Below are 245,950 nucleotides of genomic sequence, written 5' to 3'. Positions count from 1 at the left end.
CATGCACAGACACACATATGTTTGTGGGGTGAAGAGGGAATGGAAAACAGAGTTGCATAGTAAAGTTGCTTAAAATGTCAAGATTTTCTTCCCTTTCAGGTACTTGGGAGGTGACTGATGATGGTTTATCAGTAGTGGTAGTTAAGAACCATAAAGCTATAAATGGGCCTTACACAGTAAGAGCCTGTTCAAGTCAATGGGTTTTTACCTGTGTAAGGATGGAATTAAAGCCTTAGGATTCGGTACAGAAAACCAAATAGGACGGTCATGCTACTTTTTTTCTTTGGTACATAGACATGATCTAAACAAAAAGGGTAAAATAAAGAAAGTGACCAAATGCAAATTACAATGTTAAACCTTATTGGCAAAATCCTTAGTCTGGTCAGAGTTCCATATGAACTAAATACATATGTTTGTGTTTCTATTGTTGTCCAGTCATCAGCCTCTAAACATACATGCAATAAAAACATTAATTAAAACCACAAAGTACACAATGACAAAACATCATATAAAAGAGTTGCATTAAATGCACTCTCTAACCAACTTAAACTGTTTCAGGAAAAGTCTGGTTGAATGGACAAGACTCACAACATGTCCGGAAGGTCAACACACTTGGTCCCTCTCTCACACTAGGGTGGGCAGCGAGTGAGTTCTGGGTTCACCAGAACACTCTGCAACCTGCTTGCTAACATTTAAATCTAGTGAATGTTGACTTGACTATCTCAGCTGATGTCAATTGTCCAGGTAAAATGTGTGGGGAAACATATTATCTCAGAAACCAAGGATCCAAGCCAGTAGAGGTCCAAAACCAACATCTTGAACTGCAGCTCAAAATAAAATGAAAGCCAGTGATATCTATGGAGCCTGGGTAAAACATGCTGACAAGCTGAACCACTATTAAATAGCTGAAGTTTTGGACTAGTCCTCAGGTGTAACCCCATGTTGAATATATTGAAGCAATCAAATCAAGAAGTGACAAAAGCAGCAATGATGGAAAGTGTGTGTAATGGCCCATATTGGATAGGAAAGAGTCTAATATCCTGGTCAGGTGAAGAGGAAAACAAGAAGTCTTGGTTACAGCTGCTATCTGGAAATCCCAGAGCAGCTCAAGGTCCAGTAAAACTCTTAGTGTGCAAACATGAATAACAAAAGGCAGGTGAATCCCAACTAATATGGCTTCTGCCATTATATCTGCAGAGAGACTGGGGGAAATCTGGTGGCAGATGGTAAAGATCAGAAATACATTTTTAGCTGCTAGGTTATGATTTATATTAATTATTGGGTGAAGGAAGATTCTTGAGGAAGTCTTTTGTACAATTGTAGAGCATTAAACAGAGATGGTCCTTTCTAAGTACTGTGAGTATACCTTGAAAATAAATCAATGAAATAATAGTTGTTTTCCCTAACACACCACTGTTGCTTGGTTTTATCAGGACTGAACCTGAGGACTAGCTCTCAACCATGCCTAAATCTCAGCCAGGAACGAAAGTGTTGTATACACTAGGAATTTTTCCATAAAATTTGCTATCGTTGCTACCAACGGTTCAACTCCACAGAACCATCGTGTGAACGCTAATGCACACAACGCTCTCTCAGTGTTTTAAGTTGTGTACAGTCAATATCTGCTCTGAGTAAGGTTAGATTAAATTGTATTTAAAATTGCTGGGGAGCCCCTGAGCCCACTAGAACTCTCACTATTGCCTGTACCAGTGGAGTTGGAATGATGGTAGCAATTGTGGAAAATTTTAGGGGAAAAAATCCCAATGTAGATGTAGGCTGGGAAAACGTAATGGCTATAAACTGTTTTGGTCCATTGAACAGTGTAGAGTTGAATTCAATCAACATACTAATGGGACTGTGACCCAAATGAAACTCCTCTTGTAACCACAACATACATAGTGAGGAAGGGATGACAAAATAGAGCCCTGCAGAACTCCACAAGAGCGGGCCCATGGGACTGATGAGCAATTGACCAATCCTACCCTTTGGATCTTCTCAATGTGAAAAGAACAGAGACACCAAAGTAAACACTGTTTATCCCTGCCAGGACCCACAGATGTATCAACACCAACTTGTGTCAACTGTTCTAAAGGCAACTGACAGATGTAAAAGAATCAGCACAGACATCTGGGGACAGATCCTCTGGTGCAGCCAAACTGCCCAGAGAACAAGTCAAGGGTTGGTGTGCAAACGTGACTTAAAGCTCATCTTTTCACTTGCTTCCCTGTTCTGGTACATGCTGTTCCTCCTGCCCTGTGTTAAAGCAACCTGACAACTGAAATATGCCAAACTGAAATAGCCACAAAGGCTCATAAGTGCATCTGAGGATCAGCGTAGCACAGAGGCATTCTGGCAATCCTGCCTCCTTTCCTCTAGCCATGCTCCTTTTTCTTTATTACATCAGCAGCATGGTGAATGGAAGAAATGCCCTTGTGTTGGATTTGTGACACTGGAGCATCTCCTTTACACCCTGAGCTGGTTACGTTGACTTTATGCAAGATTATCCTGGCAGCATGGTGCAAAGTCCCTACATCACAATAGCTCTGGCCCCTGATCTTTGTCCACCAAGAAAAAGAGATCAATGATCAACACCATTAACATAGTTACTGTCCCATACCCAGTAGGCACAGGAGCAGGGTCAGCAGAAGAAGTAGTCATCTTTCTATGTTCTTACACAATTGTTTCATAATATGATCAGAATGCGTGAAAGCAACATGACAGACATTTGATGTTTGTTTCTATATATAGAGGCATTTATTCATAGAGTATTTTTTATATTTCCACATACATTATACTACTTTTTAAAAGAGAGAATTATAAAGAACTGTACTAATAAACCAAAGCAGGGGGATGATGGAAAACAAGCGTTGTGTTGTATTTTCTAATCTTTTTCTATCATATTTTTCTACCAACACTGGGACTTTCTATATAGTGATTCTTAGGGTATTATAAACTCTCCAATCTGTTTTAGTTCAAACCTTCAAGAAAATTACACAGAAACATTCCCCTTTATTAACTGTGAGAAACCAGCTTTGCCAACATTACTTGTGTACAATGGCATAATCTCATTAATTCTGAGAAAATGCAGCCACCTATGTCCAGGCTACAGAAGCAAGACTGAAGGGAGACAAGGCTGCCTAAAAGCCAGTGCTACAGTATGTGTTGGTATAGTAAAATGGCTATGTAGACCCCTTTGTGTTGGCATAATTAACAGACTCATTAGAGCTTGATAAATGGGGCTTCAAAATTCCATACAGCATAAGAATCAAAGCTATGCAATAGCAGTATGTTTTGTTCATTATAATCACACACAGCTTTTTTTTTTTTTCTTTTTCTGTTTGCTAGGGGCAGGAATGACTACCCTTTTCCCTCCCAAAAACAAACAAACAACACAGGTCATTACCAATTGGTGACATGAATAAGAAACTTGATAGACACCCATTTTTATGTCATATATAACTTTAATACTGTATATAGCCACTGGTACTGTATTGTTAAAAACCAATGCAGAGGGATGTGAAGCAACAAATTAACATTGGCTGGTAAACTTGAAAAGAATGCCTGTTCATAGCATAGTCCTGTTCAAAAACAAACTAGGCAAATACTTAGCATTAAAGAACACCATTTCACAGATTATCAGCTGTGCAGCTGTCACTGTCAAGTCAGGTAGCTGTGAACAAAAAGGGCGCCCAACCCTCCTTTTGACCCATGACATTACTGTTTCTATATGCTACAGCATGTTTCCAATATCAGTCCCTATCAAAGCTCTTTATTTTAATATTTTTTCAGTGTAAATCTCCTGCCTCATCCATTTGTGTTTAAGAAAGTTCATCATCCTGGTGACTCTCCCTGTTTTGTTTTTTTGGGGGGTGGGGGGAGGATGGGTGGGTAGGTGAGGTGGGTTTGAGGCTGCTAAAGCCTAGAAGATCAAACATTTTAGCAGTAGTAGTTGAGTATGTTGCCTGCATCATTGACAGTCCCATGTTGTTGCTATTCCTATATAGAATATATTTTTACACAATATATAGGAGATTCGATCACAGTATTATCCCCCAAAGTGGGGTTTGAGTTTAGATTTTTGGTCTGCTTTTGATAACACTGATTTATTTGTGATCTTATTATTGTTTGCTTTCTGGGGCTGTCAGCTCCTTGAATATTGTGCTTTGGTTTTTATTATAGGCTAATTGATAGGACTTGTGTGCTTTTTAATTGCCTAAGAAAAACAGTTCAAATCTTTTAGCTTCCTTTTAGACTAATTTTATATGGTGTATGCAGTGCCTTTGCTAGTTTTTAGTAGTTGATAGTTTTCCTTAGTTGTGACAGTTTACAATTAACTCTAGTAACTTGTGTCCCCATTTTTTAAGCTGATAACAGCTAAACTGGCTTAGTGTAATTCTGCTAAATTCTATGGCATACATCTACTTATCTACAAATAATGAATCATGTTTGTTGCATGAGATCACAGATTCAGACCATCCTTCATTTCAGATGCAATTTGGTTGACCTTTCTTTAAATTATTTGATAACTGCAAAGGATCTTCTTTATTCAATTCACTTTGGCACCTGCAATTTTTTCTGCTAAGTGTTTGTGAAAACATACAGAAAGAGATAGCATCAAGGTAAAAACTCTTTATTGGTGCTTAGGTTTGGAACAAACTCTTCCTTTTTAACTAACTGCTTTATTAAGCCTGTTTTACTTGTGCCATTGTTACTTGTTTTCTGAAGTCACTTATTTATAACTAGGAAAACACCAACCTAATGATGCTTTTTGAGCGCCTTATACTTCTTTATTGTGATTTTTAAATTAAACTGCTTCAATGTTTAGGAGCCCCAGGACTTCAGTGTATATGTATGCATTAAATTCATCATACCCCAATAAAGCATCTGGGTTCTTTTACAGATCCTCCATTCCTTCTCTCAGTTCTACAATTTTAAAACATTTTTTCTTAGTAATACAGTCCCACATTTGTATGTATCTATCACAAGAAGTTATACCTAAAAAAATCTGCACATGTTCCCAATACTCAGATCTCCTAATATAGGATTTTACTGTCAAGCTTCCTAAAAGGTGTCAATAAAGAACACATTTTTAGTGAATATGAGATTTAAATGTTCACACTATTATACAGAGAGGTTTAACATTAGAAGTTCACTCAGCATAATCACTTTCAGTGCAACATGAACAGAAAAAATACACATGCTTGACGTTGACAGTGTTGCTATTTCAAAGTAATTCTGACATATACGTGGTTTGTTATTTTATCATGTATGACGTAACCTACCTTTGACGTTTACAGTTACTACATCACATAAAACTATTTATGGCATAGTTCTTAGTTGCATGCTAGTCCTGAGCTCTTACAGTCCATGGAAATTCCTAAGACGGATAACTGACAGAGGTGGTTATTTAAATAGATTCAAGTAGCATATAAATGCCAAAGGTATTTATAAGGTTTCCCATTCAACTCAGTGTTTATGTCTGAGTGTGGTATATCTCCATGTTGACAGTAGTTAATATAGTTAATTCATCTAAGAGTTTCAAAACAAACATACATGTATGTGTTTACTTTAATTGCAAAAATTCCAAAATATGTATTTTTGTGGCCTCTGTCTGGATATACTAGGTTGATATGATTAATCCATGATATTAATGTTCAGAAATTTTTATAATTTTAAAAAATGTTTAGTAACAATTTGGCAGAATACTAGTGCAACCCAAAATCACAAGATTCACATGAAGCACATTTTTCTGAAATCTGTAAAACATTAGAATATGTTTGGGAAAGCATCAACACAGTAAGAAAATAAATAATGTAGCAAAAAATGTTGGCTTCACTTTCCTATAGATATATTTTCTAATCCTTAGAACAAACATAATTAGGGAAAGCTAAAAGGCAAGAAATCACGGAATGAAAAGAAGTAGATGGAGTAGCTATTATACAAGTGCTGTCGTATGCACTTCAATACTGACTGTCTGTAAATGGACAATGATAAATGGTAATGTATTGAGCCGGGAAAATATGTCCAGTGAGGTGCCAAAAGAATCTGTGCTAACCCTGGTTTTATGTAACATTATTAATAACCCAGAACAAGAGATAGATATCACATTAATTGAATGTGCACATGATACTTAATGGAGAGGCTTTGTGAACACAAGTGAAGACACAAATACAAAGGGGCCTACAGAGGTTACAAATATGGGCAAGATATAATAAAATGAGATTCACGCCAGAAGAATGCAAAATAGTGCATCTAGATAAGAATTAGCCAAAACATAGATATTCAATGAAAGGAGAATATATGGAAAGTACTAATGCTGAAGAAAATGTAGGTATGATCATGGACAGCAAGTTAGAAATGAAGTTGCATTGTTCTACGGCAGCAAAAAAAAAAAAAAAAAGTACTTTTGTGCTACATATAGCGACATACCATGGCATGGACTAGTGTCATAATATTAATAATCTATCTACATTTGTTTGGTGAGATCACGCTTATAATGCTATGTTTGAGTTCTTGGCACCTTGATGCTAAAAAGATGTCTACGAATTGGAATAATTCAAAGATAAAATTATTAAGAAGCTAGGGGAATTGATTTACAAGGGGCTAAATTTGCATTGCTTGCCTAAATGAACATAGGAGGGATATGAAAACCACCTACAAGTATGTGAAGGTTTAAATACAAAGTGGGAATGGAATTTTTAAGGCAATCCAAGGCAGCATAACTAAGCATAATGGAATGGCATAATATTAAAGAAAGGAAAGTTTAGGCTCTGAAAAAGGAATAATTTCCTAAGTGTGAGGTCTAGCTGAGTGCAGAATTACCTCCCAAATTAAGTCATGGCATTCTGATCACTTGAATAATAGAAAACTGTATTGGACCAATGATTCAAGAATATCCTGGAGCGAACACTAGGGCACCAGCATGGGGCTGGATAAAATAAAGCTAATGAGCATTTTTGTATCTAATCCCCAGGATTCTGCCATATAGAGTAATTTATCTGATAGATTTTAATCATTTTCTAATAATCAAAGAATTGGTATTAAAAAATAAGGGCTTTACTCATGACACTTGACATAATAGCCACAATCCTCTTACATGGTGCAATTATGCCCGTCAGGCCTGTGTCCCTAACAGTGCTAACTTTTGTAGCCTACAAAGCCTGGTTCCACTTGTCCTCCTCCTCCACACTTTGAGGGCCTAACAATGCACAGGCTAATCTCAGCTTTCATTTTTCTTTTTAAAGTAAAAGTTTAGCCCTTTCCCTTACAAAGTTTTAAAAATATTATCAGTTAGACTTTTCCAGAAGGTTACGGGTTATTCATGGTTCCCTTCTACCGCTATTGTCTACCTTTGGGGACCTGTCAAACCAATGGCTGTAGGTCCCCTCAGTTTTTGGGCGGGAGAAACTAGAATAATTTGCTGCTGTAGGTTAAAGGTCTTGCTTGGTTGCCACTGGCAGCACTAGCAGCTGCTGCAGACTTTCTCCCAGCTGGCTGCCTACAACTGAGATGGCTTCGGTGCAATGTAGTCTTTGCTCACTAGTGAGGGTTACTCAATAGCATGTAATGCAAATTAGTGTATGGACAAAGCATGTGACTGACAGCAAAGGACACCAACATTGTAATCCTGGCACTGACACTTGGGCCTTGATTTTTAAAGGTATTTAGCCATTGCTGCACTCAGAGTTACAACACCTAACTGATTTAGGTGTCTAAATCTCATTTTTAAGTGATTTAGGTACTTGGGAGCCTAAATCCCATCAATAATCAATTAGATTAAGGCTCATAAATATCTAAATCCCTTTTTGAAAGTGAGATTTATGTTCCTAAATCAGTCAGGCATTGCAATGCTCAGGACAACACCTAAGTACTTTTAAAAATCTGGGCCTTAACATTTCTGCGTGTTTCCCCATCTGCAAAATGAGGATGACACTATTTCCCTATTTGACAAGAATAAGAACATAAGAACATAAGAACATAAGAAAGGCCGTACTGGGTCAGACCAAAGGTCCATCTAGCCCAGTATCTGTCTACCGACAGTGGCCAATGCCAGGTGCCCCAGAGGGAGTGAACCTAACAGGCAATGATCAAGTGATCTCTCTCCTGCCATCCATCTCCATCCTCTGACGAACAGAGGCTAGGGACACCATTTTTACCCATCCTGGCTAATAGCCATTTATGGACTTAGCCACCATGAATTTATCCAGTCCCCTTTTAAACATTGTTATAGTCCTAGCCTTCACAACCTCCTCAGGTAAGGAGTTCCACAAGTTGACTGTGCGCTGCGTGAAGAAGAACTTCCTTTTATTTGTTTTAAACCTGCTGCCTATTAATTTCTTTTGGTGACCCCTAGTTCTTGTATTATGGGAATAAGTAAATAACTTTTCCTTATCCACTTTCTCAACATCACTCATGATTTTATATACCTCTATCATGTCCCCCCTTAGTCTTCTCTTTTCCAAACTGAAGAGTCCTAGCCTCTTTAATCTTTCCTCATATGGGACCCTCTCTAAACCCTTAATCATTTTAGTTGCTCTTTTCTGAACCTTTTCTAGTGCTAGAATATCTTTTTTGAGGTGAGGAGACCACATCTGTACACAGTATTCGAGATGTGGGCGAACCATGGATTTATATAAGGGCAATAATATATTCTCAGTCTTATTCTCTATCCCCTTTTTAATGATTCCTAACATCCTGTTTGCTTTTTTGACCGCCTCTGCACACTGCGTGGACATCTTTAGAGAACTATCCACGATGACGCCAAGATCTTTTTCCTGACTCGTTGTAGCTAAATTAGCCCCCATCATGTTGTATGTATAGTTGGGGTTATTTTTTCCAATGTGCATTACTTTACATTTATCCACATTAAATTTCATTTGCCATTTTGTTGCCCAATCACTTAGTTTTGTGAGATCTTTTTGAAGTTCTTCACAATCTGCTTTGGTCTTAACTATCTTGAGTAGTTTAGTATCATCTGCAAACTTTGCCACCTCACTGTTTACCCCTTTCTCCAGATCATTTATGAATAAATTGAATAGGATAGGTCCTAGGACTGACCCTTGGGGAACACCACTAGTTACCCCTCTCCATTCTGAGAATTTACCATTAATTCCTACCCTTTGTTCCCTGTCCTTTAACCAGTTCTCAATCCATGAAAGGACCTTCCCTTTTATCCCATGACAGCTTAATTTACGTAAGAGCCTTTGGTGAGGGACCTTGTCAAAGGCTTTCTGGAAATCTAAGTACACTATGTCCACCGGATCCCCCTTGTCCACATGTTTGTTGACCCCTTCAAAGAACTCTAATAGATTAGTAAGACAGGATTTCCCTTTACAGAAACCATGTTGACTATTGCTCAAGAGTTTATGTTTTTCTATGTGTCTGACAATTTTGTTCTTTACTATTGTTTCAACTAATTTGCCCGGTACCGACGTTAGACTTACCGGTCTGTAATTGCCGGGATCACCCCTAGAGCCCTTTTTAAATATTGGCGTTACATTAGCTAACTTCCAGTCATTGGGTACCGAAGCCGATTTAAAGGACAGGTTACAAACCTTAGTTAATAGTTCCGCAACTTCACATTTGAGTTCTTTCAGAACTCTTGGGTGAATGCCATCTGGTCCCGGTGACTTGTTAATGTTGAGTTTATCAATTAATTCCAAAACCTCCTCTAGTGATACTTCAATCTGTGACAGTTCCTCAGATTTGTCACCTACAAAAGCCAGCTCAGGTTTGGGAATCTCCCTAACATCCTCAGCCGTGAAGACTGAAGCAAAGAATCCATTTAGTTTCTCCGCAATGACTTTATCATCTTTAAGCGCTCCTTTTGTATTTTCATCGTCAAGGGGCCCCACTGGTTGTTTAGCAGGCTTCCTGCTTCTGATGTACTTAAAAAACATTTTGTTATTACCTTTGGAGTTTTTGGCTAGCCGTTCTTCAAACTCCTCTTTGGCTTTTCTTATTACACTCTTGCACTTAAGTTGGCAGTGTTTGTGCTCCTTTCTATTTGCCTCACTAGGATTTGACTTCCACTTTTTAAAGGAAGTCTTTTTATCTCTCACTGCTTCTTTTACATGGTTGTTAAGCCACGGTGGCTCTTTTTTAGTTCTTTTACTGTTTTTCTTAATTTGGGGTATACATTGAAGTTGAGCCTCTATTATGGTGTCTTTAAAAAGGGCCCACGCAACTTGCAGGGATTTCACTTTAGTCACTGAACCTTTTAACTTTTGTCTAACTAACCCCCTCATTTTTGTATAGTTCCCCCTTTTGAAATTAAAGGCCACAGTGTTGGGCAGTTGAGGTGTTCTTCCCACCACAGGGATGTTGAATGCTATTGTATTATGGTCACTATTTCCAAGCGGTCCCGCTATAATTACCTCTTGGACCAGCTCCTGCGCTCCACTCAGAATTAAATCTAGAGTCACCTCTCCCCTTGTGGGTTCCCGTACCAGCTGCTCCATGAAGCAGTCATTTAAAGTATCGAGAAATTTTATCTCTGCATTTCGTCCTGAAGTGAAATGTTCCCAGTCAATATGGGGATAATTGAAATCCCCCACTATTATTGGGTTCTTAATTTTGATAGCCTCTCTAATTTCCCTTAGCATTTCATCATCACTATTACTGTCCTGGTCAGGTGGTCGATAATAGATCCCTAATGTTATATTTTTACTAGAGCATGAAATTTCTATCCATAGAGACTCTATGGAACCTGTGGATTCGCTTAAGATTTTTACTTCATTTGAATCTACACTTTCTTTAACATATAGTGCCACTCCTCCCCCTGCACGGCCTGTTCTGTCCTTCCGATATATTTTGTACCCCGGAATGATTGTGTCCCATTGATTGCTCTCAGTCCACCAGGTTTCTGTGATGCCTATTATATCTATATCCTCCTTTATCACAAGGCACTCTAGTTCACCCATCTTATTATTTAGACTTCTGGCATTTGTGTACAAGCACTTTAAAAACTTGTCCCTGTTTATTAGCCTGTCTTTTTCTGATGTGCCAGATTCTTTTTTATGTGGCTGTTTATCATCTGATCCGGCCCTTCCATTATACTTTTCAGTCCTCTGCTCCTGACTATAACCTGGAGATTCTCTATCATCAGACTCTCCCCTAAGGGAAGTCTGTGTCCGATCCACACGCTCCTCTGCAGCAGTCGGCTTTCCCCCATCTCCTAGTTTAAAAACTGCTCTACAACCTTTTTAATGTTTAGTGCCAGCAGTCTGGTTCCACTTTGGTTTAGGTGGAGCCCATCTCTCCTGTATAGGCTCCTCCCATCCCAGAAGTTTCCCCAGTTCCTAATGAACGTGAACCCCTCCTCTCTACACCATCGTCTCATCCACGCATTGAGACTCTGAATCTCTGCCTGCCTACCTGGCCCTGCGCGTGGAACTGGGAGCATTTCTGAAAATGCCACCATAGAGGTCCTGAATTTCAGTCTCTTCCCTAGCAGCCTAAATTTGGCTTCCAGGACATCTCTCCTACCCTTCCCTATGTCATTGGTACCTACATGTACCACGACCACCGGCTCCTCCCCAGCACTACACATAAGTCTATCTAGATGCCTCGAGAGATCCGCAACCTTCGCACCAGGCAGGCAAGTCACCATACGGTTCTCCCGGTCATCACAGACCCAGCTATCTACATTTCTAATAATCGAATCTCCCATTACTAACACCTGCCTTTTCCTAGAAACTGGAGTTCCCTCCCCCGGAGAGGCAACCTCAGTGCGAGAGGCAACCCCAGAACCATCTGGAAGGAGGGTCCCAACTACGGGAAAGTTTCCCTCTGCTCCCATTGACTGCTCTACTTCCCTGGGCCCTTCTTCCTCCTTAACAGCACAGGTGCTGTCTAAGCGGAGGTGGGACAATTCTACAGTGTCCCGGAAAGCCTCATCAACATACCTCTCTGCTTCTCTCAGCTCCTCCAGTTCCGCCACCCTGGCCTCCAAAGTCCGCACATGGTCTCTGAGGGCCAGGAGCTCCTTGCACCGACTGCACACATACGCCACCCGCCCACAGGGCAGGTAATCATACATGCAACAGTCGGTGCAATAAACTGGATAGCCCCCACTCTGCTGCTGGGCTTCTGCCTGCATTGTATCCTAGTTAGTGAAAGGGTGGTTTACAGAAGGAAGTTTTGGAATGTGGTTTGGTTTATAGGTTTTAGGGGGGGGCCACGGGGATGGGGTTACGGCTGGCGAGGGACTCCCACTCCCTTCCCACTCCCCTTCTAAACTCCCTTGCGAAACTCCCTGTTAGCAGCCCCTGGTCGCAAAGCTCCCTGGTCGCTTGTGCGCGGCTTTATAAAGCCCTGGCCTGAGTGAATGCCCCGCCCACTGAGTAAGGCTCAGCCAATTACCAGAGGCTTCGAGCTTTCAAACCTGCCTCCAACTGCCAGCCAGAGCACACGGTCCCTCAAACAACCAAACAAACAAACACAAGCTCAGCACACAGCAAGTAACCCCCAAACACAAACAAACACACACTACAGACAGTCACTTACCCCACAGATGCTGTATTAGCTCCTCCTTCACCTGGAGAACTCCCTTGCGAAACTCCCTGTTAGCAGCCCCTGTTCAACAATGCTACAACAACTAAGTAGCTAATGTTTGTAAAACATTTTACAAGAGCTAAAATTCACCTGACGGGTACCATGTATAAAAGTTTTTGTTAGAGGAATATCTCCAAAGAATTGCATGTCAAGAAAAGCTTGTACGTTTTATTTTGAGGGTACAACAAGAACAATTATAATATTAACAAAATATGCATCTAAAAATTTGCCATGTGGTCTTAAACTCCAGGTTAAAAAAATAGTGATTAACATTTTGTAAAACATCTACCGTATTTATTGTTACCATTTTTTATCTAATCTCTCTCTCTCTTTCTAGTTCTTCTCTGGCAAATTGTATGCATGCATGTTTATCTAATCTAAAGAGCATTTAAAATCAATAATAAATCTCTTGATCCAAAACAGCTTTATGACATGTAATGCACATTATGATTTTAAAACAATGGGCAAATAAACTCACCTGGTTCATCTCTTTCTCTCTCACACTGAACTGTTAAAAAATAGATTTTAAACTTGTCAGTTAACCAGAGTGCTAACTGCAAAGCTCCCCCTAGAAAGCATTGTGAGAAAATTGAATGACAATCATTTAATAAGCAGCAAAAGTACTCACTGATACAACTTCGCTTTCTGCTATCAGGAAAAATTCACCTGCCAGCACTTCTGAGATGCTCTTTGATACTATCTTGACAGGACAATATGCCTTGTTGACAGTTTCACACACTGAATACTGTTTGTGCTTACTTATAGTGCAATAGATGGAAATCCATTGGAAAGCAGGAGGACAGAAAGGGTTTCCAGGAAGAAGTTGATCCTTGATTTGTCCAGGCACTTACTGATGTTACTAGTCAGTGGTTGTTGATGGTTACTTTCTCTGGTTTGAATATTAATTTGTTTGTCACAGTAAATATTATCCTACCTACTGAAATGGATTCAGATCCTATGAGTCACACGGACTGAGCCTGCACAGTAACTTCTGCTAAAGCTGCTGCCCTCACTTGCCCCCCCCCTCAATCAGCGGGTACAGGTCATCTCTGCTATAGTTCATGATGCTGTGGCACTCTTAAATGCCATTATCCAATACCATTTCTTGGGCTGCCAAAAAGATAAACATAAACTATTCAGCAATTATGTGAACAGTGATGTAAACTGCACACTGGGAGCCAAATTCTCATTTCAGATACACTAGTATAAATCCAGAGTAATTCCATTAGGCCAACACTTATGGGCCTGATTCTGCAACTACTATACACATGCGAGTAGTCTGCACATAGGTAATCCCTTTGGCTTCAGTGAATAAGGGTTATTTGCACGAGTAAGGATTGCAGCATCAGCCCTTCGTTCTTGACGTGATTGAGATACTATAGACGCTATAAACTAGAAATAATAATAATACGTTTCTCCTAAGGATTTTGGGTAAAATCCTGGCCCAACTGCAGTCAATGGGAGTTTTATCATTTACATCAATGGGGCCAAGATTTCACCCAAAGGTTGGTGAGTTTTTATTCATTAATGTTTGTTAAGTGCATTGATCTCCTTGCCTAGAAGATGCTGTAAAAGTGCAGCATCATATTATTATTTAGTCAATTTGGATCAGAACAGGAAAAGTATGATGAAACATACTTGCTTTTGAAATGATTATTATAGATGGAAACAATTGACTCAGCTATGCAGGAAAATGCTAAAAAGCAACCAAGTATTCTAATGATAAACCTTGATTCAGTTGTTTCCCACATTTAATTATGTAAAAGCAAATCTTGCTTTGTTGTCAATCAGTCTGTTTAGAGCTGCCAAGCCCCACCTCCATTCCCTGAATGGCTCTGCCAGTCAGAGAAAGAAATTAAATGCTGGGATTTTGTGATGCCAGCAATTCCTCTTGTCTACATAAACCACATGTAGCTAAACAATGGTAAACCAGATTTAACACATTTGGAAACATTTTTCACTTTGAATTGCTGACGTTGTATCCCATATAGTACCCTCATTTTCCTTGGTTTTGCCTTTTATGGGTTTTATTTTGTTAATATAAAACAATAATAACAACAATGCAATAATAAACAATAACTTCCCACATATATAACACCTTTTATTCTGAAACATCCTAAAGCACTTTCACAAACTTAACAGATATGCAAACTATACGTGAGAATTATTAAACCCCCCCCCCCCACACACACACACACACACCTCCACTGAAACACATCCACTTCTGGGATTAAATGTAGTTGCTGTTTAATACCAAACATAGACTAATACTACAGAACAATTTAGGTACAACGTGAAGAGGACTACCCTATCTAAGTGAAGCTGCAGGGAAACAGTACGTAATTGGAATGGAGTCCCCCAGGTTGGTATTGGCCAGGACACTGGGATTAAAGTCCCCACTCTTGTGAAGATCTTTTGTCTGCAGGACCTGCGTTTACGTCTCTTCTGCAGCACAGTGCCCCCTAGGACTAGGATGGGCTAGTGGTCTCTGAGAGAAGAGTTTGTTCCTTGGCTTTGTTCCTTGGAGAACTCCCATACACTTATGTAACTTTGTTTTAAATGTAATTTAAACTCTGTTTTAAATTAATCTGCATTTGACCTCTTAGAAGAAAAGACACACAGCGCTTTTCTTATTTTATCTTAGCTTAATGCAGTTGTGGATCCTTATATAAACATAGACCAGAAAAAAATTAATACTGACTGTAAAAAGGCCATTCTCATGGCCTAGCACAAGCATACTATTTCAGCACATAGAGCATCCAAGTCTGAGTCTTGAGTTTGGTCCCTTGCTCCAGAGTGGCAGGGCCTGGATGTACTGCACAAGCAGCATACTGAGTCTGTGGTGGGAGAGAGTGTGTCTGACCAGCTCAGAAGAGACATTGTCTGGCACTAGATGCATCTCTTTCTCTCATTTGCTGCAAGAACAATGTGTTGTGATATTGGAATTTTTGAGTGTGTAGGGAGTAAATGGGAACTGGGGGTTCCCAGGGGTTTCTAGACAGGTTCTAAGGACTTGCCCAGGAAACAAAATTCTGATGCAGAAGACAAAGAAATAAAAACAAAAGCATCTGAAAGCCTCTCTTTCCACTTAATTGACAATATGTGGTATATTTTAATTTTCCCACCCTGAAAATTCCATTTTCATCAATATAAATAGCACTGTATTCCATATACCAAGGGAAAATTAACTGTCATAGTCAGCATGACGAATAAACCAGGACAGATGGATTTGGGCGATGTGTTTAGTGTTCAGAAGGAAAAAATATTATTGCAAATGAATTATCTCAAGTTTGCTTCTTGTCTGCTCAGAAGTAAATCTAGGAAGGAGATGGTAGAGCCCATTAAAAGCAGACTTATAAGCAGACACAAACCCTTTTTCTCTCAAGGAATCTAGAAGAGAAATTTGTGAGCACAGAATCACAATCTTTATAAGGGAGACCACTTTGCTGCTGAAAATGCAGTTAACATATTAAAAACCAAATTATTTTAATTACTCTTTTTGAAGACTCTGAGCTAAAATTAGTGCTCAAGCAAAGAGTCAGGTTGTCATTTTTGGAAGCTGTAAGTCCTTTAACTACAAAACAAATACACAGGCAGGAGTAGTGCAAGTAATAACGTTTTTCAGCCCACTGTGTCCTTGGCCTGTATGCTTTAACTGCTGTCAACTGGAGGAGGTGGGGCAATTGTGACCTTGATGTGGATGTTTGTGTCCTACAAAGTACACTGAGATCACTGGTTCATTTCATGTCATTTGTTGTCTCTTGTTAGAAAGGACCTGATCTCAGGAGATAGTGCCCTGCACACTGCTACTTGTGAATGAGGCCCTAGAAATAAATAATAACTAGCCAACAAAGAACCAGAAGATGGGAACAAAAAGTCTTTCTATCTGTATCAAGCTGGACAAGACTTAACCTAAACGCTCTGTATCCTATTGCCAATACTTTGAGCCAGACTTTCTCCTAAGAACTAAAATCTTACTATGTTGCCATAAATAAAATTCTAGTCTTTTCAATATTTAAACTTAAATGTTGCAGTGTTAGAAATGTTTTAATAGTTATTTTCTCTCTTGTTCCTTCCTAATTTTCTTTCATTATAAAGTCATAATGAAGCTAAATAAATCATACAGCGAAAGCTTTCTTTTCTAGTTTCCTTTAAAAATCTGACCTTTTCACTATAGTTACTGTCACTGTCATTATGGAAAACATAGTTACTATCATTATGGAAAATATTAATTACTTTTACAGGCTATTCATGGGGAAAGCATTTTAATGGAAAATCAGTGCCAGAAATTCTCGTTTTCCCCCTCTTTACTAACTTTAAAGTTAGAATACTTTTTTTCTCAGTAAAATGCAGCTGAAAAAATACATACTGGTTTCAAAATGTCCATACTTTTCACAATATGCTGTCAAAATTTAAGAATCAGCTAGTGAAACAGCACAAGTTGGACTACCTACTCACGTTGATCTGCTATAAATTTTGTAAATGTATTCTGAGTTTTATAAATAGTTCTTTTGTTTACATCGTATTGGAGCTGTAAGAATGTTTTTTCTTCCTCCTAAGCTTTTCCAAGAATCTATGAGCCATTCACTTCCATTCATATGATCTGTGTTCACATGATCTGTGTCCCTCCATGAGTGGACATAAAACCTGCAGTGCTACACTGTGGATATATGGAACTGGTTGGAATGTGCTGAAAGATGGTAGCTATTCTCCTATCAAACTCGCAGGCCAACCTAGTGTAAATTATCATTAACTGAGTCAACATTAATTTGCAGAGGGTTATCTTTGCAATGTTGAATCCTGCTTGTGGGTGTGGTCAGGACAGTGGCTGATGATGATACTCTGGCAGCCTCGGCAAAAGCTGGATTGGGCCTGTTGCCTATAAAAATGCCAGGCATACGTGTAATAAACTCTAAGGGCAGGGAACCTGAGGCAGTTAGGTACCCAAATCTCATTGAATTTTAATGGGGTTTGGGTGCCCAGCTCCCTTAGACTCTTTTGAAAATTCCAGTTATAATGTTTTCAAAGGGGAATTATATTAGTGTAATATTAAAGGCACAGACCTGATCCTGAAAAATGATTTGGGATTAAAAATAAGGGTACAGATTTTGCAGAGGTCAGAATCAAGAGAATTGCTGGTAACAGTGCTTAGCAAGGTGCCAGAGAGAAATTATAGAAATGTTTTATCTGACATTAAATAAACAGCATAGAGCTATCCAGGGTAATAAAGTTAGTTACACCCCTCTTCATTGTTGCTATTGATCTTGTTAGAAGATGGACAAAGCAGATCAGTTATATGGAGTTGTGCACCCATGTATCTGAGACTCCTATGTGTATCCATCTCTCTTAGAGCTATATGTGCATAACTGTCTCCCATCAGTATTAACAGGAATTAAGGGAGAGGTTTTAAAAGCTGCCCAGGGGATATGGATGCCCAGTTCTCTTTAATTTGAATGGGTCCAAATTTCTTAGGCAGCACTGAAAATATCATTCTAAATTGAAAACTTTTGCTCATTGACATTACAATATACAGCACCTTTGTATGTGTTACATGTACTATTTTATAGGGTCTTACTACAAACAAGTTTAATGTATTATAGCACTGTAAGAATATTTGTTATGAGGAATGGCTTCAAGAGTTCGAACTTATTCTCAATAGAGGCAACTTGGAACTGACCTAGGATGAGATCTGAGAAAGAGAACCAAAACAAATTGCTCTTAGTGCAAAGGGTCCAAACAACAAATATCTCAGCCTGAGAATCAGGAAATGGGGCATAAACAAAGAATTCAGGCAAACTATTCCACTAGATCAGTAGTTACTATATGGAAGAAAGAACGAGGAGCACTTGTGGCACCTTAGAGACTAACAAATTTATTTGGACATGCATCTGATGAAGTGGGTTTTAGCCCACGAAAGCTTATGCCCAAATACATTTGTTAGTCTCTAAGGTGCCACAAGTACTCCTGTTCTTTTTGCTGATACAGACTAACCCGGCTGCCACTCTAAAACCTATATGGAAGAACTTGAGAAGGAAGATAAACAGTAAAAACAAATTAAATCACATAACTTAATATTTTTATTGAGACAGAGGAAACTGAAGGGTTGAGATAAGCTTCAGGGGAAGGACATGTTTATTGGACTAGGTGCCCTATTTCTCTCCAGCATGTGCTTTTACAAAGTACTTTCCCCCCCTCTTGTTGAGCAGCTCTGAATCTGAATGAGTTTTTTTTAAAATTCTGAAATGAATGGACATTTGGCATTGGCTTCAACTAACAGCCTTAGCCCCTTACTCTTTAAAAACACGGAAGTGAAGTGAATATGTGAACTGGTGCTGCTGCGAATGATTTTTTCTACCCTGCTCTGAGTCACATAGCTGGAAAATGTTTAACAGGGTTTCTCTAATGCTTCTAAAGATGTTGAAACTACAGAACAAATATTGACCAAGAGGCACCACCACTTGCCTGGATAGGAGAAAAATAATCTTTTATATAACTAAAAACAGTTTGCCAAGAAAGAAACTTTGGAGGAACTTTGCCTCATCATTTACGTAGAAAGGGACCCGAGTGGTGTGTGCAAACGTTAGCACATTCACAATCATGTGCATCCCCACCAGGCTTGTGTTAGGACTGAAGTGAGTGGTGTTCTTTTGCCTCCTCTGAAGGCAGGACCCCAAAAATGTCCCCAGGCTGCAGCTGCACACATCTGTTGCACTCTGGAGCAGGCTATGGAAGGCTTTCAGGCTGTAGCTCGGGACAGCTCCTGGAAGCTGGGCTTGGGTTCTCAGGCACCAGCAAGGTCTGGGGCTCTGGAACAAACAGCTATCTGCGTGGAACGTTCACACACTTACCACGAGGCTGCCAGCATTCGAAGGGTAGAAACAGGAAATCTGGGGGAGACAAATGAAGCCACAAGCTGTAACTCCGCAGGGTACACTGGAGAAGCAGGACTTTGGAGTGACAGAGTGGGACATGATAGTGTAGTTCAATAATAATGATTATAATATAATATAAAATAGGGACAGCTGGCACCTCTCTCTCTCTCACACACACTTCCCGATTTGGGGTCTTGCCTTTTGGGTTGTGGGATACAGCAAACGCGTTTCTCCCCGGGCTGGGGTTAAAGATCGCCTGGGTTACCTCTGCCTGCTCGGCCGTTGTTACGCAAGAGCCTGCTGCGCAGGGCCCCCTTGCCTAGCTGGAATCGATCAGCTTTCCCCACTCCCCTTGTTAGTCTTTCGCCCCGCGAAGTTACGAAAGAGCAGATTCCCACCCCCACCCCGGAGCTGTATAAAGCGCTCCCAGCCCTGCGCCCTCCGGTCGCCTCCTCTCCCCTGTGCGAGCGCTCGGGCTAGAGACCGGCTGACTGCGGGGGTCTGCGCTGCTCTGTAAGAGACACGTTTCCAGCTGGGGAAGCCTCTCTTGTCCGCCGCGTGTGATGATTCGGATCGCTCAGGGATGTGGCTAGAAATGCTGCAGCCCTCCTGCAGTGAGCCAGTGGGGACGCCCCACCATCTGCACTGAGGGGGCCCCTCTGGATGCTTTGGGGCCCCATTTCTGGGTGCCTTGGGGAGCACCCACCCTATGTGCTGGGGGTACTCTATTGTGAGGGCATTGGGGGACCCCACTGCTGCTTTGGGGGCCCCTCTGAGCAGCTTGGGGACACCCGGTATGCCTTGGGCCCCCCCGTTGATGATTTGGTCTGTCTCTGTTTGCTGTTGCGTAGGAGTAGGATGGCTCAGACGGGGAGATTCCTGGCCTGGCTGCTGCTAGTGGCCCTGGACCTGCTGGGCTGTGGATGCCGAGCGGAGCGGGACTGCAGAGTGAGCAACTTCAGAGTCCAAGAGAACTTCGACAAGGCTCGCGTAGGTGTCCGCTCCCCTCCCTGCTCTCTGGATCTTGCCAAATTTCACCCCAAGGCCCCAAATGTACTATCAAAATAGAGACCCAGTCTGCCCACTCCTGTTCTAAACACCCAGCCTCCGGTGCAGAGCACCACAAAACCTAGATCCTGCACCTGGGCACAGGCAGCTTGTGGCCCAGAGCCCCAAAGGCCTAAACAGAGAACAAGGGTGTGCTCTAAAGAGAGGGGGAAAGCAGCAGCTCTGCATGCAGCAAAAGATCTAGCCCCTGCTACAAATGGGACCAGCAGCACCATAAACCCCCTCCCCCTTCATCCAGAGCCTTGGGCTTGCTGGATCCAGCTATTTGAAAAATCCCAAACTCAAAAACTCTACCAGAAGAGAGAAGTTCAGCTGCTCTAGTTCCACTGCAAAATCCCACCGCCCCCCGCCGTGTGCCAAGTTACATTATTATTACTCTGATTATTTCTATTATCATAGCAAGGTATAGAATTGGTTTGTACGGTAGGAGCAGCTATCCTTGTTCTCTTTTTAAGCATTAGAACTCAGAGGATTGGGGCCAAAACCTGGCTAGGTCCAGCTGCTGAATCTGAACCTTTGTGGTGCTTGTGCTCCTTGGTGCATTGTATCCAAATTGTTTTTGGTGGGGTAGGAGCAGCTGGATTTATTCTCTAATTTGATGGTACGATTTGGAGGCTTGGGGCCAAAGATCAGCAAAGTTCTGCAAGGTCCAGGTAGATCCAGCTTTTATAGTCTTCCCCACACTTGGGACTGCCATACTTCCCAGACCTAACCAGAGCCTCTCTCCTCTCCCTGCAGTATACTGGCACCTGGTACGCCATGGCCAAAAAAGACCCTGAGGGGCTGTTCCTGCAGGACAATGTGGTAGCCCAGTTCACCATAGATGAGAATGGACAAATGAGTGCCACCGCCAAGGGCAGAGTCCGGCTGTTTAAGTAAGGTGCCTGGCACCATTCTTTCTCTTCCAATTCCAGTTCCCCAGAGCCCTGACTTTTTGCTGTGCTCTCCGCTGCTCTAACCCTTCCTTGTACCCACATGTTCATCACTATCTGCCCCCCCCCCCCAGGCTGCCAGGTTTGAACTCGGTGTCTTTTTGTCTGACTCTATTTGCAGTAACTGGGATGTTTGTGCTGACATGATTGGCTCCTTCACTGACACTGAGGATCCTGCCAAGTTCAAGATGAAGTACTGGGGTGTAGCCTCTTTTCTCCAGAAGGGAAGTGAGTACTAATAAGTAGTGGGGTGTTTTTGAAGCAGGAGACCTAGGGCTGCATGATAGCCCTTGTCACTTTTGGTGCATCTACAGGGGGGAAATAAGGGATTTTTTTAGCCGTGTTAGCTAACACATGGTACTTGCCACATGGTAAAATCCTAGAGCGAACGAGGCAGTTTCTAGTTTTCACATGTGTTAGCTGGTTGATGTCAAGGTCTTTGCATGGCAAAGGTCATACATTTATTTTCTTTCCAAGCCCCATAATATAGACTAGAGTCATCACATGAAAGGAGTAGAAGGAGATTGAGAAGATTATGAGCTCTTTTTAGTTCAGATCTGCTCTTTATTTGAATGTGTTAATTTTCTTGAAAAAGCCTAACTTCAGATTTAGTCATCAACAACAACCTGGTAGAGGAGGATTTTGCAGCTCTTAGCCTTTGTGGATACTTTGTGAACACAGGGACTTCCTCTTTTTTTGACAAGCAAACTCTCAACTCCCATTCTCCCCTGTGTGAGATTAACCCACGCAGGGGAGTAGAAACTCCAGCACTCTTCACTCGAGAAGTTTCCATGGAATAGCTCCACTGGGAGAAGATGGAATTTGGAAGAGATGAGGGCTCCACCCTAAAAACACACAGTTCTCAGGGGATCTTCAGGAAGCCACTTGCCTCTGACTTGCTGTCCACTTTCTTGCCAGCTCACTGCTGAGCCATACTTCCAGGGATTTCCCTGATTGCTGGATGCCCACTCTGCAGAGATGGGAGCACTGTACTATACATTGCTGCAAACTCTGGTCCTCCTGAAGAGGGAGAAGGAGAATCTGGCAGAACCCAGCTAGCCAGCACCACCTCCTTCAACTCCATGGAGGCCAAATACTGAGGAGGAAGTCCATGAGGTGTGGAAACTGGAGATGGCAGCTCTCCCCCTTACATCCCACCCTCCCCCCCATGTTCATTTCTGTGGATGTAGGGAGGTTAGAGAGGCATTAATTGTTACACTAAATGCTAAATAGCTGAGAACGGTCTGAAATTCTAACTGCAAATTGTGACTAGGATTTGTGATACTTTGCATATGCCTAGCAAATACACATTTATAAGAAACCTAAGAGGCACCAGGATGATATACTTTTCCCACACAAATACAGCTTAAAGTGTTTCTGTGGTAGGAAAACAAAGCTTTCCAGAAGGTAATGTGACTAGAATGACCAGGGAGATTGAAGTGTTCACTTACTGGCTTATGTATAAAGCAACAGAGGGTCCTGTGGCACCCTCAGGCTTATGTATGTTACCATTCCTGATGTCCGATTTGTGTCCATTTATTCTTTTGCGGAGGGACTGTCCGGTTTGGCCAATGTACAAGGCAGAGGGGCATTGCTGGCACATGATGGCATATATAACATTAGTGGATGTGCAGGTGAATGAGCCCTTGATGGTGTGGCTGATGTGGTTGGGTCCTCTGATGGTGTCGCCAGAGTAGATATGGGGACAGAGTAGGCAACGAGGTTTGCTTACAGGAATTGGTTCCTGGGTTGGTGTTTCTGTGGTGTGGTGTAGTTGCTGGTGAGTATTTGCTTCAGGTTGGGGGGTTGTCTGTAAGCGAGGACTGGCCTGCCTCCCAAGGTCTGTGAGAGTGAGGGATCATTTTCCAGGATAGGTTGTAGATCGTGGATAATGCGCTGGAGAGGTTTTAGCTGGGGGCTGTATGTGATGGCCAGTGGTGTTCTGTTATTGTCCTTGTTGGGCCTGTCCTGTAGTAGGTCCTTCTATTACAGATTTAAAAGTCACTATCATTGAACAAAAAACCTTCAGAAACAGACTTCAAAGAGAAACAGCAGAACTAAAATTCATTTGCAAATTCAACACCATTAATCTGGGCTTGAATAGGGACTGGGAGTGGCTGGCTCATTACAGAAGCAGCTTTTCCTCTCCTGGAATTGACACCTCCTCATCTATTATTGGGAGTGGACTACATCCACCCTGATTGAATTGGCCCTGTCAACACTGGTTCTCCACTTGCAAAGTAACTCCCTGCTCTCCATGTGTCAGTATATAATGCCTGCATCTGTAACTTTCACTCTATGCATCCGAAGAAGTGAGGTTTTTACTCATGAAAGCTTATGCCCAAATAAATCGGTTAGTCTTTAAGGTGCCACCAGACTCCTTGTTGTTTTTGTAGATACAGACTAACACGGCTACCCCCTGATACGTGACTAGGAGAGCTGTGAGTAATCTGGTGCATGACCAGCAGGAACATATTTATTTTCTCCAGTTTTACCCTGTGGCTGACCATTTTAAACATTATGTTTTCAGTCCTTAAAAGAGCGTTTGCACCACTATACACACAAAAATAAGGCCCATTAGACAGAAGCATTTGCCATGAAGTATAAAGAAAGTTCCCAAGTAGTTTTATTTTGTTGTTAAATTTCTCCCATGTTTCGGTAAAGCAATGCACTGCATCACAGAATCCAACATTATATTTTCTTAGTTTTATTACAGACTTAAAATGTTACATTAAGGGATGTTGTCAACTAGTTTAGGCTTCATATTTGATCTACATGATAAGGCCTGGTGATGGCAATTTCCTTAAGATTCAGAATATCTATTGCTTTTTTAATTCTACTTCCCTACCAAGGAATTAAAAGCAAAGAACCTCAGCGATAGTAATAGCTGTGTAAATAGGACTTAGGTGAAAACAGTATTTGTGACTTCTCTACTGTGGCTGCAGAAGGGGAAAGGACTCAGACTCTGGAAAAACCCCCTCATCATAATGGTGATGAAGTGGGTAAGATTTCTTTGGTGGCAGGGCTGAGAGGGTAATACAGGAGACATCCTCTGAGATTGCTTGGAAAATAACTCTGTTCCTTGGACTGGCCCCAGAGCCTATCTGTCTCCTTGTGTGAAGAAACACTTGTGGGCTGTGCAGGTGATGGATGGATCCAGATGGTGAGTTGTGAAGTATGGGAGTTTTCCTTTATTGTCCTCCCACTGCCAGCTCCACAGCTCACTCAGAAGAGGCTTTATTTTTTTCTTTTTGACCTTCCAAATGGGACTAACCTTTGCCCCAGAGCAATCAGTCCCACCACAGAATCAGCACTTGCAGTTTCCTGAGGCTTGCATGGTCTAAAAGGTCATGGATTTATTCTGCCTGATAAGAGCTGCAATGCATGTTTTTCAGCATTTAAATTAAAAATGACCGAGGTGCCATTATTCCCACCTAAAATAGATCCAAACTTCTACCAAGTTAGTTTAAAATTAAAGTTGGTGCAAACCCTCCTAACCTAGTGGACTTTTACTTTACATTGTCACAGTTTATTTAAAATAATACAAAAGAATTTGTTCAGTTTGTTCAACTTCCACACTGTAACACTGCTTGTGAAAGGATTGTAATGTCACTGAAATATAAGCAAAAGAAGTCTGGTTGTAAGGGCAATAGTTTTCCATGATTTAAATTCAGATCACACAAATGAAGCAAATAGGCAGAATTATATGGGGTTCTGTCTAAGATTTTAAAACTGCATGCTTTTAAAATACATATTGCTTCTTTGTGAGAGAAGTAATATCTGGAAATCCTCATCACACCTTATTTTGGTTATAAATAAGCTTGAACCAAGACCCTAGCTCCAAATGCTCCTGTATATTGGGAAAGTTTGCATCCACGTCTAAGCTTTGCAGCTCAGACCTATCTTTAGTTATAATATGTATTTAAAAAATAATACAATCCAATATCCACTATAAAGGCAGGTTGCACAGGTACTGACCCACAGTATGGCTATGACTGCTGGGCTGTGGAGGTGGCAGAGACAACACAATGCCAGTTTTGGTAGTAGTCTGCTGGCCGAGACTGCCTCCCCTTTAAAGGGTGGACTCACAAACTGTATGGCACTTGGAACGATCCTGAGGGACACACGTCCTAAGGTAGGTGGCAGGTTCTTTCCAGGTTAACTGAATGTCAAGCAGCCAGGAATGATATTTAAAAGGGTCAATACGATTTCAAGATGACACTTCTCCCTGAGTGAGAGCTTCCCGCCTGTTGGCCAAGAAGAAGCCAAAGGTTGAATTCATGTTACTCAGGCCAGTTGGCTCCTGTTGATTTATTTAATCTAATTGACTAAATGCATCCCACATGTTGTGGTGATGCTAGCATCTTGGGGCTGAGCCTGAGCGGTGCCAGGAGCATGGAACTTCCCAATATTTCACTAAGTATTGTGGGTGTCCAGCACCTGTCAGGATCAGGCCCATTATGGACCGTTTGCCAGCATTAATACTAAAGTGTGTGGAATTCTTCTGTGATTGAGTAAATGCAAAATACTCTCTAGGTGAATGTCTCCTGCTACCTCTATAACTTCCTTGCTCCTTCCCTATGGTTTCTTCCAGATGATGATCACTGGGTGGTCGACACAGATTATGACACTTATGCACTTCATTACTCCTGCCGCCAACTAAATGATGATGGCACCTGTGCTGATAGTTACTCCTTTGTGTTCTCCCGGGACCCGAAGGGATTGTCACCTGAGGTACAGAGAATTATCAGGCAAAGGCAGGTCGACCTCTGCTTGGACAGAAAATACAGAGTTATTGTCCATAATGGTAAGAATATTTTTTTCAGAAAATTGTATTTGGGAGGTGAAATGACTACTGTACTAGGAAGCTCTTTCTCTAATGGACAGGGCTGCACTTAGTAGTTGTGATATGATCTTATTTGCTTATTGCAAACTCAGTCTCAGATATGCCATTTTCACTTTTACTGCCCTGTGGTTTCCTGGGTAGCCCATCCCAGGAAACAAACACTGAAGAGAGTTGCAAAACACCTAGATTAATACGACATGAAAGGGACAAAACCATCAGAGCTTCTGTAAAGGAAAATTATCTCTCTAATTTATTAGAATTATTTGGATGTCAACAAAATAGGAGATAGAGGAGAACTGTAGATATAATTTATTTAGACTTTTAAAAAGCCCCACAAGACACTGTTCAGGAAAGTAAGTAGTCATGGGCTACATCTGCACTCTGAGCCAGGGATGTGATTCCCAGCTTATGTAGATGTACTTTTGCTAGCTGTTTGTCTAAAAGATATGCTCTAGTTCAAACAGGAATTAATTCAGGGAAGTCCTATGGCCTGTGTTATACAGGAGATCAGACTAGATGGTCAGAGTTGTCCCTTCTGGCTTTACAATTTCTGAATCTAATCTATGGATAGATGAACAAAGACTAATATAAATAGTTAATTTTCAGCCTGGCAATATGTTGACATTGGGGTACCACAAAGACCTACTAGGACAGGTGATACTGAATATATTTATTAATGATCTGGAAAAGGTGGGTGAACAGAATGAAAATAAATGTTGTCTATAATGAAAATGTGCAAACCATACAAAATTATTTAGAATAGACTGGACAGCACAACTGCAAATGAAATTCACTTTTGATACAAGGCAATAAATATCTGCACAAATAATTTTAACCACTCATTCATATTGTTGAGTTCTGAATTAACTGTAACCACTCAGGGAAAAGATCTGGGTGTCACTGTGGACAGCTCAGTGAAAACATGTGCTCAGTCTACAGCAGGAATCAAAAAGCACATAAAATGTTTGGCTGACTAAAGAATAGGGCAGAAAAAATACAGAAAATAGTATAATGCCATTGTATATATTGATGGTATTTTCTCACTGTGAATACAGTGTTTGGTTCTGTTCACCCCACCTCAAATAAAATATAACAGAAATAGAGGGGCCAAAAGATGGGAAATTAAAATGATTAGAGGCATGGAGAGTCCTATGTATGAAGAAAGAATGTAAAATGGAGCCCAGCGTTTGTGCTCCAGCTCCAGTTTAGGAAGAGGTGTGCAAAAGTGGCTTCTTGCACATTGCTCTGAACCAATTGGTACTGACCACTGTGAGAGACAGGATAGTGGACTAGATGGACCATTGGTCTGATTCACTATGGCCATCCTGTGTTTCTATTAAATGTACATGAAAGTATATGAAATGTTTGCACACTAGTAAATCAATTGTGAATGTCTGCAAGAAGTTACAAGTTGTAAAGAAAATGTATAAGTTCATAAATATTCACAGCTTGTGACAAGACATCTACAAACATCTCAGGAGAATCTCCACATAAAAGAGTACTTGTTTTCCACAAAATATTTGCAATTGTCTTTAACATCATTTTTTAAAGCACAGTTAAAGTTGCAAAAACACCCTCTATACTAAAAATATCATTAATAGAACATTAAATGATAAAATTTAAATACAAAAGTTAGGAACTTGTTTTCTAATAGTACAGCATCAACCTTAACTCTGCCCCAGTACTAACTGCCTTCCCCTTGTAAAAGCTGAAGACCCCCCGCTTTTCACACAAACCTTAACTCTGCCCCACTGTGTTGCATGTTTTCCTCTTTGCCTGCTCTTTCAGATGGTGGGTAGTGGTTGGAGGTGTCTACCAGGGCTAATTTGGCTTCCATGCTCTTTGTGAATGAGAACTGATGTTTTGGATCCTCTCAGGCTGCTCTATTTTATGCTAGAGACCACAGTGGTGGCTAGATGACCCCAGCATCAAGTGTCATGGCGACCTAAAGCCAATTGTGCACCTCCTCCGCTAGTCAGGCGTGCCAATCACAATTCAGACAAAAGCTCCGGATCATTTACCAGAGCATTAATTGATTCTGAACTCCCTAGTATTGTTGAGCCAAATTCTTGCACACCAAACAGATACACATTGGAGCAATGGACAGTGATTGTGGATATTTGTACAAGAGCTAAAAGAAAAAGAAAAAAGATTATCAAAACATCTGCATTAGGAAATTCTTCATACAAAGTCCATGTAAATGCAATTTCTCTGTGAACAGAGACCTCCCTGCATCTCATAGTGTTGCTAGCAAGAACTACAGAATTATTCGCAAGAGGGCCAAATCCTCATGTCCTTACTCAGTTGTTATGCAGGCCTTACTGAGGTAAAACTCCCACTGAAGGGAACATAAGAATGGCCATACTGGGTCAGACCAGAGGTCCATCTAGCCCAGTATCCTGTCTTCTGGAAGTGGCCAATGCCAGGTGCCCCAGAGGGAATGGACAGAACAGGTAATCATCAAGTGATCCAGACTCTTTCAGTTTTGATTCTGGACCCATATCTTCAAGTTAAATCCTTTTTCCAAAGATTCTTCATTGCCTTTTTAAACTAAAACTGTGCTGAAGTGCACAATAAATAAATTACTAATTACACAGGTCTTGGCTTGATATAAATATAGTTATATCTAAATAGCAGTTCTTGGTAAACTATCTTTATTTTCAAGCAAAAGAAGCTATAGAGAAAAGGCTGTTGGTGTTTTTTGCCACTTATCTTGCATTTCTGAAGCTAAATCTCCTACTGATTGTGGGTCAGGTTGGGCCTTGAGGTCAATGGCCTGCTTGTGGACTAAGCTTTTTCCTAATGTGGGTAAGAGTATCACAGTTTCGCCCTCTGTGAGTATTCCCAATGACAATAAAACTATCACAAATAGTTATATTGAACACAGGACTGCTTGCAGAGCAAGCTATTATGTCATTGTAACCAGGGCATTGCATCCTGGCCTTGTATCAACATATACTAAAAACAAAAATCACAAGAAAATAAATGTATGTACATTAGGATAGTCTATTACTGCCATTTTTTGTGATCTTAAATCTTAAATGAAAAGTACGGTATATCTTACTTAAATAAATATATTTTGAAATGGTTCTTGTGGTTGATCTGTGCTAGCTCCTTCTTTGCCTCAGCATTAATGTCTGGAACAAATGGAACAGATCTGATTAATTCCTGTTCTATGTTGAGTTGAAAATCCTTTGGAATTATGTGCTACAGATCTAAAGAGCAGAATAACATTGCAAATAATAGACTGATATGTGTAAGACTACTTTAAAGGAAATACATTTACACACACTTTAAATTTTATACATTTTTGTATATTTTTTATCTTTCTAGTGCTGGTTTAGAAATATTATTAATTTTATTTTGTTTGTTTCAGGATTCTGCTCTTAAGGAGTTTTGAAACTATGGAAGCAAATCACGTAACATCAATATGGATGTAAAGTTTACAAATTGACTGTTTTGTTGTAGACCTTTAAAGCAGCTTCATTTAAACTTAAAATATATTTATCTGAGCTCTGTAGCTCACCCTGTCAATAAACCAATGAAACTTTTAATAAACATGGATAACAGGGAATGCATATTGTGTAAATATAAAAAGATGATTGTTTTATTGGCAAAATATTATTTTACTGCAATGCTTAGAAATAGGAATCCAGATGGCAGTACTTAAGTATGTAATCTTTCATTTTTTTCTTATTGGTTTTTGACTTTGTCTAGTAACCTTGCAGGCAAATATTTTTAAAAATCCCTAATATCTAATTTTAAAATGCCTTAAGTCCTCTTGACTTATTGTGGCTTCTTTATTGGTCTCACTGGAAAGCAAAATAATATTTAAATACAAAACATAACATAAGAACATAAGAACAGCCGTACCGGGTCAGACCAAAGGTCCATTTAGCCCAGTATCCTGTCTACCGACAGTGGCCAATGCCAGGTGCCCCAGAGGGAGTGGACCAACAGGCAATGACCAAGTGATCTCTCTCCTGCCATCCATCTCCATCCTCTGACAAACAGAGGCTAGGGACACCATTCCTTACCCATCCTGACTAATAGCCATTAATGGACTTCACCACCATGAATTTACCCAGTTCTCTTTTAAACGCTGTTATAGTCCTAGCCTTCACAACCTCCTCAGGTAAGGAGTTCCACAAGTTGACTGTGCGCTGCGTGAAGAAGAACTTCCTTGTATTTGTTTTAAACCTGCTGCCTATTAATTTCATTTGGTGACCCCTAGTTCTTGTATTATGGGAATAAGTAAATAACTTTTCCTTATCCACTTTCTCCACATCACTCATGATTTTATATACCTCTCTCATATCCCCCCTTAGTCTCTCCTCTGTTCCAAGCTGAAGAGTCCTAGCATCTTTAATCTCTCCTCATATGGAAGTTCATTGATCACATCACAGAATAGCTTTATTTTATTACATTCATTCTTGACTCAAGATGTGTAAAAATGCACCATTTGTAATGACCCTGTTTTTACACTCTTAAGAAAAATAAACATTTCTATCTACTGTAACATTGCTGAATCCAGCAAAATGGTGCCAGAGATTGACTAGTTCTAAGGACCAAATTTTCAAACGTAGGACATACCAGCAAAAATGATCATGCGCTCATTGAACCAGCAAAAACCACATCTGCCTATTCAGATTGGCATGTTATGCATAAAGGTAGTTTGCACAAAAGTATGTTCAGGCAGCCAGTCACCTGATTTATGCATGAAATGCCTTTTTTTATTTTATGGGCTTAGTGACTGCATGGAAATTTTTGAGGGTGCACTTTTTACACCTATTAAAAGTTGGTTTCTATTCTTACTGGCAAATGGATAGTAAAACTGGGGCATATCCTCAGCTGCTATAAATTTTCATGGTTCCACTGTAGTCAGTGGACAATTTACACGATCTGAAAATCTGCCCCCATAGAGCCCAATTCTTCTCCAAAGTTACACTGTTTTACATTACTGTGCCTCCGCCAATGTCAGTGAAGTTACTCCTGATTACATCATTGTGAGAAGAGAATTAGGCCGATAGGGTTAAATTCTGCAGTCTTACTCAGGCAAAACTCCCAAGACAATAGAATTTTGCCTGGGTTAGGATTGTAGAAGTTGAACTATAGATACAATTATTTTCCTATCTGCTTTCTTTAGCATATAATACTATAAAATGGTGAGCTGGTCAGTGTGGAAAAGTGTATGATTTAGCAGCCAAAGCAACAGCTGAAACATAGTTCATACATTACTTATTTGTAAATTACAGATAAGTTAGATTCTCTGTGGTCATTTCTTCTTCCTGTGGTTTCTGTATTAGTCATTCTCCGTCCAGGAAGAGCTGCACAACACAAAAGAAATTGCCGCCATTCGTGTCTGAAATGGGTAACATTATACAAAACTGGATTGACGGCAGAGTTGGCAAAAGTGAATGCCATTATCCAGAAGAAAAATGATGGCAAAATATTCAAATCATGTTTGAAGTTCTGAACTAAAATTAAGAGAATAGTGATGACAATTGGACTCCACATGATGAAGAAAGAGATCATCAGCACAAACAAAGTTCGAAATAGCTTGTAATCTTGTTGGGAGACTCGGATCTGATGAATTTCTGAGTAGGCTAAACTGACATTTAATCTTCTTCTTGATGCTTTTGTAATCTGCATTCAAAAACAAAATAACTTTTATTGTAACAGAGAATTCTTGCTGAGTAGCTTTTTTTTAAAGCTGCAGAAGTGAATCTTGGCAAATCATGTTTCTGCTCTGGAAGTGACTTTAAAAAGGGCAAGAGTTCTGTATTTATTGCCTCTCAATGAGTACATTGCCAATGTGCTGAGTTAACTAGTAGAAAAATGGTTTGTTTTTTTTCTAACTGCCAGCCCTGAAACTCTGGTAGTCAAGCTGGGTTCTTTCCTTCTCGTGCTCATCACCCATTTTGCATTTGCTCATCACCCATTTTGCATTAAAGTCAAATTAGGCCTTTCATTACCCTTGAAATCCCATTGCCTTCAAATGATAATCTAGGTTATTTCATCTGTGTAAATATGTTGATTTTTACACAGGGGTAATTGACTGTGACTGGAGTATAGCTAACAATCCTGTTGATGCACAAAGAAGAGAATCCAGCTCACTCTTTTATAGACATTTTGGCTCTGCAGGTAAATAGGAGTAAAAAGTAGTAACAACTTAATTTAGTCACTAAAGTCAGCAAATATGACTGGTACATAAACGAAGCAGAACTGTTGAGTAAACAGGTGCCATTTTTGCGTACTAATTTTCAGAGTAGAGCTGCACTAAAATTCTATTACAGATAGTTAGAGATGGGCTCAAGACTCAAAATCTAGATCCGGATTTTGACACCTGAAAAACGTATGTAGGTGTTTGAGACCAGAATGTTGGTTCTGCCCATTGTAAGGATGGACCATTTGCAGAATTTGGATCTGGGTTCAGATTTTCCCACCTCCAATGTCTGAGTGTGCCTGGGTCCAGGGATTGGCTCAGACTTTTCTCTGTGTATGGGTTTTCAGTGGTATGGTACACTGGTTAAAGCAGAGATGTCTTTCAAATGCAGAATAATTTTTCCACAAAATTTCTGTTTGTCTCTCAGACCTCCCAGATGCATACTACTTCCATTAGGTGATAGGTTTTAAACTTGAGTGAGAATGTATTTAAAATTCAGTGTATTGTCTTTGACATCTTGGTTTATCAGCCACTGATCAGAATTACTTTGTCTACAACAGCCCTGACACCTTGTGCATCCTGTAGTCTTTATGAAAATCTTTACTTTTTCTGTAAAAGCGTAATAAGCAAAATTGAGGCACATAGGCCCTGATCCAGATTGATTTCAATAAACAATTCAATTGGTTTTAGTAGGAGCTAGGCACTTAAGCATGTTTCAGGAGCTGGGCTGTGGGCTCTAATGTTCCAGAGTGCTAAGACTCCCCAGCTCCCATTGTCTTCCATTGGAATTGTGAGTGCTTAGTGCTTGTGGAAAATCCATTCTCGGGGAAGTCAACACAGCAAAATTAAAATGTGTCCATTATTTAAAGTTTCTAATTGTAGATCCAATAAAACTAACCCCCCACCTCCAAAATTCAGCAAACACTTCAGCTAAATACTTTCTCCCATTAGGCCAGATCCTCAGCTGGTGTAAATCAGCTCCAGTGAAGTCAATGAAGCTATGCTGATTTGGCCTATTTATTTTTATTCCAGAAGTTGCAATTTGACTCATTCAGTGTAATACTTCATTAATATTGCTTCTCTAGCTTAATCACTCTCTACATGCACATTATTTTTATTGAAAAAGCTGCATGAACTAGTGGATTGAAGGTGAGATTGGGAGCAGGAGCACTGCCACTGGTTTGGTATGTAGATTTAGGTGTCACTTCACTTCTCTGTGTCTCAGTTTTCCTGTCCATAAGATGTGGACAAGGGGAGAGATTTGCAAAACCACAAATCACAGTTAGGTGCCTAACTAGGAGGCTTTGAAAATCAGTGAGAATAAGGAACCTAACTGCCTTTTGTGCCTTTGAACATTTCCCCCAATAAGAACAAGATTAATAATCACACTTGCCTTGCTCAGGTTAGAGTGAAAGTGGAGATAAACATTGAACTCAGGACAAGCTTTTCCCCTTATCAGTTATTCTCTGTGTAAAATTCAGTTAGTTTGCAGGGCTGACAGTGTCCTCAAAAATCATTTATCAACCTTGTTTGAAGTGTTGTTGTAGCAATATTGGTCCCAGGAGGGTCACCCTTAAGGAAAATGGTGCCCTGGGAGAACTTGTATTTTGTCACCCCTGGGCCTGCTGCCTCCCTGGGCTCCCCACCTATCCCCCCTAGGCCCTGCTGCCTCTCCCGGCCTCCCACCCATTCCCCCTGGCTCCCACTGCCTCCCCACACCCCCCCCCCCCATTGCCCCTGGCTCCCGCTGCCTACCCCGGCCACTCTACCCATCTTCCCATTGCCCCTGGCCCCTGCTGCCTCCCCATCCATCCCCCTATTGCCCCAGGCTCCCACTGCCTCCCTCCACCCCACCATTACCCTGAGCTCCCTTCTGCAGCCTCACACCCAAGGCCTGCCCTGCTCCTTGCCTCTTGACACCAGCGCCTTGCCCGCCAACCATGGCACCCTGGGTGGTCATCCACATCGCCCATCTGTAAGACCAGCCCTGTGTCCCAGAATATTAGCGAGATACGGTGGGCGAAGTGACCTGAAGAAGAGCTCTGTGTAGCTCAAAAGCTTTTCTCTTTCACCAGCAGAAGTTGGTCTAATAAAATATATTACCTCACCCACCTTGTCTCTCGATTTATCAATCCTGTGTAATGTATGTATCTATTTTAGTCATCTGGACTATCTATAATCACTGGAGGTCTATTTCTCTGGGGTTTGTTAAGAATAAGATTTTGCAAACACATGATACCCTGTTTAAGAGATTATTGCTGCATACAGAGGTCTCAAATTCCTTGCTTTGGTGGGAAGATTTGAGACCAGTTTTAGACTCTGAGTTGGTGAAGGTCTTGTAGTTTGGGTCCTGCCTGACAGGAGAGTCGGGCAGTGTTGACAATTGGATTACAAACTGCTTTCTAATCTGCTATTTTGGCCAAGGCGCTTGAGAAGATGATAGCAATCAACTACCCAAACACTTGGAGAATACAGATGTAGATGATAAATTTCAGCCTGGACACAGCACTGAAACTACACTTGTCAAGCTAGCATTTGTTACCAGAGTGGACAAGGAGGCCTGATATCTGTGGTATCTGTAATATCTGTGGTATTGCTTCATTACCTGAGGATATGATTATAACTGTTTTGAACTGGTCCCAGTTGTGGTATTAGGGCCTGTGGCAGGATGCTCTGGTGCTCTTGTTATGCACAGACAATTGGAATTGGACACAGGATAAACCCAGAACTCTTGCAAGTAAACCTACGCATTGTGTGATCACTGAACACCACCCCAGTAATACTTTGTATCATGCTCATTGTACAATGATGCCATGGAGTAGTCTCATCTAGTATATACGTATTTCTTCTTAGTCACTGCTTGAATTACATAGGGTGATCCCCAGTTCAGTTTTGCTTGTCTCTTGGAGAGTTAGGTGAGAGATGTGGTTTGGATGTGACTGTAGTGCAGATGATGCCCAGCTATCTATCTCACTTTCTCTAGGCTCTGGAGCAGGGGTCAGCAACCTCTGGCACGCGGCTCACCAGGGTAAGCACCCTGGCGGGCTGGGCCAGTTTGTTTACCTGCCACATCCGCAGGTTCGGCTGATCGCGGCTCCCACTGACCGCGGTTCGCCGCTCCAGGCCAATGGTGGCGGCAGGAAGCCACGGCCAGCACATCCCTCCGCCCACGCTGTTTCCCGCAGCCCCCATTGGCCTGGAGTGGCAAACCACGGCCAGTGGCAGCCGTGATCGGCAGAACCTGCGGACGCAGCAGGTAAACAAACTGGCCCGGCCCGCCAGGGTGCTTACCCTGGTGAGCCGCGTGCCAGAGGTTGTCGACCCCTGCTCTGGAGAGATATTATGTATCTCTGCACTTGTAATATAAAATCCCAAGATTGGATGGCTTAGGTTGAATTGTGGCAAGACTAAAATTATGTTGACTAGATCAGAAAGGAAATGTAAGAAGAGCCACATTTCTCCAGGCTTCCCAGTCTTTACTGGGGTGTTGCTTCAATGGGCAAGTGTAATCTGGTGTCTAGGCATAGCTCTTGCTCAGGGATTGATGTTATAAGGTTATATGAAAGCTGATCGGTCAGAGCTGTTTTTTTATGATTTTAAGACTATCACGAGAGGACACCAGAGAAAGGCTGTATCTTAACCAACGGCTCTGAGCCTCTTTTGTGTCATCTGGGTTAGCCTATTACCATGTTCTATATTGTGAGCTGCCAAAATGACTGGTCCGTTGCTAATATTGAATGCAGGTGCTTGACCAAAATCAGGGATAGGCAGAGGGTATCCTGCATACCAGAATGTTAGGACCCATTAGGGCAGGGATAGATAATAAAACAGAAAATATAATGCCACTATATAAATCCATGGTACGCCCACACCTTGAATACTCATGCAGTTCTGGTTGCCCCATCTCAAAAAAGATATATTAGAATTGGAAAAGCTAAGGAGAAGGGCAGCAAAAATGATTAGGGGTATGGTACAGCTCCCATATGAGGAGAAAATAAAATGCCTGGGACTGGTAAGTTTAGAAAAGAGCTGACTAAGGGGGGATATGATAGATGTCTAGAAAATCATAAATGGTCTGGAGAAAGTGAATAGGAGAAGTGTTATTTACCTCTTGACATAACAAAAGGACTAGGGGGTCACCCAGTGAAACTAATCGGCAGCAGTTTTAAAACTAACATAAGGAAGTACTTCACACAATGCACGGTCAACCTGTGGAACTTGTTGCCAGGGAATGGTGTGAAGGCCAAAAGTATAACTAGTTCAAAAAAGTATTAGATAAGTTCATGGAGGATAGGTCCATCAATGGCTATTAGCCAAGATGGTCAGGGATGCAACCCAATGCTCTGGGTGTCCCTAAGCCTCTGACTGCCAGAAGCCGGGACTGGACAACAGGGGATGGATCACTTGAAATTGTTCTGTTCTGTTCATTCCCTCTGAAGCATCTGGGCCACTGTCAGAGACAGGATACTGAGCTAGATGGACCATTTGTCTGACCCAATATGGCCATTATGTTCTTACCAGTACTTAATTTTTAATGAAAGAGGTGCCAGGGCTCAAGCAATTAGGTGCTGGGGTTCAAGCAATTTTTTTTTTATTTTCAAAACTGACACAGCAAGCCCAGGTGCCAGGGCTATGAATTGCCAACCCTAGAGTGCTGGGGCTCAGCTGTGGCAAGCCCTGGCACAGATTAAGCACTGGCTCTTACCAATTGCTGCAGAGGTTGATTTTGATTTTAACTTTTAAGGCCCATCATCAGGTCTAGGTCCCTTTCTGAGCCTCTGGCTTCCTATTTACCCTTGTGCTTTCTGAAGTGCTCTGTTCTAGCCCGGAGCTTGCAGGAACAGGAGAGGCACCATTTAGGTCTTTTTCTGTGAGGATAGGGCTATCTCCTTCCATTTGACCTGAAGACAGTAACAGAATTAGTCCTTTAAAGCAGGTTTCAAGACATTTTTATTTCAAAAGGCCTTTACCATGGAACATGAGTTTTATTTGTGGATCTGTATTTATTTAAAATGTAGTGTTTACCTGATACTTTTAGTCCCTTTACCTGCATTTGTTTGATTAAAAAGTTCCCAGGAAACTTCTGTGTACCAGTGATGTACAAATAAAATCTATTAGTATCAATAGTAATGAAAGGACAAGTAAGAGCCAGTTGACATTACTTGTGTTGTCCTTATCATTGCTCTAAATCACTGCTGTGCACACACCCAAGGTTGATGGATCCAGCACTGAAGAGATAATCAGCTACTGATCAGCAGTGGAATGATTTATGCAGGTTATTTCAAAGGCCAGGCTGCTTTTTAAAATGTTTCTTGTCTAGCACGGCTTGCCAATTGGTTCAGCTAATCATGGGCGGCATGTGTTTCTTTGGGTGGCAAATGTTTGTTTGGGTGGCAGATGTTGTTTGCTTTCATGACGTTTACATGGTATGCTTTCACTAACAGTGAAGTTGCATTCATGTCAGCAGCCCTTGGACCCATTTGCTTATTTTTCTTCATAGTATGGATGGGAGAAGGCATTCTTGGAAACTGAACCTACTCTTGGAGCCTGCTTGTCCTGATATAGGACATCAGTAAGTCCCATTGTGCTCAACAGAAGTTACTGCTGTCTTACAGGGAGAAAAAGAGGCCCCTATTTCTAGAAAGAAACAAACTTTTTAAGGTTCAAATTCCATATAAACAGTGTCTGTTCTAGGCTAGGGGAAGGGAAACAGATTGGATGCCAATTCACTTGAAGCAGAAGGAAAGCGAAAGTGATGGAATCCTAGAAGCAAGGTGAGATTAAAAAGGGAGTTGCAGAAGCAAAAGAGATACAGGAAGAAAAAGAGTGTATTGTCAGGAGGGGAGAGAGAAGGGGCAGGGATGGCAGTCCAGAGTCAGAAGAGAGAAAGCTGAAGCTAAACAGCATACCCAGGATCTTAGAGGATATACTCTGTGAAATACATATAGATAAACACTAATTTATTAATAATACAAAAGCATATGTTTAAGAAATGTTAAGACCTGTTCAAAAAGCTCGGAGGTAATTTACAACCCAAAACTTTTTAGGCTTATCCTTATCCTTCTTTATCCCTTATCCCACTATATGTCAGGCTGCTCATGGTAACAGTTCACATTCCAGAATGCTGACCATTCTTCAAGTCACAGGTTAACTTGGCTTGCCTTAAAGCACTTCTCCAGTTTCATTAACACTGATTAAAAGGACCACAAATCTGAATTCTGCAGTCCTTGTTGGAGAAAAACTCTCACTGAATTCACTGAGAGATTTGCTTAGTTAAGGATTGCAGAATTTAGCCAAGAGTTCTGACATTTTTAGACACTGCATATATTTAACAAGCTAGTGACCTTATTCACATCAAGTGAAATCCGCATTAAGTCTGAATATGTGGCTGTAGATAGGTAAAATGTGGAGTGGTTGGGAAGATGAAGCTCACACCCGCAAATTGGGGCAAGGAGTTCCTACAAACCCTCCCCCCAATTCCTAGCTCTATAACTCAGCCCTGTTGCTGCTGGTGCCTCTCTCTGTTATCTCCTAACCCTCAAATGTGCTTTTGAACAAAATGAAAAATAACTATGTTGAACAGAGCCATGAATACCTGTCCCAATGCACTGAAAATAAATGTTTGTCACCTTGAGAATACAAACCCTTATTCCTACTGAAATGCGATTTGTTTACTGTTTGAATGTTATACAAAAGTTTTCACCTCGTTTTCCTCTCTACATGCTGTAATCATATTACTGTGTTCTTTTTATTGTGGAAGAAAGCTGTTTTACACACTGTCTTACTGTGGTTTTGTAATCCTGAAACCAGTATGAAAATAGTGCTGGAGAGTTAGAAAAATCTCCGCTTTTAGGGGCAAAATCCTCCTTCCTCATGCACAGCTCCCACTAGCAGCAAAGATGGGTTACAGAAGCATGGTAATGATTGTGACTTGCAGGGCCGCCCAGAGGATTCAAGAGGCCTGGGGTCTTCGGCGGCGGGGGGTCCCCGCCGCCAAAGACCCGGTACTTCGGTGACAGGTCCCGGGGCGGAAGGACCCCCCGCTGCTGAAGACCCGGAGCGGAAGAAGCTCCGGGGGCCCGGGCCCCGCACGAGTTTTCCAGGGCCCCCGGAGCAAGTGAAGGACCCTGCTCCAGGGGCCCCGAAAAACTCTCGTGGGGGCCCCTGTGGGGCCCGGGACCTGGGGCAAATTGCCCCACTTGCTCCCCCCCCCCCCCGGGTGGCCCTGGTGACTTGTGAAACTTTGGTTTAGTTCACTGAAATTCAGTTAAAGTGGGACCTGAATAGTGAGGGTTACTGTTCACTAGATGCAATATTTGGTATTTAAATATGTTAAATTTTACCAATAATATTGCCCACCTCTCCAGCATCTAATGATGAGTAAGTACTTTGGTTCCTTATCATTAGTTCTGACCAAGGAATGCTCATTGTGATTTAAGCCATCTTAGCCCTCCCTCAGTTGTGGTGCTGCTTTGTCAAGGTCCAATACCCTGGTACAAGAGAGAGCTGCTGGTGATGCGCCCTGCCCTGGCCACAGGAATAGGTGGTGATGAAGGTGCATAAGACTGGCTCTGCCCATCCTGGGTTTAGTGGTGCAGGTGGAGCATTGCAAAGCAGCCCTAAGGCAGGGGAGAATCAGTCTTTTTGCACTCACATCATTCATTTCGTTACAGGATCTCAAAGCACATTACAAGGACAGTAAAGTATTGTCCCTACTTTAATGTTGGAAAAGCTAAGGCACAAAGGGGTTAACAGACATGTCCAAAATCACACAGGGAGTTATAACCCAGGTCTTGGCCACCAACAAACAGATCCATGTTATTAACATGGGGCAAAGTTCAGCACAATGTACCTATGACTTTCTGAACTGCAGCCTGTGGCAGGCTGTTGCAGAGATACTGAGGCTTTGGTCTCCTGAATTTCCGAGAGGCATTGATAGATGCTGAGCTCCCTCAGCTCCTGTTAATTTCAGGGAGAAGGTTCAGCATCTCTCAGAAGGCTCTCAGCACTTCACTGGCTTGGACCCTAATTCAGGGGGGAAATCACTCCCATGTGGAAAGTCAAAACCAAGGAACCTCTTTCATGCTTGTAAGTGGTGGAAGGAGAATGCATAGAAATGAGTGCCCAGCCTTCTTTGCTCTACTACTCCCTGTCCTTAATCTGACTATTTCCCCCTCAGCCAGCTCCACTGTCTGTATATGTTACTAGGGTCCTAGTGCTGGAGTAATTGTCCTGCATGGCCTTCACTGGCTTGGGAGACAGATTGCTGCTTCCTGGCATAAGAGTTGGGAACTCACATGGTGATGATGATGATGTTTCCTATCTAATCAGTTTGGCTTGTGGATGGGGTTGGGATGGATTGCTCCATGGTGCTTGGCTGCATTCAGGTCTGTCTGGTCAATTAAAATTGTACTCTGGTAGGGACAGATGCTTGCCACTGCCAAACAGTGCTCTCTCTCTCATCCACTGCCAGTAGTTGCCTCCTTTTTAAAATTATGCTACTTGGTGTGCTACCATGTCATACCCCATGATCCATTGCACAGTACCCAGACGTGGCCTCCATCTGGCAACAGAACGGGAAATGAGGCACTTAAGGACCCTAAACTGAGACAGTGTGAAGGGCGTACATTTGCACCACCTACCACACCCAAGACAGCATTTAGGTAGGCCTTACATTCAAAGATCCACAGGTCAAAAATCAGCTTTTTTCTAGCGCTCCAAGCACTGATGAATGGGAAGAACATGGATGGTAGGTGTCTGTGCGCATTGGGGGAGAGGCTCAAGGAGGAGGGTGAGTTGGGAATCTGGAATGGGTTGGATCGGTGCTGGAGAGGAGGTTTGTCTGCTGTAGAATAGCATGCTGGCCTGTAACTCAGTCACTCCACCCAGCACTGCGGTTAATTTGTGGACTCCTCTCTTCTCTCTGGCTGAACTCTAGAAAAAAACTGTTTTCATACCTGTGGATCTTGGGTGCGCACTGACCCTTTCAGGGAGGCTATGGGTCCAGCATGACCTGGTCCCAATTAAGTACTGAACAAGGAAGTTCTGTCATTTGTACTCCTCAGAGGGACCCTGGGAAGGAGTCCCAGGAAATATAAGGAGAAACCTTTCTTCAGAAGAAAGAAAGTCCAGGGACAAAGGCAGGCCTGGAGCAGGGCCACGCCACCAGTGGAACTGGGGAGGCTGCCCAAGAGGGGCTATGATGAAAAAAGCCTATGAGGAAACCTTCAGGCTGGTAAGAGAAGAAGGAATCCTGAGCGGGTAAGAGAGAGGACAGTTTGGTGAGCCCTGGAGAAGAGTGAGGGTTTTGACATGCAGCAGTAGGAATTGTGGCCCATGCTCTCCAAAGATGTCATAGCAGCTGTGCTCTCTTTGCACTCCGTAAGACACCCACAAGGCACCCCAGCATGGCGTGTGGCTAGAGTCACAATCTGGCCCTAGCGGCCCAATCCTACCAGGTGCTGGGGGCCTTCAATTCCCATTGAAGTTAATGGGAATTGACAGGTTGCAGCACCATGCAGGATCAGGGCCCTTGACTTGCCAAAAGTCACAGAGAGAGTTAGTGTCAGAATACAGGTTAAATCTCAATGGTTCCTGACTCCCAGGCCCATGTTTAAGCCACTAGAAAACACCTCCCTCCCAGAGAGAAAAAGTAGAACAAAAATGTCCCTTTTCCTGCCCCGCCTTTTTTATTTTTTTGTCTACTGCTTTTGTTTGCTGACATTTATTAAACATTCTGGAGATTGGGTGAGAGTAACTACACATCATAACTATGGCTTCTGTTTTTAGGGCACTTATTAATTTGATTTTGGGGGTTAGCAATTTTTTAGTTTTACGTCCAAAAAGCAAGGATTTGGCGCTTTCTCTTTTGTATACACTATAATGAGTACTCCCTTTGTAATATCCTCTAATGGGCTACAATGTAATACTGTTTCAAACAGCACTACACTAAAGCACACTAGACAGTGAACCTCTAGTGTGCACCAGCAGAGTCTACACGGACCAAGAAATGCACAAAATGTTACTTCTCTTGAGAAATCATACTCCACAAGAAACCATTTGTGGTGTTTATTGGATAATACTGATTTCATTTTTTTGTAACTGAGGTGTTGGTGTTTATCAGTTAAAACCTAAAATCAGAAGCCCTAATTATGACACATAATTAAAGCAGGAAAAGGGTAGATTCAAAGGGCGTGGGGGGAAAACAGTTTTAAGGACTTTATGACCCAGAGCTGCTCTTCCTTGCTGTCGTACAACTCCCACTGAATCCATTTTGAGTTTTGGGGGTACAAGCAATGCAGGATCTGCTCAACAGTGATTTTTCAGTTGTTTGAGATGTTTGTTAGTACAGTATCTCTAGCAAGTTTATATAGGCCCTTAATTATGATCAATACATGATATTAAGTAAGGTGCCCCAAAGTGTACATGAATTAAGACTGATTGTATCTTGGGTTTCTGGTAACACACTGTTCAAGCTTCGCTGTTGTTTATAATGGAAACAAAACTCTCTCAGCTGAAACTGTTATACTTGAGCAAATACAATCTATACTGTTTAGCATTACTACATTACTAGCCAGCCAGATGTCATTTTGTAATAAAACTATAAGAAAAAAATACCTGTAAAATTTTTGTATAACTGATCACAATGACTAATCCTGGTATTACAAAGACCACAAAGGTGAATGTTACGTCCCAAGAGATTTCTTCTGCAATGCTGGGCCAAACCAAGGTGCAAATTTGAACTTCCTGTTTACAAAGAATAAAAGAAAATCATTAATATTGTATTTTAGATATTTACTTTCAGTATAAAGTTCTCTGCAAACGTATGTCAATGTTTACATTTCATCTGACTTGATGCTCATTAAAGTAACTGGCCACTACATAAACAGGATCTATGGAAATAGTTACTAATGAAAACAAAATAGTTGTTTCAATGTGGAATGTTTCTCAAAACATGATGACAGGTGTGTAGTTCACAAGATTTGGTATGCAAATATGGAATTGGTGCAATAATTAAATAGCATAGCAAATGCTAGTGACAATTTTCAAATGTAAACTCATAACTTCTAAAGAAACAAATAGAAAAACCAATTAAAAACCTGGAAGGATTGGTTAAATCAGTATTATATTCTGTAAGCATATTGTTTGTTTTTGCATGCAGGAGGGATTATTGTACACTGAAAAGAAAAAGATGTTTGTGCATTTTTCAGGAAAAGCTCTTATATGAATTAATGCAAGGCGCTACTCCCTGGGCACAGGCAGCTGATCGCTGAAAAGAGAAGTATGCGGAAAAGGGGCTTTCCCAGCTCTAAGCTGGAACACAACGCCTCATGTTTATACAAGATGCAGTGCGAGGACAAAGCACTGCCGAACAAGTAACTGGTGGTACAGTTCTTCTATGGGGGAAAAATCCATGTGAGTCTGAACGTGGGACTGATCTACTGAAGACCTCAATTAGGGCCTGATTCTGCTGTGCTGAAGTGAATGGGACTTTTGCTATTTATTGACTTCAGCGGATCAGGATCAAGTCCTACATTAAAAGAAGTTCATTCCTACTCTGATTCCACACCTCAATGGCTAAATGTAACCTAATAAACAGAGGTAACACCCAACATCAATATTGGTCCGCACAGGTGCTGGAACTAGAGGTGCTACTGCATGCACCCTGTCGCTTGAAGTGGTTTCCATTAAATACAGGGTTTACAGTTTGGTTCAATGACTCTCAGCACCCCCACTATACAAATTGTTCCAGCAACCCTGCTGGGCCAAAAAGGAGAAGGCAAGAAGGCGTTGCCAACCTTTGAAGGCTTTGTTTAAAAATTGCCCCCTTATAACACTTCATGGGGCATTAACCTCTTAACGTCTAACCCCAATTCCGGAGCTAGGCATCACTCTCCGGGTAACGGCTCCAGTTTGTAATCCCAGGTCTCTGCCCTGCAGCACCCGCTGGAATAACAAATCACACACCGCTCGACCTGAATCGATCTGGCCTTCTGGATAATCTCCAGCAGCCCCCCCTCCCCCCGAAACGTGGTCTAACAACAGCATCGCATCTCGGGGCGCCCCGGCAGGACTACAGCCAGCACTGCCGCTTTCCCGGGGCAGGGAGCCCGCTACACCGGCTCCCGGCTCACGCTACACCGGCTCCAGGCGCACGGACTCGCTTCGCGCCGCTGCTTTGCGGTGCTGATGAGAACCTGGGACGTTCAATCCAGCCAGTCGGAACAGATGCTGCGGCTTCTATTGGCTGAGAGCTTTGGCCGCGTTGACACTCTTTGGGGGAGGCGAGGCTGGAGTCAGGCTGCTCGCGGGGAGCTAAGGCTGGAGACTCCCAAACCAGCCTCCCCTTCCCAACCCGCTGGGGTTCCTGGGTCACTAGGCAGCAGCCTCAGGTGGGCTGGATCATTGGGCACTGTACTGACCTGGGCCCCCACTGCCCCCATCTCCCCAGGCTGGCGCAGGGCAGAGCTCGCCGGAGCCGCTCCTTACCTTGCCGTGCATGAGCAGGGGCTCCACGTTGAAGAAGAGGCAGAGCGGGAGGGTGGCGAGGGCGGCGAGCCCCCAGATGACCAGCAGGGTCCCGACCAGCAGCTTGCAGCTGAAGCGGGCAGTGTGCCGCAGCCGGACGATGCACACCACGCGCTCCAGGCTGACCGCCGCCAGCGACAGGATGGTGACGCTGCCGCTGAGGCTTATCACGTAGAAGAGCATGTGGCAGACGACGTCCCCCAGCACCCAGGACTCGGTCCAGCGCACCACGAGGATGGCGGGGATGGCGCTGATGAAGAGCAGGTCCGCGCAGAAGAGGTTGAGCATCAGGCAGTTGGCGGTGCGCAGCTTCTTCTTCTTCCTGGCCAGCAGCGAGATGGCGCAGATGTTGACCAGCAGGGACACCAGGAAGATGCAGGAGAGGACGGCGGTCTCCACGGCGCTCAGGGCCACCTTGTTCTGGCCTTTGAAGTCCGAGAAGAACGGGAAACGGGTGCAGTTCCCTTGGGGAGTCACGCAGGCGCCTGGCATCTGGCTGGCACCCAGGGCATCACACACCACCAGAGCCAGGGACGCTGCGGCTGCCCCCAGGCCAGGCACCCAGGTGCCAAGCAGCGGGGCGGGGTGGCTGCTCAGGGTTGCTGGTGCCAGTGGGGAGTGTTGGCCCGGGGAATGGGCAGACAGCAGCCGCATCTCCTCCTCTTCCTCTGACATCCGCAGGGCCAGGTGCGGTGTCCGCAGGGTGGTTTACGGCACCTGGCCCGCTGGGGGAACAAGGAAGTAGCAGGCGAGGACAGTAAATATACAGCGCGCCCCGCTGCACAAAGGCGAGGGCGTTGTTGTGCTTTACAATCGGGTGACTAACAACGTCGCAAGGGAGCGAGTCCTTCTGTCCCGGACGGGGTGGGCAGGGGGCGAGCGGCGCAGGTCCCGTCGGGCAGTGCTAATGTGGTGGTGGTGGGACCCGCGCCGCGTGTCCCAGCGCAGGGCACGTGCCCCAGTGCTGCCCGAAGACACGTTCTCGGCCGAGTGTCGGATGCCAGCCAGGGCCCTGGGCAAGCCCCTGAACGCCTGAGACCCGCGGTGAAGTCAATGGCAAACCCCTCACACACACCAGTCGGGCCCTGCAGAGTGGGCTCAGGGCAGCCGACTCTCCAAATGAAAGTCTTGACAGGCTCCTCTCCCTACCCCAGCTGAGGTACAGAGAGCCCGGCGGCTTTGCCCCACAGCCCTTTGAATGAATCTGTAACCACAGCAGCAGCAGCGCGCATCGCAAAGGAGCCGCCGAGCAATTTCCCTGAGTTCCAAACCCCCATGTACTCCGGCTCCCTGTCACTCAGCCTTTCCATTTGGTTTGAGGAACTGACCTGACACTATTCTCTAAGAACTCCTGTTGATAGCCCAGTATAGCCGGGACTATTTTACGATCAAAAGGGAGGATTTTGTCATTGCTCCATATCTTTCCTTTTAAAACCACGCGTTGTCTCCCTCCGTGTCTGTGGGTTTCTTGGGCTAATTCTTTGTTGCTGCCATAGAGGTGAAGTCACACAGCATAGACGTTTAGTACCGGGTGCTAAGTTTTGAGTGACATGCTGAGCAAACCTGATGCCTCCTTACATCATCGAGTGAACCAGGAAACTCAAAATAACTAAAAGTTAGGAAAATAAAATGAAAAATAAGGGGACATTCCATTTGTAGTTAAAAAACAACCCTATCTAATGATTTTCTTGGCAATCAGATTTCTGAAAGCGAGACACACACACCCACCCACACACAGAGAGATAAGAATAGTCATAAAAGGCTAACAAAATATTGTCACAAAGTACTGTATGTATGAAATAGCTTTATGTCATTTTATTCACCTCTGGATGAATCAGTCTGGCTATATCCCAACAAGTTGATTTTGTAAACAGTCAAGGTTTCAGTTGCAGCAATGTGCATGTAATATTACTGCTTTTTATGATGCCTTTGGCTATTAAATACATTATATTCTACTCTGGTATACTTAAACAGGGGCTAAAAGCACAATCACATTGATTTCAATAGGACTTTGTAAACACTCCCTGTACATCATATTGGATATGATGAGTTACTATGCAAAGGTACCTGTAATGAAACCTGTTAATGGCATTAAAAGGGAATCCAGAATTTTGACCATTATAACAGGACACTTAATAAAGTATGACAAAAATAGTCACCTTTCACGTATGCACTAACCAATGCCTTTCCCACTTCCAGGGCAAAATTTAAAGCAACTTTAATTAACATCCTTCACATTAAAATAATCCCTGCTCTTGAAATTGCTAATATTATCTATTCTGGCTCACTAAGGAGGATGACGGAGGGGCAATTTACATAACTGGTTTTGGATTATGTGCAGGAATCACTGGGTGAAATTTACGACCCAGCTTATGCAGGCGGTCAAACTAGATGATCATTGCTGGCTTTAAAATCTTTGAATCTGAAAAGTGGACAAATGTACAAATGACAGGAAATGCTTTAAGCAAGTGGCTGCCTACTGCATTATGAACTTAAATGAAGGCAATAGGAAACCTTTCAAACACTGAGATACCAGCCAGACATCAACACAGGTGACTGCAGATAGCAAGTAGTCAGAAGCACAGGTTTTGCTGTACTCTCATTTGCCAGGTTTAAGAATTCTGTGCATCATATTGTGAATAACCACAGCAAACTACCTAATAATACCAAGAGAGATTCTTCCTAGGCAAAACCATGGGTACAGAACATAGGTATTGGGGCGGATCTCCTGAGATGCTTAAAACCTCCTGAGATGTACCGAGTCCCTTCCAATTCCCACTGATTTCAGCACCTCCCAGGACTGGACCTTTAGTGAAACCAGCAAATAAGCCCCACAGTCCTCGGCACTGTCCTCAGCTGAAGCAGGGATGTCACTTTTGAATATAAGATAATATGTAGCTAGAAGTGTGTTCCCAAACAGCCTGATTGCACTATGCATAGAGAGTTATAAAACACTGAACATTACTTTAGTAGGAAATTGGAGGGCATGTAGCAAATGCAAATAAAGCTAAACACAAATCCTTTTCTCAGTGAAGTCTATGGCAAACTCCACTGGGGCAGGAGAAGGCCCTGTTCGTCCAGTTCTGGGTGAAGATGAAAATGAAGAAAACCCAGACTGGAAAAGAAAACAGGAACAGAAGAGAAACAGCAGTTGCAATTTGCATAATTGCAGCAATATTACTGAGGAAAAAACAAGATACTGTCAGTCAAGAATGAGCTAAAGAGAAAAAAAATATGCGCAAAGAGCCTGAGAATTCTGGGACTACCCTGGGAAAGAAGGAAGGATATATTTTTTTATCTTTTTGAAAGATGATCACCGGTACCTTTGTCACTGGGTGTGAAGGAGGATCTCTCATTTAGTTGGTATGAGCCTACCAAATACCCAGCAGCTAAATGAATACTGGTCTCAGTACTCCATCATATGGCCAGGAACCCTAGAATGGAGCTGAGCAAGAAAATTATTTTGTACAAAGAAAATAATCATTGCTTTGCCCAGGTACACAAGCCAAAAGGAAATCTATGGCTCCGGGGGAAAAAAGTCTTTCCTCCAAAAGAAAAGTGAGGTGGTATTTAGCCAACAAAACAGAGTGTTCAGCATAATGAGGTGTTTGGGGGAATACTGAGGAGGAAATGAGCTCTTGGATACGAAGGAAAGGATTGTTGTCTAGCAGTAATAGCAAGGGCCTGGAAGGGAAGGCTCTTGTAGAGCTTTTCAGGATCTCACAGTTTGTCTCTGTGAGTTTTGGCAAGTAATTTAAGCTCCCCTTAATTAAGTGATCTATTTATTGCCCAAGAACTTTGTTAATGCAGATTTAAGATTGACCAGCAATCCCTAATATACTTCCAAAACATTGAATGCATTTATATGTAAACCTCTGAAAACCAGGAACCAGAGAGTTAAGGTACACCTCAGCCACATGCGCGCCAACTGCCCTTCACTGTGTTAGGAACAGATGTCTTGATTGGTGCAGGGTTTACTTGCAGCAGATTGACACAGATAGCGCTGCAATGAGGAAGATCATGGACCCTCCTTTCTGCATAGAGTTATGTCAGTTGGGCAGAGAGGGGAGCACCACAGTCTATCCTTGCTGTGGCGATCTGTAACAATCTGGTAGCATATATGCACTGCAGGGCAGAGGTAAGTGCAGGTGAGGTTCAGGGGAAATCTTTAAGAGAAGGGTCAAGTGGGTGGTAACATCTGGGTTGGTTATTCTGAGTAGGTGAAGTGATTGACTATAGGCCAAATGTAGCTAGCTGTTATTCACGAAGCTTGCCCTAAATAGCACTTTTGTCACAGTGTGGACATGATCTGTCAATTTCTCATACTGTACCCAAGTGCTGTGTCCCCACAGTACTCCATAGTCTCTGGATGAATAGAGTGCTATGATATCTGTCAAGGGGTCGCTAAAGTTGCAGACTAGGGCTGATGTGCATCATAACTCTGTGTTTCCTGGTTTTTAAGAAGTTTAAATTTGTTTGTCCATAACTTTGTACTTCCTGGTTTTCAGACGTTTAACTGTGGTTACAACCAACATTCCAGAAGAGTATGAGGCACTGCCAGTCAACCTTAACTTAATGTTAATGAAGCTTTTCGCCAGAGACTTTCCTTTGTTTTTGAGGAAGTGGTGATAGTAGTGAGGAGGGCATGGTTGAGGTGCACCTCTGATTGGGGGAGGGGGGCAGAAGGAGGCTTCCTTGGAACACTTCATTGCCACTTAACTACAAGCTCGTCTCTCCTCCTGGCCCCTCCATGCCCCAGTACAGTTAAAGGTGCCATTGGGAAGAAGGCAGGTGTGATAACTCATGGGCTGTGAGAAGCACATCTACCATCTAGAGGCAGCAAGAGGGGAAGGAGACGCCCCAGACTCCATATTCTACTTCAGGAGCTAGTTTAGGGGGAAATGCTCTACACTGAAGGAGGTCAGTAGAGGTGTGAAGTGGCCCACTCATCTCAGGGATCTTCTCAGAAGAATCAGAACACCCCCATGGAGATGAATCACCCTGAGAGGTGTAACTGACCCATTCAGCTCAAGGGGTGTTGGCTTCTGTCAAGGCTGCTTCCCCACTCTGAACTTTAGGGTACAAATGTGGGGGCCTGCATGAAAACTTCTAAGCTTAACTACCAGCTTAGATCTGGTCCGCTGCCACCATTCCCAAAGCTAATTCCCTTCCCTGGGAAGCCTTGAGAAACTTTTCACCAATTCCCTGGTGAATACAGATCCAAACCCCTTGGATCTTAAAACAAGGAGAAATTAACCATCCCCCCTCCTTCCTCCCACCAACTCCTGGTGGATCAAGATCCAACCCCCTTGGATCTAAAAACAAGGAAAAATCAATCAGGTTCTTAAAAAGAAGGCTTTTAATTAAAGAAAAAGGTAAAAATCATTTCTGTAAAATCAGGATGGAAAATAACTTTACAGGATAATCAAACTTAAAGAGCTCAGAGGACCCCCCTCTAGCCTTAGGTTCAAAGTACAGCAAACAGAGATAAACACTCTAGTAAAAGGTACATTTACATGTTGAGAAAACAAAGATAAACTAACACGCCTTGCCTGGCTGTTTACTTACAAGTTTGAAATATGAGAGACTTGTTCAGAAAGATGTGGAGAACCTGGATTGATGTCTGGTCCCAAGAGCGAACAACCCCCAAAACAAAGAGCACAAACAAAAGCCTTCCCCCCCCCCAAGATTTGAAAGTATGTTGTCCCCTTATTGGTCCTTTGGGTCAGGTGTCAGCCACTTTGTTAGAAGCCCCTGAAATGTGTTGTATTTCAAAATCAAAATCTTGGAGAGCTAAACTCCACCGAAGAAGTTTTTTGTTATTCCCCTTGGCGGTATGAAGCCACTGTAGTGCAGCATGGTCTGTTTGTAGTTGGAAACGCCGTCCCCAAACATATGGGCGTAGCTTTTCCAGTGCGTACACAATGACGTAGCATTCCTTTTCGCTGATTGACCAGTGGCTTTCCCTCTCAGACAGTTTCTTGCTGAGAAACACGACAGGATGGAATTCTTGATCCGGTCCTTCCTGCATTAAAACTGCTCCCATGCCCCGCTCGGATGCATCTGTGGTTACTAGGAACGGTTTGTCAAAGTCTGGGGCCCTTAGCACAGGGTCAGACATGAGTGTCGCCTTAAGCTGGTTAAAGGCCTTTTGACACTCGTCAGTCCACTGAACTGCATTTGGCTCTTTCTTTCTGGTTAGGTCTGTCAGCGGGGCGGCGATTTGGCTGTAGTGTGGTACAAATCGCCTATAATATCCGGCCAAGCCTAAGAAGGATTGGACCTGTTTCTTTGACTTTGGAACCGGCCACTTTTGGATAGCATCCACTTTGGCCTGTAGGGGATTTATAGTTCCTTGACCCACCTGGTGCCCCAGGTAAGTCACTCTGTTTTGGCCTATTTGACACTTTTTAGCCTTAACAGTTAGTCCTGCCTGCCGGATGCGCTCGAAGACTTTTTCCAGGTGCTCCAGGTGTTCTGTCCATGAATCAGAAAAAATGGCCACATCATCGAGGTAGGCAACTGCAGATTCTCCCAATCCCGCTAAGAGACTATCTACAAGTCTTTGGAAGGTGGCGGGTGCATTTCGCAACCCGAAAGGGAGTACATTGAATTCATACACCCCTGCCTGGGTGACGAAGGCTGACCTTTCCTTAGCGGGTTCATCTAGTGGTACTTGCCAGTACCCTTTGGTTAAGTCTAAAGTAGAGATGAATTGGGCATGTCCCAATTTCTCCAATAGCTCATCTGTGCGTGACATTGGATAGTTGTCAGGACGAGTTACAGCATTTAGCTTATGGTAGTCCACGCAAAAGCGTATTTCCCCATCTGGTTTGGGAACTAGAACCACTGGAGATGCCCATGCACTGTTAGAGGGGCGGATTATACCCATCTGTAGCATGTCCTGGATCTCCCTTTGTATAGCAGTTTGGGCATGAGGTGACTCCCAGTAGGGTGGAGTTCTAATTGGGTGAGCATTACCTGTGTCAATGGAGTGGTATGCCCGTTCGGTCCGTCCTGGAGTGGCTGAGAAAATTGGTGCAAAGCTTGTGCACAGCTCCTTGATCTGCTGTCGCTGCAGACGTCCAAGGGTCGCGGAGAGGTTCACCTCTTCCACGCCACCATCACTTTTTCCTTCGTAGTAGACACCTTCAGGCCACTCCGCGTCATCTGTTTCCTGGGCTGTAAACTGGCAAACGTTTAATTCTCTGGAATAAAAGGGCTTAAGAGAATTAACATGGTATACCTTAGGCTTTATGTTGGAGGTGGGGGAGGCTATGAGATAGTTAACAGCTCCTAGGCGCTCCTGGACCGTGAATGGTCCTTCCCACGACGCTTCCATTTTATGGGCCTGGAGCGCCTTTAAGACCATGACTTGGTCTCCTACTTTGAAGGACCGTTCTCTGGAATGTTTATCATACCAGGCCTTTTGCTCTTCCTGAGCATCCTTTAGGTTTTCTTTAGCAAGGGCTAAAGAGTGTCGGAGGGTGCTTTGTAGGTTGCTTACAAAGTCTAGAATGTTAGTTCCTGGAGAAGGCATAAACCCCTCCCATTGCTGCTTCACCAACTGTAATGGCCCCTTAACCTCGCGGCCATACACAAGTTCAAATGGTGAAAACCCTAAACTGGGATGTGGTACAGCCCTGTAGGCAAAAAGCAACTGCTGCAACACTAGGTCCCAATCATTGGAGTGTTCATTTACGAATTTACGTATCATGGCCCCCAAAGTTCCATTAAACCTCTCCACCAGGCCATTGGTTTGATGGTGATAAGGGGTGGCAACCAAGTGATTCACCCCATGAGCTTCCCACAGGTTTTTCATGGTCCCTGCCAGGAAATTAGTTCCCGAATCTGTAAGGATGTCGGAGGGCCAACCTACCCTGGCAAAAATGTCTGCTAATGCCTGGCACACACTTTTAGCCCTGGTGTTGCTTAAGGGTACTGCTTCCGGCCATCGGGTAGCAAAATCCATGAAAGTCAGTATGTACTGCTTTCCTCTGGGTGTCTTCTTTGGGAAAGGACCCAGAATATCCACAGCTACTCGCTGAAATGGGACCTCAATTATGGGTAGTGGCTGGAGAGGGGCTTTAACCTGGTCTTGGGGCTTTCCCACTCGTTGGCACACCTCACAAGACCGGACATAATTAGCAACGTCCTTGCCCATTCCCTCCCAGTGGAAGGACTTCCCCAACCGGTCTTTGGTTCTGTTCACCCCAGAATGGCCACTGGGATGATCATGGGCTAAGCTCAAGAGCTTTACCCGATACTTAGTGGGAACTACCAACTGTCTTTGAGGATGCCAGTCTTCCTGGTGCCCACCAGAAAGAGTCTCCTTGTATAAAATTCCTTGTTCTACAACAAACCGGGATCGGTTAGAAGAGCTGAGAGGCGGTGGGGTGCTCCGTGCCACCGCCCAAGCTTTCTGAAGGCTGTCATCTGCTTCCTGCTCGGCCTGGAACTGTTCCCTTGATGCTGGAGACATCAGTTCCTCCTTGGACTGTGGACTGGGGCTTGGTCCCTCTGGAAGCGATGCAGGTGCTGGGGCTGTTTCCATTGACTGTGAACCGCTGTCCGCTGGTGCACTATTTGGTATCTCAGGCTCTGGCTGAGCCTCTTGGGTAGGGTTATCTGCTGCTTCCGCCAGTTCAGGCTCGCTGGTGCCCTCTGGCGTTGGAGTTGTAGACGGGTTTGCAAGCGCTGGACTCAGTGCTGGCAATGGTTCTGGTTCTGGTGCTGGTTGCGTTGCCAGTTCCGGTTCTGGGACTGGCTTTGGCTGGGTCTCTGGGATTGGATCCACTACGGCTGTTGCAGTCGTTGGCAGGGGATCCGGTTCCACCACCTTTGTTTGGGTCTCTGGTAACATAGACGGGGCCCTAAGGGACGGCTCAGGAACAGGGATGGGGGTGAAAGCTTGCTTAGCCTGGCTGCGGGTGACTATTCCCACCCTCTTGGCTAGCTTCACATGGTTGGCCAAGTCTTCCCCCAGCAGCATGGGGATGGGATAATTGTCATAGACTGCAAAAGTCCACATTCCTGACCAGCCCTTGTACTGGACATGCAACTTGGCTGTAGGCAAGGTTACAGACTGTGACACGAAGGGTTGAATTGTCACTGGAGCCTCCGGGTTGATGAGTTTGGGGTCCACTAGGGATTGGTGGATAGTTGACACTTGTGCCCCAGTGTCCCTCCAAGCGATAACCTTCTTTCCGCCCACTCTCAAGGTTTCCCTTCGCTCCGAGGGTATGAGAGAGGCATCTGGGTCTGGGGATCTTTGGTGTGATTGTGGTGTAATGAACTGTAATCGGTTGGGGTTCTTGGGGCAGTGAGCCTTTATATGTCCCAGTTCATTACATTTAAAACATCGCCCTGCTAAGGTATCACCGGGGCGATGTTGGTTGGTGGAGACTGGTGTGGTGGGGTGAGAAGGCGTCTGGGGTTTCCCTTGGGATGTGGGTGGGGCCCTGGGTTGTCCCCGGTGGTAAGGTTTTGTTTCGGCTTGCCCCTTCTGATATTCGCTCCAACTGCTACTAGTTTTTTTCTTTTCTGCCACCTCCACCCATTTGGCTCCAATCTCCCCCGCCTCGGTTACAGTTTTGGGCTTCCCATCTAGGATGTACCTTTCTATTTCCTCAGGAACACCCTCTAAAAACTGCTCCATTTTTACTAGGGAAACCAGATCTTCCAGAGATTTAACATTTGCTCCTGATACCCAGGCATCACAATTTTTGTCAATGTGGTAGGCATGTCGGGTAAATGACACGTCTGGTTTCCACCTTAGGGCTCTGAACCACCGACGGGCATGCTCGGGTGTTAGCCCCATTCTGAGTCTGGCCTTGTTTTTAAAAAGTTCATAACTGTTCATGTGTTCCTTAGGCATTTCAGCCGCCACCTCTGCTAAGGGTCCACTGAGTTGCGGCCTCAGCTCTACCATGTACTGGTCTGTAGTGAGGCTGTATCCAAGGCAGGCCCTTTCAAAATTTTCTAAGAAGGCCTCAGTATCATCGCCTGCCTTGTAGGTGGGGAATTTTCTGGGATGGGAAGGGGTACCTGGAGAGGGGTTGCTAGGATTGGCTGGTGTACCCGGCCTAGCCCGTGCTAATTTCAGTTCATGCTCCATTTCTTTTTCTCTCAGCTCCATAGCTCTCTTGTGGGCCTCCTCTTTGGCTTTTTCTTCTCTTTCATGGGCCTCCTCTTTGGCTTTCTCTTCTCTTTCTCTCTGCTCCATAGCTCTCTCATCAGCTTCTTTCTCGAGTTTTTTTAATTGAAGCAGTCTCTGATGTTTCCTTTCATTTTCTTCTGCTTCTAGTCTGGCCAGTTCTAGTTTGTTAGCTACATCACTGGTACTCATTTTCCTGTTTTCTTGTGCTGGGTCACACCCCTCTGCAGTTGACTGAAACTGGGATGCACTCAGCTCAGGCTGCTGCTGAGGTAACAGAGACTTTCTAACTGGCTATCCCGGAGTAGAAAGAAAAAAAACAATTCAGCTTGTAAATTCCTTTTACCAGCTGTTTGCTCATTGATTGAACCCTTCTCTTAACAAAGACCCTTGTTAAAAAAAACTTAACACCTCTGCCTTCAGGCAAGGAGAGATAAGATATGCATCTACCTTCAGCTCTGCTTTCCAAGCAGTTAGAAAGGAGAAAAAAAAATCTTACTGGCTTTTGGTTTAAAATGATCCCACCGCTACCACCATGTCAAGGCTGCTTCCCCACTCTGAACTTTAGGGTACAAATGTGGGGGCCTGCATGAAAACTTCTAAGCTTAACTACCAGCTTAGATCTGGTCCGCTGCCACCATTCCCAAAGCTAATTCCCTTCCCTGGGAAGCCTTGAGAAACTTTTCACCAATTCCCTGGTGAATACAGATCCAAACCCCTTGGATCTTAAAACAAGGAGAAATTAACCATCCCCCCTCCTTCCTCCCACCAACTCCTGGTGGATCAAGATCCAACCCCCTTGGATCTAAAAACAAGGAAAAATCAATCAGGTTCTTAAAAAGAAGGCTTTTAATTAAAGAAAAAGGTAAAAATCATTTCTGTAAAATCAGGATGGAAAATAACTTTACAGGATAATCAAACTTAAAGAGCTCAGAGGACCCCCCTCTAGCCTTAGGTTCAAAGTACAGCAAACAGAGATAAACACTCTAGTAAAAGGTACATTTACAAGTTGAGAAAACAAAGATAAACTAACACGCCTTGCCTGGCTGTTTACTTACAAGTTTGAAATATGAGAGACTTGTTCAGAAAGATGTGGAGAACCTGGATTGATGTCTGGTCCCTCTCAGTCCCAAGCGCGAACAACCCCCAAAACAAAGAGCACAAACAAAAGCCTTCCCCCCCCCCCAAGATTTGAAAGTATCTTGTCCCCTTATTGGTCCTTTGGGTCAGGTGTCAGCCAGGTTACCTGAGCTTCTTAACCCTTTACAGGTAAAAGGATTTTGGAGTCTCTGGCCAGAAGGGATTTTATAGTACTGTACACAGGAGAGCTGTTACCCTTCCCTTTATAGTTATGACAGCTTCTCTCCCCCTCCTCCCCCCGCCCCCGCAAAGACCTTGTCTTCATTGCAGAAAAAAAATGTATTTTTACATGGCAATAACTAACACCAGATAGATCACGATGTAAACAGCCTAGCAGACACAAGGCACAGGTAGTTTTTAACCTCTGTGGGTACGTCTACACTGGCAGTACTGGGTTTACACTGGTGCCAATGGTGCCATGGCACTAGGCTCAGGCTCCGAAGGGCCCCAGCCTGGCTCGCTTGGCTAGGGCTGCACTCCAAGGCCGTGCCAGCTCTTCTCCACCCCCTCGTCCCCTGTCCCACACCTACCACTCACTCCTGTTGGCTCGCAGGTCAACCAAGGGCCTCTATCTGCCCCTTGGACAGACCCCACTGCAGCTCCAGGCGGTCTCTGCTGCCCGCCACTTTTGGGGGCGTCAGCTGCCTCCAACCCCGAAGCCAAGCCGCCTGGGACCAGTGGAGAAGCTGGGCCAGTCTCGGCTAGTGTGGAGGGCAGTGGCGGGGGGGCTTGGCTGGGCCCCCCCAGGGAGACCATATTCCGAATGGGACAGCCAGGGGCTCACCTGAGCTGACCCCAGGAGCGCCGCCAGCTTTCCTGCCACCCTAGGTGGAGGAAGGTCCCGCCACGAAATGCCGCCCCCCAAAAGAGGTGGCGGAAGGTCCTGCCGCCGAAATACCGCCACGGTCGCCGCCCCCCCAAATTGTAGTGCCCTAGGCGACCGCCTAGGTCACCTAATGGGTTGCGCTGGCCCTGGCTGACCCTCTGCCCCCCGCAGGGCTTGCCAGAGCCACCACTGCCTGGGGCTGACTCCCCCCTCCCCCCCAGCTCCATGCCCTGTGCTGCCCGCATCTGGGGCTGAGAGCTGGAGCCTCATGCTGCCTGGCTGGGGGCTGCTGAGCCCCATCAGCTCCACACTGCCGGGGGCTGGGGCTGACCCCTTCTTTCCCCCAAGCTCCATGCACTGCTGCCGGGGCTGGGGCTGACCCCCCACAAGCCCCGCTGCCTGGCATATTGCATCACCATCACCCACCCACACACATTCCTTTGCACCCCACTGGGGTGGTGCACCTCACTTTTTTGGTAAACTGGGCATTTGTTCATTTGCTTTTGCCAACTGATCAGTTGGCACGAGCAAACAGGACAAATGCCCATTTTTGTCAAAAAAGTCGGGACAGCTGGGACAGAGCTTAAAAAGGGGACTGTCCTGGCTCTGGCCAAAACGGGACATATGGTCACCCTACCTCCAGGCAAATGAGTCCTGAGGGAGTCCAGCCAGGGCAGGGGCAGACCCTGGCCTGGCTGATCACACCACTCCCAAGAGACCAGAGCAATTCCTCATCCCGGCACTGGACTGGCCCTGGCTGCACTGCCAGTTCAGCCTGGCAGACATAGTCACCTCCCAGCAGAGCTGGTGAGTGCGGCCAGAGGTCAGGGTGTGGGAGAGTCAGTTTCTGGGGGGGGGTGTCTATGAGGGGGTGCTGGGCTGTGAGGTGGCGGAGCTGTGGGGCAGGCTTGTGTGTTTTGGCATGCTAGGCAGTGGTGAGGGCCTTCTGGGGGGGCAGTGGGGGAGGTCTGTGTGTGTTGAGGTGCTGGGCATTGGGGGGGTCTGAGTGAGGTGCTGTGTAGTTGTGGTGGGGCTGTGTGGGGAAGTGCACTGCACAGTGGGGACTGGGGGAGATCTGTGTGTGTTGGGGCACTAGAGAGTGGGGGTTCTGTGTGGGGGGCTGGGCAGTTGTGGTGGGGCTGTGGGAGAGGGTGCTGGGCCAGAGTGGTGGAACTGTGTAGGGGGGTGCTGGGCACAGGTGGTGGTGTGCAAGGTGCTGTGCATTTGTGGTGGAGGGTCTGGGGGGGCGCTGAGCATAGTAGGTCTGGGGGATGCTGGGCATATGGAGTCAGGGGTTGTTGGGTGCTGTGTGACACAACACGGGCCCACCCCCGAGGGGAAGTGGCATGCTGGCAGCACAGGGCTGGGCAGGTCAGTGTGCATTTGGTGACTGCCGGTTTGTATACAGTGCCCTTGAACTGGGCTGGGCAGAGCGGGGCCGTCCCTGCCATGCCATGCCCCATTGCCCGTTGCTCAGGGGACCCACCTCCCAGCACCATATTCCATTGCCCCTATGGGGGCCCACAAATATGTTTGGCGCCAGGCCCATAAAAAGTTAATCCGGCCCTCTACACTGGAATAAAAGACCCGCAGCATGACTGCACCTGGCCTGGTCCCCTAACTGGGGTTCACGGGACTCAAGTTGCAGGACTAAAAATTGCTGTGTAGACATTCAGACTCTGGCTGGAGCCTGGGCTCTGTAATCCTCCCTTCTCACAGGGTCCCAGAGCTCAGCATCCAGCCCAAATGTCTGCACAGCAGTTTTACAGCCCTGCAGCCTGAGCCCCATGAGCCGGAGTCAGCTGACCCGGGCCCTCTACAGGTGTTTAATTGCTGAGTAGAAGTATCCAAAGGAGCTAGCTGAGGTCAACCCAATACCTATGTTACTGCCCACAATAACAATTCAGATGTTATGAACTGTATGTAACTCACCTGGCCATGACAGGAAGCGGGTAACAGAATACCTAGAGAAGAGAACAAGCTCTAGCCTGCAGAAACTACCCAACCACTTGGGAAAAGGAGGTAGGGTCCAGCTATGTCCTTTTTCCTGGAGAAAGTAAACTCTTCTCTGCCTGGAAATGGGTGAAGCCTTGAGTCAGTAAGGAGTCCACTTGGTTCTTGGTAGAAAATAATTGTGGTCCACATGACCTAGATAGCTTCTGGACAAGAAGGCCTTTGTTTTATTCCTGAACAATGGGTCTGATTCTTTCTTACTTCTCTCTGACTGTCAGGGATTTACACCAGAAGCCAATGATTGTTTTATGATCTTGTGACAACCAGGAAGAGTTTCATTGAACAAAGGGATAGCTCAGTTTATTTACTTCTCTAGAGAAAGACTATTCCCGGAAGGAGGGACCTGTTGGATTGCGCAATGCTTGTTTTGTTGTGAACACTTGACCCAGCAAAGACCCTTGTTTTGGTTACACCGTCTCTTGCAGAGCTTGATTGTGGGAAGTCCATCCAGTGCACCTGTATCACAATGGGTAAATAGTACTTATCAACTTAATAGGTGTGCTGTGCTGCTTAATGTTTGCTACGTTCTTTGAGATCATAAAATTAGGGATGTTGACTCATCATCATGACAAAAGGCTTCAAGCTCATAGGTGACTCAGGCCTTGTCTACATAAAAATACTTTTTCTGAGCAGCTTTAGGTTTTTTGTTTTTAACATAAATTGTCTTGTGTCCCCACACAAATGATTCCCCCCCCCTTTTAATCCTTCATCTTATTCTGCAATAAGTAATATGCTTTGGCAGGGACATAACTGTTACCTCAGTTTCCCTAGAAAACAACCCAGGGTTACAATTATATTGGTTTTATTAAATGCTGCTATTGGATCAAACAGAAAAGGGATGGAGCTTATTCATGGATTCCCACATTCATCGCATTCATACCCTCATGCACCCACACACTCACACAGGCGGAGAGTTACTGGAGACAGCAGAGGAAGCCGAGAAGCTGAGGCATAGTAGATCTGGTGTGTCCGCCTGCAGTCACAGATCCGGGCCAGCGAGCAGGTCAAGAAGGAGCAGCCTTGTGTGCATGCCTTCTTCCTTTTTGGAACTGGGCGGCTCGTATCACGTACACTGAGTTTCCCTTCTTTGTCCGTCACCGAGAAGCATTTCCAGCCCTTGTTCCTTTCATGCATACCAGGTTCTTTTTTTTATAGCACCCCATGATTGCCTTCTCAGGGCAGATTACATCAGACACACCTGTCTCCTGGCTCTTTTCTCCTTGCAGTTCCTCTCTGCCTAGTCCCACATACGCTCCCTTGTTCATACTCCCTTATCTCCCACACACACCCCCTTGTTCACACTCTCTCTGGTTGCGTGATGGAATATTACAAAGCTTGGAGGTTTATACAAGTGGTAATTGAAAAGGTTACAAAGCTTGCAAACGTTACAAAACTTAAAAGGCTATGCTAACAATAACTAAAGTTACAAAGTTTGCAAAAGGTTACAGAACTTAATGATCATACTAGCAATGACTGAAAAGTTACAAATCTTACAATCGCATTCTACTCAATTAAGCAGAGGCTTTACATAACAATAACTATTTTGGAAAGAATAAGGTTGCTGCTGTAAGGTTTGTTTTAATGCAGCCCCATTTTGAATTAACTATACTGCTTTAGGTAGTCCTCCACTGCTGTCCCACAGTGCATTGCTTCACATCTGGATTGGACTATCTGGGTTCTGGATTGGGCTGTCTGGTGATACCCTCCACTACTCTGGGATTACCTTGACCAGATGTCCCCCACCGCTGTTTAAATGCTGGCACACAGCCAAGCACATCCCCAGCGTGTAGTAAGTTCACAGGCACCAAGTCCATTAGCGTCAGCATGTTCCATGCTTCTATGGGATTATGTCAGGAGATCTCGGATGTTCTTGCACTCTGGGGAGAAGCGCAGGTTCATGTTTATCTTTCCAATAGTCACTGGAATGCCAAGCTCTATTGGTGGTTAGAGGACAGATGCAGGAGAAGGCGTACTCCTGGGACACAGGCCAGTGCCAGGGCAAAGCCAAGTAGCTGCAGGCGGCAGAATGACAAAGCTGTCCAAGACCTCTAGCAAAGCTCCTAGTACATGTGCTTACTATGAGGAGCTAGACTGGATTTTTGCCTGATTGGCCACCACAGAACCCTGGTTTATGTTGGACAGTTTGGCCATGGCTCAGGATGAGACAGATATGCCTTCAGAAACCACAAAGGCAGCAACAGTCTCTGATCAGGAGGAAATTCCCTTTGACAGCCAAGATCTCTTTGGCATCTTCCAGATGGTGTTGGCCACAGAGGGCCTCTCAGTTGGTGTTCTGGCACTGCTGCTCTGTGCCAGAAAAATGGCCTTCTGCTTCCTGAAGTTCTGCAGCCACTGCAAGTGACACCAGGTCTGCAACACTACCCTGTCCCACCAATCAGTCCTGGCTGGCTGGGCCCAGAAGTGATGTTCCCCTGAGTGAAAATGGTCCAGGAAAATGTCAGGCAGACGTAACCCCCGGGGTTCATCATTCTGCTCCTCTAGCAATATTTACGCAGTGTCATCGTGGTGATCTTCCATCTCCTCCAAGGCTACTCACCTGGGCTATTGCCAATACATCTAGAGCACCCTGTTTGAATTCATGATGGTTAGGATTGCAGGGTTCAGCACTGATCCCTCTCTGCTGTCTGCTGTTAGTCTGACAATTTATTTGAAACTGAAACAGTCTGAAAATTGTGCTTGCTTGCGAAAACCAGACAAATTATGGGATCCAGTGGCAGGACTCATGGAAGTTTGACACCCTCCCCCCGCCCAAGTCCTAGACATCCACTAGGTAGCCCACAATAAACAATCATACTGAACCTAGAAGCTGATACCTGCCCAGAATGCTGTGCATTTATTTTTTAAAAGTGCAGTGCTGTGTGTTTGCTATGATTTGTAAGGGAAGTAGCTTAAGCTTCTTTAGACAAAGCAGTGTGGATATTTTTTTCAGTTGAGTTATACCTCTATACTTATAGCAGAAACAATTATGTACTGGGAAAAAACCCACCTTTCCTGTAGGTTAGGCCTCAGACAGCAATGGAGGCTAACAATTTGCTCCCAGTAATTCACTGGTATTGCAAGTTTAAACATCTCCTTTATATCAACTTCTTTTTCTTAGTCTATTGTTGGTCAGTCTTGCCTCATCCTCTGCTCGCTTGTATAACATCCAGCTAATTTAGATTGCAAACTATTCACCACAAGGATCTAATTAAATCATAATTCTATAAAGTTCTGTGCACACCTGATGTTCTATCACTAAGTAATAACTAATAGTAATTAAATATTTATCACCAGCCAGATTTCCTGTCTAGAGAACAAAGATAAATTTATGTACTGTATGTTTAAAGTACTTTGGATGGAGGTTTGTTAGCATTATTTTGCCTCAGTGACTTTACCGGTGACACAGAAGTCACTTTAAAGAATAATGGAATTTTAGTATGGAGCGGTGGTAGTGGCTCCATAACTAAAACTGAAGCTACTTTTGCATTATCAATCTGATTTTTTCAAACTCTCCCATCTCTCAAGTCTCCCAAAAGAAACTGATCTCACTGATATTTCACATAGAGCATGATATGTCAGCACAGATCATTATTTGGAAGCTTAGTAAAAAAAAATCAAAAAAGAAGTTTAAAGTTATAGGTCTCAATCCTGCAACATGGGGTCAAAGAACAGGAGACACCTGAGGTGAGAACAAGGGTTGGATGTGCAGGTGATAAGTAGGGGTTTAACAGTGTGCATGCTTGCACGCTGTCTGTTGCACACACCAGCCTAGTGGATCAATTTATGATCTAGGACAGGCTCTCAACCTTTCCAGACTACTGTACCCTTCAAGAGTCTGATTTGTCTTGTGTACCTCCAAGTTTCACCTCACTTAAAACTTACAAAATCAGAAATAAAAATACAAAAGTGTCACAGCACTCTATTACTAAAAAATTGCTCACTTTCTCATATTTACCACATAATTATAAAATAAATCAATTGGAATATAAATCTGGTACACCTCTACCTTGATATAACGCGGCCCAATATAACACGAATTCGGATATAATGCAGTAAAGCAGTGCTCCGGGGAGAGGGGGGGCTATGCACTCCGGTGGATCAGAGCAAGTTCAATATAACGCGGTAAGATTTTTTGGCTCCCAAGGACAGCGTTATATCGAGGTAGAGGTGTACTTACATTTCAGTGTATAGTATACAGAGCAGTATAAACACATCATTGTCTATGAAATTTTAGTTTGTACTGACTTTGCTAGAGCTTTTTATGTAGCCTGTTGTAAGACTAGGCAAATATCTAGAGCAGTTGATGTACCCCCTGGAAGACCACTGAGTATCCTCAGGGGTACATGTACCCCTGGTTGAGAACCACTGATCTAGGATACAGCTGCTGTGATTAGGAATGGACAAGAAAAGGACACAGTTTTGCTGCTGGTGTGGTGCATGCTAGCATAGCTTCTTCTTTGCACAGGACTCCATGAGGCAACCCATTGGCCTGCTCCCTGCCTAAAGCCCCAGCTCCTGGAGTCATGTGATTACAGAATCTAAGCTTTTATACCTGATCGTTGGGAAGAACGGCTGGAAAATGTGAACCAAGGTTAACCAAGGCACAGGCAGAACCTTAGTTTGCAGGCAGCCTAAAACAGTAACTCTTAAGTGGGAAACTTCCCCAGGCAGTTCAGTGCGGGTGTTAACGCCAAGCCCTGCTTCTGTAGGTGGCCCTGCCAACACTGCCTCAGTACATGACTGTGTGCTTGTGGCAGAAGAGTGCTGGATGCCTGGCTAATAACCCAAGTAGATATATCTTGACTGCTGGGATAAGTACAGGAGGCCCTTCTCCCCTGCTGCCACTGCTGTAGTGGAATGGGAGCTCTATGCCCCTGCCTCTTTGAGAAGGAAGGGAGGAGACACCTGCCACCACCATTTCAAATGGTGGTATCAGGGTGGGGAGGTGAAGCAAGGGCCCACATTGCTGAGTTCAGGGGAGGAGCCCCTGAAACTACTTCTGCCTGGGAACTGTGAGCACCTTTTGCATAGAGAGGTGGGATCAGAAGCCATGCATGAGTGAAGTTTTGTGAGTTGTAGCTTACTAGGGGTCCTAAAAGGAGTATATGGGTGAAAGGATGATCCTTTTGGGGTAGATGGGGGCACAGGGAGGGATGGCAAGTCTTGGAGGTTGGGATATTTGGGACAGAGAAGAAAAGCTCACAACGACTTAGTCTGTGGCCCTTTGAAGTGACTCACCCTGCCATTTCTGAGTTCTGGGAGTTTGATAAATGCTTGTCACATCTCACAATCTGTTTGGCCTCAGAACTCCAAATGTGACACTTACCTCTGAACTTGAACTAGTGCCTTTTTCCATTTGATCTTGTGGTTACTGATTGTGGAAGTGTAATCACTTCTTAATTAGAAACCTCACTCATCCATTGGAATGTATAGGGTCTGGAAGAGCCCCTAGCTCCTGGGAACATGGATTTATGTGCACTGGAAAGTTGCCGTTCAGTGCAGCTATGTGCACCTGTGCCATTTACTCCATTTTCAAGCAGGGGTAAGCTACACTAGTGCAAATTACTGCTCAAAGTGGCTTTACCTGTCCAGACTAGGAGTTTGCATCAGGGTAGCTATGTGAGCTCAGGTTATCACTGGCTGACAGCAGCCAGTTTGCAGCTGTAGAGCAAGACAAAATAAACTGTCATACTGACACCAGGTGCCATCACTGCTAATTTTGCATGTGGTGAAATGATCACATTAATCTAGGACTCAAAATAGCCAGGAGGGATGGGATAAAATAGTGTAGAATGATGGATTTGTTACATATGGCTAACCCTGGTTTTTGTTGGTAATATTATTTTAGTGAAATATATACGCTGTATACAGAACACATTTTATATACATATTACTCCTAAGGGCATTCTGTGCCAAAAAATTAAAAATTCTGGACACAATATTTTAAAATTCTGCAAATTTTGTCAAATAAATGTGGAGGCTCCAGCAGGAAGAGGGAAAATCCTTTCATGGAGTGAGAACTGGTTAAAAGACAGGGAACAAAGGGTAGGAATAAATGGTAAATTTTCAGAATGGAGAGGGGTAACTAATGGTGTTCCCCAAGGGTCAGTCCTAGGACCAATCCTATTCAACTTATTCATAAATGATCTGGAGAAAGGGGTAAACAGTGAGGTGGCAAAGTTTGCAGATGATACTAAACTGCTCAAGATAGTTAAGACCAAAGCAGACTGTGAAGAACTTCAAAAAGATCTCACAAAACTAAGTAATTGGGCAACAAAATGGCAAATGAAATTTAATGTGGATAAATGTAAAGTAATGCACATTGGAAAAAATAACCCCAACTATACATACAATATGATGGGGGCTAATTTAGCTACAAATAATCAGGAAAGAGATCTTGGAGTCATCGTGGATAGTTTTCTGAAGACGTCCACGCAGTGTGCGGCGGCAGTCAAAAAAGCAAACAGGATATTGGGAATCATTAAAAACGGGATAGAGAATAAGACAAAGAATATCTTATTTCCCTTATATAAATCCATGGTACTGTTATGCTATACAAAGCACATGGGATCTTTATAGAGGAGAAGGCAAAAACACTGAATTTATTGAAATACAACAGTTAGCATATGCTTTTTAGTCTCTCTCTCACACACACACACACACACACACACACGCCAGTTGATGTTTATAGTTATCAGTCTGTTGTAGCTCGAGTCAATCTAATGGCCAGTTAGATTAAGCACAAGTGAGGAGCGGGGCTCTTGTCGGTCACGATCCGATGCTCCGAGGCTTTGCAGGATTGAACCCAGAGTTCCATGGCAAAACACCCCAGTTGTAAATTCCCATTTGAGTCCATGCATTTTGTCATCCTGTAATCATTAGTCCTTAAGTGGTGTTATCATTTGATGGTTATTGTCGGGCTTCCCATTGTTATCTCCTATTTGTTGTCTCACCTTCGGGGGTGCCTGCCTCACCTCTGAGGTCGTCAATGCTGCTAACGTGTTTAGCATCAGATACAATGGATGTTTTCTGATTGTCTTCTGGTTTTTCCAAGTCACTCACTTTTTCTTGACCATCTGGACATTTGTGATGGCTTTCACACCTTATCTTTTCCTGATGCATGCACTCCTCATTCACACAATCTCTTACAGAAACCTTCAAAGGTATACAGACAGCATTTTATATTCAGCAGAATACATTGTAAATCAAGCCTTGCTAAATCTTATAACTAAAACAATTCACATTGGGGCTTCAGGCCCTCAATATTCCTCTAATCTCCTTAACATAGATACAAGATCCTGTCTCTTACTTACTAAAACCTTAAAACAAAGAAATGTATATTTAACTAGAGTGCCTAATTTGCAATACATATAGGAAACCATAGTAGACATTATAACTTATCCTAAAACAAAAGGGTGACCATAATCAGTCATAAGGATTGTTCTGGTCTGTCATTCCTTTCTGCTATTCAAAAAGGGTGGCTGGCAGGATAAAATCAAATCATACATTAATTCTCTTAGTACAATTATAAAATCCTGCTCCGACAGTACGCCCACATCTTAAATACTGTGTACAGATGTGGTCTCCTCATCTCAAAAAAGATATACTGGCATAAGAAACGATTCAGAGAAGGGCAACAAAAATTATTAGGGGTTTGGAATGGGTCCCATATGAGGAGAGATTAAAGAGGCTAGGACTCTTCAGCTTGGAAATGAGGAGACTAAGGGGGGATATGATAAAGGTATATAAAATCATGAGTGGTGTGGAGAAAGTGAATAAGGAAAAGTTATTTACTTGTTCCCATAATATAAGAACTAGGGGCCACCAAATGAAATTAGTAGGCAGCAGGTTTTAAACAAATAAAAGGAAGTTCTTCTTCACACAGCGCACAGTCAACCTGTGGAACTCCTTGCCTGAGGAGGTTGTGAAGGCTAGGACTATAACAGGGTTTAAAAGAGAACTAGATAAATTCATGGAGGTGAAGTCCATTAATGGCTATTAGCCAGGATGGGTAAGGAATGGTGTCCCTAGCCTCTGTTTGTCAGAGGGTGGAGATGGATGGCAAGAGAGAGATCACTTGATCATTACCTGTTAGGTTCACTCCCTCTGGGACACCTGGCATTGGCCACCTGGCATCGGTAGACAGGATACTGGGCTGGATGGACCTTTGATCTGACCCAGTATGGCCATTCTTATGTTCTTGTTCTTATGGCATTGGGGAGCACAGACCACTGGCTGCACAGAGGCGGGAGATCACTGTGCAGCTCCCCATCCTCCTGGGACACAGACTCAGCAGTGAGGCTGCACCCAACCCTGACACAGCGCAAGGACCGGGCCTGCCCCAGAAACACCCCAGAGCCCTGCCCCTCTGTGCCAGTTGTACCGGGTGTGGGTAGGCAGGCTCAGCAAGGCAGGATCCAAGTGTGGAGGGGCTTAGTGGGGGGGGGGGGGGGCTCCAGGGGGGGTTGAGAGGTTTCTGTGTGGGGTAATCTGGGTGAGGATGATCAGTGGGGGATCTGGCTGTGGGGGGGATCTGGATGCACAGGGGCTTGTTGGGGGGGGTTCTGGGTGCAATGGTAATGGGACTCTGCAGAGGGGTCCAGGTGAAGGTGGTTAGGGCTAGCAGGGGGGGTCTGAGTGGAGCAGGGATAGAGCTCAGCTGGGGGGTCTGGGTGTGTGTGGGGGGGCTCAGTGGGGGTGTCCAGATGCTGGAGGACTGGGGCTCAGTGGGGTTGGGATCCAGGTGCATCTAGATGGGGCTCAGTAGGTTGGGGCTGTGGATGCGGGTTGCTCTTCGGGGTAGTCCAGGTGCATGGGGAGTGGGGTTCATCGGGGGAGGGTCAGATCTGAGTGGGGCTCAGTGGGAGGGTCTGGGTATGAGGGGGTCTGGATGCATGGGGGTTGAACGGGTGCGGGAGCAGCTCCCTGTATAGTGACCCCTCCTGCTGCAGCTGAGGCACGATGGGTGCAGGAAGCGAAGGGTAGGGGATGGGGGGAGTTTGCAGAGCTTCCTACAGCCTGGGGAGAAATCAGGGAGTGGGTCTGACCCAGCCCCGGCTGCTGTGCAGGGGAAGAGGAAGTCCCGTCCTCCCCGCCCAGCTGGGACTAGCCGCTGAGCTTCGCGCAGGGTCGGAGCCACCAGCCATATCTTCCCCAGTCCTGCCCTGGCCCCACAGTGATTTACGTCTCTGTCAGCTGGCCTGGGCACCCAAAACATACTGCTAGGGAGGGTCGCATGACTGGGTTTTGTGGCTTCCCTTTGCTTCCACATGAGAAAGTCATTTTTCTGCAGGGAAACAAAGAAATCTGTGGGGGACATAAATTCTGCGCATGCGCAGTGATGCAGAATTCCCCCAGGAGTACCATATGTACTGTATATAAGAAAAAGGTCAATGCAGCTACCAAAACTATATTGATGAGATTTTTTTTCAGATGAAGGTAAAAAACAATCCCTTTTACAGGCCCTTGTGCATTAGCCTCATTAAAAACTGAGGCAAAGTGTTTGTTTAGCTGTTAGGCCACACCATGATGATCTTTAATCTCCACCTCATCATCAGTGTTTAGCGGTCCCACTTCTTTCCTTGTTTTGTTCTTATTGATACTGCTATAGAACATGTTACTATTGGTTTTAATTCCCTTTGCAAGCTCCAACTCTGTTTGGCTTTGGGCAATTCTCACTTTATCCCTACACTTTCTGACCTCCAAGTGGTAGCTTTCCTTGCTGATCCATCTCATCTTCCATTCTTTGTAGGCTTTCTCTCAATCACCTGTTTGAGATGCTTGCTCATCCAGCTTGGTCTGAAACCTTTCCATATGAAATTTCCCCCCCTTGCTTGGGATGTAAGCTTTATATCAGGGGTAGGCAACCTATGGCATGCTTACCAAAGGTGGCATGTGAGCTGATTTTCAGTGGCACTCACACTGTCTGGGTCCTGGCCACCGGTGTGATCACATAGTAGCTTATTACCAGTCTTTAATTTTGTTCAATCCAAACTGGCTGCGTAGATTTGAAAGCTCTTCGAGTTGTATCAAAACAGGATGTGACAATGCAAGCCAGTTTACAGCATGTGACAGGTCAATATTAAAATGCTTTTTACATCAGCTCTGTTGGCATATTTTAATTGTGTAATCCTCCGTCCCTTCTCTGCTACACTTTAGAGGGAGAATCTGTTCTCCATAGATCCCTTGAAGGCACTGTGTTTTTGTTTCCATGATTCTTTTCAGGTGCGCGGTGATACATGACCAACTCTAAATGTGTCTGTGTGCTTCAACTTGATAGTCTTCCTCACATGTATAGTTAAACAATGTGCCTTCTTACTGAATTTTAATTGAATAGTTGGGAACAGATTGTTTATTACATTTCTTGCATGAAGACATTTATAAAAGTCTTATTTGCACATGGCAAATAAAACAGCTAGGCAATGCGCTAAGGAGGTTTTAGCAAAGAAACAGATAAGAACACGGAAATCAAAGACAGACTTGCATGAGCAAACACATGGTTAGGAATTGAAATGGTGGTTTTTAAAGGATGATGATCTTGGTATTTGAAAATAGCTGCAACTGAAGGGTTGTTATGCAACTATTTCATTAAAGAAAAAAAAATCTGTTATCACCTATTATGAATGACAATGTAGTCATTGGGCCAGGGAACAAGAGCGAGAATGACCCTATAGCCTGGTAGGTACACCACTTACCCAGGATATAACAGATCTAAGTTCAAGTTCCTGCTCCAATGATTAATTGGTTATAAAAAGCGGAACAGCTTCAAGAGGAGAGTGAGGCAACCCCCATAGGGCACACTCCTGCAGTGGGGGAGACCCAAGTGCAAATCCCTGCTACATGGTGGGGAGGGGGAAATAACCAGGTGAGTGCTCTAACCATTAGGTTAAAGCTTATACGGCAGGCACTACTTCCCTCCCCATACCTTTATTTTGTGAATCGTGTTTCCTTTGCTTTTGTGAAAATGCAAAACAAAATGTTTCATTTTGACACTGCTGAAACAGCTGAATTAGTTTTCACTCAAATTCTCTACTGATTCACTGAAAAATGTCATTTTCAGTTTGACCTAAAATGCCTTTTAAAATTTTTTTTCAAAATAGCCAGCGAATTGAATACCCCATTATTCACCTCACTCTACTTCAGAGGGACTTAACCAAAGGAGGTGAATGGGCAGCATGATGACAGATGAAGCTCAATATTGATAGATGCAAAGTAATACAGAATGAGGGGTGAGAGGGAGAAATGAACTGCTCATATGCTTACAGGTTTCTAAATTAACTATCCAGTCAGGAAAGGTACCTGGGCCTCAGGACAACTTGATGAAGACTTCTGCTCAATGATCAGCTGTAGTCAAAAAAAGCAAGCTGGGTGTTAGGATGCATAAGGAATAGAATGGAGAATAATATGGAAAATATTTTTTATGCTATTAGTTACATTGATTGTAAGCACTCACCTGGAATACTGAGTGCCGTTCTGGTCACCCCATCTCAAAAAGGATATTGCAGAAATAAAAGGGGCACCAATCAATTAGAGGCATGGAAAAACTCACGAAGGAGACATGATACAAGTATATAAAATAACAAATGATGGAGAAGGGAGATCGGGAGCTTCTGTTCTCCCTGTCTCATCACACAAACAAGGTGACAATGCAGAGACATTGAAAGTTAAATTCAATACTGATGAGAAAATACTTTTTCACACAATGTGTAATTGGACTGTAGAACTAAGCCACAGAACATCACAGAGATCAAGAACTTGGTAAGATTCCAAGGGATGGATAATGGTATCATGCAGCATTATAATAGTAAATGTAAACCAAGTTTTGGAAAGAACAAAACCCCTCAATCTTCAAGATTTAAGACATATCTCTAACTATTAGGATGAGACCTTCATTGGGGTAGTTTATTCCACATCTGCCTACTATGGGGTTCTTGCACCATCTGGTACTGGCCACTATCAGAGACAGGATATTGGACAAGATGGACCATGGCATTTCATCCATTATGGCAATTCCTATGTTCCTAGATACTCATAGGTATGTGGTAAGAAGTTAACCTTTTTATAAAAAGACCACCACTGTTCAAGATAGAAACAATTCTAAGAAAGTTCAAGATGAATCTAGTATTTAAGCACTATTAGTTAGACATTTCTAATTACATATATAGAAGAATCCATCGCAGGTTCAAATAGAGCAAAACACTAATAACAGTGACAGTTTTGCAAAGGGCATAATTTGCCACAGTATTACTTACCAGTGTGCAAGCCTTTATTAGTTTTCCTTATTATTTAAAAAAAAAGTACAGTGACTTCAGAATGAGAAACCCAACTGCATTTTATTAATATTCCATTTGCAAAATAGGGACTCTTAAAACCCCCCACAGAAGTAAAACAGGTTTTCTGGTAAGTTATATTTCCCAACTTTAAGAAGTAGGATATAGAAGTGCAAACAGGAGTGTGCTTCAACATAATAAACTGACATTTCAGCTTCTAAAAAGGTGCCTGGTTGCTCTCTGAAACTGGGGCTTCCAATTTTTCAGTAGACTAATATTTGCTGGGAAGAAATTTGTTTTCCACATTTAATATTGGTTTGAGAAGAGTTTGCTCACTGACCACCATTTCCATAACAGCCCTAGCTCGCGCCAGATTGTTTGATACAAGGGAGCGAGTGCTGAGTAAGACACACATTGAAAACACCACCCATCAGTAGAAAAAACATCTTAACTCCTCTTGCAAAACAGTTTACGGTATCAAGATGTTGAACCTATTCTCTAGTGGAATGCAATTATTGTATTAGGGCCAAAACCAAATTTATATAGCTATTCTCAATTATGGTGGTTCTAGCTATGAGGCTCTAGAAGTATGTCACTCTTCATTTTGAGGCCTGTTTATGTGGAGCAAGGTAGCTGGGTATAGGAAACAGAGGAAGACAGTTTATGGGAGTTAGCTGTTATTTCTACTGGCCCCAATACATAGCTTTAATAGTGCAAAAACAAAGTCAGTAGTTTACCATTTTAAAATATTCCTATTTCTGATAAATTCTCATTCACTGAACTTGTGGTTCCAGATAACTTTTCACAAAAATGCTGAGTGAAATATTTATACAAAGCAAAATAAATTACAATAATTTTCCATTCTTGTTAAATTGGAATATGAAACTAATGTGCTAGTCTTTTATACAACCTTAAAAAAAGAAAAGGAGTTAAAAAGCCATTTTTTCCTTTTGTAGGATAGAATCCTGGCTGCATTTAAAATGCAGTATACATATGGCAATTCCATTTGGAGCTTAATCTGCACAGAAATCAATATGAGCTAGTAACTCTCTATGCTGGCTTGTTGGATACTGTACTTTACATTTGGGACACTCAAGGAAGCTTTCATCAAGTAGATTTGAACGTTTCAGTGAGGGATTTTTGTCTTTTATTGTCAACATATCTTCGAATGCTGCTTGCAAACCATTTGGTGGCTCTGTACGTCCAAATTCTTGGAGTTTCTGAAAAAAAAGTTTTCAATTGAAGCCATTATAGTCACATAAAATTGGCAGCCTAAAGTGTACTATACAGGGTGCATTTGACAGCACAGTTGTATCCAATAGGTGAAGTCCTGCACCCTCACAGCATTTGGGGGAAAGAACATTTAAAAATAGCAATGCAATTAGCTGTACAACCACAAATATTGCTAATGGGCTCTGAGTGCAGTTGTAGTTCCTAACATTTCTTTTAACTCTTTTTGAACCTGACTAGGTTTCAAGTTTATGTCCCTTTAAATTATTGTGTATATCAATTTTGTGGGTAAACAAGAAAAGTTGAGCACAATCCAAGAGTATACACCAAAGATGGCTGAACTATTAGTACCTTGTTCTGAAGAGCTTCTAGCACATGGATGTTCACAGCTGCTGGCTTGCAAACTACATTTACATTGAAGTACAAGGCTGCAGGAATATGGCAGCCCAATATTCTGTAACGAGCAAGTTTCAGGCTGGCTAGTAGTCTGCTGCCCTGCATCTAGCAGTACTGCTGCTCTAGGTACACAGAACACTAGCTTCCCTGGCAGCAGTTCCATTCCCCACACTGTGTATCAGAAGTGACCACTGTTCCTGTTAAAGCGGAGGGGCACTGGGATACCAAAGACATGAATAGTTCTTCCCCACCCACCAACCAGTATACAGCTAACTGCTGTTCTTAGGGCAAGACCTGTTGCTTTAACAACAAGAGCGTGGCCTGCAGGCACATGGGAAAAATACAGCATTCGGGATAAGATACAGCAGAGTGTAAATACTGTTTCTTTTACTCTTTCTTGTGAAGTGTTCTGTTCTACCATTTTACAGTGGGGTTGGGAATGAAGGAGTGAGCACCTTTGAGGAAAACAAACATTTTTATTCTAGTGCTATTTGCCTGCAGCACCAGTCTTTTGCATGACTGCAAAGGCCATGGTATTAGTCTCTTAAACTGGCTTAAGATAAAACTACTGCAGTGCTAGTGCCATCCTTCCATTTCCTCTTGCTCAAGTGGCTTTTGGAGCCAGGGGAGGCAAAATGAAGAACAGATCAGCCTCTGACAAATGACACATAACACATATTGCTATTTACCTTAGGGTTACACAGCCACCCACCACTGTAATAACAGAATTAGAGGGAGCAGCAGACAGCTAAGGGAGACTGTATATGTAAGTGATCTAAACTAACCGAACGAACCTAATGAAGAGAAGGATGCACAAAACCATGACCAATAAGTAGCTTCAAAAAAATTCTAGTCTAGGACACACAATCAGGGGAAGGAGCACTTCAGGAGAATCACGTAGCCAAGGGTTTACTAAGTATCAGAGGGGTAGCCGTGTTAGTCTGAATCTGTAAAAAGCAACAGAGGGTCCTGTGGCACCTTTAAGACTAACAGAAGTATTGGGAGCATAAGCTTTCGTGGGTAAGAACCTCACTTCTTCAGATGCAAGTAATGGAAATCTCCAGAGGCAGGTATAAATCAGTGTGGAGATAACGAGGTTAGTTCAATCAGGGAGGGTGAGGTGCTCTGCTAGCAGTAGAGGTGTGAACACCAAGGGAGGAGAAACTGCTTCTGTAGTTGGATAGCCATTCACAGTCTTTGTTTAATCCTGATCTGATGGTGTCAAATTTGCAAATGAACTGGAGCTCAGCAGTTTCTCTTTGGAGTCTGGTCCTGAAGTTTTTTTGCTGTAAGATGGCTACCTTAACATCTGCTATTGTGTGGCCAGGGAGGTTAAAGTGTTCTCCTACAGGTTTTTGTATATTGCCATTCCTGATATCTGACTTGTGTCCATTTATCCTCTTGCGTAGTGACTGTCCAGTTTGGCCAATGTACATAGCAGAGGGGCATTGCTGGCACATGATGGCATATATAACATTGGTGGACGTGCAGGTGAATGAGCCGGTGATGTTGTAGCTGATCTGGTTAGGTCCTGTGATAGTGCTGCTGGTGTAGATATGTGGGCAGAGTTGGCATCGAGGTTTGTTGCATGGGTTGGTTCCTGAGTTAGAGTTGTTATGGTGCGGTGCGTGGTTGCTGGTGAGAATATGCTTAAGGTTGGCAGGTTGTCTGTGGGCGAGGACAGGCCTGCCTCCCAAGGGTTTACTAAGTTACTCTTGCCTATTCCTCAGTTTTTCTATTGAGTGATCTACAGGCTTTGGGGTTTATTCTCTCACTGATGAGTGCAAGCAGCTCCATCACCTATAGGAGTTCCATGCATATGTACAGAAATAAGACCCCTGGTGAAGGCAGACTGCTTGAATTCAGCTGTAAGTCATTCAGCACTCACCAAGGGCTCCAGTCGTGTTATTTGCTCCCTTGCTTTGCGTAGCTCCTTAAGAACTTTATTCAACTGATGCTGCAAGCTCTGGCGATCAAGCTTTTCATTCTCAAAATCTGCAGTACACATTTGGATCTGGTAAATGCAATGAGAAAAAATGAGAAGTTACAGAGCTAGAACTACAGAATAAGAATTACTCTTGGAGAGAAGTTTCAATTTTTGACTGGTTGCACATTAATCTATTAAATTTTAAGCTACAACACTGTGCTCTAAAGAGGCTGAAAATGGCATTAGTCACCATGTGACTACAGTATGACACCATGGCAATGTGGGTGGGAAAAGTATCCCATTTCTCAGGGACAGTATCAGGCCATTGGCTTTATGCATTGCACACGTATAACTCCTATTAATACTAATGACATCTGCGCTTGCATACTGTGACCATGCTTTCCATTAAAATATATAGAATTTTAAGGAGACACAAGACTAAGGAGTTTCACAAGATACTATCCTGTAACAGACAGACTTGCTACAAAGCCACTGAAGATTTATAGATGTCAAAAAAATCAAAACACAATATAAATGTAGAAAATACGAGAACAATAGGCCATTAGCTGATGAAAAGCATCTTCTACAAACATTAAGGAATGTGGACAGAATTTAATCCAACCACTAGTAAATGGTGTCAATATGCTAAATGATGTTAGAAAGCAGCTGAGTACTAAGATAACAATATTATTCTAAGGTTCCATCAACAGGAGAGCTGTATCCAGAACGGGCATCCTGACCTTTGATTCTAGTTTCCCATGTTCCACAAACATCAATCATCCTCTTAGTATACCAGTTACTCCCACAGGCATAACATTCTCAGCAAGCAGCCATGTTTACTCTGCCCCAGTTACTATTTCTTGCATGGTCATTAGATAGTAAATAGCTGAAAGCTGCTGTTACCCTTCGGGAACGAAACAGTTTTTCATCAGGATATACAGGGCCGGCTCCAGGCACCAGCTTACCAAGCAGATGCTTGGGGCGGCCACTTCGGAGAGGGGCGGCACGTCCAGCTGTTCGGCGGCAATTCGGCGGACGGTCCCTCACTCCTGCTCGGAGCGAAGGACGTCCCGCCGAATTGCCACCGCAGATCGTGATCGCGGCTTTTTTGTTTGTTTGGCTGCTTGGGGCGGCCAAAACCCTGGAGCCGGCCCTGAGGACATAAGACAAGTATGTAAAATAAGTCTTTTAGCATTTTTAATACATTGTCTCCCTTCAATACCATCTAAAACCTGAGGAGCAAGCCTGTTTCCACTAAATTCAGTGGTAGAAGCATAGACTCCAATGGGTCAGGAGCTCACTCCAAGGTTCCACCCCTCTCTCCACCCATTTGTTTTGATTGGTTGGATGGTTTTCATTTTGTTAAATGTTAGGGGTTGAATACATTTAATCTATATTTTAGGTCTGCGAGTTGCTGCACAAAATTACAACAGTACAAATGGTGCAGTTTCTCTTTACACCGTGCTATAAATCAATGTGTCTGCAGGAAGAGATTTTTAAGTCAGTGTTTGACTATGAACATACTACGGAAGACCATATGGCACAACCTGTGGTTAGAAAATAGAAACAACTGCCCCCTCAACATTTTTCTCAAAGTGAAACAAAGACAACATTGAAAGACATCCATACTACAAACTTGACATTGCTGATCTGTTAAACTTGGGTCCCAACACCACAATGACCATTTTCTAAACAGTACATGGGTGCACATATTAATTTTATACACACACACTCTAGTATCTTTAAAAGATATGAATAATAGAAAATAAAGTTGGAGGAAAGTTTCGACAGCAAGAAGAGTGCAGGGAAATGCAAGGAACAGAACTATTGAGACCAATGTTTTGTTGAGAAAAGAACACATTTTAGTTTGTCTGTTCTTAAAGAGTGTTGAAGTTAATTGATGTTTTAAAGATAGAATATCAGATTTTCATTTTAATTGACATAGTATAGTTCACATGTTTATGTTTGACTATTAATTATATAGGCCTGGTAGCATTTGCTTAAATTACTGTATTAAATTTCTCTAGCTCCTTTCCTTGTTACAAATTTGCTCTGACAAAATAATTCAGTGATGTGAACAGTCAGAACAAGAGCTTATTTATTTAAAGCAGTTGGAAGGAGAGGTTGTCTATTGAAATAGAGTTGATTTATAAAACAGCATAGATTTAAGATTGTAAGGAAGTGTCCATATAATTTCAGAACAACTTTAAAGCAAAAGTGATTTTATCCAAAGCCTGCATGTAATCAGTAAGCCTGTAATTAGACTGAAATTACCACCAATAACATACTACAGAGTACAGCAATAATATGAAAGGCAAAGATTACTTTGCTACATGTGGGGAAATCTACCATAACAATACTTTGACAAGGGTTAACTGGGGAACTAAAAATTCATATAGAATTTTTGCAGCCTCATGTCAGGTAAGTCTCACATTTATATCTGAACTTCGTTCTCACATGCATTATATTGAGAAAGCTCCAACGTTAGAATATGAATGAATTGCTGCTTTTATCAGCCATCAACTATCAGTTCTTAACATGCACTTTGAGGATGTCATTTTTAAAAACCTTGTGCGCATAATAAAATTTAAGGATGTTAAGAGTCATGTGCATTAATTAATATGACTTATTAAATCAACTAAAACTTTAGAATGTAATTTGGTACCTGTTGTTCCAACAAAGCTATCCTGGTGTGTTGTTCTTGTTGTTTGAACAAAGATTTATGAAGAAATTGGACCTATAATGTGGAAAGAAGGCACTTGTAACCAATAACTTCTACATATAGTAATTATTAAATCTCAAAGAATGACTGACTTTTTTAAAAAAAAAACAGGATTAACTAGGGGTTTACATATTCCAGTGCTCAAGGAAATCTCTCATACATAGTATCCAAGCCAACTGAACTTCCCTCCACTCTTCTTCAGTGAAATGAAGTCACACAGAAGGGAAACATGTTTCCTGAAAGCTTTTCTAGGTGATTAAGTCAATGGAAAGCTTATTGACTTCAACAGGCTGTACATCAGGCCCTCGGAATCCAGGAAATTAATTCCATGTTGCCACATGCAAATATTCCTCTCCTCCAAGTACCTGGGTAATAGCCACAAGCAGCAGCAGATACCAACACGCAGTTTAGCTCCAGTAACTCTTGCAGCCTTAGCTAAACTCTACAGACTTCCCTTGGCCCCACCGAATCCAGATGCCATGAGGGCTGCAGTTGCCTACTTCAGCACCTCCCCTGCTTGTCCAGGTTCACACCCAGATTCCTGGTCAATATCCAGATTTGCCTCCCTTTGGACCTTACGTACAGTTTGCATCAGGACCATAGTTCCTTCTGACCTAAGGTCCAAATGGAGTCCAGCTGTGAGCAGTCAGGCAGTACAAATAGTGCTGTGTCCTGTACAAGGAAATCAATTTACAATACCTAAAATCTGATACTGATGAAAACATTTCAACAGGGCTAGCCAAAGCATAAACTAGTCACAATAAATTGCTTGAATTTAAATTGTGCTTTGCATAATGACTATTACAAAAAGTTTAGTCTTACTCAATTGTTGTTTTATCCATTGTGCCCATGAGATGTTTGGTGTAGGCATATAGCTTTCCATAAAATATATCAGTGGAATCCATAGCAACCACGTTAACTGATACTTCTGGCAAACGACTGTCCTTTCACAAGCAATGCTCCCACAGAGGGAAAAAGCGCTAGAACAAAGTAGTGAAGTGCCAAAAGGCACTCAAACTACAGTGAGGGGCACAGTGTATGAAACGAGATAGGTGCTTTAAACATTCAATATGCAACAACAGATTTTAGTAAAGTAAACACTGGAGGATATTGAATCACTGAGCTTAGGTACTGGAACTAGGTTAGCTGCTGTGAAGTATTCTCTCCAAGGGACAAAAATAGATGGTCGGGCATTTGCTTCATACAATTTACATACAAATGTAAACTTTTATCTGGTAGATTTTTAAAGTTTCTAATAATTGGTGGTGGTAAAGAATGTGCTAGCTAGAGAAGATTTCATGAGGCCTTTGATGCAAATCCAAAGCAACAAACTGCAGAGTATGACATCACCTTTAATGATTTAAAAACAAAAAGAGAGAGCTCTACGGGCTTGTCTACACTTAAAACACTGCAGTGGCACAGCTGCAGCACTTCAGTGTAGACACTACCTATGCCACTTTCCTGAGAGGTGCTAGCTAAGTTGATGGGAGAATTCTTCTGTCAACATAGCACTGTCTACACTAGGGGTTTAGCTGGTTTAAATGCTTTGCTCGGGGTGTGTGGATTTTTCACACCCCTGAGTTACATCGTTATATCGACCTAAATTCCTAGTGTAGACTAGCTCTAAATGTCTGCAGAAAGCAGATAATGTTTAACAGGGTAAAATAGTTTCAGACCATTATGACCCTCTTTTGTGCTTAAGGAGCTGAAAATATATTTAATTTAATCCTTTGCTAATATAATTAAACTCACATACTAGATCCACTTACCTGAGATAAGAGATCTTCAGTCTTCTTCTTTTCTTCTTTGAGTTTTTCTCTGGTAGTTTCATTCTCTTCCTTTAACCTCTGTATTTTATCTCCTTTGATTTTATTTTCATCTTCTAGAGTCTGCGTAGCAACATTGCGTTGTGACTGCAATAAGCTATTTAAACTCATTACTTCTCGTTTTGTTTCTTCATATTTCTTTTTGAATTCATTAAGTTCAGATCTCAGCTGGGTTATAGTTTGTCTTTCAGTGTCAAGATCATTCTTGGCAGTCAGTAAAAGCTGGTCATAATATTTTTGTTTTTCTTCTTGAAGGTAACCTTCACAAGACAGAAATTATAGAACAGTGGTTTTCTAAAGTATTCTTTCTTTAATGACACTGGGCTAGATTCTGTGCCATACCTTAGGGTAGCCATATGCAACCTATATGATCTCCAGATTCTAGCATGCTGCAAGGCCCAGATCAACCCCCAGCATAAGTTAGAATAGCTTCTGATGATGCTCTAACTTATGATAGCATCATAGCAACCCAGACTCCCTATAGTACTCAGTGCCACCAACCCTTACATGGCAGGGCTTGTGAGGATGGACTGTGTTGGATTGCTTATGTTGGCCCCATGCAACTCCGGTGCTGGAGAAATTCTCCCCCAGCCTCTTGTGGCTCTTGTATAGCTCCTATACACTAACACATTGGTATACGGGAGGGTGGAGTGGCCCCACCATCAACACAGGATTCTCAGTCCTGGGTTTTGGCTTCTTAATACAGAGGCTGCAAAGCTCCCACAGTTTAGGTTTTTGTTAACTGCTAGGTTAGCATTAACAGGGCAGTGTGAGAGCCAGGCCACCTAGTGGCTATCACATACCGCCCTCTTCAGATTATACATCCTCAGTTCCTTGACACTAGTTGAAGGATCTTGTGCCTTTGTGATCTCCACCGCTGCGGCGCAGAATACATTCTTTGATTGTAAGTGCCAACTTCCTAGCCAATGACTATTGCTTAAGTCAGGGCTTGAAAAGTACACCAGACACCAGTAGCCCAAGAACAAGGCTTATTAGCCAGGGGTGAAAACACCAGTGTGGCCACACTCTTGCCCCTGAAAGCCATATCCTCTGTAACTGAAAAGAAATAAAGAGAGTTGTGTGGTGTACATTGTATTTAGCTATATCAGCTTTCTATTTAATAACTGTTTTAAAATGTAACTTACTATTCAGGCTGATCATACTGTAGAAACAATATGTGTTGATATTTAACAAATCCCACAGTAGTAATCTAATCTGTTTACTGAAATGTATTTGACCTTTTGGTTTTTAACAGGGCAAACGTTTTCTTCTGCTTTACACATGCTGCTGTGATTGGAGGTGGAATTTGTCTCCAGTACCCTAAGCTTCCCTCAGCTTTTTGGATGCTTCAAGGGAGGAGTTTCTGCAACTGCACTTCTCCCCTTCACAGGCTCCATTTGGAGGCCCCTCCCCAGAGTACTCCCAATGCCGTCCTCTGCTGTGGCTTCTGGTTGTCATCAGCAGCCTCTGCAGAATGAAATTGACCCGACTGTCAATTTCAGTGCTGCCCTCCAGGACCTATAAAACCAGCAATGGAAACTTACACTTATGGAAGCTCAATAACAGCACTAAAGCTGTCTGTCTGCAGCCTGAAGAGCAGAGCATTGCATTGGTTCCAGCTTGGTTTGGCGTTGGAAGGCTCTCATCATGCATAAAGGCTAGAAAACTTTCTTATTTAAAATTTACTTTCTGCAGCAGATGACACTCACCCTGCAAAGTTTCCTATTTGCCTGGAATGAGGATTTTTCAATTCCTAGCTTAAGTTTGCTTTGGGCAGGACACCTGCTTCAGCAGTACAGAAAGAGGGAGGGATTTTTTATTTTTTTAAATAAGGATGCTGTTCCCGGATTCTGGTTGGGAGTTCTATCATATCCACCTCTGACGTGTATAGTAGGAATCTTATAAAAGTGAAACCCCACTCCGTGCTAGCTGTTTTTCTCCCCTCATCCAGGGCTTTGTTGTTACTAAAGAGAGGGGGGGTTTTGATACCCTGACTTCTTGGATTCTCTTCTCCAATGAATAGATCCTGTATGCCTGTGTCTAATGCCACTCTTAAGCTTTCTAAGCAGCAGCATGAAATTAACATGACCGATCATTTTACTGCTTCCCATAGGGATCTGAATAGCACCAATGAAATCAATACATGGCTGATTTCACTATGATCCAACTTAGCAAAGTTATGAAAAGAGTAGCAATGAAGTTGACTGAAGAGTATGTTACATAAATTTACTGTTGGTTCACATCTCTAAGGTTATAGGCACAACCGTGTAGGTCCCTCATTCACCACTGATGAATGGATTTTTCAATACTTGCCAATCTACTCCAATATTTTGCTAGTTCTACTCAGTCAAAATGTAGTAGCATGATTTGTAAATACACCCTTCAAATGAAAGGTAGAATTATAGGAAATTATCCATGTAATCTATTTTATTGAACAGAAAAATCCTGAAAAACTGAGAAGTGGCATGTTTAGGTCAGGACAGTGGATACTACTAAATTGTAAATAAATTAAATTGTAAATTAATGGAGATATCCTATCTCCTAGAACTGGAAGGGACCTTGAAAGGTCATCGAGTCCAGTCCCCTGCCTTCACTAGCAAGACCAAGTACTGATTTTGTCCCAGATCCCTAAGTGGCCCCCTCAAGGACTGAACTCACAACCCTGGGTTTAACAAGCCAATGCTCAAACCACTGAGCTATCCCTCCCCCCCAGTATAGTATTCATAATACTCAAGTCAGGTTTTCCCAGTAGCGTGTAGTGCTGATAGAATGCTCACCCACTTTTAAGGAGTCAAGTGTATTCAGGTAGTCTAACCAAAATACTTTTAATAAATACTGCAATCAACCTTGCGTTTAGGGACGCTGCTTGGTCCCTCATATAAAAACTGAATTTCTTTTTGACAGGCATCATTTGTTCAATCTATAAGCAATCTAAAACCAAATTAAATTTGGATATAACTATGTTCTTCAAGTCATCAATGGAATATTATTAGGGTCTGTCGCTAACCTATACTGCTACATAACCTGGTCAATCCAAAGATAGTTTTGCTTTTTAAAAAACTTGTATATTGATTCAGGTCTTTTAAATATTAACCAGTAGTTCAGATACCAGTAAATAGTGACAATCTGTTTTAAAAAACAGTAAATCTGTACTTGAATTCTTGGCATTGTATAAAATAGTTACACTGCACACAGATTTTTTTTCCACAACATAGTGACGTCATTCCTTGACGTTTATTTCTTCTTGTATTTCCCTCTCCAATATGTTTGTCAACTGATCTCTTCAGATAATTCTACACCCAAATCTTGACCACATATTTCATCCCAGTCATTGCTCCTTTTTCATTCAGGTAGAGCACTAGCCTCCTTAGAAACAAGGTCCTCCTCCTCCTCTTGGTGAGGGACAGGTTCTTTTTATCAAGTGCATGTTCACTGATGTCCACACTATTGGTTTCTGTGGGCAATCTGGCTGGAAGCACCCCATGCAGCTTCTCAAAAACACAGTCAGTTTATCTGTTTACTTGCTTCACCTTCATACCCGTTTTCCTGCCACAGAACGGTAAACCACTATAGCCTGCTTTATGCAAGACAGACATGTAGATAATATAAGTCAGACTGAATGAGATCTACCATGGATGCCCTGTTCACTCTTACTTCACTTTTCTTTTCCCCAAAAACAGGTGTACTGCCTTGGCTTCTCTAAAAGCTGTGGTAGTGCAATTCTGCAACTCCCAATGTTCGGTTATAGATACTAAGGCAAGTGCTGCTTCCAGCAAAGGATTACAAAATTTATACCAGTCCATGTCCTTTAGCTCATTAGCCAAGACAGCAGCCTGAGATAGCAGTTCCCAAAACACAAGTGTACAGAGTGGAACTCTCATCAAGTGGCAGTGTGTACCCTGGGATATTTAATTGCAGTAATAGGAAGGAGTAGCTTGACTATTACAGGAGCATGGTTAGGGAAAAATGATAGGGATTATCAGACTTGTTCTGTGGGGAAGGCTAGACTTTGTTTTATGAGATGGTGTGCGTGGGGGCAAGGGGGTTGTTTATGACTACACAATCACAGTAGATTTCCAAGTGATGTCAGTGGATGTTTGTTTGCACAAAGATCAATAGGTGAAGTGTGGCATCCTTGATTCAGTACTTTAGCATCATTTATTGGGAAGATTACTCTCCTTGAGGAATAGCATTATTTTTCTTCTTCATTTCTTTTCCTACCCCATGTTTGAGTTTTTGCTCCTTTCCTTCCGCCAGCACTTCCCAATTCCCGGCCCCACGGGTTTTACCCAAACTTTTCCTCATTCCATCCACAAAAACAATGAAATAGCCTTTTGATATTTAAAAAGTTAATTCTTTAGAGTCAACATCTCAGGGAGCTTAATTGGAGAGAAAATAAAGGAAAGTTGACATCATACCACCCTCGTTTCAAGCTGCCTGCAAAGCTGGAGAAAGCAGTACAACGTTAAACTGGGTTCATAGTTTTAGTGTTTTCTTTGCAACAATGAGGTCTAGAAACTTGCTGCACCACTGCAGATTTAAATACACCATGCAGGCAAAAAAAAAAAATCCATTCAGTGGGCTAGGTGTTTGGCACAGTTTCATTCCTCTGACAGGTTAGGTCAAAAGTGTCTGACTTGGTTGCTAGCAGAAGTGGTATATGATTCGGTGTCACAAATCATCAAGTATGTGGTACATAGACGCAAACCAAGGTTTTAGCCAATGTTTGAGGCATGGTCCACCCTAGATTTTTAGAGGTCCAGATCATGCAACTGCCGGTGAATGGGGGATGGTGAACACCATTTTACAGAATTTTTTTTGTGCTGTAAAAATTGTTAGGTCTTCGATCTGCAAACACCTCCTATGAGTCATCTTTTACAATGTGTATTTTGGAAAAATAAATCCATACCTAAGCAATGACTCTTTAATGAATTTGCAACACTGGTTAGGAGTGTAATGTGCAGGATGGGTGGCATAATGATGTTTGCTTAAAAGAATACCATTTATGCAAACAAAAAGGATAACAAGTTAACGTCAAGAAAAAGTCCACCTAGAAGTTGGATCGCTGACTTTTTATGGCAAGTTTACCCTTGAGCAATAAAAGTATTTTCTTGGCACACATTGTAGCAGATTGAATAGCAAGAAATTCAGAGGGTTCAGTTTTGAGTGTAGCTAGATAGCAATAAACTCTTGTAAGTCTGGTAAGTACAATCTTTTTCCTCATCTTTCAGCATGAAGGAACTGAAATGATTAGGAAATGCTTAAATTCTATCATTAAATTAGGGATTTTCTTGTGTTTCAATTCTCAGACTTATTCTATCAAATGTCATAATATAACTTAAGAGACAAGGTAAAATCTTTTATTAGACCCAGATCTGTTGGTGAAAGACAAGCTTTCAAGCGCAACAGGGCTCTTCTTCAGGTCTGGTAAGAAGTGCTCTGTGGCACTTGAATCTTGTCTCTTTCACCAACAGAAGTTGGTCCAGTAAAAGATATTCCTTCACCCACGTTGTGTGTCTCATATTCTGGGACCAACACTGCTATAGCAACACTGTAAACAATAATAAAACTCATGATTTTTGTCCACTTTTGAAGGAAAGTTTAGATTAATACCTTCTGCAGTGGCCTCTTTTGCCTGCTGTTGGTTAACTGTTTCTAACTGCTGCTCAAGTTCAAAGATCCTTGCCAACAGTCCCATGACATATGCCTCTCGCTGCTGGTCATATAACAGCCACTGCTGGTTTTTCTCCAGAGCCTTCATGCGGGGGAAAAAATGGTATTAGTCACATTTTTAGAACATTACCATCCCATTTTCTTTCCAATACTCAAAAATACAGCCAAGGAAAGCTAGTTAATTTCTAGTCTGCAAGATGTAGTAACTTTTCTGCATTGAGTAATTTCTATTTTATATTCACATCTCTGCTGTCTGTTATATGGAAAAGGTTAAGTGAGTTTGTTGAAGATCTTAATGTTAGATTATAGTTTTCCACTGCAACAGTTTGAATTTATCTACATCTGTACTGGGTGTGCTAGTACAGATTAGTTTATCTCTTGGAGTAGAAAAGGCTCCTTAGAGCCAGGGACTATGGAGTTAATTTTAAATGAAAGAACTATTAACTAATACTTTTTGGAAAGATTGATTTAAATAATGGTCCCTGAGGACAGAATAAACCAAAGCTGAAGTTTATGTCAAGCCATTTTTGAAACAGAAGGTTCCACTTAAAAAAGTCTGCAAAAATGAGAACTCTGGATTTTTCAAGCTGTAATATATAAAATCCACCTTGTCTAATCAGTCCCCAAACATTCAGGAAGTATTTTCCTTGTGGAGGAAGATATAAATGAAAAATTAGTAGTAAATTAAAAGATGAGCATATTTCAAAACTCATGCTAACAGCAGAAGGCTACTCACAGATTTAACTATGGAAAGAGTAGTTTTATTTCCATAATGTAAATTGAGATCCCCAAACATTTCATGTTATCAGATTACCTCAAATGATCCGTATATACCAACATATCCAATCTTCAAGGTGTCACCTCTCTCCCATAGATTTAACAATACAGGTTTAATGAAAATTCTATTTTCCTTTTAATGCACTAAATATTGATATGCAACATCTCCCATTTACTAATTTCTTTAAGTGAAAAGTCTGTACTGTCAATATTGCAATATGGGATGAAGAACAAGAGTACTGAAACTACAGGATTCAAGTTTCCCTACGTGTACATCTCCCCTGCCATAAAGAACATTTTCTTCGCTTACATAATTATCTCCCATAGAAGCTGGTTTACCAATATTGAGACCGTTTTCTATGTAATACTCCTGAGGGAGTTCTGTGCCAAAAAATTAAAAATTCTGCTCCAAAAAAAAAAAAAAAAATAAAAATTCTGTGCACAATATTTTAAAATTCTGCATATTTTATTTGTCAGATAAATGTGGAGGCTCCAGCATGGCAATGGGGAGCACAGGCCACTGGCTGCATGAAGGTGGGAGATCACAGAATTTAACTAACATAATATTTAGAAGTGTGTGTTGTGTTAACACAACTCAGTTGTCTAGGTCCTAAGCTTATCAGCTGCTTGTTGGCAAGACTGCAAAGATACCTATATACAAAATTCTCCAAACAAATTTAAATAGGTGATGTAATGTTCCAAGATTAAGATAGCTACGGTAAACTGCTATAGCCAGTACAGATGAGTTTCCCTGTCAAGATCAGCCAAGGGTTGCTTATTTTATAGTGCAGTTCATAACAATGCATATTAAATGTTAAAAGGTGAAGTTTAATGTGTGCGTGACATTATTTCACTACATAAAGATTGTAAAAATAGTTACAAGGGTGTGCACGCCACTACTGACTCTAAGGGTACGTCTACACTTACTTCCTGGTTCGGTGGCAGGCAATCGATCTTCTGGGATCGATTTATCGCGTCTTGTCTAGACGCGATAAATCGATCCCGGAAGTGCTCGCCGTCGACGCCGGTACTCCAGCTCGGCGAGAGGAGTACGCGGCATCGACGGGGGAGCCTGCCTGCCGCGTCTGGACCCGCGGTAAGTTCGGACTAAGGTACTTCGAATTCAGCTACGTTATTAACGTAGCTGAATTTGCGTACCTTAGTCCGAAGTGGGGGGTTAGTGTGGACCAGGCCTGAGATCTCAGACAAGTCATCCTGGGAAAGATTAAATGTTTTAACTCTAGTAAAGTATGGAAATGCCAAATGAAGTTGTCAAGGCTGCTTCCCCACTCTGAACTTTAGGGTACAAATGTGGGGGCCTGCATGAAAACTTCTAAGCTTAACTACCAGCTTAGATCTGGTCCGCTGCCACCATTCCCAAAGCTAATTCCCTTCCCTGGGAAGCCTTGAGAAACTTTTCACCAATTCCCTGGTGAATACAGATCCAAACCCCTTGGATCTTAAAACAAGGAGAAATCAATCAGGTTCTTAAAAAGAAGGCTTTTAATTAAAGAAAAAGGTAAAAATCATCTCTGTAAAATCAGGATGGAAAATAACTTTACAGGGTAATCAAACTTAAAGAGCTCAGAGGATCCCCCTCTAGCCTTAGGTTCAAAGTACAGCAAACAGAGATAAACACTCTAGTAAAAGGTACATTTACAAGTTGAGAAAACAAAGGTAAACTAACACGCCTTGCCTGGCTGTTTACTTACAAGTTTGAAACATGAGAGACTTGTTCAGAAAGATGTGGAGAGCCTGGATTGATGTCTGGTCCCTCTTAGTCCCAAGAGCGAACAACCCCCAAAACAAAGAGCACAAAAAAAAGCCTCCCCCCCCCCCCAAGATTTGAAAGTATCTTGTCCCCTTATTGGTCCTTTGGGTCAGGTGTCAGCCAGGTTACCTGAGCTTTTTAACCCTTTACAGGTAAAAGGATTTTAGAGTCTCTGGCCAGGAGGGATTTTATAGTACTGTACACAGGAGAGCTGTTACCCTTCCCTTTATAGTTATGACAGAAGTCATAACAGACATGGTACCACACCTATTTTGCTGTTTTAGAAAGTAGCAATAGCACAGTACTTTTTTGGGGGGTGAGAAGGGTACAAACTTACCTCCATTTTATTCATGGGGAGGGAGTGAAAAAACCCAACAGATTGGGTTTTTGCTGCCCTAACCATCTCTGAACAAAAGAACACTTTAAATAAAAGTTAAAACATAGTATCTGAAAATGCTTCCACTCCTCACCATCCTTGATAACGGTAATATTCCAGGATGGAATGCTTCCAAGGACCTGTCAGAAGATCCCATAAGTTTTTAGCAAGTTTGTCTTTGCATTGTGAGAAGGCAATGCTTTTCTTAGTTCCTTTGTAAAGGATCACTATTAACTTGATTTTTCTTTAAATGGGCTCAGAGCTATTTTCTGATGGGTACCCTTATATGCCTGGATTTCTTTATTTAAATAAAGAGGCAAATTTTGCAAGGGTTTGTTCTGCTCCCCTATTGATGTATTTTGGGCAGGCCTGAAATCAACACGAAATGTGCTCAGGCTCCCTGTTTTTTCCTTTGTGCTCCTGGTGGCCTACTGCCTCTTCGTTCTCAGCTTTGGTGCGGCTCTTAACTGGCAAGTACCCACTGACAAGGACTGGAAAGAAAACATGTGAGCCATGGCATTCTAACAGTACAGGAAACCTGAAATACAATTGCACCACAAAACTAGTGAATCTGACTATACACAAAATGTTGTCAAAGGCACAAAGTAAAACTTCAAAAATAGCACACTGTTCTTACACCCTGCAGTTATAATAACCTTAAGGATTACTTTTAACAATTGTGGGTTTAATATTTTCAGATAGAAATAGGTCTTTCAATTTCCCTTTCAAGTGTGCTATGTATTGTTTACATTGTCATGCATGGAGATACTTACAATAGTGAATATACATTTATAATGTTATAAAGGAAACTTACATCTTTCAATTGTTTTTCAACTTCATTAAGATTACTTGGTGATGCAGTGCAGTTCATTACAGCTTTCTGCAGACAAAGAAGAATGTGTTAATGTTTTTCCTCTAGAAAAGTGTATTCTCAACTAATCTTATAGTCTTGTAAGAAGCACTTACAGAGTTAAAAACCAATACATGTAATTCTGATATCATGAGGATGCCCAAAGAAATACTCTTATATCCACAAGTGTGTTCCAAGTATCAAACCTTTTGATTCACCCTCTTGTATTTGGCTGCAAGTTGATCTAATTTTTGTGGTGGAACCCTAGTTTCACAGATTTTAAGACTGGAACGGACCATTATCTAGTCTGACCTCCTATAAAACACAGGCCATAGAATTTTGCTTCAGTTCCTTCATGAAGCCCATAACTTCTGGTTGAGCTAGGACATATTTTAGAAAGACATCCAATCTTTGTTTCTGTGGCACTGCTGTATTGTGCTGTAGCTTCTGGTAAATTAAGAAAATTGATGGTTTAAGTTTAATATGGAAGTCAATAAGTCAGTAAAGTGTTTCTTGTTATTAAGCTGAATTTTGCTCTGCTGTAATGTTGTTACTATCTTGCAGATTTTTACTGATAATTCAGAACTGCTGGGGGAAGGTGGAAGTTTCATCAGCTATGTAGGGGCTTTTTAACATATTGGAAGGCATGGGAATCAGTATGGGATCGTGGGAATGAGAGGGAAGAAAGGCAAGGGAGGATGGACATAATTAGCTAGGTTTTTCTCTAAAAATGTTCAGTTGTCAAATAGCGTTGACATTTAAAGTGTCAGTTTCAGGGCTGAGACCCAACTACACCTCTACCCTGATATAATGCGACCCGATATAACACGAATTCGGATATAACGCGGTAAAGCAGCGCTCCGGGGCTGCACACTCCAGTGGATCAAAGCAAGTTCAATATAACACAGTTTCACCTATAACGCGGTAAGATTTTTTGGCTCCTGAGGACAGCGTTATATCGGGGTAGAGGTGTATAATAACCAGCAGCAGTTTCAGAGTTTATAGGCATCACTACATTAGTTTACACTGTTCATATTTTGAAGAACCTTCCAATTCACGTGTGCTAGAAGCTTTTTTTTTTTTTTTTTTTTTAAAGGTACAGAGGACATTGACAGAGGCAAAATATGTGAGGACACCTCAATCCAATTTATGTCTTTGAAAAGTCTACCTCTAGATTCTGCAGCACATTTCTGCAACAAGGAATAAATTTTGGGACAAATTCTGCAGCCCTGGAATGTGAGATCTTGAATGCAAGTATTAGAACTTTTATAAGCTATTCTGTATACATGAAGTATAACATTAAATCCTGAATATTTGTTACAGATGTATTTTGATTAAAAACTTCGTTTCTATAAATATTACAACTCAGTATCTATGATGTCTGAACACAAGTGTTTCCTCATTTTTTCCTAATGTTATACATGCTACTCTTACACCACCTAGCATTTGTAAGAGGCATTACAATACACATTTTCAAGTTTGTGAAGATATCCAATCAAAAAGTCTAAGTTTACCTTTTTTGCACTTCATTTATTAATGACAATTTGAAAGAAGAATACTTCTATTAATACAAAGTTATTTTGGTAATCAGCCTGCTCCACAGATAAAACAATCCCGTGTTTTGGCAACAATTGCTTCTGTGATAGTCTGTTTCCATTTAGAATAGCCAGCCAAGAACACGTGGGGTACTGTTTTAAGATTACTGACAGGAAAGGTCATCTAATGGGTAGGGTATTATTCCACTCTTATCTGCCCCCTCATACTTTATGTTTAAGATTAAGTAAGTAGGAATCCTTCTGATAACTGATACCTAAATCGATCTCTCAGCTGTGGCTATGCAGGAAAGCTAGCACAGATTAGCAACAGAATAATTCTTGGGGCTATGATACAGCTTTAAAGACACTAAAAACTGGCTCTCGTGGGCCACAAAGCTTCTTTGCCCTAGCTCTCTAACGGATGTTTACTTTGGATTTGCCATCCTCAGCAGGTCAGGTTTGTTGTTAAATAGAATATCTCTTTACAGGGACAAAGTCTATTGCTAGTTATTTCCATTGAAGATTTATGCTGCACTTAATGTAGCATGAATTCTTTAAACAAGACCAATTCAAAAATAGTATCTTCCCTGCAGGCAGCCAGAAAATGTCACCACCTTGTTTCTATCCTTCCCATTTTGTGGCAGAGATGCTAACTAGAATTTAACACTGAAACCAGAGATATTTGGATCCATTGTCACATTCTCCAGAAGAAAGGAAGCAGGCTGCTGCATCTAACCAAAGCATTTAGGCTGTGTACTTACCCCTAAGAGTATCAAGTTGCAGCAGCCCAGACTGGAGGGCATGAGGACATAGGACTGTAGCCAGGTTATGTACAAGCTACTGGCCCGCTGTGGATTGAAAGCTGCATTTATGGAAGCAGTGGCCAAGTGTTCAGTGAGGAATCCATAAAGATCCCGAAACTATGAACTGTGCCAGGGAAGGGCAGGTTTCCTCAATAAACTGTTATACTAAGATAATGGTTAGTATTCAAAATACTATTTTTCTTCTCACCCATCTTGCTCTGATTCAGATTAAGCTAGTTACTTTTCATCCAGGAGCTGATCTGTTAGACCCAGGGATAGCTGGCAGTGGTATTTTTACTTTGGAAGCAAATGAGAACTGGGCACTGTCAGTGTCTTGCTGGCACCTGAGAACACTGTGGGTATGTCTGCACTGCAACGTGAACTCAGGGTTACTGAGACTCAAGACAGCAGACCTTGGGTTAGATAATCCAAGGTTTAAGCGTCTACACTGATTGTTTACCCTATGTTAAGAATTTTCTCACCTGGGCTCGAACCTGGGGCTCTGGTGTCCACACTGCAGCAAGCAAACCCGAGTCAAACCAATTATATCTGACTCCCTAGCATGCTCCCAAAATGTGGCCACTCTAGCCCTTTGATCATGGTGCACTGTGGGAAAAACTTGACTGTCCACCCTGCACATTACAGGAAGCTTGAACAGCCTGCCAAGCAGTCATTTTGGTCTGTGCACTCCCAGCTATCAGAGCCAGCACCATGGCAGACACACCTTTGGAAGAACTCTTGCTTGGGCTTTCATTCCTGTGTCAGGAAACAGGCAGAACTTCTGAGAGACATTGATGGACATTTTGGTGGTGTTTTCTGACCCACAAAAGGCACCTGACAGAGCTCATCATGGACGACGACAAAACAACAGACATGGCAGACTTGAACTGGCTGATGCTTCTCATGACAGTCAGTATAGCCGCTGACACCTCCGATGTAGGCTGGTGCTTCTGGAGTAGGGCCACAAGCAGAGACTGGTGGGATCACAGTTATGCATACCTGGGATGACCAGCAATGGATCCAGAACTTTCGCATGAAGAAAGCTACATTTCTGGAGCTTTGTGAGCAACTCACCCTGAACCTCCACCGTAAAGACATGAATGACGGCAGCGATTAGTCCAGAAGTGAGTTACCGTAACTGCCTGGAAGCTGGCTACCCGAGACTGCTACAGGTGGTAAAGCAACAGCAGAGGTTTCTAAGGCAATCAGGCATATGGTTTAAGCCAAGGTGGCAGGCATAAAAATATACTGTGTGCAGTTCTGCTCTCCCATGTTTAAAAAGGATGAACTCAAACTGGAACGGGTACAGAGAAGGGCCACTAGGATGATCAGAGGAATGGAAAACCTGTTGTATGAAAGGAGACTCAATGAGCTCGGTTTGTTTACCCTAACCAAAAGGAGGCTGAGGGGGGATATGATTGCTCTCTTTAAATATATCAGAGGGATAAATACCAGGGAGGGAGAGGAATTATTTCAGCTTAGTACTAATGTGGACACGAGAACAAATGGATATAAACTGGCCGTCGGGAAGTTTAGGCTTGAAATTAAGACGACGGTTTCTAACCGTCAGAGGGGTGAAGTTCTGGAATAGCCTTCCGAGGGAAACGGTGGGGGCGAAAGACCTCTCTGGCTTTAAGATTAAGCTTGATAAGTTTATGGAGGGGATGGTTTGATGGGATAACGTGATTTTAGTCAATAAGTCAATAACATGCCATCGCTGGTAATTAGTATCAATGGTCAATGTGGGTCTGGCTGGAGAATCTTGCCCGCATGCTCGGGGTTCTGCTGATCGCCATATTTGGGGTCAGGAAGGAATTTTCCTCCAGGGTAGATTGGCAGAGGCCCTGGAGGTTTTTCGCCTTCCTCCGCAGCATGGGGCAGGGGTCGCTTGCTGGAGGATTCTCTGCGACTTGAAGTCTTTAAATCATGATTTGGGGACTTCAACAGCTGAGTCAAGGGAGAGAATTATTCCAGGAGTGGGTGGGTCAGATTTTGTGGCCTGCATCATGCGGGAGGTCAGACTAGATGATCATAATGGTCCCTTCTGACCTTAAAGTCTATGAGTCTATATTCCTGAAGTAATTGCTGGCTTTGAGAGAATGGGGTTTCCGCACTGTGTTGGGGCTACTGATGGGACTCATGCCCATAGTTTGCCCCCCTGAAGGAGCACAAATACATAAACCTCAAAGGCCCAGTGGAAGGAGGAGAACAGTACCTTTATGAATGTGCTTGGGTGGGGATGGGGCTCATTGATTGTGTGTGGGGAGGGGGTGATTGCCATGCAACGTACTTATGAATGACATGGCCACTTGTCAAATGAGGGTGGGAGGGAGGATCAATTCACAGTATGGATTGATCTAGACAATTGTATTGAGGAATAGTGTTTGCATACAAATTCTTAATTATCCCAGATCACATGTTTACCTGTATTATTTTAAATACACACTGTATGAAGTGATAACAATAAAAACTTTCTTGATACAATAAAAAGCTTATTTATAAATATGTATTAGAAAAGTACAATGTTAACCCCTTGTCAGGCAGGCCAGCTGCCATTACCACACCAAGACACCAGTCACACACACACACACACACACACACACACACACACACACACACACACATGTGCATGAACAAGTTCAAAGAGCAAAGCTAGGTATAAGACAGAAACCCCCTACCATGGCATGTCCCCTGCCCCCTGGCTGTCCTTTCCCTTCTATCCCTGTTTGTTGCACACTTGGTGCCAGAGAGTGGAGGTATCCAGTAGAGGGGATCAATCTGGAGGGCTACATGGGGCAGTTGCCCTGTCTAGCTACTCATGAGGCCCAACTGCATGGGCCATCCAGCCATGGAGTTTTTCAAGCTGTTTCTGGACTGCATCACAAGGTAGCATGCAAGGGACTGAGGCTGTGATGTGGGTGGTTCAGCAGGAGTCTGTTCTCTTGCAGCCATTAGTGATATCTGCTGCTCAAACTGTTCTTTCTGCTGAGCTCCGTCCTTCTCTCTTAGCTGCTGTTCCTGGAACTGTGAAGCAAGTGCCTGCTCCTTCACTGAAGCCCTGTCCTCAAGCTGTGCAGCAAGCCTGAGCCTTTCCTCTTGCCAGGCCTCTCCTCTAGCCTCAAGAATCTCTGCCTTTAGTACTGGACTTGCTTGGCGGCTCTGTCCAGAACTTCAACCATCAGCTCATCACAGAAATGCTTCCTCTTGGAACGATCTGTGTAGTTACACTGGCCCAGTCTTCTGCTGCAGTGTTGGTGAGCTGTGGAAGTACTGCAGCCAGTAGAGGTCAAGGGGCCTGGAAAAGCACAACACACAGGGGGTTACTGTCTCAAATAGCTCAGTGCAGGAGCACAGAAAAAATCCTTGTAGAATTTCAAGGACATAAAATGCTACTGTTTCAAACTGAAACTTCAGTATATTGATAAAGGGATGTGACAGACCACCGAAGCTCCCCTGGACACAGCCTGGTTAATCTCAGTGAAAAGCAGAGACACAATGGTAAATTAAAAATTCAAAGCTGTTTTTTGTTTTCTAAAAAAAATTGCAGAACTACCGTGGGGGGGGGGGGGGGGGAGGAGGAGGGGAGGGGGAGGAGAACAAAGCTTTTTCTATCATTTCCGACACTCCACATTTTGGAGGACATAACAGTTCTTGTGGTGCCCAACTGGCAAAGGGAGATGTTATTCCAAGCTGCTGATGGGAAATCTGCAGTGTATGCAAGCAAAGTACTCAAACATAGATGTGCTGTTCAGTCACTACATGAGTGGAATGGGCAGGTCAGCTACAGAGATGGGCCCTGTAAAATACATCCTTCCCCGCAATACGACTACCTATCTGGAGTTCCTGCTTCAGGAAAAATGTGCAGCTATCAGCACCCAGCATTGGCCTGCTAAACCCAGGGTTGTGAGTTCAATCCTTGAGGGGGCCATTTAGGGATTTGGGGATTGGTCCTGCTTTGAGCAGGGGGTTGGACTAGATGACCTCCTGAGGTCCCTTCCAACCCTGATATTCTATGAAAACTGCTTTCTCAGATAGAGGTTCACTTTGAAGGCACTTTTACTGTTTGCATTTCCCTGGTGCTATTTTGAACTCCACATGGTGGGAGGTGGGAAAGCCCAGCCACTGGTGGCATACTACCTGCCCTTAGCGGACAGACGTTATTAACCGGGGCTTCTAATAGCTTTTGCATTGGCTCATAGAACAGAAAACCCTCCCATTACTGTATTAAACATTAAAATGGAGCTAGAAACTTACCAGGCTCAGGGGCATCTTCTGTCCCTTCTGTGTCTGATATAGGCTTCCACAGCAGGCTGTTCCTCCGGGGGAGTAGGAAGCAAACAGCTTCTCCAAGTATGATCCCAGGATGCACTCGCACTGCTCCAAGCCTCCTCTGGGATCGGTTTCAGCAACAGAGTCACTTCACTGTCCTCACTCGGCACCTGCTGCTGACCCCCATTTGTCCCCATGCTGGATTGTGGGGCCAACAGGGAGCCATCCAGGCTGACCAGGTCATCATGCACCACCATTGGCTCGGTAGTCAGCGCAGTGCCCGGCACCCTCTCAAACTCATCATAAATTGGGCATGATGTTGGTGAGTTGCCCAAGGTGTGGTTCTGGCCCTTGGTTTTCCAATACTCTGTTGTCAGCTGCTGAATCCACTCCCTGCACTGGTCTCTGGTCTGGTAAATTTGCAATGCTGCCAGCTTCTTCACTATTTCTTGGTATGTGTGGTCATTCCTGGTATTTTAAAGTCCACTGTTTTACTGGCTTTGCACCAGAGATTTACCAAAATCTGGCTTTGCTCCTGAAGCAGCACACTTTGCAAAGGACTTCTGTTCAGTCTCCATTGCAAACACAGAAGGCTCTCTGATGGTGACTTTGCAGCTTGGTGTTCAGAAGACAATGGGAAGGTTAAACACTGACTCACTGAGTTGCTGCACCAAACCAAGGGGAGCGGCTTCCGTTTCCCTGGAGTCGACTGGAGATTCTTAGGATAGAGAGGACAAAGGAAGTTGGCCCCTGGGATTGTGGGATACTTTTGGTGGACTCCAAGAACCCAAGTTGGGGGGGCTGCATCTACATTGCAAATCTGCAGGGCTCTAACCCTGGGTCCCTGCTTGAATGGGGCTCAAACCCTCCAGCCCTGCAGTGTCCTAGGACCTTAGGCCCAATCCAAAGAGATGTGTATATAGAACTGAAGGGTGATTTAGACTCAAGCCTGGGCTCAGGCTTACACTGCAGCGTAGACATACACTTCCCTCCACCCAATAACTTCATGTGGAGGTTAAAGACGATGGGGTAAAGAGTAGGGCTTTGTGAACCACAAGTGAGTGACTCAGAGGCAGGGAAACAGCACTGTTCTCTTGGGAAACAGTGGCAAGATTGCAAACATTTATCTGTTAACCTGTGCTCTATAGCACACTATGATAGATGTACCAAATGAGCTCTAGTAACAGCATGACTAGCTTCTGAGAATATTTTCTACTAGCCTAACTCAAGGTATTAGTTACTGACTTCAGACTGTTCGGAAACATGGTTTTGATACCATCACTAAATTTGGAAGAGAAGAGATTACTAGAATGATTATTGAATTTTTAGGCTATTCTGAATTGACTTTTTGTTCAGTTAACTTGGACTTTTCTTGCCTCGGTATAACACTTTTCCTCCAGCCCGCTTAAGAAGTGTTACTTTATAATATTAGGGAGCTCACACTAAGTTCAGGGGCAAATTCAGAGTGGTACTGCATCAAAGACAGGATATTTATGATAGCATATTATTCAGAACAAAGCGTCCTTCTTTGAAATCAAGAGTTGGGAATTCATATTTGGGTTTCTTACTTAAGAATCTGGCACAAGCCAAGTTTCTAAAAGTTATTCAGCTAAAACCATGCAAAAACAAGAGTGGGGGGGGGGGGGGAGGAGACTTTCCATCCCCATTCCCACCAAGACTCAGAAAGAGCATGCTGACAATGTTTATAGCTAAGTTTTGCCAACTGAGTGTACATGCACCCCTCTTACTTTGTATCCCTGCTTTTCAAAAAGTGCAGAACTGACAGAAATGGAAACAAATACCTTTATAAATGCAGGCAGTCTCCTTGTATCTAGACACACTATAGTTATTAACCATTCTAAAAGTAAGAAGCAACTCACCATGGCATCCTGCTATCTACAAATCTAAAGGGAAGGAGAAAGAACTGGCCCTTAGCACTGCAGCCTATAGGATTAACCTGCTTGCTTGCATATATATCTTTTCTTATAGTTTAAATATTTGGTTTATTGTAATGGGTTTATAGATTTATATTAATGTAAGTTCGGCTTATGCATCTTTTAAATAGCAGTAATACAATTGTAACTTTGTAACTCTGATTATTTTACCATTTAATTACTACTTCATTTATTTTAATAAAAAGTCTTTACGGCTATATCTGTGAGCTTCCAGTGTGAGCGTCATACCCCCGAGGGTCCTTCGTAAACTCTGTGGAGCCTGATTCGGGACAAGAACTTTTACCTTCTGATCAAACAAATTGGCGAGCCTAAAACCCATATTATCCAAATTAATATTAATACCCTAAATCAGACAACAGACTGGCAAGCCAGCCAGGAGAGTCGTGGAGTGTGTGACAGGAATTTTCAGAGATTCCAGGCATCTTTAGACCCCTGAGATTCTCACTTGAGGCATAAGTAAAGAGTTAAAGTTACAGAGAGTCAGAGAGCAAGATTGTGTGTCTTACTCACTCACTCTTAAGAGCACAGGAACCTGATTTCCTGTGACTGCTTCTTGGCAGCGATCAGTCTCAGTGTGAGCTTCCTGTCATACCCCCGAGGGTCCTTTGTAAATTCCATGGAGCCTGATTCAGGACAAGAACTTTTATCTTCTGATCAAAGAAATTGGCGAGCCTAAAACCCATATTATTCAAATTAATATTATTAACACCCTAAATCAGACAACAGCATAAGATTTTCAAAGGTAATTACCAGGCCTAATACACAGAGCATTAATCACAACCTGGACCCAGTTTTCAAACTGAATGTGGATACATTAACATAAAAATTCCACTCTTCAAGGTGGAGACAAGAGTTAAATCTCCCAAATCCAGGTGAGAGACGACTGCCACGTCACCATAACTCTGACCTGGGGAAGGGGGTACCTTTAAGAAGTCCCCCAGGGACCCAGAAGCATACTGTTTTACTGGAATTGAGGGATCAGTTTTGTTGGTTTGTGAAGAGAGTATGGCTAAAGTTGGGAAGGAAGAAATAATGTTAAGTATTAATACATGAAGTAAGGCTTGAAAACAAGAATTAAGTGTCGCTGGGAAGAAGAGTTACTTTAGGAGGCTTTATCAGATGTGCAGATTGCGTCCCTCCATTGGAATGAACACTGCAGGATGGGAGGAAGAGTTAGACATTATCTCCCTTGTGCCAACGTTAGATTTTCAGCAGAGTGGGGCTTTGCTTGGAAAAGGGGGAAAATGGACCATTCATCCCTACAAGTTACATAGGAAGGAGTGAATAATTTGAAAAACAGAGTGAACCTCAGAGTTGACTGGAAGAGGGTGGACTGAGATACAAGGTTGCACCTTGTGTATGTGAAGCCCCCTAGTGGAGTGACAGTGGTACAAGAATAGCTAGTTTTATGAACAATTGGTTTAGGAGAGGACTTATGTCTCATGTAGGGTGACCAGACAGCAAGTGTGAAAAATCGGGACAGGGCGTGTGTGTGTGTGTGGGGGGGGGGGGGGGGGGGGCGGAATAGGAGTCTATATAAGAAAAAGACACAAAAATCGGGACTGTCCCTATAAAATCGGGACATCTGGTCACCCTAGTCTCATGGGAAGAGTGAACAGAGTTTTGAAGTGAGAGAGACCCTTGGATTCAGAGAGGGATTGTTATTGAATTTGCTTAAGAATTTCTTGCCTTGGCAAGTCAAAGGATGCAGGACCTTAAGACAGTTACCACATTTTCCTCCTCTCCCCGCCACCTTTATCTCAAATATATTTTTACCAATGGATCTAACTGCTGGAGTGTATAAAGCATTGATGTTTAAGCCCTAGTAGTTCTTACAGTACTGTAGTCACTTGTAAAGCACTGGGGAGGTGATGGCAGCACAGAAAGCAAGCAGATAAAACATATTTTCAGATCCTATATCAGACTACCTGAGCTATAAGTGATTTACACTTAAGGTGGGATTCCTTCCCCTCCCCCCCCCCCAAAAAAAAAGAAAGTCAAAGCTCTTAGAGCACTTTATCTCTGGGGGGGGAAATGATTTCTAGTTTGGTCCTCTGGGAATTGTTCTTTAGATTAAGTAGATGCAGCTGTTTAGCTAACATCATTATTTATTCAGCTATGGTCACTATAAGTAGTAGTTTTGTTCTTCAAAAATGCATTGCTGTAGCATCCAGCTGTAGTACATTTCCCATGCTACCCCACCATGCAGATTGAAGAGGACTGGCCTGTTGTCTTCTGTTAGCACAGAACATTCATGCACTGTTTGTGTGGTTTACATCACATGTGACAGGTGACCAGTTCTCAGAATTGCATGAGCAGTAAATAAGAATTTGTAAGACCAAAGAGACAGGGGAGCTCAAAGATGTTTGTTTTTGACCACAGCCAGGTCAAGTGGGAAGTTAAATAAGCATTTCTTTAAAAGGTAGTGTGAGATTGTGCTGCCCCTCTAACAGCCTGGGAGCATGTGTAATTCCATGAGCAAATTAATAATAGAAAGATAAAGAAGGTATCATTTGATTCGTAAAAATCTACAGAATCATAATTTCACTGGTGTTAACCTCAGTGGTATGGGGTGAGGGTGCGTGACTTGCCACTCCGCCTGCCCCTTTCCCCAGCACCCAGCTCCTCCAGTTTGTGGAAATTTTGATAATAAGTCATTGGAAATGGGTCAAGTTGTACATCATTCAAAAGCCCTTTCCCCTACAAATACAATGGTACCAAACATGACAAACAGAACAATTATGTAGGTATAGATTCAAGAAAGTGTCTAAAAAAAAAAAAAAAAAAGTTTAATTATACTTTAACAGAGGCATGTCAACATGCAGCCCTGACAAACTTAAATCATAGCCCTCGACTGACAGTACAATGTTCTGTTAATGCTCAGAATGTTGGGGTCCACTAGGCATAGCTACCAGGTAACTTGGGAGAGTGGAAGGCCAAAAGAGCCGATGAAACTCTTTTGCTCTGGGCCTACCTGAACCCCCAAACCCCATCTTGTGAACTCTCACCTACTTCTGTGCTAACTGCTTACATGCTCTGAAGCAGGCTGAAGCAGAAATGTATTGGTCAGCTTTTTAGCAGATGGCTGCAGTTTCACTCACACTAGCAGAAATAATAGAGATAAGGAGCGAGGGAAAAGAGGGGTAGTTAGTTTACAGGCATCTAACCCAAGGTCGCAAAGACTGGGAAAGTTTTCTCACAAGCTTATGTAGAGCTTATTGTAACAGTTGTCTGAAAGGGAGGGGTAAGGGGGAACAGCCAGACAAAGAGATGTATGCAAACAGTTTGGAGTATAAAATGTAAAATTTGTTTGTATTTGTTGCACTGGATTTGAGACATGCTGGTCTCCTAGTGCCATTTCAGAGCTCTGAAATAAACTTGGCTTGCTTTCTCCCCTTGGTGTCTTTATTGGTGCCAAGCACACCGGGCAACGAACCACTGTTGTCCCCTCGAGCCCTTTTGGGCGGGCAACAAGAACATACCTGATTTTTTTTTATAATGTTACAGATTACTGTAAATGGAAGGGGAGCTTCAGGCTGATTTGCCATCGGCAAAAAAAAGAAGCAGTTCAGTGATATTATCAGCTTTGTTATAAAGAGTTATGAGGCACTGGTTAAGATGTCACGATCCAGCCAGAATTACTGGAATCCATCTGCAAACGGTATGCACATAGTTACAGTACATAACATAATTGATGTCTTTTTTGAAAAGCATATTAAGCTGTTTGAAGTCATTTCCCAAAGGGTCGAGGACTTGCGATACCAATTACACACATCCAGTGTACATTCTACTCTGTGACCTTTTGTGCACAATAGAGAACTGCAGTATCACAGAATGGATGAAGCAATTTGATGAGGTTGAATCAGCGTGGGATCACGTGGCAATACATGAAGTTGGTTGATTGTTTGAAACTCTTTAAAAGTGAGCTGCCAGGACTGTTAATTGGAATTTGCACCATGCAGCAATTTGGGCTGGGGTTGCTTGGTCCGGCCGGCCGGGCTGGGGCCCAGGTCAGTCTCTGCTGCAGGAGAACCGGTTCGAGACCCGCGGGCAGGTGCTTGAAAAGATGAGACAGTCACTGGTGAAGTCATAAATGCACTGGAAGTGGTCATAAGTGGACATTTTCCAAGAAGCAGATAAACAGAAATTGCCACTGACAAAGGTTGCATTTATACCGTTTAGCAAGAGGGCAAATCATCAAGCAATGGAAAGGCTCCGAGATGATCAAGCACAACCAAAACTACCATCGCTTATTGGGCATGGCTAGGTCTTGAAGGATGGCCTCATCACACCAGTTATGTGTGAAATACCATGTGCTTCAAAATCATCTGACAAATTAATGTTTTCAGGCCTACATGTCAAGGACAGCTTTCCTAGAATTACCAAAAAAAAAAAAGTTGATTGATTTTTAAACATTTATATATATATATATCGACATAATTATTCTAGGGTTGTCACAATTGGTACCATTGTGTTCATGGGAGAAGGGTATCATTCAAAAACCCTAACTTGACCCATTTCTGACAGCACTGTGTTATCAACATTTCCACCAACCAGAGGACCTGGGGAGGACGACAGCAAGTCCTCCTGGCCAGTGTTGCAGAGGGTGACATCACTGAATGTATGATTCTGTAGATTTTTACAAATCTAATTACACCTCCCTTACCTTTCTAGCACTAACTTGCCCACTGAATGAGATTTTACTATGTTGTTCTCCCAAATTACAGAAGCTCAGCAAGAGGGGCGTCAAGATGACTGCGTCACCTTTGTGGCACTGGGATTCCAGGATGCTCAAACACACCCTGATCCACGTCTCAATTATGACAGTCCCCCTGACTGCCTTATGAATTTCAGCACAGGCAGTTGCAGCATCCATGACAGCCACAGCCCCTCACTCTCTCTGATGCCTTCAGCCACACACTCTACACCAGAGCTTGTGGCAAGGATCTTGCAGGTGAGGGTAGGCTGCCTTGCTCAAAGCCAGTGCTGGGGAACAATCCATCTAGATTTGGGGCTTTTAGGGATCTTTCTAAGCTGCTATGACAGCACAAAGAACTGCTTGAAAGGGGAGAATCCCTCAGACAGTAACTAGCTGGATTACTCCATTTACTGCTATATACAGTCATAAGACCTTTTAGAAAAAGGGAAGTAGTATATCAGTGCATCTTGCTGCAGAATGGATTTCAGTGTTTAACCAAAAAAGAATTATAAAGTAAGCTTATAAAAGATTAGGGTATTTATTCAACATGTACCTGGGACAACTGGAAGGTGCTGGCTCGGTTTTCGAGTTCAGAGCATCTTGCAGTAACTGTAGATAAATTATGCTTCAAACGGTCCATCTCTTCTGACAGGGAATTAAGTAGTTGTTCTCTCCTCTCTGCTTCCTTTGTTTTCTCTTCAAGTTGACCAAGTAGTGAAGTGACATCACTACTTTTATTTCTGGTTTTAAGCTTGTCTTGTAGGCTTTGGATTTCTTTTTCCTTCTCCCCAAGTCGACAGATATATTTTTCCTTTTCAGTTTCAAGGGCAAGTATTTTCTACATGGAGCAAAACAAGAGCGTAGATAAGCCAATAAAAATTATCACACAGAAATGTGATGGAAAGTCCACAAGAGTCCAAACTGATATTCACTTCTGAATGTTGAAAGACCCACTTTTAGTCAGCTGAGAATATTTGTTTTACTGTAACTAGAGAATGCTACAGAGGTTACCTGAAACATTTAACACATATGCAATAATTTTAGTCAAAAAATTATTATTAGTTTTACCACTCAAGACAAGCTAGAATATAGTTACAGGATGTGAAAACATACATACTAATTGACTCTATGGTGGATGTAACCATGGAAATGACATGAGCAACAAAAATCTCATTGGCTTGGTAGGTACCTATACTCCTGCCATTCAAGTATTCTTCCAAATTGTATAAATTTGGAAACATGTATACCATGAGAACTACAGCAGTCTTTGGGGATGAAGCATTTTTCTTTGGCACATTTCTTATGCATCCAGTAGCTTTTTAGAGACTGAGAAGCTCCTTTCATGTTTAAATCCCATTAGAGCACAGTAAGTAGAGCCTTTTCATGTGGCAATTTAGCTTGCCAAAACCCAACACAAAAACAAGGAGTACCACCAAAAACACACCAAATCCCCTCCCCCCGCCCAAATATAAGTGATGTCAGTGAAGAACAGCTGACAGTGAGACCATTAAATCCTGTCTCTACACAATCTGGTCTTTCAGCTTTAAACTGTGCTTCACTCAACTGTATCTTCAATTACTGATGACTGACATTAGATATTAGAACAGCACTTTAATGGGTTCTACCCTGTCTTCTAATATGTACGTGTGCATCATTTCACTTTTGTACATGTTTCTGTCCACTAGAGGCAGAGGTTCAAGCCCAGCTACTTGAAACTATGAAGCCACTGGAGGACTGAAGCAGAAGTGGAGAGAGTGTCCAGGAGATGGAATTTAATGTGGCTCACTCAAAGAGTGAAGTTGGTGAAGATCACACACAGAGCACCTATTGGGATCGTGTTCTTTCAGAACAAAAAAGACACCAATTATATTTCAGTCAGAGACATGGCGCCATTGCAGGAGGGACACAGCTTGCAGCTGGTGGACTGTTTCTTCTAGTTCAAGTTAGCAAAGAAGTCTTGAGTAGAGCTGGGAAAGGCTCAATGGAGCCACAAGACTAAAAGGCAAGAAAGCCAAAAACTTAGCTTAAGAGCTATTTTTGCTAGGCACAGCTATTTAACCTAGTTAATAAAACTGAAATAGAACAGCAGCAGCAATTGACATCCCCAAATTCCTGCTCTCTGTCTATGGTGGCATAAAGACACTTTATGGTGTTTGAGGCTGCATCCCCTTAGGTGAATCTGAATGGGAGCACAAGAATACAGACTAGGTGCATGGACATGCAATCCAGTGAGTTCTCATCTCATTCACCAAGGGTGCTTATATCATCCAAAATAGGGATCTCTGCAGGCAATACTCCAATTACTGACTTTTTAGAACACTGAAACAGCATTAAGATATTACAGGACATGTTTTATTGGCTACTAATTGAGGCCCTTGGCCTCTATATTTAACCACTTTGTAAAATAACCTGGAATTTATTAGTGCAGGCACAACTGACAAATACCTAAGAATGAGTGCATCACATTGGGATACTACATTTTAAAAATCTGATTTTAAAGTTACAAGGAGAATAGTCGTTTGTTGAGAAATGCTATCTTGTGCAATTATGGCACCATAGAAACAAGCCTGAAAGTCAAAGTGTACACATTACCTCTAAAAGTCTATTCCTTTCTGTATCAGTCATTTTGCTTTTCCCTTTAATAATTTCCTCCACTGACTTTTTGAGGGCTGCATTGTCTCTTTTATACTTCTCCAACTCAGTCTCAGATTTGGAGTTACTAGATTTGAATCCCCACTTGCCAGTAATTATATCTTTGGTGGCCTTTGATGTCATCCTCCAAGCGTTCTGTGAAAACAAACAAAAGAATCACGTATACATAGCTATGTCCCTTCCTGTGTTAAATACTAAAGATATTGCTAGAGACCTAGCAAAAAAATAAGTCTTTAGACAAGTTTGATCAAATCATGGTTTAATGGTTAAAACTCAGGACTGAGTCAGATTGCATTCTATTCCTGCACAGCACAGACTGAATTAACCAGTTTCCCTATTTGCGAAATGAAGATACTACTACTTTACCTCCCTCACAAATGTGTGTGCAGTGTCTCAACAGTGGTCTCAATAGAGGTTCCCAGATACAAGGTACTATGGAAGTACCTATAAGCTATTTTTCTATAGGTTATCATTGATGGCAGGGCTTGAAAACACACATACCCCTGGTGAGAGAGAACCAAAACACCAGCTTCTGCAAATTAAGCTTTCATTTAATTATTAAGTTTTTAGTTCTTATGGATCTAGAGGTAACCTTGCAAATGTGAAATGAGTGAGAAGTGAAGCAAAGCTATGGTTTTGAATCTTAGACTGCAGCCAAAGGCCAGCTACAAGTTCATCTAGTTGAAGGTGTCAGGAAGGAGTTAAAATTCAGCCAGCAGAAAAGACAGAAACTGCTGAGAAGCAAGGACATAGTTTCTGTCAATACATGATAACTTAGTTCAGCTTATCGGTAAGAAGGAACAAAGCTTGTGCCCATGGAAAGGGACAGTTCAATCAGGAAAACAGGATCGGGCCCACACAAGCAAGCAGGAATATTTCAGTAGCACAAACGGCACTGACAATTGTAAACAATTGATAAGCTTATATGGTTAATGCCCGCCCAGTAATTTAGTTCTTAGAACAGAATAAACCCTCCCTTCACAGCCCACTGGATATCTGTAAGCACTCATCCCTAACCCTCCCCCCCCCGCCCACACACACACACACACACACACACACCTGCCTCCTTCCCCCGCAAGGTAGTCATAGATGTTTGATGTAATTAGGATGACCTCTATATGTATGTACTGTTCTTATTTTTATCTTTGTTCAGGGTTCTCTCTTGACTTGTAACGTCTGTCTTTGTATGTACAGATAAATGCAAATGAATTGACAAGAGAATGTATATAACTGACCACTATGGCACCATATTTTTGAAGCTGCTTGTCAGTCCTCCCGGTACCGTAAATAAACCCCCTTCAGTACTGTCTGTGCTTGCCTGATTCTTGGGGAAAAGAATCTTTTTGCCTAACAAAGCAAATATCCTAAATGTGGCACAGCCTGGATTCAGGCCAAGACATGGGACGAAAACATCTTTTGTGGACCTGAGGGATGATCTCCTGCTATCAAAGCATGTTTGGCAGACTTCCATTCTCAATTTTTGTTTGGACCTCTCTGCAATGGATTCTGCTGTCTCACCTGAAAGAAGTGACAAGGGTCCAAGAGAATATGCTAAAATAGTTCAAGTCCTTTCTGGAGTGTCAGATCCCAAAAATAGTGACAGGAAACAGCCCCTCCATCATTAGACCTCTCATTCATGGATACCTTCAAGGATCAATTTTCTCTGGTCCTGTTCAACATCTCCAGTCACTAGGTATACTGGTAAGATGACGATCTCAAGTGCCAGCAACATGCATATGACACACAGCTCTACTTATCCTTCACCACATACGATAGTATTGCTACCACCAAGATAAGCCAATGCTTGGATGAGATCAGGTAACAGATGCATAGCAACTAGCTGAAACTGAACTCAAGCAAGACAGAGGTTATACTGGTGGGCAGAGGAAAGCACTTTGAAGAGTTTGCATCTGTGGTGCAGTCTCTTTTGGTTGATTGCAGACATCCACATTTGCTCAGTTCAGTCCATAGTACTTTAAGAGTTGTTTCTGGAATTCTCACTGACACTAAGGGCTTGTCTTCACTACCCGCCGGGATCGGCGGGTAGAAATCAATCTCTCGGGGATTGAATTATCGCGTCTCATCGGGACGCGACAATCGATCCCCGAATCGACGCGCGTACTCCACCAGCCCAGGTAGGAGTAAGCGCCGTCGACGGGGGAGCCGCAGTGGTCGATTTGCCGCCGTCCTCACAGCGGGGTAAGTCAGATCGGATATGTCGAATTCAGCTACGCTATTCGCGTAGCTGAATTTGCGTATCTTAAATCGATTCCCCCCTCTCCCAGTGTAGACCTAGCCTAAGTGCTCACATAGCAGCACCTGTGAGTAACTATCAACTCTGGTTGGCTTGTGACTGTTCCATCCTGGTGGACAATGATCTAGTCTCAGTTATACACACCTTTGTCACCTCCCATCTGGAGTACAGCAATGGAGTATACCTGGGGATGGAACCATTAGCCCTTAGAAAACTTCAACGGCTATAGAACACTTCAGCATGTTGCCTCAGCAACACCTCAGTTTACCGTGCACACAAAACTGTCCTTCACTCCTTACACTGGTTTCCCTTGAATATCCAGTTAAATTCAAGGTCTCCCCTTCTTCTCTTTAAGGTACTTAATGGCTCAGGCCCAGTATATGACCTAGAACTCCATGATAAAGACCCAAATCAACAATTCTGCTCCCCAGACACAATGGAACTTTCTTCCATAAGGGTAAAGCTCATCTGTGCAACAGACAGACCTTTGCATCGTTGGTCTAAGACTGCAGAACAAACTCCCACAGAAATTAAGGAACACCAGAAACCGAGCCCCTTCTGCTCAGAGAGAAAGGCACATTTCTTCAATCTTGCCGCTTCTAAGAGTTTGTCTACACTTATAGCACTGTAGCTGTGCCGCTGTAGTGCTTAGTGAAGATGCCACCTACACCAACGGGAGTGCTACTCCACCTCCCTGAGAGGCGGTAGCTATGTCAACAGGAAAAGCTCTCCTGTTGACATAGTGCTGTCTACACCAGGAGTTAGTTTGGTATAACTGCATCACTCCGGGATGTGGATTTGCCACACCTCTGAGCAACATAATCATATTGACAATTTTGTAGTGCAGGCCAGGGCTTACACACACATAGCAATGTGTACATTTAAAAACCCAGAAAACAGAACCAAAACACTACACTGCACACACACACACAAAATTCTCCCTCGGGGAGTGGATAAGAGGGCAAACCAAAATGTGTGACAGATGTTAATTACATCACATAATGTATTACTGGAGGCTTTCAGATACTATTGTGATGAAAGCAGGATATTTAGATTGCAAGCTCTTTGGGGCAAAGACTATCCTTTTGTTCTGTGTTTGTACAGCACCTAGCACAATGGGGTCTTGGTCCATGACTCGGGCTTCTAGGTGCTACAGTAATACAAATAAATAATACTGCTAATGAGAATAGCTCCAGTGCTCTGCACTATTGCTTTGGAAATCTAACCTCAGGAGCAGAGGCTATTTATCCCTTACCCAATCTGATGGGTTTTGGAGTAGCAGAGATCATCCCTACTCAAAGGAGCCAAGAGGCTTTGGAGTGGACAGACAAGAAGTTCCTTCCAGGGATTAGACAGAGGTGGTGCTTCAAGTTTAAATAATTTTTTCACATCTTAGCTCTAAATCAGAGACAAATCCCAAAAGATAAGTATCAAGGAAAGCATTCTGAAATACCAGCAGGCCCATTATCTACAGGTCAGAGCAGCAGAGGCTTCTTTTCAGCAGGAAGTTGTCCGTGGAGCTAACTGATGGAACCAGACCTTCTTTATCTTTCATAGCTACTAGAGCTGGGCACAAAAAGGTAATTCCATTTAACAGACTGGGTTTTTCTATTTCGAAAGCTAGTTTTGTTCTGTTACTGATGGAAAACAAAGCATTCCAAAGTTCTCTGTGAAGGGAAACAGAGTGCCACTTCCAACAGAACCCATGGAACATTTCACTTTTTGACTAAGCAGCAAATTCCACTGAAAAAGTGTTTTATCAGAATGTTTCTGATACATTTTTCAAACCCCCCACCTTAAGAGCAAAAGGGTAGGCACATCTGTCTTCAGTTACTTCTAACTCTGGACTTGAACATTTACCGAGATCTAACTGGAAGACAAACTCTATTAACCAGAAATTACAAAAGAATGAAGGGCACACCAGCAATCTCCTGGTGAAAAGGTCAATCCACAACCCTAGATACTGGAAAGGAGCTAGAATTCCCATCAGGGTGTTGTCTCTGGACTGGTCAGAAGCTTCATAGTTTCTCTTTGTTTTCAGCTTGTAGTGCCTTGTCTACAAGAGGATTTGTCTGTTTTATAAGGGTGCACTTGGACCAGTAGTATCAATAAGGTAACGACTGGTGTCTAGGACACAGGTATTTTTACTACCTTAGAGAGACAAGGCAGGTGAGAGAATAACTTTTATTGAATCAACTTCTGTTGGCAAGACAAGCTTTTGAGTTTGGCTCTTTCAAAAACAGAAGTTGGACTAACTTTTATTGGACCAACCTTGTCTCTCTAATACCCTGGGGCCAACACAGTTACAATGCTTTACTACTTTGTCAGTTAACCCATGATCAGCAGAACTGCCTGCACCACTTCACCAGTGTCAGCTTCAAAACGCACTGCTGAACAAAGGTTAAGATCTTAATGGGGGCGCACCTGGTGTCTAGATACAATCGCAATTTCCCCCTCCGCTGCAGGCTTCCCCAGATCCTCAAGAGGTGCCCCTGAGCCAGTCTGTCTGGGGCTGTGCTATGCACAGCTCCAGCGCTTGCCTCCTCTGATGCTCGGTTTTCGCCACAGGGGAGCTAGACCCGAGCCGCTGCGTGTCACGCCTACCACGGCCCCAGGCTTCTGAGCAGCGAGCCTGACCCGGGGGCGTTAGGTTTGCTCGAGGAGCGATGGGCAGAGGCCGTCACTAGCCACAGGTCCATACCCAGGGGACCGGGGGTTTTGCCTCCACGGAAGCTCGGGGCCCGCGGGACATGGGGAAGCCGCCCGCCCCTCCACCGGGAGCAGCGGTTCGCTGCGCGTCTACCGCCAGCCGTGCGGGCCCGGGGCCGCGCCGGGAGAGCTCCGGGCTCAGACCGCTACATGCAGGTCCGCAAAGTCGCCACTACCACCCTCGCCGCGGGCTCATTCTGGCAGTAGTACCGGGACACCCCCACCTACCTGGGCGGCAGCGGCAACAACACCGCTATAAATCCCCCTCCACCCAACCACACCTCCGCTTCCGGGAGTTTGAATCCCGCGGCTCCGTCAACGTCACTTCCGTCATTGCCGGAAGTGAGCTACGGGGTCCCTAAAGGATCAGGCAGTACGGAAGACGGTGTTGAGGGAAGGGGGAAGGTACCGGGGGAGAGAGCGGAGGGCTTGGGGTGGCGGAACGGCAGAGTGGGCGAGGCTGAGGAGAGGAGGTGGAAGGGAAGTAAGGGACTGAGGCGGAAGGAGAACTGGGGCGGGGCTGGAATGGAGCAGGGGAGAGAGTAGGGAGGGGCGGGAGCAGCCACGGAAGGGTTGGGGGCTGGAAGAAGGGGATGAAAGGATGGGGGATAAAGGGAAGCAGTGGAGGAAGGGGCTGGGGGAGGAAGGAGGGACGGGGAGGGAAGGGAGTGGGGGAGGGGCTGAGGAGGCAGGGAAGGGAGTAATCTCCCTTTAGCAGCTCCAGGGTGCCCCGTGTGAATAATAAATCCATATGATCATATCTGCCCCTGGAGGTTTGTTAACTGTCCATCATCTGGGCACTATGTCAGTCTGAAAAATGAATAACTGCAACATAGGAAAGTGATCACCCCTACTCTGGACCAGACACCTGTGTTTATACACCACCAAGCTGTGGGGAGAAATTTCCGAGTCACCTACAACAATACAATACAAATAGCAGAAACGGGGTCACAAACTAGGTATCCAACATACTATTTTACATAAAAGATTTTTAATGCCATCTTAAATGTCTAAAGTCTGGCTTTGGAGATTTCTCTTTTCAGCCCTTAAAACTAGTTTTAAAAATTGCAAACGAACATGTTCCTTTGTACACTGAGATTTCAAATTAAATTTTACTCTGGAGTGAATTTCTGTTGTGGCGTTAAATTAATTTTGGTTTATAAAAGAAGAGTGTTTGGGCAACAGCTAAGGTTGGTGCTGTTATGCATAAATATTGCTGGTTTGGGGGAGCCCAATCAAACTTCCATTTACTGCAGTGGAATTGAATCAGGCTTGTGATATAGATTCTGCAATGTGTAAGTATAATGGGGTGAGGTATAACTCAGAGTTTAATTTCTTTTCTAGGAAACTTGGACCCTTACAGTTATTTTAAAACTCATGTTTTCTGTAACATTTTTTGTGCTTAGGCATGCTACATACTCCACTCATACTGTATGACCAGTTGGGAAAAAGGGTCACTTTAATTGGTTCTTGGAGCTCTGTTACTGGTCTACTCTGGAATAGAATGCTCTTGCTTAAATCCCCTTGATCTTGCATTCTAGACAGTTACAGTAAGAAATCTGTATTTGCATCAGTATATTTCCACATGGATAATATTAAATTTGTCTATGCTCTTGATTATTTTTCTCAGCTTCCCACCAGATAGTAACCAGGTGGGCCAAGAAACTAAGGAAATGAACAGCCAGTTCATGTAGACCAAATGAAATGAAATACTACCGTACTTCATACAATATATAGTTAATATACAGAATGAACTACATCTAAAGGTCAGCAAGTACAATATGATGGCTTGGACAATTTAATGACCATCAATAATATTTGCAGTTAATACAAGCTAAAAATAATAAGATCTGTGGTTCCAGGGCATAATGTGATATTTGCAGAGGTCAGGATGAAATTTATCTCCATGTACGTTTATTGTACAAATAGATATATTGTGTAATTTTGGTTTGGTTTCTTTTCTTCTGAAACATCAGACAGGAAGCAGGACTAAACATACTAATGGTTTGAACTGGTATAGCCAATTCTTTGTTCTGATTCACCAGTTCTGACTGGTTTCATTTCAGTGGATTCCACTCCCTAGTTTTCTCTGGTTAAAAGCAGTCACTTACAGGTCACTGAGCAATAGACAAGGTCTTCTCTCCTTTTGGGTTAAAAACTTTCAGATTTTTCTTCAGACACCATATTATTACATATTTCTTTTTTATTATTGCTCCTAGAGGGGCTGAACAAATGTTTATATAACAGTGCAATTCTTAAATGCAGAATGTATAGTGCCTACACAGTATAAGAGAGGTTTATTAAAAACCTGAGCCCTATAGAATGGGTAGTACTTAAACTGTTTTGAAGAGTAGATATTTTGTGGATTTACAAAATAGGAAAGAAACATGGAAATATATTAAAACATTACACATTGAAAGCAAAGATGAGAAAAGTGTAGACCATTATAAAGTTCAATGACATGGTATATTCAGAAATATAGTTAAAAGAGGGAGCTGTGGTGTGTCTGACCACTAGGGTTGTGTTTAATTTTTGCCAGCTATATACTCCTCTTTCCCTGATCACTTATATGAGGTTCATATGCTCAGGCTTTTTTTTATATCCTGTTTACATTGTACATTTTTCATTGTCACATAACCAGACTTCACTGGATGGTGCTTGCTTTGCACAGGAATTATGGTGTCAGTTTACAGGTAGTTTTTTTTTTTCTATAGCCTTTAGTAACGAGCCCGTCATAGATCCACCCATCAGCCCTTTTTCACTGTAAGCAAACTGTTCCTTGCTGCCTCCTCCTCCTAGCTTTTCAGTCTGGAGGAGGACACAGGGCATCTGAAGCACAGACTTTCTTAAGTTCCTTTTCTGACAGCAGTGGTTTAACCAAGTTTTGAAACAATGCTTCGGGTGATTGTGGAATCTGCTACCAATATCCCTAAAACTAAATTTGGAAAACCGGATCCTATTGTTTCTGTTATTTTTAAAGGTAAGGAAAACTAACAAATGTACTCAATCAGATTTCTGTTTGCATATTTTTGTAGCTTTGAGGACAGTGTTCTATATTGGTATTTTAAAATTATGAAATACTGAAGTTACACAAAACTGAATCTCACCATAATGTTAGCAAAGACGGTTTTTACCAGAAAGACTGAAGTTATCTGCACAGGGCATGATATGGTGGAGTATGTTTGTGGGTGTGATTTTCTTTTTCTTGGCCTTTGGGACTGCTTTCCCAAGACTCAGTTTCCAAGCTCCTGTAAGGGTTTATTCCTCTGCTTTTTACTTATAAATCTATTTTTAGTGATGATATTAATTAAAGCCTAAATTGTGTGACTTTGAGTTACAGTCCAGCACCTTAACCTGTGATGTTCATGCTGAAAATCTTTCATCTTTAGTTTCTTTTTGATTTGGCACAGCAGCTGCTGCTCACTACCAATTTTGCTTCTACAGCAGTTCCCTTTTATTGTAATTATTTTACTAAAGTATTTTTAGCATTTCTTTTAATATTATTATTATTAAACCTCCTAACTTTCCATATCATACCATTTTCAGAGTTGCCTACTTGTTGCTTAAGGGAGAAAGAGAAAACACTTATTAACTAACATTTATATGTAAGATTGAATGTTAATTTCATTTTGATATAAGTTTTGTAACTGATTAAAGTTTCTATGGCTTCTTCTTCCTTCAGTACCAAGGGGGTTCAGCTACAAGTTTAGTGTTGTCACCTTCAAGGTGTGGAGGACCCAGACAATCTTGTATCGTGTAATCCGTTGAACAACTGTGGCCAACAGTTAAATTTACTTCTTCCTATATTGTCTCTGTTCTCTTAGTCCCCATTTTTTCATCTCTCAATTGTTTTGTGTCCCTTCTCCCCTTTTTGCCCCTTGCTGATTGGTTCTGGTATCCTTTGATCTCTGTGCTTCCCTGATTTGGTGCTACTTTTCATGACCAAGTCTATTCCTCCTTTCTGAGCACACACTATTACCAATGCAAGTCATCTTACTCCATTGAGTAAGAGCTCTACTTATGTTGCTTCCACACTGCAGTGTTAGATTTGCTTCAAAATCCTGCCGTTTTTCTGACTGGTGCCTGGGCAGCATGGGAAATGGAACACCAGTGGCAGACATTCAAGGAGCAGTTTATATGTGTGACTTGTATGTAAAAACTGTAAACTGATGCTCACAGGCATCATCTACCATTTTCTTTAGTACAAGTTCACCCTGATGAATTTTTTTAGTAGAATATATCATTTCTTATTTTATACTGCATTTATTTTTACACACCTGCATTACATATTATGGGCCAGATTCTCTCTTTTTTTTTTTTTTTAAATATTTTTTTTGCATTCTGGCCAGAGTAGTGGAAGGAGCAAGAAAACAGCAGGATCTTGTCAACTGTGGAGGAGGACCCAGTGGTGAGGAGTTCTCAGCTAGTTCACAGTTTGACTATCCAGTGGCAAGGATGCATCACAACATGTCTGGAGTGTGCTGACTGGTTGCTTACACTTATGGTGTGTTTCGTAGGGAGGCCATTTTTTCCCAGCATGTTCCATAATCTAAATCAATGTTATTGTTAGCAGGGAGTATGCCAACAGAGTGGCAACACCTTTATTCTACTAAATTTGTTCCAGACCCCCCCACATAGAATACAATTTGGAGATTATATTCCAAAATAAAACAAACCAAAAAACAACAAAATAAACTATGTCAGCAACACTTAGCCCCATTTGGCAGGATTTTTTTTTCTTGTGGGATTGGAGACTTAGGCCTGGTCCCCACTAACCCCCCACTTCGGACTAAGGTACGCAAATTCAGCTACGTTAATAACGTAGCTGAATTCGAAGTACCTTAGTCCGAACTTACCGCGGGTCCAGACGCGGCAGGCAGGCTCCCCCGTCGATGCCGCGTACTCCTCTCGCCGAGCTGGAGTACCGGCGTCGACGGCGAGCACTTCCGGGATCGATCCGGGATCGATTTATCGCGTCTAAACCAGACGCGATAAATCGATCCCAGAACATCGATTGCCTGCCGCCGGACCCTCCGGTAAGTGTAGACGTACCCCAAGTGTACTTGTGCTCATGCTTAACTCTGTGCACCTGAGTACTCCTATTGACATGATTAAGGCCAATGTTGTATTGTAAAACGTAATTTTATGATAGACTCATTATGGTATTTCACATTCAATCAACAATATTTTCTAAATTAAATTAGTCATTTAAAACTGATGGACTGGTCCTAAGAAGCATCAAGCATAGGTAACTTCTATTGATTTCAGTATATGGTTTAGAACAGAGGTTCTCAAACTGGGGGTTGGGACCCCTCAGGAGGTCGTGAGGTTATTACATGGGGGGTTGCGAGCTGTCAGCCTCCACCCCAAACCCTGCTCTACAGCCAACTTTTATAATGGTGTTAAATATATAAAAAAGTGGTTTTAATTTATAAGGTGGGGGTCGCACTCAGTGGCTTGCTATGTGAAAGGGGTCACCAGTAAAGAAGTTTGAGAGCCACTGGTTTAGAATATGTTAAAACTTCAGTGGGAGTTGTGTGTGCTCAGTACTTCTGTGGGAGTTGGCCCTTAGACATGCCAGTTATGAAAAAGATTTATCAGTTTAGACCCTGGTCCTGCAAACATTTATACGCATGAGTATCTTTACAGATAAGCAAACTCTGTGTGACTATTCACATGTGAAAATTTCTCACATTCATAAGCATTTGCAAGATCATAGCTTTAGTTTCTTTCATTAGCTTCTGATATGTGTATCAGGTATTAAAAATACAATTTTTATCTGCACCTTGAATAGAGCTCATTAGTATTTACATAGTAATGTATAGCTGGCATAATTAATATACACTGCCATATTAAGTAAATGTTATCCTGAGATATGCACAAAACCCTGTAGTGATAGACTATCTGCACTAGTTTTTCTTTTTTTCCCCAAGAACTTTTTTCCTCAGCCCTGTGAGCTTGACCTTTGTTTTTTATTTACATAAGGAACAGCTCATCATTTAAAGAGAACTACACACCCAAATGTAAACTAATGCTGCAAACACAGAGGCTGTAATAGCAGATTTCTGAGCTTGTCATAATTTTGTATTAAATGAAAGCGTTATTGAAATGGATAAGGAAAAAGTGTGAGAACATGCCAAAATGGCATTAAACACTAAAAGTTAAGGCAATAAAACATTTTTACATGTGAGAGATAGTGAACTAGAAAAAAACCCTGAAACTTCCTTCCTTTAGATGTAATAGAAGACATGTTTGTTTATATGCGTAATCAATAGTATGACATTTATTGACTTTCTGCTTCCTTTTGACATGTAGCATTCAGTTCTGACGTAAAATTATTTGGAGCTATGACTTCTATTTTGTTGGGCCAACTGGGCTAATAGTGGGCTGATGCTCTTCCTTTTTTTAATTAATCTCCTCTTCTGGGTTTAAGGGCTTGTCTACATGGGAAAATCAATTTGCAGAATTATAGTGGTATAATTATAAAACTTTAGCTATGCCGGTGTAAATCTCCATGGAGACACTCTGGGAATAAAAGTGACTTTGTTCTGATTTAATTACTCCATAACAACATTATATTTACTGGTTTTCAGAGGTTAAAGTTTAGCTACTCTCCACATTTTGGAAGGACCCAAGGTACCACTGGACAACCTTAATTCTGTCTTAATGAAGTTTTTGAGCATGTAATTATATTAAAGTTGGGGATGATGGTTTTTAAAGTATATTTTGGTAAGGAAGTGTGGCGTATTAGCCCGTATGATACCACTGTCAGATTATTTTTTAAAAGGTAGATATAGGTTTTCCAACATCATATGATGCTTATTTCTGCTATTGTGCCATCCACTGAAGTCAACAATGATGAATTAAAATAATGTGACTCAATTTGACTTCTGAGTGTGGGGTGATAGCAGTATGGTTAGAATTTTTAAGGAAGGAGCACTTTATCCTAAACAAAATTCATATCTAGTTAGTGAAATTCTTCTGGTTAACATGCACATCTCACCTATCAAGAACACTGACAAATGTTCACACTAAAAATGAATTACCATTTCCAATACAGGGTATTAGAAAATTATAGCCAGAAGTAGTTGTCATACTGTCTGGAGTGGCTCACAACCGTGAATGCCTACCTCAGGGCAGACTGTCAAAAACAGCGCAGACATCCCAAACTGATGGTATGTTCTATAATTCGATTTCATCAAGCCAGTAACAAATGTGAACTCCTGGATCACTATAACAGTCTCGCCATGGAGTCACACACACTCCCTTTAAACTCTCCAGTCTGTCTTGCCACCCAGGCACGTTGGACGTAGTGATAAATGATCACTTACACCAAAAATCACAAAATATTCAGGTTGCTTTCAGTCCCAAGACACTAGTCACTTACCCCAGATCCATTTGTATATTATATCTCACACCAAAGAGACTGCCTGTAGCCAATCCTGTAATAAACTAACTTAAAGGTTTATTAACTAGGAAAAATAAATGAGTTATTGAAAGGTTAGAGCAAGGAAACATATACACAAATTAGTTGCAATCTAAATCTTAAGAGTGACAGAGTTGTAATGATCTGTCAATTCAAAGTGTTTTTCAGGGCAGACCAAGGAGTTACCCCAGGGGATCTCTGGCTTCAGTTTGGTTTCTCTGACCCTGTGAGAGTTCAAATAGAAAAGAAAGAGACAATTTTCCCGTGTCTTTGTTTTATTTCCTTCATTCAGTCTCCAAGTCCATAGGACAAGCCTCCTTGCACATAGCGTTTCCAAGGTACGATAGGGGCATTCATGTCTAAACACTAAATACATTCTTATAATACCTATTTTGAGCAACATTAACACATACGTGAACTGGTCTGGTCTCCAGCTATGAGTTTGTCAGTTCTTAGCTAATGCCTGCAGCCTTGGCACAAGCTGGCAACTGACCTGCCAGCATCATACCCCCCAATGCAAAACAAGTGTAAGAAGGGATGTCACTGACGCTCCTAAATATGCATCAGAATAACCCCATTCTTGATAAGGCATCAGCCACTACATTTTGCTTTCCCTTTAAACAAATTATTTCCATATCAAATTCCTGTATGGCTATACTCCAACAAAGTAATCTAGAATTGGTTCCCTTAGCTCAGTGCAACCACGTCAAAGCAGCGTGATCTGTTAAAACCTGACATTTTTTTATTACACAAACAAGGTTTACGTTGCTTAACAGCCCAAATGATGGCATAGCATTCCTGCTCAATGACAGCATAGTTCTGTTCAGTATGGTTAGTTTTTTTACTCAAGAAGGCAATGGGATGTTGCTTGTTTCCCACCCCATTCTGCATTAGGACCGCACCTAACCTGATGTTAGAAGCATCAGTGCACGGTATAATTGATTTGCTGAAATCAGCACTGGCCAAAACAGGCTCTTTGGACAAAGCCTCTTTTATGTCCTGAAAGCCTTTTTCACAAGCCTCTGTCAATACCATCCAGTCTTGTTTCCCTTTTTTGGTAAGGTCTGTTATGGGGGGCCACAATGGCACTAAACCTCTTTACAAATCTCTGGTAATAGCTGGCCAGACCAATAAAGGATTGGACCTGCTTCTGGATTTGTGGGGCAGGCAAGTTCCTAATCGCTTTCTACTTTTAAAGGATCAGAGCAAACAAAACCACTGCCCACCCTGTGTCCTAGGTGGTATACCTCTGCAGTCCCCATTTTGCATTTGGAGACCTTGACAGTGAGGTTGGTTTCTTTAAGCCTTTGTAACACAATTTCCATGTGATTCAAGTGTCTTTCCAGAAACTACTGAAAATAGCCAATCATCTATATAGGTCTTGGCAAATGTTTGTAACCCCTGAGCACCTCATTGGCAAGCCTCTGAAACCTAACTGCTGCACTGATTAATCCAGAAGGCATACCCTTAAACTCATATAAGCCATATTCCACTATAAAAGCTTATTTTTCTTGAGCATGCGCATCTAAGGGGATTTGCCAGTACTCATGAGTCATGCTTATGAATTTTGCACTCCCCAACAGAGCCAGTAGGTCCTCTATTTGGTGTGTGGGGTATGGATCAGGTTAGGTGATAGTGTTTAGCTTCCTAAAGTCCACACAAAACCTCATGGCGTTATCCTTTTTAGGTATTGTCACAACAGGAGATACCCAGGGACTTTAGTAATTACTCCCATCTCCAGCATGCTATCTACCTCTTCCTGGATCTGTTTCTGCATTTCCCCTTTAGCACAATATGCCTTGCTAGGAGCAGGGCGTGGCCCTGCTATTTCAATGGAATGTATAATCCTGTCAGTTAAACCTGACCAGTTGGAAAATACCTCTTTGTGGTGCTTCAATAAGGCCAGCCTTACCTGCTTTTGGATTGGATCCAAACCCTCTCCTGTATTTCTCAGGCACAACTACCTGCTTGCAAACCTCACCAGGACAATGCTTTTTCCCTATGGAAACCTCCCTATATAACAAATCTCCTTATACAAAAAATCTACCATTTCCTTCCCCAGCTGAGGTATTATATTCTAAGCTGCAACCCCTGTCCTTGTCCAGAGAAGGGTCATCTTGTTAAGCTTTCACAAACTCCTTCTGAGTCTCACCTAAGTTTAGTGCAGACTCCAGCACAGCAGAAGAAGCCTCAAATTCCTTCTCAGAAGCTACTACTCTCAATAGACAAAGGACTGAGGGCATTCCTCCCCACCCCCACAACTTTGCCTGCTGTCTACAGACAGCAGGTGAGTCAGGGCCATACTCTCTCTGGCTGCATGTTATAACATGAACCGCTTAAATGTGGCTAAAATGATAGAGGGAAACAAGCACTTATAAAGTTTGTGGACGATACCAAGCTGGGAGGGGTTGCAAGTGCTTTGGAGGATAGGATTAAAATTCAAAATGATCTGGACAAACTGGAGAAATGATCTGAAGTAAATAGGATGAAATTCAATAAGGACAAATGCAAAGTACTCCACTTAGGAAGGAACATCAGTTGCACACATACAAAATGGGAAATCACTGCCTAGGAAAGGGATCTAGGGATCATAGTGGATCACAGCTAAATATGAGTCAACAGTGTAATGCTGTTGCAAAAAAAGCAAACATCATTTTGGGATGTATTAGCAGGGGTATTGTAAGCAAGACACGAGAAGTAATTCTTCTGCTCTACTCCGTGCTGATTAGGCCTCAACTGGAGTATTGTTTCCAGTTCTGGGTGCCACATTTCAGGAAAGATGTGGACAAATTGGAGAAAGTTCAGAGAAGAGCAACAAAAATGAGTAAAGGGCTAGAAAACATGACCTATGAGGGAAGATTGAAAAAATTGGGTTTGTTTAGTCTGGAGAAGAGAAGACTGAGAGGGGACATGATAACGGTTTTCAAGTACATAAAAGGTTGTTACAAGGAGGAGGGAAAAAAATAGTTCTCCTTAACCTCTGAGGATAGGATAAGAAGAAATGGGCTTAAATTGCAGCAAGGGCGGTTTAGGTTGGACATTAGGAAAAACTTCCTAACTGTCAGAGTGGTTAAGCACGGGAATAAGTTGCCTAGGGAGGTTGTAGAATCTCCATCATTGGGGATTTTTAAGAGCAGGTTGGACAAACACCTGTCAGGGATGGTCTAGATAATACTAGATGACCTCTCGAGGTCCCTTCCAGTTCCATGATTCTATGAAATTTCACCCTTAAAATCCTCCCACTTAAGGTGGACTTTAATCAGGGGCACAATCACAGAAAATTGAGCCAAAACTAAAATATTTAGACTTTTGCCAGGAAGTCTATCTTCTTCCCTTACCAAGCTTTCCTTAATCAAAGTGACCTAGGATGCCATGTCCCTTCAGCCTGTACATTCAGTGCCATTCACTCTAGCAGTCTTACTAAATTCTTCACTACCTTACCAATACTCAGTCCTATTATACTTTATGAAGCCATCTGCTCCTGTACTGTTTCCTCTGGGATCATGGTGTTAGCATTAGCACTCATGGTGGTAGCACTGGCACTTACTGTGGGGGTTCTGGGTGCAGATTGTGGGGTGACCTTAAGTTTGAGGCAATTTGGTTTTATATGGCCAGGAGTCCCACAGTGATGGCAGACTACCTGCTTTCCCTTAGGGTAAGAGATTTTAAAATCTGGGCTCCTTTGATGTTTTTTAACAAAGTTGGGGTTAGGTTTATTCCCAGATCCCTCCTCCCTCTTAACATGGGGAACAGGAGCATTTCCCTTTCCCTGCGGTTTGTGCCCTGCATGAGCCCTTGACTCAATATATTTATCTGCAATTTCTGCTGCCTCCAAAACTGTGGAAGGTTTTTTATCACAGATGGCAGCTTTTATCTCATCAGTTACTGTCCCCACAACAATTGTTCTCGAACCAGTTCTGCTGCAGCGGTTTCTGGGGCAGTGGGGTGCTCAGTCTATGAGCAAAGCTCTCAGTTTCTGATCAGAGGCTCTTTATGGGATAATCCCCTATTCTTACATAATTTTTCAAGGTTCTTTGTGTCAAGACCCTCATATGAATGCAATTCACTCATGTCTAATCTTTAACACTTAAAAACTCTTGATATCAAATGTAAACTTTTAACAGCACTAGGGTTATGATCTATAAACCCAACTGACCAGTGGCATGAGAATCCTGCCAAGATTTTGTGTCACACCAATTGTCACACTATCTGGAGTGGGTCACGACCGTGAGTGCCTACCTCAGGGCAGACTGTCAAAAACAGGGCAGACACCCCAAACTGGTGGCTTGTTCTATAATTAGATTTCATCAAGCCAGTAACAAATGTGAACTCCTGGATCATTATAATAGTCTCGCCATGGAGTCACACACAGTCCCTTTAAACTCCAGTCTATCTTGCCACTCTGGCAAGCTGGACTTAGTGATAAATGATCACTTACACCAAAAATAATGAAATATTCAGGTTGCTTCCAGTCCCAAGATACTAGTCACTTACCCCAGATCCATTTGTATCTTAGATCACACACCAAAAACAATGTCTGTAGCCAATTCTGTAATAAAATAACTTAAACGTCTAACAACTAAACATAAACACAAATGAGTGGCAATCTAAATTCTAAGAGTGACAGAGTTGTAGTGATCTGTCCATTCAAAGTGTCTTTCAGGGCAGACCCAGTGGTAACCCCTGGTGATCTCTGGCTTCAGTTTGGTGTCTCTGACCCTGTGAGAGTTCAAACAGCAAAGAGATGGAAAATTTTCCCATGTCTTTGTTTTATTTCCTTCATTCAGCCTTTCAGTCCATAGGACAAGCTTCCTTACACGTAGCATTTCCAAGGTGCGATACAGCCATTCACCAATCCTTTGTATTGCAATGTTTCTTGATGGCCCATCTGATTTTGATAGTTCTTCTCGACAGATAGGGGGAAACTCTCTCCCTGTCTGAGTTCACAAGTTTAGAGCAAACATTTTATAAGTTATAAAGCAAAACTTACATATTTCCTTATAGCATGGAATTCAGACATTACAAATAAGATTAATGCATGCAGCAACTTGCAGACATTATATCGAGTCTAAACACTAAATACATTCTTATGAGACTAATGCCTATTTTGAGCAACATTAACATATATGAACTGGTCTGGTCTCCAGCTATGAGTTTGTCAATTCTTAGCTAATGCCTGCAGTCTTGGCAAAAGCTGGCATCTGGCTTGCCAGCGTCACAGTAGTACCATAAATCTATTTGTAAACTGACACTAACAAAGACAAAGCAGGGGAGATATAACCTGTCTTTATTTCTGGTATCTATAAGTTAAGTGTGCTTTATTAACAAAGAAAGTAATATAAAAATATCCTATATATGATCATTCCTTACCTAAAGGTGAGGCCAAAAGAAAAACAATAGATGGCCCACTGCCCTACTGTGCAATTTACCCAGATTTGATTCTCATCAAATGATATGATTTTGAGTCTTGCTTTTCACGGTTGGGTTCACATTGGCTGAAGAATGGGTGATACTGAATGGCCCCAAAGGGAATCCTCTTGGCCAAGAAATGTTGCTATAGTATAGTATCTTAAATGGGAAGGGAAAAGTTCTTTGCTACAGGTACAAAAACAAAGTAAAATAAGTGGTATTAAAAGAATGGTAAAATAGACGAATACAAAGAGGCAACATAAAATGAAGGGAACAAACACTAAAAATCAACCTCAAATGTGTTAGCTCCACATATGGACTGACTTAAATTATGTATGTTTTTTAACAAAATCCTGTTAATTTAACCCATACACCCCAAAATCCTTCCCAATACTCTCAAATATATGACATAAAATATTTTTTTCTCAGCATACACTATAGTATGTACAGTATAAATGAAATCATGGACCTTATTTTTATTTTACTATTATTTTTTAGTAATTAGTACTAGGTAGTCAAGAATGAGCTCTCCCCCTTGTCAAGAATGATCCTGGCCAGTGTTTACACTACACGGTCCCTTACATTACACTACAGGATTGTGACTGAGGTGTTAGCTGGCTTGAGTGGGGATTGTAGTGCTTTTATCCATCAGTTCAATCAGGATTGTCTCTATGGTACAATTCCACATTACATGGAATTGCCAGTAGGAATCCTTCCTCTGACAACCCCACCTTCTTTTGAGCAAAAGACTGGGAATCTCAAGATCTGTTCTGAACCCCAGATTTTCCTGGTAGCCATGCTCAACAGTGCAGCATTATTGATTAGGTGACCTCAGTATATAGGATTGTGAGAAGAGCTGTGGGAATAATTGATTTTTCAGTTTGCTGGCATTTCTGAAAAATCAAAAAATAAAAATAAAATAAAAAACAATAAAATTTGTTTTGGGTCAAAATGAAACAAATATTTCAAAATTTTTGGAGAATTGAAAAGTTGAAAAAAAACATTTCAGAGTGAATGAAAAGTTTTATTTTGATTTTGAGCTTTTTAATATTTAAAATAAAATTAAAGGAAATTTCTAAACAAAAAGTCATTTCAAATTAAAAAATCAAAATATTTAATTTCAGAAATGTCAAAACAAAACATTTAGATTATTTTCAGAACATTTTCTTTGGTTTTCTTTTTTGACTAGCTCTAACTATGAAGTGGAACTCAGGCTGATTTTATGACAATTAGTTCTGCAAGATGTGAGCTTACTGCACCATAGATTATAAATGCTGTTTCCTTTGTGGTATGATGTGAGTCAGTATCCTGCATAATTTGTGGCCAATTCCTGTTACAGAACTATGTGTCAGTTCCTTGCAATGTATAGTATGGGCTAATTTTTCAGTGCCTTCCATTTTCATCCAATAGAAAGAGCCATCAAATCCCACCACCTGAGTAATGTGGAAACTGACTTAATATTGCCTCACCGACCTTCACAAAGTTTTACTGACAATTATAGTTGTAACTTGCAAATGACAATGTGAGCTTGTAATATTGCTTCACTAAAGGAGTGAAGGTAAGAAAGAGGGCAAGTAAAAAGTCTGTAAATGTCAATCTTTCTAGTGATATCTCTGTATTAAATAACTAAACAATTAGTTCACTTAGAATAGACGTGATAATGAGTAAGGCTAATATATTAGTTATTCTTGTGTGGCACACACTTCCCCTTATAAATTTGCATTTGTTCAGTGAGTGTACTGTATTTTATGTTGGCAAGCGTCAAGCAAGAGACAGTGTTTTCCTTCCTCCATACATATTTTTATTTTATTTTCTATATATAAAGAAAAAGTCAAAACACCTAGGATCAAAATGTTAGTTGATGTAGATTTATTATAATGGGGGAATCCTCTTGGATTCTGTTCTCCTTTCTATGGGTGAAATTCACACGGACAGGTCTGAAGGGTTTTGTAAGAGCCTCCGCACCACTTAAACCCCACTGTGCCTCTGAAGGGGAGGAGCTTGGGTAGAATGGCCATGCCAGACATAATCTACCCACCCTGGTTGTGCACCATGGCATACCCCAGGGGAAATAGGCTGGTTTACACGGAAGTAGAGCCAGTGGCTGGGAGCTTCCACTTAGGGGATGCAACTATGTGTGGAAATGGCAGTCAGTGTGTGGATGCATTGCAGCAGTGCAAGTTGGAGATAAGAATTCCATCCACCTAACCCCCTAGAAACCTCTGCACGGAGCCTATTTACTCAGAGGAGTGAATTCCCCTTACATGCATGTGTAATTCTCATTGGTATCAATATCTGCACATATGAAATCTTTTATGAAAGAAAATAGAAAGATTCTATTATTATTTTACTTAATATTCTAATCCTTTAATAGAAGCAAACAATCACATTTTATTTTTATTTGCAGATGAAAAAAAGAAAACAAAGAAAATTGATAGTGAACTCAACCCGGTTTGGAACGAGGTGACTTATTCTCATTTTGTTTTTAATATATGGTACAGTGCATTATGGCTACAAAATTAGTATATTAGTCACTGCAGTTATGAATCTGAGATACAGATAGGAGTTAAAGTAAAATACTTTCCTATAAGGTGACAGTAAATGTGTTTTAAAGCTGAGTGAACAAACACTAAGTGGGATGGGTGATCCAGTGGATATAGTGTGCCTGGACTTTCAGAAAGCCTTTAACAAGGTCCCTCACCAAAGGCTTGTAAGCAAAGTAAAGAGTCATGGGATAGGAGGGAAGGTCTTCTCATGAATCAGTAACTGGTTAAAAGCTAGGAAACAAATGGTAGGAATAAATGCTCAGTTTTCACAGCAAAGAGAGGTAAATAGCAGGGTCCCCCAATGATCTACGCTGGAACCTGTGCTGTTCAATGTAGTCATAAATGATCTGGAAAAAGGGGTAACAGTAAGGTGCCAATGTATGCAGATGATGCAAAATTACTGAAGTTAGTTAAATCTAAAGCAGACTGTGAAGTTACAAAGATATCTCACAAAACTGGGTGACTGGGCAACCAAATGGCAGATGAAATTCAGTGTTGATCATTGCAAAATAATGCACATTGGAAAACATAATCCCAACTATACATACAAACTGACAGGGTCTAAATTAGCTGTTACCACGTAAGAAAGAGATATTGGAGTCATCATGGATAGTTCTCTGATACCATCTGCTCAATGTGCAGCAGCAGTCAAAAAAGCTAACAGAGTGTTGGGAACCATTGGGAAAAGGATAGATAATAAGACAGAAAATATCATTATGCCATTATTTAAATATATGGTGTGCTGACACCTTGAATACTACATGCTGTTCTGGTGGCCCCATTTAAAAAATGATAAATATAAATATAAAGTGGAAAAGGTACAGAGAAGGGCAACGAAAATGATTAGGGGTATGGAACAGCTTCCATATGAGGAGAGATTAATAATAGTGGGACTACTGAGTTTAGAAAGTGACGACGAAGGGGAGCTATGATAGAGGTCTATAAAATCATGAATAGTGTTGAGAAAGTGAATATGGGAGTGTTATTTACCCCTTCACATAACACAAGAACCAGGGATCACTCAATGAAATTAGTAAGTAGGAAGTTACATAAGGAAGTGTTTCATCACACAATGCTCAGTCAACCTGTGGAACTTGTTGCCAGCAGATGTTGTGAAGGAGAAAAGTGTGAGTAGGTTCAAAAACCAATTAGATAAGAATAGGTCCATCAATGGCTATTAGCCAAGATGGTCAGGGATGCAACCCCATCCTCTGGATGTCCCTAAACCTCCAGCTACCAGAAGCTGGGGCTGGGACTTGATAAACTTCCTTGTACTGTTCTTTCCCTCTGAAGCATCTGGCACCAGCCACTGTCAAAAGACAGGATACCGGGCTAGACAGATCATTGGTCTGACCCGGTTTGGCCATTCTTATGTTCTTATGAGCTGTGACGATTGTATCTCATCTCATTTTAAGTAAATGTAGATGGATTTCTGGTTTGTTTAGGGCCTGCTTCTCCTGTCATTGAAGTCAAAGGAAGTTTTGACATTGATATTAATAGTGGCATGGCTGGGTCCCTGATATGAGCACTGCCACTTTAATAATTAACTGTACACCAAAAGTAATGAAAAATGGTAATGCAAGTTAGGGCTAGGTGTCTAGAGGGGTGTCACAAAGGTCAGTGTTAGTTTTAGCTATATTTAGCATTCTCTTTAATGAGCTAGAAGAGAGGTTAAAGTGCATACACATGAAAGTCATGGGTCATCATATCTACAAATAAGAGAAGGGTGTAGAAACACAAAGGCCTGAAATGATGACTGAACTTGGAATAGGCCCAGGTCTTATGAAGGCAATAAGTTATTTATATTAATACAAGGGAGGAGCACTAGAAGTACTATAATGGGGCACTATTAAGAAACTCTCCTTTTTAATTGCAATGTACCAATAACAAGTCAAAATGTTCTACAGACATGTTCTGAAGTTTTTCACTTCATTTTCCAGATATGCAGATGTAAGATCAGTCAGGTTTAACTGTGTCACTAAATGTAATGTTCATTCATGAAAAGTTTTATTTGCCTTCATATTGTTAAGGTACTTTGTATTTCAGCTGTATTGATCAGTGGTTTTTGCTCCAATTCTTTATGTACAGATTCTTGAATTTGATTTGAAAGGGATAGCACTCGATGTTTCATCATCCCTGACCATTATTGTGAAAGATTTTGAAACAATTGGACAAAACAAGTATGTACTTTTTTCATTGTTAAATTCATCTAATTTTCAATGTAATTCAAAAGGCCAAACAAAAACTATGAATCTGATATTTCACTACAAACAAATAATTGCTGCTATTAGATTGGTTGGTTGATTGAATTGGCTGACATTTTATTGTTTTATTGTGCTCTAATGATTCTCTATGTTTTAGGCCTGTGGTCTTCTCTTTGCTCACTGTGGTCTTCTCCCTCACCAATGTTTCTGTTTTGTTGCGCTGGAGGGAGACTTCAGCCTTCTCCGTACACTTGACCTTGTGCACAAAGTTATTTCCTCCTTTTTCTGCCAGAGATTGAGCTTCAGCCATACAATTGATATTCATGGGTTTTGGATCAAATGCATCAGACAAAAGCTCTTCCAGATAGCAGTCAGAAAACCAGTTCTAGTTAGTTTCAACAAAGTCGATGTTCATTGGTAATTTTACAGAATTAGAAAATAAATGACGGATAAACCCATTTTTGCCTGGATGAATATTGCAGGAAGCATTGATAGATTGACACTAAACTAAAAATTATAGGCTACTGAAAGATGGTCTTATAGACAGTATATCTGGTCTCTTCCTCAGTGGAAGATCTGTCAGAACAAGTAGGTCTGTTTTTTTTTCTTACTGTTAATGATATTGAAGAAATAGTCATGTTGTATAAAGGCAGCTATTTTTACATGAAAGGGAAAAGACATAACTAAAAGATCAGGGGGTAATGCAATGTTCTTTGTTTTTAGTGCTGGAAGTTTTGTATCCAAGAGTTTTTATGTTTTATCTTTACATTTGTATAAAATGTCAACTAATAGAATGAGAGAGACAATACTGCAAACAACTAATAGAATAACTATCAAGCATAAACTCATCAGAAGTATTTAGTTCCCTAAATTGTTTAAAAAGGCAAACTATGTATTTTAAAAAAATCAACGTTTGAAAGCTAAAATTAAATAGAATATGTAAGGTCCTGTAAATTAAGCTGGTCAGTATAACTATGCTATTGCATAGAACGCTTACTAAAAAATCCAGAAAATCATTTTTTCCCAGGGAATTGTGTAGTTCCTGGAATACAAAACTTTCATGTTTGGGATATATGCTTATAAACAGTTTCCTAGACATGTAACAAAGATTTGCTACGTTGCAAAATGCATTTTGCATAAAACTATACATTATGCATAGAAATATTTCACTGCAATTAAATCATGGCCTACTTATGTACAGTATGTAGATAACATTGCAGTATAGATTTTCAGTATTTTGTCATAATTATTATTTGTATTGCCATAGTGCCTATTAGCCCTAGTTGTGGAAATCATGATATCTGAAGAAAGAAATTGACATAGAAAAGTCTGCCAGCCCTGCTGAGTTCTTGAGATGGATTTTGCATGACATCACCAAAAGATGGGAGAATTCTTATCTGAACCTTTGAACAGGGTCAGCTCAGTATCTGGGCTAAGATTCCAGTCGATTCTTATTTTTTCCAAACTAGATAATCTATCCTTAATCCAAAGTCATATTTGCAAACATCAGCCGTGTCTGTTTGTATTTCTCAAAAGAATGATCATGGGCTAATCATTACAAATATTGACATTTTTGTTTATGGATAGGAGTTAGCTCACACTTCTGTATTCTATGTACACATAAAAAATGAACAAAGAAGACCCCCTGGGAAAGTGACGTACTATATATGGAGCTACGAAAAGCATATTCATGCAAAGTAAATAGGAGGATGGTGAAATAACTATTTCACAATCACTAACTGTTTAAGGGTCATAAACTAATGCTCATTTGATGTGTGCACACAATGTTTCCCATTAATTTAAAAATAGCCACCATCATTTCCAAAGGAAAAAAAGAATAAAACAGTAGGATTTAGAACAAGAGTCACTTGGGATTCACACCAAAGTCATTCTAGTCTTTCACAGCTTCTATTCTTTTAGCACCCTTTCATATTACATTTTCAATATTTTATATAAATAAGTATACTTCTTTGTAAAAATGTTCACACACAATCAATAATAGGGAACAAATTCATTCCAAAGGTTGCTATAAATTGCATTGTGGGCTTTCATGTTTATTGTCTCTCAGTGATTCCAGAGGAAATCCATTCAATTTACAAATAATGAGATTTTTTTTTTTAATTATCCAAGCCTGCAAGCTCAAGCCAGAATCTGAAAGCCACACTGTGTTCTTTCTGTCTCATGCATTATTGACTTAACTGAAATGTATTACAGGTGTAGTTAAAGTGGACAGCTTGAGGTAAAATATCTGCAGTTGGAATATAAGCATTCTGTTGAAACATAATATTATTATTATTTATTTGTATTACAGTAGCACTTCAGAGCCCCATTCAGGACCCCACTGTGGTAGGTGCTGTACAAAACACAGAACAAAAAGATGGTCCTGCCCCAAAGAGTTAATAAGTAGATGACAGAGTTCACTCTCTGATAGGTAAACTGGCTCTATAACAGGGGTCGGCATCGTTTGGCACGCGGCTCGCCAGGGTAAGCACCCTGGCGGGCCGGGCCAGTTTTATTTACCTGCTGACGCAGCAGGTTCGGCCGATCGCGGCCCCCACTGGCCGCGGTTCGCCGTCCCGGGCCAATGGGGGCGGCGAGAAGCCGCGGCCAGCACATTGCTTGCCCGCGCCGCTTCCCGCCGCCCCCATTGGCCCGGGACGGTGAACCGCGGCCAGTGGGGGCCGCGATCGGCCAAACCTGCCGCATCAGCAGGTAAATAAAACTGGCCCCGCCTGCCAGGGTGCTTACCCTGGTGAGCCGCGTGCCAAACGTTGCCGACCCCTGCTCTATAACATGAAAAAAGAGCACAGTTAAGAGGTCTTTCAAAACATAGTTACATATGTGTAGTTCTTCAGTGTTCTAAAGAAATCCAGTGCCACACATTCAGCAGCAACAGAATAGGGAGTAGTGAAATGCGTGGTTTGTTTTTTTCTTGAAATGCTCCACTACTCTATAACTAGACCTGCCTTTGCAGGCAGTTATTCATGCTCACTCACAGTAAGGAACAGCTGAGGTGTAGGTTTTTTTTCCTTTGTAAGGTGTTAGTGGTATATTACTAAAATGATGGAGACTTCCTCTCCCACGCAACCAAAAAAAGTCCCATTGACATCAGTGGAATGAGGAATTGATCCTATATGCATAAATAATGAGGGAACTATTTATAAATTCTCAAGGGGTTTGCAGCAGTGGCAAATTACACAATTCTGTTCATTCCACCTTAATTCCTATTTCTTTTTAAAATCGCTTTGTGAATCAGACCAAAATTTTTTTTTTTGGTGAATGATTTTGTTTCTCCGTAAAGTGAGTAGCCAAAAGAATGCATAAAATCCTCCTGGCATGTTTCTTCCAGTTCACCTCAGTCCTGAACTGCAACATTGCACAATTCCCAAAAGAGGGAGGAGACTGCAGAACAGGCTGCTTTAGGCTACCACACATGGCAGTTTTGGGATATGTGCAAACACAGTACAGTGCCTAGCACTGGCCTCTAGGCACTACTGTAATACAAACAAATAACAACCACAATGGAGAATAGGAGATCATCACATTCACTTTACCCGTGAAACTTGTCATGATTTGGATTCAAGCCTCCAGAGGTGAAAGCCTATTGCACATACCCATTGTGGGCCATATCCTGTTCACCTTAGCCTCAGGAGGACTTTGAAATGAATGTGACTAGTCCAAATGAGTAAGGCAAACAGGATTTGTCCCTGTGCCAATACTGGGTCTAAGTGCTCACATTGTTATTCACTTTGCATTTTGCTGCCTGAGGGGAAGTTTTTAGGCTTAAGTTTGAGTATGGGGGAGTTTCCTCCCACAGGCCTCATTTATCTTGTGCTGGAGTGAGGTGGGGGCAATAATTTAAATCACCTGTTTTCAGGGTACAGCTTACTCCCTATCTGTCATTCAGCCGGCTCTGCTGACTGGGTCACAAGGTAGAAGTGGAACCATAGATCTCACCAACCCCCCTTGCCATCCTTCCCTGCCCGGTCACTCACAGGGAGTGTATCAGGCACATAGCCCTAGCTCTGCTCCTCCATCCCTGGAGCAAAGATCTGGGCAGATGCTATAGAACAAGGGCTGTCTCCTAAAAACTTATACAGTAATGCACTTAAGCTGGTATTACACAGTGCAGGAGAATCAGTCTAGTAGAATTTCCCTTGCTTTTACACTCTGCCAGAACACTACTCATTGCTGTGGTATGTTTCTGCAATTAGGCTAATGTGAACATTATGCATATTTTTCTATTTCTTCTGGAACCAGCATTTACTGCTACCTGCAGAAATTTTAATGTAAGAGCAGACTAATATTAAATGAACGTTCATCATGACACAAAGCCTGACCCACTGGAAAAGTAGTTACATTAAAAAAGCCCAAATCACACTGTTATAATGTCCACATAGATCACTCCAGGGATAGACAAAGAGAGCTTTCACGTGCCAAAGTGCAGAGCTGGTTTTTCCCATATAAAAATGTCTGAGAAGAGAACACATCTGTTTTCCATTATGTTGTTAGTCTAGTCAATGTTTAAAATCTCTCATTCCACTAGGAAAATGAATCTACACAGTGATAGGAAAATGTAATAGTTAGGATCATTCTGAAGTACAAAGGGTAGATTACAAAGTTACAAATACCACATTTTCTACAGGAAGTTACATTGTGGTCTGATTAAGTGAAGTGATTTTATTCCATGTGTAGGAGGGCAAGTTACTAGCTGTACACATTTTTCCAAACTGAGTAATTAGTAACCTGGCAACACAGAGGAAAATAGGCTGGGCACACCCTTCTGTTTGGTGAAGAATGTAGTCCCAAATCTACAGCAGGGGAGGTTAACTGCAGCTCACTGTTGAGACACTGTTAGATTTGTAATTATAACTGTTTAATCAATTTCTTAACCTGGCACCAAAAATATTTAGACCCTCCTCTTGCAATTGGATCCGTGTGGGTAGACCTCTGTGCCTGACAGTGGGGCGGCATGCATGTAGGAGTCTGCCTTCATAGATCTGAGGTTTGGAGCCTTACATATTAAAGTCTCTTCTGGTTTCCCTTGAAGATTTCACCTTTGTAGATGATGATGTGCATGACATTTTTCTTTTCAAATCTATGCACCTGCAAAAAGCAGTATCAAATTAATGAAGATTAAAATAAGTACTACTTCTGTTTGAACAAACATATTTAGCTGCAACAGTATGTATTAGAAAATTGGTCTTGAAGGTCTAGGATGGACTTTACCATGTAACAGATACAGCCAGCAAGGATGTTTGGATATAAGCCATTATAATATATGCAGGGGGAGCAAGGATGATGGTGACGAATCAATGTGCTTCCACTGAAATCGGTGGTGCTACCTTCGTTCCTTTATGGGGATATGGGGCCAGCCACATCTGTGCCATAATTAATTACTTGCTTCCCAGCCTGAAGAGGTGGGACTATGGAGGGGCAGGAGATAGATTAATGGACACCTGGGCCTTATCAGGTGAACCCTATCAGGAGTTGGAACCCCAGGTGGCCAGTGAGTAGTTTGCCCTGAACCAGGGCATGTAAGGAAAAGGGTATTCCAGAGGTAAACAACATGGGAGCTGGGAAGTATATGAGGCACAGAACCCAGAAAGGGCAAGGAGCAGGGCCCAAAGAGTGGGCTGAAGGGAAGACCCAAAGGGACAAGGGACCTTTTTGTGTGATGGGCACTTTTTAGTTTGGACTCTTGGTACCCTGGAAGGGGTTATGTTTGTTGTGACTTGGCTAGAGGGCTAAGCCATATCTCCAGCACAGAGGGGTGTGTGGAGAGCTGAGTAGGCTCACCTCGGGGAGGGAAACTGAGGAAGGGAGTGCTGGAAGAACTATGCTTGGCCAACAGGGGATGCTATGGAGCAGCTACACCTTTATGATATACCTCAGTTTACACTGGTTGAGATCTCAGGAATGCTATATAGAAAGATAACTTCATACTACAACAGAGAGAAACATCAACTTCTTAGTTAGTGCTGTGAGTTAGGATTTCCTGATACTAGCACCAATGGATTAATTAGCTATGCCAAAAATACAATGCTATGTTTAATGGTTACTTACCTGTAGTTTATAGATTCTACTTTTTTGAAATAGGGGAAACACTATAGGCCTAGCACTGATGTCAAATACTCTTGAAGTTGTGGATTTATCTTTTAAAATCAGCTACTGTACATGAGATCCAATTTAGACCTCAAAAGCTAAATCTGATTATACAAGAAAGTGTTTATACTGCTCTAATTGTACTCCTGGAGGTTTCCTACTGTGCTGTTTGAAACTTATAGCATATTCAAATGAGTGCACCACTATAATTTTGTTTAGTCAGGGTAGGTAGGTATGAGGAAATGAAGCTTAAATTGGATAATTTCAAAACCATCATGATTCTTGAAGATGTGTCACAGGATGCAAGGGTGTGGTTGATGAGACTCATCCACATAATATGCGAGTCCAATCTTCTTATTGGTTTTGTAAATTCTCTCTGAAGTGTGTACACATTTATGCATATTGAATGGTTCAGGTAACCTATCATTTCAAAAAATCACTGCCAGCTATATTAAACCAAACCAGCAAAAGTTATGAAACTCTTCAACAAGTAAACAAAAATAAATACTGGGAAAGCCTCTGTCTTTCCTCAGAATCAGAGTTAGCTTTACCATTTGTAGACAGGCCTGTTTAAATGATTCCCCCACCTGCAGAAGTGAAACTTGGCTACTTGTTCTTTTCAACCCCAGTGATTGGTTTACATCTGTTAATATTGATGTTTATGTTTTCAGGACTATCTTAATGAGGAAAGAGCTAGCAACTATGTAAGAAAGAGAGAAGATAGATTAAGTTCTTCTATAGATTTCTAGCTCCCTCAAATTAGATGGCCCCACAGCCTTGGGAATCATAGACCAAAGGGCAAATCCTCTTCTATTTTTGTTTCCAACTTTGTCCAACTGTTTCAGTGATTGTCTTCAGGATAACTGATTTTCACATAGAAAAGGTGACTTGGATCTCTTTAGAGTTCTTGTTTAGTGAAAGCAAACCTAATCTAACCATCCCCGCGTGAAACACAGATTGGCCAAGTACACTGGTGGGTGGTAATCAATGTTTATCCTCAGTGTGAAATGTCAAGTAAATATTCCCCATGTTGCACCAACTTGTGGGACACTGAACCCAAAGAGAAACAATTTTTGTCTTTTTTTGTGGAAAACCATCTATTATTGTCTCCTAGGCTCGTCCCACACTAATATTTGAAGCCAGGATTGACAGCACTTATCATCAACAACCATTACCGAATTTTGGTAACACAAATTTTAGCATAATTTGGCCCTTTCTCCTTAGTGGCCAAAACATGGTTGAAGGGACAGGTGGCAACCAGAAACACAATAGTCTGATCCCTAAGCAGCACAATAGCCATTGAGTGCTGCTTAGGGATCAGACTGGGGAGAGAAACTGGCCCATAAATGATATTTCATAATGTAATTTAGATGTATACACCCTGCCCATGTTATGCACCCTATCCATATTGTTGTTGTTTAACTAGAATTGCCTTTAACATCCATCCAGCAATATCATAGTACATCATCTCCTTCCCTTTAAATCCTTTCTATAACCCAAGAAAGATATTTAAAGTTGATTGTTACATTTTAATTACAGATGAATGTAGTATGTTTTGCTACAACATTATCTTCAAGGCCTTTCTGAGAGTATTGTCCTGATTGCAATTTAGATTACACGCATTTTGTAGTGTTTATGGAGAATCCATTCTATGATCTGTGCTGGTCTTTTAGACTACTGAGTATAGCAGCTGAGTCGCATGAGTTCATTCCAGGTTTTGGTTTGGACTAGAGAGAGTTCAGTTAGCTACAAACAGAGCAGGAAACCATCAACTTGAGCTCCACTCTGAGTAAAGATACATAACAAACTTCACCAACTGTGGGTCCATGCTGCTGTAAATGACTCAGTTTGGGCATTTCTTCAACCACAGAAATATTTCAAAACACCATACGTGAGATACTAGCTGGAATCCCTGAAGTTCTGAATGTGAGTGATGACATATTAGAATTTGGCACCATATCTGAAAAGCATGACACTCGACTAGCAGCTGTTTTTGAATAAGTGCAGGAGCAGAATCTCATGTTAAACCCAGACAAATGTGAGTACAATAAACCCACATTAGAATTTTTTGGATACACATTCTCCAAAGATGGTGTCTCTGCAGATCCTAAGAAAGTGAAGGACAGTCACAATGCCACTCTGCCCATGTAGCAGAGCATGTAGATGTTTGTAGCAGCTAGGGCTTCCAAATTATTGTGGCAGATTCATTCTGAGATTAGGCACTATCACACAGACTCTGAGAGCTCTAACCAGGAAAGACTACATATGAGTGTGGTCAGATGAACATCAAAATGAATTTGACGAACTCAAGAAATCCCTTACCCATGTCATATTTTGATTCCAGTAAGAGAATTGAACTTTTAATAGATGCTAACCCTGTTGGATTAAAAGCAGTCCTCACACAGGTTGACCAATGTGTTCAAATTTACACCATTGCTTATGGCAGAAAGGCTCTTTCACCCACAGAACAATGATACTCTCAGACAGAAAGAGAAGCTCTTGCTGTAGCATCGGGATGTTCCCATTTTCATTTATACATTTACAGATGTCATTTCATGATTCTGACTGATCACAAGTCCCTTGAACCAACCTATGATCAATAATCCCTCTTTTTGCCCATTAGCTCTCATTGAGCGGTGGATGCTCAAACTACAAGGTTATGACTACAAAGTTATCTATTGGTCTGGAAAGGATAGCCATGCAGACTACTTCTCTAGGCACTCTATTCCTGAAACACTTAATCACAACACTATGGAGAAAGCAGAAGCATATAATAACTTCCTCCTCTCAGACACCATTCGCAAAGCTCTCTTGTTACAACAAATAAAGACAGCTGCAGAGTCTGACACATGTCTCCAAATGATCATCAAAACCATTTGAAGTGATCACTGGAAAAAACTGCATAGTTTACAGCATTTGACTCCTGAAACATAAGTTGTTCTACGATCATTTGCCCATGTCAAAGGTGAATTTACTGTCACGGACTATGACCTCCTACTCCAAGATGCAGGACTTCTTGTTCTGCATTTGTTGTGGGATCACACATTTGATTTGACTCTCAAAGGTCACCAGGGACTGGTAAAAACTGGTAAAAACAAAATTCCTGCTCAGAGAAAAAGTCTGGTTCCGGAGAATTGATAGCCTTCCTGAAACTCTCCTTAAATCATACAGACTATAAACCAGGCAGGAGTTCTGGAAAACCACATTCCTCCTCTACATGTCTCTTCTGCCCACATCCCCACGGACAGAAGTTAGCATGAATTTTTGTGATCTCCCTAATGGAAAACATTTACTGGTTATTAGATACTATTATTCTCGAAATCCTGAAGTTGAAATGATCATCACTATTTCTGCTAATGCTGTTATACCCAAACTAGACAACATTTTGTCAGCCTATGGCATGCCTGCTGTTATTAAAACTGACAATTTCAAGACTTGCAGTTCACTCAATTTGCAGAGTATCTTGGTTTCAAACTTACTCTGCACTGGCTGCAAGCCAATGGAGAAGATGAGAGGTTTATGCGACCACTCAAGAAAGCACTATGAATTGCTGCAGCTGACGGATTAGACAAGAAACAGGAGTTATTTCATTTCCTCCTCGGTTTTCAAACCACTCTCCACTGTTCAACTACCATGGTGCCAGCATCTCTTTTGTTCGGCAGACAACTAAGAATAAAACTGCCACAAGTTGAGAGAAGAGCAGATGATGAACCTCTACATCAACTTGACAACAAAGCGAAGCTTGTCATGAAAAGATATGCCGACCAGCACAGGCCAAGACCACTTCTTTCAATTTGGGAGATGTAGTTCGCGCCAGAAACTTTCAGCCGAGCAACAAACTCTCTACGCCCTTTTATCCTGAGCTTTACAAGACCACAGTGGTCAGAGGCACGATGGTCACTGCTCAGAGAGGATGAAGTCACACCTCCAGCTTCCTCCACTGTGGGCAGAGGCCCCCGCCCCCCTGCAGCTTCCAGCCATTGTGGGTGGAGGGGGAACCCTGCAGCTCCCAGCCACCATGGTGGCGGGGGAAACCATGGAGCTGCAGCAGCCTTGGGTGCTAGATCCCCCCTGCTTCCCATTTTGTCACAGTTGTTTTTAGTAAAAGTCACGGACAGGTCATGACTTCCATGAATTTTTGTTTATTGCTCGTGACCTGTCTGTGACTTTACTAAAAACAACCATGACAAAATCTTAGCCTTAAACATAAGTGTTTTTGTGAATATGTTGAACAATCATCAAACTTTTGACATTGCTTCATTTATTCTGTGCTGCTTGTATTTTATTCATTAGGTGGATGTATTTCAAAGTGGTGAGTTTAATAATTGTTGTTTAATTTAAAGTTTGTGGGGGGAAAAGGAGGGATGTCATATTTATGGAGAATCCATTCCATTATCCATGCTGGTCTTTTAGAGTACCGAGAATAGCAGCTGGGTCATGTGAGTCCATTCCAGGTTTTGATTTGGATTAGAGAGTTGAGTTAGCTAAAAGGGGAAGCTGCATGTTGAATTTGTGTTCTGTGAGTTACAGGTTTAAACCAGTGGTCTGTGGAATCTTACTTTACTGCATTGTTTCATTCCAGAAGCTCCTAATCAGTTAGGACGCAACATACTTCTTATGAGTTCTGTTTGAAATGTGTTGGTGAAATGCAACAGCTGCTGGGAAGAGCATGGAGATACTTTTGCAACTGATAAACTGTGTTGTGAATCTCCTCTTATGCACAGCACAATTCCACAGCTCCACAGAACAATACCTCAATTTCTGCAGCTTTTATTAAAATTAGTAAGTTGCTGTCTATAAAACAAATGAAGTAGGTGTGTAGTAATGTTAAATTTGGGCTGTAAAAGACGTTATTATGAACTAGGACTAGGATTTTCAGAGGAACCTAAGGCACCCAGCTGCCACTGAATTTCACCTCCCCCTCCAGACTTGTGAGCCCAGCCCCTAGCCAAGCCTCCGTGCCTATACAGCTGTTTTTAGTGCCATAGCACCAGCCGAAATCTGTAGACCCTGGCTCTGAGACTCTCTGCCACAGTTTTAAAATGTAGTGCAGACAGACCTGGGTGTTGAAGCTCTTGGCCCCCTTTGAAAGTCCCAGCCTGGAAGTACTGTAGGAAGTCTGCATTTTAGGGATTGTCACAGAAAAGTGCAAAGTGCAGCTCCTGTTGATTTCCAGGGGAGTCAAAGGGGGCACTCAGCACCTTGCTGTTGCATGTTCTGTTTTTCTCATAGCATCCAATACTGAGATGTACTGTTGTATAAATTACAGTGCTCATGTCCATGACACAGACCTAGGTATGGTGCTCCTAAAGTCCATTCCCAAATCTGACATCAGTGCTGTCCTGTGGGTACAGATTGGCTACTTGCACTGCCATGAGAGAAACCGGGATTTGGTTCCTGGGCTTGCTGTCTTGCACCCCAGGTTGAACATGACTGAGATAACAGTAGAGGCTGCATGATCAGTCCATGGGAAGAATTAATGTACATCTTGTGATGTTTCCCTTCATTTAACAAGTCATTCATAGAATCAGAGAATCAGAGAATATCAGGGTTGGAAGGGACCTCAGGAGGTCATCTAGTGCCACTCCCTGCTCAAAGCAGGACCAATCCCCAACTAAATCATCCCAGCCAGGGCTTCGTCAAGCCTGACCTTAAAAACCTCTAAGAAAGGAGATATTCAGGCTGAAAGTATCCAGTTAGTCTTTCTGTAAAGAAAAACATACATAATGAATAGACTGGAACAACTTAGAATGTATATTTATATTGAATGGTTAGTATATAATGAATTCTAACGCACTTTGCAAACAATAAGCTAGGTGCTTATGACATTTTATAAGGCACAGAAGATGGCTAAGATATTAGATTTGCCCCTTGAATTTGGAAAGTGCTGTGGGATCCTTGGCTTCTGGCTTCTGAGGGGACTGGAGTTGGCCAGTGCAGCCCAAAAGTGGGCAAAGCGGCCTTGGGAGTGGGCATGAGCTAGCAAATTTTCTGGACAGCTTCTCCTGGCAGGGCTTGTGTTGAAGCACAGTCTAAATCTGCCCTCTGCTCTCAGAGGGCCCAATCAAGGGCACCGTCTATGTTGTCAATAGGCCGGTAGATTAATTCTGTGATGCTTACAAGTAAATCAGTTATAGCCATCTGTTTCTTGATCTTTCTTCTTCATATATACAAAGCTTTGATACCTAGCTCTGATGTAGTTCTTTTCATGTGTAGATCTCAAAATGCTTTACAAAGGAAGGTATCATTATCTCCAGTTAACCAATGGGTAGTCTGTGGCTCAGAGCGGTAAACTGATTTATCCCAGACGGCCGGATATACACACAAGCTACACACACACATTATACTCTGCTGTACATTAAAACATTAATTAATAACATTTACAGACCTAAGAAGTGCCTTATGCCTACACTGTGAAATGCATTTTCCGATAGCTGTAACCCTCATCCTCCTGTATCCTATTTCCTCCCTTCTGTTTGCAAGCCTCACTCATTGTGTTAAGTCTTAAACTGAGACTATAAACTCTTTCAGGTAAGAGTTGTCTTCAGTGAAACAAATAGCACATTTTGGGGACCAAAATAAAAAATGAATAGTTAATAGTCTACAATTAGAGAATAACTGCAATATTTTAGTTGCTTTTATTTGCTTTGAAGTCTTTATATGCTTTTGGACCCATTTGGTTATGTAAGGGACAGCAAGCATAAACTGGCTACAGATAACAGGATACTTCTGTCTGCATAATACACAGAGTATATGCTAATGTAATATCTTTTCCACTTTTCTTTCAGATTAATTGGAAATGCATCAGTAGCACTTAAGGAACTTGTAGGCAACCAGAGTAGATCTCTTCCCTTCAAGCTTATTTCCCTGCTAAATGAAAGGGGAGAGAACACTGGCGTGAGTGATTTCCTTATCTTTGTTTTACTGATTTATTGAATTAAATGCTCTAACAAGAGGGTTTAATATGAAACAAAAACATTTCAAAATCATTTCAGTTTGCTTTATAGATAAAATTATTAGTGATTTTATAGGCAAAAGCACTGAGTGGAGCGTGTATTAATGTATGACTACATCAACACCATCTAAATGTTCAATACGGACAAATACATTTTAATTAAATATGTTGGTTTTCAATAATATGTATATGACCTAGAGCATATAGTTAATGAGAATCAACATAGCACTAGATGTTTAGAGAAAAAATGGCATTTACTTGCTTAATTGCCAGTTTGAGTTCCCACATGCAGGTTTTGCTGCCTACCTTGTGAAAATCAGCTACTGTGATTCTGGAAAGCACTTTATAAACCTGTTTAAAAGTCCATGCCTCTTCAGAACAGTACTTAAATACTTTGACTTAAGCATGTGCTTAAAGTTAAGCCCGTGATTAATTGCTGTCCTGAACAGGGACCCTTTCCTGCATCAGGAGCATAGTACATACCTGGAAATACACATGTATGTGCTCAAAGGCAAGAGCAAGACCTTACTGCCAATTTCAGGTATCTTCTCTGAAGCAATTCAGAGTCATTTGTATTTTGTCATGTACTTTTTTGTTGACTCTTTGTTATACCCTGTTAATGTTTTAGTGTTGAAAAGTGCCACGAAGTGCTGCAGACCACAGTATAACCAGTATTGTAATGAGACTGGAAAAAGACACCGTGCTCATTTATAGGGTAAAAGCATGGCCTGAGAGTTAGGAGAGCTGTATTCTACCTCCAGCTCAGAGTTGCTGTCACATTGAACAGGTCATTTTCTCTTTTTTCTGCCTCAATTTTCCCATCTGTAAAATGGGGATCATACTACTCACCTGGCCTGCATGGGTATTATGAGGCTTTAATTAATTAGATGTATAGAGTACTGTTAAATCATTGGAACTCAGTATGACAGGATTTTCTAAATGTCATAAATAGCGTAGCTCAATTTCTCAAATACATTTTCAGATTAATTGCATAGAGTGTGGCCTGTAGTCTTTGTATGTGTATATTAACGTAGCAGGCGATAATGGCCATTTATTTCTTTGTAAACTGTAGTACAGATACTTGTTTGCTGTTAATGTTGACTTGTAGGACCACTTGTTTATCCTGCTTTAAGTCAATTATTACATATGTAACTGTAAATTTCTACACAGGCAACGATTGATTTAGTGGTAGGATATGAGCCACCAGCTGGGCCTGCAAATCCAAATGATCCAGGGGGGACCAATGCACAAGGCACTGCAGGTATTTCATCTTTCTTCAAAATATTATATTCAGGTCATGCAAGGGAAAGATAGAATTGTTCATCAGAAAGAATGGAAAGTAACTGACAAGCAAGCATGTCTAAACTGGCTTACGGTATGGTAGTCAGACTGTAGATGCTTCAGAATTGAAGAGCTGGAACTTTTGTTTCCTGTTAAAATATGTTCTATCTGCAGGCTTTATCTGACACCATTGTCTTCAATGGGAACAGTATTACTGAGGATAGTTTAGATCAAAAGCACTTTAAAGGCTGATGTGCAATATTTCTTTTAAGAAAGAAACTTTATTCCAACACACAGAAAAACTGCAATAAAGAAATCTAATGCTGTAGGGAAGGCCAGCAAAAACAAGGAAATGCATAGCTGGGAGAATATACTCTAAATCCTTGATATGATATAATCCACTAAAAGTTATGGCAAGAGTTCCACTTTATTTGAAGGTTTATATTCACTTGCCATCTGTCTTTGGAGGTTTATATTCACTTGCAGTCTGTCTATCAGGAGAAAGGCCTTTCTATTTTCTGTATCACCAAATATCAGTTAGATGAGTGGATTATATCATACCTGCTTATAATATCCTTCTACTATTTAATTTTTTTTTATTTACTTCTTTGCTTGTGCAGTAGCGTAACTCATGTGCACACTGTTAGCACAGACCTGGGTACTGGGATTGTTAGTTAACTGGCCGTTGGAAAAAAAGGCAGCGACAAATTTCACATCTTTCTTGCATGGTCTGTAACACTGGAGACTTTTTGAAAAACATTCTCACTAGGAGATTCATTTAAAATATATTTAATAAACATTTAGAATCCAAAGAATTTTCCTTACTAGTTTATAAAAATGATAGAGTGTGGTACTTCTAAAAGCAATGGAGACTCTCTTTTATTTAATAAAGGACTAAATGATGATAGAAGGTGGTGCTATAATGATCTTTAGCAACTTTAAATCATTAATCTGACATGCTTTGAGCTGTGTTTTGTTTGGCAACAAAGCAATGGGTTATACATGTGCTAATATAGATTTGATTACAGGGTTTGTTTGTTTGTTTGGTTAAATCATTTATACCGGCCATTGACACCTTGTGTGGATATTTATACTTTGCTTATCTCAAGCAGTTTTATTCAATCATTTATTATGTTTGTTTTAAATTCATCTACCTTTCTTGTTAATTTCTGTTGTGTGTCATTGCCAGATTTTATTTATATAAAGGCAGTACAAGCAGAGTCTGGCTAAGATTCATTGAAGAATATATAGTATGCACCTTTACCCTGATATAACGCTGTCCTCGGGAGCCAAAAAATCTTACCACGTTATAGGTGAAACCGCGTTATATCAAACTTGCTTTGATCTGCTGGAGCGCGCAGCCCCTCCCCCTCCCTGAGCGCTGCTTTACCGCGTTATATCCGAATTTGTGTTATATCGGGTCGCGTTATATCGGGGTAGAGGTGTACTTAGTATATGAAGAAAGCAACATCTATGTTATTTGTGTATGGTCATAATTACTGAAGGAGAGAATGACCTTCATTTCAAAGCATTGTGGGAATTCACCTGTGTGACTCCCACAGATTTTAGTTTAAATTATGTAGCTAAAACTGAAGGGTCAGGGGAAGTGGTCAAAGCAATTATTTAGTTAAGTTTTACCAGACACCATGTGTGAGCAGTCAGTAATAAGGGATATCCACTATAATCAGTTTGGAAAAGAGACCGGTTCCCCTGTATATATGCCAAAGCTGGTATGGAGCAGAACAACAGGGTCCTGGCACTGAATTGCAATATTAAATATTTCCATAAATTGAGATGCTCCTAAGTCACGTATAAAGATCCAGACGTATTAGAAATTTCCCCAACCCATGAAATCAGAGGTCTGCAAAAGAAAATTGAACACATTCAACAAGTTAACTGAACCTGTTCTCTGTGGGTCAAATCCTCCCCTTAACTGTGTAGGAGCAGAAGTCCCTTTGAAGGAGAGTCTGTGTGGTTCTGATGTTCAAGTAGACAGCAGGATTTGGGAGAGGCAGGTTTTGTGCCCACACCTGCTCCACATGCAGCCCAGCATACCCTGTGTGACTGAGCAAGGTGCATTTGGAGGTGGGGCTGTCCCACAAGGCATGGGAAGTTGAAGGATCCACTGCTATGCAGATCCTTTGGTTCTGATCCATTAAATTTACCTTTCATGGTTATTAAAAAGGATTGCATGAAAATAGCAAATATTTAAACAAATCAGTTTAATTCTGGTCCATTTCATGGCCTTGCAATATTGCTTTTAATCAGCGGATTGTTTCTCAAGGAAACATGCAACTTTTTAAAATAGTGCATATTTTGATGTTAAAATTGATTGTAATATAATTTTGATAATCTCAAAAGTTTTTTCCCAGATTGGTCCTGTTTTCAAAATAAGTAAAGATGACAGTATACTAAGCTGTTATTAGAGTGTTGTTGGACTTCTGGATTGTAGATATTAGTCACCCTGAGTTATCAGTTATGCTCTCTTTTCACTAGTCTTAGTACTGAGTGGTTGTCTTTCAGTTTGGTTGCTCATGAATCCTTAACCAGCCCTGTCCCTGCTGGATGTCTTTCACCTCATGTTGCAGCCCATTCTGAAACCTGCTTATGTCTGAAACTAACTGCTTCACTGTGGTGTTCAGCAGCTCCTGCTGATGGCAGTTAATGTGGTTTTGAAGTCTCTCCAAGATTTTGGCCTCTTAATGTTACTGAAATTCAGTTATTTCCCAGAAAGCCTGTTGCATAGTATGCAGTATGCTTATAGGGATTTAGTGTACAGGTGAGACGGGAGAGTGTTCTATTTAAAACATATACTTAGAGGCCAGGGCGTAACCTTTCGTCACAGTTACAGAAACCTGTTCCTCTAGTTAGCCTCTAGGGATGTGTCATCTGTAATCTTTTGATTGCATTGTAAAAAGTGAATCAGTTAGGCCTTTATAACAAAGGCGGAAATTAAAATGATAGATTTCTTAGGTGAAGTCCTGGCCCCATCGAAGTCAATGGGAGTCTTGCCTGAGAGGTGGAGAGTAGATACTATAAATTAACAGACTTTGGGGGAAATTTCTAAAATTCAAAATAGCACTATGCAAACTTTGACTTGAACTACAAAAGTATTAATCAACATCAGTTAATATCTGGTAAGTGTGACTATTTTAGATAGATAAATGCACTTAAATGCAGTCACCTCTGGGGAGAAACAGAAACCCTAATTGTTCCGCAACTCTACATAAAACGTAGTTCAGCAAAACAAGTTACCAAACGCAACTTTGTTAGTTCACTTTTTCATATATTCAGTTCATTTCCCATAGCTCTGTGAAGTCAAATTGACTGCTACAGTCTAGTCTCAGAAATGCAGGTGAAGTCATAAGTAGAGCTTGTAACTAGTCAGTTGAATGGGCAGTGTGGGAGACAGATTATGACACAGACGTTAGTAAGATGGAACTTCATATTGTTTAAATTTATAGATGAGTTTAGTATATGGTACTTCATCTGTGTATCCAGGGACACATCCCACTAGGGACATTCACAAGACGTGATTAATTTTTTTCATCCACACTCCAGGCTGACAAACTACACACAGAAGTTCAGCACAGGATAATTCACAATATCAGCACATATAACATTAGCTTTCATAAAGTTTGCCTCTCTCCCTAAACTTCCGTTGTTTACCTGGAACAGTGCTTTTCAACATTTGCAGCTAACCCTCTTCTATCCAACACCCCGAACTCTAGGTTCTTGGCAACTGATGGCTCTACTGATCAAATTTCCATCATTTCACCCAAAATAAATCCCAGGCTCCCCTCAAGACTCTTCCTTTAGCTAATACATTTACAGGGCCCAGCAGCTGAGTTATCTTTATTACTCCTAGGGGCAATTCTGTGCCACTGCACAATGTAGAATTTGCACAGAGTTAATGTTCTGTGCAGAATTTCATTTCCCCTTGCAGAATTGGTGATGCAGAACTGCTGGTCACCACTAGGGACTGCTGGACACAGCAGAGCCTAGCTCTACAGCAGCTGAGCTATTTTTATGCAGGATCTTTGTGCCTCCAAATTCAAATGTCCCTCTCTTTAGGGACATGATATCCAAGTAATTCAATATCACCTCATGTCCAATGAGAAAATGGAGGGAGAGTTATGGTACATCCCTAAGGATTATAGAACATTTTCTTGGCTGGACAATATACTGGTACTGGGTCTAAGGTTTTCCCAGGTTCTCAAATAGTGTTGTTATTCAGGACAACTAAAAACCTTAATTGCACCCAAAACTTTACCCTTAGTTTGCAGTTTTGTATCTGTTTAATACCATCTAGACAGTTCCATCACTCCTGTAATGCTTATAGCATACACTATTCCTTAATTAACAAAAGAAGTTAAAAACACCATGGGAAATACACTTTTGTGGTTTGGTTCTTGTGGAAGTTTTGCAATAGTGGTATATTAGTGGATGGGCCAATATTGTTGTGCCAAGTTTAATTCATTTAAAAGGTTGATATTTAATTTATATATACAGAAATCTTTTCAGATTCATAAGTTAAATATTACAGGGGCACCGTCAGAATTTCATTTTAGATATGAAGATGAATGCACTAATCTCCATGCTCAAGTGGGAAAGCCTAAAAATTTTCCTATCTATTTAAAAAGGAGCCTGATGTAAAAAGCTGTGCTATGTTAGGGCCCAATCTACTCCCATTAAAATTAACTTCCACTGGAGCAGAACTGGTCCCTTACTGTGCAGCTACTAATCATGAAATGGTGCCTTGAGGGTACTGCCTGGATTCTGCTTTGCCAACAGCTTTTGGAAGTGGATTTGATAGATTGCAAGGGGACTCCCTTAGATAGTCTTCATCTTGGAGGGGACATATACATAGTCATTGCATTTAAAATATAGAATTAGCTGCAGGTGGTCCAACTCCACTAGCTTTCAAAAAGGAAGAAGCACATTGTGTAGGGATATTAAAGAAGGTACTAACAGTGATTCCCCCAAGTGACAGTGACCCCCTCATAATTTGTCCCCCACACTTTAAAATCCAACAGTTTCACCAAGTACAAAAATCTCTTGGGTCTACTGTTAAAACTTGCAAGCTACTGTCTGTAAAAACCATTGATTATATCTATCCTGTGAAAGATATTTTACTACTATGTAAAACTTACAAACAAGTTAATTGACTTTGTTCTTAAAGTAATTGATACAATGTAAACAAACACTATAAACTGTTAAGTGACTTTCACTTCATTCAACGGCTCCTAGGACAGACCAACCCCCATCCTCTGTAATTAAAGGGCCGGGAGTCTCAAATGAATTAGCACACACCCTGAAAGTGGTCAAGACAGTAAATTAAAATATGGTTAAGGTATGGAATGTATGCTGATGAATGCTTGATATACATGGATGGTTAGGGAGCTGCCAGCCTAGAAAGGAAGTATCCATCGGCCGAAGAATGTGTCAAGTGAATGACCAGAAAACCCCCGAAGGGTAAACTGGGATCCACCCCATCACCTGAAAGGATGAGAAACACAAACTTTGGACAGTGTGGAGCCACCAGGAATGTGCCACTTTAGACAGGAATGTGTGCCATCTGCTGATTGAGTCAGCAACAGCAGGATGAAACAGCTCCCATAGACTAACATAGGAATTAATTCCTATAAGAATGGACTCTAAAGACTGATGACTTTGAGTCTTTGGTTCTGCTGCCAGCCTCCAGGAGCATCAGGTGCACCTGACACAGACTTGGCTCCATCCTCATGACCAAGATACCTGGCCAGTAAGTTGGCATGAGCAACTTCTAGGCTGGTAACTATAACACCTATACAGAACTTAAATGAATGATTGTGTAAATGAACCTCTCTCTATATATATATATGTGTGTGTGTGTGTGTGTGTGTATGTATAAGAAATAAGTAGTCAAACAACGTTGTTTACTTTTATCTTTTGCTTTATCATTATATTTACAATAAATGTGGCATCTTTGCCTTATCCCTCTTAATAAGATCCTGCTGGTTTTTATTCTATTGGTATAACAGTTGATTAGAATTGTTATAATGAAGTAGCATTAATACACTTTCTGTGCAAGTCTTGACCTCATGCTTTTATGACTGTAATTTTAATATTAAACTATTTGTTTACTAATTGTGCTGCTTTCCCTTGTGTTAGATGGAGAAGAAGATGGAGGTTATGAGGATGGGGCTGATGGTACAGTTGGTGGCATTGCACCAGCAGTTCCAAGTGATGCAAAGGAAGCCCAGCTTGCTCGGCGCATCACTAAAGGAAAGAAAACACGGAGAATCCTTTCTAACAAACCCCAAGACTTCCAGGTACCTGAGTTTTAAATACTGTACTTTTCCTGCACAACCTGAGATAATCTGAATGTCAGATACAAGACAAGCTAATGCATTGTAAAAGGATACAGATTAGCATAACAGAATTGACAGCAAGCCCGTCTTTCAAGTGTGTTTTTTTCCCCAAGCACATCTGTTAAAGCGCAAATATTCACAAAATAAAATCTAGGACAGGGGTCAGCAACCTTTCAGAAGTGGTGTGCCAAGTCTTCATTTATTCACTCTAATTTAAGGTTTCGCATGCCAGTAATACATTTTAACGTTTTTAGACGGTCTCTTTCTCTAAGTCTATAATATATAACTAAACTATTGTTGTATGTAAAGTAAATAAGGTTTTTAAAATGTTTAAGAAGCTTCATTTAAAATTAAATTAAAATGCAGAGCCCCCCGGACCGGTGCCCAGGACCCGAGCAGTGTGAGTGCCACTGAAAATCAGGTCGCGTGCCGCCTTCGGCACACGTGCCATAGGTTGCCTATCCCGATCTAGGAGTTTTGCACAGCTCTTGCTGAAATGTAGGGAGAAACTTACCTGTTGTGTAACTATTGAGTTTAAATTAGAACAATAAAGATTTCAAACATAATTATGATAAGAGCAAGTCCAAAACTGAAGATGCTATCTGAGAAAGTTGTGTCCCAGAGTTCTCTGGAGAATATTTTGTAAAATTAAGGTACAGGACTAGCGAGGATGTAAAACGAGTGTTGTAATTATTGTAGTTGGAAGGTCTGAAATGGCTAGCCAGTCTAAATCTGCTAGCTGCTTTGGTGTTAACTTATTTTGGTGGGATAACGGAAAAGAGAAATACTGTTTGTTTCAGCATGATCACAGACAGACAGACACGCACTGTAAGGTATCAGCTACTGCATGCCTTGTGTATTTAATTTTTTCAGGTTCGTGTTAGGGTCATTGAAGGTCGTCAGTTGTCCGGAAATAACATAAAACCAGTAGCCAAAGTTCATGTTTGTGGGCAGACACACCGAACAAGAATCAAAAGAGGAAACAATCCATATTTTGATGAGGTGAGTATTTAGAAAATACACATTTAATTATATCTGAAAATCAGTTAGCTGGCACTGTCAAATCAACAAAAATCTGTTATTCCAGAAGGGATAGAGGGATCCGGTTCATAATGAAGCATCCCCAATCTGCTTAACAAATAAGCATTTTCTAACATTTTTAAGGTAATTCTGGCTAATGTGTAAAGTTAATTTAAAAAAAACAACACATTTCTTCACATCATAAAACTCATGCCATAATTGACACCATTTCTGGCAAGAATCAGGGGCCCAAACAACCTCCCATTAAAGTGGATAGAAGCCATCCTTTGATACAGCTGATCATGTGAGATAACGATGACCTGGGTAGACCAATCACATGAATGGTTCTGTTCTTTTCTCTTAGGGAGAAAAGACAAAGTGTGGTGTTGAGCAGTTGTTCATCTCTTGAGCTGGTTCTATTCAGTCACCTTTCCTGCTCAATGTGTATGTGAGGTTTTGCAGGAGATTGAGACAGTTTGGACTGTGATACAACTGTATAGGGATAAGGTGCAGGTCTCTGTCTCTTCTTTAGTCAAACATAGGTGATGTGGTCTCTTTGCCTGGGCTTGGATGAGAGTGAGTTGGGAGAGGCATAGCTCAGAATATCTGGAAAGTAATTCAAACCATGGATGCAGGAGAGAATCTGTCCCACAGACTTTATATTGGGGAAAGGTTGAATGTAGGGCTGAGTATATAGAAGTATTTAGCATATGGAATCCACATAATTAGTATTAATGACACAAGTGGCATTCATTTTTGTTACTACATTATAAGAGAATAGGGGCTAAACTCTGGCATCTTGCACTACTCCAATGTCACAAAGGAGCCAAGTAGATGGATTAACTAACCAGCTGAAAATTCTTCCAGCATGGCGGAATCCCCAGCTTCTTGTTCTACACCACACCTACCCCACTGCAGCCCCCAGCATAGGTGATACGGCAGCGGCGCATAGAGTGTATCTGGAGTACTGATGCATTCCATCCATCCCTGCCTGATCTATTGGCCACTTGTGAGCCATTACCAGGCAGTGCAAATGGCACTGGGGTTTAAACCAACCCCTGGCCAGCCTCAGCATCAATAAGCAGGCTACAGGTGGAGTACAGTCATTGCTTTGCATCCTCCCCTGCCACTTGGGTAATATGCTGAGCAGAGCTTGGTTGTGCCTGCAGGTCAAGCCTGGTGCTTTTTGCTTAAGCATATTTTATAAATAAATAAATACAAATACTTCACAAAATCTGGGCTACCAAAATCAGTTTTATTTCCGTGCAAATAACCATGAAATTCTTAGTGCATGAATCATCCTATTTGGAACTAACTGGCATCCTTGTTGATAATTGCAGCAGAGAGGCTAAAGATTGATTGAACATGCAGACTGAACCACTCCATCAGCTCTAAAAGAGGTTCCTCCAGGGCAAGGTTAAGGCACATTTGCTGGGCAATGCCGGGGAAACTTGCAGTGCAACTGCCCGTGCTACCCCTATTCTGTGGATAAACAGTGGATTTCACTTTTCAGGGCAGTGCTAAATTCACATGCAGAACATCCAAACAGGAAGCAGACTAAATATATATCAACAGATATATGCCTGGCAAGCTACTTAAATACTGTATGTAGCTGCAAATCATGATGTTAACGTTCTAAATCAGTTTGTTTCATCTTAACAGATATTCTTCTACAATGTCCACATGACCCCTTTAGAGCTGCTTGATGAAACAATAAGCATTCGGGTAAGGAAAAAAGGCGTACATTAGAAAAACTCACTGGATGCACATGACACTGTCCAACCGGTGCTGTATAAAGATTGGAAAGGGTTTCATTCCTTTTTTTTCCCTTTTAGGTGTATGATTCTTATTCTTTACGAGCAGACTCTCTGATGGGAGAATTTAAGGTGCGTATAAGCAGACTTCCACATTCTGCCTATGTAACCCACACACCTGGGTGTGGTGTTCTGTCCCATCTAGTGGCACCGAGACCACTTAGAGAGAGTGAATGAGTCTGCTCTACAGCCTTAAGTAAAAGGCAGTTGGCTTTTAGCGAATGCGGTAGAGGCTCATATGCACTAAGCTCCAGAAGTCCCTGGTTTGATCCTGCCCGCTGACGACTGGTGTCTGTTGGCGTTACAAGTGGGGGCTTGCCCAAGATTTCAACTGGGAAATCTCTGAAGCTCAGGACACACTTCCTCAGCTAGGGGAAGTATGTAACCCACACACCTCCTGGGTGTGGTGGTCTGTCCCTTCTAGTGGTACCAAGACCACTTAGAGAGAGAGAATGAGTCTGCTCTACAGCCTTAGCTAACAGCGAGTTGGCTTTTAGCTCATGAGATAGAGGCTCATGCACTGAGGTCCCTGGTTCGATCCCGCCTGCCAACGACCGGGGGTCTGTCGGCATTACACCTATACTTAGGGGCGCAAAGGAAGATTAGAGGAATATTTAAAGCATCAGTTTTAAATGTATTACTAGATACTGTGTTTGAAAAGGGACAAAAACTTACCTTTATAATGTTTTGCTTGTAATGCTAGCAAGCATTTACTCTTACCAGTAGCGTTGGGACAGTCAGTCCCATCGTTTTGTTTGTTGACCATTGTCTGTGCCTGCTAGCACTGCAGAGCCAGCACAGTTAAGAGAACTAACTCAATAAGGTCAAGGGAGTTACTCCATATTGACACTGGTGTAACTAAATGCAAAATGCAAGTTAAGTTACCTGGTCTGTATAATAGATGTACCTTTCATGAACAACTAATATTTATAAAATTGTTTTCTACCTAAAGCAATAGGACTATCTTTCCCAAAGCTACTGGTAAGAATCTGTATAGTCCAAGAAAAGAAAAATGAATTTCAGTCTCCAAAAGGTATAACAACTGCTGTGGAAGGTCACTGTCAGTTGTACTGTATCACCTGGGTCTTGAAGGAGGAATTCAAAAAAACTGCCATTGGTTCAGAACATTGCACCATGAGATACAGATCTCAAAATTACAGAGAAAGGTGTCCCTTTGTTTAAATATGCTTGTGTAGTAACAGAGAGGCAGGAGGAATCTCCTCAGTGAGTGTAAATTGTCTTCACTCTCTTGAAATCAATGAAGCTATGACAATTTACACTTGCTGAGGATCTGCCCCAGGAAGTGGAGATGCATACCACAGGTGTTTGTACCCAAAACAATGTAGAAAAAATGTCAGTTGTAATTCCTGTTGGTGAAAATCCACTCCAATAACTTCCACAAGGTCAATATTGGTAAGTATTTCACCCTTGCCAGTTGCATGCAGTAAATGCTAGTGGGGTAAATTAAATCAGCCTGCAGAACAGTTTAATTTATATATCTATGTGTATCCAGGTAGGTAACTTCTTGGAATATTTTATTTAGGTAGAAAGGAATGCTTTTCTAAATGAATGAATGTCTCCTTCATCTAGTCCTGCTGAGGTTGCATTCCCTTCCCCCCACACAGCGGCACATTCTCCACCACCTTTCCAGAGCATCACTTAGCAGCATACTGTACATATCAATCCCCTTCTCTTCCCTCTGTTCCCTTTCTAGCCCTCACAGGAGCATGCCACACAAGGCTTTTATTTTTCATAACAGAGAAACAATGTAATAACAGTATGAAAAACTGAAGGCAATTGGGGCTTAACGCCTTACATAATTTCTAATTATAAGGGTAGGTAAGCACTGGAATAGGTTACTAAGGAAGGTTGTGGAATTCCCTTCATTGGAGGTTTTAAAGAACAGGTTTGACAAAAAAACACCCCATCAGGGATGGTCTAGGTACACTTGGTCCTGCTTCAGTGGGGATGAACTAGATGGCCTCTTGAGGTCTCTTCCAGCCCTGCATTTCTAAGATTCTGTGATTAAAGCCAAACACACATATTTGTGACTGTATTCTGCTACTTCTTAGGATACAATATTTTAATCTTTATTTCAGATTGACATTGGCTTTGTTTATGATGAACCTGGTAAGTAACAATCTCCTCAAAGCCTGAGTTTCTTCTGCTTTTCCTTTGACTTGAGATGCCCAATTAAAATGGCTGTGACTTTCAGCTGTGTTTCTGAAGTAGAAAAACATGCCTAAACACACATGGACGCAAAGTTAGTTGAGAGAGATGCTTCAGCCCTGCAGCATCTTTATCAAAAAAAGGCCACATGCATTTAGCTCTTCAGTGGTTCCCAAATGCAATATAAGTAGCTTACATTTTTTTCACTCAGAGGATTTTAATTTTGGTATCATTAACTTAAAAACAAGAATTAAGTATGAAAAGTCATGCAAAAACATGATGAGAGAATGGTGTCCCTGAGTTAGTATACCACTCAACATTTTAACATTGTTGCACAGCTTGTTGGGGGCTGGGCTCTTTAAGATCAGAGGAATTTTTTTTTAATAATTATGTTTAGGGTAGATTCTACTTTGGGACAATTGGCCTTGATTGTACGGCTTACACTTCTACTTCTTGTGTAAGGGAGAAGGCTGATTTATTTATTTTGCTTTATTTCAGGCCATGCAGTCATGAGAAAATGGCTTCTTTTGAGTGACCCTGAAGACACAAATTCAGGAGCTAAAGGCTATCTGAAAGTCAGCATGTTTGTCCTGGGGGCAGGAGATGAGCCACCAGTAGGTTTAATTTGCAAATGTGTTTGTCTTCTAGTCATGTACCCAGAACCCTCTTTCTTATGCACTACTTGCTTTGTATTGGTTAATTCACTTTGTGAGCATCACCAGGAACTAAGGCCAAGATTTTCAAAGTAACTAGTGATTCTTGAGTGCGTAACTCAAGGCACCTTAAAGGAGCCTGATGGCCTGAAAATCAGGCCCCTTTGAGGTGTCTCAGGTTCAGCACCCAACATATTAGTTACTTTTTTTAAATCTTGACCTTAACTACATGGTACTAGCCAGAAAGAGCTAAAAATATAGAACCTCCTTACAATATGTTTCTTTGCCTAACTACCTCTCACGCCACTACTCCCTTCAGTCCGAATACTGCCATACCAGCTTTCACAGTCCCCTGTTAAAGTCTCTCCCTGGTGCTTCCTTGCTCCCATTGCTGCCTTCCCTCCCAGTATCCTGGTGTATCTCCAGTAGTGGCTCCCACTACTACCTTCCCCTTCTCTGTCCTAGTGATTCTTGCAATCACAAGGATGATTGTGAGAATTTGACAGTTTCCTGTTTGTTTTCAAAGGGGAAGTTGTAAATTCTCCCAAATTACTTCAGAGTTGTACATAGTTTCCAGCCGCAGTAACATGCTTTGTCAGGAGACCTTGTGATGGGTGTGAAAATTCCATACAGTCACCACTGCACATGAGTGCAAAAAAGCACCGGAATCCTATAAATATCACATCTTCATGGTTTATGCTCATTATTTTAAAAATAGCCATATGGCCTGCTTAGAAAAAAAAGATAGCGGTTGCTCCAATTTAATACTGATGAGGTTGAAACTGAAAATAACATATTTTAAGCAGAACAAATTTTTATGGTTTTATAATTTTATAAACCCTAGTTTGTAATGCAAGATTTTAACTTGTGGAGGGACTAAAGGATGCTGCTATGACCAATTACCATATTATTATACATGACTGTCTAGCATATGATGCCTTTCTTATATATAGCTTGGTAATATATACCAATATATCTCCAACAGATGGAAAAAAGAGAGCGGGATAATGAAAATGATGATGTGGAGAGTAATCTTTTACTGCCGGCTGGAATTGCACTTCGATGGGTCACTTTCCTTCTTAAAATCTACAGAGCCGAGGATATTCCCCAGAGTATATAGCTTCTTATTACTGGATTGTACAATACTGCAATCGATAACCTGTAGAAATATCTGTTAACTGATTTTTTAAAAAAAAATTCCCAGACATAAAACAAAATCAATGTAGATTACCACGTAGTTTGAGCCCATAATTCTGTGATGGTTTAAGCAGCCCATTTCTTTTTTGAATACTCAATCAAATCTATATAACTTTCGTAATGGGTAATGCAATGTTATCATCTCAGATTATCTGAAATTTTATTATAAATGGTGATGGTGTGTTGTTTGATCTACTAGTGTCCCTTTGTCCCTCAAACAGAGATTCAAGATGATAATTCAACTGAGTAGGAAGTCTGTATTTGAAATCCATCCTTTTATTCTATCTCTGTTGTTGTGTCTCTGTTTAATTGCTCTACACTTTCTCCAAACCACAAGTCAAAGCTTGTTGAGAAGAGTTCAAAACTCAACGGGTTAAACAAATTGTTCCTAAACAAAGTTATTAAAGCCCATCATTTTTTTCCAACTTATTCTAAATGCAAATGACACAAAATGAATACTATTAATAGATACTGGCTTCATCATCCAGAGAAGGGAAGCAGTATCTGTGTGCAATACACGAAGTATTGTGTGTCCCTGGAAATTCATTAAACCTTAGACATTTTTGGTAACAGAACATGGCTTTTATATTCAATTCTTTCTCCTTTACTGCACCCTTTTTATGTCTGGGATGACAAAGCAGGCCACCTTCAAGACCGCTGATCTACTGCTACTTGCTGGAGGGTATGAAAGGATTGCATAAACTCCTGTTTCCCCAGCTCTAGGCTAACATCAAAATTCACTGTGATCTTCTCAGGGCCAAAATTTTAGAAGTTGCTTCTAAATCTCAATTATTTTTTCATTTCTAGCAGCAAATATTTATTTTTGAAAACTGAATACATAGGGCAAGATTCTGACCTTAATTATGTCTATGCAACTGCATTGACTTAAGTAAGATTGCTAAGAAGTTACTGAGACCGAATTAGGCCCATAATCTTCAAGAAAAGGGTTAAAGTTAATTTTTGCTTATAATTTCTCCTCAGTGGATGATGCTTTTGCGCAGACTGTTAAGGAAATATTTGGAGGTGATGGAGACAAGAAAAACCTAGTAGATCCATTTGTGGAAGTTTGTTTTGCTGGAAAAAAGGTATTTGTCTGAGTTAATATTTAAAATCCTGCATACTAGTCATATGCTTGAAAACTGTATTCACATGTCTAAATGTATCTTAAGATGATTGAACTTTGGGTCCACAGTGCATTGTCAACAAGAGAAAATGACTTTCAGCATATCTAGTTCAACACTTTGCAAAAACGGAAAGGAATAGGTGGAGCTAAAAATCTAGGAGCACACATGGAATATTAAAAATAAAGTTATGGGGAACTTCAGTTGATAGAAACTAAAGTTACTCATCTGCATAAGGGTTTACAGTACTGGGTCATAAAGCATATTCAATAGACTGAGGACATACCATAACATACCATAGAAAGGGTTTTTAAAGGTGTGCTAATGACTCTAATTAAAAGAATGTATGACTAAGATGTAGGGGCTTGACCACTTCAGATTACCTGTTTATCGGGTTTTCCTGGTTGCTTTTTATAACTGATTACACAGTAAATCTAAGGGCATAGTTGTACGTCCCATGTACACTAGTTTGTCATAATGACTTGCTTTCATTACAAAAACAAACACCCACACAAACATCAATTCCATGTTATTGTTAGCAGTCAGATCACTGTTGGTTTTAGGCACAGGTAGTATAGACAGTTGCATACAATGCCACAGCAATGAGGCCTCTAATAGGGAATCAACAATGGGAATCTGGTTGCCAATACAACATGTAGACAAACCAAGCATGAATTCACCAGGACTGATCATCCCTTTTTGTTGATTTTCCTGCTGTCATTCAGTTATATCCGGGTGCCACTGTGGTAGCACCTTTGAGGAGTTGATGAGCTGTTTTTTCTGTAAATTAGAAGCCCCTAAGAACCATGGTTCAGACAACGGTGGAATAGTTTTGTCTCTTGCACTTAGGTTGCATAAGTAGATCGGATCAGCACAGGGTGACCAGATGTCCCGATTTCGGGGGCTTTTTCTTATATAGGCACCTATTACCCCCTGTCCCGATTTTTTACACTTGCTATCTGGTCACCCTACATCAGCAATAATTACAAACCTGAGGCTAATGCCTCAATAAAGCATGGAAAACTGAATATTCACCATTAGCCACTGTAGGAGCCTGTGATGGAATACCATTTGACCAGCCTGAATACAATTTATCCTAAATTGTGTCTGGTTCCATGCTTTTTTGTCTGCTTTTTGAGCTTGAGCTACTATAAAATCTGTTTCATTTGGGGTGGTTTTTGTTTTGTTTTATTTTTTGTAGGTTTGCACAAGTATAATTGAGAAAAATGCTAATCCAGAATGGAATCAAGTTGTTAATCTTCAAATCAAGGTATGGTTTCCTCTTGCTTCTCTAAATATCCACAATCAATTATTTATTATTTTATTCAGAACATTATTTTTTTAAAATGTGAAAGATAAATAATGAATCATTTTATTTTCTCTACTTTTTTCTAGTTTCCCTCAATGTGTGAAAAAATAAGATTAACAGTTTTTGACTGGTGAGTTTTGACTCTTTTGTATAAAGTATTAAACAAAATAAAATTGTGTAGAGTGGAAAAAATCCTGTTTTTGTATAATTCACAGGGTTTTGGAACCATAAGCCCTGACTCTGTAAAGCACTTAAGCAAATGCTTAATTACCCTTCCTGAACAGTGATGCTTTCCTGCATTGGGGCCATAAATAGTATGGCATTGGCACACCATTGATTTCTGTGCATTGTACAATCAACATGCGAGTGGGTTAAATAATACTTATAGAATAACTTTCTAATAAATTATTTTACAATTCTTCCCCATTATTTGCCCAACTTGTAGAGGTAGGCAAATAATTCACCAATATTTGCAAACATACATTAATTCCATAATATGTTTATTTCCAAAATTTAAATGACTATTTTTGTAATTATTTGCTTAACTCTAGTCAGCAATGTATATTATATTGATTAACATGACATTGGCTGATATTGAGTATATCAAGCCTGTGTACAATTTTTGGACAAGTGGGACAAATATTAATATGCTCAAGTTACAAGTTTTATTATTCGTATTGTGGGCCTGATTGTGCCTGTTAGGCATAGTTCTAGGCTGGGGATGGAACCACCCAACCCCCAGGGAGCAGAGCAGAATATCTCTTGGAGTTCCCAAGTTTACAGAGATTGCACATCTCTGGTTACTACACACCTTTATGGGTTGCAATTTACTTCCTCTAGCTGGACTGCCAGTTCTGAGACTGAAATTCTGCCTGACCCTTGAACTCTGTAATGCTGGGAGCAGCTTCTTATTCTCTCTCCTCCTACTACGCAGCTATGTAAGAGCCAGACGTGATCTGGTGTTTTGTTAATAAAACATGCCAGGTGGTCTAAACAGATATACCCTGTAAATACATTTAGCCATTTGTAACTTGCCTCTGTTTAGGATGACCGATGTTGCATTTAATTACAATCTTACATTTTATATAGGGATCGTCTTACAAAAAATGATGTAGTAGGAACAACGTATTTAAGTCTCTCCAAAATTGCTGCTTCTGGTGGAGAAGTAGAAGGTGAGTTATTCAGCTTATACAATTCAGCAAGTATTTTCTGTATATTTAAGAGAAATGGTGGGACAGCGTAGGGAAGTTTGCTTTGCTGGAGTTCCGTGTGTTATACCAGTTCTGTGGCTTAAAGAAGATCTTGTTTTCGGTGCTTTCAAATTGGCCACTTTCCAGAACAGTAACTTTACTTTTTGAAAAATCTTATGGTACTAAAGTATTAATAATTCACAAAATTTAAGACAGTATTCTGAATATACTAGATAATTCAAAACTCAGTTTTCTGGTACATATAGAAAACTTTATTGAATATTTCAAACTCCATATAACTGTTAATACTTCTGTTGATCTAGTGTTGATCTATGTATATAATCCAGAGTGCTATAGGATATTTTTAGTGAATTCAGCATTTATGAAAGGGGTCAATTTGAAGTTCACTATTTCAGAACCAGTATAGAATGGGTAGCCATAGCAAATGTGACCTTGCCCACCACTTCTTTGCCACCGTGCCCAAACCTTGGTTTTGGAGAAACAGCCTGAAGTCAAGGGAGGATTAGCCAGTCTCTTCCTGAGACTGCCTATAAGATGCCAATAGTGATTTGAACACCAGTCTGGTAAGAACTGGTCCAAGACCACCTCTCATTTCCCATATGCCACTAAACAGTGGTCAAATGGCAATGACTCTTGGTTACTACTCAGACCAGTGATCTAGAAGAGAGGGGTTCTATAGCTCATTGCCTGAGCCCACCTAAACCGCAAATCACTGGATTAATTCAATAGTTTTCAATTAAATTATTTGTTTAAGTAGATCCAAGCATATGTCAAAGTTTTTCAGTCAGTTCAGTCAATTGCTTCTGCTATTTATTGAGAAAACTAAAAAGCCGAACTGATGATGACTGTAAGAAAACTCATCTAGGTAGGCAAAGTTTCCATCCTCCTGAGATATTTTCTCTATTAGGGCTTGTGTGATCTGTGAACTTATTGAAATATTGCAAGAAAAATATACTCCAACAACATTTTTCTTCCTATAGATGGTTAAGGAAAGACAAAATTGAGATTTCCTTCCTGTTTCTGTTATGCTATGTTTATAACTATTTCAGGGTAGTTTGTTTATTCCCATTAGTTACAATTATGTTGTAATTTATTTTATTAATAATTTCTTTATCTACACATAGCATGTTTCTAACCTAATGACTTGTGTGCGTGTGTGTACACACACACACACACACACACACACACAATTTCATCTTCTTATAGTAGGATCCCATTTATAGGTGGGCCAACTCCTTGCCAAGCATTGTGTTGCTTTGCCAGAAATACATGCTTAATCTTTGTCATAAAAGTTTTACAGCATATTAACTGTCCCCATAGAAGAGTTCACAGTAAATCATGCTCGATATTTATAGAGCTGCCTAATATAACAAGTAAGCTGGCCCCAAATAATTTCCATCATTTGAATTCTGAATTAGTATTTTTCTCTGATATATATAATGAAACATCCTTATAGTTGTCTAAGAACAGCCCTGCTTGTCCATGAGTAAGCTACCAGGTAAGTAATTTAAAAAACAAAACGACATTGGCCTCAATCCTGTAAAGACTTGAGCATGTATTTAACTTTATATATGTAAGTACACTGGTTTGAGAACTATTCATGTGCATAAAGTTAAATGTGTGCCAATCTTTGCAGGATCAGGGCCTATGGAGATTGTTCAGCCTTTTCCTCTGTGACAAAGTTACTTAATTTCTTCTGTGTTTCTGATTTGAAATCTGGGTGCTTAGTTACTCAACATCTCTTCTGAAAATTGCTATTCCAGTGTCAGATCTTCAATATAAGATCCCAACTCTCCTCCCCTTGAAGTCAATGGCAACACTCCCACTGATTTCAAGGTGTGCAGAATTGGGTTCCAAGAGATCAACTGATTAGAACTACCGTAGTCTAATCATTCCAATAACTGAAAGTATCCTAACATGTTTTAATCTGTAGCATGATTGTTTCCTTAAGTGAAAAGCTTTACACAAAAAAATCAGTCTGTATGATTTTAGTTTTCAAGTTAGTAATTAAAAGTATTTAAATAAAAAATCTTATATGTGGCGCTCAGACAGAGGTGCTGAAACTCACAGACACCAAAACTGTATTTTGATGATAGCCCTAGGCATGTCTTTCTCTGTTTCGAATTTATAAAACTAGGGAAATACCACACCCCATTTTATTCAAGCAGCAAAACTCCAGGCCACTCCAGAGTCACTTCAGCTTTGATTTAGTTTTTAAAGCAGATTGCACTTTGATATGTTTAATTTTTAAGCTCTATAATTTCTTCTCATGTAACCTGTTGTCTTTTCATAATATAGAATTTTCATCTTCGGGAACTGGGGCTTCATCATATGAAGGTTTATATCTTGGTCTTTAATTTGATTTTGCTGTCCAGTGCCCAATCTGAGCAGTATTGTCTCAAAACAAAACCAAGCTATTTTATAAACATTAAAAAAAAATTAAATAATATGTAAAGGATACAATGCTACATTTGGAGACTATTAAATATGACTTACTATTTAAATCAGTTTTGGCACTGGAATTGGTTTGAAAATATTTCTATTTGGCTGATGTGTGGCGCTGCATTTTAGAGCTGAGCCTGTAGTTGTTTCAGTTATTCTGCACTCTGACAAATGGCTTGCAGTTTTTCAGTTAGTAATGAAAAGCTCAACTGTGTATGCTGCTGTAGAGCTCCCTGTAAATAATGAACTGCCTAAAAGATTTCACAGCTCTTTTGCTTATGCTTAACTGGGTGGATAAATAGATCTGAAAAATGAAACCTGACTTACTCTAACTATGAACAAATTGTAACTATGCATTATAACCTAGATTTGTTTTTGGAAATCATTAAGTTAAAAATTGTATTTATTTAATAGAAATAAATGCAGATTAAGTTTAAATGCAGTTGAAATGTAACTGAATGTTAATAAGTTTATCCACCCAAATGCTTTGTTTTCTTATCTCAGATCCAAAAGTGCAGCACAGCTCACCAAGCACGACTTACTGAAAAATAGAATAATAGTGAATAAAAGCTGAAATCATTTTTATGAAGCATTTTCAAGCCTTTCTGATAATCAGCTCTTTAAACATACCATCTTTAAGTGAAACAACACTGATTTCTTTAGAAATGCGCTTCTGTTTGAATTTACCAGCAACAGCATACAGATTAATTCAACATAGAAATCTATTTTTAGAAAGAAGGGTTTTTTAGTATTATCCCTATGTTTGTTTCTAATATCAGAGGCAAGTGTTTCTGGATCATTTAGCAGTGGAAGACGACTTCAGTGGTATTAAGATGTAAGGCAGAAGAAACAGAGGAAAATTAAAACATTTAGGGTTGAAAGAAAAGTTTCCACTCCAGTTAAAATTGCTCACCAAAAGTCTGGACAATTCTTAGCCCTTGGCACAGAGCTGAATTTTACCTACACTAAAGTTTTATGCTCCTTACATTCAATTCTAAAATATCCCGCATCCACAATTTTAACCAAAATTATAGTTGTAGAATCATTCACTTTAGGAAACCAGGTTGCTTTGTTTCCCCAAATCTAGATGATTAGTTTGTTGAAGCAAACTCATTTTAGCATGATATAGAATATATATAACTAAGGCCCTACTTGAATTGCAGGATGATTGTCAAAAAATTGCAGCTGAGTTGCAGGCAAGCCATGGAAAATTGCAGAAAAGTAATAATGGACCTTATTATTTCCGGTAACAGAGTCCATTATTACTTTTCCGTGATTTTCCGCTGTCAGGGGCCTGGGGCTGAGAGCAGAGGCTCCCGCTGTTGGCCTCCTGAGGCTGAGAGCAAGGGCTCCCACTGTCAGGGGCCCGGGGCAGAGAGCAGGGGCTCGGGGCTCCCGCTGTCAAAATTGTGGTGAAAACCTAATATTGCAGAATCTGCAATTTCCACAATATTGCAAGTTAAGTAGGGCCTTATATATAAGCAATATACAAATCTCTACAGAACCCTGCATTTACCGTTAATCTTTCCCAACAACATTATCCCTGTACATCTGCAATAATCAGGGAAAAGTCAATACTCAAATTAAATTATAGTAGTATTCCATCTTCAGGAAAGATGTAAATATGGGCCAAATTCTGTCTTCAGATATACCTGTGCAACCTCAATGAACTCTGAGGACTTTATATGTAAGAAGAGCTGGGGCACTTAATAATTACCTACAATAAAAGGTCATCAGGCCAGTTCCAGATGTTTTTTCCAATAGTAAAGTCATTACATTTCATACAAAGACCTATGACTGAATCTCTCTGTAGTCCAAACCCAACTAAGAAAAAAAAACCAGCTATATAACCTGAATGTAACATGAGCTGTCCAGATGAATATTAAAATGAAAAAGTATTTAGGAGTCCTGTGGCCCCATCCACTCTCTGTAGTTTAGACATGAAAGAATGTGAACCACTCAAAACTTTGACAAAATGGACAAAGTTTACTATCCTGGAAGCAGACAAAGCACAAGGCACAGAACCATTTTACATTCTGCAAAGTTGACACAACTGCATTTGTTTTGCCAGTAAGGAACATCGGGACATTCATATTCCCTTTTACTATCCAGCTAGCTTTACATATTGCTCAGTAGTCAGCGACAGTCAGTGAAAGACTTGTAGGATTTAGCTCTTTATCTTCACATTCTTCTGTCTTTATCCTAATGGTAAAGCCATCATTTTGTGCTTCAGATTGCCCAAAGTAGTTTCTGAAAAAACTGATAGGTGTTTATGAAAGACCTGGAGCCTAACTCTGATCTCATTTACTGCAATATAGATGAGAAATACCTCCATTAAAAACAATGGAGATACACCAGGGTAAAGCTGAAGAGAGCTCAGAATCATGCCCCGATCTCAAGCACCTTTCCAAATGTAGAGTATTTCTCTGCATGTATGGCTGACTTATTTCTAATTTTTTGATTTATTTATATTTTCACCTACCAATAACCTTAAGAGCACTTTTAGGGGATATATTCAAATGTTGCATAAAGGCACAATTAACTCCCTTAAATCCAGAGCTAGAGAACAAAAGCCTGCTTCCCCTTACAACAGGGGTGGGCAAACTTTTTGGCCCGAGGGCCACATCTGGGTATGGAAATTGTATGGTGGGACATGACTGCTCATGAAATTGGGGGTTGGGGTGGGGGAGGGGCGGAGGGTCCAGCTGGGGGTGCGGGCTCTGGGGTGGGGCCAGAAATGAGGAGTTCAGGGTGTGGGAGGGGGCTCCAGGCTGGGGCAGGGGTGTGGGTAGGGGGGTGAGGGTTCTGGCTGGGGGTGCGGGCTCTAGGGTGAAGGAGGGTGGGACCGAGGGGTTGGGAGGGCGGGAGTGGGATCAGGACTGGGGCAAGGGGTTGGGGCGTGGGAGGGCGTGAGGGGTGCAGGCTCTGGGCGGCGCTTACCTCAAGCAGCTTCCAGAAGCAGCAGCAGCATGTCCCTCCTCCGGCTCCTAAGCGGAGGCACGGACAGGCAGCTCTGCGCACTGCCCCATCCGCAGGTGCCGCCCCTGCAGCTCCAGTTGGCCCCATTTGCTGGCCAATGGGAGCTGTGGGGGCGGCGCTTCGGCGGGGGCAGTGTGCAGAGCCCCCTGGCTGCCCGTACCCATAGGAGCTGGAGGGGGGACGTGCCGCTGCTTTTGGGAGCCGCACAAAGCGGGGCAAGCCCCTAAGCCTGCACCCCGGCAGGAGCTCGAGTGCCGGATTAAAACGTCTGAAGGGCCGGATGCGGCCCCAGGGCCGTAGTTTGCCCATCCCTGCCTTACAACCATTTCAGTTCATCAGTATCCTGTTCAGTTTAATAAACTCAAGCCTTACTATAATACATGCTGCAGTACATATGTACAAAACCAAATGGCAATAGCAATAATATGAATAATGCTTCTATCTACAAATGATTTTTATACCAAACATAAAATTACAAAAATTAGAGCAGAGCAGTACTCAAATTACAGCTGTAGTATTGATATAGGTAAGGGACTATAAGCATTAAATTAGAAACACCTTGTCTTGTCTTTGTAGTGTGATGATTTGAAATAGCACTGGTTTTAGCACACAAATTCTAAACCCAGACATTTAAAAAAAGGATTTAAATTATTTTGGCCATTTTAATTAAGAAAATGACAAATAAATGCTTATGGGTTCATTTTTGCTTTTAGCTCTAGAGTATATTTGGTATGTAAATTCTATTGAACTGTATTCAGAATTATCAAAAATAATCATAGCAAACAAATATTCATCTATGAAAAATAAGTGAATGTGTGGACTTTCACTCTTGAATGAAATTTTAGGCCACTCAAAATGAAGTTTGTAATACACAGGCTGACAATCACTTCACTAAAGAGGCAGTAATGGGAGCGACTATACATCTAATTTTGAGTCTTATCCTGCATTCGTTTCTCAGGCAAAATTATTGAAATTAAGGCTCTCTGTTATGCTTAGGCATGGCAGAATTCAGCTTTTTATTTTTATAATTTTGATGGATAAAATTGATTATTTTAAGCATTTTTTTCTATTTTCATCCATTTAAATTTTCACAGTCATAAGAAATTATGTGGAGGGGATCAGATATCTATTTAATGACACATGTTCAAACAATTTAAAGCTGTAGAAACAGTTAAAACACAAATTGCCAACATCACATGTCAAAATATACAAAGTAAATATCCTTAAGTCAACAGATCATACCTATTTTTACTGTTCATTTACTAGTCCATTTGTAACAAGCTTAATTCAAAAGTCTAAATCCTTGGATTTTGACTACTGAGTTCTCAAGCAACTGTTTTCTGATTTTGCCTATCTGTACATTTTTATTATACATGGAAATACTTTTTCATTGGTTTGTATATGTAGGTGAAATCAACATTATTGACATTTACTAATACAAATCTAATACTGCCAAGCCTAGTTATGCTCCAATTTCAGTCAATGGGAGTTTCGTCATTGACTTCATTGGGAGCAGGATTGAGACCTAAGACTACAGCAGTTCTTTTAATTATTTTGGTATAATGGAAAATCTTTTTTAGATCAGTGCCTCCAAATCTCATTTTTTTCCTATTTTGCACAAAAAATACATACTACTCTACCTCCAGGTATGGTGAATAGGCTACTTAATAGTGTTATATACTGTGGTATACTTTAATAATTTTCATTCTACTAGTCCTTCTACTAACAGACCTGAGTCACTTCAGTAGCACACTAAAAACAGTAGGATTAACTAGGCATATTCTGTGATGCTGAACACTAACCTTCCAGCTACTGTGTACATCTTTATTGTTAGCTAGAACATAATCCTTGGTACATTCAAGTGAAAGCCAATGGTATCGGGTATTCAGTTTAATCTATTTGTGAAAATATTTTTTACATTAAAATTTGTACATTGTTTTAAAATTTTTTGGTCTTTCACATAAATGAAATTTTGTTGGTGGGAATGTAGCATAAGGTCAATTTATTCTGTGGGTTTTTTATTGCATAAAGTATTAAAAATCTTACAGCCATGTAAACAACTAGGGACAGATATAGCTATGCAAATAGATACATTAAATTCATATTACTGGGATACACCCATAGAATAAAGTGTTCTTACTTTACTAACAACTAATATCTAACATTTATTTTACTGTATCTGAATTTAAAGTTCAATACCCCTGTGGTTCTAAAAGATGGTTAGTTAATTTCTAATGATGATGTTTGCCTATTAGTAAACACAGGGGAAACAGTTGTGGGCTTTTTACCAACATTTGGGCCCTGTTACCTAAACCTTTATGGAAGCCCAAGAGAATACACTGGATTCGCAGACCCCTATGATGAACTAAACTCTGGAAAGGTTAGTTTCTCTTTTATAATACAAACAGATCAAAACAACTGTTATTATCAATAATGTAAACTGAATTGGTTTTAATTATTAAGTTTAAGACAAATGTAAAGAAAGAACTTTTTATTTTTGTTTTTGCAAAATAACATACACTTAGCATGATGTCACTACTTAATAAATGGAACAGGAATATTTTTCTATTTGTGGAAGTTTCAATTGTATACATACTTTTGAATGAGCATTTGGGATCATATAGATTGAGGCCACTGGATTCCCACTCTAGTCCCATTGGCACAGGGGAATGAAATGGGACAGATCTCAGATGAGGGATTTTAAGGGGAGAGCAGCAATTAGTCCTGCTTTGAGCAGGGGGTTGGACTAGATGACCTCCTGAGGTCCCTTCTAACCCTGATATTCTATGATTCTATGAATTTCATTATATATTGAACCTCTTCTCCCAGTCCAACAGAAGCCCCTCGTCCATAGGTATTTTGATATGGCTGTTCTCCATGGCAGTGTCCCATCCAATCCCACAGGGATGTTGTAGCAATAAGAGAAGGTTGAACCTACCAACGTCATTTTGAACTATCTCCCCTTCTGCATATTTGAACACTCACACAAAGGGGAGTGGAGCACTGGCTAAAGAGCATGAGTGAGACCTGCTGATTAGCCATACTGTCATGAGGAAAACATGCTGTCATGGGAAAGCGAGATGGGGATCAGATGGGGGGGAGGACACTGAGCCTCCATGAAAATGTCCTCCTCTCCCCAGATGCCCCAAGATCAATGAGATTTTCCTATAGATCTTGATACATCTGCTCGCTCCCAAGAAAGAATTCTCCAAGTGCCATATATCATCCACTAGATTTTCCCCGCAGATGGGATGAAAGAAACAGAAAATATCTCCAAAATCTGCCACAGAGATAGGTTTGAGCCAACATGGTTTCATCCTCCCACCCTGCCTCCTATCCACAGAGCCTGTACACACAAGCTATGCACATTTGGACATCTGGGATCTGGAAAGATGTTTATGACTAGGCATGGCTAGGGATAGCCTCTCTGTGTGGCTTTATCCCTTGGAAAACCAACGAGGTTTTCTCATATAAGTAAAAATACTGACACTACAGCCCATCATCAGACACTGTCAAGAATGATTTGGGACCAGGTCAAATGGGAGGCCCTGGTAGGATAGTTTCTCAGGGAGCAGTGCTGGCATAGAGGTTCTGCCAAGGGCATGGGGTCCCTTGCAGATTCTCCAGACATCTTTTATGCTTCAAGAGCTATGGGATTTCCTTATGGATCTCAAAATATCTGCAAGTGGGGAGGACCATGGCCATTTCTTGCTCTGCACAGCAGCCCATATTACTGTTGAAGCTCTGTAGTTGTCTAAAACAGAGGGACACATTATCCTAAGAGCTAATATAGAAAAGCCTCAACAGAAAGCAGCTGATTCTGCAGGTCATTTGAGATTAAAATGCAACTTCAGAAGGATTAATGATTGTATGGAGGCTGAAGGATATAATTTATAGGAAAACCTATCTACTTTGGGCTACAATCTCCAGTAGGCAGTAATTACCCATTTGATGCTTGTAGCATATATGTCCCATTGTAGACACTTCTTCAACCTAAGGGGCAGTAGTTTTCAATTACTCTACAAATCCAGTCTATATATTACACCTCTACCCCGATATAACGCTGTCCTCGGGAGCCAAAAAATCTTACCGAGTTATAGGTGAAACCGCGTTATATCGAACTTGCTTTGATCCACCGGACTGCACAGCCCCGCCCCCCCGGAGCGCTGCTTTACCGCGTTATATCCGAATTCGTGTTATCTCGGGTCGCGTTATATCGGGGTAGAGGTGTATATATTTGCTTAATACCAATGGTTTTGGTGCTGTCCAGAATAAAACATACAAAAACATTGCATCTATAATTTACTGTTTCTTATTTCTTAAATATATATGCTCTTCATTTATAATAGAAATTAAAGTCCATGATTATTTTACATTTGTTCAATTATGTAAGTTTGTGTGAAATCCTGACCTCATTAAAGTCAATGGCAGTATTGCCATTAACTTCAAGGGAGCCAGCCTTTCAACTCCAATTTTGCTGGCCAACAGTTAGATATAGAATTTTGTGTGATTGTCTTACAGGAGGAAGGAGTTGCTTACAGAGGCAGAGTTCTAGTTGAACTATCTACAATACTTGACAGTAAACCTGTGAATAAAAAGATAGAGGCGATCTCCAGTGATGACGTACTGATTGTTGAGGTAATTCCTGGTGCACTTGTCAATATGTATGAATGTAAAACACTTGGTTTTACTCTTTTTGGAGAATTACATGACCTACTAAAATTGTAATAATGAAATCCTTTATTTATTCAGGTCATTAATAATACAATCAGAAAACCTCCCCACAAAAATTACTGATCATATGGCTGCAAAAATTACTTTCCCTTCCTCCCAGCATAGAAATTGTGATTTAAGAAATCTTTACTATTTCAAATGTATTATTTTATTACACATTTCTATTTTTACCTCTGCTTATTTGGAGTGTGTGTGTGTGTGTGTGTTTCACAGAAATGTGTAAAAGTATTAAGATAGATGTTGTTTCCATGTAGATACTGCTACTTTTCTCTAATCCTCTACCATTACATACAGTTAATTAATTAAAACAAAAACTCTTGTAATACTGTACAGAAATATCAGCGCAGACGAAAGTTCAGCCTGTCTGCTGTGTTTCATTCTGCTACCATGCTGCAAGATATTGGTGAGGCTATCCAGTTTGAGGTTAGCATTGGTAATTATGGGAACAAGTTTGACACCACCTGTAAGCCTTTGGCATCAACAACTCAATACAGCCGTGTTGTATTTGATGGTAAGTATGCTACAGAAGTATGGCTATAAAGATACAGAATTCTCTTTTGGAAAACAAATCTGTTTATTGATCAAATTTTAGGATCACAACAACCTTTATTTGTTGAAAGACTATTGAAGATATGACTGAAAGTAATATGTACATTTGTATTTGCTCTTGATATCTTCTGATATATTGTAATTAGTTACACATGAAACCTGTCCAATATGGGGTTGATACATCCCATTGAAGTCAATAGGCCCTGGGCACCAATAAAAAAATTATGAACACAAGCACAAAAAAACTAGGGATATGAAAGAGGAAAATACTGTTTTGAACTTTCTGTGCTTTCTTCACAACTCTTGTTCAGTGCTTAGACAAGTGATTGGCATCTTAAAAGCAGATAGACTAGATTGATTAGTAACATATAAAATACTTTTAATTTTTACTTTAGTTATTGCACACTTTAAGTTGTTTTCATTTTTTTTATTTACTAGACAAAGCAAAGAATTTTGCTCTCACAAAATTATTTTAAAACATTTTTATTCTAAAGAAAAAAATATATAAAGCTACTTTCACAAGTGAATTACTGGAGAGAATATTGTAAAAATGTTATCAGATGATTTAAAAAAACACCTTATTGGCTTTCTAAATTATTCAAGTCAAATGCTTATTCTCCAGGAGACACTACTTTACCTGAAAAATATAAATCCATTAGATAAATGAGGGCAAGATTCTGCCACCTTCTCACTGAATAATACCTGCCTGTCTGAATAGGCCAACTGAAATCAATGGAACTAATCACAGAATAAGATACTACTCAACATAACTAAGGTTGACAGTTTCAAGTCCTTAGGAAGTATGTATTCATTCTCTCAAAAACAACTCTTAACACATTAATGTTTCACATCAGGTAACTACTATTATTACCTGCCATGGGTTAACAGAAAGCCAGTAGTGACAATAACTTCCTTTTGGGAGGACATAAGTCATAGACTAGACCCGGTGAACCTAATCCTAACCATGGCTGAAAGACTGGTAAGTGATTCAGGATTTTTTATTTTATTCTCATGTTTTATATCTAAATTATTTGTGTGAATTTAAGATTTAGGGATGGGATGGAAGACCAAATTCCGGAACCGAATCTGGCACACATTTTGCTCTCCAGAACAGACATACATTAATGCTGCAAAAGCAGAGTTAATTGTATGTCTGTATTCTGGGAAGTGACAACCATCCCCCCTGCAGTGTATTCTTGCCAGAAGAAGGAGTAAACTATACAGGAGGGGATGCATAGGGCCATAGGAGGCATTTTAATTGGTACGAAGGTGCAATATTATGTACTGTTAAGCATATTGGGCCTAACCCTGCACTCCTTTCTCAGCAGTTTTGCAAGGAATGCAGGATCAGGGCTATTAAATATGAATTATGTCTGAACATCTTTCTTTGTGGTCTTTGGGTTTTTCTAGCAAAATAAATGTTGTTTTGTTGAATGTAGGACTGGAACTCACATTAAAACTAATAACAGAATGTAAGTTTATATATTCTGCGCCTTTTCTTTAAACACTCCAGCAATCCAACATAGCTGCCCTAAAGTCAGGAATACAGGCTAAAGTTTCTGAAAACCAGTTGGCAGAGATATGGCTGAAGCTGATTGATGAACTTATAGAAGATACAAGGTAAAAGTTATTGTATAACTCATCATTCAAAGCCCATGAAGATAAGAAGACAATGTGAAAATCACCTTAGAACCCATTTCTTTTGCCCTATCGTTCCATTTTATATTAATGATCGACAATAATGAAACAGCACTTTAAAAAAAAAAATCTGTTGAGCATGGTCATTCTTGAAATTGTGGATCTGTAGTGTCCTTTGTCCCCTCCACACATTCACACACACTCATAGTCTCACACTCTGAAAGTGTAATTTGGCTTCTGTGGTGTTATACATTCATCTGTTGTCTACTGGGGATGTTTTGTTGATATGGAATATCAGCATCTCCTTTATGGGTTCAGACAGTTTGTAAAAATGTAGTTGAAGGATTTTTTTTTTTTTTTTGGTACATGTTATTAGGACAAAGTGCAAATCTCAGAGTAATACTGTCTAGTACCTGGTTGCTGGAACTCATCAGTTAGCTTTGTGGCTATCCATGTTTTGACATAACTTCAGAGACTGAGATTTTCAGAAGTGCCAGAAGTGTTTAAATCCCATTGAAAGATGATGGGATTTGGGTGCCTAACTCCGTTAAATTCCTTTGAAAATTCTAGCCTGGTCTTCTCTCCAAAGGGCTGAGTTTTAGGGGCGACATCACAGCAAAACAGTGTTTACTGCGAAGCGGCCCAGCAGAGCTGATGCTGAACAGATGGTTGGAACTCAGTTCAACCTGGTCAGACACTACGCCAGGCAGAGCCACCTGAGCCCTGATCAATGCACTCAGTCCAGAGGCCCAGCTGTTCAAGGCACCTATGCTTCCCACCACGAGAAGGAAAAAAGGTCTTCCACAGAGGCCCTTTTTCTTGGGCAGGAGGGAAAAGAATCTTCTCTAGCAGCCCCACTCATAGGGAGGGGGGGAGAGGAGAGCTCCCAGTTTCTCCTTGGAGGCCAGGGCACAAAAAAATCTGTTCAGAAGTTTCTGTGATGGGACGACTTTCCTGGGAGGGAATGAAAGTGAGTCAATATGTTGTGTGTGTTTAGACAGAGCAATAAGTGTCCGAGCTGGGTTGTTTGGAGGAGAATAAGTTCTAAACTTGGGAGAAGGGATTGGAGAAGAAAGGAGAGAGATATTAATGGGCAGTATGAGAGAGAAGAGAGACTGAACTGGAGGAGAGAGAGATTGAAAAATCATGGGTAAAGTTGATGAGAAAACAACACAAAAAACACAAAAAAGAAAAAAGTGGAAAAGAGGGAAGAATTTTACACTAGAAAAATTGGAGAGAAAACATAAAAAGAGAGAGGAAGAGATTCACCAAGATATACAGGAAGTGGAATGAAAAAAAATAAGGAAGGGAAGGGAAAGAGAAGAACCAACACAATGGAGTTATAGTACATTTTAGTAAGAAATCACTAATAGGAATTTTAATTCCTAAATAAAATTTAAATGACCTAGTAAAATGTTTAATAAGGGGCAGGACAGAATGGATGGCAGAAAGGGATTGGCATATTGAAATTCATTTAGGACAGCACACTGTCTAGGACCAACCCTAGTCTCATGTCATTACAACCACATGAAAAGTGTGGGTACACCCGCTTTATATATATTAAAAAATCTCTCTCTCTCACTTGTGCACACACACATTCTCTTTCAAACAATTCCCATGGCTTTATTAAATGTATTATTAAACAATTTTATTGTGGTAACACCCGGGGGCGTCAAATAAGTTAGTGCCCCATTGTGCTAGGCGCTGTACAAACATCTAGTAAGTGACAGTCACTAAAGAATTTACAATAAACTTATGAATTGCATTAAGAAACATAATTCCATGTATTGTATTTGTAAAAGAAGTTTCCTTGTCACATTATATTTTAAGTGACTAGAAATCTGCCACAAGCTTTAAGGCTCTTTATAAATCTGCAGCAGCTTTCAGGAGGTAGCTGGTGTAGCCTGAGTTCTATTATATTTAGGCCCAATCCCACAAACACCTATTACCAAGTATGGTACTTACATTCAAGGTAATGGGACTACTTACGATAATATGCAATACAGCCAGCATTAAGGCTTTGCAGGGTCGGAGCTTTTGTGCCCCTGGTTTCTGATTACATGGTTCAGACTCAGAGAGTAGTAAGTCTTTTCAATCTCACCAACAGCTCAGGAAAATGCTATGAAAAAGAGCTTCTTCTAATGCCATATTAAATGCACCTTAATGAACTGAGTAGCAAGGAGCTCCTGTAAAAGGAATACATTTGAAGACCTCAGAAAAGCTATCTATTGCTTTAACAAATCAGTGCAATCACTTTCTCCCCTGGAGTATGCTGCTGTACTATGGAATTTCCCAGTTATGTTCATTGCAACTGTGCACCCTGATGTCTCACCAATTTCTATGCAGTGGACTTTGGTGCAAATTTTCAAACTTGAGTGCCTGAAAGTTCGATAACTTCATAGTTAGATATTTAAATAAGTGGGTTACTTGTCAGAACTACCGAGCACTCAGAGCTTTCAGTCAATGAAAAGAGTCCAACTTTAGTTTGAAAATGTTGATTTCACCTTTGAAATCCATTTCTAGACATGAATCTTCTACGTTAATTTGATATGTAGAAAATTTGAAAAGTGTAGCAAAAGAAATTACATCTATCTAAGGCTGTTTTATGGTAGTGCTTATTATAAGCCTAGGCCTGCACTCAGTGGTCTTAAACTCTGTAGTAAGCACTAGGCCCAATAGGAGTGTCTGCAGGACTGGACCCTATAACGTTATTCTGATAGATTTCTGTTATTTTTGTTGCCATGGGGAAATACTAATGATGATACATAATATTATAAGGCTTAGTTAAATTTTTTCTTTAAGTATGAGCACCTATGCTTCTCAAACATTTCTTTAATGAAATTAGATGCTAAGAGGGAAGATTTATATTATTAAAAGTTTTTGTTTCTCTTTTCAGTAAGCCATTTCCCCTCTTAGAAGCCAAATCCAATGTCACAGTCCTTGACACACAGATACAAAATCTGCGCCTCAAGTCTCTCAAACACATTCTAGACGCAGCAACAAGGATGAGAACTGACGCTACCGATGTGAAGGCCACTTTGGCAGAAATTGAAGACTGGTTGGATAAATTAATGCAATTGACCGAAGAGGTCAGTACTTCAAAATATATATGATTCAGTTGGTTTAAAAAGACACAGTTTCTGCAAAATAACTACAATGCCTGCATATACACCAGATTCAAGCTTAAAAGAAACCTTCATCCATTCTTCTCCACCCAGTAATTTTAAAATTCAGAAGGTGAAAAATACTTCTTTCCAGGAATATGTTTAACATGTATTTTAATGTAAAATTTTTAATTGCAGTTGACTTCACTGAGAATTTTTCTTGGGTTAGGGTAGCAGGATAAGACCCAGAGACTTGGTTCTAATCTAGATAAAGGGGCAGCACTGTCTGCCTAATGAGCCTGTCTGGAGCTTTCTTAAAGGGGGAGAATATTTTATTTTCAGCCCAGGATTGCAAATTTCCTTAGGGTTTGTGCATCCAGAATTTCTGTGGGCCAGCAGCTATAGAAGCCTATTTAAATTGAGTTTAGACCAGTTATTCTAATTTGTTTTAATCCCTTGGGTAACTTTAGACCATAATAAAAGCCTGTTTTCGCATGAGCTAGTCTGTTAATTTGTTTTCATATCATCTATAGCGATATTCATCTTCTCTTTGCCATTGCTAATTTTAAAAATCACTGGTAAAAAAACATGATAACCAGTTTGAGACTCACAATTAGCACACAGCCAACAGAAGTGTATAAGGGGCAGCACAGAGCTGGCAGGGTGTTTACTTAGATTCTGCTAAAGTTCTTGTTACATGATTTCATCTTTCAGGCCCTGATTTAGGAAAGCACCTAAGCACGTGCGTAAGTCCATCCTTATTCAGGAAAGCCTTTAAATGTGTACTTAAGTCCCATTGACTTTAGGCTCCATGCAGGCCAAGAATTCCTTAATAGTGGAGCAGCACAAAAGGGACATAATGGGCCAAAGGATCTAGCCTAGAATATTCATTATAAACCATTTGTGACTGAATATGTTCATAGAATACCTCCAGCTTCTTTATCAAATCTTTTTATAAGACTTATTTGTTTTTTTTTTCTAATTATCATCTCAGAACAGTATGACATTTAATTATTTGCAAAAGAAAATTTCCTCCCATATATTAGTATCATGAATCTGTATTTCTGTTTTGTCTTAAATAAATCCCTGAAAGATGCCTGATTTCTGTTTTTACTCTCCAAACACTGGATTAATTTGAAATTCTGTTAATTGCAAAATATAGTTTTGATTCTTTTTTTCTCTTAAAAAAAAAAATAGTCACAAAACAGTATACCTGATGTGATCATCTGGATGATCCGGGGAGAGAAGAGACTAGCTTATGCCCGCATTCCCGCACACCAGGTTTTGTATTCTACGACAAGTACTGAAGCATCTGGTAAATACTGTGGAAAGACCCAGACCATCTTTCTAAAGGTACTGTGATAATTTCATTATGCCACTTTAAACACTACAGCTTGAATTTAAAAACGTGCTATTTTTGTTAACATCAGACGTTTTCCCTTAGCTAATTTTATGAAAAGTTAAATCCATGAAAGGCATGTGTACATCCATTAAGATGCATAGGGCCATATTGTATCCTCTGATCCGTAGCATAAGGGAAAGACATTTCTAGTGCAACTTGCTACAAAACGAGGCAGAAAAACTTGTGAGTGGGTGACAGCAGTCTAAGTAGCTAGCTGCTGGCAGGATATACAGTATGGCGCAGTCTGACAGTGGCACAGGAGAGGTGTAAGAATTCTGAAGTGGTGGAGTGATAAGACTCAAGGTGCAAGGTGTCAGCCACAAAGAGCCAAATTGCAGATGCTTCCCCCAAAACAGCACACAGAGTATGATGAGAAAGCCCATTGTAACAGAGAATCAGAATCAACTTCTGGTCCATGGCTCAGAACCTCATCCAAAAGCTCGGAAGTGTGATCCGGTTATTCAGCCAATGTGGGTGCTGATGCTGCTAGAAGGCATGTGGATGGATCTGTCGTGGCGAGAGACTCTTACTGGGTGGGATTTGAATAATTCAGAGAAACTGTGGATAAATATTCAAACTTTTGGATGTTAATCTGAACCTAATACTTAAGGCTTGTCTACACAAGGAAATCTCCCCACATAGCTATACCAGTATAATTAGACTGCTATAGTTATACTGGTATAACTCTCTGGGTGCACACCCTTATTCCAGAATTAGAGTGACCTTTTCTGGTTAAGTTTGTCTCTTTGAAAGTCAATTAAACCAGAAAAAGGCACTCTTATTCCAGGATAAGAGTATCCACACAGAGAGTTATAGTTATACTGGTATATCAGTATAGTTATGCCAGGAAATTTCCAAGTGCAGACAATCTCTTACCTTAAAACTTCCAGTGTGTGTCCATCTGTGTACTGTGTATAGCCCTTGCCTCCTATTTGAGTGAAACATTCTTTCTGACCTCTGCATTTCAAGCCTCTTGTGACAAAGAAATACTAATACCAACGCTGAACTATGAAGTTATAATTGTTCTCAGTACTGGGCAGAGGCAAACTCATTAGTGTGTGAGACTTTGGAAAGGAAACACAGGAAAGAAGTTAAGCAACAATCTTCCTATGTTTAGCTCTTACATGCTAGTAAATCAAGGGTGGGGTTCTACTTTTAGGATGTTTTCTGGTAATATCTGTCAAGCAATAGGGTTTTTGCTGATAAAGACATTTTGAAGTAACCACTAAAGCAGGAAACTGCAGTGCAGGAGTATTCGGATAAGCCATGTATTATTTTCTATATGTCTGAGCTATTATGTACATTTATTCAGAACCTACATTTACTGTCTACTATGATCACAGAGGATAACTATTCTTTTTACATATTCCAGTACCCACAGGACAAGAACAAAGGTGCCAAAATTCCAGTGCAGTTGCGAGTTAACATTTGGCTTGGGTTGACTGCAGTTGAAAAGAAGTTTAATAGCTTTGCAGAAGGAACATTCAGTGTTTTTGCAGAAATGGTATGACTCCTAATGTTAAATATATTACTCTTACATGAAACTTTGTCACTTACTCTGGAATGTACTGAAATTCTGACATGAATTACTTGTGTCATTTTACACTCATTTTGCATAGATATAAATGACTAGATTAGGTTCAAGGTAGTGGAGAATCAAACCCAACATCTCTTCCAGATGATGTCTCTGACATACTCATAAAACTAGATTCTGATCTTGATTAGATAGGTGTAAATCTGGAGCAACTCCACTGACTTCAGTACAGTGATTCTAGATTTATATTGGAATAATTAAGATTAAAACCTGGCCCATAGCATGTTGCTATGTGAAGAACATTTCTACTTTAATTGCTTGTTCATTGGTTAATAATGGTTCCACACGAGCAGAAAGATTCACTGAAACAAACACTACAGAAAAATTGAGGCAAACCCAGCAAATTCCAATTACAAGAGAATATACCATAACATTGTAGTGTTAAGAGTTACCATGTGTAATGGGATGGTGAAAATTAGGTGGATAATATTTAAAATAGCCTTCTTGGTATGCTGTAATTGTAGAGACCAAAATATCAGATGAATCTAGACTAATCCAAGAAACAATTTTATTCTTCTGTTAATGATAAGCTTCAGGCATCCTTTTCGTTCACTTCCTACTAATGGCTACAATGTGCTGAACCAGTAATGGACACCAACATCTATATAGTTGCTGATATGACATGATATGCTCATATGACATCACGACAGCAGCTTGTGTAGCCATCATCCCTACAGTTAGTTGAGTTGGCAGTACTCAGGCACCTGTAGTGAAAGTAATTTAAAATAGAAAGTGAATGTCAAAATCCATGATTTCTTAAGTATAAAATATGAAACATTATGGGACAAAGTTTTTACTATTTGTACAGTAATCCAAAAATTTTCCAGGAATTTTACAGGAGGAAGGGGTTAAAAAGCCCAAAACCAAAACCAATCTGGGATCAAATTTTGATTCAACATACAGCAGTGTAAATCAAGAATAATTCCATTAAAGACAATGGAAGCATGAGCGTGTGAAACTAGTGTAAGATCAGAATCAGTCCTATCATGCCTGCCCTGATCAATTTATAATCCGATTTTACATGTGACTCATGGGTTTATGGAGAAGAACAAGGTTTACACTAACAAGATCATGCAGTGATTAATTTATGGTACATGTTCTCATTATAATGGAAATATATTTACCAAACAGTTAAAGCTGTCTCTTGTAGGCAGCATGGAAGCAGTAAGTTTGTAGATTTGAATGAAGAGAGGATGTAGGTTGGGAGGGGATTCACTGCAGACAGGGCAGCATTGAAGAGGCACTGAGATGAGGGTAGGAGGAAGAGATGAAGGGATCATTGAAGTTGTCAGTGGCAGAGTAGGGGTGAGGAGGAAATGTGGTAGGAGATGGAGACAGCAGATATAGAAGAGACAGCACCCCTACTTGTTTCTGTTTGGAGTATGAAACAGTATGAAAATATGGCCCTCCAATGGATTTACTAAGAGCCACCCTCAAGCATGAAAAGGATGCTGTTAGTTATATGAAAAGTTGTATTTGAGACAAACTTTTTAACATCATGTTCTGAAGCACCATCTTTAGCTTCTGCCGGTCACTAGTTCTGATATCATTATTCTAAGTGCCACTTTGGGAGGTTAGTAATGAATAATGACATGAAATAAAGTGGTACCCAGCTGTTTGAAGGAACAAATATTTTGTCTGATTGACCTACTTGTCTGGATTTGAACATGGACAGGTTTGGTAAATCAGTGTGACCCATCTCTGTTTACATGGTGCACCATAAATGGTGTTTATAAGACTAGCTTACCCGTACTTTCTATCTGATAGCTTGGTCCTTTGATTTCAGATATGGGCCACATATAGTAGAATGTTTGAGTTGTAATGATTACATAAATATATGCTTGTATTTTCCTAACAGCTTTTCTTTTGACCCTAAAGTGCTCTTTTATTCTTCTCTCTCAAACAGTATGAAAATCAGGCTCTTATGTTTGGAAAGTGGGGCACCTCAGGACTAGTCGGTCGCCACAAGTTTTCTGATGTCACAGGAAAAATTAAATTGAAAAGAGAGTTCTTTTTGCCCCCAAAGGGCTGGGAGTGGGAAGGAGAGTGGATGGTTGATCCTGAAAGAAGGTCAGATTTCTGATTCCTACACAATCAAACAGCAATAAGGGGTTTGCAATGTTTCCTAGTTATTTTCAGAATGTACAGAATAAATTCATCTCTTGGGTTTAAGTGGGGTTGGGCAGGTTTTAAACAGAATTTTTGTAGAAGGAGAGTAAGTTAGCCAATCGGCAAAAGCTATTTAATAACAGTACAATCCATGTTTACATCGTTAGAAGGAAGGATGAACCTTCTGCTGTGAACATGTAAAAAGGATTTTCAGTGATTAGGGGGACTAGCCTGGGACACTAAAGACCTTGGTGCAATTTTTCAATTCCCTGCTCTGCAATAGACTTGCTGTGTGACCATGGGCAAGTCACTTAAACTCTCTGTGCCTCTGTTCTCCATCTGTAACATGGAGGTACAACTGAGGTGTTGAGAGAACGCTAAGGATACACTGCAGACTGTGAGGGGCTCAGATTACTACAGCGATGCGGCCATATAAGTACCTAAGATAGATCAGGTGGCTGTCTGTTTAACAAAAACTTCTTCCGATTTCAGCTTACCGTGGAGTCCATTATAAACATCCAGTTCACATCATATCCACACAGTGTACAAATCATCATCTAGATGGGGAGATCATCCAATGGGGCTTTTAATTTTTATTTATTTATTTTGCTTTTTGAAGGGATGCAGCCTAATAACAGTGCATGTTCACATACACAGAGATAGAATGGATTAAACTGTAATAGTTACTAGTAGTGAAATTCTGGCCCAAAAATTCCCATTGATTTCAGTAGGACCAAGAATTTCACCTCTGTCTTTTCTTCTTGTGTTCTGGCATTGAGCATGCATAGGAGGACTGCCACTGCACAACAGGAAGAGACCGGCTGTTGAGTCCTTCTTAAAATTTAGCAATGAAATCTTCATGATTTTCAAGATTAATTTTTTCAATTGATGGTCTATGACATGCAGAAAAGCAATAAGTATACATTTGAGAACAGTTCAGCTGATAAAGAAGAAAAGCCTCTTGTAAAAATATGAAATAAATACAATTATAAATACAATGATCTCTTCCACTAGACAGAAAATAACCCACACAACTTTATTTGACCAGTAGATGGCATTACAAAACAGATTTCAGCTCTTTCTGAAATCGAATCTGCCAGGCAATTAAAACTGGAGAAATTTATTTTATCTGAAATAATTAGTAATGTTTTAATTATCATGTTTACAGTTTAAAAAATATATCAGTAAAATATTTGACTTTCTTTTTAAACTCAGTCACACCTAGGAGGTGGAGAAAAGTCAAGTTAGTCCAAATTCACAGGACAGCTAACATTTTTTTTGAAAAATTGGGAAACTTGAGTACTGTAATGTGGATGAAAAAGTTTGATATTGGATGCATTTCAGCAACATTTTAATGAACAAATAAACTAGCTGCGACAAAAGAATCAGCTGGCAGCTCATTTAATTGCCTTTCCCCTCCTTAGCCTAAGTTAGCTTACGTGTAGTCATGTGTAGCTCGTAGGTAGTCTTCAGGGAAATGTTGATTTTTTTTTTTTCATGTTATGACTGTCAATCACTAAACTATAACAGTGATCCAGCACTATTGTACTATTGTATTTAGTGCAGTGTAAATGGACAAAATAGGCTTGAAAAATACCTGTGATTTACACGGAATAAGTGATCGAAAGACTTGAAGAAAAGGTGAAAGAAAACTCTGATGTGAGAATTGTTTATATTTTATATGTGTATATATGAAATATGTGTGTTCTCATCTGATATGCATTAGTATTTTATATATTTACATATATACACTTTTTGAGAGCGTTCAAAGCAGGTTTAGATAGCAATCGTGGGAAATTCTAGGAAAAGAAGTCTTTATGTGGTCTATACTGCACACTATGGATAGTTGGAACTTCACAGTGATAGTGCAATAAAACTCCAAAAGCACAGGCCTCTGCCACTGCGGCTGAAGAAAAATCTCCATTAGCTAATAGCAATAGGGCTTTTGGCACATAGACTCAGAATTACTCAGCCATCCATTGGAGGATGGTGATAATTTTTTGTATGCACACACATGTGCACACACTCTACAGTAGTTCTATTCAGTAATTGTAGTTTAACGATTTGCTTTGCTAATACATTTGCTTTTGACTTCACAGTTTGCTGACTGAAGCTGATGCAGGTCATAGTGAGTTTACAGATGAAGTGTACCAAAATGAGAGTCGTTATCCTGGAGGAGAATGGAAAGCAGCTGAGGAGCCCTACACAGATGTGGTGAGATTCTTATAAATTAATACTTTTCATTTTTTAAAATTCTGGTTACAAGAGTTCTGCTTAGCTGTGAGCTATTTTGCTCTCCCTTTTCCTAATTTTTCACTGCATGATGGGCTTTTGAAATGTCTAACATTTTATTTTGACTTTAGGAAAATGGGTCCTAAAACAAGTTAGTACAGAAGAATACAGTGATGTTTCACCAGCTATTTATTACAAAAATATTTGCTTCATCCTGAGTTGCAGCTGAGAGTGGGTGGTTTGAGCCCATCAAACCAACTTCCTATACAGCCTTACAATATGGTTATGCTACATGTGCATTTTTTACATAATAACCCTTTGTTTTTTTTCTACCTGAAAGAATGGAGAAAAAACTGCACCACCTGGTGAGATTACCTGTCCCCCTGGATGGATCTGGGAGGATGATGCTTGGATATATGATATAAATCGAGCGGTGGATGAGAAAGGTAAGATTAACTGTTTATAGTATACTTATTAGGACAAACTCTTCACAATCAGATAGAAGAATGTATTCCAAAACTTTCAACAGGTTATGTCTCACTACAATATTTTGAAATACAAGTAACCAAGAGCATGTTAGTAACTAGGTAGAGGAACATTAGTGATTTCTGGGAAGTTTTTATATTTCAAGGCTGATTTGGTTTTTGTGCATGGTAGAACTTAAAGAAGAGGCAAAATGTGGCTTTAAATAGAAACTCGGCGGCAACCTTAACTTATGGATAATCTAGCTGTTGTTTCATAATTTTAAAAAAATGTTATGATTTAGGACCATCAAGTTTTGGATAGCTATGTAAACACACAGTTATAAAACTGTTACCCTCATACTCCAGTTGTTTGTTACACTCATCTTATTGTTTTATATTAGATTGTAATTTGTTTGGGGCAGGAACCAGCTCTTTCTGGATGTTTGTACAGTGCTTATCCCAGTGGGGTTCCCATCCTGATTGGGATCTCTGGTCAATTCTATAATGATGATGATGATGTAGGCTGGTGTTGAATGAGGTGCATGAGAGACTGAGCGTGTGTTATACTTATTTAAGCCAGTAGGACCACAGTCATACTCCCCTTTTCCACCTGGAATCACATGTGCATTTATTTTTAAGTTCTGGTGGTTTGCCTGAAAACTGGTGGTTCTTCATTTGTGTGTTCCTTTGGAGAATACAGTGCAATAGGCTGAAGGGACAAAATGCCAGATCGCAGCCCAAAGGAATGATACTGCATTCTCTACTCAGGCAAAACTGCCATCAGCGTTAAAATAGGAAGTAATGGTTGAATATTTCCACCTGGGAAATCTATGGGCTGAAATAACAGGGCGTCCGATTCTACCCTCAAGACTGACATACTAAGGAGACCCCCATGCACATTTCTCCTCTTCCTGTGCAGAAAAAGGACTCAGCTACCATTCCCCTGGATCCAACAGAGAGTGCATAGTGGGTCTAGGGATCTACACTGCAGGACCTACATCAACCCCATACTGGCCTTTGGGGGATTTCTCTGAAGAGGGTCAGACGACACTGTGATTAAAATGCCAATGGCCAATCTAGTCTAGGGCTCCCAGCAGTGAAGATGCATTAGTGGTAGCAATATGGGAAATTTTAATGAAGAATCTAGTGTAGACAAAGCCACATGCTTCAAGTAGTTCATTATTATCTATTTCATCTTAATGCCAATATTTACACTTGAGGGACCATGTACCCAGCAAACTGGTACCAGTTACAAAAGGAATCCACAATTAAAAATGCCCACTACCTATATCTATTCCCATTTTTACCCTACTTTTACTCACCAGTCTATCATCAGTACAAAAAAAACACACTACATTATGCAGCATCCCATAGTAGGACATGAATTTGCCATGACATTATGCAAAGTACTAGTAACAAAAAAACCTGGCCTCCCTTGGATCACAGGCACCACCATTTTGCACAGTAGGTGAAGTTTCATAGGTTGTCTGCTGTGTATGTAATCGCATTTCATCAAGCAGAATCCAAGGTGGTGTACTTTTTTGTGTCTTGTTTAAGTTGTTAAGCACTCATTGTCACAAGTTACCACTGAGGCCAAAAGCTTAGTAGGATTTAAAAAAGGACGGATATAGATAATGAGATATTTATATAGGCAATGAGAATATCCACAGTTATATTAAAAGGAAAATAAAGCCTCAATCTTCTGGGCATAACCCAACTCTGACTGAAAAGGGTTAGGAAGAAACTTACATCATGGGCTGGTTATAAAGCTGTCAATGATGGGGTTTCCTGTGCCTTTCTATGAAGCGCCTGGTACTGGCCACTGTCTGAGACAGGATACTAGATTAGATGGACCACTGGTCTTATGAACTTTAGAAATTCGCAAGCACAGTAAAGAGAGACTCTTTGTTACTAGAACTGCTCTTATTTCCACCTGCTCATAATTAATCCAAATACAAGATGGACCCATCGATCCAGCAGCAAATGGTTCAAGAGGGTGTCGGTGTGGTGTAAACCATGTAACGAGATGATTGTTAGGATACTATAGGGATGTTTGGGGGAAATATTTGACTTCAAAGCCTGCCAGTAAACAAGGAATCTATGAAACATTTCTATAATAGTTCAAGAAACAAGGAACTTGGGAAAGTAGAAGGGACAGTTTTAAGAGAAGAGTATCTGAAGCCCAGAAGTCTGCAGTACTATCTGAATTTGAATGAATTCTAAAGAACCGAAGACTCTTGGATAGCTATTTTCTTTTTTTTAAAGTCCAGTGAAACAACTGGCTGTTTGGCATCATTGGAATCTAAGTTTTCTTACTCCTCTTATGTAGTTTTGCCATCTGTGCTAAGGTTAAGTCTCAGTGCATGAGGTCATAATACCTTCCACAGCAGAAAGTCAGACTACATAAAAATCTGGACCCCAGAATTCTGGCTGTTGAATTCCAATTCTGTACAGTGGAAATATAAAAAGCAGTGTTGCCAAATCTTGTGATTTTGTCATGTTTCTCACAATAATTGGTGTGTCTCTTAAAACCTGAGGTCATGTGATTATGTTTGAATTCCAGCTTCCATTTAAAATAAAAAGTAAGTTTCTAGCCCTCCCCATTGTAAAGAATGCAAATATGACCCCAATGCGCCCTAAAGTCTCAAAATCCAGTAAGTAAATAAAAAGAACTCCAAATGTATTTTTAAAAAATAAAATCTCATGATTTTAAAGTCAAAATATTGATTTTTTTTTGTGACATGACCCATGACTTTTAAATGTTTAGGGTTGGCAATACTAAAATAGTCCCTTATGAATTTTTATTTTATTTCCAATGAAACTTGACCATCTGCAGAACCCAAACTCCTCTTGTTTGTAACTCACACTGTTTATCTGAAAGATAACTAACAAATCCTGTTCTAGGGTGGGAATATGGAATTACAATTCCTCCAGACAATAAGCCAAAGTCCTGGGTTGCTGCAGAGAAAATGTATCATATACACAGACGGCGAAGACTGGTGCGAAAACGCAAAAAGGATCCAAGCCAAGCAACAGGAGTAAAGGTAAAAGGAGCAGATTAGAACTGTAGTTAAGGGTTTCTATTTCTTACACATAATACATGATTTTAGAGGTAAATGTGTTTGAAATGAATCTCACAGATAAGTGAGTGCAGAACAACATTCTGTTTCTACCCACAGAAAAATATTTTAAAACAACTTTATTTGACATGCAGTCAGTTCCCTTTCCTGCTGTAGAATAGTGTCTTTGTCTTTCACTTAGAGTTTATTTTGAAAAGGGTTGATTGTTTTTGTTGTAACTATTGCAGACTTTTTATGACATTTATGTAAGTACAGTGTGGATGGTTTGTATTTCTTCTGATGTCTCCTAGGTAATGGCTTCCCATGAAGATCAAGAAGGATGGGAATATGCATCTTTGATTGGCTGGAAGTTTCACTGGAAACCACGCAGTTCTGATACATTCCGCCGTAGACGCTGGAGGAGAAAAATGGCTCCTTCAGACACACATGGTGCAGCAGCTATCTTTAAACTTGAAGGTGCTCTTGTAAGTAGTAAAATCACAGTAGTAATTGTTTAATTAACAGGAAAATAAGTTTTAAAATTAGTGGTGGAACATTAACATGTTATTAAATACAGCAAGCTACTGCATGAGATGCTTTATAACCATTAAATTGCTGTGTGACTGAGGCATTCATAGGCTTCAAGGCCAGAAGGGACCATTATGATCATATTGTCTGACCTCCTGCATAATACGTATATTATTTGACTCCTAGAATTATTTATCTGTTAGCATGTTATGAGACTTGGCAGCAGAAACTGAACCCCAAGGTGACCCACCCGCCTGGAAAAGCAAAGGAGCTGGTCCAACTATAGTAAAGCTGCTCAAGGGTATAAATCAAATGCATAAAGAGTAACTGTGTCTGTAATAGGTATGGACAGGAATTGCCTCTGCTGGATATTTGCATCTAGAGGCAATCAAACAAGTAGGGGGGAAAAAGATAGAAAGATATCTATATGGTCACTAATAGATCATCACAATTTAATTATTCCATAGGTTTATGAAAGGATACATTGTATATGCTAAGGCATTAACTAGGGAATAGTATAAAGAACATAGTGTGAAAAAGTAATATATTTTACTAGGATATTGGATACAGAAAGGATGGTGGCATCATACTAGGGAAAATCCAGTTTGTGGCAGTGGCTCTACATTTTTTTTTCTTGTTTTGCATCATAAGCAGCAAATAACAGGCATCTAGTTTATAATATCTATTTTCTTTCCTCCACTTCCCCGGGGCCTGAGTCCCATGGAGTTTTGAAAATTTGCTTTTTAGTGTCTGTTCCTTTTAACCTTTATTAACTAATAAATATTGAGCTAGACACAGCTCATAGTTAGGTTCACTCCCTCTGGGGCACCTGGCATTGGCCACTGTCGGTAGACAGGATACTGGGCTAGATGGACCTTTGGTCTGACCTGGTACGGCCTTTCTTATGTTCTTATAGTTGCTGCCAGCTTGTGCCAGTGTAACTGGGGGGATAACGCCCCCAGCAACAGAATAGCTCTCTAAAGGAGGTTGGTGGCCAGTGTAGGGTGCTTGCAGGCAGGCCCATCGAGAGAAATGGGGGGCCCTGGTACATCATGTTCACTGGCATCCAGCCCCTCCCATTTCACTTTATTTACACAGACATTATACATTTTGGGGTCCCCCGAGCTCAGGCCCCCAAAACAATTGTTCCCTCTTTCCCTCCTTCTCATCTGCCCTGCTTGCAAGTGGCCAATTTATCCCCCAAATCAGGCAGCATTGGCCAGGAAGTGGATATGACTACCAGACTGATTTCTATAGCGCTCTGACTGCAACTTAAAAATTGTCTTCCCAAAGGAGAGTGGCAGAGCAAACACCTTTGCCTGCAGCCAAGCATGAACTTCTTCTGCAGTACACTAGGCTTCATTTGTTCAGGGAAGTACAATTTGCACCTCTTCTTGCCCCAACAGGAGCGAATGAAGCCCAGTGTGTACATAAGAAGCCATTAACATAAAGATCAGGTTATTTCTGTATATGTAAATGTCAGTGAACTTGGTTTTGTATATGATTTTAGGGAGCAGACACTAGCCTTGATGAAGAAGAGGCGAAGAGCTCAGAAAAAGCCAAGGAGTCTGCCACACGTGTATTTGGTGCCAACACTCCAATTGTTTCCTGCAGTTTTGACAGTAGGTTTTTGCCAGATCCCTGTTTAATGACTCACTTCTGTTGTTATGCGTACCGATCACTGATAATCAGTAGCCAGGTAGTGAACCACATTGTTACCCCATCCTCCTTCCCCCACACCCCACCAGCGTACGTGTCGCATCCACTTGTTGCATCTTGTTACTAACTAAGATTGTAAATTGTTTGGGACAGTGTCTGTATTTTAACTATATGCTTGTACGTCTCCTAGCACAATGATGGTCAGAGCCTTGACTGGGGCCTAGAGTGGCTACTGGAAGACAAACAATGCATAATACGGCTAATAATGTTCAACTTTGTCTGTTTCCATCATTTGAAGATCTAAATATAAATCCTATCAGGAGAAAAGTTAATAAAAATATTTGAGTGAACAGGACCAAAACCAATAAACTGGATTAAAGAATATGGGTCAAATAATCTCTAGTAGCTCATAATTATATGAAAATTTAGAGATGCTTAATTCCCATGTTGATAGGTGCCTTACAGATACCTAAAGTAGATTGATAGATAGTAATAGTGCAATATAGACAGTTGTGCTATTGACCCTCCATTCACTCTACTCTTTTGGAGCCAAATGCTTGTTTCATTGGCTACCTAATCAAAGCAGCCAACCAGATTTACCCTTGCCAAATCTGAATATAAAACTGAGCTGCATTTCAGCCTCAAATCCTAATCTAAACATAATCCAGATCTAGATCCAAACAGTCCTCTCTCAGCTCATCTCTTCCTGTTAGTACACATGCTCTTATTACAGTCTACTGGTACCCCTGAGTTGTCTCCTCTCCCTTCCTTTTAACCATAGTCAAATAAGTCTGGGAGCAGCTTGCTAAATTCTGCTGTAACCAAGCAATGGTGGAAAATGAAGAATTACCTGTCCTGAGCATAACATACACTTTGGGGGGGGGGGGAGAGGAGGAAGTATCAGAGGAAGGAACTAGAGGTTTTCAGAATTCAAATAGGTGGAAAATGAAGAATTACCTGTCCTGAGCATAACATACACTTTGGGGGGTGGGGGGTGGGAGAGGAGGAAGTATCAGAGGAAGGAACTAGAGGTTTTCAGAATTCAAATAGGATTTAGCTGAAAATAAAAAGCCAAGCCAAAAAAAAAGTTTTCAGTTCAGACTTTTGTTTCTATTTACCCTCTGATCTTCAGATGTTGAGCTAATAAAACTATTTTATGGAATTGTATTGTTTTAAATAAAATGTCTAATATGCTTAAATAAGCTCCTGCTCCCTTTTGAGTCAATGGCAACACTTGTATTGAATTCATGGGATCAGGCTTTGGCCCAAAGTAAGTCAGTGAACTGTATTGACCAACATTCTGGATTTGGGGCAGACAGAGAGGAATTAAAAAATGTTCAAAAATACATTCGGGGCTAGCTTGCTTTGGGGTGAATCCTGCAGTTTTCAGTGCTACTTCTACCTTCGAAGTCTTGAAGAAAGAACTGTTGGTCCTGACCTCTAATCTCATATAATTGCAGACAGGTGCATGAGAAGTTACATCTGATTATCAGACTCTTTTGAATAGAGTAATTTGTTAGGACTTTTTAAAGTCTCCTGCAGAGTCAGAAGTGAAAAAACTGAATGGCATCTACTTTGTGCTGGGCTGTAGAAGCAGCTCCCATACATTAGCCTGATAGTACCAGTACACTGGTCACAAATAACCAAGTTAATACATGGTGCTAAAATTGCTCGTTCTTTGGTTGAGAAGCCATTGAATGCCTGTTTTATAAATGCAAAATAGCCTAATTAAAAGAATCACACTCGTTTAATTCTAGCCACTACATTTGGACTCTCATTTTGTTTATTTTGTATAGGAGTGTATAGTTACCACCTTCGCTGCTACATCTATCAGGCAAGAAATCTTATTGCTTTAGACAAAGACAGCTTTTCAGGTATGGAAAAATCCTATTCAAGTCAACAAACCCACTCCCTACAATGAATGAATAGCTTATTTCAGCTATAGGATAGCTTGATTCACCTGCTGTAGGCCCCTATGGCAGTAATTACAGCTTTACTGAGTGGGATCCGGAGCTGGCCAGCACATCCCCAAAGTGCACAGTACTGTCCAACAAAGAGGGGTGGCTAGTGCATCCGGGAAATGCACTGATTCAGCAGTACCCCCTTGACAGCTCTCCCAGCATCTCTCCTGTAGGGAGAGAGGTTGTGCAAACATTGCTTATACTTCCCCATGGATGAATCTCTCCTGGGCCCTAGCTTCTCCTTTTTGGCCCAAGACTATGCAGTGTGTAACCCTGCCCCACCCCCCATAGGGTAGCAGAGGTGAATCAAGCTATATCTGCTTGTTGTATCAACAAGTTCTTGCCTTATCTAAAGTTTTATATTACGTTAGCACTAATATTGACTTGTACAGAAATTGCAGATTATATGTACCTTACTGCTAAGCATGAGACTTGTTTATTTGTACAAAGGTATTAATTAGTGCTTAATTGTACAGGAACTAAAAATGTTTTACCCTTAATAGGCAATAGTGCCACATGATCTATTGTAAAGATTTATAAACTTTAGTAGTTTATCCATGGTAGCATGATGATCAGACAAATCACTTTTACTCCTGGTATTCATTTGTATGACTCTATCATAGCTCCATCCATAAGGAAAGTCTTAGATATTTCTACCTGTGTGTATCAGTCTGTATCTTTGTAATCTAGAGTAAACTAATAGTTAATGAGGTACTCAAGTATTTAATGTTTGTTAGTTGCAATGAAAAATTCCACTGCGTGGACAGAATGGGATACTGTATAAACATGACTTTGAACTTCTAACAGGGTAGGGATAGAATGAATACACTGTGGATGGGGGGGGGGCTGGGTTTTTCCGGGGTTTTGTTTGTTTTTCCACGTTTCCATCTTCTCTCTTCCTCTTCTTCCCTTTTTATTATTAATTGAACATATCTAGTGCATTCCATAATTTGTTATAGAAACATAGAATGAAGTATATTGTAGCAGTGATGCTGTTTTCTCATATGTTGTCTGAGTTCAATTTCTATGTACATAGCATATGTCACTGTTTTGGACTTATTTGAATATGCAGCACTTAAAAAGAAATACAAAGGATCTACAACAACCCCCCCCAATTGACAGATACCTCAGATGCAGACACACATAAACCTAAACGCCTAAACTTGTACTTTAACAGCAATAATGTTTGAAGGTTTACATAAAAGTACATAAAACTTGGATTAGTTACTTAGCTAGAGGCTGTTGAAACTGACCTAAAGATAACCTTTAAAATAGCCTCTGGTGCTTGGTAATGGCAATTTGTACAGGAAATGTTAATATCCATCATCAGATACCTTCTTCAGAGATCCCAATGATTTAGAGGTCTACCTAATAGTAGGCCTAGAACACTTTAATCATTTAGTTCTGTTTCACAAGAGGAAGGGGGCTGCCATAAATAAGCATGTTTGAGGCCAAAGCTTGATCTGTGCAATAGCCTGGTAGAATTTATTGTTCAGCAACTAGTCAGAACTAGAATGATCTCTTTGTATTATTTATGAGTCCATGGAGTTGTACATCAACAGAGGCATCAAGGAGAAGCTTAAATAGAGGATATATATCAGTAATTGTAAGAGGAGTCTAGTATAGCCAAAATTTCATTTTAGTTTTCAGGCTAATTTTCTGATTCATAGGACATTTTAATCGTTATACACATTATTATGGTGTTCAAGATGTGCACAGAGCAAACTCTGCGGTAACCAAACTGAGAATTTAAAAGTTCATCATCAGTTCTGTGTTAACCATTCCATTGTATGTTATGATGTATTTGTATATCATGAAGGGCTTTGAAGAGGGAACCAGATGGCTCAGGAAACTAGTAACAAAATATGAAGACTATCACCTCCAAGTTGTAGTTTCAAATCCAGGCATGCTTGATCATGAAAAATATTACCAATCTTGTAACAGCCTAAATTCTGCCACTGGATTCACCTGTGTGGACCGCCAGTGACTTGATGGCTCTTGAGTGCTTTGGACAGAAAGGATAGGTTTTAATGCTATGATACAACATACACAGAGTGAAGAGACTTTTTAAAGGAAAAACTGGGATACCTGTCATCATGGGGAATTCACAGATGAGTTTTGACAGTTATGGTGGGCAAGTACCCAGGCCAATGGGATTGTGTCTGTTTCTTTTCCCCTCAGGGTTAGCTCCGCTAAGCAATCTTTGGTCCCCAAGACCGGATTAGAAATCTCCCCAGGAGATTTCTGGACATTCCTTGTTTATAATCAGGCCAAAATTATTTATTTATTTATTTATTGGTAATGGTGTTAAGGCACTTGAACGTCTGATTCAAGCTAGAACAGGAAGTACACAGGCATGTGAAAGTGAAGGGAAAATGGTAAACTTTTCAAGCCTCAAGAAAGGTTCAATGGAGGAATAAGTGAAGGTTCAGGTCAGATTAGTTTTCATAGCTCACATGCAGAGGTTCATACATAACACCCTTCCACTCCAGAGGGTTACATATTCATTACAGTGGGTGGAGAGTTATGTATCCAGGTATTTCTACCACACTTTCACTTTCATTGTGGTGTCTATGAATATTACATTTTAGAGTTACATGCACTGCTTTTAATACTAGCAGGATAAGATTTTTCTAATCAATACAGTGGGATGTTATACTTTGTAATAGGTTTGCTTGCTGCCTGCTATCACCATCCATAGGTGTTTGTTATAGACTGAGGTAAAGAGACTTGAACTGGGAGGAGACAAAGAGGGAAGGAAAATAATGTGGGCCAGATCTTCATCTGGTGTACATGGGCCAATTTCCATCAGCTGAGGATCTGGCCATGCTTGGTTTTTTTTAATTATATTTTCTAAATCTTTGTATGGTCTTTCAGATCCATATGCTCATGTTTCATTCCTCCATCAAAGCAAAACAACAGAGATCATCCATGCAACTCTGAATCCTATGTGGGACCAAACGCTTATATTTAATGAAATTGAAATCTATGGAGACCCACAGACAGTAGTACAAAATCCACCTAATGTGGTTATTGAACTTTTTGACAATGACCAAGTGGTATGTGAATTTTTTTGTCTTGATTCCCCTTTGGTTGTTTACTTGGAGAGAGCAGATTAATTAAAGTTTATGATTTCTGATTGGCCAATTTGTCCAGGGCAAAGATGAGTTTCTAGGAAGAAGTGTTTGTTCTCCTATGGTAAAGCTAAACCCAGGAGTGGATATCACACCTAAGCTTCTCTGGTATCCTGTAATGAATGGAGGAAAAGCTTGTGGGAGCATCCTTTTAGCTGCAGAGCTTATTCTGAGGGACAAGGTAATTTAAAAATATATATATTCTTCCAAACTGTATGGTATATTGAAACAGTTACCATTGTGAATGTTTTACTATATACAGTGCACTCTGTTTAAGAAAAAGGAGAGAAACTTGTGCTTCTGTGCTTATCTTCATAGGATGGCTCCAACCTTCCAATTCTTCCATCACAAAGAGCACCAAAGCTTTACATGGTACCTCAAGGAATTAGACCTGTTGTTCAGCTCACTGCTATTGAGGTAGTGTATGCTGCTCAAATTAACTGAATATAATGAGAGGAATCTCATCTTGAAGGTAGAAAATGTCTTTATATATTTGCTTCCATAAATAATGTGGTAATAAAATAAATACAGATGGCTTATTTTCCAGCATAGTGTCATTAACATTTTTTAGTAAAACACCTCTCTCTCTCTCTCTCTCTCTCTCTCTGTATATGTCAGCCATACCTTATAATTGGAAAGACATTGTTTTCCCCTTCCAGTTATTATTTCAGTATAATTTTTAGCACACTGGTTTCCCTTAGTAATGCCTATACTGGATTTTATTTACAGATTCTTGCCTGGGGATTACGAAACATGAAAAACTACCAAATGGCTTCTGTTACTTCTCCAAGTCTCATTGTAGAGTGCGGTGGTGAAATGGTGGAGTCAGTAGTGATCAAAAACCTCAAAAAGACACCAAATTTTCCATATTCTGTACTCTTCATGAAAGTGGTATGATGTTAAAATTACAGTGCAAAGATCTTCAGAAGTGTTAAATGTTCTAAACTCTAGGTTTCATTTTTAGTAGAAAAATCAATAGAAGGAATAAGCAATTCTTCTTTGACTTAATGTAAGACATTCATCTTTGAGTCTGAAAATTCTCATAATGGTAATTAAACATTTCTTCCCAAATGCTACTAATCAATATGACTATGTTGATGATCTGTCTAGGTACGGTCCTCATCACTGTAATATCTGAGGCTCAGGAAATCTTACTTTGAGGCAATACATGTATTTTTAAAAGGTTATTATACTGACATTTAATTAGTACAGCATGGAGCTGCATGATGTATGCAAATATACATGCGCAGATCATGAGAGTTTAGTATTAAATTACTGAGACTGTGGCCCAATCCTGCAGTCTTTACTCAGGCAAAAACTCTTTATTCTCCTTATCTACCATGGTTCTAAACACAAGCAACTAAACTCTATTTTTAACTTCTAGCTTTTGCCCAAAGAGGAGGTATACGCTCCATCACTAGTCATTAAAGTGATAGACCACAGACAGTTCGGACGGAAACCAGTTGTGGGACAGTGTACCATTGATTCCCTAGAAGACTTTCGCTGTGACCCCTACGCTACTAGGGAAGACATTGCACCACAACTAAAAGGTAGGCAGCTAGAAGATGACAACAATTCTCCTCCTTTTTTGAGGAAGATTGGAGTAATCCAGCTTGAACGTTCACTATATATATGGAATAGATTTATAGCCACCTAGTGTTGTTTATTAAATTAGTGACAGTGTGGTTTGAGTGAAAAATCAAACTCACAGTATTAATCACCAATGCGGTAATCTATAGAGCCTCAGAAGAGAGATGACAACCTACAGGGCAATGTCTGTATTCTTACAACAGACAGTGTCAGCCCATTGGATCAGCTGGTACCTCCAAAAGGCTTCTGTAGCATATGCATGCAATATAACTACCTTTAAATGACTGTTGTAATTGGTAGTACTGATGTAGAGAACGACACTCAAGGAGAAAGATAAAAGACTGAAAGCAAAGAGGGAGTTATTACGAAGATGGCGTTATATTTTATGGGTAAATTTATTCAGAAAGCCATTGTTTATTTAATCCTCCCATCTTTTACTTAGTTTATGTTCAGTGCTCCTTAGAAAGCCATCATCATTATTCCAGAGAATGGATGGAAATACAACAGTAGCTTTTTAAAAAAAGGAAGTGGCATGGAAACATAGGACCTAATCTGCTCCATGCATTTGGACCACATAAGCACCCCCATGGATCAACTTGAAGATCAGGCTCCTAATGGACCACATCAGTTCACTATACTGTACTGTCATATTATGCATATAGGCACCATTTTTTTTTCAGTTGCAATGGGAAGATTTTGAAAACCATAAATGGCAGGTAAGAGTCTAACATTCACTGACTTTCAATAGGCATTAGGTGCCGACCTGCCATTTGCAGCTTTGAAAATGTCCCATTATTGCTTTTTCTTCAAACTCCATTGCTTTTGATATGTGTTTGTGTGTGTGAGAGAAAAGTATGTATGTAACATAGCTAATTCTTGCTAATTTCTTTAAAGAGCTAATCCTGAGTAGCAGTTAACAAAACACTGCAAATAACTGCTTGCTTTAAAAAGTCAAACCCACGCCAAATAAATTCTTTTACATCTTCTATAACATTTGAATTTAAATTCTGATAGCAAAATTGACTGGCATATTTCACCTTAAGAAAATATTTCATTTACAGTTAGCCTCCTGTCTGCTGTGCCTCGTCGGGATGTGGTCATTGAAATGGAAGACACAAAGCCACTACTAGCAGCTCAGGTAATCTTTGCAATTTGATGCTTGACTTTCATATTTTGGACACATGATTTACTAACAACTACTTAGCATACAATTTTGGATTTCTGTAAGCTTTTCTGCCCAAGTCACAGAAGCAACTGCAAAATTGGTGGAGCACTTTGGAGTGTCATTTAAAATAAATTTGTATCGTGGCAGGGGAGCAAAGGAAGTATCTTAATTATTATTACTCTTTTTCTTATGGTTAACATTGAAATGATGTATTTCATGTAAAGTAGAGTTGAATAAATAATTAATAATAATGTATTCTCAATCAATTTATTCTATCTGTTCATGAATTGTCTGTGAGCAGTTTATAACTTTTCAAATTATTTCCTATTCCGAATTATTCACTAAATACTTTTGGTGAATAATTTTTGGTCTTCAGATCATTCATGAGCAGTTTGTTGCAGGTGTTCAGATATGAAATTCTAGAAGTGTTGATTGGTTTATTGAACTCACAGGTCATATGGCAGATTTCTGTTTCCTGATTGGATGAGTTACACTTAAAATCAGGTTTCTATTGTGAATATTTGCATTTACAAGTTCTAAACCTGTGCTCTGTGAATATTCTTGAATATTTGCTTACAATTCAAAATATTTTTGTGACTACTCCTGCCCGTAAACTCATTTTCTAGATTGTTCGTAGAAAGCATCCACAAAAGCCAAAGTGAATTCAACAGCAGACACAACTGGTGTTGAATTCAAGTTTTTGAGCAAGCACTTGCTGAACATTTTTGAGCTATTCACCCAGATTTAATGCTTAACACACTAAATCTTAAACAACTGCTTCTGTGCTTATTTATCTTTTTTCTTTTGTCATTGGGGCTTGCAGTTATGATGTGCATTATATTTTTTTAATGTTTCTTTTCTTGCTTTACTGAGGATCCCTCTCTATGCAATCCCCTTTTGTCTTTCATGTAGCGTAGCTGCTCTGTAATTATGCTATATAAACAGTGCCAGTGAAAGCAGCAGATGTTTATCACAGGCATACCAGGAGTGCTGCCAGACTATAGATATATCAATATGTTCTAGCAGCTAACAGTATACATTCAGTCCATTGTCCAACCTTTCCATTCAGCTAGAAGTAGTGTGAGGCTTAGTCCAGTCACTTACACAGTCACCTCTGGAAAGCATTTGCAGTTTGCATATGGCTGACCAGGTACATCAAAATACCAAAATATCGAGTCTTCTGTGTTGTTTCTGTTTTAAAATATTTTACCTAATTTAGCTTGAAGGTTGCATTATGGATGCGAGAAACAGAAAGAGAGTAGTCGAAGATGTCCCCAGGTTATTTTGTGAGCAACAGAGAGAATTATGGTGTTATCAGCAGTAAGAGAAAAGGCAGGAAAAGGAGAGGGTTTGGAGGAAGAAATAAGTGACAATTTTTAATTTTAGCCACACTAAGCTTAAAGTTTTTGGTGAGACATCCAGGAGATGCCAGATTTGTGGATGCAAGACAAAACAAGGAGCAGGGAGAGGCATGCAAAATATAGTACCAATTAACAATTGTAATGCTTTCCAAACATTTTAAAAATAAGTACAATAAACAAAATGCAGGGGGAGGAATTTCTCTGGTCAGCTAAGGTCTTTATGCAGTGCAAAAGGACTTTGAACCAGCCAGAGATAGCCAATGAAACATTCCCCTTACACAAGGGAACTCTCTGCCTCCTTCCGCACCAACTGCCACTCCCCTCCACCTTCACCTTGGGCATTGGGGGAAGGAAGGGAGTGCAGTATGGTGGTAGTGGTAGTGGGGTGGTTTGAGGGGGCATGGTAAAGAATTGCCCAATCCTCCACTGGTGTAAATTTGAGTTGCCACTGGGGTTTGACACCCATGAATCAGGGAGCCCCAGCTGGCTCTCTTCTTCCCCTTTGGAAGGAGTAGAGAATCAAGACCATGGTATAAAGGATTTATTGACGCTGTTTGGAATGGCAAGTGTATCTCAGTCATAGTTTTGCCACCCCCTTAGTATTAAGGCCATCCCAAATTCATATCAAGTGAAACGTTTCTGCTGCCCAGGGCATCATGTATATTTCTTTCTGTTCTGTCCTGTGGATCTCTTCAAAGTTCTGATTCTTTCAGCAATCCCATTATAAAACCTTATTTTACAGGTATTTATAATTCAATTACAAAAGTTTGGTCTTTGTTAAAACCTGGGGTCAAATCCCACTGATTTTATGTTTGCAAAATTTGTCCCATAGCTTGCAGGTTTTTTCAAAAATTACTGATTGTAGATGCTTTTAATTAACAAATTTCTTTAAAAAACAAACAAACAAACCAAACAATATTTTTAAAGGGTGTTGGGGTTTTTTTAAGTTGTACAGGCTCTTCGTCCAGAATTTTGATAGCAGTTTTTTTCTTAAAAAATTAAAAGCAGAATGATAAAATTTGTATTTGGAAACCAGATGTTTCAAACATACAGGAACTTTTTCTCTTTGTGTTTTTTCTTATGCACATCCATATTAAATTTTAAGCATAAGTCAACAGCTTTGGGATTTAATTTGTTTTTGTTGGTTTGTGTGACTCCATCTTTTCCTTTATACAAGTAAAGATTTTTTAATGTTACAGAGGTCAGTGAAAACACTCCAGAACTTTGGAAAAGTTCAAACTCAGATCCAAATTTTGTGGCTTGGCCCCTATTTCTAACGTGTTCATTGAATGTACTGTACACATTCTTTTTTCACTACTCATTCAGGATCTTAATGTCAGAAAGAGTGGACTCATTTAGAGACCTCATAATAATGCATTTCCCTATATTCTATTTTCTCCCACATAGGGACCTGCTGTTTAACATAAAATAGTAGAAACAAAACCAGCCTGCTGATCTAATCATGTTAATGCTTTCCAAGTTCCCAATCCATATTGAGATTTTTTTATGCCAGTTAATAATTATATACAAAATAGATGCCTAGGATAAAAGTCCTCGTCCCAGTGAAGTCAATGGCAAAACTCTCATTGACTTCAATGGGGCCAGGATTTCACCCATAGAAGGGAAAACTTATAAATACTATACAGTGTGCTCGAAAACTTTTTTTTAGAGTTGGACATCAATTTAGTAAATGTAATATTGCATTGCATACACTAATAGCATCCATATGATAAAAGGACTCTTTAGAAGAATTAAAAGTATATTTTTGGAAAGCATATGTGATGTACAGATAACACACTAAGGGCCCAGTTGCAGAAATTTCATCAATTACATTCCAATTTCCAGTGCTTAAGCAGTATGTCAACAGCACTCAGCAAAATGGCTTCTCCAACAGCAGTGCATGTATGTATGAAGCTAATGCATGAAGATAACCAAGTGGGGATTTAGGTGCCTTGGTCATGTGGCTTTCACTTCTCTTTTGATAATTCTTCTGTAGAGAGATTTTGGAGTGAAGGATGCTTTTATATCAAGTATAGTAGTATATTTACAATTACTAGGGAGTTCTTCCAGTTCCTTTACATGTCATATATCTACAGTTCAGAATTAATGATTGGTTCAGCCCTACTACCAATATTTGGATTTTGTTTAAAATTAGATTTTCCAGGGGAAAACATACCGATTGATCAACAGTAAATAAAAACATAATTCTGTTGCCTTGCTAAGACTCAACTGTGGCTGATAGTACAGGGTCTCCATAAATTGGAGCAGATAAATAAATAGCAGTTCAATATTTGTTATGAAAGAACATTTATAATAATACATAATGAGGTCCTTGGATAGCTAAAGAAATTGGTAAATTCTTTTATCTGGTCTTTGCCATGTGAATATTTCTCTCCAAAATCTCAATTTATCTATAATGATTTAAGCCTAAATCACTGGCATTTTATGAATGAACATTGCTTATTAATTTTAACAGCATCCAAAATATAGATCATATTTACAGTTTGTGGTGGGGATTTTTGGGATTTAGATTTTAAACATTTTTCAAAGCTATTAAAAATATTGTTTGAAAAGACATTTGACGGTATATCAGGAAAAAAATTAGTCTTAAACCAGTCAGCACCTTGAACATTACGTTCTGATGAAAGATTCAGAGACCATAAATAATTATGTTTTGTGGTAAATCCCCTTAATTCAGAGTTAAGAATGAAGCTTGTTGCACAGCAAGGCAAACAACATTGTTTTCATGAAAAACTGTCACTCATCTATCTTCAACATTGTGAACTAGTGAAAAAAATGTAGATTAAAAAATGCAAGGTCTTTAAATTTATTACATACCTGTAGGTGAACAGATAGGTAATCAGAGTTTCTGAGGGCAAACTGCTCGTTTAGAAATAGTCATAAATCCTCATACAGTATGAAATTATTTGTTACCATGGGATACTTCTGATTTTATCTTAAAGTTAGCCATGATGACTGAAATACAGTACATTTTAATATCCAAACAGGACAATTACCTTCATTATAGAAATGAGGAATTTTGAGTAGTACATTTGGTTTGTATACTCATATGCTATTTTCTGGATTTCTTTTGGTTTGCACAACAATCTAATTATTATACCTCTAAATTAGAACACAATGGGTGCTATAAACACAGAAAATCACTAGCGGTAATCATTGCTTCCAAATAAGTGTGGTACAATATTTGCTCTTCATGGAAGATCCTTATTAATAATGTAAATTATATAATTAATTTTGCGATTGTGAAAGTTGTTGTGAGTATTTATAATTCTTCACATTTTTTCAGACTCTAGAATGACCACAATTTTTAAAGGGGCAAATTGGCAATAAAAAGACAAACAAAAAGACTTGTAAGCATTAGCAACTATTTTATAAGTATGTAAGGAGTAAAATATGAGAGTCTTCAAAAAGAGCAAAACAATCCAAATTTGTGTGTGTGTGTGTGTGTGTGTGTGTGTGTGTGTGTGTGTGTGTGTGTGTGTGTGAGAGAGAGAGAGAGAGAGAGAGAGAGAGAGAGAGAGGATCCTTTGGAACAAAATCTCTGTGGAATTAAAAATTATTACGTTTGATTTAGAGATAGACCTGGACCCACTTGTAAGCGAACCAACCAAGCAAAGTATGGGCCAGATCTCACACTCCTCCTTGCACACCCAAAACAAATCCGTGAAAGCTGTGGGTGTGAGAGGAATGCTGCGTTGGGTCCCACGAGAGTATAAATACACTCTCACACATTTTCTCTGTTTACTTTTTAAAACATTGTTACAAGAACCAAAACATAAATTCCCCAATCCTGACAACTTTCAACATTTCATTGGGTATGTAATAAATACTATAGTTCAACAAATAAAGCAACAAATCATCTCTGAATAATTCCTAAGTAAGTAAAACATTTTGTGAAATATAAAACTTATATATGAAAACGAAGTTTTCCTTCTTTATCACCTGCCCCCAATGTAAAACATTATAAACTCTGTGTTTTATTTACCCTCTTTTTTTGTTTTGCTCTTTTTTATGAATGGATCCTTATGAGCAGCTTACAGAAAAGGTAATTACAATGTTCCTTATTTATAATAGCATAGTGCTTTCTTGTAAGTCAAAGCTCCAGGTAGAAATCGGTAAGTTAACTTTGTATTCTGGTTTTGGTACTTTTAGGGGGTGGAGGAGGGATTTGTAACTTTTGAAAAACATTAAAATAAAATGCTGCCTGCACTTTTTGACCAGAATGGAAAATTTAGGAAAATTATGCAAAATGGAAATGTGAGCCTCCACTTAATCCAAAAGTTATTCAAAACAACAGATTTATTGATCTGAGTATCACTAATCACCTCTATAAATGCCACAATCCTTTAATATTTTTCATAGTTACTACCTGGATTTTTTCTCTAGAATGATTACTTTCTACAAATAACAGGTGACTTTACCTGTCTAATCCCTATAGAGTTAGATACACAACATATCTATGATAAGATGCTGACAAAATAATTGAAAGAAACTGTTAAAATTATTTCCTTGCTCACTATAATGGTGCAGCACTAGGACAATATATATATTTTTTGCACACCGTTGTGAAGTATAAGGGGAAAGAAAAGTGAGGTAATAGTTTCCAGAATTCATTGATGGTTTCCCTACTCCTTCCTAATGGACATATCCTGTAGACTTTACTCTGACAAAACTCCCCTTGAAGTCAATGGGCCAGATCCTCAGCAAGTATAAAGGCAGCATAGCTCCATTGACTTTAGTGGAGTGACACCAATTTACACCAGCTGAAGATCTGGACCAATATAATTCTAATTGTATCAGTATTATTGAAATCAATGGGAGTTTTACCTGTCTCAGGACTGATGTATTTAACCCCCATATGAAAGAATTTTATGACCTGTTTACTCTAGGTATTATGAATAAATTAAATGTATGCATTTTGACGGAAACAGTCACCACGGTATCTAGAATTCATTGCAATAGCCAAAATGCATAGATTGCTGTGGCTAGGTGCATATTCAAGAAGAAAGGCCAGACAAAGTAGTACGTGCTGCTGTAGGCAGGATGCTAGACAAGACAGACCATTGGTCAGATCCAGTATTGTAATTCCTATGAGTTAAGTAAGACAGTTTAGCCCTAACTTTAAATTTCATTGCTCTCTTTTTGATTCAGACCTTTATTTGTTTATTATTTAATATACCTTTGAATAATAGTTTTTGTTATACTTTTAACCTAACTTTTAGTCATTGCATCTGTTTTATAGATGATAGAAAGAGGCTGGAGTGCATGCTATAAAGTTCATTCTTGTCTACCACTAAAAGGGATTTTTCTTTTTTTAAGGAAGAAGAAATTGTTGATTGGTGGAGCAAATTTTACGCTTCAATAGGAGACCATGAAAAATGTGGACAATATATTCAAAAAGGATATGACACTTTAAAGGTATTATATAAAAAAATTAAAGGGACATTTTGGTAGGTCAAAATGTTCTCTCTTTTTGACATACAATTATTTTTATCTGATTGTTAGTCTCCAAAACAAATGATTAAGTCTTGTCTTTTCATATTGCCATAATTGTAAGCAATCCAACCTCATCATAAGTTTCATCTGACTTCTCTCCAAAGTATCATATTGTGCATAACAGAACTTGAACAGTGAAACTGGTGTTTTGACAGCCCTAAATGGATTGGAGTCAGTTTCCATTTTCACCTGGTTAAAAAAAAAAAAAGACATATAGATGTCTGTCTACCTGATATGTAGGTTCATAAATAGTTAAATATCTCAATACCAGATGCAACCACAAATAAATGCAGGCACATAACTGCCTGTAATTATTTTGGGCATGCAAACAGGGAAGCCAAGATAAAGATAAGACCCTTAATATTCTTCTGATTTTAATATTAGTAAGGAAAGTTACGACTCTTCCCACATCAGATTTGTCACTATTTATGCCAAAGGGCATGTGGGGAGGAGAGGGGGAAGGGAGTGAAAGGAGTTCCAGAAAGGTCTTGCAGTTTTTTCCTCTATTGACTAGACACAGATATTAAGGGCTTGATCCTGCACCACTGATCTCAATAGGAGTTTTACCATTGATTTCTCTGGAGAAAAGCTCAGAAGCACATTGATGGAGTCTGCAGTTCTGTATATTTAATTAATATTTTTCTTTGTGCATTGGTGTAAATTGGAGCCAGAAATATCCTAAGACCACTCCCACTTTTTCATGTATACACCTATGGGGGCACAAGTGAGGTTGAGGTTGGGGAATGCAGTTGATTTGGGTTTTGATTAAGACACAAGTGGGGATTGACAGCACCAGAAACAACTCACATTTTCCAAATAGATTCTGTTCTTCTCCCCCTGTAAAGAGGTAAGAGTGCAATAATACTGAATAGTTTTGTGCCCTAACATCTCCTAAGTGGAGTACAGCTTTGCTACACCAAAATGACACTAGCTTTTTAATGGACTTGGTGTGTGTGTTAAATTTTTAAATGTCACTTCAATTTTACTTTAGGTGTATGATTGTGAACTGGAGGAGGTACCTGAATTTAAGCGCTTGACAGACTTCTCTGATACATTTAAGCTGTACAGAGGCAAATCAGAGGACAATGATGACCCTTCAGTGGTAGGCGAATTTAAGGTAAAAAAAAAAAAAAAAGTATCCTATTGTTGCACCAGAAATGAAAAAGTAACCAAAGGCTGGAGGAAGCCCTTTGAATGTATCACTTGCACATACATTGAGACTACTCCTGTGCCAGACACATTCTGTTTGACTCTGAGAGGTGCATTGCACCCTCCACTCCTACTCAAACTCTGATTCAGCAAACCACTTAAGCATGTGCTGGAATACATTCCTATTCAGCAAAACATTTTGAGTTTAATGAAGTCCCATTGACTTCCTTAGGACGTAACCATGTGTATACGTGCCTTGCTAAATAGTGATGTTTGCCTGAGTGGAAAATGCAGATGCTCAGAGCCTCTCAGGATCAGGCCCTTTCTTTTCAGTGGCACAGTGGGGGAACAACATAGCATTTATCTCCCTCCTCCAGAGATACTTGTGTGTTAATTCAGAGGACCAATGCTTCACAGGCATATGTTGAGAAGCACGTTATTTTTCAATGGTTACTGCTACAGGAAGCTGTCTTAGTACTGTGGTTTTGAAATAATAGGTTTAAAATAAAAAGATCAGCTAACCCCTCCCCCTGCCAAAAACCATTCTGCTGTATCTGTTGAAAATACATTTTACATTATTATATAGTTAAAGGAAATAACAAGCCAGATTGTCAACTAGAGTGAATAAGTTTAGCTCAATTGGAGTTCAATGGAGGAAGGCCATTTCACATCAGCTGAGAACATGGTACGCAGTCCCTATTTTAATATAATGAAGGCATATAAAGTGAAATCCTGGCCCCCACTGAAGTTGATAGCAAAACTTCCATTGACTTTCAGAGGGGCCAGCATTTTACCCATAATGTTTCTCAGTCAGGTGTACTTATGGAATCGAATCTAAGACAGCTTATGTACTCCATTCTGCACTCTTTTTGTGGCTTTGTTCACAAATTTTACAGGTAAAAATTAGGGCTGTCAAGCAATTAATCGCACTGTTAAACAATAATAGAATACCATTTATTTAAATATTTTTGGATGTTTTCTACATTTTCAAATATATTGATTTCAATTACAACACAGAATACAAAGTGTACAGTGCTCACTCTATATTTATTTTTGATTACAAGTATTTGCACTGTAAAAAAACAAAAGAAATAGTATTTTTCAGTTCACCTAATACAAGTACCGTAGTGCAATCTCTTTATCATGAAAGTTGAACTTACAAATGTAGAATTATGTACAGAAAATAACTACATTTAAAAATAAAACAATGTAAAATTTTAGAGCCTGGAAGTCCACTTAGTCCTACTTCTTATTCAGCCAATTGCTAAGACAAACAAGTTTGTTTACATTTGCAGGAGATAATGCTGCCCACTTCTTGTTTACAATGTCACCTGAAAATGAGAACAGGTGTTCACATGGCACTGTTATATCCGGCGTCGCAAGATATTTATGTGCCAGATGCGCTAAAGATTCATGTCCCTTTATACTTCAACCACCATTCTATTGGAGATGCATCCATGCTGATGATGGGTTCTGCTCAATAACAATCTAAAGCAGTGCAGACCGATGCATGTTCATTTTCATCATCTGAGTCAGATCCCACCAGCAGAAGGTTGATTTTCTTTTTTGGTGGTTTGGGTTCTGTAGTTTCTGTATCAGAGTATTGCTCTTTTAAGACTTCTGAAAGCATGCTCCACACCCTGTCCCTTTCAGATTTTGGGCTGGTTAGAAATCTCACATTGATTCCTTCTTTGCATTTTCTGAAATCTACAGCGAAAGTGTTCTTAAAATGAACAACATATGCTGGGTCATCATCCGAGACTGCTATAACAGGAAATATATGGCAGAATGTGAGTAAAACAGAGCAGGGGACATACAATTCTCCCCCAAGGAGTTCAGTCACAAATTTAATTGACGCATTTTTTTTTAAACGAGCGTCATCAGCATGAAAGCATGTCCTCTGGAATGATGGCAGAAGCATGAAGGGCCATACGATTGTTTAGCATATCTGGCACGTAAATACCTTGCAATGCCAGCTACAAAAGTGCCATGCAAATGCCTGTTCTCACTTTCTGGTGACATTGTAAATAAGAAGAGGGCAGCATTTTCTAATTTGTTTGTCTTAGCGATTGGCTGAACAAGAAGTAGGACTGAGTGGACTTGTAGGCTCTGAAGTTTTACATTGTTTTGTTTTTGAGTGCAGTTATGTAACAAAAAAAATCTAAATTTGTAAGTTGTACTTTCATGACAAAGATTGCACTATAGTACTTGTATGAGGTGAATTAAAAATACTATTTCTTTTGTTTATCATTTTTACAGTGAAAATGTTTGTAATAAAAAATAATATACACTGATTTCAATTACAACACAGAATACAATATATATGAAAATATAGAAAAACATCCAAAATATTTAATAAATTTCAATTGGTATTCTATTGTTTAACAGTGCAATTAAAACTGCGATTAATCGTGATTAATTTTTTTTGAGTTAATTGTGTGAGTTAATTGTGATTAATTGACAGCCCTAGTAAAAATATTTTCAATGTGATTTATACACAGAAGGAAACATGCAGCGGTATCTTTGGAATGGTGAAATACACATAAACACACTGGGCCAGAACCTCAACTGGAGTAAATCAACATAGCTCCATTGGAATAAAAGAGCTACACAGATTTAAACCAGCTGAGGATCTAACCCTACATACATTATGGGCTTGATCCAAAGCCTGTTGAAGTCAATGGAAAGACTCCAATTGACTTCAATAGGCAAGATCAGGGTCTAATTTTTGTGCGCATATGCAAAGCAGTCCCTCCCTAAAGCAGGAGATGGACAAGATAAACCTAGCAAAAGGTCTCCTCTGTCTCTAACTTGTATGATTCTTTGGTGCATATTCTTTTTAGGGCTCCTTTAGAATCTATCCATTATCAGATGATCCTGCTGTACCAGCTCCTCCTCGTCAATTCCGTGAGTTACCAGAGAGTGGACCTCAGGAGTGCATTGTGCGAATTTATATCATTAGAGCCTTAGCTCTCCAACCCCAGGATAACAATGGGCTGGTGAGACACTTTACTTTTTTGAGGTTCAGGAGCTAACTTTGTGCTTAAGAACTTAGTGATACCAAGAAAAATTGGCACACACACAAAAAAAATTATTACCTAATGGTATTATTTCCCATCTTGTTTCCAAACAGTGTGATCCTTATATAAAAATAACCTTAAGTAAAAAAGTAATTGAAGACAGAGATCATTATGTTCCCAATACTCTCAACCCAGATTTTGGCAGGTAACTCATTTTCTGATGTTTTTTTATCTGGTGTTTTCTAGAGTGTTTTCATAATCTCTGTCCATGAATAAATCATTACATTACCATTATACCTTCAGTTCTACACTACACTCATCTTGTTTTTATGTATTTTCTAAACTCTCTGACACCTTATTCACAATTGTATGCTGGCTATTTATTAGGGTCCAATTGTATAAAATTCTGAGCATCTCCAGAAATATGCTGATCCCCCTGCTCTTCCTTTGAAGTCAATGGAACTTGCATGTGCTCAGCGCCTCTGTGGATTCAGGTGCTTAACTTTAGGCACCCGAGTCTGAACAATTTGGCCATAGTTTTTAAGACTGTAAATGTGTTTTCATTGTACATATTGTGACAGACCCAGACCAGTCGGGTACAGGAGTCTGGTAGAGGGCAAATATACTGGTCACTGGATGAGTAGTTTTCTGTTCCCTGAGTGACCAGAGCAGGGGCTGCACTAGAGTAATCAGGAACCTGCTAGAACCAGTTAAGGCAGGCAGGCTAATTAGGACACCTGGAGCCAATTAAGAAGAAGCTGCTAGAATCAATTAAGGCAGGCTAATCAGGGCACCTGGGTTTTAAAAAGGAGCTCACCCCAGTTTGTGGTGGGAGTGTGAGGAGCTGGGAGCAAGAGGCACAAGGAGCTGAGAGTGAGAGGGTGTGCTGCTGGAGGACTGAGGAGCACAAGCGTTATCAGACACCAGGAGGAAGGTCCTGTGGTGAGAATAAGGAAGGTGTTTGGAGGAGGCCATGGGGAAGTAGCCCAGGGAGTTGTAGCTGTCATGCAGCTGTTACAGGAGGCACTATAGACAGCTGCAGTCCACAGGGCCCTGGGCTGGAACCAGGGCCGGCTCTGGCTTTTTTGCCGCCCCAGGCAAAAAAGCCTCCGGCTGCCCCCCCCCTGCGGGGGGGGGGGGAGGGCGGCGAGCCCCGGCGGGGGCTCCGCTCTCCCCCCGGTGGCCGGGGGGAGGGCGCCGGAGCCCTGGGAGGAGGGCGGCGAGCCCCAGCCGGGGCTCCGCTCTCCCCCCGGCGGCCGGGGGGAAGGCGCCGGGGGGGAGGGCGGCCAGAGCGCCGGGGGGAGGGCGGCGAGCCTGGCCGTGGCCCCGCTCTCCCCGGCGGCCGGAGCGCCGCGCCGCCCCCCTCCAGGTGCCGCCCCAAGCACAAGCTTGGTGGGCTGGTGCCTGGAGCCGGCCCTGGCTGGAACCCGGAGTAGAGGGCGGGCCCGGGTTCCCCCCAAACCTCCCAATTGACCTGGACTGTGGGTTCTCCCAGAGGGGAAGGTCTCTGGGCTGTTCCCCAACCCACATGGTGAATCTTTGAGGCAAGAAAATCCGCCAATAAGCGCAGGACCCACCAAGATAGAGGAGGAACTTAGTCACAATATAAAGAAGTGATCCATATATGCGGTGAATTGCTAATAGACATCTACATTGCTTGTGAGTTTTGTTTACTTTATAACAATCTGAAAGCTGCTAGAAAGTTTGTGCGATGGGGACACAGTGTGACTTGTATAAGAGAGTGCATGTCTCAGGTGTTATGATACTTATACCACCCAAAACAACAAATTAGATGAAGAAATTTTGCAGAGGAAACTTAGAATAATCATCACAGTTACAGATTGGCAAGGTGAAATTCTTAAAGTTTCTGCACATACGAAAAACATGGATTAAATAACAGTGATTTTTGAAAAGTAGCTATCAGGCCCCAGACAAGGGTCTTTGGACGAGCATTCCCTAAACTGTTGATAGCTGTTATCTAAGTCCCAACTCTGGCTGCACATGATTACAATGGTTCTAAAGAATCTGCAGGAGGCAGGGGTAGGATTGTTAAAGCCATGGTACCCATATGAACACATACAGATTTATTCATGTGTGGAGGCACAAAGCAAAACAGCAATGGTAACTCTAATTTTAGGTCTATCAGCACCAAGGGTATTTCGTTAAATGTCTTAAATGACTACTTCTCAGAAATGAACTTTCATGACCATTAATATTTAACTGGACCTTGTACTTTTAGAATGTATGAACTCAGCTGCTTCTTGCCTCAAGAGAAGGATCTGAAAATTTCAGTCTATGATTATGATATGCTGACTCGTGATGAAAAAGTTGGTGAAACCATCATTGATCTTGAGAACAGGTTCCTTTCTCGCTTTGGAGCTCATTGTGGCATACCACAGCAGTATTGCATGTAAGTCACGCTTTTGTCTCCTCAAACATTGTGCCAGTAAAGTAAGATTTCTAATAATTGAAAAAGCCAGGTTTTCTTCACTATCATTTGGTTGTATAGAAAGTGCTATGGCGTCTCTGCTACCTGTTTTGTGTACCTATAGAATCATCTACAGTCTAAAGAAAAACTGCAATTTTTTAGGAAGAGTCTACAAAAACTGTTACTCCACACATTCTTAGGCAGATTCTTTCTCTAGATGCAACCTTTTGTTAGTGGTAGGAAGTATTACTTGCATACAGAGAGAGAACATGTAATCGAATTATCTGACAAGCACAGGGCATTAAATACAAAAACATGAGTTGCAATAAGATGAATTTGCTGTAATGATTTCTCCTTTCCCAATACACAGAGATGGGGCTTAAAACAACACATACTGAGTAACTTTAACTGACCTTGAATTCAAAGATAGATAGATATATATGAGGAGGACGCCTTTTTTTTTTTTTTTTTTTTTTTTTCTGATACAGACTAACATGGCTACCACTGAAAGCTGTGACCTTGAATGGAATTTTATCTTTATAAAACCCTCACTAATACAGCAGTCAAGTAGCAAAATTTAGCCCTGGTATAACTCCACCCATCAGCTATTTAGCTATTGCATTTTTTATGTGTTTCGGGGGAAAACAGCATGGAGTGTACTAATTCCAAGATCTGCTCTATTTCCTAAAAGTTCAGGTGTAAATACCTGGCGAGATCAACTGAAGCCAACACACATGTTGCAAAATATAGCCAGGTTTAAAGGCTACTCTCCTCCTATTCTCTCAGAAAATGGAAGCAGGATTAACTATGGAGGACAAGACTACACCTTGGAGGAATTTGGTGAGCTCATTGCTATTTACTGCATGTTTATCTCTTTTGAATGCACAGATTTATAGAAATAAAAAACTTTAAATTATAACAATGTGAAGAATAAGAGTAAAAAAATGAGTACATTTTGTACTAAAGTTTGCATTCTCTCTCTGCATGGACAGGTAAATACAAGAATGGTTGCCGTTTGTTTGATTTTTACATGTATGAATACAGTCCATTACTAAATGCAAATTCTGGGTCATGAGTTCAGCCCTATTTCAGTTCTTTCTTTTAATTTCAGAGATTAACAAAAAATTGCATCAGCACCTTGGACTGGGTGAAGAGCGTCTAGCCCTTCATATCCTTAGAACCCAGGGCTTGGTCCCTGAACATGTGGAGACAAGGACCTTATACAGCACCTTCCAGCCCAACATCTCACAAGTACTATAAACTGGTTTCACCTTTGATTTCTGCAATGCAGAACGCTAGCATGCCTACATTTATAGAACAGGGTGCTACTATAATTAGGGGTGGGTGAAGGAAAAAGGGTAGCAGAGAGTATTATTGTGCCCAGATACTAGGTCATGGTCACATTAGGGAGGGATTACATAGAATGGAATTTTATTCTGTTATGATCACTCCAGATGGACTTCTCACACACCAAAGGAATGGGAGAGGGACCGTACTGAGTGCCAATCCAATAGCAAAGGAGTGAGCCTAATCCAGTGGTTTGGAAGTCATCCTTCTCCATTGATACCAAACTTGTTACCAAGTTCATGGGTTTCCACCAGGCTGACACATTTGCAACCATAAAGGCACTTAGTTTGAACTGCCGGTACCAGACTGCGTTCCCACAACTGGAAAATCTTTTATCTCACAAATAGAGCTCATGACAGTGACAACCAGATTATCCACCACCCAGTCAAGAAACTAACTACAAAACAAGAAAGTAGCTAAGGGGATGGTTTGCAAAGCCTCCAGAGGAGGCTGTTTCACAAGGTTTCCATATGTGAGTTTCATTGGGTAGGAGTGAAAGGAGGGAAGGAGAGTTTTTGTGCCAGTAACATTTGCAAAATTTCCTCTATTTTCACAGCAAACTATTTAGTCTGAGAAAAAGCTTGAGAGAGATGTGAATCACACTGTATTAATAAGGACTAACAACGCATTCATTCAGTTCACCAAGGGTGAAATCCTGGCCCCATTCATGTCAATGGGAATTTTGCCATTGACTTCAATGGAGCCAGGATTCTACCCCAAGTGTCTATACCAGTTTCATTCAGGGTAGACTGTGCTGAAGGGTCCTCAGACGTAAAGTCCACTAGGACAGCCAGGGAAATGCACTGGTTGATCCCATCCCTGCTGCAGCCTCTGCTCCCTCATGTAGCCCCTAGAGGACATTAAAACTGGCCTGCCCCAGGGGAACCCTCAAGGGGATTGGTGAAAATCCCACCTGACTTTACTTGACGGTGGATCCTCTTCAGGGTACAGTGACTCGCGTTGGCACAGCAAAGTTTAAATTGCACCTCCTTGTGCCAGCGGGATGAATCGAGCCCATACTCTCCAGCATTCACTAATGACAAGTAGGTGCTCTATACAGCGTGTCCTACATCCACCAAGAAAGGCGTTCATGAGAGGCATTGGAGAGAATGAATAGCTTCTTGTTATGGTTGAGGGGTTACTGATAATGAAATAGACTTTCAGTGGGAATAGAGCAGAAATCTACTATGGTCACATTTTGGCCTTTTAAAACTAATCAGGAAGATGACCTCATCTAGCTAAGAAGTGCTTCAAGGTCAGAGACCTGTTACACATGCAGCATAGGCCGTCTGCTGCAAAACACCAGGCACATTTGTGGGGCCACATAATATCATAAAACAAAATAGCAATTGTGATTCCTATGATTTCAAAGTTTGTACAAACTGAGGGCCCAGACTTACTCTGATTAAGGACTGTGGGAACTTTGGCACTGGCGTTAGTGGGAGAAGGTCTTGGCCCCACAACTGCTGCTAAAATTAGTTCTAGAGGCACTTACAGACTTCTGGGCACCATCTCAGGCTCTGCACAGCCTAATATAAACCCCTGGGGATCAATCAGAATTTTCACACCTGCATGTTTTTTAAACATGTAACCAACAAAAATCCCTTACTTGACTTCTTCACCAATGCAGGGAAAGCTTCAGATGTGGGTGGATGTTTTCCCCAAAAGCTTGGGACCTCCTGGCCCTCCCTTCAACATCAATCCCCGCAAAGCCAAGAAGTGAGTAGCCGTGCATTGATTGTGCACTTTACAGACCTTGGTGCACAGACCTGGCCAATTCACTCTCTTTCCCCAATCATCTTCTCTCTCAGGTACATCATGCGGGTGATTATTTGGAACACAAAGGATGTCATTCTGGATGAAAAAAGTATCACAGGGGAAGAAATGAGTGACATCTATGTGAAAGGGTAAGGGTGCCCTCCCTCTGACCTGCTCACGTGAGAGTATTTAATGAGATCTTTAAAATGTCCAAATCTTATATCTAGTACCTATAATAAAACCATGAATAAAATAATCACATGCAAAGCCCAGTGCAGGCATGGTCTAAGTATAACTTCCGGGTTGTGAGATAAAGCCTAACTAAATAACCAGTAGTGTGATAAGCTGGAAGTTGATTCTAGTTGGAAATATGTCTACAGGTGGGAAAGGATTAAAACTGTAACTACTTTAACTTGGTGCCTGTATCTTAACACCTGGCGATCCTGGTTATTGAGTGTTTCCTTGAATGCCAGCTAATGAAGGAAAGGATGCTGAAGTGGGCGAGTGTCTCTCTTGAAATTCCATCCTGGACTTGAGAAAGTTTAATCAAAACTGTTATTTCCATGATAAGTTTTGATTTAGACAAATCTGCATTTTCCGACAAAAAAAAAATTAGTCAAATTCCTGAGCAGCTCTAGTAATTAACCTGGGGCACTCACTGCCATAAGATCTCCTCAAGGGCTACAGAGCACCTACAGAAGTAGGGGCGGCTCCAGGCACCAGCGCACCAAGCACGTGCCTGGGGAGGCCTGCCAGTCGCTTTGAGGGTGGCAGTCAGGCTGCCTTCGGCTGCGTGCCTGCGGGAGGTCCACCGGCCCCGCGGTTTCGGCGGCAATTTGGCGGCGGGTATGCTGAAGGCGCAGGACCAGCGGACCTCCCGCAGGCATGCCACTGAATCCACGTTACCAGCGGATCTCCCGCAGGCACGCCGCCGAAAGCCGCCTGACTGCCGTGCTTGGGGCGGCAAAATACATAGAGCCACACCTGGCCGGAAGGTCTGATTCCCAGATCATGTGGACATACATGGACTAGCTCTGCTCAGTTAGTTTGCTAAAATTAGCAGTGTAGCCGTGGCGATATTGTTAGCGGTTCAGGCTAGCCGGAGTACAATCTCACCCAACCCCCTGGGGACATACTTGGGCAGCTAGTCTAAGCTGCCACAGTCACATTGCTAATCATAGACGCTATCTCAAGCAGAGGTAGCACAAGTACACCTACCCTAGCTGGGAATCACACCTTCCAGCTACTGTGTAGACATAGCGTATGGCTAATGGCTTAGTAGGATTCACAAAGGATTAGGCATTTATTAGATATGAAAATAAACACTCACATTAAATAGGAAAAAACATATTAGGAATATACAGACTCGTGCTCCACAGCTACCACTAAGTACTAACAGGATATTGGATAGATGAACCAAAGGTTTAATTTAGGGTGGCAATTCCTATGTTCTTATTTACACTGCTGGAATGGGTCCAAACTGAAAGGGCCAAAAATCTGTGTTTTGCCATTGACAATACAAATCCTATACCTCATGTTTGTAATCACTGCAAAATGTTGTTGTAATATAAACAAAGCATTAATAAGGTTAGCTGCATACCACTAAATATATTTGCATTTTAATTTCAGCTGGATGCCTGGCAATGAAGAAAATAAGCAGAAAACAGATGTGCACTATAGGTCACTGGATGGTGAAGGGAATTTTAACTGGAGATTTGTTTTCCCTTTTGAATACTTTCCAGCTGAGCAACTCTGTATGGTTTCTAAAAAGGTGCGGGTTCTCTCGAGTTCAATATAAAGAATTCATGTTCTCATTAGTTGGTAATAAAGCATTTTGAGCTAAATTCTGCCCTCAGTTACATTTGTCCATTAAAGGGTTGTATGTGCATAGCTGAGGGCACAATTGGGCCCTGTAAGTTGCTTTTGCACAATAAGGGACCCGGCCAATGCTCCTTACTCAAGCAAACTGCCATTGAGCTCACTGGGTACAAAAATCGGTCCTTAGTTACAGAGATGCAACTCCTAACCCAGTGGGAGTTTTCTGTTGGCAAGGAGGGCAGGACTGGGTCCTGAAATCCGCATGTCTGAAATCTGTTGGTAAAATCAGAATATTACTTTGCATTTTCAATCCATAACACATTAAAGATGTTTTTAACAGAAATTATTTTATTCTTAGGAGCATTTTTGGAGTCTCGACAAAACAGAATTCAGAATCCCACCCAAAATGATCATTCAGATATGGGATAATGACAAGTTCTCCTTGGATGACTACCTGGGTATGACTTTCACAGCTAAGAATTATCATCATTGGAAAGTGAGAGATTGCAAATGAACGTTTGCAAGTTGCAGCAGCAGGACCAAATTTTCAAATGGATCTCCACCAAGTGTCCATTTGTGCATGTATAATTTTGTATCCTAAAACCCCTTGTGCATACAGTCTTTGTACACTATCATTTGTGATCACAAATGATGGAATTTTGACACAAAAATTCTTCAAGCAAATCAAGCTTAGCTGTTTTTCACTCATCTAAAGTTGTATTGTGTATACAAATGGTAGCGTGCAAAATCTGCATGGGCAGATAATTTGTGCATGAAAAGTTGCATGCACACAAATGGAGGCAGGGTTGAGGCCCTCTTTGAAAATTTAGCCCTTTACATATTTTCAGATTGTTCATTCAGAAGGAGAGGTGACTTGATTAAGACTGCCTTCTTCAGAATCCTATATCTCAGTGTTGGTATTTCCTGCTGAGTAATGTCAGCATCTATTCACTATTTAACATGCTGAGGAAAAAATCAGACTTTTTGTGCAGTGCACAGTATACCAGGCTTCCTTACAGAACCACTTCCCCCCCCCTCATACACACACACTTTGACATATTCAGGGCCGGCTCCAGGCACCAGCCTGGCAAGCAGGTGCTTGGGGCAGCCGCTCCGGAGAGGGGAGGCACGTCCAGCTATTTGGCGGCAATTCGGCGGACAGTCCCTCACTCCCGCTCTGAGCGAAGGTCCTCCCGCCGAATTGCCGCCACAGATCGCGATCGCGGCTTTTTTTTTTTTTTTTTTTTTGGCTGCTTGGGGCGGCCAAAACCCTGGAGCCGACCCTGGACATATTTGAATTCTGATCTGAATTTTGCAGCTTGAACCCAAGTGGAATCTTGAGGCAAGATCCTGGACTGCACAGAATACAGATCAGGAGGTGTCATTCAAAGGCATTGTAAAGCTCAGTCTCCAATACTGCTGCTACACTGCACAGGGCTGACCTCCCTGCAGTGTGTTAGAGTAGCCCTAAGGATGCTCTAAATTTATGCCATGCTGCGAACAGCTACAAGGAGCTGAAAACACAACTGAAAATTGGCCTTATCACTCTGCTAAAGTACTAAATCATATCATTCAATATCAGAAATGTGTGTATGATGTTTTCTTTAATTTTCCCAGTGAGTTTTACTGACAAGCACCAGTTTAAGACTAACAGAATGTGCTTAGGGGTCCTCACGGGGCTCTCACTTCCCAGACATACACCTGGATCAATGCACTTTAGTCCTGGCCAGCAGCATCCTTGCTATTCTACTTCATGGCTTATTGTAAGGAGAAATTACCATATATATCATATGTTTAATGTTTTAGATGTCCACAAGGGTCAGATTGAAACCAGATAACTCATTTCATGTATGGCCCTAGTAAGATTTGACTGGAAACACTATGCTGTTTGGCCAGCTATGTTATACAGAATGCTTTTCTCTTTCACTTTCTCTGGTAGGTTTTGTTGAACTTGATTTACACAAAACAGTTATTCCAGCAAAAGTTCCTGAAAAATGCAATATAGACATGATTCCAGAATACAAGGCAAACAACCCTCTCAAGGCTCCCAAGACTGTTTCACTCTTCGAACAGAAATCCATGAAGGGGTGGTGGCCATGTTACACAGAAAAGGACGGCTCACGTGTTTTGGCTGTACGATTATTTCATTGTATAAAGTACCTCACTTGTTCTGCCTACTGCCTGTTTTCTTTAATGATACTTGGGCTCCCCTGCAGCTGAGCTCCTTTGAAGAGCTGGATAGCTTTAGTGGTCATTAAGCTTTCAAGCTTATAGACAGATGGACCCTTAGGGGTATTAATACACACAGAGCGTTTGGAAGATTTGCTTGGTGGGGAAGTTAAGTACTTTAAAAATACTTTTGAATGGTTTTAGTATTTAATATTAAGTACTTTTTAATCTCATGTAGAATTCAGAAAAATATTGAGCTAGAATCATTCTGGTTATATTCCCATTAAAGCCACTCGAGTTATTCTAGGGATGACATTAGCTCATTATGTCTCACTAGGAGTAGTTGGCTCCTTTGTATATGTGGAGTACAGTAAGGAGAAAAGCTTGAAAGCAAAGCTTTTTATGACATTGCAAATATAATTTGTAATTAATGAAGCCGGACTATTTGCTTGAGCATCAGGCCAATAAAATTGTAAAGGTCAGTAACTATACCTGGCTCATGAGGAACTGTTTTTATCCTTTAACTGCATAAAGGTGGCTAAGGGTGTGATTCTGCAAATGCTTATGCACATAAGCAGCTTTACACAGTAGTAGTAAAACTGAACTCACAAGATTACTCATATGAGCAAGTGTTTGCAGGCTCAGACCTTAAGAATGTATGTTTGCCATTGTCCTCTATTGATTAGAGTATCCGACTTTTTCAAATGTATCCGATTGTTTCTTCCAAATGACTTGCCTATAAACCCTAATCCTGGGATGAGGTAGATGATGAAAATATAACTATTCACCAATACTGAACTGATTTTTTTAAATGTTCCCAGCAGCCTTATACAGGTTGAGATTTTTATTAATTATGAAGAGACACAGACCTGGGGTTGTCATTGGAAGAAAAGTGGAATTCTTTCTTTCACATTATAAACAATATATTTGGGGATATGAACCAAACATATAGCTTGGAATCCGAATGGGGATGGATTACCAAACGCATGCTGTATGTGTCTACATTTTTAACTCCAGATTGGTATGTTGTAACATTGTCATAATCCAGAAACACATTTTGAGGTAGCAATTGGAGGAAAATATGAAGAGGGAGCTTATCCAAAACTGTACAAGGAGTTTTAAAGCCAAACAAACACTTTACATGCTATTTAAGTAAAATGTTTATATGTGATGTCATATGTTTAACATGTCTTGATTTACTGAAGGGTAAAGTTGAGATGACTCTGGAAGTCCTCAATGAAAAAGAGGCTGATGAAAGGCCAGCTGGTAAAGGAAGAGATGAACCTAACATGAACCCCAAGTTAGACCTACCAAAGTAAGATATATTTTTTTCTTTAGTTACTTTGAAGAATGCTGTGACACCCACATACAAACTAAAAAATATTGTTTATGAATGCCACATTTGACAAATGATGCTTCAGATGTCAGCTGTAATTTGCCAAACTTTATATATAGAAGGGAATTTTGTTTCTATCTTACAGTTCTTTCCATATGCATCCGAATAAAAATGCAACATCTTCTCTGTATAGTTGTGCAAATTTAATGAACCTGTCTTCTTAGACGAATCAATTATCTATCTTTTTCAACTCTATACAGTTAATTATTAATTGAACTGTGTTTTATTCTCGCACTGAAGTATTTAACTCTCCCTGTTTGTTAACATGATGAATATTGTTCCTTTCAAAATGCAGCCGACCAGAAACTTCCTTCCTTTGGTTCACAAATCCATGCAAGACAATGAAATTTATTGTGTGGCGCAGATTTAAATGGATCTTCATAGGCATTATCATCCTACTGATTGTATTCTTGTTTCTGGCGATACTCTTATATTCACTGCCGGTAGGCATTTCTAAATGTTCCTATGTTGTTCTTCAATTGTGACATAACTCTTGCTTTACTTAAGGTCAAAACAAGGACCTAGTCCTGCACTCTTTATTCAGTCAAGAATAACGATTGACTCTGTTTTAGTGGGGACTGCAGGACTGGACCCTTACATCTACAACTTCTTAAAATTTAATACACTTTTCATCCTATTGATCAATTATTTATAATGTATGCATTGATGGATCGAGGATTTTGATTGGCTCTAATCAAAAGTTTCAGGCAATTAAGAAGTGCCTTAAAAGTGCTTTCTAGATTGCATTGTTGCAGGAATGCAGATAGAAGTACATATTTTGGAGACTGTGGATTTCATTCTAATTTCATTTGAAATACAATACATTATAAGCTAGATCAAACAACTATGCAATAACTTACCACAACTGTGTTTTCACCAGAATAGTTATAACATACTCTGATCTGGTTTTAGTACTATGTTTGCTTTGTATAATATTATATACGTTTAAATGTCCAGCTTATTTTTTTCTGCCTCTGCTTATTGATTTTTTCTTTCTTCCTTTTTTCTAGAATTATATATCAATGAAGATTGTGAACCCAATCTAAAGAAGAGGATTTATTTTTACATTTTGAATAGCAATAAAGTAGTTTTACCTCAGGCTGCGAACCAAATTCAGCAAGGCTTGCTTCATGGTTTTAACCTTGTTCTCTTATATGTTAAACTAGGAAATTGATAAGGGATAAGAATTTAACCAAGGTTAGCCAAGGTTCATGGGGTCTTGACTAGTGTAAAAAGTCATGTTCCGTTTATGTTTTGACTTTGATAACATCTGTATGTGGTAAAATTCTGTCTTCCTTGCTTTTAAAGTAGATTTTTCATAAAAATTCTCCAGTTGCTCTTATTTTTTTTAATGGATACTTTATTTTGAGAATTATTTTCTACTCTCTCTCGACTTAGTAAAAAAAAAAAAAAAAAACAATTACTACTTATATTTTTGTATACCAAACAAAAAGTGCAATAATGTTCTGCCATTGTATTTTGAAAAGGTCACACTATTGCTATACTTAAAATCATTGTTAGAACCGTACTTTAAACTGTATGAGCATAGAAATGAAATAAAACAATACTAAATGACTATTTACTTTGAGTGTGTCAGAGTAATTTCATTATAAAAATGATTAAATACCTTACCAACAAAAGAGAGAAATCTCAAAACTGGCAAGCTCATTATTTATTGAATGCCAGGGTGCTTGGCACTGTACAAACTCACAGGAGGACATAAGTCTCAAGGAGTTTACAATCTAGCTATCTTTGTTAATTGGTATAATCTTTCCTGTAACTGATATCTTTATACTCCCTGGTAAAAATAAAACGGAAAACTCTCCAACTTAACATTTCTGTATAATTCACTCATCTCCATTTCTACTCTTGCCATTCATTTCCTGATGAACTTATTGATGAATATTTTTAGAGATGATCCTGAACTGGCACATCAGAATGGTTTGAAAGCCAAACCCAAATCCAAGTGTGAATCTTGTAATTGTATCTATGAGTTGAACTAGAAAACAAAATTCTAAATATCCCACCCTAGCTTTATCTACACCAAAAAATAAAACTATTCAGACCTGAACCCAGATCCAGATTGTGATTTGAACCTGTATTTATAGCGGGCCATACTGGAACTGTACATCTGAACATGCTCAAATGTTGGGAGGGTATGACATCTGCTTCTGAACCCATTTCAAAGTTTTGTAATGCAGGCCCAATTCTAACTGGATCAAGACTTGTGCTGTCATTGCAAAGATGACTATCACAACTGCTGGAATTAATGCATCAGTATCAAAAACCTCTGCCATGATTATAAGAAATGGCAAGTCTGCCACTGCAGTAAAAGATGTGTTTGTCAGTTTTCAGCAAAACTGGGCAAATGACATTGACTTCATTCCACTGAACAAACTGGAGTAAGGTTATTGCACGAAATAATTTCCAGAGTGTGAAGCAATACTGGCTGGGGTGAAACAACCAGCAGTCACCCTGTCAAAAAATAATAGCCCCCTTATTTTTGGTTGTTAAAAAAATTCTTGAGAGCCTCGACCTATAAATGATAGCTCAGAGCTGGAACTAATCACCCTCCAGATGGATTGTCACTTCACTATTGACAAAATAACACTTCAGAAATAAGCGGCAATTGCATCAGCTAATGTTTGATCATTCGTTATTAAAATATGTCTCAATCAATGCCAGAAATCTGACAGGATAAAAATCACAGCAGGCTTGTTTTTCATTATAAGGCTAGAAAATGGGTCGCTTATAAGTGTTGTAATTAGACAAGCATTTAACTTTAAAGAGGTATTTAAAGGACAGCATTCCTCAGAAACAATTCTGAAATAGCCTAAGAGATCTGAACAACCCTGTGCACCTAGAATTTGAAGATTGGCAGGTATTGCCCTTCTCAGCTCACCCTTCTCCAGAGAAGCTTTGTCCAAGTACGCACAGGCCTGGCAGTTTCACTGCTATTAGGCAGATGTTATTAAAAACATAACTAAACAGCTTCAGAAATCGTCCTGTCTCCCAACCTATGTCACTTAAAAAACCATGTAGAGTAGGGAGCAAAAAAGTTGTCTGCAACTGGGCGATTCGGTCATTAATGCAGTGAGAAGATTTTTAATAGAAATATACACAAGTATTTGAGGCCTGCTAGGGCTGCCATACATCGCTTCAGCAGGACAAAGCAGCCTTAAACCCAGCGGCAGATTCCTCCCAGATAGGGGAAACAGTGCCGGGTTTACAATGGCACCAGTGGCTCCATGGAGCCAGGCCCATGCTCAGAAGGAGCCCCGGCCTACTCCGCTTGCACTGTGCCCCGAGACCCTGCTGGCTCCCCGCGCCCACCACTTGCTCCTTTCGGCCTGCCCGCTGGCTGGCCGAGGTCTCCTCTCTGCCTCCTGGCCCCACCCCCTGCTCCTCTCTGCCCCCTGGCCAGATGCCAGTGCACCTCCCACTCTGGGCAGTCTCTGCTTCCCACCACCTGTGGGGCCCTGCCTGTCTCCCCAGAGCTGAGCCGCCTGGGACTGGTGCAGAAGCCTGGCCAGTCTCAGCCGGGGATGGGGGAGACGACAGTGTGGGGGGCTTGGCTGGGCCCCTCCAGTCAAGTGCGTCTTGAGGTATCCTGGCTGGGGCAGGCCCTGGCCTGGCTGATCATGCTACTCCCGAGGAGCCGGAGTGATTCCCGGCCCCGGGACCAGCCCTGGCTACACTGCCGGCTCAGCCCGGCAGCACAGTCACCTCGCAGCAGGGACAGTGAGTGCGGCCGGGAGGCAGGGCGTGGGATTGGGTCTCCGGGTGGGCAGGGGTGGTTTTGTGCAGGGTGCTGTGCATTTGTAGGGGAGGTCTGGGGGAGCACTGGGTATCGTGGGTCCAGGGGGGCTCTGGCCATAGGGAGTTGGGGAGTTGTTGGGTGGGGGGGGGTGGCATGGGCCCACCCCCGAGGGGAAGGGGCATGCTGGCAGCACAGGGCCAGGCGGGCCACTGTGCATCTGGCAACTGCTGTTTCGTAAACAGAGCCCTCGCACTGGGCTGGGTGGAGCGGGGGCCGCCCCTGCCATGCACCATTGACTCTGGCTGGCCCCTCGCTCCGGGGACTGATCTCCCTGCACCATACTCCATTGCTTCCACGGGGGCCCACAACTATGTTTGGCACCAGGCCCACAAAAGGTTAATCTGGCCCTGAAATCCCCCAGTGATGTAGCAATTTCCATGCCACTCTCATTCTGCCCCAACAGTATGTTGGGGAACAGGAGTTTGGTTACGTCATCTCTGCTTCCCACCTATTCCCAGCTGCTAGAATCATCCTGTGGAGGCCAGACAAAACATAGAGCAACCCTGACATCGTTCTACTTTGGGCTAAGGACTATCCTTGGCCAGCCCGAAGACTGACAGAGCAACCTCAAACACAAAGGCCACAACCTCTTGTCTACGCTATCAACTGTGGGATTCTCCCAGAACACAGGCCCGAACACACAGCCAGACACACCCTGGTTCTCAGGACAATTTATTTGGTGGCCTCAGAGTGTGGCTTGCTGGTAGCCACTCTCAAATTTTTCCCTAGAATACTTAATTAGGTTTAGGAAAAACAAATAAATATGCACATATAAACATCCAAATCATTGTAATTTATGTATTGCTAGCTAGTAAGTCTGTTGTGAAAAGTGATACTAACAAACATACAAGTATCACTTTTCACGGCAGACTAACTCAGCCCTGGCAACCCTGGACAAATTAAGCCCTGGATGTGGGATCTAGGGAGGCAGTAGGAGGCTGGAGCCTGAAGCCCCATGGCTGGGGGACAGAGCCCAAAGCCACACAGCCAGAGCCCAGGGCTGGGGGACGAAGCCACACGCCAAGAGCCTGCCACCCTGCCACCTCCATGCTGAAGCCCAACTGCCCCTGGGAAGGTGGGGAATTCACCAGGTGCGTGCTCCTCCAGTGTTATGGCCCAGGTGTCTTCAGAGGGGGGCAGAGCCCAACCCCTGCTGGTGCACCCAGGAGCACAGGGGAGGGGCCGCTGCTTTGCCCCCTCCAATTACAGCCCAGGAGGCTGTGACCACAAGAAAAGCCCATGGTGACTGCATATGGCGATGGTGGCCACGTTTGAGAAATGCTGGTCTTCAGTTTCAGTCAAGTTGCTGACACTTAGGAGCCAAGAATCCCACTTTACTCAGACCACTTCCTCTTCCAAACCAGTGTCAGAGCTCTTCCGCTCAGGGCCTGTAGTAGTTGTCCACTCCCTAAACACTCATGGACCCAACCAGTTTTGAGAATATAATAATAGACACGCAGACAAGCTGAGGAGGGCACCAGCCATTGCTGGACCTGCTATCCACAACAACCAATAAACAACCCCCTAACTGCCACTTCCATCCCATCACTCTATAGAGCACCTGCATCAAAAGAACGAAAAGTTGAGACTAGAGCACTAGAGATGCAAAATGAGAACTGAACCCAACAGGCTATAGCCATGAGGGAGCATGAAAGATCTCTCTTCTCTTATAGCAGCTACACAGCCATTGCCCGCAGAAATATTCTGGCATGTGAAGGACTGGGAAACATTAGGATTTGGAAGAAGAATAGCTGGCTGAAAGTCAGTCTGGGCAAGAACAAGGCAGAGGTGGAGAGTAATATTTTGTAGCAATGGCCAAAACAAAACCTCATCAATTTCAAACATCTGCCCCACAAGCATCAAAGTATTACGTAGTCTCAGGACCCTTCTGGGTTATTCACTGATCTTGTGGTCACAAATGGCTGCAGCAGCCAAAAATGCCTTCAATTGATTCCGCTGCCCAGCAGGCAGTGTGCTTTCCTGTCAGCTGCCAACTTAGCCACGGGGATCCATGTGTTTGTCACCTTCAAGCCTGACTACTGCAATGTCACTACCATGAAGAAACCCCAGCTACTACAACCTGTCTTTCATCCAACACAGGGTGATGACAACACATCATCCATGTTCTCTGCACTCTGTGGTGGCTCCTGACCCACATTAACTACCTGATTGGGCCTTCTTGGCAGCTGGCTGATAAGGGTGGAACTCCCTTCTCCAAGAGCTTGACATGACCTTTATTCTTACCATTTTCAGAGCAAAATGCAAGACCTCTCTCTCTACACCAGCTTTTCCACAATAACTTTCCTGAAGGTGTCAAATAAAAACTACCCAAAAGCCCAACTTTACCCCACACACTTCTCAGCATGACATGAGACAAAAGGGAGAAAAAGGTCTCCCAGACTGATTAGAAAGAATAAACAATCTTCTTTGTGCTCTGATACTCTGCCAATGTACATTACAATTAGATCAGTGAGACAGAATATGAAAGGAAGACCCATAATGTGTCTCAAAGAGGAGAACTGGCACCTAAAGTTTGAGTTAAAAGAAAAAATGAGATCACCAACACACTCTGATGAGCTTGCATTTCTTCAGTCATCCACAAGATGTCATTGTTAGTATCATGTTTTCACACGCACATCTTCAGAAAAAAAAAAACTACTTGTACTCCAACCCAAAATAAATGCCCAGCAATGCAGTCCAATTCCTGAGATGTGGAATGAGGTGCATTTAAAATTTAAGCAAATCCGTTCCGGCTTAAGGCACATGCTTTCTAAGGCTTCTAGCAAAGCAGCTGACAGCTAAGTGAATCTTTTGTTGTAAAGAGGCAGTTATAAGGATCAGGAAAGAGAAGATCAGGATGAAAGCCTGGCCCCATTGAAGACAGTGGAAGTTCTGCCACTGACATTAATGGAGTCAGGATTTCAACCTCAATGTCATTAGAAGCCTAAATATTTATTAACAACCTGAAAGGGTGAATAATGAAATGGCCACATTCACTGATGAATTTATGGATGCTTGTGACTCCTTAACAGCTAGGAATGATAGTACCACCTAGCTCCTATATCCTACTTTTTAGCTGGCATCCCAGAGCACTTTACACAGGAGCTCAGTATCATTATTCCACTATTACCGACAGGGAAACTTTCTCCAAAGAGGGGCAGTGACATGCTCAAGGTCATGCAGCAGTCCAGCAGCAGAGCTTGAAAAAGAACCCAAGTCCCCGGAGTCCCAGCGCAGTGCGCTATCTTCTATGTTGACTGCTTCCAAATCCAGAAGGACCTAGCAAAACCATGTAACTGGGCAATAGGAGAGCAGATTACATTAACTGGAGACACATGCAAGGTGAAGCATATTCTGGGGGGGAAATAAACACTTGAAAATACCAAAGGACTCTGATTTTGTTGTAGCAGCTCAGGAAAGGGCTTTGTGCCATTGAGCACAGCTTAACATGCTTAAGAAAAAAAGTTAATAAGGTCTTAGACTCCATTAAGTAGGGAAGAGAGATCAAACCAGAAGATATTAGAATGCTATTGTACCAATCATTGGTTTAGCCTCACTGCAAATACTGCAGTCAGTATTGTCACAAGATCTCAAAAAAGCCATATTACAAAAGGAGTAAGGGTTCAAAGAAGGGCAACAACAACAACTAGTGGCATGGGGGCATTGGAGAGCTTTAAGACAAGGAGAAAATAAGAGACCATGACTATTTTTAGCCTGGGAAGTAACAGTGTAAGAGGAGAAAGATAGCAGTATGTAAACTATTGACTGGTAGAAAATATAGCTCTTTATTCTTTCCCATTATACAAAACCAAAACAAACCCACAAGGAACACAAACTAAAAAGAAAAAAATTAAAACAGTTTGAAGGAGACGTGTGGTATTGCAAAGTTTGTTTAACCTGTGGAACTCACTTGCACATGATATTATTGAGACAAATTATTTAGGAAAGTTTTAAAAACAGCACCTACAATTACACTAGTTAAGTAAATATTACCAGTCCCATCAATCCTTACACTTCCAGGAATAAGATGATTATCAGCAGAAAGATATTCCATGAGCAAAAAGGCATTTCCTTCACAATGCATAGTATTGCACAACTAGGAGTATTGGTATTTTCCATCTTCCTTTGAGGGATCATGCATTGACTACTCTCACTACCGGATACTGGGCTACATAGACCATTGGTGTACTCTTTTGTTTTACAAATCAAGGGCATCAAACTCATTTTTGCGAGGGTCAAATTTCCTTTTTAATGATGGTCCATGGGCAGGGATATGCATTTAGGGAAACACAGCAGCTCTCCCACAAACTTCAATGGGAGCACAAGATCAAAGGTAGCATATAGCCTGTACGTATTAACTAAACTTTTCAGGATCATTATTTGCTAAGTTGCATTCAGCATTGTTCATTACAGAAAATATGCTCATCTTCTTGTTCTGCGCTTACACACCACCTGGCATAATGGGGTACTTGTGCATGACCAGGGCTCCTAAGCAAGACAGTAATACAAATATTAATAATACCATCACTATCTCCTTTCTGTTTCTCTCCTCCTTCTCTGTCTTTGTCAACACCACCAGTGAGCTTAACTGAGGTAGGGGCATTTCACCCCAAATCATTATTTTAGGCTGCATGCAGACTCAGGAATACAACATTGCATCAGTTACACTCAGATCACATTCAAAATATTATTTTTTTTGCAACCATGCAGGCTAGTAACTTACTTTAAAAAAAAAATGTTAAGCTGGATTTTGCAACTGCCACCTGGGCCACGTAAATAAATACATCAAATGCTCCAGTTCTGTCTGTGGCCAGGTGTTTGACACACCTCTCATATATCATCCTAGTAAATAATTTCCTATTACAGAGTGCTGTAGCAAGATCCTATGCACCACAAAGACTCTGCTAATAAAACTAAGGCTTATTTTGGTCCTGATGCTGCAAACACTTACGCATGTGCCTAACTTCACTCAGTCTGTAACAATAAGCACATGCGTAAGTGTTTGCTAGAATCAGGACCTTGGGTTATTGGGCCTGATGCGGTCAACCTACATGAGATGGATTTCATCCTCCAGCAGTAATTGAAACAGTGTTTTCTAGTGCATGGGGTTTACAGTATTCTATTGCTATCTGGCTCTTGATCGACTTTTATCAGAAAAACATTTCCTATTGAGAAATCCTCTTTTTGACTGTTATTTAGGTATATCTTTGAAAGATTAACTAGAGCGGGGGGGAATGAAATGGAAGTAAAGGTAAAAAAGTCTTTAAGTGGTTCAAAATTTATTCGAAAAAAGTGAGAAACAAATTTATTCATGGCAAGATAACTAAAGTTACAATTCTTAGCAAGACCCCCGCTGCCATGTGATTCCTCAGTAACAGAACTGAGCTGTTGTGGCAGAATTCAACACTTTGCATTGCTCTTTTGTGTGACGCCACGGGGAGTTTCTAGATATTCTTTTACTCCTGAATTTGGCTCTGTCTTTACCCCAAGATAAGCAAAGTATTTGTTTCAATTAATTTAATTAGCAAATGTTCAGATATCTGGGTCCCAATAACTGAGTATTGGTAGCAAGGCTAATTAGTTCCTTCATTGAAAGTTTATGTCCTGATTTGTAGAATTCCTGAGCACATATGGAAGTCCAAAGGGAACTGCAGATACTCTGCACCTTTGGAAAATCTAGCCCTTAGCTCCTACTTTGTGTTCCTGACACCCAGGCCCATTGACAGCAATTCTGGGCCCCAAGGCAGAACAGTCAGTGGGCCCTCAGCCCATGCAGACACGGTCCGCCTGGCATGTGGGCAGTGCTGTGCCTGTACTGGCTGGTGCCCAGCGATCTGCTGCCGGCTGCGCTGCTGGGCACGCTCGTCCGGCACAGCCAGGGCTTCCATGTGCCCACCTGGCTGCCTTCGCCGCTGCCGGTACCACCCCGCGTGCACCCTGTGGCCCACCCAGGTGATTTTAAAGGGCCTGGGCAATTGCCCCCTTGGGGACACACACACACCCATCGGTAGGCCTGCTGACACCCCATGGTTTGAGATCATCCATTCCTGAAGAGTTGGTCAGTTTCAATGCTTTTTTTTTTTTGTCAGAACTAAAAGTTCCTGTATGAGAACCAGGAGTAAACTTTCAAAACTAACCACAGCCACATTAGACTCCTGTTGCTGGAAATATTTAAATTCACTACATAAATCTCATGCTTTCACATGAAGGCCTATCTGGCATCTTTGCTCATTTTAATTTCACAATCTATTAACAAGGGAAAATCCTGCAAGGTGAGGAGGAAGATCAAAGGGGATTTCTATGAAACAAAGTTAATTGAAAATCACTTAAAACAGTGGGTCAGACCTTCAGCTAGTGTAAATCTGCATAACTCCTTGGAGCAATCCCAATTTACAACTGCTGAGGACCTGGCCCAGAGTTTTGGGTGTAATTTCTTGACCCCAAAATCATAAAATAAAATGGTGGTGATGACCCCATTGTCTTATGAAAGTAAAAAAAATGTGAGATGATTTCCAGTTAGAAACTATCAGCTTTGATAACTACCTATGTCAATTACTTCACTTGCATAAGTGTGTTTGTTTACACTTAGAAATAAGCGGGCTCCACCCATCCTGCTCTGATCCATCCAATGCCTGAGTGTTACCTGCTTAAACCCTGTTTAAATAGAAGTTGCTCCCCCTCCAATAAAAGATATTACCTCACCCACCTTGACCCTCAAAACCCTGCCAGTGCATTTGAATAGCCAAACAAGCCTCCCTCCCTCCTGAAACATCCACCATTCACATTAAATAAAACACATTACAATAGAGAGAAAATTGACCTGAAATAGCTTATTTCCAAATGTAAAGGGCTAAACTGAGGACTACTGTTTTCATGCAAATTTGGCTACTCTGGACCACTTGCATGTACTGAGAATTATCTATTCACTTAATCCCTCCCCCCTCCCCCCCAAAGCTTCTCTCAGATTTGACAGGCAAGGAAAAGCAAATAAAAGTAATATGGAAATGGAAAGTCCCCAAAGCAGACACATCAGCAGAGACAGTGCACCTTGCTCTCTGCTCCCTGGGAGCCGGCAGAAGATTCCCAGAAGTAAGTCTGCTCAGTCAAGGTTCTGGGAAGGAGAGGGTCAGGGAGATGGGGTTGAAAGCTACTTTCAATGGCACAATCCTCCTTGCAGAAACACTGTATTTTCTGCAGAACCAGCGGGAGTTAATGCTGCTAGCATTGGCTCTAACAACTGTACCACTCTGCTCTTTGTCCCTTTGTCTCTACAGCTTGACCACTCATTAGCAACGAATTATGTGAAGCCATACATTAGTGCAGCCTTGCCAACTCTCGCATTTTATCACAAGTCTTGCAGTATTTGGTTTTTGTCTTAAAGCTCCAACTCCTGCAGCCTGGTGATCACATGAGAATCTCAGCTTTCATTTTTAGATAGCAGTAAGATTCTAGCCTTCTTTCTTGTGGAGAAAGGCTCAAAAACTTGAACCCAACAGCTAAAAAAATTAGGAGGCAAATTAAAAGAATCTAAAATTTATTATTTTTAAAATCTCATTTTTTAAGTCAATCTCACAATTGTGGGGGGCCTGAGTCATGATTTTGGAATGCTTGGATTGGCAATATTGTTAGCACTACTTTTATGAACTTACATCCTTCCTATTAAAACTGTCCTCAACAGCCGTCAGGTATTCCCTGGGACACCAGACAGCTACATCCTTTAACATTATAGAGAAACTCAAAGGGTAGGACTGTTCCTCTTGTAAAATGGATTCCTAGGGGAAGGCATTAGAGAACAACGAAATGTGTAGACTGGGTGTGGCTCAGCTTTAGCAGACAGAATGACCTGTGCATTTTGGACTCAGAGTACAATATGGTTTCAGACAGCTAGTTACTGTCTGTATTATTTCAAACATTTACCAATGCAAGAGACGTTTGCACAGTAAAAGTAAATGTTGAAGAGTTGTAATTGTAATTCCCTATGAAAGATCCTTACCCTGCGTTAATTAGAACTGTGCCAGAAACTAATGTGTACACCAGTGAAGCCAAGTAGAAATCAGTGATACTGGACTGTCTCGTGCAAATTCATTGAGACTCAAACTAGTTATGGTGGTTTGAACCCCCTTGTAAACTGTGCATAGAAATGGCACTAATTCAGGAGAATTTTAACACATTTAACCTCTAATATAAACACTATGCTAAGTGGACATAATGCAATTCATGAGATTCTGGTGGCTATTAGTCATTTATCCTGTTGGAGTGGTGATCACTACAACCACCAGTGAAGTGGTATATGGGCATAATCCATTATCCCTATTGTTGTTTGAGGGGCAAATCCTGCCCCTTTATTCTAGGCCACAATGAAACTAGTGTGGTTCTCTTGCATTTGGGGTAAGTTAGGATGCTGGGAGTTTGCATGGAGTGGGGGGCTTCCCTTCTTCCGTGTGAAGCAAAGCTAGTATTTTGAGTTCCAGCATGTGGGTGGGTTTCGTGGAAGACACTAGAATGGATCCTGAGGGACATACAGTATGGAGAGGCCCTACAGAGGAACCGTAATTGGGGGACCGGGCACTAGAAAAACAGTCTCAACAATATAGAAATGACTCAGTGTGCAAAAAATCTCCCCTTTGATATTTGACAAATAAATACTATGCAACACAGTGTCTGTACTGTATACAAACCAGGGCTCCTTGATTTAACCATTCATTTGCACCAAAATCTGTTTGTTTGCGGGGGTTTTTTCAAATAAATATTCAGTGAATGGCTCGATTCCCTAGCTATTTCTTGCAGCACTGCAGTTCCTGGCCATCAGATGTGAACCCCTTCCCAGCGTGAAACCGGCTAGCACGACCATGACTTTCACAGCCCACAAGGGAAAGTCCAGCAGAAATTAAAAGGGAATGCCAACATTTCTATAGACCGCTATCACAGAAACATAACTTTCTATTCAAATCTATTTTAGAGTAATTTAAATATAGTGCTATTTAATGTTGATGGACACCCATTGAGCTATTGAATTATACAAGACTTTTCCATATGGGAGGTAATGTAGTGGAAACAGGAGCACTTCAAAAACTAAACAAGTCACTAGTTGTCATCCCTTTTTTCTACACTAGCCTGTTATTTCGGAATTAGCCGAGTTATTTCGGAAAAAAAATGATTCCGTCCACATGACCAAACGTTTTTTTTTCTATTTAAAGGGCTCTTTAATTCGATTGCTGTACTCCACCTCGGCAAGTGGAGTAGCACTTAAATCGAGATCGCAATCCCGGGTGAAAGGTATTGTGGACGCAATTTGACGTTATTGGCCTCTGGGAGCTATCCCAGGATGCTCCCTTGTGACCGCTCTGGTCAACACTCTCAACTCCAATGCACTAGCCAGGTGGGCAGGAAAAGCCCTGGGAACTTTTGAATTTCATTTCCTGTTTGGTCACCAGCAGCACAGGTGACCAGCAGCACAGTCCACCATCACAGGCGACCATGCAGAGTCCACCATCACAGGAGATAACGCAGTCCCTGATTCGCAGACGAGCTCCAGCATGGTCCGAACGAGAGGTACTGGATCTCATCGCATGCTGGGGAGACAAGTCTGTTATGGAAGAACTACGTTCCAAAAAAGAAACGCAAATATTATGCTAAAGTCTCCAGGGCCATGACGGAAAGAGGCTACTCCAGGGACACAGAGCAGTGTCGTACAAAAATCAAGGAGCTCAGGCAAGCATACCAAAAAGCCAGCGAGGCAAACGGGTGCTGTGGGTCACAGCCCCATACATTCCGCTTTTACCGTGAACTCCATGCAATTATGGGGGGGGGTGATGCCACCACTACCCCACCACTGTCCGTGGACACCTGCAAGGGGGGAGTTGCATGGAGCGAGGAGGAAGAGACATTGGAGGACGAAGGGAGGAGGAGGAGGACAGTGCACAGGCGGCAAATGGGGAATCTGTTTTCCCCCCTAGCCAGGAACTAATCTTAACGCTGGATCCAATAGCCTCCCCTCACTCCCAAGGCGGGCTCCTGTTCCATGACCCTGGAGAAGGTACTTCTGGTGAGTGGGAGCCTGATCGGAGCCACGCAGTGAGGGGGGGAACCCAGCCGCGCTGGGTTGTTCGTGTTTAGAGTAAATGGCTCAGCTCATCCCTGCTCTGAGCCTGATCGGAGCCACGTAGTGGGGGGCGGTGTTGTGTGCAGTGATCATCCCAGAGAGCCCGCAGGCCCTCCTTTTATATGGCAAACCCACCAAGCATTGCTTGCTGTGGGAAAGGGGGCCCAGCAGTTTGAAAGCATTGAAATGAATGTAGAAGAAGCAGAACCCCGCGTGCCCCTAGGGGCTGCCTGCAAGATGAATTCTGTTGCCCGGTCGTGTATTATGGCTTACTCATACCAAAGTGCCCCCTTTGTTCTCTGCAATGTATTTTTTAAAATACTACCCTCCCTTTTTCTCCTCCCGCAGGTGCAAATGTTTCAACGCAGCCCCTATCTACTCCGTCCCAGAGGCTGGTCCAGATTAGAAGGCGGAAAAAACAAACTCAGGACGACATGTTCGCCGAGCTCATGCAGTCCTCCCGCACTGATAGGGCTCAGCTGAATGCATGGAGGCTAACAATTGCGGAGTCTGTAAAGAATTACAGGAACACAAAGAGAGGAGGGAGGCGTGCGATGAGAGCAGGCAGGAGGCTATGGTCAAGCTCATGGGGGAGCAAACTGACATGCTCCGCTGTATGGTGGATCTAATGCGGGAAAGGCAGCAAGACCACAGACTTCCGCTGCAGCCCCTGTATAATCAAACTCCCTCCTCCCCAAGTTCCATAGCCTCCTCACCCAGACGCCCAAGAACACGAGGGGGGAGGCTACGGGGACCCACACACTCAACCCCAGAGGATCGCCCAAGCACCAGAAAGCTGGCATATGCGAACTTTTGATTTGGTTTCTGGACTTGTCCTTCCCTCCTCCACCCCCCCAACCCAACCCCTCCACCCCCCCAGTCTACCTTCTAATTTCTCTCAATGCGTTGTGCATCAAATAATAAAGAACAGTTTTTAAACAATTTTGACTTTAATTCCTTTCATATATATAGGGTGCGGGTAACTTCAAGAGAAACAAACACAACTGTCACACCATACCCTGGCCAGTCATGAAACTGGCTTTCAAAGCTTCTCTGATGCGCAGCGCGCCCTGCTGCGCTCTTCTAATCGCCCTGTTGTCTGGCTGTGCGAAATTGGCAGCCAGGCGAGTTGCCTCAACCTCCCACCCCGCCATAAAAGTCTCCCCCTTACTCTCACAGATATTGTGGAGCACACAACAAGCAGCAATTACAATTGGAATACTGGTTGTGCTGAGATCTAACCGAGCCAGTAAACTGCACCAGCGCCCTTTCAAACGTCCAAAAGCACATTCTACCACCATTCTGCACTTGCTCAGCCTATAGTTGAACTGCTCCTTACTACTGTCCAGGGTGCCTGTGTACGGCTTCATGAGCCATGGCATTAAGGGGTAGGCTGGGTCCCCGAGGATAACTATAGGCATTTCAACATCCCCAACAGTAATTTTCTGGTCTATGTAAGTCCCTTCCTGCAGCTGTTCAAACAGACCAGAGTTCCTGAAGATGCGAGCGTCATGCACCTTTCCCGGCCATCCCATGTTGATGTTAGTGAAACGTCCCTTGTGATCCACCAGTGCTTGCAGCACCATGGAAAAGTACCCCTTGCGGTTTATGTACTGGCTGCCACGGTGTGCCGGGGCCAAGATGGGGATATGCGTTCCGTCTATCGCCCCACCGCAGTTAGGGAACCAGTGCACTGAAGCCATCCACAGTGGTCTGCACATTTCCCAAAGTCACTACCCTTGATAGCAGCTGGTCAATGATTGCGTTGGCTACTTGCAGCACAGTAGCCCCTAGAGTAGATTTGCCCACTCCAAACTGATTCCCGACTGACCGGTAGCTGTCGGGCGTTGCAAGCTTCCACAGTGCTCTGGCCACTCACTTCTCAACAGTGAGGGCTGCTCTCATTTTGGTGTCTTTGCGCTTCAGGGCAGGGGACAGCAAGTCACAAAGTTCCATGAAAGTGGCCCTACGCATACGAAGGTTTTGCAGCCACTGGGAATCATCCCAGACCTGCAACACTATGCGATCCCACCAGTCTGTGCTTGTTTCCCGGGCCCAAAAAATCAGTGTTCCACAGCATGAACCTGGCCCAATGCCACCATGATCTCCCAATCACCACATGCCGTGTCCTTGTCCTCATCAGTATAGTAATCGCACTGTCATCGTTTCCTCGCTCGGTTTTGCAGGTACTGAACATACTGCTGGAAAATGCACGAGGTATTTACAATGGTCAAAACTGCAGCAGAGATCTGAGTGGGCTCCATGTTTGCCGCGCAATGGCGCCTGCATGGGTAATCCTTGAAAAAGGGCGCAAAATGAGCTGTTCGGTTCAAGATGGCCAATAAAAGGCGGTAAATGGTTGCCTTCTGTAGCTTCCATGGGAGCCCAGGACCGACAACATGGAAAAAGCGGCGAGAGCAGAGTTTACGGCGGAAGCATGAGCAGAGTTTGTGGCGGAAGCTGTGCGGCTCTGTTCACAATGGGCGAGAAACAGCAAGGAATTGTTGCCTTCTGTAGCTTCCACGGGAGCCCAGGACCATCAACATGGAAAAAGTGGCGAGAGCAGAGTTTGCGGCGGAAGCTGTGCGGCTCTGTTCACGATGGCTGAGAAACGGCGGGGAATTGTTGCCTTCTGTAGCTTCCACGGGAACCCAGGACAGACAATCTGGAGAAAGCGGCGGAAGCTGTGCGGCTCTGTTCACGATGGCCGAGGACATTCGAAGTGGATTCAACATACCAGGAGACAGGCGGTGCACCGTGCTGCACCATCTGCTGGCAGCATGGCGTCTGCTGTAGCTTTCACGGAGGGAGGAGCAAGTGACGGCACACACCCAGAAAAACCCACGAGAACGTTTTTGCCCCATCATGCACTGGAAGCTTAACCCACAATTCCAATGGGTGGCAGAGACTGCGGGAACTGTGGGATAGCTACCACAGTGCACTGCTCCGACATTCAATGCTAGCCTCGGTACTGTGGACGCACTCCGTCGAATTCACGCGCTTTAGTGGGGACACAACATCGAATGTATGAACTCGATTCTGGAAATTTGAATAAAATAACTTCGAATTAATTTCCTACTGTAGACATACCCTTAGATGGAGGATATTTCCCTCCCCTGTCTAACTTTACTTTGACAATCTCTCATCTATAATCACTACTGATATCACCTTAGCTGTAGGAGACAAAGGAAAAAATAACAGAAATGAGAACAATAAAATCTACTAAATAAGCTCAGCATTGTTTTACTTAACCCACAGAATTGGACAAGCTTCTCTGAAAGTCTAAGCTTTGCGAAAGATTAGTATTTTTCCCCTTTACAGAGCAGAATTGATCTTATCTCTGTAAACTTGATTCTAATTTTGGTTACACTGGTGTAAATTCAGAGCAACTCCATTGAAGTCAATTAATTGGTATGGGACATAGATCCATTGATGGATGGACTGGGGAAGGCAATGGAGTTTGGGGAGGGATTTGGCGGGACAGAGTTTGCATAATTACCAGAACTAGTCTGTGAATTGAAAGTAAAAACATTTGAAAATGATGGTGGTTCCTCTATGAAATATGAGAAAAATTGAGTGATGTGTACGTTTCATAAAGGCACCATTCATTTTCAAATCGTTTCCCTGACATTTCGCAGAGTAATGTTGATAATTATATGTGAAAACTAGAAAAAGTAAGGTGTGAGGAGGGCATCATTATTTTGATCAATTGATCTTAAACATTTCGGCTTCCTTTTTACATGTTAGGTGGGTATTTTTTATTTTATTTTATTTTATTTTGATGGTCGGGGGAAAGGTGCAGCGTTGCCCATTTTCTTTGTTTTGGACATTGGGTCATTGGGCCCATTTCTATTTTAACTAGTTATGGCTCATATCACATCCTTGAAAATAAAAACCCTATTCAAGTCCATTGCTGTTTAAAGAGAAATTCTGATCCTGTTTGCCTTACTCAAGCAAAATTGCCATTGAAACCAGTGAAAAATTAACCTATGTAAGATGAGCAGGATTGCTAAACAGGAATAAAACTGAACAGGGCTTTTACTTGGCGTTGTTATAATATTCTTGAAAGTATACATTTAGGGCTTCTATTTTTCAAGGTTTATTAATTTCATTTTTCAGGGTTTATTTTTAGCTATTTTTAATTGTATGTAGCTGTCCAAAAATCAGGGGGATTCAGGGCTTTCTCTTTGTATATACTGTAATGAGTAATGTATATTATATACAGTAGTATATACTATAATAAATAATCTCTTTGTAATGTTTCCTAGTGCTCTTTAATGTAATACTGTTTCAAACTAGGAAAACATTTAGTGCTCACGAGCAGGGTTTACATGGACTAAACATGGACCAATTAATGCACATCATGTTAGTGCACTTTAGAAATCACATCCTTATAGTCTGCAGTACTGCTCCATGTGGACAAGCCCTGAAAGACAAGTAACCATTTCTGATGTTTTTCCAGTGTTTAGTCGATAAACACCAATTTCTCTCTCTCTCTTTTTTTTTTTAAATAGGGAGTGTTTTATCCATGTTTATCAATTAAACCAAAAACCAGAAGTCCTATATACAGTATATTATTCATTTCCTGGGCATTTTTCAGGAGGAGTGAGGGACATATGGATTGCTATGAGGCTGTGCCACTGGGTCCGTGGGCAGGTGATTATGGGCTTGATTCCATTATTACGGAAATCAGTGGGAGCCACGACATTGACAACAGATCATGCCCAACTGGAGAGGAGCTGGGCTTATGATATAAGAGTTGCAGTTATGTTTTGGAATTGTGAATCTTAAATTGATGTGAAAGCTCCAGGTTGTATGAGAATTTATTGTTGGTTTATTAAATGAAATAAGTTCATAATCACATTACATACATTTCAAATAAAATCAACCTTATTGCAGCACACTTTCAGCCTCACAATATCTTCTTTCCTTTGTAAGACATTAGCCTAAAAAAATTTATTCCCAATGATTCCTTTCAGAAATTGCAAATGCCTAACTTTGATGCAATTAATTATCCCCTACAAACTCAGTGCTCCAGCCCGTAGTTAATATGATGTCACTAATGCATCTAAAAGCACGAGGCTCCAAACCCAGCACTTCAGTTTGGGATATTGGATCACAATTTAGATCTTTCTTATTAAATTTCCTACACTGACTAACATGCTGTCACTGGTAGAGTGTTTGACAGTTTACATTACCTGCAGACAGGAGCTTGTGCCAATTCAATTAAGGAAGATTAATTCTAGAACTGACAATGCATAAATATTTTCACATTACACCTGGCCTCATTGGCAGTACTTGCCCTATGACTACCTTTAGAGGAGATAAGTCTTTAGCCTCCTGGGCAGAAAGTGAAATTAAGAAGAAGGTGAAAGAAAAAAAACGTTGTGAATTGAGCACTCCCCCCAGTGTCATCCAATTCTGTCCTGTTTTTTCCATTTATTTATTCAGACTAAACATCTCTCTCTTTTGCATATCAGAGAAATAAGAGGGAGCTGGAAAGATTTGCTCACCAAAGCGACTGTCAGACAATTGTTAGAGATAGCTTCATGATAAAGATTTATTGATGGAACGGGACTACATCAGAGGTGGGCACACAGGCCCGCAGGCCACATCCAGCCCGCGGGACCGTCCTGCCCGGCCCTTGAGCTTCCGGACGGGGAGGCTAGCCCCAGCCCCTCCCTCGCTGTCCCCCGTCCCCTGCAGCCACGCCACCGCGTGGGCAGCACTCTGAGTGGTGGGGTTGCACACTCCTGCTGAGCAACGCGGCAGCGTGTCTGGCTCCATCCGGGCAGCATGGCTGCCAGCCATGCTGCTCTGAGTGGCATGGTAAGGGGGTCGGGGCCCGGAGGTTGGATAAGGGGCGGGGGTTTTGGGGGGCAGTCAGGGGACAGGGGACGGGGGGGTTGGATAAGTGTGGGAGTCCCAGGGGGCCTGTTGGGGTGGGGGTGTGGATAGGGGTCAGGGGACAGGGAACGGGGGGGGGTTGGATAGGCGTGGGGTCCCGGGGGGCCTGTCAGGGGGCGAGGGTGTGGATAGGGGTCAGAGCAGGCAGGGGACTGGGAGCAGGGGGGGTTGGATAGGGGGTGGGGTCCCGGGGGCGGTTAGGGGCAGGGGGTCCCGGGAGGGGGCGGTCAAGGGACAAGGAGCAGGGGGCATTGGATGGGTTGGGGGTTCTGCGGGGGATAGTCAGGGGATGGGAAGTGGGAGGGGTCGGATAAGGGGTGGGGGCCAGGCTGTTTAGGGAGGCACAGCCTTCCCTACCCGGCCCTCCATATCGTTTTGCAACCCCAATGTGGCCCTTGGGCCAAAAAGTTTGCCCACCCCTGGACTACATCCTGGCTTAAGTCTAATTTGTACACACTATTGCTTTGGAAGGCAGTAAGATGCCAGGGACACCATAGATGACATTTATTTTCACGAACAAGACCCGGTAACAAACCAATATCTGCAATCCTGATGAGTAAAGAAAAATGCCACATCAGACTAAGCCATCACGTATTCTACTGAAACATTCTTTCTACTGGAGTTAAATTGCTGGCACTATGTATAACAGCAGCAACACTGCCTAGATCTCAAAGCACTTTACAAAGGAGGGCAATATCATTATCCCCATTTTACAAATGGGGAAACTGAGGCATGGGGCAATGATATGACTTGCCCAAGGTCAACCAGCAAGTCAGGTCAGTGTTAGGGCTGGGAACAGATCCCCAGTTAAGTGCTCTACCCATTAGGCAACACTGCCTCTCCATTTTCAGTGGCTTAACTAAACAATTTCACAAGATTCTTTATTTATTTCTGTAAATTTTAAACTTGAGAGATTAAGGGTAACAAACACGTATATTGGGACTCTTCCTCTGCCCTGATCTGCTCCCTTTGAGCCACTCAGCACAAGGAGAGAGGAAATCTCCACTAAGACATGCTGGGGATATTCCTGAGTGTGGGTGAAGCAATAGCAGGCACAGAGCTAATGGGATGGGAGTGCTAGGGATGAGGAGAGACAATGGGCTCCAGCAATCTTCAGCTTGTATATGGACCTGGGGGGTGCCAGTTATGACAACTTGCGGGCTGCTCCTTGGTATTAAGACTGGGTAAAAACCAGAAGGGAGAGAGATTCAGCTAGGATAAGCATTCAAGAGTACTGATGCTTGTCCAAGGCTTTCCTAAATTAGCTGAATCCTTTTGGTCTAGAAATTGGGCTGGGAGGTTTCCAAGGTTTCTTATGAGATTTCCAGTGCAACTTATCATCAGCAGAGTCAAGAACTACCTCACTCCAGGAATGCGATACTTCCGCTGTTAGTACTGGCCAAACCTAGAAATGATTGAGGTAGCACAAAAAACAGACGAACACACAAAAGAGTTAACCAATATATTTCAAACCCCCAGCTAAAGTACAATTTGAATTTTGGGTACATGTTGGCACTGGATCTTATGTTTATCTGGATTTCTTCACGCATGTTTAGTGGGTATGCCTTATTTGTTATTATCTGAATTTTTAATGTGTCTATTTAAGACAAGAAAGACAAGATCCGATCCAGCAGTGACAGTTAAATATGCAGCATCCGTAATAATTTATCTATGATAGTACTTATAAGGCCTTCACCACCGCAGGATCTAAGTGCCCACACTTAATGCATTAACATCTTTATTATCACAACAGTCCTGGGAAGCAGGGAAGTATGTCCATTTTACAGTTGGGAAAGTGAGGCACACAGAATGCAATTCACAAGGAGCATTCATGTGCTGAAATGCTGAGTGTTGCAATGCCTAACTATTAGGACCCTCTTTCTCCAGTTCCATTCATCATACTATATGGGGGATGGGGAAATCCTCATTTTTGTGAGGTTAACACAGTTGAGGATTTCCATATGCCCTGGAGCAATCTGAGGCTACATTAATGCAATGGTTGATCAGAATATATCTACCAGTATAAAGAAACAACCTGAAACCACAAAGGAGGGCAGCTATATTCCCGGGACTCTGATCTCGCTCTCTAGCAGGCCTCAGAAATTTGGCAATCACCACTTTGGGGTAAGGGGGTCCTAAGAGCTTTTAGGAAAATTGACTCTCTCCTCCCCCCATCGATTGCAAATCTTATCACCATGCTATTTCCCTTTCATATTTCTCAGTTGAAATTTCATTCTCAAGCCCAAGGATAAAGCCTAGATGTTGGGAAGATTAATCTGATCTGAGAGAAATTGCTCCAGGAAAGAGAGTGGCACCAAATGATGGTTGATGATTTCACTTCTTAGGTGCATCAGGCGAAGAAATATTTCCTAATAAAAGCCAGAGTACATTTACATTGTTGTATGCAGTGTGTTGGTCCCAGTAGATACAAGGTGTGTGAGGTAATATCTTTTATTGGACAAACTTCTGTGTGTGAGAGAGACATGCTTTGAGGCTACAATGAGCTTTTCTCCAGGTCTGGGAAAGATACTGGGAGCTAAACACAAGGTGGAACAGATTATTTAGCATAAGGAGTTAACACATATTTCAAGGGACCGTTCAAGGTGAATCGGCCTGTTAATAGCTCTCCAGTCATTGGGGAATGCGGGGAGAAGTGGTTAGTGGGTTATAGATTTTTGGAAGAAGCCATAAATACAATGTCTCTATTCAGTCCATGTTTTTTTGGTGTCTAGCAAAGTTATGTATCGGGGGTAGCCGTGTTAGTCTGTATCTACAAAAACAACAAGGAGTCTGGTGGCACCTTAAAGACTAACAGATTTATATGGGCATAAGCTTTCGTGGGTAAAAATGTATGATATACATCTGAAGAAGTGAGATTTTTACCCACGAAAGCTTATGCCCATATAAATCTGTTAGTCTTTAAGGTGCCACCAGACTCCTTGTTGTTTTAGCAAAGTTATGAACTTAAGCTCCCAGGCTTGTCCTTTGAAAGTGTTCTGCAGGTTTCCTTTGAGGATGTGGGCTGAGAGATCAGATATATAGTGCTCGCTTTGTGAAAAGTGTTCCCCCACAGGTAAAATGGTGTTCTTCTCTTTTATCATTTTTCAGTGTGAGTTCATTTGAAAGAGTAGTGATTGTCTCATTTCACCCATGTAGTTGTTATTGGGGAATTTAGTGCACTGGTTGAGGTACCCCCTTTTTGGGAGATTGTTTGAAGGCCAGGAAAGATTTCTTTCAGGAGGTGGTCCCCATTGAGTACAGGATGTAATTGTTTGAAGATACCCATAGGGGTTCCAGTGTGGGGTGGTAGGTGACAACCAGGGGTGTGCTGTCAGAGAGGTTTTTGGGTGGCACATTCCATGATGCAATCTACCCATATATAAACCTTAACACACTTAAAACCGCCTTCACCAAACAGGCACATGCCACCAGAGAAGTAGATCGCATCAAGGAACGGCCACCCAAATACTCAGAGAACCTGCTTCAAAAAACCCCCAACCTCTCCAAGCTTAACATCAGAAGCAAGCTCCCCACAGACCAGTATCCACCAACTCAAAGTGGCACCAGACCCAGCCAGAACAACAGAAGCAAAACCTGTAGACATATCTCCACTGCTATGATGACCAACACCCCCGACAACACATCTTTCAAGCTCCATGGCTCCTACACATGCCTATCAAAACATGTGGCATACCCAAGCCCGAACATCTACACTGCAGTCAAATAGCCCCTTAGCCCAAGCCCCACAAGTCTGAGTCAGCTGGGACGGGCTCTCACCAATAGAAGATGTTCCAGTAAAAGATAGCACCTTGCCGACCTTGTCTCTCCACATTTACATTGGTATTTGCTATTCTTTGCAAAGAGAAACAGTCCATGTGACCAAAATAGACCAATGTAAGGTCTCCAGCATCCTTTGCAGTAGCCAAGAAGATTCCCCTAGCAGAAAAACAAATGGAACTCTGAGGTGCAAGCTGAAGGCTGAATTTACAGGACAGTGCTGCCTGGTGGGAGGATTCTTTACTCTTCCCCAACTCCTACCCCAGTTCCCACAGGAATATCCCTCAGTCTACTGCTCACACTGGGCACAACATCACTGAATTTCAATCTTTACTGTTCTACTGGAAAATAGTTCCTTCAGCTGGTGTACCCGTGAAGAGATTAGTTTTATGAATTTCCCAGCAGATCGAAGGCGCCTGCCTTTTACATATGAACTAGTCAAGGACTTAATAAAGAGACACACTTCTTCTGTCAAGGAAATAGTTGTGGATGTAAGATATTATTTGTCATTATAGATGGTCAGAATATGTTAAGTCTTTTCCATGAAGAAGGAATGAAAATTTTGCTTTTTAAAAATGTTTCAGGTTTTTTATTTTAAAAAGTGTTTTCAGTTTAACAATTTTTGAAAGCCACAAATTTATTTTTCATAAAAATAACAAAATTCATAACTTTTTCTTGTAGAAAAATGAGCATTTTTAATAAAAAATACTTTAAAGTTAAAAAATTTCAACCACCTCTAACTGACATGTAATGGGGCTGGGTGTAATCACTGAATGGGTTTGTCATGATAATTTAGGAGGTAACTCATGGATAAATCAATGAAAATTTGTATTTAAATGACAGATTTTTACCTAAAGCTCTGATGATTTTTCTCTGTTTTCACTTGGCTTCCTGCCCCAGCGTGGCTCTTTATAGATAGTCTAATGGCTTGCCTCTGCATGTCTTCTGCTGGAACCTGGAGTACAGGCAGCCTCAGCAACACGCCAGCTGCACATCACCATCGTGTTCCAGGGAGGTAAGGGGACCCAGACTACAGCCCCTGCCAAGGCCAGTTCGCCTGTCAAAGGTGATAATGACAAAACCAACACCTAAGGTTTTCAAAAGCCATGTGCTTTTTCACACAAGTTGTGGCCAACTCCAAACTCTCCCTACAGTTTTACATTACTTTGCCTATCACTTTTTTATATAAACTAACCAATTTCATAATCGGGAGTCATTCAGGGCTGTTGGGGGTCAATCTACACTACAGAAACATCTGAGTCAGAGTAACAGGCTACAACCTGGTTAAATTTGTAAGGTAGGTGGGATCTTCCATTCATCAGGGTAAATCCTTGCTCTTGTCCAAAGTTTCAGCTCAGTTATATGGCCTGATTACAGCACCACTAGGGACTGTTCATAGCAAATTTTAAGTGTGTTATAACCAAGGCAAATGACTGACTGTCTAGAGGACCTCAAATACTCATTTCTCTTAGGCAAAATTGAGCTTTTATTGATATAGTTTATTCCAGCCCCAAAGAGAAATTAGCTATATTGGCAAAAGTGCAGTTTTACTAGTATAGTTGTGTCTATAGGCACAACTATGTCAGTCAGGGATCCCATCACTGCACACCCCTGGCTGGCATGGGTTTGTAGTGTAGGGCTGGCCTTAATGAATACTACAGCAGACATACTGCTGTGTGCTGCTGAATATCGGCAGATTGTTAATGAAGATAAAGGGCACAATCATTTACAAATTGCATCCTATTTTACATGTGATGGGGTAAATACTCTCTCTGCAGGCAGAGGAGATCTATGGAACAGATTCACAATTTAGATTTCAAGTGTGAAGACCATGAATAAAACGTTCAGATTCCTGAAAACAAAAGGTCACAACCCTTAGTGAAAACAGAAATCCAATTACAGAATCTTTGTTGTTCGTCAAAATAGGGCAGAATGGTAATCTGGGTGTGCTCTGAACATGCCTCTTACAGCTTCTCCTTGCCCCCAGCCCATTTTTAAATAATTTTTAAGGCAAGAGAATACGGTCACACTTAAATAAGAAGTCCTCTCTTCTGAGATCTGTTTGCACAATGGTGCAGAGGGGATCTTTATCACTGCTGCCCATAGTGCCAACAAGGTCAAGTAAAGCAGTTTTACGTTGCAGTAGCAAGCACCAGTAGTGTGGTTGCTAAAACAGATAAATAGGATACAAGGCTGAGGCAATAAAAACATGTCAATGAACTATGATTTACCCTGCTTCTCCTGCTGAACTCCTGCTCGCTGAGTGACCTGATGTTATCTACTGCCTTCCGACTCAGTGTAATTTCTGGTTGTGATTATACCATTTAAGGGCCTTAAATATTGGAAATGGTTTTGGTCAGCTGACAATAGGGAAGACACACTTTGAAAGCAAAAAAACTTTTGTTCCAGACTGTCAGCAACATAACGGCAGCCTGCATGTTAATTGCATGAAGTGTATTTTCCAGGCCTTGGAAGGAAAGCACCTACAGTTTCTGTTCATTCAACTGTTTGGAAGCATGCATTTAGCTAGACTAGAAATGATACTGCAGCAAACATTAACACAGCATTATTAATGGTGCTTCCAGATGAAGATGACATTACAGGTTTGCAACTGGAGGAGCATCAATGTACTCTGACTGCTGAGTCAGTAATGAACCAATCCCTCAGCATGGGCCCAGGAGCTGCTCTCTTCTGGATGAGATGTAATAGAGGTCCTGCCCCTCATGGTCATTAAATATACCACGGCTCTTTTTGCAAGAGTTTTAATTCTGTAGGTGTGCTCAGCCTTGAATGAGGCACAAAGACGTGGGCCCTGATAAGAATGAATTCACGTAACAGTGCACTCGGTGACACAAAGGCTGGCAATAAGCACTAGGCCTTTTAACCCTTCTTCATTTCTTAGACTAACCCATTGTGTAGTGTTACCATGCTCTGTTAAACAGGTCCATGTTCTGTCCACACGGTATCATAGAATCATAAAAGATTAGGGTTGGAAGAGACCTCAGGAGGTCATCTAGTCCAACCCCCTGTTCAAAGCAGAACCAACCCCAACTAAATCATCCCAGCTCGGGCTTTGTCAAGCCAGGCCTTAAAAACCTCTAAGAATGGCGATTCCATTAAAAACCTCTAAGAATAGCTGCATTTTGGTGGGGGAAGGTTGCAGAGCTCTGGGAACCTTTGGAATGAAGGCATTATCTATATGTAAATTGGCATGCTTCCCCTGGTGATGCTAATTGTAATTACTGTACTAGTGTTTCGCCAACATTCTCACTCATTCCATGTGTGATTTCCTCTCATGAATATGAAATACAATTCACTTTTCTCCAGCACGCTGCCATTATTCACAGTGTCAAGTACTCAGAGAAAAATTAAAATTGTTTCAATATTTTACTATTTGGGGATTTTCAGCTGCAAAGAAATCTCATTACTTACAGTGGGAGAGAGTGTCTCTTATGATTAATAAAGAGGGCTTGAGAGACAGAGCTATGGATGCCAAATTCAATCCTTGCATAAGTAGTTATAACACCAATGAAGACAGAGGAGTCACATGTGCTTATACCAGGGCTAAACTTACTTAATTCTATTTATGACTCTGTTTTACTGTCTGAATTTAGGCAAATAATTTAATCTCCCTGTGCCTCACTTGGTCTACCTGTAAAAAAGATACCGAACCATCTCTGAAAAGCACTGCAGGATTACAGCTGTGCAGAAAACAGTGTTCTTCTCCCTTGAAAAAATTTTGCAGTATTGAAAAATGTTCTTGTCCTAAATTGCGATGAAAAAAATCAAAAATTTTCCTGAGCCAAAAATCTGATATTTTTAGTCAATCAAAACCTTTTGTTTCAATTTTGACCACTGTGAATTTTTAAAAAAAAAAACATTTTAACCACAATTAGCTTAAGTTTCAAAATTTAAAAAGTCATTTTGGACTGGCATTTGTCATTTTGACAAATTTTGACAATCACAGAACCTTTTTTTCAAAAAAAAAAAAAATTTGAGCAAAAAAATTTGTTGAAACTGACTCTCTCACAAACAGGTTTGGTTCTGATGAAAAAAATGTTTCATCAAAAATTCCTCACCCGCTCTATTTAGGATCCTTGGATGAAAGATTTTTTTTATATAAATACAAAATATTATTCTTACTACTGCAATGGAACACAGATATCAGTAGTGATAAAGTGTGTGGTAGTTATTGCCAAATCACTAAAGGTTCCAATGAGTTTATTGAATGTTTTCAAAATATAAAGTTCAGTTTCCGGTTTATGGGATGTCTCGGGTTCTTGTATAATCCAAATGTATTTACCCATCCATTGCAATGTGAGGACAATCTATATGCACTTTTTTCTCAGCTTCTACAAAATCACTGCTAATGTGAGCTGCCCATTCACACCCCACAAAGCTGACAAACTGTTCTTCCCAAGTGTTTTCTTATATATTTGTTCCACAAAGAAGAACGGAAATTCCATGTTTCTAAATCACCTGCTCCATTCAATCCCTGCTCAAACTGCTCTGCTGCATAGTCTGTTTTCTCATACAGAAAATAAATGATCAAAAGAAAAGTGTCATGAGTGCAGTAGCAGAAAACTGTTATAGCTTCTGGACTTAAGCTAGCTCCCAGATCTTGAACTTTGAGCTGAAATATATCTTTGCTGGTACAGCTCTTTGGTTCACTTGGTAAGTGTTCTGGGTGTTAACATATTCTCTTCATTAACAGTTCGGCAATTCTTCAGAATAGGGTGATTTTTCTGAAGTTGGGACATTTAAAAATATATAAAGTTTATTTGAGATGAGAAAGGTAGTCCATTTGGTGGGATCGTGTAGTGCATCGTGTATAACATAGTAAGAAAAAACTGCAGTAGGTCTGAAATTTGGGTCCAGAATCAGCATTCCTTGATATGCCACATTTAAAAAAAAATCAGATTAGACAATTTCCTATTAAACACGTTAATTAAACTAGCAGGGACAGTAAAATAATTTTTTCAAAGTGTTGGATTGGGATTAAAATGTCATTTGTGGCTAAAGCGAATATTCTTTATTCTTCTTCAGCTCCTCAATAACCATATAGGACATAAAAGTAAATCACATTTGGGGCCACTGCTAGACTGGGAGTCTTACAATTACACCCAGCAGCTGTGTTTTTTGTCGGGGATGCACATGTGCAGGCCACGCCGTCTGTTTCCTTCGGCGGTGTGCTCTGTTCTTGGGAGCAGGCGGGGAATCTACGCTGCAAAACCCTGCAGGCTCTTAAGTACAGCGAAGACCAGGAGAGGTGAAGGACAGTGCAATTTTCATGGTTGCTTTACACATACCGTTCATGATCATGTAGGAACCCAGTGGCTCAGGTACTACAGAATTGCCTAGCTGACTAATTAGCACTTTTATCAAAAGCATGGGTGTTTGCTAAAGGTTCTTAAGAGATAAGGTATAATTACACAGGTCATGGTTTAAAATAAAACCAGTAAAAATAGGA

The 245,950-nt window shown here is 41.2% G+C and overlaps 4 protein-coding genes across 4 annotated transcripts; 2 read left to right on the top strand and 2 right to left on the bottom strand.

The window, feature by feature from the left end:
- The first annotated feature begins 20,285 nt into the window (after positions 1-20,285).
- Positions 20,286-29,677, top strand: RBP4 (retinol binding protein 4). Its single transcript, XM_065408412.1, has 5 exons — positions 20,286-20,417; positions 21,234-21,370; positions 21,549-21,655; positions 26,022-26,234; positions 29,650-29,677. Exons 1-5 carry the CDS (start codon positions 20,286-20,288, stop codon positions 29,661-29,663), a joined length of 603 nt encoding a protein of 200 aa, XP_065264484.1. The 3' UTR covers positions 29,664-29,677.
- Positions 29,678-31,511: 1,834 nt separating this feature from the next.
- Positions 31,512-45,642, bottom strand: FFAR4 (free fatty acid receptor 4). Its single transcript, XM_065408460.1, has 3 exons — positions 44,929-45,642; positions 43,057-43,185; positions 31,512-31,919 (listed from the first exon to the last, which is right to left on the bottom strand). The coding sequence occupies exons 1-3, from the start codon at positions 45,640-45,642 to the stop codon at positions 31,512-31,514; spliced, it is 1,251 nt and encodes a 416-aa protein (XP_065264532.1).
- Positions 45,643-72,384: 26,742 nt separating this feature from the next.
- Positions 72,385-110,100, bottom strand: CEP55 (centrosomal protein 55). The gene is made up of 9 exons (XM_065408442.1): positions 110,024-110,100; positions 104,773-104,967; positions 102,734-103,018; positions 88,884-88,949; positions 85,086-85,227; positions 79,416-79,732; positions 77,590-77,661; positions 74,886-75,011; positions 72,385-72,591 (listed from the first exon to the last, which is right to left on the bottom strand). Exons 2-9 carry the CDS (start codon positions 104,953-104,955, stop codon positions 72,385-72,387), a joined length of 1,398 nt encoding a protein of 465 aa, XP_065264514.1. The 5' UTR covers positions 104,956-104,967; positions 110,024-110,100.
- Positions 110,101-112,687: 2,587 nt separating this feature from the next.
- On the top strand, positions 112,688-217,920 carry MYOF (myoferlin). Its single transcript, XM_065408077.1, has 54 exons — positions 112,688-112,775; positions 125,038-125,093; positions 127,265-127,356; positions 140,274-140,382; positions 141,611-141,701; positions 147,875-148,035; positions 148,948-149,076; positions 150,757-150,819; positions 150,930-150,980; positions 153,008-153,038; positions 153,576-153,691; positions 154,716-154,842; positions 155,909-156,012; positions 157,250-157,318; positions 157,444-157,487; positions 158,447-158,529; positions 160,867-160,905; positions 166,245-166,369; positions 168,511-168,627; positions 169,057-169,234; positions 170,127-170,251; positions 170,786-170,892; positions 173,807-173,999; positions 175,212-175,367; positions 176,789-176,920; positions 178,917-179,080; positions 181,219-181,333; positions 181,692-181,797; positions 184,720-184,859; positions 185,186-185,359; positions 186,913-187,024; positions 188,858-188,935; positions 191,900-192,081; positions 192,179-192,337; positions 192,475-192,573; positions 192,886-193,047; positions 193,541-193,706; positions 194,808-194,884; positions 200,327-200,338; positions 201,613-201,711; positions 202,781-202,906; positions 205,782-205,937; positions 206,072-206,163; positions 208,198-208,368; positions 209,078-209,226; positions 209,498-209,637; positions 211,364-211,452; positions 211,545-211,640; positions 213,121-213,262; positions 213,668-213,767; positions 215,249-215,442; positions 216,684-216,793; positions 217,170-217,317; positions 217,885-217,920. Exons 1-54 carry the CDS (start codon positions 112,688-112,690, stop codon positions 217,918-217,920), a joined length of 6,180 nt encoding a protein of 2,059 aa, XP_065264149.1.
- Positions 217,921-245,950: the final 28,030 nt, after the last annotated feature.

Source organism: Emys orbicularis, chromosome 7, assembly GCF_028017835.1.
Source record: "Emys orbicularis isolate rEmyOrb1 chromosome 7, rEmyOrb1.hap1, whole genome shotgun sequence".
Lineage (NCBI taxonomy): Eukaryota > Metazoa > Chordata > Testudines > Emydidae > Emys > Emys orbicularis.
The sequence above is the reverse complement of the archived record's forward strand: the minus strand, read 5'-3'. Positions and strand labels throughout refer to the sequence as shown.

Excerpts from the sequence above, each read along its gene's own strand:
- MYOF (XM_065408077.1), top strand. The coding sequence starts at position 112,688 with ATGCTTCGGGTGATTGTGGAATCTGCTACCAATATCCCTAAAACTAAA. Across the intron at positions 192,082-192,178 it reads TTTTTGACAATGACCAAGTG|GGCAAAGATGAGTTTCTAGG; the intron begins GTATGTGAATTT and ends CAATTTGTCCAG. Across the intron at positions 192,574-192,885 it reads TTCAGCTCACTGCTATTGAG|ATTCTTGCCTGGGGATTACG; the intron begins GTAGTGTATGCT and ends TTTTATTTACAG.
- CEP55 (XM_065408442.1), bottom strand. The coding sequence starts at position 104,955 with ATGACATCAAAGGCCACCAAAGATATAATTACTGGCAAGTGGGGATTC. Across the intron at positions 103,019-104,772 it reads AAAGGAATAGACTTTTAGAG|AAAATACTTGCCCTTGAAAC; the intron begins GTAATGTGTACA and ends TGCTCCATGTAG. Across the intron at positions 75,012-77,589 it reads TAGCTTTGTTGGAACAACAG|ATCCAAATGTGTACTGCAGA; the intron begins GTACCAAATTAC and ends TGCATTTACCAG.
- RBP4 (XM_065408412.1), top strand. The coding sequence starts at position 20,286 with ATGGCTCAGACGGGGAGATTCCTGGCCTGGCTGCTGCTAGTGGCCCTG. Across the intron at positions 21,371-21,548 it reads GGCAGAGTCCGGCTGTTTAA|TAACTGGGATGTTTGTGCTG; the intron begins GTAAGGTGCCTG and ends CTCTATTTGCAG. Across the intron at positions 21,656-26,021 it reads CTCTTTTCTCCAGAAGGGAA|ATGATGATCACTGGGTGGTC; the intron begins GTGAGTACTAAT and ends GGTTTCTTCCAG.
- FFAR4 (XM_065408460.1), bottom strand. The coding sequence starts at position 45,642 with ATGTCAGAGGAAGAGGAGGAGATGCGGCTGCTGTCTGCCCATTCCCCG. Across the intron at positions 43,186-44,928 it reads CCCTGCTCATGCACGGCAAG|GAAGTTCAAATTTGCACCTT; the intron begins GTAAGGAGCGGC and ends CTTTGTAAACAG. Across the intron at positions 31,920-43,056 it reads GTTATACAAAAATTTTACAG|ATTACAAAAGCATCAAGAAG; the intron begins GTATTTTTTTCT and ends TTTTGAATGCAG.